The sequence below is a fragment of the Corythoichthys intestinalis genome, chromosome 9, assembly GCF_030265065.1.
Source record: "Corythoichthys intestinalis isolate RoL2023-P3 chromosome 9, ASM3026506v1, whole genome shotgun sequence".
Taxonomy (NCBI): Eukaryota; Metazoa; Chordata; class Actinopteri; order Syngnathiformes; family Syngnathidae; genus Corythoichthys; species Corythoichthys intestinalis.
The window spans coordinates 31,052,697-31,297,500 of NC_080403.1; the positions used below are offsets into that span (position 1 = coordinate 31,052,697).

At 38.9% G+C, this 244,804-nt stretch overlaps 6 protein-coding genes across 22 annotated transcripts; 3 read left to right on the forward strand and 3 right to left on the reverse strand.

Moving 5' to 3' along the window:
• Positions 1–18,750: 18,750 nt before the first annotated feature.
• mitfa (melanocyte inducing transcription factor a) lies at positions 18,751–31,944 on the reverse strand. 9 transcript variants are annotated; one of them, XM_057845854.1, is made up of 9 exons: positions 31,803–31,944; positions 30,893–31,105; positions 30,670–30,765; positions 30,513–30,570; positions 30,041–30,124; positions 29,644–29,700; positions 29,336–29,411; positions 28,941–29,088; positions 18,751–19,643 (listed from the first exon to the last, which is right to left on the reverse strand). In XM_057845854.1, exons 1-9 carry the CDS (start codon positions 31,833–31,835, stop codon positions 19,245–19,247), a joined length of 1,164 nt encoding a protein of 387 aa, XP_057701837.1. In that variant the 5' UTR covers positions 31,836–31,944; the 3' UTR covers positions 18,751–19,244. The 9 variants fall into 9 exon arrangements, with proteins under 9 accessions (XP_057701837.1, XP_057701832.1, XP_057701831.1 ...); XM_057845849.1 differs by having other exon boundaries at positions 30,462–30,570; XM_057845848.1 differs by having other exon boundaries at positions 30,041–30,133; positions 30,462–30,570.
• Positions 31,945–77,262: 45,318 nt separating this feature from the next.
• On the forward strand, positions 77,263–147,143 carry LOC130921447 (FERM domain-containing protein 4B-like). Of its 4 annotated transcripts, none has more exons than XM_057845355.1 (23): positions 77,263–77,447; positions 106,714–106,779; positions 107,193–107,287; positions 107,372–107,464; positions 107,690–107,774; positions 108,385–108,441; positions 108,730–108,752; positions 117,444–117,527; positions 117,769–117,834; positions 118,066–118,123; positions 121,756–121,842; positions 129,990–130,066; positions 131,095–131,233; positions 132,071–132,212; positions 132,291–132,424; positions 133,576–133,692; positions 135,319–135,547; positions 135,683–135,739; positions 135,834–135,969; positions 136,439–136,603; positions 137,692–138,446; positions 138,541–138,652; positions 144,644–147,143. In XM_057845355.1, exons 2-23 carry the CDS (start codon positions 106,714–106,716, stop codon positions 144,753–144,755), a joined length of 2,889 nt encoding a protein of 962 aa, XP_057701338.1. In that variant the 5' UTR covers positions 77,263–77,447; the 3' UTR covers positions 144,756–147,143. The 4 variants fall into 4 exon arrangements, with proteins under 4 accessions (XP_057701338.1, XP_057701339.1, XP_057701337.1 ...); XM_057845354.1 differs by lacking the exon at positions 77,263–77,447 and adding an exon at positions 103,446–103,864; XM_057845356.1 differs by lacking the exons at positions 77,263–77,447; positions 136,439–136,603 and adding an exon at positions 103,442–103,864.
• A 3,591-nt stretch (positions 147,144–150,734) lies between these two features.
• LOC130921450 (PRA1 family protein 3-like) lies at positions 150,735–162,982 on the reverse strand. Its single transcript, XM_057845364.1, has 3 exons — positions 159,624–162,982; positions 154,003–154,220; positions 150,735–151,703 (listed from the first exon to the last, which is right to left on the reverse strand). Exons 1-3 carry the CDS (start codon positions 159,800–159,802, stop codon positions 151,531–151,533), a joined length of 570 nt encoding a protein of 189 aa, XP_057701347.1. The 5' UTR covers positions 159,803–162,982; the 3' UTR covers positions 150,735–151,530.
• On the forward strand, positions 159,030–183,968 carry trnt1 (tRNA nucleotidyl transferase, CCA-adding, 1). 6 transcript variants are annotated; one of them, XM_057845362.1, is made up of 9 exons: positions 159,963–160,000; positions 160,070–160,096; positions 160,212–160,341; positions 166,736–166,929; positions 167,614–167,752; positions 167,837–167,963; positions 168,818–169,011; positions 175,136–175,389; positions 182,333–183,967. In XM_057845362.1, exons 3-9 carry the CDS (start codon positions 160,212–160,214, stop codon positions 182,576–182,578), a joined length of 1,284 nt encoding a protein of 427 aa, XP_057701345.1. In that variant the 5' UTR covers positions 159,963–160,000; positions 160,070–160,096; the 3' UTR covers positions 182,579–183,967. The 6 variants fall into 6 exon arrangements, with proteins under 6 accessions (XP_057701341.1, XP_057701344.1, XP_057701345.1 ...); XM_057845358.1 differs by lacking the exons at positions 159,963–160,000; positions 160,070–160,096 and adding an exon at positions 159,030–159,108 and having other exon boundaries at positions 182,333–183,968; XM_057845361.1 differs by lacking the exon at positions 160,070–160,096 and having other exon boundaries at positions 159,914–160,000.
• A 1,844-nt stretch (positions 183,969–185,812) lies between these two features.
• On the forward strand, positions 185,813–199,767 carry avpr2b.1 (arginine vasopressin receptor 2b, tandem duplicate, 1). The gene is made up of 2 exons (XM_057846590.1): positions 185,813–186,650; positions 199,526–199,767. The coding sequence occupies exons 1-2, from the start codon at positions 185,813–185,815 to the stop codon at positions 199,765–199,767; spliced, it is 1,080 nt and encodes a 359-aa protein (XP_057702573.1).
• Positions 199,768–219,778: 20,011 nt separating this feature from the next.
• lrrn1 (leucine rich repeat neuronal 1) lies at positions 219,779–234,483 on the reverse strand. Its single transcript, XM_057846102.1, has 2 exons — positions 234,191–234,483; positions 219,779–223,047 (listed from the first exon to the last, which is right to left on the reverse strand). The coding sequence occupies exon 2, from the start codon at positions 222,888–222,890 to the stop codon at positions 220,737–220,739; it is 2,154 nt and encodes a 717-aa protein (XP_057702085.1). The 5' UTR covers positions 222,891–223,047; positions 234,191–234,483; the 3' UTR covers positions 219,779–220,736.
• Positions 234,484–244,804: the final 10,321 nt, after the last annotated feature.

A 244,804-nucleotide genomic window follows, 5' to 3' on the forward strand; every position in this document is an offset into this window, starting at 1 on the left:
AATGGGATCCTCTCACACGCCATTCCCATTAATGGCCAATCCCCCAATTATGTAAATCAGAGAACGGTCACTACCAGAGATAGTTGAAGTTGCTCACATAAACAGAAACAGTGTCACATTGCACAGAGTGCTAATTGGTCACTACTTTTCATATAATTGCAGCAGATGAGGTCACGTCTTCATCTAACCTCTCTTAAGTATTGTTTTTCAGCACACAAACAGTTAATGGAGCTGTTATGATGGGAGTCATGAGCACCACTTGTGGAGGCCATTTGGCATGGGCACAGATTTAGAGAGAACGAAAGAAAAGTGGTCAACATGGCTCTCTTTCGTTTTTGACGGGATGTACAGTACGTATATGGCATCTGGTTTGTGGGAGGCACAGATTTCAGTGACCCAATCCTCCTGAACAGGTCAATGGAAATGTACGGTATGCAATAGTTTCAACAAATACAGTGGGGCAAATAAGTATTTAGTCAAGTCCTCCCACTTGAAAATATTAGAGAGGCCTGTAATTGTCAACATGGGTAAACCTCAACCATGAGAGACAGAATGTGGAGAAAAAAAAAAAAAAAAAAGAAAGAAAATTTGAAAGTTTGATTTTTAAAGAATTTATTTGCAAATTATGATGGAAAATAAGTATTTGGTCAATACCAAAAGTTCATCTCAATACTTTGTTATGTACTCTTGGTTGGCAATAATGGAGGCCAAACATTTTCTGTAACTCTTCACAAGCTTTTCACACACTGCTGCTGGTATTTTGGCCCATTCCTCCATGCAGATCTCCTCTAGAGCAGTGATGTTTTGGGGCTGTCATTGGGCAACACGGACTTTCACCTCCCTCCTCAGATTTTCTATGGGGTTGAGATCTGGAGACTGGTGATGCCACTCCAGGACCTTGAAATGCTTCTTACGAAGCCACTCCTTTGTTGCCCTAGCTGTGTGTTTGGGATCATTGTCATGCTGAAAGACCCAGCCACGTCTCATCTTCAATGCCCTTGCTGATGGAAGGAGATTTTCACTCAAAATCTCTCGATACATGGCCTCATTCATTCTTTCCTTTACACAGATCAGTCACCCTGGTCCCTTTGCAGAAAAACAGCCCCAAAACACGATGTTTCCACCCCCATGCTTCACAGTGGGTATGGTGTTCTTCGGATGCAATTCAGTATTCTTTCTCCTTCAAACACGAGAACCTTATTTCTACCAAAAAGTTCTATTTTGGTTCTGTCATCTGACCATTACATATTCTCCCAGTCCTCTTCTGGATCATCCAAATGCTCTCTATCGAACCGCAGACGGGCCTGGACGTGTACTTTCTTCAGCAGGGGGACACGTCTGGCAGTGCAGGATTTGAGTCCCTGGCAGCGCATTGTGTTACTGATAGTAGCCTTTGTTACTGTGGTCACAGCTCTGTCATTCACTAGGTCCTCCCCGTGTGGTTCTGGGATTTTTGCTCACCGTTCTTGTTATCATTTTCATGCCACGGGGTGAGATCTTGCATGGAGCCCCAGTGTCGTGGGGTTCTTCCGGCTACTAAAAAAAAAACTGATGGCGTAGTCAGGAGAATACAGGTGTTGTGAGTTTTTAACAGGTTCGAACCCCAGCAAAAACAAAGTGCACCATTGGAATATATACAAAAAAGAAAAAATATATAACTATTTACAGCAAAAAGTCAAAATCACAAAAAAGGAAGAAAATACTAGTTACAAAAAAATATGGATTTCCAGAGCAATATTCAAACATATAAACACAAGAAGCAAAGTGGGATTATGCTGAGACAAAACTACCTTTCTGCTCTGGCATGGACAAACCCACCTCACGCTTCCCTCTACCTGCAGAAAATGCATCTTTTTATACTAATAGCTCCTCCCCTCAAGCGCACCTGCTCCCAAATTATGCGGGATCTTTTCCCATTTAAGGGTCCCAAAACCGTCACGCCTGTTTGGCTCTCCTCACTTCCTCCTTGCCAGTAAGTGATAACTGATCAGAGTGAATGGATTGTTTGATTGTATGTGAAATGGATTTATTTAACAATGTGGAGAGCGACAAGTGTGCACCCCCTGTCGTGCTACCAATTGTGAGAGAATGTTAGGGTGTCCGGATTGTCCAAACAACGGCGTGAGGAAGTAAAAAAAAAAAAAAACGAGTGTCATTTGCGCGAGTGCAGCTGCTGCCTATTGTGTATGTGCGTGCGTGTGTGCATGCGTGCGTGTGTGCGTGCGCACGGCATTAGTGACGGAACCGCTCCGTCACACCCAGATCGAGGGAGATCATCAGTGGTCTTGTATGTCTTCCATTTTCTAATAATTGCTCCCACAGTTGATTTCTTTACACCAAGCATTTTACCTATTGCAGATTCAGTCTTCCCAACCTGGTGCAGGTCTACAATTTTGTCTCAGGTGTCCTTCGACAGCTCTTTGGTCTTGGCCATAGTGGAGTTTGGAGTGTGACTGACTGAAGTTGTGGATAGGTGTCTTTTATACTGATAGTGAGTTAAAACAGGTGTCATTAATACAGGTAACGAGTGGAGCCTCGATAAACCTCGTTAGACCTCGTTATAAGAAGTTAGACCTCTTTGACAGCCAGAAATGTTGCTTGTTTGTAGGCGACCAAATACTTATTTTCCACTCTAATTTGAAAATAAATTCTTTAAAAATCAAAGAATTTGATTTTCTGTTTTTTTTTTTTTTTCCACATTCTGTCTTTCATGGTTGAGGTTTACCTATGTTGACAATTACAGGCCTCTCTAATCTTTTCAAGTAGGAGAACTTGCACAATTGCTGGTTGACTAAATACTTATTTGCCCTATTGTATTGTAGCATGTTTACTAGTCATAAAACATTTTACTAACAATTACTCTTATGTCAACACAGGAAAGTGGAACAAAGATACAGAAACGACTCTAAGGAGACAAAGAAAGGAAAGTTCCTGCCTCCACCACAGAATTTGCCCACACTCTATGACTAAGTTATGCTCTGCCATGAAGTCGGAGCCATCATATGTCAAGTAGACCACAGCAGCTTGCAGGTCTGTCACTTGAGCTAGTCTTCCAGTAGAGATATCTGACAGCCAACACTGCATCAGCGGACTTAGACTCTACGAGCGGATAAGAGAGCTGTCAATAATTCCACTAAAAGGAGCGAGAAAGACGAGAGTGGGAAAAAAAACAATGATGAAACAAGAAGGCATCTTATAGTTTAGACTGACAATGACAGGAATGCTTCAGAGCAGTCGGTTTATACAAAATATTTTGATGACAAAATATGCAATGTACTGTGAGTTTTAAAAACATGAACATTCAAGATTTTTACAGTCAGTATAAAGATGGTGAGAAATAAGTGTCAAAGAATAACTACTGATCCGTGTATTTTTATTCCAGCCTCATGTTTTAGTTAGTAAGTTACTTGCAGAATTTAATGTTGAAAGCAATCTTGTGAGCTGGATAATGAACTTTTTAACAAATAGAACACAAAGAGTTAGAGTAAATGGCTGTCTCTCTGAAAGGCGTGTCTCTTCTACAGGCTCCCCTCAGGGTTGTTTACTCTCACCCCTTACTATTCATCTTTTACACTAATGATTGTAGGAGTCAGTATAGAAATAGACACATCCTGAAATATGCTGATGACAGTCATCATCAGTTTACTACTGAAGCATGAATCCCAGCATGGGCCTGTGGTCGACGAGTTTGTTAGTTGGTGTGACAGATCTTTTCTCCAACTCAACACCTCTAAAACTAACGATATGTTTATAGATTTTAGGAAAAAACAACCTGCTCCTCCTCAACCCACTCTTATAAAAGGTAGCAGTATAGAGGTGGTAGAGCAGTATAAATATTTGGGTACTGTGATAGACAGTAAACTCAAATTCGATGCAAATATAGAGACCATCTGCAAAAAGGGTCAACAACGATTGTACTTCCTAAGGAAGCTTAACTCTTTTAATGTTGATAAGTTGACAAGTTTTAATGTTGATCTTTTATTGAATCTGTTCTTACTTTTGCTTTTATTGCCTGGTTTGGAGGTATAAGCCTGAAGGAGAAAAATAACATCAACCATATTGTTAAGGTGGCTGGTAAGATAATAGGCTGTCCACAGGTCTCCTTAAATTATATTTATGTGAGGCAGGTTATGAGGAAGGCAAATGACATACTGGATTGTGCAGATCATCCCCTTCATTGTTCATTTGAGGTCCTCCCTTCAGGCAGCAGATTCAGAGTTCCATGTTTTAAGTCAGGGGTCCCCAACCTTTTTTGCACCATGGACCAGTGTGATTTGGGTCTGTTTTATCACGGACCAGTGTTCTGTCAAATTTTGCACCCTTATAAAATTTTGTTCCCAAAGCTTTTGTGGCGGTGAAAAAATGCCCTCTTTTATATTCAGTTGGACTCTCAATGTTATCCAACGGTGCTAAAAAACTATTTATATCATAAACATACATGTGCAACATGAAAATGCCGTAAATTAATTTAACGACACGGCGAAGTTGTTAAGTGAGAGAGCTGCGTGCAGTTGTTGTGTGCAGCTAACGTGGCAAACGTAAATTAATATTCCTTTCTTTAAAGAAAGTTTGTAGTGTGTACTTTGGAATCGCTGCATTCGCTGTAATTTTTAACGTTATGCGCATGCCAAATTTGTGCGGCAGAAAAATACAGCAAATTTAAAATAACATTTGGTTTTAGCCCCGTCATGTTAAGTGCAGGGACAATACAACTCACCCGCTGAATCAGTGGGAGGCCTGAGCTTGTTTCGTTTGTTTCAGTGCTCTCCTAGCGATGTCAGGATATTCTGAAATTACTACAGTCCAGAACCTCGGTAGAGTTGTTGTCTCAAATGTACGTTTAAGGTCGCCGTGATTTGCGAGCTCTACAAGCTGATATTCCTGTTGCACAGACATGCTCGAATCACTCGATTTATTCACATACGGGTCACGAATCCTGTTAGGTCCTCTTCCCCTTCCTTCTGAGACCTGCCCACCTCCGGCAGGTGTGCATGTTTTTATTGATTGCAGGTTGGACGACAGACGGGTGGAGCGGCCACAGGGGCTGGCAATGCCGATCAACCATCCATAAAAGCCAGTGGACGCCGCCACCTCGTCGCCCGATCAACTCGTCTGCTTCACACGTCAGTTGTATCTCGCTCACTTTATGATATCTTTGATCACCGGCTTACGACTACCTTGCTCTCGTCCCAGGTCCTGTTTTTTGCGCGCCCCTCGTCGGATTGCACGCCTGCCTTCCTTCCGAGCCTCCTCGTCTGACGCCAGATAAACAACCCCGAGCCGAGCAATCTACATCAGCCACCTTCTTGTGATCACCAATAAAATACTACTCGCCACAATCCCCGTGTGTCTGCATTTGGATCCCTTCTTGTCGCACATCCCTAACAAATCCACTCCTTAGCAGTTTGTGGGTCTTTAGTGATTGGGTAGTAGCATAGATTTTGTTTTCTTCGAGGTTGTAGGCTCATCTTCTGGCTCGTGAGGCTCCCTTTTCCCTGTAAAAAAATCTATCCAAAGACGTCTGTGTTTTTTCAGTCATTCTAGTGTGGGGGCTAATTATTTCCGGGAGCAAATGTGATGGGCGACCACCTACGCCATACGTTATTATCGAGGCCAAGCGCGCATAGATATACAAAACAAGATGTACTGCTAACAGTCCAATCAATGCATTTCTATGACGACCTCCCATTCTGTAGTTGTATATCTAGAGTAGACAGGGATATTGGTGTGTTAAGTGGCACAGGCCAAAGTCAATCGGTCAGAACGCAGTCGGTAATAAATTATTTATTATTTCTGCGTGGCCCGGTACCAAATGTGCCACGGACCAGTACCGGTCCGCGGCCCGTTCGTTGGGGACCCCTGTTTTAAGTCCAACAGGACAAAGAACTCCTTTTTACCAAGTGCGATTAGGCTGCTAAATTTGTGCAATTCTTGCACCGGGATCCAAAGCTGTCTGCAGCATTTTTTATTTTGTAGTCTTTTTTATTTTATGTGTATGTGTTATCTACTGTATTGTTGTGTTATCTGTGTGTTTACCTGCTGTAAGATAAGTTTCCCCTTCTTAGGGGACAATAAACTTGAACTTATTTGTATGAGGGGATGTTTCCCTAAATTCATAGACTCACAAGTTGAAATAAACATTGCTTGATTGTCATAATTACATTATTAATAATATAATATTGGTAATAATATAATTAAGAAAGAATAATGTACTTAAAAATAATTAACACTACTGCATGTGCTTTAATGACAGTACGTGTGATGGTGATTAATGTCTGTAAGGCCCATACACTGTTCAATGTAATGCCAACATTGGCTAAATGGCTTCCAATGTGCTCATGACACCTTGGTTAACATATTCCACCTCAATTATATTTCTCTTCAGCTGTGCTCTTATCTGGAACCTTTCCTGGCAATCAGAGGTACTGTTTTCCCTCAGCCAATTTTCTAGATAATGCAGCTTATCTCACGGTGCGACCAAAGTTGCCAATGGAATGAGGCTCCAGTCAACCTCATCAGCACTAATTGTGTCGCCGTTAATGCATATTTACAGAATGTCACTTCAAAGAAATCAGCGGTCCATGCTGTCCATTGAGACACGCAGTTAGAGCGGGATCTGACAATTGCTTTTCTGCAAATCGAAATTAGCAAACATGCTGCAGATAAACAAAGCGGAGTGGCAGAGGGGGCTGGGCTTGGCTTGGCCCCTACATTTGGTAGGATTTTGCCAAGATTCTTGATAGCTGGGGCCAAGAAATGCTCCAGCAAACAATGCACACAAACACACACACAGCCAAAGCGCTATCGTTGCACTGACACTTGCGAGGTTGCAAATTGCACTCTCTAATTGAACAGAACAATTAGAGCAAATGTTTGGCTGATCCATCCCTCAAGATGTCATCCAATTAAGCACGGTTACATTACTTGAGACTTGAATTGTCCCGCTCGAATGAGCCTCCGTGTGTGAATGCGAACACACTAATGTTCATCTTATTGTTGTAATGTCAACTAATGTGTTTTGGCACAAATGTATACAATTGTGATTGAGGATATACAGTGATCCCTCGCTACTTCGCGCTTCAAATTTCGCGCCCTCAGTCCATCACAGATTTTTTTTTTCCCAATCAAAAAATAAATAAATAAATGCAGTATTTTATAAAGCTGTCCCGATCGGATCACCTAGGGGCCGTTTACATGGTGACTCTCCGAGAATACGAAAAATGTCAAATTTGCATTTGCATCTCCATTTGAACAATGTCACGATTCCGCATGAAAACGATGTAGTATTCATGCTAGGCCCAGGGGGCAGTGCAGATTTACTGGGTGACAGAGAATGATGCACTTTGACCCCACCAAGCTCCCTCAGCTCGGAAAAAAAATATGCCCGCCCACTCGAAGCAATGTCATTTGTCTTTTGTTCAAAAAGGCACAAAAATTGAAACGCTCAACATATTTAATTTAAAAATATTATTAAAACAGTAAATTAAAGCCGACATTCTGCCATTTTTGCTGTTTTTAATGTTTAGTAGCACCGCTGCGCACGCCCAATGTGACGTGTACGAGTGCTGACGTTAACGACGCAGTCTCGCGCCGCACGAGCCTTTGATATGAGTGCCGAGGAAGCCCCCCTCAACCCCCCGCAATCGGATTCTTCCACTTTGGAGGGAGGATTCGGAATTTTTCGTCTTTGCCTTCCGTCTTCGCCGACACCATATGCACGCGAGGCGAGTCCGCAACTCAGTCATTGCGTCTTTGTGTCACAGAGTCGCCATGTAAACTGCCCCATAGTCTCTCACTCTCGCTCCTGCCGCTTTTCTTGGTCAGGCAGTGCACTGGAGTTGCTTATTAAAGTTAACGATGAATGACAGACAGTTTTTGTTTGATCTTGCCAGAGACGCTTGTAAGCCGAGGCTTCAAAGCGCCATATGCGTCAACATTGTTTGACTTGTTAAACAGTTGTTGTGGCAACTCATTGTGCTTGAGCAGATTTGAGTGAACTCACTCAGTGAAGCATTTAATAAAGACACTTTTTTTTTTTTTTTACTTATTTAAATGCATCGGATATGTGCTTTTCTTCTTGTTTGAAAATATTTTGTAGGACAGTAACATGTTTAAAACATAATGATTTCATTTGAAGTGCTTAAAAAACATTTATTAAAAGATATTATATTGTAAATATACAGTATATTATTAATTGTACTTTGGGAAAGAGTATGAAAAAATATGTCTTATATGTATCTGTTTCCAATAATAAATCTGAATAAATACATTGAACACAAAAAATATATTTTTGGGTGGGGGGGCGCGACTTCGCGGTTTTTCACTTATCGTGGAGGGTTCTGGTCCTCATTAACTGCGAAAAATGTGGGATCACTGCATTAAGGGTGACACGGGGGCAATCTGTGAGTTATTTAAATCCCCACTAAAAATGTGTACAATGCTTCAAGATGACAGTGAAGCACTACTTTTGTGTGCTATTAACTGACTTTATCACCGCATATTGGCACCACCATATCAGTAGCTTTGTCTGTAGCTTATAGCCGTGATTCATGACTCTATGGTAAGTGTGTACACTGGCTCCCTCTTGTGGTATGTGAAAGAATTGCTGCCCAAGAACAGTTCAGTTGTATTTAACTTTTTAATTCAATGCATTTGCATTTAATCTTTAAGTTGTTTTTGCATTGAAATTTTAGTTCAAGTCCAGTTTTTATTATCCTTAAAACTCCTTAGTTGAACCGATAGCAAGGTACAGTCTTTTCCAAAGATTTGAGTATTTGCTTACGGTACATTTGTTACCATTTCTTATGAATTCTGTGTCGTCATTTCCTGTTGATTTAAGAGAATTAAAAAACCCTCTAAATGGAGAAAATCAAGTTTTTTCTTCTTCACTTCACAAGTATCATGGAGCCTATCCCAGCTACAGAACCTTTAGGCAGGAGGTGGGGTACTCCCTGAGCTAATTGCCAGCCAATCGCAGGGCACAAATAGACAAACAACTATTCATATTCACTCTTATGGGGAATTTAAATTCTTCAATCAGCCTACCGTGCATGTTTTTGGAGCGTGGGAGAAAGCTGCGAGAACAGGATGGCTGGAGCCCATGATTGAACCCTTGATCTCAGAGCTGTGAGTCAGACATGCTAGCCACTCTACCACCGTGCCAACATATCCTCTGACTAATACATCGGCTGGCAGTGAATGAGTAAATTTGACGTTCCTCATGTAAAATTTTGACTTCATTCCAGGAAAAAAATCTTACATAATCCAACTTTAAAATACAACCTCTGATTCCATTTTGAGAAATATTTTGGTCTTGTATTTTTATATTGGTCATTTGAGTTGTGCTTGAAGAGCCAATTCTTTCGCTGGGTGGTTTGAGACAGGTTTATAGAATCAAACAAAAACAAATACAACTTAAATAGGGTCATTTACCGTATTTTTCAGACTATAAGTCGCAGTTTTTTTCATAGTTTGGCTGGGGGTGCAACTTATACACTGGAGCGACTTATGTGTGAAATTATTAACACATTATTATATCATTTCACATGTTATTTTGGTGTTTTTGGAGTGACACTGATGGTTTGGTAAACTTGTTAGCAAGTTCTTTATGCTACAGTTATCTGAATAACTCTTAATAGCTATGTTACGTGAACATACCGGCACAGTTCGCATATCGTTGTTCATGCATCGTGTAACATTATTATACTGTTCACTTATTCAGCATGTTGTTCTCTATTGTATTTTTATTAGGGCTGTCAAACGATTAAAATTTTTAATCGAGTTAATTACAGCTTAAAAATTAATTAATCGTAATTAATCGCAATTAATCGCAATTCAAACCATCGATAAAATATGCCATATTTTTCTGTAAATTATATATATATTCTGTAAAATAAATTCTTGGAATGGAAAGATAAGACACAAGATGGATACATCCAGTGGGGAGAACAAGTATTTGATACACTGCCAATGGGAACCCATTGGCAGTGTATCAAATACTTGTTCTCCCCACTGTACATTCAACATACGGTACATAAGGACTGTAGTGGGTATTTCACTCTACTGTCATTTAAATCTGTCTATGCTGTCCTCACTCTACGTCTACTTTTTCCAAAGCTAGACAGCTAGTGAACGACGCCTTAATAATCAGACTTCTTCCTTTTTCATCTGATTTATTAATAAAATAGCCTCAAACCATTGTCCTCTTTAGACCGTCATAAAACTACAAAAATAAAAGTACACAAGCATTGCATTAGCAACAACATTAGCTTAGCACGCTATACAGGTTCACTAAACATAAACAAAAAAGCGTCTCATACAAAAAATAGAACATTTCGCTTACTAACATAATATGTACATTCTTTACAACAACCATACTTACGGACAAATCTTGTCCAAGGATCATATAAGCACAACATTACAACGTAGGCGCCAGCCCGAGACGTCGTGCAGCCATATTGAACTGGCAAGGAAAAAATAAACCATGTCGCTATGCGACCACAAGAGTTCGCTGTTAGACAGCACAAAAAGCCTTGCTGTAAACTTACCAAAAGGCAGAATACTGTCTGAGCGGGACATGTGCGTTAATTGCGTCAAATATTTTAACGTGATTAATTTTAAAAATTAATTACCGCGCGTTAACGCGATAATTTTGACAGCCCTAATTTTTATTTCAAATTGCCTTTCAAGATGACACATCTGTTCTATGTGTTGGATTTTATCAAGTTAATTTCCCCCAAAAATGTGACTTATACTCCGGTGTGACTTTTTTTTTTTTCCTCTTCATTGCGCATTTTTGGGCTGGTGCGACTTATACTCAGGCGCGACGTATAGTCCGAAAAATACGGTATTTGATCTACCAGTACCCTGAAATATCTATATTCTTGGAAACTTAATGTGGCAGTGTCATCTCTAGAGCTGTATATACAGAGTAATTGATAAAATATTGTTATGTTAATTACTTGTAGAGTCCAGTTAGAGTCCAGCTCAGCAATAAAAATCAGGGAGTCATTTGTTTGCTTTGACCATCACAGATGCTGCACACTGCATGAGATGCCTGGACAGGGGGCTAATTTTCTGCTGGTTTATTAATCATCACACGGAAAGCTCCAAGTTACATACAACTTTAGTAGTTAACCCCGTCACCCGCCGATGTGACTGCCAAGTGACTTTGGTGCGAGACTGTAATGATAAATACCGGCCAGGTGCAAAGAGGCCCGGGGACATATCTTATACTTGCATCGGGCAGTGTTAGAGGAGAAAATTCACTGGAAAATAACGGAGATGTAAACTCGTATCTGAGCTTGAGAGGGGGGTAAATCAGCAAGATAGCCGAGGTAGGCCCGGTCAGGCTGTGCTGGATAAAAGATGGACCTCAGAGGACCAGGCAAGGAGGAGCAGAGCCCAGGGCTTACACGCAGATTGAAGGTGAAATCCGACTTATCAGGACAGGAAACGCAGCTCAAAAGGCCTAACAGCGCTAATCCTCACTCAAGACCTGATGATACAACCTCAAAAATACCATTGAGAAACTGCCTTCATCCTTTAAATAAACCTGCATTGATGTTTTTGCTGCCTTAAAGAGCAGTAATCCTTAGAGAAGGCAGAAAGAGACTATATTCTAAAGCTCTCCTTAACATTCAGCGTGCTACTTATTGCTCATTTCAAATGGGAAAAAAACACTCATGAGGCGGGCCTTTTACCTTGGAAATGCTTTAGAGTAGATAAGGACTTTAAATGATGTATACTTTTTCTCAGAATGCTTCTGCTGTTGAAATCTTTGATCTGGAGATGTGTCTGTATGTGATAGTGCCGATAATAACTATTTAAGTTCATCTCCTGTCATGTTATCCTCAATCATTTTTACCTGGATGTCTTGTTAAATGGCCGGCTTTCATTTAAGAAAAAAAAAATCCCCTTGATGGTTTGGAATGTGGGTGTGTATGGAGGACACCCGCTGACACGCGTACATTTTCTTTAGCAGATGGACGGAAAGCTGTCATTGTGCATTTTAATTGGGCATTTATGGCTGTTTTTTGGGCTTCCACTTGGCTGGAACAGGCCCCATCTGATTATACATTATGACAATATTAAAACAGATGTCCAGACCAATAAAGTAAATTCCTGAAGGACTGTGCGTAATGTGAGTAATTGATCATTTTTTTTCCCTCTGTGCTGGCCTCTATTTACCAGCATGCTCCTGTTAAACAGATTGCCCCTGCAGTCAGGAGTGGGGCCCATATGGCACAGCAGTTTACTGGCAATTTGACTAAACTGCTGATGAAGTGTTGCTGTTCCTCTGGAGAAAACCTGTTGGAGGAGGTAGATTTTGTACTGAGCTTGCTTTTAAGAGCTCTCACCAAAGTCCAAAAATGTCTTCCGCTGTACAAACAAGGCTGCTGGCACAGGCTGGGCTTTTGCCGTTGTACAGGAAGCCTCACTTCCCAAGTTGGACCTCAGGTTGGCTTCCACATCCTCCAGACAGCTCAGCAAAGACGGGATGTTTATTATGATGCAAACCTGCCTTGGCAAGATGCAATCACAACACTTGTGTTTCCTGCTTTACTGTAAGCAGACCAGGATGTGTCTCTGCAGAGCGTACTGAGTTTAAATGAGATACATTTACAAAAGAGAAAAGCTGGCTAATCCCTTTTAACATTTTGTAATCAACAGCAATACTACAGGGCACATTAAGCTATTTCCCCCCTCTCGTTTCAACTAGACAACTTTAGTCATTTAAATTGATGGTAAAAATATAGTCCACAAATAGCTTGCGCAATAAAAATGGATTTAACTTTGTCCTCCTCCTGCTCCTCCTCCCTCGCTTTCATCCCGACACTTCACGCCAAATGGAGGGATTAAAAGAAGACGTGGCCACGCTCCAGAGGGATGTTGGGAGAATAGAATCATCACTCACCTATTAGACCGGCCATGGAGGCAGTGTTGATAATCTTTTTGTATCCTTGGTTAAACATCACTCTGCCTGTTGCCTAAGGCGGGGATTCAAGGGAAAGAAGCACATTTAACACATTATTGCAGAGACACACTTGAAAGAATACTAACAATATTTAGAAATACTAAACGAGTAAAGCTGGAGTTAAACCACATTCTAATGAGACAAAAACAACATAATGCCTTTTATTGCTTTTATTATATATAGGCTATATATGGCGGAAAACACTCAGGTGACTTGAAGTTCCGCTTTCAGACCCCCAATTTGGCCAATTTTTAAAATTGCCCTATATGCATGTGTGATACATCATTGGAAAGCTTAAGATCTCAATTTTCTGGAAGAAAATTTTTGAACAGGAGAGCATTAAAAAAAAAATTTCAAAAATTTAAACAGCAAAACCCTTACTGGAGGCGAGAGCACACGAGAAAAGAATTAAAGACGCCACGATTTTAACGAGATATTATTGCGTACCTACCTCTTTTCGATCCATAAAGTCCCTGTAGCATATATCACTGAGTGTCAAGACCAGGGGTCGCGTTAACCGGAAATTTTCCGTCGTTGACCGGTTTTTTAAAACGGTGACGGAAAAAACTGAAGTCCGTCCGTCATTTTGAAAGGTTGCAATTCACACCCCAGACCACAGGGTGGCGAGTTAGCATATTAATTAGCTATTGTCTCTCTTAATGCATGACGTCGTTGGATATTCTGTCAGAATATTGTAGCGTCACCGGGGTCTGGCGGCGGCACCGTGATTGACACATCAACGCGAGGTTCTTATTGGTGCACCCGGTGTGCCAGCGCGTCATCCAATTGATGGACAATATTGCCGCCTGTGTATAGAACCCAATCACATGACGTCACAACTCCGCCCCCCTGACCGGAGCCGCCATATTGTGTGTCAGCTCGTCATGTTTACACATTACCGCTACGTACATGCCTCCTATTACGGTGTGTTTTTCTGCTCGTTAATATTAATAATCAAAATGGTGAAGGCGTGTGTGGCGGTTGGTTGCTGTAACAGAGAAGATGGACGGAGAGACTTGAAGTTCTACCGTATTCTGAGAGACCCGAAGATGAGAGCGAGATGGACTGCTGTAATTCGACAAGAAATCTGGGCACCAAAGGATCACCGCAGACTATGTAGTAGTCTTTTTATATCTGGTAAGATGCATTTAATATATATTTAGAAGATTTTGGGCTGACAACCACAATTAAGATCATTGTGTGATGTTGGTGATTGGGGTCTATATCGTTGCCTCCTTTTCTTTGGGGGCGGAGTTGTTGGTGGTAAGCAGAGTAAAAAAGGAGAAAAATACCACGACTTCCGTGTCTAATTTTTCGCCGCCAAGCAAGCGTTACAATATTAATTAAAAATGAATGAAAACTAAATACTATTGAATATGTCATCATTATCATTTTAAAAATTTAAGTGACGGGTAAAAATAGACTATGACCGGATTTTTATGACCCTGTCAGTCAAAATGACAGACAACGAAAATGTCTAGCGCTACCTCTGGTCAAGACACAGCTGTGAATGGCCACAGCCGGATTTGGGGGGAATTTTAAGGGTGAAACATGGTAATACAACAAGGGTCGCGATGCAGAAATTGCAGATATCAAGGAGTGGTCGAGATCTTCATTTTCATATATTTACCCTTTAAATGTTTTTTTTCCATTTTTCTTTGTTTGGATTGATTATTTATCATCTAAAATATTGGGGGAAAGGCGACAGTAACGAAAAAATACTATTAAGCGATAGTTATGAGGTAGATATCAGTGACTTTTTTACAGACACCAATTTTTTCATTGTGACGTAATTTGTTTAAAAGTTTAAACTATGCGAGTGAATATTTTTTTAGTCTTTTCTTTTTTTTTTAACTAAATATTAAACATCAATTAATGATTCTAAACTAAAAATGACAGACATTTTGAATAATAACTACAATTACTTCCCTTCTTTTTATGGCTGGGGTAAAACAAAAGCGGTTGCGCGACATCTGTAAACGGGGGTTTCCAGGGTAAAACGGACAAATTAAAAATAGTTTGGGGGTTTATTGCGCCATGAATCTGCAATGGCAGCATATAGACACATTGTTCTATCAAACAACAGTTCTTTTGGCTTAAAATACAGCAGTTTATTTTAAATAGGGTTGCAAGAGCAGAAACTGCTTTTTCAGCCTTGTCTGTGTTTTCCGCCATATACTGTATATATATATTATTTGCGCATGATCGGCTGGTTAAAAAAAATAGAATTAATGTCAGTTAGTCATTATCCATACCACTTATCCACCAGAGGATGATCGGGGTGCTGGAGCCTATCCTATCTAACTATACGTAGACAGGATTAAGGGTTCACCCTAAACTGGCTTCCAGCCAATCACAAGGAAAATATACACAACCGTTCACGCTCACAAATTAAACCTATGGACCTTTACTTTCAATGCATTAAAAATGAAAAAAAAAAAAAAAAAAAACCTACATTTAATTTGTTCTTTCATTCTTTGATTCAATCATTCATCTTCCGTTCCGTTCCGCTTGTCTTCGTTGTCCCATTTATTTCTGGTGTTACTGTGGCAAATGTGTATTTCAATTATCGTAATATTGTAGCATTTTACATTACTGTGCACTCATTTTACTGTATCTTCTTATTACGTTGGAATGTTGTGTAGCTTTTCAGCTTCATCCGCTCACTTCTCCTAAAATATATAATGTGGCCTCTCCAAATATTACATTACAACTTTAATTGTACGCATTTACATGTACATTTCTTTGGGATCAAAAATTTAATTGATCGTAGAAATGAATTAATATCAATTTTATTAATATTAATGAATTACTATACGTTACTATTACTATTACAATGACATTTAGTTTTGATTTAGTGTCATGTCATTATCAGCTCAATACATGTGGATTTCAACATTGTTTCAGGGGATGTGGCTCGCTCTCCATTTGAACACAAGGCAATCGATCATATAGTGAATGTCATCTGACTCGCTCATATATTACTTAATTACAAAAGAGATTATTCGTGATTCGCAAAACGTTGCTGAAGATTTACAATGAATTTTGATCAATCCACAGCATTAAATCGTTAAATATTAGTACTTTAATTATACTATTTTAACAAAGAAAACACTGATTTTAGTGCAGAACTTTCCTGCATACCATAAATTGTATTTATGGCATTCTATTCCTTCACAAACTAGTGTACACTGCAATGGCTGGATCAAAGTTGGGTCTTGCAGAATGTATCCTTTAATTGGCTGCCATCTGCTGGCTATCAGCACTACTTACACCCAGTTAAAATACCTAGCACTGTGTCGTTCTAGGTTTACGTGGGGCCTCCTTTTTTCTAAATGCAAGGTCCCCAAAAAATAAAATAAAAATAAATGGCGTGCAAAGCATGTGAACGTGTGCTTAGATGGAGTTGTACAAGGATACAGATAGAGTTGAGGTATATACTATAATGTAATTTGATCAAGTACCCAAGTGCAAGGTGTAGCTACCAAATTATTTAATCTTTTTCATGTAAAATTGTTTGTTAATGTTTCCTGCTTGGTTGTGTTTCACAATGTTCCACAAACATTAAAATTGCTATTGGAAGCCAAAACACCTCATTGTTGAGTCCTCCTATTGTTATTCAATAATGTAATCGGGAACAGAGTCAGACAGACATAATGATTGACCTAGTAGTTGCATGTTGTGCTGCTGTGTTTTCAGGTAGCACACTTACCAACGTAGGAGAAGCAGTTCAACTAACAGGGAGGTTTCACAACACTTATTACTTTCCCCTGTATTAGATTCATTGATACATTTGACATTATACCTCAAATGACTACAGCTTATCAAAAGTATTGATATTTTGATTTCAAAATATATTTGGCAGAATAGTGATATAGTACTGGAGCTGTCACTAATGAAATGCATGTCAGCTATAGAATGCTAAGAATGTTTTCCCGACTTGTTTTTTATAATAAACCAAAAAATACATTGAAAATAAAGAACTATTGATATGATCTCATAATAATGCGTATTGCTTTCTTAGCCATAATACTATCAGTTAATTTATAGTTTCATACCATCTGGGCCAACACTGAAAACAGTTATGAGCATGGTATACTCAGTGTTTATTTTTCATCAAAAGAAGTATAAAATGTGGAATATACCAAATAACAATGACAATACTGTATATTTAAATAAACATAATTTAATAATAAAGGAAACAGCAAAAAGTACCAATTGCAATAACAATACACTTTATAATCTGGCTTGAAGTTCAATTCAATATCAGCCCTAGGAACCACAATGGATCCAAAATTGGTCATCAAATGTGATGTTGAACCATTCATCTAACCCAGGGGTCAGCAACCCAAAATGATGAAAGAGCCATATTGGACCAAAAAAAACAAAAAAAACAAAAAACAAATATGTCTGGACCCGCAAAAAATTAAATGACTTAAATAAGCCTAATAATGAAGGCAACACATGCTGTATGTATCCATATTAGCTATATTAGCCTACTATCAAAATGGCTAAGTCGGCTAAAAATACATAATGAGACTTCATGATAGAATGTTTATTTTCCCTGCAGTGCATCCAATGCATCACGTGACTACTCTGTTGTATGATGCCACCTCAAGTTTAACTTCATTACAACATTAATGAATTATTGCAAATGCAATATAGAAATCTTATTTTTATGTCATTTTTATTGTGAGGTTTCAAAAAAACAACAAAATGGAACGTGCATAATATGCCCTTTCACTGGGCATGTCTTTGATTTTATTATCTCGGCTTTGTTTTTGAAGTCCGCGAATAAGTGTTTTAATATGTTGATGAATGTCTCCTTCATGTACTCACCATCTGTGAACGGTTTTCCACGCTTTATTATCTCCCGGGTTGCAACAAAACATGCAGCAGTAGTTGAGTTTGGCGATGCAATCCACTTCTTGAATCTATTTTTGCGCTCCTCTAAGTTCTTCAGAAGTAATGGAATCACACTTTTTCTCTCGCTCCCAACTGGGTACTCGGCTGCCGGTTTGTTTACAATAGCCACCTGCCTGGCATCCCACCCTGCTGATAGAAACATGTGTCGCAGGCTAAAACGTTGAGATGTTTGTGTCATTTTTGTCCTCCTACAGTAACCATATCAAAACAAAAAATATATTTCTCTCAACTGTCATTTTCAAACATTTTCAAAATGGTCCAGGGAGCCACTAGGGCAGCGCTAAAGAGCCGCATGCATCTCTCAAAACACAGGTTGCCGACCCCCGATCTAACTTTTTTCAATTCTGCTATCATGAACAAGTCACTCCTGTAGTTTACTTACACTAGTTCAAATGAGTTACCTGTAAAACAGTTGAAACCAGATGTTAACATAAACTATAGAAGAAAAAAACTCATGCAATTTCCCCCCACACTCGTCAAAGAAATGAGACTAAACTTCTCCTATTTTAGATCAATTTCGATTACCAAAATTATTTTCTATTTATAATCTGTGATGTCATTAGTCTGAAGCCATATCAAAAAGTCAAAAAGTGAGGAGGGAAAAAACCATGTGTTTCGATTTATATGTAAACAGGTTTCAACTGTATGTAAACAATGTCTCCATCCCTGCTACTTGAGTTCCACTTTACAAAGGTTCACCAATAATTCCATAGGTACTAAAGTACATCACAGTAAATCATTTGACCTCACCTCACTTACTGGTCACTATAATGTAAACAGTAAGATGATTTGCAGAGAGGAATAACAGAAACGAAAACACACACACACAACAACTGCATATTGTTGATAACATTTCTAACAATGGGCTCTGTGTTTTACTGCAACATACGTACAAAAATCAGAATGCACTTTTGACAAATGATTGTTTGTGCGATTGGACATCTGAACAAGACAGGGCATGGCAATTAGCACCCAATTGCTGCTATAGTGCAATTTTAACCTTTCTGTAAAATGTGTCTGAGCTGCAACAAGTGGAGAAAAGAAACTCAAGTTTCATTAAAATGAAATGTGCCTGAGTGAAAACACCTCAGTGTAAGTTGCAGGATATACACTGTCTTAGTCTTCATATAAACAAGGAAGCCTGAGTACCTGGTGCCCTTAAGCATACTGTAGATGGCACCCAATCCCGGTTGATGAATGGGAACAGCGTTAAACCAGTGTGAGTGTTATTGTGTGGCTCTAAATAAAAAAACACAGTAATTATATAATTAAATACTGAAGAAAATGTGTGTCTCATTGTTGTTATGCTACAAATTTAAAAGTTGGAGATCTTAAAGCTATACTAACAGGCACACTCCTTGTCTTCCAATCTTGAATTAGAGTTGTGGTGGATATTAACCGACTCATCTGGAGACATTGAAGATAGTAATGAGTCGCTTGGGGAAATTGGTGACACTGTAGTGTCCCTGACCAGTTCTTTCATTTTACAGGTCCTAGGGTTTCCATATGGGCCAGGTTCCACAGGGTCTGTAGGAATCGGATCAAAGGATATTGTGCCATTGTTGAGGTCTAAAGTGGTTGGTGGGGACATGTCAGGAGCTGAGGTGTGATGATAGAGCTCCGAATGGCAGTCATCAACGATGGGTTCCTGTTTAATGACCCGACCCATCATCTCTGATGTGCAGACTGTTGGGGATGAAACTACTGTGAGGCCATGTGCACGAGCTTGTATCTCCAACTCCTGAGTGAAAGTCAAAATAGGACTCAGTCAGTACCACTCCAAAGCCCATATATACAGTGTGTCACAAAGTGAGTACACCCCTTGCATTTCTGCAGATATTTAAAGTATATCTTTTCATGGGACAACACTGACAAAATGACACTTTGACACAATGAAAAGTAGTCTGTGTGCAGCTAATATAATACAGTTAATTTATTTTCCCCTCAAAATAACTCAAAACATAGCCATTAATATCTAAACTTTGGCAACAAAAGTGAGTACAACACATAGAAACTACGTACACCCCTAAATGTCCAAATTGAGTACTGCTTGTCATTTTTCCTCCAAAATGTCATGTGACTCGTTACAAGTGTGCCGTCAGCATTGCTGCAGAGATTGAATAGGTGGGGGTTCAGCCTGTTAGTGCTCAGACCACACGCCGCACTCTACATCAAATTGGTGTGCATAGCTGTAACCCCGGGAGGAAGCTTCTTCTGAAGACGGTACACAAGAAAGCCCGTTCGTCTCATCAGATCATAGGACATGGTTCCAGTAATCCATGTGCTTTGTTGACATGTCTTCAGCAAACTGTTTGCGGGCTACATGGAGTTTTTGGATCGAAACAAGGTAAGTACGTGATAATATCTTCATTAAAATCATGGCGTATTTAATTATGCTCTCACATACTCTCACCTCCAGTTAAGATTTCGCTGTTTAATTTTTTTTTTTAATGCCCTCCTGTTCAAAAATTTTCTTCCCCCAGAAAATTGAGATTTTAAGCTTTCCAATTATGTATCACACATGCATGTTGGACAATTTTGAAATTTGGCCAAATTCAGGGTCGCAGAGCGGAACTTCAAGTCACCTGTTTTCCGCCATATATATATATTTTTGTGGATGGTAAAAAATTTCTATACTTGACATTCATCAATGGACTTTAGAAGTGATTTCCCTTCTTTTAACTAGGCTGTATTGGCTGAGCGAAAATTGTGTTGGTTCGTTCCACTAAAGTGGATCTACATAACCTCTGCATTGTAATTTACATACGTTGCTAATTAGTGCCAAAAAAAAAAGTTCTACTCACGGTTTCCGGTCATTTTTTAGTAATTAGCGTTTTTGTGTCGGTCTTTTTTTCCCCCGTGGCGCAGTGATATTGATACGGCGGAGTCGTATCGTCAGTGTGTGAAGCCATTTTAGGTCACGTGCACCAATAGGAGACGAGGATTGTTGCTACGGGTTTGGAAAACAAACAACATGGCGGCGACCGTGTCAAACTACGACACGAGCAAAGATGAACAAAAGATAAGAAAACCGCATTCGAAATGTAGTCAAAAGGCATCGAAACGATGCTATATGCATCTGTCAACTGTCCAAGGGCGAAAAAGGGCAGGAATTTGGAAAAAAACGTGCAGAGCCGCGTGGTTGCGTCAGACAATGGCTTTCTCCCCAGGCTCCGTCGAAGGATATTGCTGAAAATGCGTCGACTGGGAATTTTAACGACATTCACTACAGGTAAGCCACACGCACGCCTTTGCTACAAGGTTAATTGTTATTAACCTATGCTCACAAAAATCTTATTTAAACTAGTGTTGTAACGATGCCATTTTTTAGCCCAGATATCAATACAACTTTGTTATAAAATGTATGTACAGTGTATAGAAAGTGAATCCAGTAGAACTTTTTATTGCATACCTGTTACGGGTGACAATGGTTAAATAAACCTTTTGGCTCAAGAACATCAAGCTGTAGTCAATAAAAGCCCTGATACTGACGTGGCAGTGATTGCTGTAAGTCTGCAGATAGATTTACAGTTTAAATTGCATTTTTCCTCAGGAGGAGGCAACAGAACGAGGACTGACGTCTCTGAGGTCTCTGCAGCTCCTGGCACTAGTGTGTGTTTAGCACTCCTTGGCATCCATACATTCACAGGTTGTGACTCTGCTTGTGCCTTTCATGGCAAAGGGGGAAAAAAATTCTTTTGCACGTCATAAAAAAAGAGTACCTGACTGGGTTTGCAAAGCTGGGCAGCAGTTTTAAACTTGACCTACAAACATTTAACACGTTGTGGAAATACGTGTGCCACCTGTTTGGCCAGTTATATGCCAAAAATGATGCCAAATGCAGATCTTTCTGTATGGCCTCGTCAATCTTGCCAGAACATTCTATTCCCCCAAAAACTGATGCTCTGTACCAACATTGCAGGACAGCAAACTATCAAGCAGCAATTATGAAACATTGTCTGACAGGTAAAATGTGTGCCCCTTCACCCATTGGGAATGGGTGGGACATTGAGGATGGGCAGTTGGCAGTGACATGGATGACTAAAAATCCTGCCCCTGATACTGTTTTGCAAGTAGTCAACTGTAGTGGAAAGGCAACCAATTGTGACACGGGAAGATGTTCCTATATGTCTACAAAACTTTCTTGTACTTTATTATTTATATCGGTGCCAAGCATGCGAGAATGTTTCCAAAGAAACAGAAGACACTTGGATGGGCTGATGACTTTGATGAAAGCGATTTTGAGGAGTAATGTTGTCATGTACAGTTTTACTATTTTTTATTTCTATATATATATATATATATATTAAATTTGTTTTTCAATATTTGTATGTGTATTTTTATAGTATGAGACACTTCCATGTTTAAATAAATGTTGTGTACCAACAATACCATACTTGAATGATTCCAACCTTTTGTGTATATACAGTGTGATTAAAAAAGGCTGTGCCAAAATCATAATGCCATGTCAAAAACAAAAAACATTAAAAAAAAAAAAAAAAAACTACCTTGGACAGATGTAGGAAGTAACTATGTTCAATTTCATGTTTTCATAGTATTCAAATATGGCCATCACCAGCAGAATGGACAACATCCAAGTTGACATGAGAATTCCTCCCTCTCGCATTGGTATAGTCTGTTATTCGATCTTTCATGTCATCAATATTTGCTGGAAGTGGTGGAACATACACTTAGTGTATAACATACGTTATGTGCCATAAAGATGGATAATGAACTTTGTCTTTAACATACCAACACGTCTAGCAAGTACTGATGATGTGAAATATCGAACAACAGTTGCAATCAAGACAATAACTGCGACATGCACAAGTTTGAGAGGAATTCTCATCGTGGCTTGATTTTGTCCGTGCTGCTGGGTGTGCTCACATTTGAGCACTTGTGAAACATGAAATAAAACTTGGAAGTTATCTTCAACACGTGTCCATCACTTCTTTTGTGATGTCTTTTATTTTTTAAGTATCACCTTATGATTTTGGCACATTATTTTTTGCTCACCCTATAATTTTTTGTCTTATTCCGTTTTTGCCATGATTCACATTTAGGAGGGTGTGGTAGCAATTCGGTTGATTTTCAGCCATTTATGATCATGGTGTGCATTTTTTATTTTATATATTTCATTGCATAGTAGGTTGTGATATTTTTAATATATGATACATAAGCCTTTAGCTTAATTCAATATATATTTCATTGTGCTGGGTGCAAATCATTATTGTTGAAGTGTTTCCTTCAAGAAATTAGCTACATTTGCATTTGATTTGATTTGATTTCATTTCATTTACATGAATTCACCTATGTGCATACTAAGGCACCAATACTTGTTTCAAATGTTTGGTAGATGTGTTTATGACATTTGATAAAGATTTTGTGTTGCCAGAATTAATATAACACTTGAAACAAGCAAAAAACAGCAACACTAGATCTGTATTTTTGTGTATTCACATCAAGATACATTTCTGGCTGGTGACTAAGTTAGAAGGGTATTGGCTTAGAAAAAATGCATTGAATGCATAGATCCAGCGTAGTGGAATGAAATCCATTTTCTAAGCACTTTTTCCATGGTCCCAATAAAGCCATATTTCCACAAGCTTGTCCATTCGCAGCAGATACTGGTCAACTCTAATCTTTTAATGGACGATGGTCCCACAGAAGAAGTTGTAGCTGTCAGTGAAGGGTGTTTCAGTTCTGAAAAACACGCACACACACATAAACCATGTGTGAACTGTTTCATCCATATCATATTTACATAATCTTCCAATCCAAATCATCTAGGCTTGTCTATTCTGCCATTTTTTCCTGAATAATATTATCAAATAGGTTTTTGGAACTACAGTTAAACTAAATACTATGAAAAACCTATGTTATCTGTCAATCTAAACTTTTTGCTCAAAGTTAACAATCTAACATCATAATAATGACCGCTACAGCCCAGAACTCACATTGCAAGTCTTAACTTCATATGTGATCTGACCAGAAGCCCCCCAACTCCCATAGTTATTCACAACAAAAGGCGTGTGTGTGGCTTACCTGGAGTCAATGTCGATAAAAATCCCAGTCGACGCATTTTCAGCAGGATCCTTTGACGGAGCCTGGAGAGAAAGCCATTGTCTGACGTAGCCACGAAGGCTTAGCAAGTTGCATGCCGTTTCGGCCAAATTCCTGCCCTTTTTCGCCCATGGACAGATGAGGGATGCATATAGCATCGTTTCCATGCCTTTTGACTACATTTCGAATGTGGTTTTCTTATCTTTTGTTCATCTTCGCTCGTGTCGTAGCTTGACACGGTCGCCGCCATGTTGTTTGTTTTCCAAACCCATAGCAACAATCCTCGTCTCCTATTGGTGCACGTGACCTAAAATGGCTTCACACACTGACGATACGACTCCGCCGTATCAATATCACTACGCCACGGGGGGAAAAAAGACCGACACAAAAACGCTAATTACTAAAAAATGACTGGAAACCGTGAGTAGAACTTTTTTTTTGGTACTAGTTAGCATTGTATGTATATTATAATGCAGCGGTCATGTAGATCCATTTCAGTGGAACGAAATCTATTTTCTAAGCACTTTTTCCATGGTGCCAATACAGCCTAAACATCATAATTGAAGATTGTTAACCCATGAATAACATACCTTAGATGCCTATTTTTTTAAATCAATCAACATTTATTAGGACACCATAGCAGTTATTCAATATCATGAGTATGTTAGTATATTTAGTATATTATATATTTGCATGTATCTATATTTATATATGATATTTTTAATGTAAACGTATCTCATCGATTAATTAAATACCACTAGATGAATTATATCCAGCGTGTAATATATACACTACTTGAACATACAGTAAATCAACTAATTATTTACAAGGACAAGTAATCCCATGAATCTCAATCCTCCTCCAAAACATTTACAGGGTTGCAGTAAGAAATCAGAAATCTTTGGGAGATTTCCCCAGCCATCATTTGACTGGATTAACATCCCTTGGAATCAGTAGTAGGATGCTAACTCTATCGGCTCAATAGCAGACTTTGCCAGGCAAGAATATTCAAAGTATTTCCTTGCATGCAAATGATTTTTACCAAATTATTAGAAATATACTGCATATATTTATATATTGCTCCATGAAAATGGGGCATTCCAACTTAACTGTACACAACGGTGAGACACATTGGGATAAAACTTGGTGTGGACGTTGTCCCTAAATAACCGGAGAAATTTTTAGGTTCTGGCTGCCCTTGAGGGCCCAGATATATGCACCACAATTTCGAGGGTCACAAGCTGACCTCAAAACCTCAATTGCCCATAGTGGTCTGAGCTCAAGGAAATTGGTACTTCCCAGATCAACTTGATCTTTTATTTGATTTAAGGAGAAAAACTGTCATGTGACTGATGGCGTCTGAAGCAGTTTTGGAGCGAATCACGCTTCGGACAACATCACATGACAGTTTTTGTCTGGTTCCGATAGCTCAGCCACTTTTATAGTCGACGCTGAAGCTCGTTTGAATGACACAACCTGGTACTGTTTGCCCTTCTCTACAACCATGGCATGACAAAAAAAAGTCATTAATATGTATCCATGTTGAATTGTAACCTACAATAAATACTCTAAATAGCCTGTGCCACAGGCTGGTTGACACATAAAGATGTGACATCAGTCATATAAAGTTTTTCCTCTCTCTTTGGGTAAAGGTTCGAATCCAGTCACGAACAAACAGCCTTTTATATGATATCTACATTTTATGTTTTTAAAAAAATAGGAAGCTTTAGGGCAAAAGTCTGAAAAGGGATCAATACGGATGAATATTCTGTAAGTTTTCAGAATGTACAGTTTTGGACAGGGACATAACAGAATAGAGAGATCTGGAAATTTATAGAGAGATAAGAGAAAGTTCGGGAAGAAATACAAATTTACCAAAATATGGTAATTGCCATGTTTTTTTCTTTAGCATTCTTTCAGAAATCCCCAAGATTTATAGACTTAACATCCCCCCAAAAACTGTTTAGCGGCCTCATTAAACCAGTCATAATTTTCATATGAAATCGGTGATCACTAATTATCGTGTTTTTGATTGATTGAATTTATTTCAAAAACATGCATCACATTATGGAGACACAAGAATACAATCAAAACATAAGACTCGAAACGGAGTAGGAAGAAGTAAAAAAACGTATATGAATCCCACCCCTTTGTCCGCTGCATAATCATCAGCATGAAACAGACAAAACAAATACATTTCACAACAGTTCAATAATGCCTAAAGAACTATGGTTGGCATCACTCAACATTTTCATTTTCTCAACATAAATACTATGATTCAACTCTATAATTACAGAAAACAAGATCTTTGTAGTTTCTCTTAAACACGCTCAAATTAGCACTTTTCTTTAGGTCCTCTGTAAGTTTGTTCCACAAGTCCACGCCACGAATTGAAGGACAAAAGCTCTTTTTTGTTGTACGGTGATATTGAATTTTGAAGTTTAACTCCTCTCTCAGATTATATCCTCCTTGTCTATTTGAAAACAAAACTTGTATATTTCCAGGAAATGCGTTTTTCCGTGCCTTAAACATGATTATGGCCGTTTTGAATTTGACTAGTTCCAGGAATTTTAACTGCTTGAATTCCAAGAACAGTCTATTTGTATGTTCAAGGTATTTAGCGTCGTGCACTATCCTTATTGCCTTTTTTTGCAATACCACAAGTGAATGTAAATTTCTGGGATATGGATTGCCCCAAACCTCCACACAGTAGCTGAGGTATGGCTTTACTAATGAAGAGTACAAGACATGGAGTGCTTTATAATTTAAAAATGGTTTCGTTTTGTTTAATAGTCCAACACTCTTTGCCAGTTTTGTTTTTATATTCTTTATTTGTGACTTCCAATTCAACTGTTCATCCAGTACTACACCTAAAAATTTAGTCTAAGTTACTCGCACAATTTCGCTATTGTCTATATTTATCTTTTCTTCGGTTTTTGTCTTTTTATTTCCAAATAAAATATATTTAGTTTTTCTCATATTTATTGATAATTTGTTTAGCCTGAACCAGTGATTCAGATATGTTAATTCAGTCATTACCTCATGCATCAGATTCTTTTAAATTTTTCCTGAGCATAGGATGTTGGTGTCATCTGCAAATAGTCGGTGTTATCGGCCGAAAGTGTAGAATGTTATCGGATTTGAGAAATATTTTTCGTTATGCTCCCACTTAGATCCTATTCTAATTTTTGGTGCATGTATGAATTTTTTAAAAAAAGGGAAATTCATTAATCAATCGTTACTTCTGCCTGGTTGGGATCAAATGTCATTGTAGAAAAAATAAAAATAAGAAATAAAACATTTTACTTGAAAGTCAGCATACAGTATCATACCTTCCGTCATATAAAAGCTGAGTGAATTGGTACCAATTTCATCAAAGATCAGACTACTGTAGGCTGTTATTAGCTTTTAAAGATTCAAGGTCAGCAGACGGACCTCGAAATTGGGGTTGATATTTTGGCCCCCAAGACCTAAATTTTGCATGATGACTTTTTTCGATAAGGACAACCTTCACACCAAATTTCATCAGAATCTGTGACTGTGTGTCACAAAATTGCATGATAGCTAGTACACATGAAATGACAATGTCATTATACAATAACAAAAGCCAAAATTCTGGTAAAGCCCTTTCATCAAAGTATTTTTTTGCACAATTTAATAATATCTTTATAGTTAAATGTCATAGACTTTACCATCAGTTGACAAGACAGCTCCAAGAAATATTGCGCTACGCCTTCCCGTTGGGGGCCGACCCAGGCAGAGCATTCACTGTGATAAACTCAAACACACGATTAGGATTTAGGTGGAAAAAGGACAAAGGTTTTACTGCATACAAGCAGGCAGGAGTGTCTCATGATTGATTTGGTAGAGGATTAAAGATAATTATTATATAAAATAGCACCATGCATGCTCTTTGAAACGTTGTGAAGAACATGCATGGAAAAAATTTGTGTAACAGTAGCTTGAAATTTTTACATAAAATGAATTATAACTGCCCGTTTTTTTGCTTTTAACCAAGAATTTAGACTGTTATATGTTCATATCTACAGAAATTGTGGGATGTACGCATTTGTTTACAAAAATTTTAAAGTTAAAAAGCTCTTTGGTTTTGTGATGGCTGCCATGTTGTATCCATACACTGTAGTGTAAGTTTACATTCAAATGATCAGGTAATTTTCAGCCAACGGCCTGTTTTCTGTCAAAAAAGTAGTGATTTAGAACTTTCTGCATCCCTACAAAAAAAAATCGTCCTTTTACCTGTTTTTTAATGTAACATTTCGATCAAAAAACTACGAGGGGCAGATAGCCAGCAAGACGTGCCTCCGTGCTGAAGCAATAGTAACATCGGAATTCAACTTAAATAAGTTGTGATTATGTTTTTTTTTAAAAATGCAAGTTTTGCTTTTGTTGAGTAAAATCAAGATGATTCTGCATGCTTTCCTCAAGTATTACGTTTCTAATGTGAATATTGAGTGATTTATTAGCTGCTGAAAACTTGCACTAAATAAAAAAAATAAGTTGCAATTTTGGGCAAGAACGTATATGATTTGTTAAATGTTGGTATTGATCCTGAAAATATAGGTGATTAGCTCTGCATTTGGTGATTTTTGTGCATCTAGTGCAAAATTTTAAGAACTTATAGCCATTTTAAGTTTTATTATACTTGTATAAAAAAAATAATTAATCAAGGTTTTATTAGGGAACGATTTTGAATTTTTTTTATGTCGCTGTTCATGGAGACATACTGTATATGACTCCTAGGGAGGTGCCTGTTTTGGTTTAAGGTCGCTAGCGGCTTTGGTTTTGAAAATATTTTAATTTTAAGTTTTTGAAAATAGGCCCCATGTCCCGTCAACTGATAGTGAAGTCTATGTTCAATGTCAATTCATGTCGGTGGTTGAAGTGCAGTTAACTAGAAACTAGCTAACGGTCATAAAGTTAGTTTTGTTATTATCACACAGTGTATTTACTTCACCTGGATTCGAAGCATAAGGTGACGATTTGTATGTTCCAGCTTCCGCTGTCTGCACTCAAGCTCTTTAGTCCGCTGCTGCTCCCGCTGTAGTTTCCTTATATAGTCCACTGAAGCTTTTAGAATGGTGCCCTTATTCCAGCGCATATCTCTAGGGTAGACAGGAGACAAAAGGTCTAAAGTCAGAGTCAGCTGAGCAGCTGACCGGAACAACAGAAGATTCTTCATGGCCATTCAGAACAAATAAATCATTAAACTTAAAGGGCACTTAGCTATGTGAAGTACACTGTGATTAAAATTGTGTTGATAACTGAATACAATTAAATAGACATACAGATTAAATGAATGTGTGTGCTTTTTTTTATTGAGAATTTTTAATTCATTCACAAAATACTTACGGGTCATTTGATTTGGGAATCAAAGTCCCAAGTTCTTTTATCCGATCATTGATGTTAAATCTTCGTCTTCGTTCAACTACAAGTTCGGTACAAATAAAAAATTGTCAGTAAACAACTCTTTGAGCACTCTTTAATTTTGCTTGAAATAAAAACTATAGAAGAAAAATGTCTTTCTTTCGAGCCATACCTAGTATTTTTTAAATAGGGCAACTGAAAAATGGAAGTATCTTCAATTACCAAAGGCTCGTTTCACTGAATAATTGAGTAATAAAAGAGTATGTCATAAAAATAAAAATAAAAAGACTCACTTAAGTTGTGATTGTCCTTTTTTTGTCTTTCTTTTGCCAGAGCACGAACCTCAGCCTCTTTGAGGAAAAGAGAAACATGAGATTATTGCAAAAAGGACTCAGTTATTGAATAGTCAACACAAAGCCAACATAATTATCAAATTTCACATGTAATTCCTACAAGCTGTTATACATTTCAAATTGTTTACGTTCAGAATGAATAGCCTGCTTGAAAATATTGCTGTGTCATGTGTCTTATACTGTCACAGATAATGATCTGAAACTTGTAGATGCATTTCTGATTGAACCAATACAACTGTTTCATATTGTGTGCAATTTTGTAATAAACAAAATACTATGCACATACTCTAAAATCCAAATCCACAACAATTTTTACAATTTGGTTTATGTTGCTTACCTACTGGAAAGCCATCTGATCTTTGATAGTTTTCGTACCGGCCACATGGTCCAGGTTTGCTCAGTACTTGCTTCATGCCAGGAGCTAGAGTAATTATTTGGCAAATAATTGATATAATACACTTTGTAGTATCTTGTGCATTTCTAAATTGCACACAATATCAACATGTTCTTACAATCATCACATCATTTCAAAATATTAGTGAAAAATTAGTGACAAACATTTTACATTTTCAGGCTTATTGAAAAGATAAACGTTTAATTAAAAATATTTTGGTTGTAATGAGATATTTGTTACAGTAGTGCTTTCTGAATTGTGATGACAGGGATTTTAATTGCTTGGACAAGCCCTAAATAAACGAGTAATGATGTAAGATTGTACTAACAGTGGAAATACAGCTCAATGTTTTTCATTATTTTACCTGTGTATTCCCTTTTAATGGTTGGTGGGCATGAGTTGCTGATGGCCAGGCCTGGGAGTGGAAGTCCTTGGTTGCCGTATACTTCGAGAAGATTACCAGACACAGGTAGCTTAAAAAAAAAATTGCGAGAGAGAGAACGAGCAAAATCTTAAGCATCCCCTTCTTTATGTACTGTATAAGAAGTCATTAAAATGGTGGTTTGCTTTACTGTGGTGTTTATTTGGAGTCCTTGATCCATAAGTCCAAGAACATCTTCATTATAACTTGACTCCATGCTAATTATATCATCAATAACATCATCCATCTGTAGGATTTGGAATAAAAAAAAAGAATGATTTTTAACAAATAAAAAATAAAAACACTAAACCGTGGGGAAAAAATGTTATCAGGTGACTCAAATGTAATGAAATGATGACCTTTGTTACGCGTACCTCTTTCTCACAGTTAGAGGTTAAGGTGAGATGAGCCATTGGACTGTTGGGGGCACTGCTGCCAGGCCCGGGTGGCAAGCCGTGTTCGGGGGGCTGGCTGGGACACTGACTGCCAGCTTTGCCTCCCAATGTTGTTGACAGATACTGTCTCACCTGCTGTCTTTGGTTCTGCTGAATGTGGTACTTGTTGGGATTTTCAAGATGGGACTGCACCTACAGTTAGAGCGTAAGACCGAAATAAATTTTTGACTCATGCTTTGTGATTACCATTCAAAAATGTCCAACGCCAAGGAATAGTCAATAATGATTTTCATTAGGTTAGGAAGGAAAATGTGAACACTATAGAAGCAAAAATAACAACATTGCGCAACAGCAAACAAGTGGATCAACAACGAGCTTATAAATCTTTACTTTTAATTAAAAATAAGTATCAACCATAGTTTATACATTTAGTCTAAAGCTATATAACCAAGTGAGTCATCATCTCTGCTATTTAGAAAAGAAAGGAAATGACAAGCAATTATCCATCAACTTTATATACTACTTATCTTCTGTGGGTTCACAAATGAGGTACAGCCTGTCCCAGCTCACTATGGGCAACAAGCGCAACAAGTCCTAAGCCAATTGCAGGGCACATATAGACAAACAACATATATTGGAGGCTCTATTTGCTGACGACCATTCTAGATTGGGCCTTGTCTTTTGCCCAAGTGCAAACCATCTCATACAGGCTCGAGCATACCCATGAACCATATAGCAGTATTGTACTTGACTATACAAATCCAGTTAAACAAATGGCTTCATGATCTAATTTACCCGATTTTTTTTCTGCAATAATGCATGAACACACTTAAAATTACAAAACGGTCACACAGATATCATTAAAATAATACAAATCCAGCCAACTTACCTGATAGTGACTGTATTCAAGCATCTCCAACATGATATACAACACTGATATGTGTTTAGAAATATATAAAAACAAAATATTTGTCTATATCACATGCAATGTAGCTCTATTGACTATGTAATTCCTTTGAAATGTTAGTCTAATGTGTATCTGTGGGAGCAGTCAGGCTTCCTGGCTAAGTTATCAAGAATTTAAGGCTCATTAGTTATGCAAGTTAAGAAATGGAGGAGGACACAAAAACTCATCCTCCCACTTTTGTGTTGTTCCTGCTAAACTATGAATTTATGTCTTTATGGAGCCTGTTTGACGTCACCACTTTCAACTCACAAAGAAGTCTTTTTATTATTTGGCCAGTAGTCTGCGAACTAAAGCTAGCTTAAGGCCAACTAACATTTATTCTTTAGTTCTGCTCATCAAGTATAGAACATTGTTTGTTCTGATCATCATGAGTACAACTGAGCGCTACTGTTCTCATACAAATGCGACATGCGGAAACTAATGTATGGCGGGTTTTAAAAGGCATGCACTTTGGTAAGCATGCTTAACTAATATTTTGGGGGGCTTTTGTTTAAAGGTGGATTTTTAGGTCCATGAAAACACCGCAATTGAAATTTCTTTTTTGTTTGTTTTGTTTCATTTTTTTTGGGAGGGGATATTTGAGACTTTTCTTGCCACAGGCATAATTCCTTTCAAGAGGCAGTGCTCGACATCATCTGTCATATATTAATAGAGCGGCCTTAATAAGGATTTTATGTCACTTGTGTGCCAAAGAATTAATTCACTTATTTTGGGGGAAACAATTAACCACGGTGTCAAACACAACTTATGGTCCATTGTCAAATTCTCAAAGGCAGAAATTGTGATCAAGAGTGGACACTCTTGCTTATAAAAATAGATTTTAAAAAATAGGCGGGATCAAATCATAACAAATTGGGTCGTTAAAAATTATGGAATTAAAAAACAGATCAACAGATAGCACAAATCTATATATTCCTTTTTTTCTGGCAGCAAATGCCTACTTGAATGTGAGAAACAACATTATCTGTGTAAAATTAGGCATTGGTTCCAACAAGTTTTATACGGTATGTGATGGAAAACCAGGCCCTGTAGTAAATTTTAAAAGAGAACTATCCAGGGCGATATTTTACTCAGGAGCTCTGACTTGGTGGACCAAAACAATACATATATATTAAAAAAAAAAAAAAAAAAAAAAAAATCGTCGTCTCGCCCACCTGGGCAGTATGGTCTCTCCTTTCAAGCGCGGGTCCTCTACCAGAGGCCTGGGAGCTTGAGGGTCCTGCGCAGGATCTTAGCTGTCCCTAGGATTGCGCTCTTCTGAATGGAGACGTCGGACGTTGTTCCTGATATCTGTTGGAGCCATGCACCCATCTCGGGGGTTACTGCCCCTAGTGTCCCGATCACTACTGGCACCACTCATGCCTTCACTCCCCACATTTTCTCCAACTCTTCCTTCAACCCTTGATATTTCTCCAGCTTTTTATGTTCTTTTTTCCTGATGTTGCTATCGCTCGGGATTGCTACATCTATCACTACTGCTGTTTTCTGATGTTTATCCACCACCACTATGTCAGGCTAGTTGGCCATCACCACTTTGTCTGTCTGGATCTATCTTTATAGATAGGGACCTAAAACAGTCTCGATTCTTGGTTAAAAGCAAAAGAAAAACGTGCAGGTGGCATTTATTTTGCGTAAATATTGCGAACTATAAAGCTAGTCAGTTAGGAAAATTAGCCCCCGTCATGTGTACACAAAGCTTTTTCTGTTGAAAATTCTTGAATAAATGCTTAAATCACTGAATTCTTTACAGATATGGATGTAAAACAGTCTTGATTCTTGGTTTAAAGCAAAAAACTGGGTAGTTGCCAGTTATTTTACTTAAATATTGCGAGGTATAATACCAATGCTGTGGCGGCTAATTTATCCCATTAATTTTTTTCCACAACGTTTCAAAAGGCATGCATGGTACTAAAAATATAATAATTACCTTAAATCCTCGAACAAATCACTCCTGTGACAATCCTTCCTGTTTGTATGCGGTACACCTTTCGTACTTTTTTAAAAATCCGGGTTAAATCCGGCTTGGGCTGAGTGCGACCGACTACTACTAAATAAAATGGAGTTTGGTCCAGCCCCCTACGGGGAAGGAAGGCGTGACGCAGTGAATGCCAAATGTGTCTGGCCAAGTAAATTATGAAGTCTTTGGATCAACGTTACGTGTGGAAGAGAAAGAATGATGCCTATAAAGAAAAGAACACACGATCTACTGTGAAGCACGATGAGGGGTCAGTCATGCTCTGGGGTTGTTTTGCTACTTCAGGTACAGGGAATCTTCAGCGTGTGCAAAGTATTATGATTTCTGTTCAATACCAGGAGATATTGGATGCAAATGTCATGCAGTCATTGACAAAGCAGAGGCTTGGGTCAGTTTGGACCTTCCAACAGGACAATGATCCTAAGCATATGTGAACATCTACCACATCTTAGTTGCAAAAGAAGTGCTGTAAGATTCTGGAGTGGCCATCGCAATCACCAGACTTAAAATAATCCCATTGAAAATCTCTGGTGGTACAGTGATCCTTACTTTGCGCTTCAAACTTCGCGCTCTCAGTCTATCGCGGATCCGTGTCACTGTCGCTCCCTCCCTCTCTCTTTGCTCTCTGATTCCCCAGGCAAGCACTGCGTGCATTGGAGTTGCTTACTGAAGCTAACGATGGTAACAGATGATTGCGTCGCACATGTCAATCATCGTTTAACTGCCAATAAATGTTAACAAGTTTGATCTCTGTGTGCATACGCGGGTGGGGAGAAATAGGGAAGTGCGCGCTATAATGTGTGTGCGTGGCGAGGTTAGAGGCAGCCAGTGTACTTACAATCAGAACACCGGCCCGGAGTGATTGTCCACAAGCTACACAGCAATCGAAAGCAGTTTGTGATCGCAAGTCACACCAAGGGAGGTAACAGTGTGCATGTGAGAGGATTTGGTGCGAGGCTCCGTGTGCGCATTGCGGAGGTGCGCGCTGGCAATCAATGTGCGTGTGTATACAAAAAAAATATATTTATTACAAGACAGTATATATAAATATATATTTTTTTTAAATACTACTTTTGAAAAAAGTGAAAAAAATGTCTTATATGTATCTAATTTCAATGCTAAATCTGAATAAATAAATTTTAAAAAATTTTTGGTGTGTAAAATGTTTTTTTGTGTGTGTGTGTGTGTGTGTGTGCGGGGGGAGGGGGGGGCGCTACTTCGCAGTTTTTCACAAATCGCGGTGGGTTTTGGTCCCCATTAATCGCAAAAAACGAGGGATCACTGTACTTGAAGAAGGCAGTTGTAGCACGCAAGCTCAAAAATGTTAATGAACTGGAGGCCTCTGCCCATGAGGAATGGGCAAAGATACCTGTGGATCACTGCAAGAAACTTGTGTCAAGCTATGCTTCACATCTAAAGAATGTTATTGTTGCTAAGGATGTTATACTAAGTACTAAAGTTATACTACGGGGTTGAAAAGTTTTCTCAATGAAGTAATCACAGAAAGGCCATATATTGGAATATTCCAATCCATAAAAGTTACAGACATAAAATGTATCTGTATCTATGTTAGACTTTTGTTATTATAATTTAGGAGAACATTTTGAATGAGGTTGTCAGTTAACTTGTGTGAAATTGTGCACTATTTAAACAATTGATTTCAAATGAAAACAAAATAAAAACATGGTATGTCATGTCATCCCATATAATGGTACTAGAAATCGCACAACACACATTTGTTTGGATAATTGGAAACTCATTTTGATCTTGGCAGACAAATACAAACTTGGTGTATATACCCAGTGGCACAACAGTAACCAAGGAAACAAAGAATGCTTTCATTAACAAGTCAAAACCAAGTACGTATTCCTTTAGTTGCCCCTGCAGTTTGGCCTTTCCCTAAGCTCAACCTTTGGGTACTGAGGAAAATATTAACAAAGGATGTTTCTTTTAGCCTGTACAAGATCTCATTTTATTCGTAAACTATTTGTGAGACAGACGTTTATTACCTTGTCAAAGAGAGCACATGAGTCCACGTTTAAAACTTTTGCCTTGAGGACCAATAACATTTGAAGAGATGAGCGTCATTCATTGACCCCTGAAAAAAATAGATCTATTCTTATCTCTCAGGCAACTCAACTTCTTTCCGTGCCGACAAGCTTCACTTGGAGGCGTTTTATTTAAGGGAGATACCAAATATTTACTGAGAGTTAACTATATTGAAATTGTAAAACGCATGTCTTACATAAATATTTTACATTTCATGTCAAGACATGTAACATATGTGAGAATAAGCTCATATTAGTGGATTTTTACAGGTTAATGAGCTAAGTATATTTTGAAATACATTTCCCATGATAAAGTTTGGACATCTGTACCCTCACAATACGGCTTATGCATTTTTCTTGTAAAATTTGGTGGGTATGGTTTGTAATACAAATATTACAGTATTCATCAATAGTGCTATTGGATGCTGAATATGAGTACAGATGTATTAGGTATTTGAAAGGTAAGGGGGTCTAAAATATTTTACTCTGCGCTAAAATGGGTTATTACTGTTAAATTACTGTCTTCCTTATAGCATTAAAGGAATAATGGAACATTTGACAAGAACTTTGCTTGAATTGTGATCGTAAAATGTATGTTCCTTATTTTGATGGTCAGGTCCTTTAATGGTATTTGGTCAGTAGCATGCTGCACTCATTCCAAAAAATTAAATACTCGCTAAATTAATGAGTGCCACAAAATATTTTGTTTATGTATAGGAAACTGTTTCTTCACTTAGTGTTCATATTAATATTCCACATTTACCCACAGATTTCAATGTTATTGACACTATGCAAGTTTTAGTTATATAAATTCAATATAATTTGGGGGGGGGGGGGGTGTCGAGGGGGAAGCCCAATAAATTGCTGTTTTACTTGTTTGACGACTGCCAAGCAATTCGAGGAAGGCATTTCTGCGATTATGGAATATGTTCTCTTCACTTTGTAAAAGACTAGGCACTGTGACATCTTCAAAAGAAAAAAAATTAATGTTTTTTGTTACACAGTGTACAGTGGGGCAAAAAAGTATTTAGTCAACCACTAATTGTGCAAGTTCTCCCACTTGAAAATATTAGAGAGGCCTGTAATTGTCAACATGGGTATACCTCAACCATGAGAGACAGAATGTGGAGGGGAAAAAAAGAAAATCACATTGTTTGATTTTTGAAGAATTTATTTGCAAATCATGGTGGAAAATTAGTATTTGGTCAATACCAAAAGTTGATCTCAATACTTTGTTATGTGCCCTTTGTTGGCAATAACAGAGGCCAAATGTTTTCTGTCACTCTTCACAAGTTTTTCACACACTGTTGCTGGTATTTTGGCCCATACCTCCATGCAGATCTCCTCTAGAGCAGTGATGTTTTGGGGCTGTCGTTGGGCAACACAGACTTTCAACTCCCTCCACAGATTTTCTATGGGGTTGAGATCTGGAGACTGGCTAGGCCACTCCAGGACCTTGAAATGCTTCCTACGAAGCCACTCCTTTGTTGCCCTGGCTGTGTGTTTGGGATCATTGCCATGCTGAAAGACCATGCTTCGATGGAAGGAGATTTTCACTCAGAATCTCTCGATACATGGCCTCATTCATTCTTTCCTTTACACAGATCAGTCGTCCTGTTCTCTTTGCAGAAAAACAGCCCCAAAGCATGATGTTTCCACCCCAATGTTTCACAGTGGGTATGGTGTTTTTTGGATGCATTTCAGTATTCTTTCTCTTCCAAACACGAGAACCTGTGTTTCTACCAAAAAGTTCTATGTTGGTTTCATCTGACCATAACACAGTCCTCTTCTGGATCATCCAAATGCTCTCTAGCGTACCCAAGAGGGGCCTGGACGTGTACTTTCTTCAGCAGGGGGACACGCCTGGCAGTGCAGGATTTGAGTCCCTGGCGGCGCATTATATTACTGTGGTCCCAGCTCTCTGTAAGTAATTTACTAGGTCCCCCCGTGTGGTTCTGGGATTTTTGCTCACCGTTCTTGTTATCATTTTGACGCCACTGGGTGAGGTCTTGCATAGAACCCCAGATCGAGGGAGATTAACAGTGGTCTTGTATGGCTTCCATTTTCTAATAATTGCTCCCACAGTTGATTTCTTTACACCAAGCGTTTTACCTATTGCAGATTCAGTCTTCCCAGCCTGGTGCAGGTGTACAATTTTGTCTCTGGTGCCCTTCGACAGCTCTTTGGTCTTGGCCATAGTGGAGTTTGGAGTGTGACTGAATGAGATTGTGGACAGGTGTCTTTTATAATGATAATGAGTTAAAACAGGTGCTATTAATACAGGTAACGAGTGGAACCTTGTTAGACCTCGTTAGAAGAAGTTAGACCTCTTTGACAGCCAGAAATCTTGCTTGTTTGTAGGTGACCAAATATTTATTTTCCACTCTAATCTGGAAATAAATTCTTTAAAAAAATCAAACAATGTGATTTTCTGTTGTTTTTTTCCACATTCTGTCTCTCATGGTTGAAGTTTAATCATGTTGACATTTACAGGTCTCTCTAATATTTTCAAGTAGGGGAACTTGCACAATTGGTGGTTGACTAAATACTTATTTGCCCCACTGTATGTAATAAGAACACGCTTTTGACACATTTTTGTCAAAATCAATAATTACAACAATATTTGCATACGTTTTATGTTTGAATGTTTTTAATTTGCCCATTTTTATGCAGGAACTTCATTTTTTTATTGTTGTATACTGTTGGACAAACGGTGACTATCAATACTTACAAAACTGCAGAGCTAATCGTGAGCTACGTTAAAACCTGAGTGTAACTAAGTAAACAAATAAATTAATTCAAAAGTATTTTTTGCAGATTCTGAACACTTGTTTAACATCTTAGGAAGAGCAGACAGCACCCGCAACTACAAGCCTCAACACTCCGTTGCTCAGCTGTCAAAATCTTCACATAGTAATCAAGTTTGTGCCACTTTTTAAAAATTAACTGTGAGCTAACGATATTTGCTCGATCCCACCAGAAGCGGAGGAACCTGGCAGTTGCTGGAGCTTTTTGCGCCTTTTATAGTTTATATTTTTACACCCAGTTTTCATTGCTTTTGGTGGTATATCTAAGCACTTTTTTTGTTTTTGAGAGTTATGTAGTTGAAACCAGAAGTTTATTTAGCTGTATAAATACAAGCAGTTTTTCCTTTTCTTCCTGTTCTAAAATTAAATTTGACAAAGGCTCTTTCAACTCAGAGTTACCACAATTAGTATTTCTATTTGGTCGATGACAAAATAATAAGACTAGTATTGTTTTAGATGATTGGATTATACCATTACTTTTTTCAAAGTCAGAGGTTTATGTATAATTAGTCTTGCCAGGCAAAGGGCACTACCACTGCCTTCTCATCATTACACAAGAAAACCGGTCATTCTCATCAGACCATAGGACATGGTTCCAGTAATCCACGTGCTTTGTTGACATGTCTTCAACAAAGTGTTTTCATGTTTTTTGATGTTGTTGTTGTTGTTTTTGCTGCCTGCGACGCGACTTGTCAGAAGCAGAGAGAGAGAAGCTGGAACTAACTATGTCGAAGAAATAAATGAATAATAAATATCGGTGGAAATGGATGACGCTACAAAAGCTCTTTATTAGGCTTGTTGTTAACATTTGTGTATGTAAATCTGACGTTCGTAGATTCTTATTGGAGATGCGTGTGTGGCAGCGTGGCAGGTTTTTTTTTTTTTTTTTTTTTTTTTTTAACAGTTTTTGGACAGTTGCCGTCATATTTGCGAGATCAGTGGCGTTCCGGGCGGTTCCGCCTAATATATATACATTTACAGTGGGGTAAATAAGTATTTAGTCAACCACTAATTGTGCAAGTTCTCCCACTTGAAAATATTAAAGAGGACTGTAATTGTCAACATGGGTAAACCTCGACCATGAGAGACAGAATATGGGGGGAAAAAAATCAAATTGTTTGGTTTTTAAAGAATTTATTTTCAAATCATGGTGGAAAATAAGTATTTGGTCAATACCAAAAGTTCTTCTCAATACTTTGTTATGTACCCTTTGTCGGCAATAACGGAGGCCAAATGTTTTCTGTAACTCTTCACAAGCTTTTCACACACTGTTGCCGGTATTTTGGCCCATTCTTCCATGCAGATCTCCTCTAGAGCAGTGATGTTTTGGGGCTGTTTTTGGGCAACACGGACTTTCAACTCCCTCCACAGATTTTCTATGGGGTTGAGATCTGGAGACTGGCTAGGCCACTCCAGGACCTTGAAATGCTTCTTACGAAGCCACTCCTTTGTTGCCCTGGCTGTGTGTTTGGGATCATTGTCATGCTGAAAGACCCAGCCATGTCTCATTTTCAATGCCCTTGTCAATGGAAGGAGATTTTCACTCAAAATCTCTCGATACATGGCACCATTCATTCTTTCCTTTACACGGATCAGTCGTCCTGGTCCCTTTGCAGAAAAACAGCCCCAAAGCATGATGTTTCCACCCCCATGCTTCACAGTGGGTATGGTGTTCTTCGGATGCAATTCTTTCTCCTCCTAACACGAGAACTTGTGTTTCTACCAAAAAGTTCTATTTTGGTTTTATCTTACCATAACACATTCTCCCAGTCCCCTTCTGGATCATCCAAATGCTCTCTAGCGACCCGCCGACGGGCCTGGACGTGTACAGGCTTCAGCAGGGCGACACGTCTGGCAGTGCAGGATTTGAGTTCCTGGCAGCGCATTGTGTTACTGATAGTAGCCTTTGTTACTGTGGTCCCAGCTCTCTGTAGGTCATTCACTAGGTCCCCCCGTGTGGTTCTGGGATTTTTGCTCACCGTTCTTGTTATCATTTTGACGCCACGGGGTGACATCTTGCATGGAGCCCCAGATCGAGTGAGATTATCAGTGGAGTTGCATGTCCTCCATTTTCTAAAAATTGCTTCCACAGTTGATTTCTGTACACCAACCGTTTTACCTATTGCAGATTCAGTCTTCCCAGCCTGTTGCAGGTCTACAATTTTGTCTCTGGTGTCCTTCGACAGCTCTTTGGTCTTGCCCATAGTGAAGTTTGAAGTGTGACTGACTGAGGTTTTGGACAGGTGTCTTTTTATACCGATAATATATATATATTATATATATATACATACATACATATACTATATATATTTTAAAAACACTGAATGCCAACCAATAAAATACACATAACTGATCTGGAGCTGGAACAGATTGATTTAATTCCAATTGATTTCAATAGGCAACATTTCCGAATGTAAATAGAAGCATCCAAAAAAACAAGTCAAATTTTTACAAAAATATTAATTAACATATAATTGATGCACTATGATACTTTCACAACAATTAAGAATTCATTACTCATGCTAAATTTGACATATCACTTGTTTCGGCTCTATTTACAATTACAGTATGTTAGACGGTCCAAAGTTGGTACAATCTCCATTGGATTGACAATGCTCAATTTATCATATTTAATCCTAAAGTTTTTAGTTCAAAATGCTTTTTATTGTGTGTTTTTGGCCATATTCTGGAGAGCAGTATCAGATATTATAGGGACAAACCACTTCATTAAGAGGGGAAGCACCGGACAAAGAGATGTCTTTGCTTCTTAGCCTGTGGCTAGTTGTTAAGATTAGCAAGAATTAAATATCCTATTCCAAGAAGAAAACACATCCCATCTGTCCAATCTCTGTGTGAACTTGCACTTGTTCATCTGACTAACAATTGTATTTAACACCCTTAGGACTTTTCTGACATCACTTGTAAGAAAGCAAACATTTGTAATATCCAGCAGTATGAACGATATAATGTTTCTTTATTCTAATTTCAAATTCAAAGATTGTTATTTTGTAAACAAATGTCCCTCCAAAAATTACCACAGTAATTAACCTTGAAAAAATTGTAACATTTTTCCAAAGTAGCAAAAACAACAAGATATTTCATGACACAAACAAATATTCATAGTACATACTCTTAATGTTTTGCTTGTTTGGTCTTATAATTTTTTTGAGCTGTATAATTAGTTTTGGCTTCAAGAACTGGGTCCAAGTAACAAATCAGCTCAGCTCCATCTAAGTTTCCAAACTACATATTCCTAACATTTTTCCTATCTATATTAAAAAAATAAAATAAAAAAAAAAAGCCCAATCTAAGTAGCAAGTGAAAAGGGGTAGGTATTATTTCTTGAAGCTAATAAACAAAAGGCTCTTTTCACTCAGTTTTAAACATCCACCCAAATTTAGAAAGAAAAAAAAAACTAAAATACACAAATGTATCATTCTTTCAGTTTTCGGAAAAGGTCAGAGTTTTACCGCAAATGTCTGCACGTGGCGCGAAATGATGATCTTTAAAGCTTTTCTCGGCCATCAAGTTCTACTGTATATCAGTGGGGGCATACGGTAAAAAATCAAAAGTTTCTATTTTAAACATCGCCATATGCTATCACTTAGCCACAACTGGATTCATTACTTCATTACTATTCATCCTTCACACAGCCGCTGAAATGTCATTTAATTCGTCTGCGGGCGACCAGTAGATCAGGGTTTTACAACACTGTGCACTGGTCCTCATGGGAAACGCAGTCTTCCTTATGGCAAAAGACTAACAATTTTGTCCACCTGTGTCGCTGAAGCAACCAAAACTGAAAAGTTCTTAGTGTTGCTTAAAATTAATGAAAAAAAATTATTTTAAAAAATTTATGTGGGATATCCAATGGTTTTCTAGTGGCATAAAAGTAAGCATTATTACGGATTGTTGGTTTGATTGGAATGGTTTCAAGAAAGCTATTTTGTATGTCATGAGTCAAAATCAGTTGAATTGGAGTCTTTTTCAGGGCGATAGGTAGGTTAGGCCCTGGACAGGTCACCAATCAATTACAAGGCACATAGGAACAACCAACTAGTTACATTCCAATGGACAGTTTTTAGTTTTTGGAATGTGGGTAAAATTAGGAATCTAGAAATCCCAAGAGGCAGAACAGCGTTTTGTTTGATGAATACATCTAAGTTCTGTGTGGCTGTCAGTAAAGACATGTCCAGACGCAGGTTGAACTAGGTATTGTTAAGGGATCCTCGATCTTAAAGACAAGTAATTCTTAAAAGATAAATGTTAGTATGAGTTATAATAATTTTGTATTAAAACCCCTCTTAATGTTTTCGTTTTAATAAAATTTGTAAAATTATTTAAAGTGATAGGTCGCCAATCTTGTTGACGTCGCAGTGCGGTGACGTCACCGGGCCCGCTGCCGAACTTCCAGCGTGTGACTCATTAGCTACCCCAACATGTCATAGGTTCTGCCCTTCCAATTTGAACCAGAGCGAAAAAGTGAAGAGCAGGACAGTACTGTCGGTTGTTTACAAGACGAGCAGCAAAGGCAAAATGCAGAGCAGGAAATACCTGATAAGACAAGAGTTGGGCAAAACCGGTGATGTACTCGCAGCAAGTGTGTCTCAATAACAACGGAGCGAGAGAGTGCATGCTGTTGAGAACTCTGGTTTTTGTTAGCAGAACTTCAAGGTGAGCTATTGCGTGATCAAACTTATTCCAATATAATTATGTAGATTTATGCATCCAGAGCTGTCATGTGCTTTACATACATTACTGGCCAAAAGTTTGAACACACCCTGTCATTCCTGCATTTTTATTTTCATGACTATTGACATTATAAACTCTCAGTGAAAGTAATAAAACTATGAATGCACACATGTGATAGCCAGGATCGGAGTCGTGTCGTGGCTGACTGTCCCCATTAAATTCGTCATCTGGATCAAGTGTCCTCCATGTCTTGTACAGTGCCTTGCAAAAGTATTCGGCCCCCTTGAACCTTGCAACCTTTTGCCACATTTCAGGCTTCAAACATAAAGATATAAAATTTAAATTTTTTGTCAAGAATCAACAACAAGTGGGACACAATCGTGAAGTGGAACAAAATTTATTGGATAATTTAAACTTTTTTAACAAATAAAAAACTGAAAAGTGGGGCGTGCAATATTATTCGGCCCCCTTGCGTTAATACTTTGTAGCGCCACCTTTTGCTCCAATTACAGCTGCAAGTCGCTTGGGGTATGTTTCTATCAGTTTTGCACATCGAGAGACTGACATTCTTGCCCATTCTTCCTTGCAAAACAGCTCGAGCTCAGTGAGGTTGGATGGAGAGTGTTTGTGAACAGCAGTCTTCAGCTCTTTCCACAGATTCTCGATTGGATTCAGGTCTGGACTTTGACTTGGCCATTCTAACACCTGGATACGTTTATTTTTGAACCATGCCATTGTAGATTTGGCTTTATGTTTTTGGATCATTGTCCTGTTGGAAGATAAATCTCCGTCCCAGTCTCAGGTCTTGTGCAGATACCAACAGGTTTTCTTCCAGAATGTTCCTGTATTTGGCTGCATCCATCTTCCCGTCAATTTTAACCATCTTCCCTGTCCCTGCTGAAGAAAAGCAGGCCCAAACCATGATGCTGCCACCACCATGTTTGACAGTGGGGATGGTGTGTTCAGGGTGATGAGCTGTGTTGCTTTTACGCCAAACATATCGTTTTGCATTGTGGCCAAAAAGTTCCATTTTGGTTTCATCTGACCAGAGCACCTTCTTCCACATGTTTGGTGTGTCTCCCTGGTGGCTTGTGGCAAACTTTAAACGAGACTTTTTATGGATATCTTTGAGAAATGGCTTTCTTCTTGCCACTCTTCCATAAAGGCCAGATTTGTGCAGTGTACGACTGATTGTTGTCCTATGGACAGACTCTCCCACCTCAGCTGTAGATCTCTGCAGTTCATCCAGAGTGATCATGGGCCTCTTGGCTGCATCTCTGATCAGTTTTCTCCTTGTTTGAGAAGAAAGTTTGGAAGGACGGCCGGGTCTTGGTAGATTTGCAGTGGTCTGATGCTCCTTTCATTTCAATATGATGGCTTGCACAGTGCTCCTTGAGATGTTTAAAGCTTGGGAAATCTTTTTGTATCCAAATCCGGCTTTAAACTTCTCCACAACAGTATCTCGGACCTGCCTGGTGTGTTCCTTGGTTTTCATAATGCTCTCTGCACTTTAAACAGAACCCTGAGACTATCACAGAGCAGGTGCATTTATACGGAGACTTGATTACACACAGGTGGATTCTATTTATCATCATCGGTCATTTAGGACAACATTGGATCATTCAGAGATCCTCACTGAACTTCTGGAGTGAGTTTGCTGCACTGAAAGTGAAGGGGCCGAATAATATTGCACGCCCCACTTTTCAGTTTTTTATTTGTTAAAAAAGTTTAAATTATCCAATAAATGTTGTTCCACCTCACGATTGTGTCCCACTTGTTGTTGATTCTTGACAAAAAAAATTAAATTTCATATCTTTATGTTTGAAGCCTGAAATGTGGCGAAAGGTTGCAAAATTCAAGGGGGCCGAATACTTTTGCAAGGCACTGTACATCCAACTTACATTTAGCTACGTAAGTGTGGTCCATATTAAGTGGTCAGCGCGCATCAACTGGCCACTGTATTGCTGCATCGGAAGTGTCAGGATCAGTTTGAGTGGCAGCATCTCTCATATTAGGTGAATACTGAACAGACACACTTTCTGCCTAATGAACTGACAGTAGAGGTGAATTATTAGCTTCCTCTGTGACTAGCGGTACGCCAGAAGGTTCGCCTACCACTGTAGCGACTAGGGATGGGAATTGATAGGATTTTTACGATTCCAATTCCATTATCGATATTGCTTAACGATTCGCTTCTTTATCGATTCTCTTATCGATTTTAATTTGGGGAAAAAGAAGAACAAACGTTTTGATTGGCATCGAGTTTGTTTAATCAGAAGTCATAACCTTACAAACTCACAACAAGGTCAAAAGAGGCCCAAAGCCTCAATATTAACTGTGGCAATAAGTGGCAAATGCACAAGAATGTGTAACATTTTACTGAAACATTTTTCTAATAGAAATAAAAAATATTGGTATATATTGGCATAAATGTAGGTCGTTGGTCTGCCGTTAGCAATATGTGTTAAACTTGCAGGGGTCCCCAAACTTTTTCCAGTGAGGGCCGCATAACTTTTCCCTTCTCTGATGAGGGGCCGAGGTCAGTTTGTAACAGAAAAAGTGTGACGATTGCAGGAGTGCCTAAATGTAAAAAATTATTGTTTTTCAGAAATCCACAATCAAATAACCCTTTCTGGATATTTCACGGAACAAAAGTAAATTAAATAGAAATAATAATATAATGTAATAATAACACTTTTAATCAAATAGATAATAACCAAATAACCCTCTCTGAGTTCTTCACAGAAAAAGGCCAGAAAATAAATAACACTATTAGGGGGAAAAAAATGCTCTCTGGTATTGTTCAGGGGCCGGACCAAATGTCGGGGCGGGCCGTATTCGGCCCGCGGGCCGTAGTTTGGGGACCCCTGTTAAAGCATATTATTTACCAGTATATTGAAATACTTGCCTTTTAGTTTTTATGGCGCTTTCACGCTCAAGTGGAGGCGCCCTTGCGCTTCCTCACGTGAAGAAGAGCGCGCTTACACGCGAAGAAGAAGAAATGCCGCATCCAAGCGAGTGAGCGAGTTAGTGAGAGAGGGAAGCACTGCGACGACCCTACGTTCTTTGTTAATGCTTGTAAAATATCTACAGAGGCAACGCCTGTATGTATCATATTTTGTGTTGTTGTTGTATGCTTCCACTCGCGATCGGACACTTAAATCCAGTTGTGTAGTGGTTTGAACGAAGTGCTAATGCTAGCGAACGCATGCTAACTGTTTTGTTATTACTGAATTAGTAGCTAATCATCGCTGATTTACGTTGACGCAAACCTGTTTGTTATTGGGGACGAAATTGATTTGTTTCATTTCTGTTTTCAGTTTCACTCTTCAAGTGATGGTTGAATAAAGTCAGCAAATTATACCAACGTCTTCTGTATCGTCATTTCGGAGTTTAGCTAGCTGTATAGCTGTCTTGGTGAGGACAGTGCAGTCTATTCCCTCCCGATGCAGTTATCTCCACCTTGCAATGATTGCAAGTCGTTTTGTTGTCATTTTTCCTCGTGAAGTGAAGACACACTTTCGAGCGTTTGAACCCACGTGCTGTCATTGTTATGTTTACGGCTGCAATGCTCGTGCTTCGTGTTAAACCATCGTAACCTTTCATTTTCACCCTCTTTCCTGGTGAAGTGTAGCCAAACTTTGGAGCGGGTGGTTCTTGGTGCCGTGCTAGTTTGATGCGTTTGGACAACAAGACAGTCATGACGCAATATGCGTCTTCAGGACTTGTTAAAGGGATCGTTCAGGCTTTTTCATTGTGATGTCGAGGCCTCGAAACACTAGGAACCGGTTCCAAATTGGAATCGGATTTCGATTCCCATCCCCAGTAGCGACAGGAGCGGCTTGCCTGCTTAAGAGAGCGGCCAGCAGTTTCTCGTCTTTGGCGCTTTATTGTGCACGTTTCAATCGCTATCCGAGCACGTTGAGACTTCTTGTGAGGGAAAATAGTTGGAACAGCATTTGATTTTAGTCTCAGCTTATATCCAGCCGCTCCGGTGAGCTCTTTCATAAGTTGTCGTTGACTAAAAGCCTCAAACGCGGTAGGAGAAAAATGGCGAGAACAAAGCCTTGTGTCTATAGGACGTTTTGTCAGTCTACAGGCATTTTCCCAAACCTTTTTCCTCTTCTTCTCAATAGGAAATCTGTGGAGACTCACATTACTCCCCTTGTTTCAATATGACTGGAAATTGCATCCAAAAGCAGCACATTGTGGCATTTTACTTAGCGAGTTTAGGCAGCAATACACAATTGTTGTACACAATTAGAAACGTCCCAATTATGTCTTTACTCTGAGCCCGCAAAACATGGCACGAACTATCGGTCAAAATATGTCCTAAATATTATAAAATATTGCCATTGATTTACAATTTTATGTGTTTCTAACAACATATTTTAGTAAAAGAGAACAATTGTGGTTTATTAGAGCCTACATGTCTTTAAGATCGAGGGTCCCTTTAATTTTGTGGGCAATCGCAAGCTGCTGTAAAAGGTTACAGTATAACATTAACTTTACCATATCATCATCTGGATTGTTATTGTTGTGGCTAAATATTTCAATTTGTCATATTGTTTGTGCGATTGGAAACAACAGTAAAAAAAAAAAAAACAAGAAAAACAGCTATTCCAGCTGTTTTGGTTGCCATCCTGCAATTGGAGGGAAAATAAGATGGCATTTAGCCTAGCATTTGGCCAGACTCTCTTAGGCGGCTCTGTTGTGAGCAAGTGGCAGTAGAGTCGATGAGTTGAGCAGGAGCACAGAAGTGAATGCCGGCTCTGACTCCACTTGCAGCTGCCATTCACAGCCAAAATTACTCACCAGGAAAGGCCTTTTAGACTTATTGACTCGCGCTAAGCCACCAGGCTTCTTGGCGTGACTTTTTGGGGGCATTTACGGGCATTTTTGGAATACTATAAATTTCGGAGCGTACGTCTTGCTCTCATAGCCGCCGAAGGCGCTGTATTTTCAGCTTAGCTATATTACGTTGCTACTAATGACATACTGATGTTTTACACTGATACAGTAACATGGGTCCAACTTGGCTCCTTGGTGATGGAAAACCAAATCGGTTCTTGGGAAGCTTACGATTTGAACCAACGTGGCACGAGCACTTGTACTAAACGGAGACCCTGGTTCTTTTGGTGGAAAAGGAGCCAGTACCAAAGTATCGGGTAGTGCTAGATGGGCAGCAGTCTGATTTGAAGAGATAATAGGAATGTTGGACGAGCACAAAATTTGGCCTCAAAAGAAACTCAAACACAAAGCTTCTATTTGTTCTACTTGAAAGCACATAGTGTGTAGATGATACATTTCGGATGTCTGTGGTTTATCTTGCTCAGTGAAACTTTAAAGCCAAAATAGCACAAATTGTCCCCAAGTGTTTAGTCACAGAACTAAAAGTGAATAGAAATATCTGAAGAAACCTAAGTGATAGGAGTTTAGCTGTATTTGCTTGATGCTGGCATTTAAGTTTGTTTGTTTTTTAACGATTTTATAGTTTTGTATGCTATGATAAAGTAAAAATGTTACTCTCTGAAATTAATCGCATACAAATTTAAAACTTAAAAACCTCTAAGTTGCTATTTGGTGAGCGGAACGAGGTTTTACAAAGACACTGTACTTCCTTGATGGTTTTACTATTTTTTTCTTTTAGACAACCCTGAGCTATGTCTTAAAGACTTACTTGCTTTGTTCTTCTTCTTGCTGTTATTCTTCTTGGAGATAACACTAACTAAAAAGATGAAGATCCTGGTTTGTACTCTCAACACTGTTGATTTTAAGCACTACGTAAAGTACGTAATACTGTATTTAAAAATATGACTTTATTGTCATACTAATAGTACGACTTTAATAATCAGTCATTTGGCAGGGCTTCCAAATGCCGTTGGGTGAACTGATGGATCCTAAATTCCTATTTCTGCACCATCTTTAAATTAAAATCAACTATTTGAAGAAGCCACTGTATAAATATTTTTTGTTTTTGTTTTACTTATTTTCACATGAATTTAATTTCCTTTGCAGGTTAAAAAAAAACTTGGGTTTTGGCGATGAAGAAAGAGTGTTGAGAAGACTACAGTAGAAGCATGCTACAAGACAGAACAACGGTCAGGTTTTTGGTTGATGAAGGGTGCAAACTATTTGAAATTCATATGACAATGTCAACTGTGTATGATGCCACGTATTTCAGCCATCAGGTGCTGCTTATTGGTTAAATTGGCTCGATCGGTAGGAACAAAAAACAGGACCCGCAGCAGCCCTTAAGGACCGGTTTTGACACTCCTGCCTCATAGACAAATTTTTGAGGTACTTCAGCTTTACTTCCTTATGTCTGCAAGCAACTTACGTTTTAGAATTTCTCCATCCAAAACAACAGTGGAGCTAGAGTAACATTACTCATCAAAATCCCTTAAAAAAGACAATTTGGAAATACCGCATCCATCTGCCATCATCACGACAGGGTAGGACAACATGGTAATGAAGGCAGATGTGACTTACTTTACGTTGATGGACATACGTATATCGAGACTACATCGTTCTAACCGGGGCGGCCGAGTGGCTGGGGCTGGAGGCGGTGGCTCGCCTCGCGGCGGACCGTCAGCTCGATCCCTAGAACTAACTACAACTTTTTAAATGCAGCAACTTTAAGATACGCTATTGGAGCTGGAATTACCTAGGACAGCATGAGAAAGCCCGTCTGTAGGCCGCTGAGGGTCTGCGTAATGTCGGGTCAAGGCTCTTAAACCGCTCCGGAGCTCTGCTGTCTGATATCACATTCTCGTATGCTATTTTTTCTAATTTTATAAATTGTGATATATTGACCTGTTTAGCACATGCACCAACTGTTTTAAATAAAACAAGAAATGGAATCATGTTGTTCAAATGTTACATTGCGATCAATATCTGCAATAAAAACGAATGTCATACTCTTATTGTTTATATGTACATAACCTGTAGTATTTCCTTGTAACAACAAAATCCGTGTCAGCCCTTCTGCATTCGGCAAATGTAATATAATTTGTAATTTCACCTCATTTTGGTCACTCAAGTGGCAGGCGTATCAATCTATAGGCCTACCTCACATCAACACAGGCTGGCAGTTCTTATAATTTTGTCCACAAATGGTCAACAAAGTGATAATCATACAATCTCATCTACTTCGTGCTAAATCCATTTTTGGAGATTCCGTTGGTTCCTCTGGCTGGATTTTGCAGTTAACTTTTTCAACACTCTCCTTACTTCAGCCGCAATTCATGTTGTTCTTTCTAAAGCGCAGACATTTTCCAAGATGGCGCCATCCATATTTCACTCAGAAAACGTGTCTATACTGAAAAATTCACCCTATGTATTGAATGACCCTTGTACTCTCCCACTTTGTATTATATTTCATTTTTAGCTGTTTTCAAGTCATTTTCTCCCCTGTTGGATTAGACCTAAATAAAAATCACATTTTAATCCAAACTCGGCAATAAACAATAATTTTGAATCTTAAATATTTAATTGAATAGCAACTGTGTTCCCCGTATGCCTGCATTAGTATCTCCAGCTCAATGGGGCTGAAATAACTGACCATTTTTCCCATTGCCATGGTGAGAATCATGGTATCAGGGCTCCATAGACGATGGCTTTTAATGGTGGTTATGTCAGGGTTTGCAGTCATGCAGGTGGTATGGACCCAAACGCAGGAAAAGGGAGGCAAGGCAGATGAATTGTGCAAAAAATGATTTAATTAAAGCCAACGATAAACAAAGTACAAAACAAAGACTGTGGTAATCCAAAGAACGCACTGAGACAAACAAAACTGTCACTAACAAAAGACTGCTTTTCAAAAAACTCACTTGGAACACAAGGGCTTGGATAGACACGAATACTGCTGACCAGAACTTGACATGAACATTGACAATGACGCAACAAGGAGTGAAAAGGAACCAGGAGCTTATATACACACACAGACAAGGGATAACGACACAACGAGGAACAGGTGAGCACAGGAGAATGCATAATGGAGGAAACACTAGGAGCAGTTACAACAGGTGAAATCAATGGGCAATCACAGGGACAAGTCACACTAGGAGAAAACAAACACAAAACCTAACAGGTTGTGCACGTCAGTAGCTTTACTCAGTGTTGATTTAACTAATTGAGATTAGCTACTTTGAACCAGGTAACCAGTGTTTCCCATCAGAGCATAAATCAAGTAAGGTTTGACTGATAAGCTGATCCTCGTTTTTTAAATACCCCACAGGACTGAACTGTCCAGTGTTTCAGAGGTAAAGAAAAACACTAAGATGTGTTTAAAACTGTCCTGAGTGGACAAAATAATGATCTGCAAAATCGTCTCAGAAAATACTTGGGGGGGGTTGGGTTAAGATAATACTGTTAAAAAGAGCTTTTAAATAGTTTCATAGTTTAATAGAGTCATTTTTATGTTTACTAGTTATCTTGGTAAAGTTCACATATATTGAGATTCTTACAGCTTTATTGTATAATGTTAGTGGGTTACTGAGAGTTTGTATGACATGAGGCGGCGGTGCGGGTGCTTAAGGACTGAAATGCAACACACTTAACTCATGTAATAGTTAGAAATGTCTTTCGTAATTTGGGCATCAATAGTGAAAGTTCCTTCAAAGTCAGGATACAGAGCAGTGAGGGTTATGTATTCTACAGGTAGTGCAGATATTCAGGGCCGGAGCTTGGGTGTTTGCTGTCAGTGCAGCCGCATGGTGAGGGGACAGGCTAAAAATCATATCTAATCATGTCTAATGATGCGCAGAAATAGCGTTTAAGTGGAAATATCATTGTTGACATCGAACTGTATGCGTGCCCCACCACCACCCCTGATAATACAGTTAAGACGTGGCATTTAATAGCAACAGACATTTACTGTATCTCTTAGCAAAATATTTCTTCTAGCTGATCCACCGCTCAGGTCGGTGGGCTACGGTCATAGTCATCTCACTTGGACCCTGATCAGATTTGTTACGTCACTGCCGATTCCTGTTGTCTTAATACACAATTCAAAGACAACAGGACAAAAATTTGCGTCGGAGAGCCATTCCTATACTGGTAGTCCAGTGCTGCAGCTTTGGTTCGCTCTCTTTAATGTGTTTTTGCACTGTAAATCCTAACCTCAGAATCTCCTGATGACACATAATTTTAGTACAAAATGGAGTGTGAGACTTCCGGTTCCGGAGACAGATGGAGTAGCTGCACGGCGCGTGCTCGCCGGTTAATTTATCGCTTTATCAACAACATCGCCCAACTTAAATCACTCGTCTATTTGGTTGATAACGCTCTAAAGGTAAAACCAATTCTCCTAATGGCTTCTAAAGGCAGTAAGTCGAGCAAGAAAGAAGAAGCTAACCCTAGCTTAACACGATGCGATCTCGACGCTACTCGAAAACCACCGCGAGGAAATCGCGGCTGAGTTCAGAAGTTCTTTCAGTCAACTGGACTCAAAGCTGGACACGCTGAGACAGACTGTGGATGACCACGACCAGCGTGTGTCCTCATTGGAACTCGCCGCGGACGACCTGAGCCAGCGAGTTAGCGACCTGGAGGAAAGGTGCGCCGCGCTGACCATCGACAACGCCAAGTTAAAAGCCAAAGTGACTGACTTGGAGGGACGAAGCCGCAGGCAAAACATCCGTATTCTGGGGATCCCTGAGTCCACCGAGAGCGGCCGACCCTCCAAGTTCTTCGTGGACCTGTTGATGGAGGTTTTCGGCTCCGAGACGCTGCCTTCCAAGCCAGACATCGACAGAGCCCACCGAACCCTGGCGGCTAAACCGGCTCCCGGACAGCGGCCGCGACCGGTAATCGTACGCCTCCACCGCTACCAGACCAAGGACCTACTCATCAGGGAGTCTCGTCGGAGAGGGATGCTCAACTATCGCGGCCACACGATCCGAGTGGTGGAGGATTACAGTCCCGAGGTGGCCAGCAAGCGCGTGGAATACCGAGACGTCATGGCGGAGCTGTACAAGCGGGGTCTGAAACCCGCGCTGCTATACCCAGCCCGGCTGCGGCTCACGCTGGCCAGGGGAGTCAAGAAATGGATCAGCTCAGTGGAAGAGGCACAGAAGTACATCGACACCCTTCCCAAATCACGTTCATAACTTCATAACACACTTTCAACCTGACTGGATGAGAGGTAACTCTGCCGTAGTTCCGGATGGCCACGGAGTACCGACATGCTGGTTCGTTTACAAATTTACTGTAATTAGCTACTTCATTACAGCAGCGCGACTGAGCCATGCAGAACACGCTAGGAACGCGCTTATCGTAACTGCTCTATTAAAATAAATAATTAAATTATTTAAAGGGAAAGAAAGAGAAGAGGGGAAAAAAATTAATAATCTAATCTGTGTGTGTGCGTACGTGCGCCATACAGATGTTTTTTTCCTTTGTATGTTTGTAGTCTGAGTGACAGTTATAGTGGAGCCAGCACATTTGAAACTTTAAGACTACCAACATGTCAGTATGCACTGCTTTATACTCAACCCTTTTTTTTTTTTTTTACTGGTCCCGAATTCAATTCAACTCGATTGAATCTAATTTAAATAGAATCTGACAAGTCTTTCAGGACTGATCTTTGTTTCAATGTTGTCTATGGGGATGTTTGACTTTTACTATTATAATGCTCGATACCGGAGGAGCAGCTTAGTTGAGACAGGAAGATTTAGTTAGATGTTTGGGTTTAAGAGCTTGCTGCTTTTCTTTTTGGCAGCTTTCTTGGGAGGGGTGGGGGGGTGGTCACTGCCAACAGCTGGGGAATCAAATGTACACATATATATATATTTTTTTTTTGACCGGCCATTTAGTTAATTTCACACTCTTCACTTTCTCTAAATGCTTGTGGATAGTTGTGTGAATTTTGTCAGTTGGAATGTCAGGGGCTTGAACCACCCAGTGAAGAGGAGAAAGATTTTTTCACATTTAAGACAGCTCAAAGCAGATATTGCTTTTCTGCAAGAAACACACATTCGCACCTCAGACAGCGGGCGTCTCCTGACGGGTTGGGGGGGAGGGGGGCGTTCCACTCCTCCTTTCAGGCCAAGGCCAGAGGAGTTTCGATCTTAATCTCTCCAAATATTACCTTTGAGCCTCATAATGTGACCTCTGATAAATTTGGTCGATATGTTATTGTGACTGGGAAATTACACAACACAATGGTGGTCCTCGTTAATGTTTATGCCCCCAATGTGGATGAACCAAGCTTTTTTGAGCGCCTATTTTCATTACTCCCAGACCTTAATACATACTCTCTTGTCTTTGGAGGTGATTTGAATTGCTGGCTGGATCCACTCTTAGACCGGTCTTCCATCAACCCCGGCACGCCGAGTAAATCAGCCGTTCTCATTCAGGCCTTCCTCATGCAATATGGTGTTTGCGATGTGTGGCGCTCTTTACATCCCCAGGAAAAAGAATACTCCTTCTTTTCACATGTCCACCATACTTATTCACGCATAGACTATTTTTTACTTGACCATGGTCTCCTGCCCCTTATCCGCTCCTGTGATTACCATAGTATTGTCATTTCAGACCACGCGCCTGTTTCCATGGCCATCTCCCTCCCAAATCTCCCCCGGAGGAGCAGACAGTGGCGCTTCAACTCCACTCTTCTGTCAGATGACAAATTTGTGGAGTTCATAAAAAATGAAATAACCTTTTTCTTATCGACTAACATATCCCCCGAGGTCTCTAGTTTGATTGTATGGGATGCCCTTAAGGCCTACCTTAGGGGACAAATTATATCTTACACAGCTCAAATGAAAAGTAAAGGTAACAAAGAGCGTTCGGATCTGGCTCATCAAATTGCGGAAATTGACAAACAGTATGCGCAAACTAAAAATCAAAATCTTTATAAAGAACGATTAGAGCTACAAACTAAATTTGACCTACTTACTACCCATTCAGTCGAACATTTGCTCCTCAAAAATAAAGCCACATTCTATGCCCACGGAGACAAGGCCGACAAACTGCTTGCAAACCAGCTGAGGGGTTCTTCTGCGAAACAAAACATAACTAAAATTCATACACAAAACGGTGAAATTACCACGGACCACACTCAAATTAATGATGCTTTGAGGGATTTTTATTCAAACCTCTACTCCTCAGAATCTCCACCCGATCCTAATGACATTTGCAACTTTGTAAGCAGTTTCGATGTTCCCAAACTCCAACCAGACCATGGTAAGAGACTGGATGAGCCTATAACACAGGATGAAATAGCCTCAGCTATTTTTTCAATGCAGTCAGGCAGCAGTCCAGGCCCCGATGGTTTTCCAGCTGAGTTCTTTAAAAAGTTCTCTTTACTTTTGACTCCACAACTTTATTCTGTGCTCTGTGAATCATTTAGGCAAGGTTCCCTTCCTAAATCATTTTCTGAAGCCTATATTACCCTTATCCCCAAAACAGGCAAAGATCACACGCATTGCGCCTCGTATAGGCCCATCTCTCTTATTAACACCGATGCAAAAATTCTAGCTAAAGTTCTCGCTCGCAGACTAGAAACCATCCTTCCAGTTATCATATCTGAGGACCAAACCGGTTTTATAAAAGGTAGGCACTCGTTCTTTAATGTACGCCGACTATTAAACATTATCTATTCTACTCCTGATGACATCCCTGAGTGTATAGTTTCCATTGATGCTGAAAAAGCATTTGATCGCGTGGAGTGGGTCTACCTGTGGGCAGTGCTGGAGAAATTTGGTTTTGGGCCAAATTTCATTGCATGGATTAAATTGCTTTACTCTCATCCTACAGCCTCTATCCGAACCAACTCCCAGCTGTCTAATCCTTTCAGACTGCATCGTGGTACTCGCCAGGGGTGTCCTCTCAGCCCCATGCTATTCGACCTGGTTATCAAACCTCTTGCAATCGCCATCCGTAGCCGGGATGACATCACGGGTATATGGAGAGGCGGCATTGAACATAAGGCCTCGATTTATGCGGACGACCTTATGCTCCTTGTCTCAAACCCGATTACTTCTCTCCATTCGGCTCTATCACTACTTAATAACTTCAGTCAACTATCTGGGTATTAAATTAACTTTGAAAAAAGTGAGCTGTTTCCAATTGGCAATATTATGTCTGCTTCAGATTTTACCAACTTTCAACACCATTTACCATTTAAAATTGAAACTCACAAAGTTTCTTATTTAGGCATCACGATGACCCGGAAGCACAAAGACCTTTTTAAAGAGAACTTTTTAAACCTAATAACTCAAACCAAACAAACACTCACACAATGGTCACCACTCTCCATGTCTCTCATTGGGCGAATAAATTCCATTGAAATGACAGTTTTACCAAAATTCTTGTACTTATTTCAGGCGCTACCAATTTTTATTCCCAAAACCTTTTTCGATCATCTTGACTCGATTATCTCATCTTATATTTGGAAAGGAAAAAGGGCTCGTCTTAATAAAACCCCCTTACAAAAGACGAGGGCTGGAGACCACTGCTTTAGATACTTTTGTAGTGTCTTGTTAGAAAAGAAAGATATTCTATCGTTTAGCAGACATGCACAAGTAGCACAATCTCCGCTCAGCCACAGCAAAAATCTAATTATGATGCCAACATTCATTTGTTGTGGTCCACCACAAATATTATGCCGGCAAACACTGGAAGGCATTCTGGCTATTAAGGACGACTTACAATCAATCCCACATCACAGTGCTGCAAGAGCAACATCTAAAAATGACCTTGTCCTTAACCTTGTCTCATAACAAAAAATAAAACTAATGTACAAGGCCAAAACAAAAATAACAAAAATATCCTAAATATATATGGCGGAAAATACTCAAGTGACTTGAAGTTCCGCTCTGAGACCCCCGATTTGGCCAACTTTCAAAATTGTCCGATATGCATGTGTGATACATCATTGGAAAGCTTAAAATCTCAATTTTCTGGGGGAAGAAAATTTTAGAACAGGCGGGCATTTAAAAAGCAAAAACAAAAAAAAGTTTTTTCAACAGCAAAACCCTGTCTGGAGGTGAGCGCACGCGAGAGCAGAATTACTGACGCCATTACATTAACGAGATATTATCGCGTACTTACCTCGTTTCGATCCAAAAACTCCATGTAGCATGTATCACCGAGTGTCAAGACAAGAAGCTGTAAATGGCCACAGCTGGATTTTGGGGGGATTTTATGGGTGAAACATGGTAATTAAGCTTGAGAACGATAAACCGATACGACCGGATATCCGGTTTTACAGGTGAGAGCTACAGCTGTATCGATAGTAAAGTTACCATTCGACAGTAATTAGCCATTAAATATTCAATGAACCGATATTAGAGATAGAATTTGGCTATCCCGAGCACAAGAATCTGCTTCTAATGCCTCGTTCAATGCATTGCTTAATGGGATAATAATTTAGCTTTTACTTCATATGCTGCGCTTGTGTCATTCACCACACTGCGCACTTAGATTGAGACCGCACGCATGATATAATATGGACAAGCACAACTCACGGTCGTGGTTGCCTCAATTTCCCATGCATTTCGGCAGAACCGCTACTAGTCGGCGTCATTACCCAATCGTCACGGGTGTGTCATAACAACGCGAGAGCTAACAAAACCACTGTAACGCACGCTCTGTAGCGTTTTCGTCACAGCCCAAAACGAAACTAGCAGTGGCAACGAAGCAACATGCTAAAACAATGGAGAGTTTGAGCACCGACGCCAGCGACGTCGAGCGATTGATTTTCAACGCACCCAGGAAAACAAAAGTCGGACTTTGAAGTGAGGAAGGCAGCCAGATCTGTACGCATGGGACAGATCTTGTGTGGAGCGGTACAGAGATCGTTTTAAGTTTTTAACCCTGAACAAAAAAACACTACAATGGTGGAAAGGGCAGCATGACCCTCTGGAGATTTTTTTTTTCCACGAAACGCAGTCTACTTAAACATGAACATGTGGATTAGTTGATCTTCCTCAAGAAAAAAATCTGCCCTTCAAAAAAGATATGGACAGTGATGAGGAGTAAAAAATGTGGAAACACAGGCATAAGTGAAAGACTTTGCTGTGTATAAGGTTAAAGTAATGATTGACCTGTCTGTCTAAAATGCCATATTTGTATTCCCCCAATCATACCAGTGGTAAAGCATAATTTATTATTTATTCATAATAATATTGCAGGTTTAATTCTTTTTTTCTAGAGCTGCTGCATATAATTAATATTTTTTGTTTGTAAGATGTTTACATTGAAAGTTTGCACTTAAATTACTTACCTTTTGTGTTCAAAACACCCGGAAATACAGTAATTGAATTACTGCACTTTATTGTTGTCTGTCACTGGAGTTTTGTTATCAATCCCATCCAACAAAATGACGGTCATATAGTAAGCCTTAATTTTTTTTCATAAAAAAATAAAACATAGCATTGGTATGAAATTTTGTTTAATTTTGCTATTAGAAATATGGTCTTTTTTATATGTTTAAAATACTGTACGAACACACACAACAAATGTTTACTATCGTATCGTTTTCACTCTGTATCGAACCGTATCGTTCTTAAACTGTATTGAATCGTATCGAATCGCTCGGCCATAAAAATTTATCGTTTTTTAATCGAATCGTAACCTGTGTATCTAGATATGTATCGAATCAGCTTCATGCCAGAGATTCCCAACCCTAATGGTAATATAAAAAGGGTCGCGATGCAGAAATCGCAGACATCAAGGAGTGGTCGAGATTTTCTTTTTCATATATTTTATATATTTTCCCTCTTAAATGTTTTTTTTTGTTTGTTTGTTTTTTTCCCTTTGTTTGGATCGATTATTTAGCATCTGACATATCAGACAAAATGCGACAGTAACAAAAAAAAATAGAATCAAGCGGTAGTTATAAGGTAGATATCCGTGACTTTTTTACAGATGCCATTTTTTTCATAGTGACATAATTTGTTTAAAAGTTTAAAATATGTGAGTGAATAATTTTTTTAAAGTCGCTATTTTTTTTAAAAACAAAATATGAGACATCAATTAATGATTCTAAGCTAAAATGACAGACATTTTGAAAATAAATATAATTAATTACCTTCGTTTCATGGGTGGGTCGAAACAAAAGCGGTTGCGCGACGTCTGTAAACGGGGGTTTTCAGGGTAAAACAGACAAAAATAGTTTGGGGGCTTAATGCGCCATGAATCTGCTATGGCAGCATACAGACATATTGTTCTATCAAACACAACGTTGTTTTGGCTTAAAATACACCAGTTTCTTTTAAAGAGGAGTGCAAGAACAGAAACTGCTTTTTCAGTCTTGTCTGTGTTTTCCGCCATATGTGTATTATCATTGTTACTGATTGTCATTATTGTTTATGCAATCAATAATGAATCATTTTAGGGTATATGAATGAGCCACAATATTTGAAACAGAATTTCAAATTTTGTTCACTAGATCTAATTATAATTCAGATCCAATAATAAAATACAGGTCTACAAAATAAATATCCTAACTTCATAAAAAGCCAACTTTTCTCAGTTTGTGTAGCAATAAGCCAATAACATGTTGTAATCATGTGAACAATCATTTTACATTGAAAATAGCGTAATAGTTAATTGGTGAGACGAGTCGTCTATTTAAAACGTTTCCCCCAAGAATCCTCGTCCTCAATTAATGACTTTGCATTCGGTTGTACAAGCTCGCAGATGGACCAGATTGTTTGTTATAATTTCTTGGTAGTTTTCAAAACTTAGGGTAAAAAGAGCTGAGGTTTTAGTCGTATAGTGCTGCTATGTGTCTTTTTCTAAGACAGCAGTGTTCCTTCTGGATGGATTTTCTACAGTGGGCGGTGAGAGTCAAAAGTCCCTTTGTTAACCATTTTAATATCTCAATTTTGCCGGTGTAAATTCTCGTTCAATTTCGAAATTTTGTCTGACATGCATGGCATTATTTTGTAAAGCCATTGAGATGAGAGTGGTACCATTACCAGTGCTGAGTCTGGGAGAGTGGGAGCACTTCATTCATTAAAGGGCAGCTGAAGAGCTTTTCGGATTTCTGTGTAATTTTACGCATATACTGTAGACTTTGGACGAGTTTGTCAAAACAACCATGTCAATTTTTAACGTGTAACTGCGAAGATAATTTGCATTTTTTAAATTTTTGGGGCTCTGTTAATCATCCCTTCCCAAACCTGGAAGTGTGACGTAAACTCCTGAACGCAGCAGAAGACTATTCACAGCGAGCATAGCAACAGCAACGATATCAGAGATATAAGTAGCCATTCAGGATCGCTCTTTCGAGACGCTAACAATGGCAAAGGCTCCCAGGACAGATTATCTACTATTAATCCCGACACGTTTGAACCTAGGCGTAAAATGTCGACGATTTACTAGGCACAACAGACGTTGGTGATGACGCCGGTGTGCAGCTCTACGCTTCACGAAAGGAAGAGTAGTAGGCATCTAGCATCGTGATTTTTCTCTGAACCGTTCTTTCCCCAGTCATTCTGTGATATTATCAGTAATTGCAAAAAACATACGAGTACTAAAATAGGCTAGTAATAAATGTAACGTAAGAAATCAGGTTATAATTTAGCGGGTGTATTTGCATGCGTTCCAAAATGCACTATGTGAGATACGGGAGTGAGGGAGGTGCGAAGGAGCGAAACATTTCCCAGTTGTTGAGGGTTGTTGTGTTGGCGTCAGCTGCGGCAGACAGTAGCCATGTTCTTCCCACAAATTCCAAAAATGAAGAATTGCAACCTGACTAAACCTGACTCTTTTGTCAATGTTACAGTATCAAATTGACATGAATAGACAACCTGTCAGCTGTCTTATGACAGGAAAGCAACAACAACAACAAAAAACAGGTTGTGATCAAGTAATAAACGTATCAAATTGCCAGCAAGGGTCTTATTACGTCTGTTGTCGCTGAAATGTTGAAAACAAAGACGTTATCAATATTTTTCCGATTGATCTCACAAAAGATGTCCAAATCCTGGCAGAAGAAGGTTGTTGGGCCACTCCTAGAGTCTCGAGCCTTCTTGTGAGCAATTCTTCACGACACATCAAGATGGCATAACGAGTCTCGCGAGTAAAACCCAAAAAATGTTTGCAATATATGGCGAGGATTGTGTGGTGCTATACTTTTGTATTAGGGTGCTGGCGAGGTCTTCAGGAATTGACGTCATCAGGTAGCGGCTGGCAGCGAGGTGCGTCCCTCGTTGCTAAGGTGTTGCTATGGCAGTAACTCAAAAACTACGCGGTCAATTCAAAAAATGTTTTGGTAATGTGAGTTTTGAGACAGCGAATGATGCATTCAATATAATTCGACCGAGTAAAGCATTCATGAATTGAAGTCTTCAGCTGCCCTTTAATGTTGTTTTCGTACAACATGGATTACAAAATATCACCGTATAAGCCTTCCTTAATTCACACCAAGCAATACCGCACAAATAGTCACTTTTTCACTACTTAGGCTTTTTATGGCAAATTTCCCAAAAGAAGCACAAGCCTCAATGACTAGTATGTAAAACACAATGTAAAACACAAAATAGAAAATAAAAGTGTTTCACATTTAAAGAGACTGAGACGAAACACTTCGATTGGCAATGAGTGGAGTGTATTGTATTCTCGTACAAACTGCCGAGTTTCAAATGCACTGACTTGCGTGCATCGAATTCCACACAGACAGTGTGGCGAACCCATCATGAAAAAAGACCTCATTTTGCATTTCAAACGATCTTGCATTTGTCAAAATGTCATAAGGAATTAAAGCATACTTTCTGTTCTTTCTCTCATATCACTAAAATAAACATTTTGATGTACTAGGCCTTTTTTATGCTTATGAGCCATTTCTCACCCCAACCTCTCCACTGGGGGGACAATTGTGAGTATGTCATGATAACTATAAACAGAGGTTCCTCTACATTTAAAAAATGTACTGTACATGATATTATCTTCACTCGGACCCCCCACCCCCTTCCCATTTACACTGTTAGAAACAACACATTGTGGTTTTGTGCTGAAAACACCCATTGATTCGGTCAAAAACATTTTCTGCACAATGTGTTTGTCTGGAGCAAACACGCAACAAATGTCTAGATAATTATTAGAATGCAAAATTGTTGGAACACCATGCAGAATATATTAACAGAGGCTCTAATTGTTTAATCAGTTCAGCATAAAATCATTTGTAAATTACTTTACAAAAAAGTTAACAAAAATTTTCTAGTGAGGAGCTTACTTGAAAATGATTAACTTATTTCTCCCAGAAAATGACTGGAATTACAAACGCTTAGGAAGTAATATATTCATTTATTTTGCTTGCAATGAAAAAACACAAAAGAGAATGGGGAAAAAAAAGAAATAATTACCATTTCACACAAAACTCCAGAAAATGGGTCAGACAAAAGTATTGGCACCCTTTGAAAAATCATGTGATGCTTCTCTAATTTGTGTAATTAACAGCACCTGTTACTTACCTGTGGCATATAACAGGTGGTGGCAATAACTAAATCACACTTGCAGCCAGTTAAAATGGATTATAGTTGTTGGACAGAAAAGAAAAATTGACGAGAGAGTTCAACGAAAGATTGTGCGGATGGTGGATAGAGAACCTCGACTAACATCCAAACAAGTTCAAGCTGTCCTGCAGTCCGAGAGTACAACAGTGTCAACCCGTACTATCCGTCGGCGTCTGAATGAAAAGGGACTCTATGGTAGGATACCCAGGAAGACCCCACTTCTAAACCAAAGACATAAAAAAGCCAGGCTGGAGTTTGCCAAAACCTACCTGAGAAAGCCAAAAACGTTTTGGAAGAATCTTCCCCGGTCAGATGAGACAAAAATAGGGCTTTTTGGGAAAAGGTATCAACAAAGAGTTTACAGGAACAAAAATCAGGCCTTCAAAGAAAAGAACACGGTCCCCACATTCAAACATGGCAGAGGTTCCCTTATGTTTTGGGTTTGCTTTGCTACTTCTGGCACTGGACTGCTTGACCGTGTGCATGGCATTATGAAGTCTGAAGACTACCAACAAATTTTGCAGCATAATGTAGGGCCCAGGGTGAGAAAGCTGGGTTTCCCTCAGATGTCATGGGTCCTCCAGCAGGACAATGACCCAAAACACACTTCAAAAAGCACTAGAAAATCGTTTGAGAGAATGCACTGGAGACTTCTAAAGTGACCAGCAATGAGTCCAGACCTGAATCCCGCAGAACACCTGTGGAGAGATCTGAAAATGGCAGTTTGGACCACCCTTCAAATCTCAGGGACCTGGAGCAGTTGGCCAAAGAAAAACGGTCTAAAATTCCAGCCGAGCATTGTAAGAAACTCAATGATGGATACCGGAAGCGGTTGTTCGCAGTTATTTTGTCTAAAGGTTGTGCTACCAAGTATTAGGCTGAGGGTGCCAATACTTTTGTCCATCCCATTTGTAGAGTTTTGTGTAAAATGATAATTTTTGGGTTTTTTTTTCATTCTCTCTTTTGTTTGTTCATTGCAGGCAAAATAAATGAAGATATTACTATTAAAGCATTTGTAATTGCAATCATTTTCTGGGAGAAATTGAGCATTATCTGACAGAATTGCAGGGGTGTCAATACTTTTGGCCAGCACTATAAATAGATTGACCATTGGTGCTATTTGAGGATTTGGGACCCTTTATTGTTATTATTATTATTATTATATGAGTATTTGTTTATAATTTTAATTTTAAGATAGTCATACTAGTACAGTATACTGTATTACTTACCTATCAACGCTACATTGAATCTATTTGTCACACCGTTTTCATGTTTTGCAACAGGAGCATTTCCCATTGAATGAATGCGAGGACGTTGTATACTGTATAATTAGCTTATGTAGGAGTATTTATGAGCTAGTTGCCTTACTTGGTTTGCTCTTGTTTTTTCCATCCATCCAACTTAATCCAATCTTTTACCTTTCACTTTGCTAAACCTCTGCTGGGCTGCAGTGAACATCAGCGCTCTCCAAGCTGGAGGCCACATTTCCCTTGTGGCAAAGTTACGACATCGAGGTAAGGGTAAGTTTATAAGCCTTGACATCTGTATAGGATATGAATTTACAGTGTTAACAAAACTACCGATGAAGTAAAACTGTAATTTCGAACCGTGACGTATAGCAATAAACATGACAAAAAGCAAGTTTTAAATGTTTCCACATGTTTAATTCTGGTTAACTCTTTTGCTCCCAAAAACTTATAAATACGTTCTATTTTTAATTGTCAGTGTCCCAAAAACGTATTTATACGTCTTTTACGTTTTTGTTTTTTTTTTTCAAAAGAGACATCTCTGGGTTCTGATTCAACTAAGCTCCAAAGCACAAAGCTGAAAATCCATTTTAAAAGCAATAAAACTGGCCACTGGAGGGCAGTACCGCATTTGGTAAGACCCACAACCGGATTCAACGGCAACAAACGGCCGGGCCGCACGGTCAGAGCGCCGGCGGAAGGATACCAGGTGGCGGACGACCGAGCAGAACAACCGAGAGGACACCCGGGATTCTAGGTGCTGGACGAACGAAATTGTTACTTTGCTCTTAAAAGCTCTATTTGTCTTGTTGTTTATGTTATTTTGTAAAAGGAAAACATTATTCAGATGTTTGGGATGTAACTAAAGCAAAAAATAGCTGTGTTAAAGTCAGTGTTGTTAATAACGGCGTTAGAATATAACGGCATTACTAACGGCGTTATTTTCTTCAGTGGTGAGTAATCTAATTAATTACTTCTCTCATCTTGGCAACGCCGTTACCGTTACTGAGTCGGGAAAGGCGTGCGTTACTATGTTGGTAGACTGACGCGAGAAAAGTCTGAGAAAGATGGACCCACGGAGACGAGAGAGCAGAGCAGGAGTGGGGAGGAGGCAAGGGAGGGTGACGCCGTTGCAAACGCGATGCTACTATGCCAGGTGGCTCCAATAATACCTGACTGTAGCCGATAGCCTACAAACTACGCCCACATGATGCTTCGGTAGATATCAAATTACACAGAACTAGATGCAAATTTCAGACACGGCTGCATTAGCAACATGTATAATAAAGAACTAGATGCGTGTGTAAACAGCCGCCATCTTAAAGCAGAAGACTTCTCAGGAAAGCTCTGTTGTAGAGAACCTTCCCAGTGAAGCTAAGTAACTTTTTATCTAAAATGCTCCTAAATCGGAAAAATCTTGACTTAAATCTATCTTTAAATGATTAAATAGTTTTAAAACTTACACATGTCAAAAGTAGACAGAAGGGAACTAATGCAATAACGGGAGCAATTTTAACAACTTTAACGGTTGATTCACAACATTAAATGACTTCCACACATAGCAAAGGTTACTATCTAGTTATCGCAATATCCGCAATACCCTTGTGTCTAGTTAAGTTTAGGGTAAAGAATTGGGCTAGGGCCAATTGTCCCAAAAACCCTTTAAACTTCAACATGTGTGACCTGTTTGTTGTTGTTTTTGTTGTTGTTGTTGTTGTTGTTGTTTGTTTGTTTGTTTGTTTGTTTGTTTGTTTTTTGGGGGGGGTTTAAGAGAAAAAAAAATTATCACCAGTTACTTTGCCAGTAACTACTCTTACATTCACGTAACTGAGTTACTAACGCAATTACTTTTTTGGAGAAGTAATTTGTAACTGCAATTAATATCCTTTTTTAAAGTAAGATTAACAACACTGGTTAAAGTCAAAGTTATGTTTGAAATGTATGCTTTCACAAAAAGCTCAATTTCTGTTTCTTCATCAGAAATTGGAAAGTTGCTCAAAGCTATTTTCTAATGCTGATTTCTAAAGAATGGAAAAAGATATGAACTTACATTTTTCCAGCTGAAAGAATAGTCTAATCTTTCTTTTGGTGGGTTCCATGCTCATTTAGCAATAGAACAGAATTTTCTGTGGGCCTTGCAAAATCAGTCAAAATCCAGTAAAACAGCCTGGAGCGAAGGGCCTTGCTCCGGTGAAAATGGCTGGGAGTGAATGAGTTAATGAGCAATCTTGTACTGCGATTCCTACCACTGAACACAGGAAGCACGGTTGTGATCGAACCAAGTTACTAAAATACAAAAACGTGAGCGCTTTCCCTCCAGACCATTATATCTTCCTCCAATTGAGTGAGTAGAGTTTGGTGAAGAAGTGTTGATAATTCATTTAACAACATTAAGAGCAGTCAGTCGTCTAGTTATCAAGACATGATTTCAACATTTTTTTTTTTCATCTTCAAAGATATCTGACACCGGCTTTGCTTCATTTAGAAATAAAACTGCGGGGTCAATGCAGATCTCTAAAGTTTAAACATTCAAATAAAAGCATTCAGGAGGGACTGTGTGGCGTAAAAAGATGAGCCATGTCAAATGTGTTTTGCCTCAAGCAGGACAGCCGCCCCAGAACCCCGCCTTGTGTTCCTCCACTCCATAACTGGAAGCATGAAAATGCATTTTACTGATTGATAAGCACGGATGCAACGTGTTAGAAGGCTTCTTGTTTACGCACAGAGGGAGATTCAAAGACTCAAGCTGTGCCTCCTCTTCAGGATATTGAGTTATTTAAAGGATTAAATATTGGATACAGATGTCGTGTCATTTTGTAGCCTTGTGTGAGTGAATCAGCAGATATAACTGACATCCATACATAGATCTTCCTTCACTCATTCAGGGTTACGTAGTAAGGGCAGCAGCCTCAGCAGGTAAGCCCAATTTCCTTCCGCAGCCACCAACTCCAACTTTCTCAGAGAGATACCTGAAGCATTCCCAGACCTGACCAGCAGAGACATACAGTGGTACCTCTGGATACTACTAATAATTAATTTAGTTTGTTCCAGCACCTGGTTTGTAAATCGAAATGATCGTATGGCGAGCGGGATTTTCTCATAAGAATGCATTCTAATTTAATTAATGCATTCCACAGCCCAAAAATCTATGCTAAATCCTTAACAAATACTGTGAGTACAATTATGTATGATCCCTACAAAGGACGTTTGTCTGGGTCAGTAATACAAGATATGGCTGAATTGAAAATTCAGTTCGTAATATGAGGTATGTGTCACGTCTCCAAAGTCTTGTTAATGTTTTGTGTTGGTTCATGCCAGATTCTTTTATTTTGGTTGTGTCGTGCCTCCTCGAGCCAACTTTACTTCCTGCTCTTGCCATTCAGGCTGATCATGTCAACCTGTGACCCTCTGTATAAAAATAGCCTGCTTCTAACCTTGCCCAGTGTCGATTTGTCTGCTATCCTACCATGTCCTACGCCACATCCTTTGTGTTAGCCCTTTTTGACCACGATTCATGTTTTTGAACCAGTGCTTTTTGTTTCTAGTGTAAGTTACTCAGTTGATCGGTGTCCAGATGTTGTGATTTTTTTGGTATCTTCCTTTTTTTTTACGAACCTTATGAACTGAAAAATAAATTTTTGTTTGGACTTAACAGTCAAGCATTTGGGTCTTTTGGTGCATCCTTGTCAGTATGACATGAAAAAAATCTTTGAAGGATTTTTTTTTTTTTTTTTTTTTTTTTTTTTTTTTTTGAGCGATGGGGGGCTTTCTGTATAAAAAAAAAAAAAAAAAAAAAAAAACACAAGTCATAATATTTAGAACAGGGAGTACTTTTATATCTTTTTCCTGGACAACCAAACACAGTATTAAAAAGAATGTGTTGTGCTTAACAATGAGGTCAGGCCCGCCTTTTTACGCCTCCCCTCCTCTGAAGTCACAAGATTAACCTTAAATCTCTCGTACTCATGGTGGCTTTTCCGCTGCTAGGTGAAAGAAAATAAAATGAATAAAAAAAGGTTTATTTGTGCTTTGATTTAAATCCACCAAACCTCCAAGTACTGCGCTGTATCTGAAAGAATTTACCAAATGAAAGATGCATTGCAAAACTATTCCATCTTAAAATTGAATACAAATCCATCACATACAAATGAGCAGGGGAATGCATGTTTACTGTCGTTTAATTGAAGATAATTTTATTGTTATGCTTGTCATTATACAACACTGATAAACATTACATAGTCATACCCTACTTACCCCACATATCACTGCAACCTTATCATTACTGTCCAACGAGAACAGCAAATCTTTAGTTTGAATAACAGCTAAATTGTATCTTCTTAACACTATTATGTGAGGAAGTCATTTCAGTTCTAACAACATGTGGATTAAGTGGTTTGTCTTCTGGCCTTATTGATGCTGAACAAATGTGCATTTCCTGCTGTTGATCTGTAAATTTTGTCTCCCTTTTTTATTACTCTATTTATTGACGACCACAATGGTAGTTTTACAGTGATTTAGAAAAAAAAATACTGCTAGAGTAAGTTGAAGATAATTTGATGAACACCTTAGTTTTACCAAAACATTGCTTCATTGTTTTAAATGCTGTTGAAAATGGGATCCCCCTATACTACACAAACAGAAGGAGCCTGGCTAGTTTATGGTCTGTTAACAGTGAGGTTTGAATTAAAGTCTGTAATGTTGATTACCTGCCTTGGTGTATTCATTGTTGTTTGGTGTTTTGTTCTCCTTGCCCTGTATTACTACCATGAAATTGTAGAGTAGTTGTAAAGTGGGGGGTTGTTATGGTAAATTCACAAGTCTCATGTGTTCACTCGTACTGAAGGTTTTGTCATGTTCATATAGCCTATAGGTGTTGAGCCAACAAAATTAAAAACATAACTCATAACGTGGCAGAATCCATTTAGACGAGCATATGTGTGATTTGAAAATGCAGTTGGGCTTCCTGAATCTTTGCACTTTTTGAATACAGTCATGTAATTGATGAGACATGAACACATGACATGTTGCCTTAAATGACCTTCTTCGGTTAGAAATTGATTTTTTCTCCACTGCTAATGTTTACATACAAATGGCCACCAGAGGGCGTCGGCAAAAAGCCTATGGAAAATCAAATATGTATGCATACAATTAGTAAGTCGGAAGCAGGAAAATACAATTATTTAAATAAAACTAGACAGTAGGCCTACTGTGAACTTCATAGTGTTCAATTCGAGGAGAGGAAGCTCAGTATGGAGATCACACAAAGCGTTATCGTCACTCCCACCAACACCTCGGGCAAAGTGTGAGACAAGATTTACTTGCTGAACTGGTAGTGCATCACTTGATTTAGTTGAGAAAGCCAAAAGAAAATGCTGACGTTTCACACAGTACCCTTGTTTAGAGAAAGTCAAAATTTACATAAGGGGGAAATCGGATGGGAGGTTTTATGGAAATATTTGGTATGTAAAAATGCTATGAACTAATAATTGTTGAGTTTTACAGTAAGCTATTCAACTAAGACCCACAATAATATACAGTATTTTGTTGAGCATAACAAACACAACTGACAATGTAGGAAACAGAGAATAATACATTACTATATACAGGGACTTATCAAAATTTTCCTAGCGTTTATTCATTCTTTTTGTGTATTGCTTTTCCTAACAAGGGTTACTCAGATGCTCGACCTTATACCAGCTGACTGTGTGCAGGGGGGCAGGGTAAACCCTAAACCCTGAACTGATTGTCAGACAATAGCAGGGCACAGTGAGACTGTCACAGACAATTAGGACAGTTCAATTAACCTACTATCAATGTTTTGGGGATGTGCGAGGATACCTGAGTGCCTGGAGAAAATTGTCACAGGCATGGGGAGAACACACAGTTTCCATGTAATGTACAAATTTTATATGTGGAGTGCTTTGCTTTTTCAGGTACTGTATTGTACCACTATTTTTTAAGAAACCCAGAAAAAGTATATATTGAATTGTCCCTTTTATTAAACGATTCATTCATTCATCTTCTGAACCAATTATCATCATGAAGGTTGTGGGAGTCTACCCCGGCTAAAAATGGGCAGGAGGCGGGTTACTCCCCGAACCGGTTGCCAGCCAGTCGCAGGGCACATAGAAACAAACAACCATTCACGCACACACTCACCCCTATGGACAATTTATAGCATTCAATCAGCCTACCAAGCTTCTTTGGGGGATGTGGGAGGAAAACGGAGTGCCTGGAGAGAACCCACACAGTCATGGGGAAAACACACAATTTCCAAAGAGGAAATGTGTGGATTTTATATGTGTGTGTTTATCAAGTATTGCACCACCATTTTTTGAAGAAATCCAAAAATTGATTCATTCATGTATCACTTATATCAAACCATTCATCTTCTGAACCACTTATCCTTATGAAGGTAGCCCATCCCAGCTGACAACAGGCAGGAGGAATGGTAGAGACAAGCAGCCATTCACACACACACTCACAATTTGGAGTTTTCAATCAGACCAACAAGCATTTTTGGGCATGTGGGAAGAACTACCCGAAGTACCCAGAGAAAACCCACGCAGGCACCGGGAGAACATGCAAACAATTCAATTCAATTCAATTTATTTGTATAGCCCTGGATCACAAAAATTGTCTCAAAGGGCTTTGCAGAGGCAATATGATACACAATCAGAAACAGCAAACGAAGCAACAAAGATGAATAAATAAATTCAAGTCCTGGGTATCCCCCATCCTTAGACCCTCCATGTCGGCAAGGAAAAACTCCAGAGTCTTCGGGAGAAAACGAGAAACCTTGGGGAGTACCACAGTCAGGAGAGATCCACTCCCAGGACGGATGGACAGGAAGCCCCAGGACCGCTAATGGGAATTAGCAGGCGAAGTTACAGTCCGTAAAAAATGCGGTGGAGTAAAGGAACAAGAAGAGGTCCATCTAGCCTGATGAGACGGGGGTAGCAACGAGGACGTCCATCCAGCTTGGGGTCCGGACAGTCAGCCCCTCCCTAGAGGGGAGGAGGGAAAGGGGACACCGGGTGACTAGTGATGAAGAGACTAGACAACTAGATATTAACATTGGAAAATAGAAATAAAGTAAGATAAGTGGTAGGTAGAGTGAGAAAAAAGGAGATAGAACTCAGTGGCTGTACTTCCCCCAGCTTTATAGCTTCTAGTGCAGCTTAGACTAAACTTTGAGTCTACTCCGACTTCAACTAGCCTGACCATAAGCTTTGCTGAATAGGAACGTTTTTAATCTAATCTTAAATGTGCAGACTGTCTCGGCTTCTTTAATATTAGCTGGAAGCTGATTCCATAAAACAGGGGCTTGGTGGCTAAAGGCTCTAGCTCCGACAGTACTTTTAGAAACCCTGGGAACTACTAGTAGACCTGCATTCTGAGAGCGGAGTGTTCTGTTGGGGCGGTATGGAACCAGAGCATCGGAGAGATAAGATGGCCCCAACCCATTAATGGTCTCAAATGTAAGAAGGAGGATTTTAAATTTAATTCTAAACTCGACTGGAAGCCAGTGAAGCACACGGGGAGGCCAGAGCCACGATTGAACCAACAATGTTAGAACTGTGATGCTGAATGTCAGACGCACATAATTGTGTGGGTAAACAGCTGTGCTACTTTGAGTTCTGGTGAGAACATGCAATCGGGGTGAGAGAAGGCAGTCGCTTATATTTGGTGCATCGCATTTCAATCTCTACTAATATATAAAGTGAGTTTATGAAGGCATAGCACTTGCTGTAGTGTGAATGGATTTTTCCTAAACTCAGAGTCAGTCAGCACACAAAGGAAAATCACATTAGTCCATCAAGGTCAAGGCTGATGTTATGGGGACATAGTTAATCTGCCCTCAAGGGGTGTGGGGTATTATGCAGCTAAAGTCCAAAGGACAACATGCACACTAACAATGGGCCAATAACTCTGGGATAGTGTGTCAATCAGGGGGCCCTCAGGAGGATTGACCTAACTGTGTTAACATCTGTCACATAAACACAGCATAATCCCCTTAAAATTCCAAGTATCAGCATCTACATTTAAATATATTTGATTGATCCTGATTGGATGTATTTGTAATTTTAAATAGCATACTCTGGTTTTGATTTATTTCAATTTGATTTCAAACATCTACCACACCCTGATTATCCCAATTTATTAACTCTTGATATGATGTTCTGCCTCATCATAACGTGCCAATATTTTATATGAAGTGTCATCAAAAAACACCTACAGGCTAATCTCAGCGGGAGGAGGGCGTAAACAGATTTTAGAGTACACATGATACTGAGCTGAGCCTGATCATCACCGTTTGCAGAAATCATCATAAATGGGGGAGGGGGAGATAGTCGCTGGGGTGACTCATGATGCTTTGAAGAAAGCTTCGTGCACCACAAACTAATGGCCCCCCTCCTACCCCTAAAGGGAGTTATCCTCTGTTGTATCTCATTATTTTTATGTAGCAGTTAACCCTTTTATGCACAAATTATGATTCTTAATTATTTAGTTTTTTACCCTTACAGAGCCCTCATTTAATCACTGGCTTCCATTGACGGCGCTAGATGTCCGAATGGTTTTGACGGTTCCGTTCAATCGCCCCTCCCAGTCAAAATGGATTACACGTCTACCGCCGTCAATGGCAGTGAGATGAGCGTTCAGTCCTCCCATTTTATATGAATTTGATGTTTATTGCCAGCAATGACAAGCAATTAGTTAAACGCTATGACAGAAAAAATCTAGAGTGTTACTTTGGGCTGTATCCAGTAGAAGTGGGAATCTTGGGGCACCTCACGATTCGATTAGGATTCAGAGACTACGGTTCGATTATAAATCGACTATTGATGCACAACACTCTCACACACACATTTCCCCCCAGCTATTAGCTGCTTTTAATGTTTCATACATTAGTAACAAAAATAGTACAAAAATCATCTCAGGCTTAAATAAACTACTATTTCAGTTTAAATTTAACGGTTCAAAACAATAAATAAAATACTCAAGTCCTCATTCTGTATCTGCAGCTTTAAAGTACCTACGACAGGAGAAAAAAAAACTATTAAATAGCATTATTATGTGAATTAGAATCATATTGTGAGACGATTCAACGACAGTATATACAACAATTCGGCAAAGCGCAGATGACGAGAAATTAGTCTTTTAATCTGCCGTTTAGCCACGCCTACCATTATAGACCCTACTCACATGACGTCACAACCACGCCTCCGCGCCATGTTGTCTGTCTACTCGTCATGTTAACGCATTACCGCTATGTAAATTCCTCCTATTATGGCGTGTTTTTCTGCTCGTTAACATTAATAATCATAATGGTGAAGGCATGTGTGGCGGTTGGTTGCAGTAACAGAGAAGATAGACAGAGAGACTTGAAGTTCTGTCGTATTCCAAGAGACCCGGAGAGTGAGATGGACTGCTGCAATTCGACGAGAAAACTGAGCTCCAAACGATTACCACAGATTATGTAGTAGTCATTTTATATCTGTTTAAGATGCATTTAATATATATTTAGAGGGTTTTGGGCTGACAACCACAATTAAGATCATTGCGAGGCTAATCGCCGACAACATACAGTTTCAAATTCAAGATGCTTATTTCTTCCACCATCATAACATTTTGAATAATATTTAGCTGGTACCAAGTGAAAGAAGCTGGCCTCGTCTACGGATCATCAGTTAAACAGGTGTGTCCAAACCTTTTGCAAAGGGGGCCAGATTTGGTGTGGTAAAAATGCGGGGGGCTACCTTGGCTGATTCACATAGAACAATATATTTAAACAAATTTTAGCAAGCCCTTCTGTGTGTCACATTTACCTCTTTTTTTCCCATTAATTCATAATTTCAACAATCTCGCCTCTGTAATGTTGTCGTACATGTCAGCGTATCTTGTTCGGTAATATTATCGCGTCACATCGAACTTTTTAAAAACAGCGACTGTCTCTTTGCAAATGAGGCAGACACAGCTGTTGCGTGTTTTACTGAAGAAATAGTCCAATATCCACCTATCCTTGAAGTGTCGGCCATCGCAGTCAACTTTTTTTTTTATTGATTGTCGCCATTTTAGAAAATTGGAAGTAAATGGTCAGACGGGGTAATGTTGCTTAGAGTGCTGCTCTTAAAGTTTTTCAAACTTGCGTGAGAATAGGCTGATTTTGTGTGGACAAGATAGTTGTAGATATCAGGGTAGCAGATGTAGGGCAGAGAGGGCGAAGACAGCGGGTCGAAAAATATCGATTTAGGCATCAAATATGGATCTGGCGAATGGATAGACTGAAGCTTTTCCACATAACGCCTTTTATGCAACGCATCCAATGAGTTTACAGCGTCTGAAAACACCGGGGCTTCCATGAATTGCTCTATAAACTGAACGAATAATTGAAACCATTGAGAATAGGGCTAAACAGAGACGGACAATATGGCGGCTGGATACAGCGACACGTCATTCTGTGACGTTGGTGAGTAGGGTCTATAGGGCTCTAGCGTCCCCAACAGGAGAATGGCGTCTGCAGGGTAACAGTTTCATCTGATTTAGAATTCAGCCCAATGAGGAGGAATTATTCAGAAGAAGGAAAATGCGACGAAGAGAGCCGCAAAATGTCATTGTTTCACTCTCTTTACTCCAATATTTTTACAGGATATTCTTTTCATCAAAGTATTTTCCTCAGTTGCTAAATAAATGGTATGGTCATGACGATCTTGTGCTAGATGGAATATGAAATATTAGAAATGCATTTACTCAGTACGACATTGCAAAATTACTCCATTATGGTCAAAACTGTCGACTTCACCTTTACTGTCGCACCTCCCGAACGCTATTTTATGCCACCGGAATTAGTCCGGCTTTTGTCATTTCCCTGCCCCGGCTTCAGTGAGGGTAAACAAACCAGGAGGCGTGACAGCTAGCCGACATGCTAACCTGAACCGAGTGATGTTTCAAATTCTATCCTCAGCTTTCAAAGCAAAAAATCTCTTAAAACTAACCAGTATCATGTCACACGGCGGCAGGGTTATCGATTGTCTTCGCCGATCGGTAACCCGCCCGACGTAAACAGTGAGAGAGCGGCGTTGTTGTGCAGCTAACATGACATGTGTCTGAGAAACTTTTCTACATGTCCGTTCATGATCAAACGTAAGTATGTAGTCCTTTATTTGAAGACAGTTTGTGGTGTTTACTTTGTAATCGCTATATTTGCGTCCATTTTTAACACAAAGCTGCAATTTCTGATCGGGTGGAAAATTTGACGAACGCCAGGCATACAAAGAGTGGAATAAGCTGGGTAAAGCGCTCTCCCAGCAGGGGGATGTGCGACAAGCCGCTGGTCTTCAGTGGAGTGGCATTCTAGGTGGACACGGAGCATGTCAGCCACAAAATGCAAGTCACCTCCATATTAAAACGTGTGCCATGATCCCAGTATTTGACATAATACAAAACACAATGTTTACTCACTTTCTCCTAAGTCCAATGGTCCAACAGTTGTTGCACACTTGTTTTGGATGATCTCGGGGTGAAAGGGAACTTTCTGATAGCCAAAAAGACTCACAAGCCTCTCCCTGGCGCAGCTACAAAAGCCTGCAGCCGTTTGGCTGGTGTGATGCGAAAAATAAATGAATTAATCCGCAAAATCAGCTGAATCCGCATTCCATAAGCATGCTATAAAGCAATGCTGTATTGTGAAATGCTGACCCGGATGACGTCACATTCGCATTCGTCGTAAACCCGAAACTGGAGCCGGAAGTATACCGTATTGGCCCGAATATAAGATGGTGTTTTTTGCATTGAAATAAGACTGAAAAAGTGGGAGTCGTCTTATATTCAGGGTCTAGACATTATACCCATTCACAACGCTAGATGGCGCCAGATATCAATTAAGCGAATGCTGAACTTGAGGAGTAATGTTTTGTCATGACAGATCTCAGCTCCTCTCAAGTTTAATCAGTTTGCATTATTTTATTGCAATGTTTTTCCTTATTCAGATGTGTTTCAAGATTTCAGTTACTGTTAGACCTCACTTTGATGGTTATTGCAGTTATTGCAATTTTGTTGTTTTATCACAATAGATTGGTTTATTTACATTTCAAAAACCAGAAGCCATTCATTTACGAATGTGATTGAACTTTAGTTTACATATTTTAAATGTTCAGATATTAGGATTTGAATGAGGCAAAATAACATGCTCTTTCTCTCAAATATATTGTTATAATTATTTGTTTCAGATGTACTGTAATTATTTTCTGTATAAAAAATAATTTGGTGTTCAAAAAGTCTTTTTTCAAACTTGAGTCTTGAAAAAGAAGTCGTCTTATAATCAGGGCCGTCTTATATTCGGGCCAATACTCATTTTCATGGCGCAGGATTAAAAAATTAAATATATAAAACGATTGCTTCCACACACATCCAAGCGGTCCATTTCATTCAGGAGAAATATGAAATAAACATGTGGTTTAGTGTCATACGCACTTTAAGTGAAAACGTTTGAATAACTCCATTGTAGTGACCACTGTCCCTGGAAGGGTTAATGTAGCCAAGGGACCATCGTTTTACTTTAGGTTCATGAGGTTTACAATCTAAATGGACCGTTTTATCCTTTCCCTTTCCTCGCTCCTGCAGTTTCGGTCGATTAGCCAGCTTTCTCATTGTTCTGACAACATTGAAACCTCAACAGTGTGGCACTCCTTTCCTTCCCTTTCCTGTAAAGATCAGTGGAAAACTCAGCAAATGCTCAACATTTTTTAATACAGAGTGAATTTTGGTAAGCTTATCCTGTAGCCTATGTTTAAAATAAATTTAAATAATAATAAATACAAAAATAAAAAATATATAAAGGGACCTGAGATGGGACAGTCAACATTTTTGATAATATTAGCTCACCGTTTTAATTAATCACTTTTTACATAAATTGACAGACAGATCACAAACGTTTGCTCAATCTGAAAATAAAATATCATAAATTTATACTTCATACTATTAAATTGTAGTATTGTATTTATTTACACTGAGCGTGGTCCCGCAGCAAGAAGCGTTCGCGCTTTTCCATTGGCCAGCGAGGTTGAGGAGTAGGAGGAGGAGGCGGGCAGTGCAAAAATGATGATGGTGGGACCAGCCGGCTATCTGAAGTGAGCGTATATTGTTACCTCAAGCCGGTGTCTTTTGTCGGCTCTTGTCGTCTGATCCGTGTTGAACTTCTCTCATTTGTTCATCGTAACTATATTATTTGCGTTGAGTTTTGTTTGAATCGGCGCCGGTCGACTGGCTTGACACTTCGTGCCCAAACAATAACAAGTGGAAGGGATTCGAGCACAACAAAGACACAAGGTGAGAAACCTTTGTTCCTCCTCAATTTTATGGGGCTTCCTTGACATTTAGCTTTGATTTGAATTGAAATAACACAATATACTGTACGAAAGTATTGCCTCGAGCTGGCAGGCACATTTGTTGACTTTGGTTACCTCTGTTTTAATTGGATGCCTGCATCAGGTGCAAAGTCAAAGCAAAATGTACTTTTTTTTGTGGTGTAATTGTGTATGGATTACTGATGTGTTATATCTGTCTTCAGCTGGGAATTGTTGACATATAAACATAATTGCTTTGCACACTGACAGTAGCTTGATGACTCAGGTGATGGTGTGAAACACCATAATCAGCTAGAAAGAGGAAAAATCACAGTATGAGTTTGTTTTTTATTTTAACCGACATCCAGACTTTTCAGACTCCTCGTGTCAGCTGGTTTGTGCTGTGAGAATATCCTGTTTCCCTGGACAAAACAAACAATGGGCAGGCGGGAATGTGATATCCTGTAGTGTGGTACATAGGTGCTTACAAAGTTGAGTGACAATATCTGAACTCAAAAGTTAACATGACGTCCCCACCATGTACATTTGTTGTGAAAATCAATCTTATCATGAAGACATTCAGTGCAGAGTAATTGTGATAAAGCTTCAGCCTGTTTTGTTTTTAATGTGTTCAGTTACTTTCTCTTGAGAGCAACATGTGCCTTTCTCTGGGATACATGCACATAAACTGCCAGTGCAGCTCAGCTTTGTGTCAACATTAGGCTGGGATATTCAGTTGATTTTAATTCGGTCAGCGCTTCCAATTCAATAAAGCTATTAACCGCTGGAATATTCCAGCGCTGCTGTGAGGCTGTGCACAGCTACAATATTTCCCAATCAGGGCTCATTAACACCCAATCCATTCTGTACACTTGTGCGACCAATGTTGGGCAAGCTACTTGGAAAATGTAGCAAGCTAATCTGCAACCTATTCTACGTTAAATGAATCTTAACTACACTGATTATACCCACAAGACAAATCCAGCTAGTTTAGCTACAATAAAATGACAAAGGTGGCAAAACTACATCAGAGCTACTTCGATTAACTTGAATCTCTAAAACTACATTTTTTTGTTGTAATCATGGTACCTTTAAAGTAAAGTACAGTGGTACGTCTACTTAGAAACATCTCTGCATACATAATTTTCAGGTTAAGACACACCTCGACGGGAAAATATTGCCTCTTGCTAAGAAATTTCAGGATACAAAAGGCAAAAATACAGTATGGCTGTTACTCGCAGCTCCCATAGTTTACTGAAAGTAACACACTTATAGGTGTTCTGCCATTGGCTATTGCATTGCATTCCTGGCATGCAATGGGTTAAGAGGTCCTACTGTATTTGTATGTGTGTATCCCAGCGTCCTCTTCATTCACTCCTCGTGTTCTGACATCTTTACATGAGTGTATCAACTTTTATTCTTTATTCTTGTTTTTTTCATTATGCATAACTTAGATGTTATGTCTTTTTGTGCAATAATCTAATTCATACATGTATTTGTTACATGTTTTGATGCATTTTTATGCATTATAAAAGATCTATGTCTGAATTTTGGGGGGCTTGGAACAGATTAGGGCATTTTCATGGAAAACGCATCTCTACTTATGGAATTTTCAAGTTCAGAAACTACTTACAGAACCAAATGATTTCGTAAGTAGAGGTGTCCACTGTATAAGTGAGCACATAAATTCATTGGCAGTAATAATAGCGATGGACGTACAATCCATTTGAACTGTGAGGCCTGGCAGCAATTTGGTGTTAGGTGCCCGTCGTGCTGGGGATCCCTGAACCTATCAATGAAAATCCATAGTGAGGAATACCTTCAATCCAGTCCTCTCAGACCATTTGGGCCTTTAGGACTCCCAAAGCAGCTGATTGGTATTGGCAGGCTAAGCAGAAGGCAGTTTCTGTGATCGCTGCAGAAAAAAGATTTAGGCAAGACAGGAGTTGGGTGAGGCCACGGAGAATGACGACTTCAGGTCAGCTTTGTGGAGATGTTCATCCACCATCCGGCCTCTCAGGAGCGGTAATCAGTGCATTACCAACACTTTGTAAAGAGGAAATGGGGGTTCTGCTGAATTCAGTTAGCCATGTAGTGAGTCGGTGGTGAGACAATATTCCTCCACATTTCCACTAACACACCGTCCTTTGACCCTGAGGTGGGCTCTATTTCTGGGGTTGAGGTCATTGGAGGGAGTTTTAAAACAAGGCCATAGGTTTGGTCTCAACATTGGTGGGGACGATATAACAGCATAACCTTCATGTACACTTTTTGCTGGGGATGGGACATTAATGAGACCAAACAGATTGGGTGAACAGAGGTCAGGGCTTCATTTCTCACAAATATGAACTAATTAATTGGGAGGCTAACTGATCAATGCAAAATAAATCTGTGTTGACTTATACTAACTTTTATGTTTATTGGTTCAGGTGATACACCGTTCGATTCAAACATTTGTTTTCAAAAACTATTAAAACATTTTGTTATGATCTTGGGCAGAGAACCCCAAAACAGGCACGTGAGATTAGGAGTCGGAGGGAAAACAGTTTATTCAATAGAGAGCCATGGGGTCCTCGGCATGGAGATCCTGGGCAAAGGCACATATAGACGTGAGGCGAAGGGGAGATCCTAGGACAAATCAAGATAGGTCGATGATCAGATGAGGACACTCAGAAATATTCACAACACGAGAAAGCACTAGCGCCATTTACAAGAAGAAAAGCAGCAGTTTTTTTCTGACTGTCAACAATTTCCTGTGAAGCACAGACTGAGACCTCTCTAAGCGGCTTCTTGCTCACGTTTTTCTGGTTCTATAGTTTTCAGCAGAGTTCACTACATATCTCACAGTTTAATATCACATTAACAGTAGAAAACCACATACAGGAGGACACTTCTCTCTAAACAGCTTCCTACTCGAGTTTTGCAGCTTAGCAAGTTCACACAGTTTAATGTTATGCTAACTCTAATGCAGGTTGGACTTTCAGAAAAGAAATTTGTGATGTGTTTCCCACCTCTACAACATTAATATCTTTTTACACTACTAAGAGCGATGGCTGCTGCTGGCTGAAAAAAAAATCCAATATCCCTCCTCTTCGAATGGGGCGGAGGAGGCGGCATGTTGACATGTATTTCTCTCATGGTTGTGTGCGTGTGTGGGGGAGTTTCGTTATCAACCAATTAAAGTGCGTTTGAGGGGAAAAAAACCAAATGTACCGGCAGACTCAATAAGTGATAAGAGGTCAATGTAAGTCTGAACATAATGAAAGGGGTCAATTCTATTCTTACAACATATGGGAAGATAATTTAAATTACCTATATAACTAAACTCCAGATAAAATGCAAATAAAGTTGCCTAAAAGTTGGTGGGGACAATTTGAGCATTCTGAAAAGTTGGTAGTGTTATGTGATGTCCCTTCCGTCCATATACAAACCTGCGCTCTTGGCTTAGAATATCATCAAGAAAGGGCCCAGGGGTGAGAACCTAAAAGCTCGGATGTTGGATGTTCTGGTTGACACGCCTCTCCACTATATGTTGTAGCACCCCAGAACCCTCCCAAAAAATCCCAACAAAAGTGGTCGCTTATAATTCTATAATATATGAGGGCTAAAATAGTAGAGATGCACGATAATATCGGTCACCGATAATTATCGGCCGATAATGGCAATTATGACGTCACACAGATAATCCAGATATAACGAAATTCAACTGATAATGCGATCCGATAATTATATACTTGATTTAGCCCCCAAATGTGCGCAATCAACAGTTTTGTCCAATTCTGCTAGTTTTAAGGAGGTGTTTTTGCAGTGAAGTAATGTGATGAATATGTTAGGAATGGCTTACTTTTAAGGGCATTTTTGTGCAACTTGGCTGTTTACTCTCTAAGTAATTGTTGCCAAAAGCTTACCATTACACGTCATTGTCATTGTTTAGTTGTTGGAATTGACTACTTGTTCACATTTGATGTGGAAAAAAATAGCACTAAATTACATTTTTGCACAGTAAAATTTGATCTTTGTATACTTTAACATTTTACATACATATTTGAATAGAATTATCGGCGTGACATTATCGGTTATCGGGTGGAAGGGGCAGGAAATTATCGGTTATCGATATCGGTTGAAAAATGTATTATCATGCATCACTATAAAATAGTGATCCGGTTAATTGTACTTACGTGAAGGTTTATAAATTGTAACAACTACATTGTGAAAATATTAATCACGGAAATAGAAAAAGATCCATCTGCATTTTCATTATGGTTGTCACCTAAATCTATTCCAACATAACCCACATCTATCATAATTTATATGAAACTCAACAGTGTATTTTTTTTGTCCAACTACACTTGGCAAGGGTTAACCTGTGATGGGTACAAGTGGTGAAATATGACAATTACTTGTTATCATGTGTCTAACAGAACACAGAATTCAAGTTCAATTAAAATTTAGGAGGACTATTATTTTCCAGTGCATGCATTTTGAATCGGTGATAATCTAGTGAACCAACAGTTGCAATTTGCAGTAATGTCACACAACATACATGAATGAAGTTTCTAGTCTAGTAGTGATGGAATTCAGACAATATGAATGTTTTTATTGCTTGCCCATTATGTAATCACAGTCAGTGTAGTTCACAGCAAAAGTTGTGTCAACAGGCATCTGTTTCTCATTTCTGTGAGTTCAGCAGTATGTAGACGGAGCTATTCCTTGTTTCATGTCTGCTTTGTTCTTTCAGACAGGACATCCTGAGTTAAACAAAGACTCAACCAAACACACGCATGATGACTCAATACCAACAGTTACTCATAAACAATAAATACCCTACTTGGACACAATTGTAAACTTATATTACTGGTTTGTTTGATTTTTGAGAAACACCATTTTAATAACGGTAATTAATGACTGTGCAGCATTTATTCCGCACTACAAAACTTGTATCACGCCTAATGTAGCTCCAGTGAATTGGAATACCTCAGGGAGCTATAGGCTATATCGCGCTGCATTAAAATAACCTCTTTGTAGATGAACTAATCTCAGACTACAACGATCTTGTGGAGTAGCAGCTCAGTGGTTGAAAAACTAAAAACTCATTTGATGTCTGACTAAAACATTCAGGCAAAGCAGTACAATTTTTTAAACCGATTTTTGACAACAAACATATAAGAAATATGAAAAATAATACACTATCAGCACTAATAACTCAACCTTTTCAATTAGCAGTAAACGATCCAGTTTGAAGGAGTTAAGACTTTTGCAAATACATTTTTTTTAAATGTTAGCTGCATTTGGGTCCACATTCCTGCCTTGGACCTTGCCTCCACACAATCCCCCCCATAACCACCTTTAAAGGAATAGGTTTAGTACTAAACATTGGATTTATGTTTATAACCCATTATTATGCAGTGTGCACAGTTGAGACGAACACATGTAATGCTGTATAAGCACTGTGCTCAAATAAACAGGAAAAGAACGGCATGGAAAAAGATTAAAACATAAGTTGAATGCAATTTGTACTTTTTTTTTTCTTGTACCACTTGATATTGCCTGCATTTGGACCACACTTTATAAGTTTAGACTTTGAACCATCCATCTATTTTCTTTACAGACTGGTTGAATTTGTGTGTGTTTGCTTGCATGGGTGGAGGGGGGGGGGGTTGTGTATGGTCATGCATGTATGTGTGTACACTTTTTCCAATTTGGGATGTACCTAATTGCAGTGAGGCCAGTGAACTGAGGATAGAAAATAGTACTTCCCTTGGAGGTTTTTTGAGCAACAAAAGAGGTGTGCAACTCTGTGATCATACTTCTCTTTACGCACCCACCCACTCATGTATGAGTCTACCAATTGCAGTGTCTACATACAGTGTCTGTCCGTCCACTCCTGCATTGTAATCAGTTGTCAGTACAAATATATGGCTGCAGAGGGACTGATGTTGAGGGGATGCTTAATAGCTTAAATGGTAATAACTTGAATAAAAGCCCCTCACTCCATCCAACAGGTACAAAGAGAATGCATTGGGGTGAGGGTCTATTATTTACGTTCTACTTATGAATGAAAAAAAAAACATCCCCGCTGCAGACATACTTCATTGCCTCAAGTCTAATAGTGATCAATACAGCTCAAAGCTAAAAGCATCATGTGAGTGTTTCTCACGTTGTGTGCCAGAAGAGAACGAGGCATGGTAGTGAGACACTCAAGGGACACAGAATGCTCTCAGTCTGGATAACCTCCAGTCTGTCAAGTTCATAGTTATTTCCTGCGGACTGTTTCCCCCACGATCTTCATCTGAGTACATCTATTTGCCTGGCTCGTACAGTATTTTGTGCGTAGGTGTTATTTGGTTGCTACTGAATCTGAATGGACCTTGTTTGTCTTTTAGTGCTAAGGATTCATCATTAATGGGGTGTCATCTGAGCTTCTCTCTTTAAACGTTAATGCTAAAAACCGACACCTGCAAAGGCTGAAACAAACACCCACACGTTATACTGTAGCAGAGATCACCAACATTGTGCCTTTGGGTCATAAGTAGCCCACAATAATCTCAACTCTATGAGTACCTTAAGGCCTGTTGTCCAAATAGTTTACCATTCATGGAACTGAAATTTCCTGGAAATGTTATGAAATCTTTTCATTGTGTAAACACTTGCACAACATTATCAAGATTAATGTTACATATTGATATTTAAGGATTTTGTTCCTTCATTTCTAAAGCATTCTTGATACTGTAATTATTAAGAGAAAGGATTAACACAATTACAATTTCCATCAAGGATTGTAATTAATGGTTAATTAGAGCTGTCCCGACTAGTCGACATAGTCGACGTCATCGATGACGTAAATCCGTCGACGAGCACAACATCCCGTCGACGGTTAATGAAGGGTTAAAAATATATATGCGTGGAAAGTTAAAATGTCGGATGCTCTGTTTGCAAGCGGGGGAAACGGCACAAAGCCAAAAAAAGCGCACCGGAGTGTCCAAAACATTGCCTTATTTCAAAGAAACAAAGGAGAGTACACTCTTCTGTCCTGTCTCTTCAATGCCAAGCTTGGCTGCACGTCGGCCGTGAATAAACACCTCAAGCGCCTTCACGCAGTTTGTAATTTTTTTTTTTTTTTTTTTTGTACACCAGAGGGTGCTGTCGCCTTACTAAATAATAATGTTTCATTGACAATGGGCCTATAAGTGCTATTAGTATTGTTCTTAATGCTAATTGAAAGGTTTATTTCATGTTATGGTTTATTTTATGGTATAGAAAATTAGGTTAAAATAAGGTTAAAAGGTTATAAATACTGGACTGTCTCAGAAAATTAGAATACACAATATTCTAATTTTTTGAGACAGTCAGGAAATTAGAATATTGTGTATTCTAATTTCCTGAGACAGAATTAGAATATTGTGTATTCTAATTTTCTGAGACAGTCCAGTATATACAGTATATACAGTGATTGCACTCAAGGGAGAGATTGTCAATGATCAGGTAATAAGGTAAAGGCAATTCATATAGGCAATTCATTGATATATAAATAAGGTTTAAAAGGAAAAAGGTGAAAAGTTTTTGTTAATTTCTAATTGTGTTGCTTTATTTGTGTGTACCGTAGCTCTTACAGTGTGTTTACATCAAGGATGGAATAAAAGTTGTAAACCATCAGTTTAAGAGACCATCTTTTCAATCGGGATGCTACACTAGTTAATTCTATCAGCATTTGAACTCATTGTTTATTTGTGATTTATTATTGTTATTTACGTGTTTATTTGTACTTTAATAAATAATTTGAGTGTTCCAATATGTTTTTTGTGAATTGATAAGCGTCAACAAAAATTTCATTGCTAAATTAGTTTTAAAAAAAAATTTAAAAAATTAATTATTAGATTAGTCGACTAATCGTAAAAATAGTCGGCTGACGAATCGGGAGAAAATTAGTCGTTTGGGACAGCCCTAGTTAATGGTAATACAATTGATTTAAGAAACTAGAATTAAAAGCTAAAGCCAAAAAGCATGTCTCACTTTGAGGTTATTAACACCTTCTTTATAGTATTGCATTGGCTTTGTTTGTAATTGATCGTATTGACATTTAAAATCATCATTAATAGTTTGTGACTGAAATTAATTGTTTTTGCAGTTTTGTGCAATTTGTTTTTTTTTCCCTCTTTTGGTTTAGGCCATTTTGTGCATTTCTTATTTACTTTGTTCTACAGAGTCTTTAGGGTGGCTCTAGGTACTGTACATTCAACTTTGTTTTAACAAATACAAATGCATGATGAGGTAATCACAATAAATACTTGATCCTGTAAAATACTACAGTATGTTTTTCTTCAGGTTTTATATGTTTGTACATACTCCAAGAACGAGGATCACACTCATAGAGTTATTAAAACAATGATCTATTACCTTATACATCTGTACAACCATGTGGTTTAACCTGAAAGAAATCATCTAGCTTCAGTCACCTTCACTGCTTCAACTGTAAGGGGAGAGAAGTCATCATCGCTTGCCTCATGGACCGAAACCAAGCACCCTGCAGGTCCGACATGTAGGAAAGATGACAATGTTTAGCCCTAGAATGGGGGGGGGGCAATAACACAGGAAATCCTACATTTCTATAGATGTAAGAGCGGCAAACACATCATGCATTGTGTCCGTGGGTTGGTCGCATTGATATATTTTTGTCCAGTCACCAGCTGCCCAAAAACTGACCTAAAATTGGTGAGGGTTGGCTTGATATTATCCTGGCGCTAGGTGTTAAAGAGGTATCAAAGACAGCGATTTGTAATAAGGAATACCATCTTTGATTAAAGGTTATGCATTTAATTCTTTTCAATGTCTTAAGCACGAGTGGATGAGTATATACCCAACTGTTCCCTGCACACTGGGTCCTTTGTTTATTACTGGGGTGGGGGTTTGAATGCCAGATATCCTTGTAATGTACAAAAAACAAGTTCAAATTGAACTACGACCTTCCAGCTCATAAAAAGTCTCATCAGATCACAGAAAATTTCAGTACATATCAAGCTCATGCATGCTGTCTACTGGCTGACTCGAAACCAACATGCAACAAGAAGTTAATTAATCAGTGCTGGGACAAAAATTTAAATCCATGCGTGTATACATCCCTAGACTATACTTACCAAATTTCATTCTGATTCAGGTTCACTGTTCACGAATAAAAGAAAAGTAGTCAATGTACTCAAAAAGATGAGCAACAACAAAGCGATTGAGATCTGGAGCCCTCCCTAATAAATTAATAATAGTCTAAAGTCTAATAGTCTTAATAGTCTAAAGATGCCTCTGCATCGCTGGCTGTAATAATTAAAACAGTACAAATAAAATACTCTCATCAGTTGTTAATTACAGCTAATCATTTTCAAACATGCGGAAAAGCTCTGTTTATTTAGTTCATATTATTCTAGTTAATATTTTAGGACAGCATCTTTGTTGGAACAAGAAAAGGGACGTTAAAGCATATTTCGTCAGCTGGGGAAAAAAATTATTCCCAGAGCAATATTGTATAGTATGCAAAAAAATATGCATCCATTATATATACTGTAATATACAGTGGTACCTCGACATACGATCGCTTCGGCACGCGATGTTTTCGACATCCAACATAAAATTTGACTCACCATTTGTTTCTACATTCGACGACATGCTCCAAATACGACGATCTATGACCGCACTGCAGTTTCTTTGTTTTCCAGCAACGACGCATGGCAGATTTTCTTTTGAGAGAAATCAACGTGTGTTCCAGCAATGTTAGTGCAGGTGGTGAAAAAAAGGAAGAAGGTGATGCTTACAGTTACCATTGACATGAGGATAGATATGATAGAAAAATATGAGCGTAGGGTGCGCATCCGTGATATGGCTCGCTCATCAACACAGCCGCAGCCAGTCTATGGCGGTCCTTCTCCGTTCGCCAGTCTTTATAAGTTAAGGTGTTTGTGGTAACATCGCCAAAGAAATCGCCAGCTTCGTCAGGTTTCATCATTTATTCCGTCAACTTGTGCAACACAACACGCCTAGTGTCCCCCGCAGCAAGTAAACAAAAGTGAAAGTGAAAACCAGTGAAACGCTAGCCAGCCACGCGATGCACGGTACACCACGCAAACACAATTAGCCACATTAGAGCATTATTACAGGTATTATTATTACTATTGTTATATTATTCCGATTTTTATTCATAATTTGTTTTGCTCTTTGTAATTGATATTTGCAATAGTAACATCAGTATTTATTAAGAATTTAGTGTAGGTTTTCAGGCTGTGGAACGAATTAATGGAATTATATTGTATTCTTATGGGAAAATCCTGCTCGACATACGACCATTTCGACTTACAAACAAGTTTCTGGAACGAATTAACTTCGTATGTATGTAGAGGTACCACAGTGCTGTATTGAACTGGGCGGGTTTTATGGTATGATTGGGCTGGAGACTGTCTTTCCCATCTGGCAACTTTGGAAGGAAGCCCAGTCAAAAATTTTACTTCACATCCGTTCGTAATATGGCAGTGTGCATGAAATTTATCTAAAGAAATATTTTTGGCAAGTACAAGACTAGACATAAATATTCTAACATCAGATATCTATCACAGTACGACATTGTTATGGGAACCATAGGTTTGTTTGCAAACACATACACAGTACTTGACAGTATATCTGCACAAAACGTGTGGTGTTAGGGATACGTAACAGTAGCAATCTGTGGCTTTTTTTATGGTTTTGTTGCACTGTGGTTAACAGTTGAGCATATGCTGCTGTGATGATCACTGTGTAATTAGTTTAACTCTCCGGATGACCGATGTTCTGTGTGGCTAAAACGAAATTAGTGGAACCTCTCTAATAATGCTTAACTGTACTGATTCCTCATTCACATGGGTAAGAAGAGTGATCTGAAGAGCAATGACAAAAAATACGCTCATCGATGATAGACTGAATGAAACATTTTTGCTTTCGTAATTGATAATAGCTTTTGCCGCTTTTTTAACTTTATCTTTTAGTTTCTCAAAGTTACAGTTACTGTATACCTCTTTAAAAAAAAAAAAAAAGGCAAAACCATCTTTAAACACATGGACGTTATGTTTGGGTAAAAATTAATTTTGTTCAAAATTTTTGTGTGTTGCTGTGTTTTCAGCTATAACATATTTTCTCATGCAGATGTTCAAAATAAAAATACATTTTTAAATAAGTAATTCTTCAGGGTTGAGTAACACTGAAAGCAAAAATGGGGGAAAAAATGCTGGACATGTCCCTAACAATTACTGAAATATTAAGAGCCAAATCACTTTCTACATCTCTTTATTATTATAATTTTTATTTGTGGTCATGATAATGACCTTGAAAAATTGTTAGGTGCACAGTGGGCCAACAGTCATTCTTTTTTATTAGCTTGAGGGACTTAGTGTAACAGGCTTTTGTTTGCATAATTGATTAAAATAATCTTGCAAACAAACCCCCCATAAATTACTGTTAAAGACAATTTGACATTCCACCACATTTCCTAAAGGCATCTAATCCTAGCTGTGTTTCCAGTTGTTGTGGCCGTTTTCCACAGTCCACTTGTCTGGATCTTTATCTGGATCTTGTGTGGTCGGTCCTAACGAGCCTACACAGCTATTTTATTCAAAGTCTGTAGGTAGCCAAATAAAATAAAAGCCTTCCTAATTATGATTATTATCAAATAAGGGATCTAGAGTGCTGCCAAAGTATGAATTTGTATAAATTGATGTTGTATCACAATACATTAAAGCTTGGTATTATCTATTATATTTATTCATGTTCATAATATTTTATTAGTTTTAAAGTATACTTTTTTTAGACCCTCACTGTTTGTAATGTATTTGTTTCTGTAATTAATCAAGTTGTTTCTGTAACTGTTAGTATTAGGGCTGTCAAAATTATCGCGTTAACGGGCGTTAATTAATTTTTTAAATTAATCACGTTAAAATATTTGACGCAATTAACGCAGATGTCCCGCTCAGACAGATTTAAATGACTGTTCAGTGAAAAGCTCACTTGTTGTTATGGAGTTTTGCCGCCCTCTGCTGGCGCTTGGGTCGCATCTCGCATATTACCTCAAACAGATTATACAATGAGGCCGTTTATGGACATTAAGAGTGAAGAGAATGCCACCGGCTGCTTGGGTAGTTGTGAGACGTTTATGCTGTATTCACAATGCAACGCAAATTGCTATTTGTGCTCCACACATATTTCGGTAAGTTTTCTTTCTTTTAGTGGCAATTATGTGTCTCTTGTTGTATTTTGGGTAAGATATGTACAGATATATTTAATACAGTAAAGGCGAGTGGACATAGGCGTTCTTTGGACCGCGCCGTTTATTGGCAACTCCTTCACAACAAACATACAGTGGGGAGAACAAGTATTTGATACACTGCCAATGGGAAAACCCATTGGCAGTGTATCAAATACTTGCTCTCCCCAATGTAAGTATCGTTTAGTGAAAGCACAACAAAAATAATATTCCTATCTCTCCAAACAAAACAAAAAATTCACAAAAAGAAAAGCACTTCAGTCTATAGTAATGAGGCCCTATTCTTAAACAACAATGCAAAATGAACTGGCATTCCATATCAAAATAGCTATGCAAAATACACGTAAAACTTTGGTCACTCTATTTTTATTATTGTTATTTTTATTCTTATTATTATTATATTAACTCTACTTTTGATTGAAAATTTTACAAATTTTATTAAAACGAAAACATGAAGAGGGGTTTTAATATAAAATTACTATAACTTGTAACTATAACATTTATCGTTTAAGAACTACAAGTCTTTCTATGCGTGGATCACTTTAACAGAAAGAATGTTAATGCCATTTGTGGATTTATTGTTACAATAAACAAATACAGTACTTATGTACAGTATGTTGTATGTATATATCCGTCGTGTGTCTTATCTTTCCATTCCAACAATAATTTACAGAAAAATATGGCATATTTTAGAGATGGTTTAAATTGCGATTAATTGCGATTAATTACGATTAATTAATTTTTAAGCTGTAATCAACTCGATTAAAAATGTTAATCGTTTGACAGCCCTAGTTAGTATACATATGTCTTAACACAGTGGGGTTTTTGGCAGCCTTTTAATTTTTGTCTTAGTCATAGTGCATTGGACGAAAATACCAAATAGTCTTAGTCATATTTTGGTCATTTCAAAACGTGTTCATATTTGTCTAGTTTTCGTTGACTAAAATTCAAATTTTGCTCAGTTTTAGTCGATAACAACTCAAAGATTTTTCATCTGTAAGATTCAAAAGTTTTCGTCCAAAAAAGAATAAATAAAGGTTACCAACAATTTCGAATGAAGATTGACAGAGAGCACATCTTGTAGGGTCTACAAGGACAGTGCCAAATGTGTGATGATAATACACACAGTAGGAAAACGGTACATGATTTTCAAATGATTATGTCCACCTGGACGACATGAACTGTGTGTAAAAAAAAAAAAAAAAAAAAAAAGTTGTCAGTGTTTACCCACTGTTCACTCAGTGTTTAAGAGGAAGCTTGCCACACTGAAGCTAATGCAAATGCGAATGCTATGCTAACGCTATGAGTTACATGTTGTGTGCTATGATCACTCAGCACAGACCTTTAAAAGCTAAATCAACATTGCATATCCTCTCTCACCAAGTTAAGAAAACAAATATTACCATGTGTTTCAAAACGAGCAGCCTAGCTTGAGGCACATCCTAAACTCCGGCGAGGGGAGTGTGGGAGAGGCGCAACAGCACATGTCATATGAATGACACAACCCACACACTGCTACGATGCAGGCTGATGTACTACATCATCTATATGTACTGCACAATAATAAAATGTCACGCATTGTGGACATATGACAGAAACAATGTCATATTTTCGTCTCGTTGTCGTCTTTTCAGTCGAAAACTGGCATTTGTCTCGTTATATTTTAGTTAACAAAACATGTTTCTTGCTCGTCATCGTCACATCAGTGCCATGAAGAAAATTGTTTGTCTATTAAATATTTTTATTGTCGTCATCGTTGACAAAAGCAGCAATGATTTTAGTGCTGCAACGATTAATCGATTAACTCGAGTATTTGATTAGAAAAAAAACATTCAAATTAAATTTTGTTGCTTTGAGTATTCGTTTAATCAAAGTGGCGTTGTAATGGTTGATTTTGAAAGTGTTTACATTTAGTTTATTTCTTAAGGTGGATACATTGTCCTCTGGTCTGCCTCATTTCACATGGCTGAATCCAACTGCTCCCTGTTAAGACCAACGTAAGCTAAGTTTTTGTTTGAGCTAATGTGTTTTAATGCATTCGTAATTTAGTTTATATGTATATTTAGCCGTTTTTTGTGGGAATATGAGTCTGAAACATTTGTTAAGAGCATTGGGGGAAAAAAAAAACGTCAGCATTTTATTGCATTTAAGCTAGCGGACTTTTGCTATGTAAGTTAGCCAATTGTTCTTTTGTTGTACATAGATCCTCATTTATTTATTTTTAATACCGTTTGAGGCTCAGCACAGGTATTTTAATTTTTCATGTTCTTTATCCGATGACTCGATTATTCGAACTAACTAGTTCATCGATTAATCGACTACTAAAATAATCCATAGCTGCAGCCCTAAATGATTTAATGTAAATTATATATATTTTTGACGCTAAAATGCAAATTGAGAATCAGTCCTGTGTGCTAAACAGACTTTTAAAATGTCCTGCTCTACAAAAGAATAGTAAAGATTGATTATGCTGTCGAAGTTTTTCCATTTGCGTTACTGAACACTGATCTATTCCTAATGTCTCAGAAAGGCCAAGTGAGACTGTTCAAATAAGGGCAGAGGAAAAAAGATAATTCCATTTAACTCTTTCACTCCCAGCCATTTTCACCGGAGCAACCCCCTTTGCTCCCGGCCGTTTTACTGGATTTTGACTGATTTTGCCAGACCCACAGAAAATTCTGTTCTATTGCTATATAAATATGGAACCCACCAAAAGAAAGATTACTCTTTTCTTTCAGCAGGACAAAAAAAGTTAGTTCATTCCATTAGTTCCATTCTTTAGAAATAAGCATTAGAAAAGAGCTAAGTTTGAGCAATTTTCCAATTTCTGATGAAAAAAACAGAGAAATTGAGCTTTTTGTAAAAGCATACATTTCAAACATAACTGCCTTTAACACAGCTATATTTTGCTTTTGTGACATCCCAAACATCTGAATAATGTTTTCCTTCTACAAAATAACATAAACCACAAGACAAATAGAGCTTTTGATAGGAAAGTAACAATTTATTTACACATAACCAGTGTTGTTAATCTTACTGAAAAAAAGTAATTATAGTTACAAATTACTTCTCCCAAAAAGTAATTGCGTTAGTAACTCAATTACCTGAATGTAAGAGTAATTAGTTACTTGGCAAAGTAATTGGTGATAATTACTTTTTTTTTTCCTCAAAAAAAAAAAAAAAAAAAAAAAAAAAAAAAAAAACATTGGCCACACTATGTGAAGTTTTTTGTGAAGGTTTTTGGTACAATTGGCCCGAGCCCAATTCTTTACCCTAATTTACTCTTTACCCTGGATCCACTGTTAAAAGTTGTTAGAATTGCTCCCATTATTGCATTAGTTCCCTTTTCTCTACTTTCGACATATGAAAGTTTTAAAACTGTTTCATCATTTAAAGATAGATTCAAGTCAAGATTTTGCCGATTTAGAAGTATTTTATATAAAAAGTTACTTAGGTTCGCTAGGAAGGTTCTCTACAACAGAGCCGTCCTAAAAAGTCTACTGCTTCAAGATGGCGGCTGTCTACTAACGCATTTAGTGCCATGTCTGTCATTTTGCATCTAGTTATATCTATATACAGTACATGTGATATCTACCATGTCTACCATATCTACCATAACATGCGGGCGTAGTTTGTAGGCTATCGGCTACAACATGTATTATTGGAGCTACCTAGCATCGCGTCTGCTCGGCGTCACAACTTTCTTGCCTCTCCCCACTCCTGCTCTGCTCTGTCGTCTCGGTGAGTCCGTCTCCCTCAGACTTTTCGACCAATATAGTAACGCATGCCTTTCCGTCCTCAGTAACGGTAACGGCGTTGCCAAGATGAGAAAAGTAATTAATTAGATTACCCACTACTGAAAAAAATAACGCCGTTAGTAACGCCGTTATATTGTAACGCCGTTATTAACAACACTGCACATAACTAAACTATTGAACAGATAGATGACGCTGTCGTGGCCGCGGCTGTATCGGCAGACAGGGTAAATTTTTCCCTCATCACCGCCTGTCTAATCAAGATAGATTTTTTTGACTTTCTTTTGTAGTGACCACTGCCTACTAACAGAATTCACCTAGGGAACTTGTGTGGGGCATGTGCCTTGTGTTTTACATCGTTCTCCACATTTTTCTCACACTTCTTACTTCTTCCAACTTCCGTTTCCTGACTATTTCTCTTCATTCATTTCCTTTCATGGTCCTGAGTTCTTAACAAATGCGCTACTGCCCTCCAGTGGCCAGTTTTATTGCTTTAAAATGGATTTTGAGCGTTGTGCTTCGGAGCGAAGTTGCATCAGAACCTAGAAATGTCTCTTGTGAAAAAAAAAACGTAAATGACATATAAATACGTTTTTGGGACACTGAAACAATTACTGTAAAAATAGAACGCATTTATACATTTTTGGGAGCAAATTAGTTAATATTTTTTATTCTTATGTAAAATGTTGAAACACCGGGAGCTCACTTAAAATGAAAGTCTGCATTAAAGTCCTCTGTGATGCTGGATAGTATCTGAGACTAATAGCAAGCTAGTATATTGAATTTGTTATGCAGTGTATCTGCCAAGAGGAGCCAGTAGATCTACATCACAATGTTGTATACAGTACTTGTATTTTTTTAATACTCCAATGTTGAGAGGCTGATCAGGAATGAAATCCAGCCTACCCACACACTCCCCTCCCCTCTTATTCCCCCTTTGGAAAAAAGAATAAACAGATAATGTTCTTGATTCATTTATACTACCATGAAAATGATTATAAGTTTTTTCATGCATTTCAGGAGCAAAGACAGCCGACAGCAGAGTGACTGATCAAAACAGCTTATTCATATTTTTAGTAATATGTGTGGGTAAACATATGTTTGTTTGAAAAAAAAATATGTTAAAAGTAAGGCTGGGACTTTAACGCATTAATTTCGATTAATTAATTATAAAGCTTTTAACGCGTTAAAAATTTTAACGCAATTAATTGTTTCAGTTCCATTTGTCCGCATGCGGAACCTTCCTACTCATGTGTTTCTGGTACGCCGGTAAATCTGACGCACACAAACAAACGCTAACAGCAGCAGTGATGGGAGGCGACATTTTATTTGGACAGTTAGGGGCTAGTTTTCCCCTATAAAACGCATCCTGATGGGACAATGGACAAGAGCATTGTTTTCTGCAAGCTGCCGACGCGGCCGCGCGCCTTCCTCGTCCCCCTCTTTCCGCCCGCCCTTTAACCAGGGCGCGGCGGCGGCGAGGGTCCCGGCGCGGTCGGCTTGGCGGTCACAGTTGCACCCGGCGGGCTGCCTCGGCCGGCGCTTGTGCAAGCTGCTATTCAATGATGCTATTCGATGATGAAAAGCAGACCAAAGAAGACCGATTGAAGTCTGTCGAGTATGTTGGTTTGACACGGGACCACTGGACTTTCTTGAGCAATTCTAACTATCTCGGAGTGACCGCACATACAATACAAGTCGTCAACAATGAATGGCATTTGGCGTCTTTCGTCCTGACTGTGCAAAAAGCCAACGACAGACGCTAAACAGTAAACTGTGCAGACCATTTTTTTTTCGGTAGCTGAGTCCTGGGAGATTGAACGAAAAGTCACAACAATTGGTACGGATTGTTGAATAACTTAATGTTGAAGTGTTGCACTTTGTTATTTTCTTGCAGTTTAATTATCAGTGTTTACATTTCACTATTTGAAAGAAAATATTTGGCAATATTTTATGCCTCATAGTTTTATCTTGTAACTACTGAAAAGTAGTTATGTATACAGTTAAAAAACAGTAACTATCTAAAGAAAAATGTTTTCAAAGAACATAAATAATCCTGGTGCCTGAAACACTTTAAACCTGAATAGCTGTATGAGCACTTTGACCAATTGTATGCTGATGACATTACATATTAACAGTAATAAATTTGTTGTTAAGCTCAAAAAGGCTTTTTTATTGAGAACACGATTTGTTTTGTCAATATATGGTTTTCAATTAGAATGTGATTAATTTCGATTAATTAATTACAGACCCTGTAATTAACTCGATTAAAAATTTTAATCGAGTCCCACCACTAGTTAAAAGTAATCAAATAAAATCATGTCTTCTACTTTTTTTAATTGGACTAAAGGTGGAGCTGAATTAATCTCCTATTTCTTTGAGCTACGTAGATCACTGTTTTTCAACCTTGTTTTAAGCCACGACACACTTATTTCATTTAAAAAAAAAAAAAAAAAAAAAAATCCCAAGGCACACCACCAGCATGAAATGTTAAAATGAATTTTTATAGTCTATATTAACAATATAAAGTCGTGTATTGAATAGGAATCAAACAAACACATGATAATCATATTTTTAGTCACTCCGTGTGACACCTGAGCTTGTTGTATTGGAGTAGATATCACTACATCCCCCATAAAAATTTATCTCACTATGTTCAGTTCTTTTTTATAGTCTAGTGTAAATCCCAAATGAAAGATACCTTTTGCTTACTGCCTCACACCAGCGACACTCCAAGTGGAAACAGTCTTTTCTTCCTTTTGACCGCCATTCAAATATTCAATTTGGTCCAGTTGAGCTAGCATCATTCCTTTTTAGCTAGGGTTTAGCTAGCCGCTATCTCCAATGCCGCTCTTACCTCTCTTGTATAATTTAACAAAATAATTTGCTAGCTATTGACACCTACTGATATGGAGGAGTATAGGCGTGTTCTATGGAAATAAAGCGCGTGTTCCTGAGAACCCAAAGTGTCTACTAAATGTTCAAAAACATTACATGGTGTCAGAAGTGACGCTGAGGGAAAGAGACGAGCAAGATGTCGAAGTTTAGTCCACCGGATGAGTTCAAATTCACCAGCCCGGGAGAATGGCCGGAGTGGAAAACAAGATTTTCCCGCTTCAGGACGGCAACGAAGCTGAACAAAGAGGACGGAGAGGTCCAGGTCTGTTCACTCATTTATGCCATGGGGAGTGAAGCAGAAAAAATATTCAGTTCGTTTGAATTCGACAATGAGGAGGCATAGACCTGTGTGAATACCAGAAGCACTCATACCTAGTTGTGTGTGATTACTATTCTAGGTATCTTGAAATTTTGCATGTACCAGATACCACAAGTAGGCATTTCATTGAGAAGCTAAAAGCCACATTTGCCCGTTGTGGAATTCCGGAAGTAGTGGTGAGCGATAATGGACTTCAACTTGCTTCCAGGGAGTTCAATCAGTTTAGCAAGGAATTTGACTTTATCCACACAGCATCGAGTCCATATTATGCTCAAAGTAATGGCCAGGCAGAGAGAGCGGTGCAAATTGCAAAATCATTTCGTAAACAGAAAGATCCTCCCCTGGCTTTGATGACATACAGAGCTACTCCAACATCATCTAAAGGAGTGAGCCCAGCAGAATTGTTGATGGGTTGAAAGATCCAAACAACTCTTCCGATGTTGCCTGAGAATCTGGATCCAAGATGGCCAGACAAAAGGTTCAGCAAGTGGATTCAGCTGCTAAACAAGCACAAGCCCATTACTACAATCGTAGGAATGGAATGAGGAATCTTCCACCTTTGAATCCTGGTGACAAAGTTCTCATGAAATTGGACCATGAGAAACAATGGGCTACACCTGGAATAGTTATAGGACCAAGTTCTACTCCAAGGTCCTATGTGGTGGAATCTACTCCAGGAGGACTGTGTAGACTTAACAGACGTCATCTGTTAAGCACGCCTTCTTTAACTGAAAAAGATTATATGCTCCAGAAACAAGTCACCACTGAAGAAAAAGGAGACATTGAGAAAAATGAAACTATAACTCAAAACACTGAGGAGACACCTGGAGAATTAGGTGGTGTAAAAACTCCAATGACAGTAGAGATGTCCCGATCCGATATTTGGATCGGATCGGACGCCGATATGGGCAAAAAAAATGCGCATCGGTATCGGATCGGCCGACACGGAAAAATTCCGATCCAGACTTCCGATCCAGTTTTTTTGAAAATCTGGTTCGGGTTTTCCAGCGCAACGAGTAAGAAGTTTTAATACAAGCATTTACAAAACAAGCATTTAGCGAAATACCACCACAAACAATATGAGGAGTATGTTAAGAAAACCGAAGACAAAAAGAAAGGTCCTACGCAACTAACACTGGCAGAAACTTTTGCTATGCATGACAAACTGGCATCCGACAGTCCCAAAGCCCAGGGAATAACAAGAGTCATTGCCAAAGAATTCATTCTGGGTGATGAGCCATTATCTCTTGTGAGTAAAGACGCACATTCCAACACTTAGAACCACGGTACAACATGCCCAGCCGTCATTACATCCTTGAGCTATTCGGCCATGGAAGCTTCGAGAACTATTCACAAACATCCAAATTCCGATTATTGAAATATGTCAAGTAAAGCGGAACTAATACACAGCGCGGTCTTCGGGACGCAATGAGAAATGGATCGCGCGTCCCGAGAGTATGATGAGAGCATGCTTGTCACAGACCCGGGTAATGCCAATTTTCGACTCACGGCTTTAGCTCAACTCATGCCGCTGGATAAAAAACACAAGAATACCTGACTGCTGCTGACAGCCGCTACAAACTACGTCAACATCGTTTTACTGTAGATAATAGATATCATATGTGTATAGAACTAGATGCAAAATGACAGACTCGACGCCGGTAGCAACATTGAAGTATGGACAACTAGATGCGTTAGTAAACAGCCGCCATCTTAAAGCAGGAGACTTCCCTAGGCTGTTGTGAACCTTCCAAGCGAACCTACAGTAATTAACTTTTTATCTAAAATACTCCTAAATCGGCAAAATCTTGACTTGAATCTATCTTCAAAACAGTTTTAAAACTTTCACATGTCGAAAGTAGACAGAAGGGAAATTATGGAATAACGGGAGCAATTTTAACAACTTTAACAGTTGATTCGCAAAATTAAATGAACTGAATGTAGTTTAAAGCTGCTGATACAGAATGGGAACTTGAGTATTTTATTTACTGTTTTAAAATGTTAACTTGATACTGAAATAGTCGTTTATTTAAACCTGAGAGGCTTTTTATACAATTATTGTAACTAATGCACGAAACATTAAAAGCATCTAATAAATTGGGGGTTTTGTGGGATTTTCCACTGAGGTTGTTTGTGTGTTTTGCTTTTTTAAGAGAGTTTACAATATTATCTGCACGTTTTATTGACTGACTATGCCATTTCTGTTTGTTATTTATAATGTTTTGTGTTTGTCACTGAATAAACAGGTCAGTTTGTTGTTACCAACCATTGTGTGTTATTCAAACTCACCTAATTCAGCTGGCTAGTTTTTATCAAGAGTACTAAAACCCTTTTCAACATGAGTCTGACAACTAAGTAAGGAGGCCAAATGACTTTAAACTTTAACACATGCTCAGATAGGCCGGTATCGGTATCGGCCAATATTGGTATCGGATCGGAAGTGCAAAACAATATCGGTATCGGATCGGAAGTGCAAAAACCTGGATCGGGACATCCCTAAATGACAGTGACCATTACTCGCTCAGGGAGAGTTAGTAAACCAGCAGCAAGGTTGTGTGAGAAAAAAAAAAACAATGTTGTAAATTTGCATGTTTTGGAATGTTAGAAAAAGTTATTGAAATATTTTCGATAATGAAGAAATATGATGAGTAATATTAGTTTGTTTTGTCATAGCATTACAGCAGTAAGAATGTTTCGGTAAATAGTAACCACATCTTATATCATTGGTCAAGTGATTTTCAGTTAAATGTATCTGGGGTTTTCATTGAAAAAAGGGGAGATGTAATGTATGGAAATTCCCAGGTTACTTGAAGTGCGCACTCAAGATCTCGTGAGGATCTACGAGAGTGAGAAAAAAACTTTGATGAGAAATTTGGGTTAATGTGACTGTGGCGTGTTCTATATAAATAAAGCTCATGTTCCTGAGAACCCAAAGTGTCTACTAAATGTTCAAAAACATTACACCATTTCTTAAAAGGCACTGGTCCTAAAACTGCAGAATCAGCTGACAAACTCATAGGTACTTGGGGGCAGAATGTTCTGTATCTCATGAATTCTTGAACTTCTTGTACAAAGACCAGCCTGACTATATTGGCTCAAAACATTCTATTTACTTAGATTAAACTGATTACTGTATTAAACTGTGTTGACTGGTAGCTACCAGCTCAGATGCCTTTTTAATTTGTAAACATATGTAATCGTAAAATACACATCTGTGATCCACTACATTTGCCCTGGTTGAATGTACCGTAGTTCTTTGTGTGTAGGTTTTCAGTTGATCAGGAGACTCAGGGGAACACTGGGATTAAAGCCTGTGAGGCAGCATACTGTTTGCATGACAAGAGATGTCCCATTTTCATATTTTATAAACTTCTTATTTATGTATCACTACTAATTATCCACATATGCAGTATCATGATTTTTGGCAGCTGCTTACTCCTGCCCAGTTCTTGGTGAAAGGTTGCAAACAAGGTCCTTTGAGGCAAGTTAACAGTCTTGCACGTGTGTGTTTGCGTGAGTGTCTCAGACACGCTGCACATGTCTTGCATTCAGCCTGTCAGCTGTAGACTCAGTATGTGGTATGGCTCGTCAGCTGTAGGCTGTGTGGATGACAGCTGTTTCATTGCTCCGGTCACGCTGTGCCTCATTCACTCAGAGGCTTTCCCTCTTTTAAAATAATTAATCTGCCACTTACTCTACATGCTAATTGGCATTGCCATCCTATGTGGGGATGAGTTCTGGGACTTGGATGTGTGATGATCATCCCGGTACATCTCCCTGCCATGACCTACCTTGTATTCTCAACCGATCAAGGCATATTAATCTAGGAGTTCATGAAGAGTGGTTAAATTTAGAAGCGGACTCATGCCCAGGGATCAAAAGGGAAATAATTGCACATGTGTCAACTAACATTAAACACCTTGCTTCACAGTACGTAAAAAACACTCATTATTGCATTATTTTTCCACACTGTGCAGCTGTCCTTTCTTTTTCAAGCTGTATTGGAAGAGCTATATTCCTCCATCTGGTGTTCCTAAGTGGGTACTGCAGGATTGACCCAGTCCAGTCACAGCTCCTCCCTAACTGTTAATAGTGGTGCATTTGACTGAGGACAAAGAAAGCAACAGCTTGAAAACAATGGACCTTTTAATTGTCTGTGAAAGCAGCACATGTGCTGGATAGAGGAGTGTTCCTACGAATGACATCGAATAGCATGAGGTCATCGCAATTTGTTGTTGATGTGCCAGGGTAGATTATTTTAATTTTGTCAACAATAGTGATGGAGGAGGAAGCTCCTGAGGAGCAAGACACTAATTATGTACTGAAAAATAAAACATATATTGAAGAAACCATTAGGAAATCACAAACAACGAAAGTTTTCATTTTATTTATTTATTTATTTATTTATTTATTGAACAGCAGACTTGTCCTACTTCAAGTACACAGTCTTCATTCATAATTCGCACACGACGGGGCAGCTTTTGCATCATGCCACATTCATTTTGACTTTTATGTGTACCGCTCAAGCCACAAGCAATAAAAGCTTGATAATGCTCCTCTGGCAGTGACATTTACTGTGAGCAAAACAGACACATAACTTTTATAACTCAGGAGAAATATATATATTCAATGTTAATTGTATATTTTTAGTATCAGTACACACAGAGCTGTTACTGACCAATTTGGTACCCAGGGCAATATATTTGCTCCATATTTAACTGTCTCTAATCTAAGGCTGGCTGAATACTGAAAATGTTTCTAAAACAACAGGCCTGGCTAATGATAAAGTATAATTTAGCTTTAGCAATATGTCATCTAAATTCTGTAAATATCCGCAAGCCTGCAATTGAGGTAGGTATACGTGTTTATGCAATTAAAAAAGTTTTTTTCATCACAACAAACCTCTGTCCTTTTCACTTTTATGCTCCTTTTTTCTGGGGGTGAGTGAGATTAGAGACTGTGGTGAAATTACAGCATCAAAGGAAACAGTGAAACGGGCAGAAGGCCCATTAGAAAAATGATTTCATTATTATTTGAAGACTTGTTACTATATTTATTGTTGTTATTTTGTTTTATTGTCTTGTATAATTTTTTGAATTTTTTACTGCTATCATCAAATATTTTTTAAACATTTTTCTGGACTTTTAGACAGTGCGATGCCCCTAGCATTTGCCTAGCTTGCCTTATGGACCGCACAGGTCTAAGTATTTGTTCATCCATCCATTTAATACTGTACCAATCTTTCTTTTTAGGATTTCAGGGGAGCTGGAGCCTATACTAACTGGCTTTTGGCCAGGGGAAGTGTACATCCTTGACTGGTTGTATTATTTGATCTTGCCAGTTGATCTGCTAAACTCATGCATATGTTTTCTGATTTCCATATACTGTATGTGTGCCTGAAAGTGTATTTATTCTTAACACACGTGACACTCTCGTATGCGATCAATAGCATGGTTGTCACACCACGCATATATGGCTTTTCACGCCTGTCTGTTCATATCATGGTTAGCTCGTTCTAGGGGCCCTATCACGTCATAATGCCCCCCTGACACCTTTAATCGCATTGAACCATAAAATGATAGAGAATTCCATGTAATTGTGACTGTAAAAGTAATCGCTAAAGGACTAAAATTACATATACTGTGTGTAACCCACCCACACAGTGTACTGAAACAAAGTGCATATCCAGGTCATCTACTACACCTGCATGACTTATCCAAATTTACACTGTGGCATCAAAGTACTTAACTGGCTGCAAGAGAAACCAGTCCATCTCCTTGAAATAAATGGGGCAAAAAAAAGTACAAATTAATGGCGAGTAAAGTCACGGTGCTTTGGTTTGCAGACATTTAAAGGAACAGCATCGCCTGTGATGGAAACACTTTCATATAAATTTGGTTACACAAAATGTTATTTACATTGTTCCCATGTAGTTGCTTGCAGATGTTCCATCAATTTATTTTTCTTCAGCATTGCTTCCTTTGTGTTCTCTTCCCTTTTTATTTGTGGCACGTGTCCAGTGTGTGCACAACATGTGCTTATTAATCACAGCTGTACACATGAAAACATCTGGCAATGACTTGCGAGAACTTTCACAACCCATAGTTTAAGATGAAAGACTCTGAAATGTTTAACACTACCATTCCACTTTCTAATGTGCCATGTCAGTACTACTTTACCACCCTGGCTGATCCAAACTGAGGCAATTATTTTTTAAAGCTTCTGCTGAATGTAATGGGTGGGGATGTCTGGACTCCTCAGGAAATTACTCCCACATCCAAGATAAACCCAGACCTAATATACTTATGTGACAGTAAAATGCTCCACTGAAATAACACAAAAAGAAAGAGGGAAAAGTGTCATTCGTTTAGTATAAAATACTGAGAAAAAAATTTTGGTTATTACATCGTAAAAGTATTTCCTATGTTTTGTTTGTTAGTTAAATGTAATTGTGCTTTTGTTCTTTAATATTACTATTGTTTTTCACATTGTAATGAACCAGGAATGTGTATTGAAAAATGGCAGGAAAAAGTTGCCAGGTTTGGAAAGTTATGAAAAGTTAACAATGACTGTAAATAAGGAGTTTCAAAAATGAGCAGAAACTTGTGAGTTTGTCTTCGAGAGTCTGTGTAAGGGCCCGTTTACCAATGAGTATGGCAGGCAAACGTGAAGTCATAGAACTTACATTCATTGTCAAATTACTTGTGGTCCTCAATGTTTGTATGAGCTTCTGCTGTAGTGGTGCTTTAGTTTAGACCATCACTCTTGGCCCAGAATCACGCCTGATACGGACTGCTCTCTAAGGCGATGACTCGCACCGACATGACATCAGCTGGGCTGGCAATGCACAATGTGTGTTTGTGCTTCAGAGCAGTCGCTTTCAATCACATTACAGCTCTTTGAGTGGCGCTAACTCAAGTGATCTGATGGCCATCGTTTCTCTTGGTTTTGAGAGGTGTTGTCATTTACAGTAGAAATTGGCTCAGAGACACAGGTTCATGGCTGTGCGCGTGATTCGAGGAATGGATGACCTGGTGGCATCTAGCAGCCAGCTCATTTGGAGTGTGGCACATGAGACCTTAAGGAGGTGGTACAACCGCACATTGTTGCCATGCCAACATTTTCTTGTAGCATGCTTAAGGATTGGACAAAGCTACCAGGTATGGCAGCTGCTTGACTAACAGCTTTTGTAATAGTTAATAGTAAATGTCTTTTTTTGAGGGATTCCTTCGGTATCCAGTGATTTGAAATCCCTTTTTGACTCAGCCAATATCTATGGCCACAATCAGACTGTTACTTGAAATTACACAAATTAGATATTTTTGCTTGAATTGACTCGAGATTCTTTAATTTTTTAAAAAAATCTGATGTGGTTTAGATGCAATATGACGTAATATCGGTTTTGTGCATAAGTTATGTTGGCCCAATTATGCTTTCAACGCACGATATCACCGCAAACCAGAATGACTTGCTTCTTTGCTTTGAGCCATTGATCTGTCTATCTTGAGAAAACTCTGGAAGTTTCCTATTGAAACCTATTATTCCAACAATACCAATTAAGCACTCATGTAGAGAAATAAGAAGCCCTAATGGTCCTTTAAGTGATTCATTTCAGGAGTTCTATTTCAGGATATACTGGACTGTCTCAGGAAATTAGAATACACAATATTCAAATTTTTTGAGACAGTCCTGTGTATATATACAGGACTGTCTCAGGAAATTAGAATACACAATATTCTAATTTCCTGACTGTCTGTATATATACACAGGACTGTCTCAAAAAATTAGAATATTGTGTATTCTAATTTCCTGAGACAGTCCAGTATAGTTTAGTCCACTGTGGTCTTGTTTTTTGGATGTTTCCTCATGTTTGGATGTCTTATTTGGTTTCATTCAGTGGTTGGACTTTGCTCATCTCTCTCGTCTGTCCGTTGTCTTGTCATAAGTATCAATTTGTGTCTCATTTGTTTCACCAAGTCTGCCACACTCTCAGTGTTTCCGTCTTTCACCACAACATCTGATTCTCCTTTTTGAACCGCATTGCAGCTTCCTTGCACCCCCCACCCCCCAAATGGCTACTGAGCATTACCAAAGTTTCCTTTTTAAAATAAATAAATAAATACTAATTCCTATGTTTAATATTCTGACTTTTACATTAATTCTTTTTTGGCCGCCCGGAGGTATGGCTCAAGGTCTCTCTCACGTTGTTGTTGTTCTTGGTGAGGACCAGTGTTGTAAACTTTACTTTAAAAAAGTAATTGATTACAGTTACAAATTACTTCTCCCGAAAAGTAATTGCGTAATTCAGTTACCTGAATTTAAGAGTAGTTAGTTACTTGGCAAAGTAACTAGTGATAATTTTCATGTTTTGTTTTTTTTTCTCAAAAAAAAAAAAAAAAGGTCACACAATGTGAAGTTTAAAGGGTTTTTGGGACAATTGGCCCTAGCCCAATTCTTTACCCTCCACTTAACTAGACACAAGGGTATTGCAATAACTAGATAGTAACCTTTGCTATGTGTGGAAGTCATTTAAAGTTGTGAATCAACCGTTAAAGTTGTTAAAATTGCTCCTGCTATTGCATTAGTTCCCTTCTGTCTACTTTCAACATGTGTAAGTTTTAAAACTGTTTCATCATTTAAAGATAGATTTAAGTCAAGACTTTGCCGATTTAGGACCATTTTAGATTAAATAAAAAAAATAAAAAATAAAAAAAGGTTCGCTAGGAAGGATCTCTACAACAGAGCCTTCCTGAGAGGTCTACTGCTTTAAGATGGCGGCTGTTTACTAACGCATGTAGTCCTTAAACATGTTGCCAATGCAGCCGTGTCTAAAATTTGCATCTAGTTCTATAATATGTGATATCTACTGTATCATGTGGGCATAGTTTGTAGGCTATGACTACAGTCAGGTATTATTGGAGCCACCTAGCATCGCGTTTGCAACGGCGTCTTCCCCACTCCTGCTCTGCTCTCTCGTCTCCGTGAGTCCGTCCCTCTGACTTTTTTTATTCAACCAACTTAGTAACGCATTGTAACGCACGCCTTTCCCGCCTCAGTAACGGTAACGGCGTTGCCTAGATGAGAAAAGTAATTAATTAGATTACTCACTACTGAAAAAAAATAACGCCGTTAGTAACGCCGTTATATTGTAACGCCGTTATTAACAACACTGGTGAGGACTGACTAAAATGGCTGCTACTCTGTTATTTGTGTTCAGAATGCTGTATATTGAATACTGTAGATTTGATATGTATATTCCAGGGACGTATAGGCATCAATACTTTTTGTCTCAGGGATGACTGACTTTATTATATAAATTGCAGACTTATTGTTGCTTGTAGGTTCCAAGTTAACCAGTAGAGGGAATGCGTACGTGTACTTATCATGTCTCTGGCTTGATGAGACGTTTAGGGAGCAAGTCGGGTAGTTGTAGTTCATTTGAACATTTTATTCTAGTGCACTCATTGTTTAAGTTTTACCCTGGTCAATATCCCGTGCATACATAAGATAGATATAGTTAGTTTAGAGAAGTACATGAAATGTTGACGTTTCATGGAAATTCATGTGACCTGTTTGGATATAGAGGAAGAATATGCAGTTACAAGAAAATGACATTACATTATATGAAGTAAAAGAATAGTGTGCTGAACAGTTGAACTTGGTTTAAATAACACATACTCAAAAGCCATTATACTGTGTAACTCAAATGATTGTGGTTAATATTACATTGTATGTTCTATGCTGGTGTGAGGTGATCCATGTTAAAATGTGCCCAGTGGCTCAACTTACCTATTCATTCACGACAAAGACAAACATGACACTGATGTAAATCACTGTTCATCCTCACAAAAGTCAGCCATTTCACTCCCAGCATTTAGCAATAGTGGATGCGAGGTGTATTGACCAGGACCACAGGTGGAGGTGGAGCCTTGATGTGCAATGAAGGTTTTATGTTGCAAAAACTGCCTTATCTGTTGTGTTCAACAGTATGTTTTCTGTCTTCTTTTAGATGACTGAGGGACGTCAGTGCCAGGTACACCTACTCGACGGTCGGAAATTGGAGCTGCTGGTTCAGGTACAGAACTTTCTGTTTCTAATTTTGACAGCATACATTCCTGTGATGATAAGAAACAGGGTTGTAGTGAAGGGGAGTGATGATGATGATGACTGACAGGGGACCTGGAATGTAGTAGTATTTTTAAATGTTTTTTTTTTTTTTTTTTTTTTTTAACAATCCCTTAATGCTTAGGATTTCCCCTGATAATGATGTAATAAGATGTTGAAATATCTTGGATCATGTATCCCTAATGACAACTCTAGTAAAGTAATAGCCTAAAAATAAAAATGTTTTTTCTTTCTTTCTTTCTTTCTTTCTTTCTTTCTTTCTTTCTTTCTTTCTTTCTTTCTTTCTTTCTTTCTTTCTTTCTTTCTTTCTTTCTTTCTTTCTTTCTTTCTTTCTTTCTTTCTTTCTTTCTTTCTTTCAATAAGCCCAAGCTTCTATCGCGAGACCTGTTAGATTTGGTGGCATCCCATTTCAACCTGAAGGAGAAAGAGTACTTTGGCCTTTGTTTTATAGATGATACGTAAGTGCATTGGTCAACATATCATTTTAGGTTGTTGTAATATCTTTTTATTTAATTGCATGATCAAATATTTATTCTATATAGTGGTCAGAATAACTGGCTTCAGCTGGATCGAAAAGTCCTTGACCATGACTTCTCTAAGACTTCAGATACACTGGAACTCAATTTTTTTGTGAGGTGAGCAGACCTGTGTAGAAGGCTACTTTTATATACTGTGTTGTATAATTACAATGTGCTGTACAGTATGTTGAATGGCATTGCTACAGCGGCCATAATTTAAGACTGATGTAGACCAGCAGGTGGCAGTCAAGATAACTGTGTCAACAGCTCAAAGTTGCATGGAATGCGTGGAAACAATACTAATCGTGATACTTAACATAACACCACATAAACTCTTCACAGATTTTACATTGAGAAGATCACCTTTTTAAAAGAAAACACGACTGTGGAGCTGTTCTTCATGAATGGAAAATCGTTGGTGTTTAATGTAAGTGTTACGAGTTTTAAATGTACTCAAAATGTTCTAAGTGCAAACACATTAAAGCATTGTACCTTCTCATTAAGACCGATGATAACTAACTCTTTTAACTAAAGTAAAAGAGTACTTTTAAAATGTATGGATAATATGTGCGATTAGCAACTTGTATTGTTACACCACCAGGGAGGGGCAGTCTAGAGAAATACGAGGAGCACGTGAATGCAACAAACGGTCAAACTTTGTGATCATGCTTTTTTTCTGCGGGTAGAGCATACTGGTCACCATGGGAGACGGAGACTGTTGAACCTGCTCGGACTGTACCACTTTGCCGAGGGGGCGTAGACTTAGTTTTTTTGTTAAATTAGATTAATTACGGGCCTTAATGTGTTAACTTTATAAATAAATTATAACTACGTAAAGTTTAGGTAAAATAACACTTTTAATACCTGCCCCATCAGCAGTTTTGATACAGCATTGAATCCGTGTTATAAGTGGTTCAGTCGGTAGCGAGAGGACAGAGGTACGGTTCAGTGTTTGGCTGAACTGCACTTTGTGGTCGCGATGAGAAACTTATTCGTTTAACAATAACCATTGTTTCTTCAACAACGACAAAAAACAGGAGCGCATCGACGTGGAAAGCGAGCACGTTTTCAAGTTGGCTGCATTCGCATTGCAGGTAAGGAAGAACTGTTGTTATGTTTAGATTTTTTTTTTTTTTTTTTTTTGGCGCAAGCGTTTCGTTGAAGTAGTTTGTAGGGCGGTCGAACTGTATTTGAAATGTGTCTATTTTGGGAATAAATTATTGTAGGAAAACCAAAACTATTGTTGTTGGTTAATTAAATCACTTTAATTGAAAGGACAAACGCTTTTCTTTTCTTGTTTGTCTGTTTTTTTTTTTTTATGAGAAACTGCTTGAAACAGTTGCCATGGCATGTTTTGCTCATTCGATTATTCCTCTTTTTAGGAGCTCAACGGTGATTTTACATGGTAAGATTTTTATATACTTTGGATAAATGTAACGTACTTCTTTCGGAATTTCTAAATATGTACAGCAGAATTGCACAAATGCAGCATTTTGTATAATCTATTACTTTGCACATATCTACAAAATATAAACATTTTGTATAATCTAATACTGTGTAGATATCTACAAAATATCAGAGGTTGAATACAAACGCGTTAAAAATAAAATAAAATAAAAAGAATACTATACATTTGTATATGTAGCGAAATAATTACTACGTATAATCTGATGAAGCATTACATCACCGCAAAGTGGAAGAATATCATTAAATCAATGTATTTTGACAAGCCATTGAAATAATGAGTCTCAATGAATCCTAAAAGCTAAAGGCTAGTTTTCATTTTCAAAATGTCTCTTCATGTATACATACATTGACTCAGGTTTAAGAGTTTTAGATGTTCATCAGTGTGCACTGTCCCTATCCAATAGATAAATAAATGAAGTTAAATTAAGTGTATCTCAACAAAGAGGCATCACATAGTACACAACACAAAATTCTGTGTAGGCAAGTGCTTCCGTTGAGCTCTCAAGTGCAGAATCAGGAAACGAGAATTTTTATTGTTCATGCTGGTGTAATGACCACTTTACAGTTGATAATGTTCAACCAGCATCTTTTCTTGCTACCGCCCTCAGTTAATGATTCGCTTGAATTTACTTTGTGCAATAAAACTGGCCTTCTGGCACGAATGAAACTTTTTATATAACACATGTCTGTGTGTTGTAGAAATACACAATTGCATGTGATACCATTGTACAGTACAATACTTTAATGGGTGCTTTGTATAGAGCAGGGGTGTCCAAACTTTTTGCAAAGAGGGCCAAATTTTGTGTGGTAAAAATGTGGGGGGCCGACCTTGGCTGACGTCCTTTATGTAGAACAATATATTTAAGCAAATTTTAGCAAGCCAATCTGTGTGTCACAAATGCTTTATTTATTATTTTTTTTAAATGAATACATTTCAACAATCTCACAACTAGCCTTTGTGGCGTTCTCTTTCGACTCTCGGGCTCTTGCGAAATACTGCTGCTGTGAAATTAAACTAGCTTCAACTTGCTTCAATTTTCGCTAGTCGCTACGTACGTATCTTCCCTGGAAATTAAACTAGCTTCAACTTGCTTCAATTTCTCGCTAGTCGCTACGTATCTTCCCTGTAATCATGTCGTACATGCCAGCGTGTCTTGTTCGGTAATACCGCCTCACATTTAACTCTTTAAAAACAGCGACTGTCTCTTTGCAAGTGAGTCAGACAGTTGTTGCGTATTTTAGTGAAGAAATAGTCCAATTTCCACCTATCCTTGACGCACCAGCCGTCGCAGTCAACTTTCTTTTTTTGTTGATTGTCGCCATTTTAGAAAATTGGGAGTAAAGGGTCACACGGGGGAATGTTGCTTATAGTGCTGCTGCCTTTTCGTGGGTAAATGAGGAGCAGCATTTAGTGTGTAAGATACTTCATATGCTGGTAGCAGTACTGCTGACCAATTTATTAAGTCTGTGTGCGGGCCAGACGTTATTGATTTTATGACAGAGGCTGGGGGCCGGATGAAATTTGACCACGGGCCGCATTTGGCCCCCGGGCCGGACTTTGGACATGTCTGGTATAGAGATATGAGAGAGGGGGAGAGAGAGCGAGAGAGTTGAGACTGTTTGTAGATTGCCTCAATAATCTCCTCACCATTAGAGATAAGCTTAGAGGGCCTCAGAGGCTGACCTGTCGATAAGGTAGGCCTATGTTATATTATTTTGCCAGCCATGGAGGGGCATTCATTGACTGTGATGTGAACAGTAAACACTGTTCAGTAACAGTGTGTCTCTGCTCTGGGGAACAAGTGTATTGTCCTAATGATTTGACTCTAAAATGACCTCTGTCGTTGTTAGCAACGCAAATACTGTAGTTGTGTTCCACAAGAAATGAGGCGTGGTTCATTGAGCAATGCTTAAAAAAGAATTTGCCCCATAGACCTGTCCTTGTCTTTTTACATCAATCCTTTTCAATATTCTGTTTATGCAGTATAACTGCTACATTAGGGCAAGGAAAGAAATAATCTGGCACGTTACTTGTTTCTTATCAGTTTTACCTTGGATAGGTTGTACTTAACTAAAACTGTACTAAAATCCATTAACTACCATTATTATTATTACTAATAATATTATTATAATAGTTGTTAATCTTGCCCTCATGGCTATGTTCTAAAACCTTGTGTTTTTTTGTTTTTATTTTTAAAACTAGCTATTTTACCATAGTAGAACGGTTTAACTAAGACAGCACTCTACATGTATATTTTTTTTTTCATTTCAAATTTACTTTGTCATTTGTGAGATTAGAATAAGAAAAGTTATATACCATAAGTTTTTTCTTAGTAGAGCATAGAAATTGAATTCAGGTGCTGTGCTGTTATCACATTGGTGCATCCCTCACTGTCAAGTAGCAGTATTTCTCATTCCTGTCAATGATCCCCTTTGTTTCTGCTTCTTTTCATGAAGAGGCTCAGTAAATCCCTGCATAAAGCCTTAGGTATAAATGGGCCTCCTCTACACTGTATCAGCAAAGGGCCCTGTAGTGGTGAGATTAGCTGGAGACGTCCTCCTTCAGCAGTTAGCTGCCTTAAGAGGGATGAGCCAGGTCCGCTGTCCAATGGTGGACAACTTGAGTCAAGTTGTGGCAGAGTGCAACAACCCCCTACAGAGAGTTGAATTAATGCACCATGAGGCTTAGTATTAAAATTATTGTTGGTACTTGGGTGAAAACATTGAATGCCATTTAATTTTCATTTCTAAGTAAATGCAAATGTTTATTATTGCAACATTTTATTCAGTTGGCAATATAATATGACTCCAATTTAGTGTTGTTGCTAGCTTCTCTAAATATCTTCAACTCCTTTAGAAACATTAATATCCTTTGGAAGGGGGCTATCTCAATAGTCGCCTTACATGGCCAAATATTTGGTTTGGAAAAGGGTTAATCAACGGGGAGTAATCGGGTTATTAAAAAAACTGAAGAAGAACATATTCGGATTTGTGAACATGATTATTTAGCCTTGCTTAACTGGGTTACTGTCAAAAACATGATTATTGAAGGGATGTTGGCTACATGTAAGCATAATAAGTCTCACAAGTCCCACATGTACTGGTATGCTTACATTCATTCTGAAATCTCTAAAGAGTGTAACTTTGACAACCAGAAAAATAAAATAAAACTTACCGTATTGGCCCGACTATAAGATGGTGTTTTTTTGCATTGAAATAAAATTGAAAAAGAGGGGGTCGTCTTTAGAGGTGTTCCAAAAAATCGATTATTACATGCATCGCGATTCGACACGTGACGATTCGATTACGATTCATAAAGGTTCAAAAACGATTATTTTCACTCATAACTTTATAACAGCCGCTCGTTGCCGCACGAATTTCAAGACACGTCTGCCGCCCGGACACCGTTAATGGACGCACGCACAATGTTATATGCTCCCAGTTACTGGGAGAGAGATTTACTCCTTTTTAAAAGACTGGAAAATAAATTTGTGTTTTAGGCAGGCACAGAACCGGCGGTCACGCTTTTGTGCAGCAAGTTACTTTTTAGAGCGAGAGGGGAAGAGAGATAGTTCGTTGCTCCTTGTCTTTCCCACTATCCAGCAGTTTTAAGGCATTTCAGTTTAAAAAAATGTCCTGAGTGTGTTGCTAAGACCTGTGTGCGTCTATAAGACAAACCCTCTTGTACTGTTAAGCCTTTACTGTTGTTGTTTTTGAGATGTTAATTGTTAGCGCCGAGCGCTAAGCTAATTAGCTAATTCGCTAACGTGTATTTCATATGCAGAACGTGTAAAACCATGAATAAGTACAGCGGTAACACTACAAACATGCGAATAGTACAGAAATCTGTTGTTGCGGGAGAGAGGGAGAGAAGTGCGCGCGCTGTAATGAGTGCGTGTATGGCGTGTCATGCAGGGGCAGTGTAAATTTGTATTGTTGAGAGAAATAAGTACTCCCTTTAAAATGGTTAATGTTTTTGCACGTTCTTGTAAAAAATAAATAAATAAAGAAGGAGCTTAAGGGCAGCTTTCTGTTGTATGAGCATGTTTCCATATATTTTAACTAAATAATGGACATAAATTTGTTTGGCTACTTTATTAACCAGTACTGTGCGGTGCAGCGATATAGCTATTATCGGCCACAAATCGAATCGGAGCCCCCTGAATCGTAATCGAATCGAATCGTGGGGTGCCTAAGATGGCACACCCCTAGTCGTCTTATATTCGTGCTCTAGACATTATACCCATTCACGACGACGCTAGATGGCGCCAGATATCATTGAAGCGATGTTCTGTCATGACAGATCTAAGCGGTCTAGACATTATACCCATTCATGAAGCTAGATGGCGCCAGATATCATTGAAGCGATGTTCTGTCATGACAGATCTCAGCTATACTGTCAAGTTTGCATTATTTTATTGCAATGCTTTTCCTTATTCAGATTTGTTTCAAGACTACAGTTACAGTTAGACTTCACTTTGATGGTTAATGCGGTTATTGCAATTTTGTTGTTTTATCACAATTGGTTGGTTTATTTACATTTCAAACACCAGAAGCCATTCATTTACGAATGTGATTGCACTTTAGTTTACATATTTAAAGAGCATACGACACCAGAAAAAAAGTCTTAAATGGCATTATTATGTGAATTAGAATCATATTTTGAGACGATTCGACCATATACAACAATTTAGCAAAGCGCAGATGACGAGAAATTAGTCTTTTAATCTGCCGGTTAGCCACGCCTACAATTATAGGGCTTTAGCGTCCCCAACAGGTGGATGACGTCAGCGGTAGACTAGGCTCATCGGTTTTACTATTCAGCCCATTGAGGGGGAATTGTTCAGAACGAGGAAAACGAGACGAAGAGAGCCGCAAAATGTCATTGTTTCAGTCTCTCTACTCCCAATATTTTTACAGGATATTCTTTTTATCCAAGTATTTTTCCCCAATAGCTATACAAATGGCTTGAGAAGGACCAGTCAGCCCGTCGAGGGGGAACTATTCACAATGAGGAAAACGCGACGAAGAGAACGGCAAAATGTCATTGTTTCTGTCTCTTTACTTCAATATTTTTACAGGATATTCTTTTTACCCAAGTACTTTCCCCAATTGCTAAATAAATGGCATGGTCATGACAAATAACTTGTGCTAAATGGAATATAAAATAATAAAAATCCATTTATTCAAGACAACATGGCAAAATTACTCCATAATGGTCAAAACAGTCGACTTTACCTTTACTGTCACACCTGCCGAACGATATTTTATGACACCTAAATCGGACATATGTCATTTCCCTTCCCCGGCTTCGGAGAATGTAAACAGACCAGAAGGAGTGACAGCTAGCCGACATGCTAACCCGAACCGAGGGATGTTTCAAAGTCTTCGAAGTGGAAAATCACACATAACTAGCCTGGATTATTTGACATGACGACCCGGTTGTCGAGTTTCTTTGCGGATCGGCAAACCGCCCGGCGGAGAGCAATTTACAGTTGTTCCCTGGAGGAGGGTGGCTGGAATTGTTGTGTAGCTAACGTGCTAACAGCTAACTGCTAATGAGCGTGAGGATAGCTTTTTACATGCCTATCAATGATCAAACGTAAGTAGTCCTTTATTTAAAGGAATTTTATAGTGTTTACTTTGTAATCACTGTATTCGTATTTGACATAATACAAAACAAGATGTTTACTCACTTCCTTGTAAGTCCAATGGTCCCACAGTAAATATCCACGGTGAATGGGAACCTTTTGAAACTCCAAAAAGGCGCATACGCCTCTCCCGCATACAGAATGATTTTTCTGCAGCCGTTTGGCTGGCGTGATGCAAAAAATAAAAGTATTAATCCGCAAAATCAGCTAAATCCTTCGTCCTCATACACAACAGTACACTGTAGCGTGAAGAGGACGTCTTCTACCGTACACGTCACAGCGCCCTCCTCCTCAATGCGAGACCGAAGCCGGAAGTCACTCATTTTCCTGGCGCGGGATTCAAAAAACTAAATAAATATAGCGATCGCTTCCACACACATCCAAGCGGTCCATATCATTCAGGAGCATAAAATACCGCGTGTATTATGAAATAAACATGCTTTTTCGTGTCACAAGCACTTTAAATGTTCAGATATTAAGATTTGAATGAGGCAAAATAACATGCTTTTTCTCTCAAATATGTTGTTATAATCATTTGTTTCGGATGTACTGTAATTATTTTCTGTATAAAAATTAATTTGGTGTTCAAAAAGTCTTTTTTTTTTTTTTTTTTCAAACTTGAAAAAGAGTGGGTCGTCTTATAATCAGGGCCGTCTTATATTCGGGCTAATACGGTACTTTGACTTCCTAGCTTCTAGCAACAGAGACTTCGTTGTCAACAAAATCCCCGAACAGCTGAAATAGCTCAGCTGGCAGCTATGTCTGCTCTAGTATAGCATCTTCATCGTAGCACACTGGATATTCTTCTTTTTTAAATCACTGTAAAAAATAGAAGTAAACAATTATGCTCTTGCAACCTCCTCTCCGGCAAAGGTTTCGGACCGGTTGTTTGTTCTGCACCAGAGTTCGCTGGATTGTATTCACACCAGCCCAAAAGATGTGCACCACAAATGTTTTGGGCTTAGTCTGAACCAAACAAAGCTGGGGTGAATATGCACTTGATCTATAAATACATTCTTTTGTCATTCCTTCTATTGTACCATATATGATAATTAGCGCACGACAGTAGCAAGACATCCCTAGTCTTATTTCTGAATGTTTCCTGATGGTTTATTCTCTAATTGCATCTTTGCCACAGATCCTATGTCTCAGCTGTGTAGAATAGCTGAGACGTATTATGTCCACTACGCCAGTGAGGCTGCGCTAGGCTGTAGGAATTGGTCCCACACTGCAGGCTGCCTGGAGATAACAGACGTAGTAATGAATTCCAGATTGCTGACAGGGCACTGTGGCTGCGGAGTAGATCACTCCGACAACAGCAGGCACCAGCTCCTCATAAATGTACGCCATCAAACACACAGTGAAGTGCCGTGGCAGCAAAACCCAGTCAACCTGGGAGAGGTAGCCACAGGGAGAAGTGCTTGTACGCTTTTGATTCGTAAGCTAGTTCGCATCACTAAATCATTATTGATCTGACCTACCCTGTCAAGTGGCTGTTAAATTTAATTATTGTTTGAAAAAAAGGACTGAAATTTATTATATAATGTCAATTTGAGGTCAAAAGCTAATTCAGTTAAAATTCTGATCCTTCTATTTTCAAATTGAGTTTCATGTTATAGGATTAGGTTCATTTTTTAGTGCTGTACAGAAGTGTGTTGAGTGAGATGCTACACACTGCTTTTTGACAGCCCCCTCCCTGATTTCAAGATAACCTTTACACCAATGCAATATAGAGTGCGTGCCAATTCTGTAGTTTTTGTTTAGGTACACAGGGGATTGGACTGCCAAGCCAGCTGTCTTTTTGTTCAGCTCAACATTATTTGAGATGTTGTAGCAACATAGACAGTGACAGTCACACATTAGTATTCGTCTGAACAGATAACATAGCCATCATTTGTATTTGTTAGAAGGCTTTAGATCAGGTGTCTCCAACCCAGTCCTCAAGGCCCACTGTGGGTCCTGGTTTTTGTTCCAGCCGATCCATCAGAGACAGTTGAACCAATGAGGCTTCTATTAAAACAAGCCACACCAGACTGCAATCAACTGATTGCACTTGTAAAACACCAGATTGGGGAAAAAGTGTTGTCATCTTGTTTTGTAGGAATGAAATCCTGCACCCACAGTGGGCCTTTGTGGAATAGGTTGGGGACCCCTGCTTTAGACCTCTGAAATTTTTGACAGTTTAAATGTTTGAAATCCAAGTCAATTCATTGTAATTTTACCAACAATATTTTGAAACAGCTTCCCTGTTTTGAAATAGCTTGGAATTTGTTTCGATATCCTTTAAATCAGGGGTCTCAAACCGGTCCTCAAAGGGCCGCAGTGGGTACTGGATTTCATTCCAACCAAACGAGAACAATCCCTTTTCACCAATCTGGTGTCTAACAAGTGTAATCAGTTAATTGCAGTCAGGTGCTGCTTACTTTAGCAGAAACCTCATTGGTTGAACTGTCTGTTTTGGATCTGTTGGAACAAAGACCAGGACCCACTGCGGCCCTTTGTGGAATCGGTTTGAGACCCCTGCTTTAAATGATCTGTATAACTTAAAGGCCCATTGTGTGCTATATACATATTATATTTGGCAATAGATCAGTTCAGCTTAAGTTTACTCTTGAAATACACAGTGAGGGCTTTATACGACTTTTTTAAATTTAAGATAAAAAGAGATGAAAAGTCTTTTGACCCTGCACAAGTTTATCACCTTAATTATTGTTGTTGATATCAATTCCTAAATATGAACTTGAAATCACCTTGAAAAAGAAATATGACTACAGTGTTTCTTTAGAAATGATTAAGGCTTGCATAAGGCATAAAAGAATACTTATGATCTTTTTTTAGTCTCCTCCAAAGGAGCTAGTAATTGCTCGTTTTTAGAAGTGTAAAATTTCTGATTGTCCTTGCTAGAAATGATAGATGAGAAACATATATTTCTAATTTAAAAAATGACTCTGTTGTCTTGTTTTTGTCGATATGTACAGTACTGAAACAGCTAAAACAAACCTAAAGAATCTCCCAGTTCTGCCCACCCAAGTTCTCAGAAAGCACCCGTCTCTCAGTTATTGGTAAGTTTTCTCAGACGTTCATGGTCCCTGAAAGCCACAATGACAAAGACAGCACCTGGAGTATCATGTCAGTGCAAAGCTTGCTCTTCTCATTGTGGTTTGTTTTTTATTTCTAACTGTGTGTTGAGCTTAGGAAGTGGTTACTGTTGATTAAAGTCATTATCTGACTAGATACATTTCTGAAGAGAGGTTGCAATTTTTGTGCAAAACTGTTCATTGTTTATTTTTTATTTCTCTACAGTGAGGACAAAGTGATCGAACATTACAAGAAACTGAAGGGGGTGACCAGAGGACAGGCCATTGTTAAGTAAGTAGTCTATGGTTTTGAACGTGCTTGTTTTAACTTCTTTTATGAAATGTAGTCTGTTAGCCCTGGACCACTTTACAGAGTGATGTTTTGTGACCTTGACCTAATCAATGGACAAATAAATTCGCCTTCCCACTCTACTCTGTCAGTTGTACAATGCTCACAGGTTGGCAGTGATCAACTATAAGTGATTATTTTCCTTTTAACCTGTCTCTCCTTCTCTCTCTGAAGGTATCTAACCCTGCTGGAGTCCTTGCCGACATATGGGGTCCATTATTACCCAGTAAAGGTAACATCAGTGGCTTGAGTAAACATCATTTCTTCACATGTGAAAACTTCAAACACTTATAATAAATAGTGATGTTTGACTAGTGAAAATGTTGAATGTTGACTAATGTTGAAATGCTAAACACAATGTGATATATTAAAATCGTGCATATTGTTTTGATGACTAAATTGTTTCTTACTATGTCAAATGCAAACTTTAACTCCAAGAGTATAGGTTATTAATCAGGCACGAAAATCCCTCACCTTTCGGCGAAATTCGCCGTTTTGAGGTCAAAAAGGGTGACCTACGTGAATTGTGTACATCTGAGGAGAAAATTTTTAAGGAGGGGTCAGGAGATTTTTTTTTAATGTCGGACGCTTTGTATGCAAGCGGGGAAAGCGGCACAAAGCCAAAAAAGCGCACCAGAGTGGCCAAAACATTGACTTATTTCAACGAAACAAAGGATGGTACACTGTTGTATCCTGTCTCTTCAATGCCAAGCTTGGCTGCATGTCGGCTGTGAATGAACACCTAAATCGCCGTCACCCAATTTTGGAAGACGACAGGAGACGATTACAAGCTGGCAGATCGTAAGTCCATCTAACTAACTAACTAATGACATGTTTTATTGAAGTTGCTAAGCCTGTCGCGATATGGAATGAGTACATTTATCGCACGGTAAATGAAAATGGGGACGGTAATTTTCATGGCTGCGTTTTATCGCCGCGCGCGTGCTTTCATTTGTGCGTGCGTGCGTGCTGATGGCATATAAGACAACAGTTCCTTTCACAGATGTTTATTGGTTATCAACACAACGTAGAATTAAAGTTCAGATATACAAAATAAGGAAACACATCTACAGTGCCTTGCAAAAGTATTCGGCCCCCTTGAATCTTGCAACCTTTCGCCACATTTCAGGCTTCAAACATAAAGATATGAAATTTAATTTTTTTGTCAAGAATCAACAACAAGTGGGACACAATCGTGAAGTGGAACAACATTTATTGGATAATTTAAACTTTTTTAACAAATAAAAACTGAAAAGTGGGGCGTGCAATATTATTTGGCCCCTTTACTTTCAGTGCAGCAAACTCACTCCAGAAGTTCAGTGAGGATCTCTGAATGATCCAATGTTGTCCTAAATGACCGATGATGATAAATAGAATCCACCTGTGTGTAATCAAGTCTCCGTATAAATGCACCTGCTCTGTGATAGTCTCAGGGTTCTTTTTAAAGTGCAGAGAGCATTATGAAAACCAAGGAACACACCAGGCAGGTCCGAGATACTGTTGTGGAGAAGTTTAAAGCCGGATTTGGATACAAAAAGATTTCCCAAGCTTTAAACATTTCAAGGAGCACTGTGCAAGCCATCATATTGAAATGGAAGGAGCATCAGACCACTGCAAATCTACCAAGACCCAGCCGTCCTTCCAAACTTTCTTCTCAAACAAGGAGAAACTGATCAGAGATGCAGCCAAGAGGCCCATGATCACTCTGGATGAACTGCAGAGATCTACAGCTGAGGTGGGAGAGTCTGTCCATAGGACAACAATCACTCGTACACTGCACAAATCTGGCCTTTATGGAAGAGTGGCAAGAAGAAAGCCATTTCTCAAAGATATCCATAAAAAGTCTCGTTTAAAGTTTGCCACAAGCCACCTGGGAGACACATCAAACATGTGGAAGAAGGTGCTCTGGTCAGATGAAACCAAAACGGAACTTTTTGGCCACAATGCAAAACGATATGGTTGGCGTAAAAGCAACACAGCTCATCACCCTGAACACACCATCCCCACTGTCACTGGTGGCAGCATCATGGTTTGGGCCTGCTTTTCTTCAGCAGGGACAGGGAAGATGGTTAAAATTGACGGGAAGATGGATGCAGCCAAATACAGGAACATTCTGGAAGAAAACCTGTTGGTATCTGCACAAGACATGAGACTGGGACGGAGATTTATCTTCCAACAGGACAATGATCCAAAACATAAAGACAAATCTACAATGGAATGGTTCAAAAATAAACGTATCCAGGTGTTAGAATGGCCAAGTCAAAGTCCAGACCTGAATCCAATCGAGAATCTGTGGAAAGAGCTGAAGACTGCTGTTCACAAACACTCTCCATCCAACCTCACTGAGCTCGAGCTGTTTTGCAAGGAAGAATGGGCAAGAATGTCAGTCTCTCGATTTGCAAAACTGATAGAAACATACCCCAAGCGACTTGCAGCTGTAATTGGAGCAAAAGGTGGCGCTACGAAGTATTAACGCAAGGGGGCCGAATAATATTGCACGCCCCACTTTTCAGTTTTTTATTTGTTAAAAAAGTTTAAATTATCCAATAAATTTTGTTCCACTTCACGATTGTGTCCCACTTGTTGTTGATTCTTGACAAAAAATTAAAATTTTATATCTTTATGTTTGAAGCCTGAAATGTGGCGAAAGGTTGCAAGGTTCAAGGGGGCCGAATACTTTTGCAAGGCACTGTATATGAAACACTGTGAACATTAGCATTGCTACATTGAAAAGACAACCTACTTTAGCCTGCTATAAAACATTGGCAGTCTTCTCCAAAACACAAACTTGTTGTTAAAAGGTGACACTTCAAAAATGAAAAATCCCTGGTTAACAGCATTTGCAAATGGAAAAAAAATGATTACTGACACCACATGCAATGACAAAAACAGCTTTTTGTGAAAAGTGTAAAGAGTGTAAAGCTAACGGTTAGCGGTTTAGCGAATGTACTTCCGGTAAACATTTCAAAATGAAAGCACATTATGTTCGTCATATAAATAACGATTTCCGGAGTTAATCCCACATACTTCAGAATTCAGATTCTACACTAAGAATAGCTTTAAAATGACACCCTTTGTGAAAAATCTGATTGGCAATGAATAATTATACTACTATTCTATATAGTAGTATACTACAGTATAATATTAGTGCTAGATATTTTTTTAAGAATTGTTTTGAATCATGTTTGAAAGGCGAAGTCAGTGTTCTGAATCTGTTTACATTCCATTCTTTTGCACTAGTTAATGCTATCAGCATTTAACCTTATTGACCTTATTGTTTATCTATGATTTATTGTTGTTATTTACGTGTTTATTTTTACTTAAGAATTTAAGTGTTCCAAAATGTTTTTGTGAATTAATAAGCATCAAAAATTTTATTGCTAAATAAAGGGGGGGGGGGATTATTAGATTAATTGACTAATTGTAAAAATAGTCGGCTGACTAATCGGGAGAAAATTAGTCGTTTGGGACAGCCATAGTACTACAGTGTATCGGAACATATTTCCTCCACACCCTTCTCACCTTTTGAACCCCTGACCTATTTTCATGCCTGATTAATAATAATGATCTGCATCACAATCTAATACAAGGCTGAGTTTGCTAGCATCCAAGTTTGGACTTTGTTAAGCAAACTGCAAAGCAACAGTCTACTAGTACTTGATTGTGCACTGCAGAAATTATAATGTGGCTCATGTAGGAACTAGTATCAACAACACACCTTTAGAGATTATCTCCTTTTTCCTTGTTGCAGTGAGCCAAATTCACGCCACAGGATTTTTTTGTTTTTTTGTTTTTTTTTGTTTTTAACTTTCACTAATAGGGCAACAGATTGTTTGATTGATATTTGGTTGTGGTTTTCAACAGGACAAGCAGGGAATACCCTGGTGGTTAGGTGTCAGCTACAAAGGTGTTGGCCAGTATGACTTACAGGACAAGCTGAAACCTAGAAAGGTATCGGATGTCTTTTTATGTATATCAAAGATGTAACTATTCCAAGAAGTTTGCTAAATCGGCAATTGTTACAATTTAATACTGTATTTGATAAGATACATAAGCTGTTTCTTTTTTTTTTTTTTTTTTTTTTTTTTTTTGAAAAACACTACTTCCTTTTTCAAAAGATGTGACTTGGTTAATGATCCATCCAATGTGTAAATAAGCATCATTAAGATCTCTGTTCCCATGCCATTCAAAAGAAAGCAGGGTAGGTGGGAAACACATTATCATGTTTGGTGCTATAGAGTCAAGGCCAAGGTAAATAAGGAAAAAGTAAAATAAAAAAAAAAACAAAAAAAAAACGTTTGATTGCTGTACAATCAGAGTTGATCAAATAGATTTTCTGTGCTAAAGTGTTTTTATAAGGTCACTATTGTGAAATTTGGTCAAGCTAGTCATTTGTTGTACAGTATTTTTTCTTGAGGGTACTCTACTATAGGTTTGTTTCTTTTAGTGCTGTTTTTAACTCTTTCAGAGGCACTTTTTGAAAACAAAAAAAGAGATGTTGCAACTTGTCTAAGATTTGATTAATACATAACACTGCATACGCTGAATTCCTATTTGCATAGTTTTTCACAGAAAGAGCTAAATGAACTGCAGCTTTGACATCTACAATATTTAGGGGAACCTATAGTAAATCAGGCCCTGTTTCTGGACAATGGATTTTTGCTGTCAGCTGTAATTGTAGTATATTGTAAACATCAGCAAAATCTTCAACTATATTTGGGAATATAATCAAAGATGCTAGCTATTGTTGATGGCAAATGTTTTAATATAAAAATCTGAAAAAAAGAGACACACAAGCAACCACTTAATGTATTTATTTTGTTTTGTCCTGTGAAGTGTTTTTTCATAATAGTTGAAAAAGAAAAAAAAGTTTATTCCCAAATGCATGCTTTTTGTTGGATGTATTTTGAAGTCTTTAAATAAAATGTTTAAATGTTATTTCAATTAAACTGAAAAAGTTTTTTTTTTTTAATCATAGAATTGAAAAGTAAATAAAATGAAGGGGTTTTTTTTCTTTTTCCTCCACACATAAATACTGCACTCAGGGAATTTAACCACTGTGTGTAGGCCTTTTGGAGCCATTATAAAGTTGAAACTTGTCGATTGTGCAGGTTCTTTGTTACATTGGTTTCCAAAACATGACTGAGCTTTTACGTGTGTGGTAGTTGTGTTCCATAGGAAGCAACAGGTCTCTGGGGCTTGCATTGGCACTCAGCCAGCTCTGGTAGTGGGTGTTAGGAGTTTGAGATCAACATGGGACTCACAGTAGTTTCCTGTTGTGGAGGGAATTTGTTTAATAGCTACATATCAGTATTTGTTGGTCTACCTGATCTGTGCAGTCAGCGGCATCTTGATACTCACTTTTAAGAATTAAACTTTCACTTCTTGAATGTAGATAGTTCTTCACTTGTAAACCATAAGTGTCATCTAAGCTTTAAAGACTATATACAGTATTTATTGTGGACTTGAATTTTTTGAAGGAATTTGTCTAGTCGTTAGCAGTAGTATCTAATAGTTATATTAAAGGATGCTTAAGATTATCACATTATGTTCCATACAGACTAAATGGAAATTTGAAACTCAAAACATCGAGTTACTGCACATAGTACTTTTACATTTTATAAATAGACTGCATTTTCATTAAGTCACTCAATGTATAAATATCATTTGGAAATACTGTATATAGAGTTGCTGGAAAACCGGTCTAAATGTGTTAAGCAGTATATAAGGGGTGGAGAAGACTGAGCTTTTTTTGAGTTGAGGGGTGGAACTTGTTTTTGGTTACACATAGTTCCAGGTGCTTGGGTAGTGGGTGTTATTCAATTTGAGCACAGTGATCCTGACTGAAACCAAAGACATGATCTGAATAGACTTATCCTGACTAAAACCACAGGCATCTCTATCTGTAAGGAAAGATATGGCAACAATGTTGGTGTAAGAAACTAAGTAACCTATATTTTTCAGTCAACCTGGAGGATAATATACTGTATGTGTTTAAAGAAATCAGATATTTTTTTAATTCTACTCTCTGTAGCTGTGTAACACTCTTATAGCGGCTGAAGATATCTTCTAGCAAACGACGTGTACTCTCGTGCTTGTTGCCTTTTGCCAAGTTTGAGGTGTGTCACATCCCAAACATATTTTGGCAGAGGCCTCAGAAGTAGTCATTAGAGCGTCCTTTATGTAGCTCTGTGTGCTTGCAAACGCATGTGAATTTTTACTTTAAATGTTATGGTATTGCATTACTGGTGGTCATTGCCAATTTGTGTCCTTAATCAATGGTCTAAGTACTTCTAATGTTCCATATTCACACTATGTACCCTTAGCAGTTTTACTGCATGTGCCACATTATTTATAAGGGTGGAAGTGAATATGTCACTGTTCAGCACTTTACAAAGCTGTCAGGTTCAGATTGACGTATGATTCAGTTTACAGTGGTGTTGAATTCAGGTATTCATATTATCTACTTTTTCAAAATGTCTAAATCTGATTTAAGGATGTCTGAATGTAAATTTTTATTTAAACATAAGGGGTAGATGGATCTATCTAGATTAGACTACAGAGAAAAGAAATTGTGTCACTTGAACCTTGTCGGTTTCACTGTAAATCCAGACTTTTTGAATGAAGGCTTAAATAAATTTGTTTTTATTGGATTGGTTACTGTTATCAGTTGTCACAATGTAAATAATGCTTAGTGATGCTGACAAGGTGGGTGTGAGTTTGCATTTAAGCTACCAACAATCAGTGTTGTTTTTGTCAACGATGATGTTAACGAAAATATTTCGTCAACGAACGTTCTTTTAATGACGATGATAATGACGATGATCATAACGAGCTAAAAACGTGTTTGGGAGAATAAAACATAACAGGACTAATGCCAGTTTTCGTCTGACGAGACGAAAATGTGCAAATAGTTTATTATTATTTATTATCAATACAATTAATATGAAATTTATGAATTATATGAACTTCTCACAGGGCTATTTTTAACTTGTATATAAATATCAGTCTTTGAACTTGAATGTGATGAAGTTTCTTTCCACAGGAGTGCACTTACACAAAGGTGTTTATTTTTCAAAAGCTCACGGAGAAAACATTTACTCATATTCTTTTGCCATACATGTACCTTAGCTGGGAGCTATGACGAAGCATTAGTATAAATTCTTCTTTTGATTATAATTTGATGTAGATGAGGCAAAATAATGTTTCCTTATTTGTAAGAACCGATTCTGTTGTTTACAGACACATGCAATGATTATGTTGTGACAATACCAGTTTGGCCAGTGAGTGGCGCTGTAGGAGTGTACGTATACTGCGGAGAAGAAGAGATGGGAGCGTCTGGCAAGGATGCTATGTGATGTGATGCTATGTTTTCACTGCTACGAGTTCGCTACGAGTTCATTAAAAAAGTAATTGAATGCTTCATATGGCTGCAGCGTTCTAAATAAGCAACACAACAGATTCTAAAACAAAAATCCCTTTAATACTGTTGAGTATAACGGAGGCATATACTGCTTTAAAATGGCGGCTGTTTACCAACGCTAGCGAGTCTGTCATTCGTATCTAGTTCTCTTTACATGATCTAAAGTAGCAGAGTCTGTCATTTCGCATCTAGCTCTATATACGTGATATCGACCATAGCCCGACGTAAAAATTACAATTTATTTTCTTACTATTCCATCTATCCAACCATCATCTACTGTTTAATCCGGGGTCGGGTCGCTGGGACAGCAGAGGACAGACATAAGGTATTGTTTTACTTACCTGGTTCTGACGGCGCAGCGTGTCAAATGCGTAGCATTTAGCTACTGTAGCTATGCACTTGGCACTCGTATTGAAGCCGGTTGTGTATAATTGGTCGTGCGGCAACCTTTGCATGACATAGTTGTGTTGCAAATCTTGCACTGAGCTGATTGGTTATTTATTTTTATGTTTTTTTGTAAAGTTAAGCCAAACTTTTGAGAGCCACCTCACTGTGTCCATGGTTGTAATCAAGTTGCAATGCAAAAACGCGCGCTTCTTGTGGCTTCTTCTTCGTGGTTTTCGGCAGCAATTTTTTTCCGCTCAGCGGTTAGGGCATCGAAACATGGAATCGAAATTTAAAAATTCGAACGGTTCCGTGAGAACCACAGTGTTAAAATTAGGTCGCATCGATGCTCGATGCCCAACCCTAATCGTAGCACGGTATTCTTGTGTCACTCGTGACGTGCTGCTCCCCCCACCCCCTTGACGACTCACCAGTATGTCATTTCCAGTCTCCATGCAGGCTTGCACATACTGTTAGATTTGTTTTCTTGGCCAGACAAAAATATTTGCAATGATGCTTTAGCCTGTAAAGGTCTGTGCTAAGTGATCATCACACACAGTAAATGTAACTTGTAGCAGTAGCATAGCATTCACGTTAGCATTAGTCTGATGCTAACGGCAAGCGTAAAACTCTCGGTCAACTTTTTTTACTAACAGTTCATGGCATCCAGGGGTGTATAATTAATTGAAAATAATGTACTGTTATCTTGCTGAGTGTGTATTATCACTAAGTTGGTGTTGTCCTTGTAGCTAGACGCCACAATATGTGCTCGTCTGTCAATATTTATTCGAAATAGTTGGAAACCTTTATTTATTTACTTACTTTTGGAATAACTGTTTTAATTTTACAGTAAACATTGACTAAAACTAGACGAAATTAAACTTGAGTTTTGGTCAACAAAAACTGGATGACGAAAAACGCATTTTGAGATGACTAAAATATGATCAAAACTAATAAGTGTTATCGTACAAAAGACTAAGACGAAAATTAAAAGAGCTGACATAAACAACCATGCTAACAATAAAATAGTTGATGGTAGCATAGACCAGGGGTCGGGAACCTTTTTGGCTGAGAGAGCCACCACATATTTATAAATGTAATTCAGTGAGAGCCAAACAATATGTTTAAAACCAAAATTACAAGAAATGTGTGCATGTTTTGTAATTTCAACACCTTTAAAGTACAAAAAGTCTCTGAATTCTTTTTAGTAACATTGTTATGCTGTTGCTAATCAATGATGAGTATTTCTTACCATTAATGCGACTTCTGGTGCTGCATGGTTTTGCTGATGGCTTTGTAGTCTGGTTGATACTTGGTGGGGTTTAGCTTCATGCTGGTGTTGAAAAACCTAGCATGCATCTCTTTTCATGTTCACGAAGCGCCACGAATCCTGTTTTTCCCAACCACGCACGGAGCACCATCAGTGCACACCGAAAGAAGTATCCACTGGTAGATTTTTTTTCTTTAGCGAACTCAGTGAAGGACTTGAATAAATCCTCCCCTCTTGTTGTCCCTTTCATAGTCAAAACTTTGCAATCACGCTAAACTGGGATAAGTTGCTTACGTCTGTTGACTCATCCAAAGCGAGAGAAAAAACCGAGCCGCATTTATGTCCTTCACTTGGGTAGCCTCAATTTGATTTTACATAATGATTGTATGATCGTGAACAGTTCTTGCCGACAGAGACGTGTCTTTTATCCGTTTAATTATCTTGTCTTTATCCGAAAAGTCGTCAAAAAGTTCATTGGCTACATCAAGCGTGAATGCTTTGGCATACTCCCCATCTGTGAATGGCTTTTCATTTCTCACAATTGCTAAAGTGCCAGCAAAGCTAGCCAAATTCCAGTCACCTTTTTGGGTCCAAACACAGAGTTGCTGCTAACTAGCTTGCACTCTTGATAGTAGCTCTTGACATGATTTCTTCCTGTTGTCCCCCACAGGATATTTTGATGCAAATGTAGTATGGCGGGTGTCGAAGTGCCGCTTTATATTTGACCTTTTCATAGATGAAATTTTATCATTGCATATTAGACACACCACAGAACCTGCTCTCTCCACAAAGGCAAATTCCTCTGTCCATTCCTGGTGAAAAGTACGATACTTGTCGTCTTTTTTTCTTTTTGCCTTCTTCTCAAATGGGTTTTTAAAATTAGCTGACAAACGCAGAAAACAAAACTAAAAACGAGGGAAGTTTACTTCACGCACATCGGCCGCTATTTTCGACAGCAAAATATGGCAACCCCACTTAAACAGTGTCTCTGCCTCATCTGCGTTGCCAATGCGATTGATAGATAGATAAATAGATAGCACACAACAACATGTATGTTTGCCACTTGCCCACTAAAATTACTGCGAACTGGCTTTCTAGTCGCCGGTGACCGTCACCGTTTTGCGCAATGTGCAAAGGAGTATTACAAAACTTTTTATTTTTTTATAATTAAAGATTTGCCTGCGAGCCAGATGCAGCCGTCAAAAGAGCCACATCTGGCTCGCGAGCAATAGGTTCACGACCCCTGGCATAGACGTATTGGTTTGGGATAGCATAGACGTATTATCTCTTTGAGGATATGCTGGTTGATTATCCTGCCTGGGATAAGAACTCGCATTGGAATAACCCCCCCCAATCAAATAATGTGGTTAAAATGACAGTTGACTTTGTCTGCTGACACTTCGTTCATTGTGTTTGGCTATTTCTATCTTTTCACTGAATGCTCTGGTGGTGGGTGTTTGGCCACCAGATCATACAGGAATACCCATGACTCATAAAAAGTGATAGTCTTCCTTGCAAGTTCAGTCTCTTCATCACTTACCCTACTCATTGATGACCTGGCAGAGTCATAGTCATGGAAAAAATTATTAGACCACCCGTGTTTCTTCAGTTTCCTGTTCATTTTTAATGCTTGTTTGACTAAAACTAAAGCTACATTTGTTTGTATTGTGATTGGAGGAGAGGATTGGTGCTCAATGATTGCACATATCTACCTGTCTGTCTAGCGATATCGGTCTACTGTATGTACTGTATCTGTGAGTAATGACAATTGGCTATTTTAAAGTGCTTTTCCAAATCAGCACTTATTCACATGTGTACAACCTGTTCATCTGGTCTGACTAAAAGGGAAGAGCTACGTGTAGGAGGGAGAGTGAGGGAGCAGCTCAGAGTGGTGCAAAACTAAGGATGAGGTGTCTGTGATGTCAGGACGGGGGTGGTTCAAGGGGTGTGGCTCAGTTGAAACTCTTGCAACACCTATCTGGTTCTCTCAGTACAGACAAGAAAGAGCATTGTTCAAGCAAGCTCAAGCCCTGTGGGAAAATTAAAGTCAATGGGATTCATATACAGGAATTCAGCAGGGATTAGTAAATTGTGACTTTTAAGGTAAGCCTTTATCACGTCCACCTATTAATTTGTTCATCCGTGCACTCTACCGAAAGTTGGCATTCAGTTTTTTTAAATATGGGGAAGGAGTTTCCCACTTAAAATTGCAGAAGAGGTTGTGGGTGTGTTTTTGTTCTTCTAAACGAGACATACTTTCTACTACATATTAAAAACCTGTCATGAAGGCTGATGGTAATTCACTTTTTCTTGCTGTGCGTTGTCTTGGAATTGTATAGCAGAGTGTTACACGAATTTCCAGTGGGAGATTATAATAATTAACATCTATTGGAATGTATATATTTTTTTAAACCACATTACTTTAGCCATGCACAGTTATACAGTAGAATGATTGCGACTGTGTTAACACCACCTGAGTTTTCTGCCAAGACTCTCACACAAGATGTTTTAATGTATTATTCTCGAGCTAGAACTAAAAAATGAGCCCCTTACCTTATTTTTATCTTTTTCTTTTTGTTTCATCGATCCTAAATCTTAGTTTTCACAACAAATCTATGTGTCTGTACTGTACCAGATGGCGAGTTGTAATATGAACTTTCAATATCCTGTACTGAACATTGAAAATTAATCTTTTTTTTTTTTTTAAGTGAGGGAAAAAATTCTGACATTTGATGATGGCATTAGAATAATCTTTGGATGAATTCTTGAGAATTTCAGTCCACAATACAAACTAGCTTTTCAGGTTAATTGAAGACTAAATTGTTTGCAGTTGACAAGCGACTAGTCCAGGCTATCCAAAGTCAGTTGGGATAGGCTTCAGCGCACTACAGCCCTAGTGAGGTTAAACAAACAGTGAATTAAATGGTGGTAGATTTTGTAGACTTTATATTAGTGTGTACCCATGATTGATTTTGTCACAACACTGCCAAACCTCACTGCAAGCTATGTTTCTTTCTACAGTTGTTCCTGTGGAAGCAGTTGGAGAATTTGTATTTCCGAGAGAAGAAATTTGCTGTGGAAGTAAACGACCCCCAAAGGTTTGTTTATCTATTCTAACAGATCTTTGATATTTTCTCTCTATTTTTATGTCTCTACTAACTGTAGCTTTATAAAAATAAGAATCATCTTTATTTACAAAGTATGTTTGAAACACAAGGAATTCATTTTGCAGTTACCTTTATAATAGTAAAATAAAAAAAATGTAATGGATGTTATCCTACATCTTGTACCCTGTGAAAGGCATCCGTCGATAATATTGTTAGTTGGGCATTTCACTATATCTTAGATGTGCTGCTTCCTGACATCAGAACCTTTTTTTTTTTTTTTTAAAAAACTAGCTGATTTGTAAATTTTGCAGTTCCTCCATACTTTATGACAATAACAAAACATCTTAAAGCTCTGTCATCACAATTAGTAATGATTTGTTATCTTTTATTAGTTCACTCTCTGGTGACTGCTATGATATACTACAGTGGTCCCCAAACTTTTTCCTGTGAGGGCCACATAACTTTTCCCTTCTCTGATGAGGGGCCAGGGTCCGTTTGGAACAGAAAAAGTGTGACGATTGCAGGAGTGCATAATGTTAAAATGTATTGTTTTTCAGAAAGCCACAATCAAATAACCCTTTCTGGATTCTTCACGGAACAAAAGTAAATAAAATAAAATAAAAAAAAATAATATAATGTAATATAATATTATAATTTAATATAATATAATGATAATATTAATAACACTATTAATTAAATAGATAATAACCAAATAACCCTCTCTGCGTTCTTCACAGAAAAAAAGCCAGGAAATAAATAACACTATTGGGGGGGGGGGGGGGATCAAAATGCTCTCTGGTATTGTTCAGGGGGCCGGACCAAATGTGGAGGCGGGCCGTATCGGGCCCGCGGGCCGTCGTTTGGGGACCCCTGATATACTGTGATGATCTTATTTTTGCTGGACAACAAAAGCAAAAACAAAGGATTCACAAAATGTTATTCCCTAAATTGCAGTTTATTGTTTGGCATCACAAAAAATAACTTTTTTTTTTTTCTCTCTTCTTCTTCTACTTCAACAGTCAAACAGTGAACAAGCGGCCCTTTGGACAAACTGGCCTTATCATTCACTCCTGGTATGCCAGCCATTCTCTTATTAAAACTATCTGGGTGATGGCCATCAGTCAGCACCAGTTCTACCTGGACAGAAAGCAAAGTAGAGTGAGTATTCACCTCTCTCTCTGCTCCAGTAATTTCAAAATCTGCTTAATCTTTTGATAAATAGTACTAGTAACCAATCAATATGTATTTCTATCTTATGATATCTGTTGTATATATCTTTCAAGTATAAAGCTCCAATGTTGGATATTATGCACTTAGTCTTAATGGTAATAGAAAGACGTTTTAGATAACAGGAGGTTCAGGTAGTTAGAACTGATGGTGCGCAAAAGCTGTTTAGTGTGCTGAGCCAACGTTTATTTTCTCAGTCTATTGAATTGGCTGAGTGGTGAATCAGTAGAATTGTCCTTTTTATTGCTATGAGACTCAGAAAGAAAAATCGTACATAAAATGTGCAGTGTTAAGATCAGAATGGACAAAAGTGCATTAAAATCATCACCTTTGCAAAAAAAATAAATAAATAATAATAATAACATGGCAAAGGGTTCTTTTGTCATTTTTTTATGCAGCTCATATGCCCAAAACACTTCATGTTTGATGTGCTTGTGCTTCATGGAGCACATTTGCTGTGCTAAAACACCATTCCACAAATGGGGGTTTATGTGCCTCTTGCAGTGGAGATTCATCAGTGTGGCTACGGTCAAACGAGATTTTACAGCTATTGTTTCTCAAAGGCAGATGGCGCATGTGTTCATCCAGGAATAGATAGCCCTAACCTGATTGATGAGAGAGCAGTGGATTTACCCTGCATGCAATCAGGACAGTTCTATCTTAGTACATTATTAAAATGAAATACTCGCAATCCCTCCTTAATTTTCCTTTTCCTCCTCAATTTTTCCCCTGGTGTCCTATTTAAATATTCCTATTTTCTCCACGCAGTCAAATATGACCACAACACGAAGTTCAGGAGATATTGCCATGGATCTTACAGAGATCAGTGCCCAGCGGCTCAGTAAACACCCTGGTCTTGAAAGCAAAGATCACCTTATCATGGCAAGCAGTGGGAGCCTCATCTCAGCTGGTACATTGCAGCTTCATCTGTACTAGCCTCAGGTGCTCATCCACTTTAATTGTAAGTGACTATTACTTGTTCGTACAGGTTCTGCCGACTCTGACGTTGCTGAGGAGCAAAAGAAACAGAAGATTTCTGAGTTAAAAACAAAAGAGAAGAAACTTAAAGACACACTTACGCAGAAACTTGAAGAACTAAAGAAGATCTGCATGCGAGAAGCGGTTCGTCTATTACAATATTTCGTTTTCTATCTGCTCCTCCCACACAACACACACACAAAGGCCACACAGGAGGCCTGTAGCCATGGTATCAAATGTCTGGATATTGGGATTGCTTAGGAATTTTGTGGGAGCAATTATTTAAAAATGTAAACAACCCCAAGACTTGCATATGCAAGTGTTGTATCTTGATATTGAGGTTTCCGAGCAGTGTTGTTTTTGGCATCCCTTTTAATTTTCGTCTTAGTCTTTTGGACGATAATACTTATTAGTTTTAGTCATGTCAAAATATGTTGGTCTTCATCTAGTTTTTGTTGAGGAAAACAGACTAATTTCATCTAGTTTTAGTTGACGTTTACTAAATGTTTTCATTATAATTGTTTTTTTTTTAAATCACTCCAACATAAATAAATGAATAAAGTTTTCCAACTATTTCCAATAAACATTGACAGACAAGTACATATTGTAGCGTCTACAAGGACAACGCTAACTTGGTGATTAGCCTAATGCTAACCCGAATGCTGTGCTAATTCTACGAGTTACATTTAGACCTTTAAAGGCGAAAGCAACATTTCATATCCTCTCTGGCCAAGATAAGAAAACAAATCTTACCGTGTGTGCAAGCCTTGAGAGGACACTGCACTGGTGAGTGGGGTGGAGCACAGCACGTCACATGAGTGACACAACCAGACACTGTTACAGTAGATGCAGGCTAACTACACATAAAATGTCACACATTGTGAACATGTGATGGAAACTTTGGCGCATTTACGTCTCATTCTCGTCTCGTCAGACAAAAACCGGCATTAGGCTCGTTATGTTTTAGTCCCCCAAAACAAGTTCTTAGCTCGTTATTATCTCGTCATCGTCATCAAAACATGTTCGTTAACAAAATTATTTTCGTTATAGTCGTCTTTGACGAAAACAAGTTTCCAAATTTATTGTTGTTAATTATGTGTGACCACAGCTACATGATAGTATCTTCTTCTCTAGATATACCATTAAAAATATAAATATTTTAAGGAATGTTGTTATTTTAGAAGTGAGAATCATAGTGATAGCCCTTTGTTCTGTTAAGAACTACCCGTTTCAACACGGTTGGTGATCCCTGCTGTAAAACATCCTAATTGTAAAATGACTGTTCTAATTTCCAGGAACTTACAGGCAGTTTACCTAAAGAATATCCCTTGATTACTGGTGAAAAGACCCCTCAAGTTCGAAGACGTGTTGGGACAGCATTCAAGCTTGATGACCTTTTCCCCTATAATGAGGTTGGAGCAAAATACAATTTCTTTGTACTTTGGGTTTGATGTTTTGTTGGCATTGTTGCAGCAGTTTGCGTTAGTGAGTGAGTCAAATGACACTAGGATCATTACAGCTGTAACACCTCCACTGTCAGTACATTGCATCCCTGTGCTAAAACACTGGTAGTGTAGTCGTGTCTTCCCGACTAGATGGCCCCTCACAGTTAGTTGTCGAAAGAATTCATGTCCAGGAATTCTGTGCTGAAAATAGGAACACAATGTGCCTGTTCACCTGTGTTGGAACAGGGAAGAAACTCATGAATGAAACTTTTTAAAGGGAACCTCGGACTTTAAGACTTGTAGGCTCTAATAAGCCACAATTGTTCTCTTTTACTAAATTGTCATTGGAAACACATAAAATATTGCCATTGATTTAAAACAGGGTTCACTAAATTCGGACCTCGGTGCCACTTTTCCTGTCGTGTTTTCCACGTCTCTCCCCTCTAACACACCTGGATCAAATGATTATGTCATCAGCAACCTCTACAGAAGCCTGATAATGAGCCTGATTATTTTGATTCAGGTGTGTTTGAGGAGGGAGACATGGAAAACACGACAGGAAAAGTGGCACCGAGGTCCGGATTTAGTGAACCCTGATTTTAAAAATATATAATTTTTAGTACATGTTTTGTCCTACGGAGGGCGCCATGTTTTATGCACGCAATGGGCACTCGGGTGATGACGTAGTTTGTAACTTTCATCAGACAAACATTCATTCCGGTGTTCTGCAATTCCTTCCTACGCGGCAAGACGTCCAACACATGGGCACATCGGTTAAAGGCGGCTTATTGTTTGTGTTTTTATTGAGTCTTTTATTACCTTTTCATTGTCTCAAAATATTTTTTGCATGTTTCACTCTCCCTCGCTTCTAAGCTCTGATCTGTTCACCACATTAGTCACGTAGCATATTTAAACCAGCCTTATTTGATATTGCTACGTTTAAGTATTTTCTTAAAGGATCTTTAGTATGTTCTGTCTGTATGCATCTAAACAAAACAAGCTGAAAACACACGGTAGTACTTTGGGATCAAATTCACCACTTGTCGGACATTTGGCCGGTGTAGAACATTTTCGCAGAACACCAGTTTTGTCTCATCTCATCCCGTCTTTCCTGTTCATTTTGCTTTTGCTGTTCGTTTTGTAAAATATCGACAGTGCTGTCATGCTCATTAATGTTCCTATCAGGTTCAAATTGAAAGGGCTGAACAAATGACACGTTTATGTTGCTAGAGTCATACCCTGGAAGCCCGGCAGTGTAACCCAGTGACGTGACAATGGCGACCTACTAGTTAAACAATTTTTACAAATGGTATAAAAACAAAAACATCAAGAGGGGTTTTAATATCAAATTATTTTAACTCATAATAACATTTATCTTTTAAAAACTACAAGTCTTTCTATCTGTGGTTCCCTTCAAAAGAGTAAAGTATTTACTTTGAAAATTCAGAAAACACTGAACTTGAATAAAATTTTAAATACTTTTAACATCAGTCAGTAAGGGAAAGAAAAACTCATACATTATAATTGAAATGTGACTATGCAAAGTTGTTTTAGGGAGATTTCTTATTGACTTTGTTACATGTTTTCCTTCAGGATCCTTATTTGAGGAACCTGGAAAGCAGATTTGCCTTGCAGCAGAAGATTGTGGAAGCAGCCATCAAGCTAACTAACGAGATGGACCTTAACAAGACAGTGAAAAAAAAGAGAAAAAACAACTGTCTTGATGCAATGCGGAAACTGGAGGAGATTGAGCAGGAGATCAATGCCTATAGGGTCCGAAAAGGAAAAAAACCCACCCAGAGAGCTTCACTGATCTTGGCAGGTAACGTAAATAATTCACATACTTGCAATAGGAATTTAAGTAAGGATCCGTTTTTTGATAACATTGAAGCTTTGAGCTGTTATTTTGCATAAAGTCAAAATGTAGAAAAGCCAATTTTCTTATTATAATTTTTAGATGACGTCAATCCATCAGAACTCAGCTCTCTGTCTGACAGTTTCACATTGGATGAAGGTACAACCTATTTCAAATCAGTGTTTTCCTGGGGTTTTCGTGCGTATTTCTGTAGTGTATGTCAGGTTAAAAACAAACCTCTTTTACCTCACAGATGACGATCTCAGCTCCCAGAGGCAGCGATCAAGTTCAGTCCAGTACTCTCCAAAACCCCACCATGCAGACACACTCAGCATCCACTGTAGCAAGGAGAGACGCTCTTCGGCTAATGACCAGCACGCTAACAGCAGGTATATAATTTGCTGTCACCTGTGGTGTACATGATATTAATATTTGCATTTGAACTGTTTTTGCATGTGGAGCTAGTTCAGACTTGTGAAGCCACTCCAGATCTGCATTCCTGCCAGTTGCTTCCTCCCTCCTTCCAAAAGTTTCTCCCTTATCAGCTCAAATGCACCAGTTTTAAAAATAGAATGAAAAGAACATGTTGTTGCCTATGAAGGGAGCAACCAACAAATCCCATATGGTAGCAGGGAGAAAAGGGAAACATTAAAGTGGCAATGCACCCGAGTTCAAATAGCTCAGTAGCATTGCTGCTTTTAAATGTGACCTAATTTTAAGTCACAACGCAAGCAGACCTAAATATTGTATTCAGGACAATGCTGCAGTGATTTTCTTTGGTTTGCCAGTTTGAAAAAAGTAAATGTAAACTGTACCTTGAAGAAAGATACTGAAATATATTTTCTCTCTTTGCTTTAGGTTAAATTACAGTCCAATCCAAGAGCCAGCCCACCACAGTCACCATGATGCCTTATTAAGTCACAACAGTCCATACAAATCAGCTTGCAGACAGCCACGTGATGCTCGCAGTATGCCCCCCACCCCACTGCTCCCCCGCAACGCTTATAGCAGTACTCATCTAAAGTATGTAATTTGCTTAATATCAATTTCTCGACCAACATTGTAACTATCGATGACTTTTGGTTACCCTAATTTTCACACTAATCTTAAATTTGGCACAGAAACGCCATTTGTTCATAGATAAGTTGCACTAGACTATAGCCGCAGCTGTCCTCACTGTATTATGGGATATCTACACCAAATGATATTAACTGGTTACATTTTATTTGACAGCTGCATCATATGACTGTCAGAAGACCAAATGAACCACAATGAAGCTTTGAACCAATTGGCAGCGCTACAGATGAAAATCACAATCAAAATTTATGCTCTGTGCTAATTATTTCTTCAGTTACTGTTCCAGTTGTTTCATTAATTGCTAGTTATGGTATTTGGTAACACTTTAGTTGACAGTGGCGCCATAAGACTGTCAGAAGACCAAATGAACCACCGTGAAGCTTTGAACCGATTTGCTGCAAAGCTTCATAGCTTCAAGAAGCTTCATTTGGCCATCACTGCTCTCTTAGGGGAGACATTCAACCTCTGTTGCTTCCTGCTGTCAACACTGTTGTCATCCAACATGCCTCCTAGCATGTATTGCAGTGCTACGGATGTAAATAACAATCAAAATTCATGTTCTTTGCTAATTATTTCTTCAGATACTGTTCTAGTTGTTTCATTAATAGGTGGTATTTGATAACACTTTATTTGACAGTGGCGCCATAAGACTGTCCTTAGACAATCATAATTATGATATGACACTCTCATGAGCATTTATGACATAACAGATGTCATTTTGTGTTATCCGGCAAATTATCTGACTTTTGAATGGATTTAAAACATCCAAGATGGACAGAAATGGACTTCGTGACATCTGTCATAAGCATTCAGAATTGTACATGATAGTGTCATGTCATAAATATGACAGTCATATGACAATGCTGTCAAAAAAAAGTGTTAACTATTAACCCCCAAAAAAATCAACAAATAAGCCGCACTGGACTATAAGCCACAGGTATCAAAATGAAGGAAAAAAGTAGCGGCTTATAGTCCGAAAATTACGGTAATTCAAGTGTGATATGATTTTTTTTTTCTCCATTTTCCACTTCCAGATCAGAGGACACAACGCATCTTTTTCGCCAACGTAGCGGCAGTCTGGAGTCTCAGTCGCAGTTTCTACCAGAGACTGAACCACCTGTGCCCACGTTGAACTTCACCCCAACCCGACGCAGCAACAGCACTGAGGTGCTCGATGATGGCTCCTCCTACACCAGCCAATCCAGTGTGGAGTATGCAGTTCCTGGGAACCACAACCACCGGCGTCGAGTGCGTGGCCGCCACCGGAAAGATATTTATGCCAACACAGGCAGCATGCCCAACTTAGCACAACCAGAGACTCACTGTTATGCATTCCAGCCCCGCACTCGTCCCACTACTACTGCCTACTACATAACAGGATATCCTCACCATACAGAGCCAGAGCATTACTCTAATGGCGCCTATATGTACGACAATGAGACAGAGGGACATTACAGCGTCAATACATCATTCCATTCCACCCATGCGGTTTATCGTGCCCATGATATGCACAGTCGTTATGGTGGCGATGAGCTTGATGGCAACTCGCAGAACTTGTATGCAACGATCCGGCCACCCAGAAACCGCCCAGCTCCCCGGAGTGAAGAACAGATGTCAAGGAACTTTCAGAAGGCTGTTGTGGCTGAGCACTTGAGAGGCTGGTACCATCGCAACACTGCTTACAAGCAGGCTGCATACGACTATGACCGAGGCTCCTTGCAGAGTCTGGGCTTCCAAACAATGCCTGCACCCTTCAATCAAAACAACAGAAGCCTCTCTTACTCAACAGGTTAGACGAGTCTTTAGGCCAGGGCACCTAGCCAATCCTCCTTTGACATTCTGGAAGCACCGTATTAAGTTGTGACATTCTCCAATGTTCCCAGGCTCCTCTACCGGAAACTGGCATGGCAATATGGTGGACTGTGACATACCTAAGCAGATACCACAGGCCTACACCTACACTACAGCTCCCTTCAGCCGCTCCACCCACAGCAGGTAGGAAGCAAAACTCCTCATCCTCTAAGCCACTCCGTGATCCTCCACTCTTTAAGAATTACAGGTAGTCCGCGGGTTGCAACAGACTCGACTTACGCAATTTCGACTTAACGACACCGGAGTCTCGTCTGCCATTGTGTCCAGTATTTTTTTAAGCTGCGTAAACAGTACCGCATTGCATGACAAAGTACCTTAATTTTAACTTTTTCTACTTGACATGTTCACTAAACGTGAAATTGTTCAGGTTGACAGAGAGCAAACAAGGGAATTGTGGTTTTTGAAGCTTTTTCCTTCCTTCACTTTTGACAATTTCTAAAGCTGTAGCACATATATGTACAGTTATGTTCAAAACGACACACATTTTAACAATAAAACACCTACACAAAATAACTGGTGTTCAAAAGTCCATCACATCTGATCAAAATGTAAAATTAGCAATCGTCCGTTAGCTTAAATGCTACGAATGCTAACATATTTACAATTTTCATAGCAAATCGCTCACACATAACTCCACAAAATGTAGCTCTAAACTTAATTACAAATTCATACTCAAACATATATTGGCTGAAAAAACTTACAGCCTGTTGTGGGCCAAACGAGAGGGCAGCTGTCCTATATCCATGTCAGACGAGTCTAGAAGCCAAGGCGGCAGTCCAGCCACACCCAACACTGCCACCAGAGGACATTGTATCGTCCATCATTAATCAAAGTAAAATACTTTTGGACTTTGTGGATTATTTTTTTTAAAGGGTTAATTACGATTTACGCGTAAATTCAGGTTAGGTCACCAGCGTAGGAACGGAACTAGTTCGTAACCTGGGACTACCTGTAATTGTTTTGCCAAATAGAACCTGAGTTTTGTCACAGAATCTACGCGATAATGTACTGTATGTTCAAAATAGCCCATTTTTATTGCTCCGTATAAAAAACATAAATTCTCTGGTTCAACAATCTGGTTGTAGGATCTGTGCTCCAGTTATGTTCACTCAAAGGTGAAGTTAAGTATTTTTCCCCCTTACAAGTCCGGTGGGACGGCTTTCTTGTAGATGTCATCCTTCACAGCTTTTGACTATTTCTTGTCACATACCTGATGGCCGGGGAAGAAGCAGCATCCTTTATTCCACAAGCTCTTCCTCTTCAGTTTTCCCCTCCTGTCCTCCTTCCTCTTCCTTCTCCCCTGGCTGGCAACCTGGACTGATGGTTCAGGCCTTCACAAGGCACAGGCCCAGTAAGGTGCTCCTTGCTAAAGGTAGCTCATAAGTAAGTAAACAGCCATGGCCTGGTATGCATTTGCCGCTTTCTGGACTATCGTTAGTTTGTTGCCAATGTTTTAAGTTCACGTTGCACCTAGGGATGGGAATTGATACGATTTTTACGATTCCGATTCCATTATCGATATTGCTTAACGATTCGATTCTTTATCGATTCTCTTATCGATTCTAATTTCGGGAAAAAGAAGAACAAACATTTTGATTGGCATCAAGTTTGTTTAATCAGAAGTCACAACCTTACAAACTCACAACAAGGTCAAAAGAGGCCCAAAGCCTCAATGTTAACTGTGGCAATAAGTGGCAAATGCACAAGAATGTGTAACATTTTACTGATACATTTTTCTAATAGAAATAAAAAATATTGGTATATTTTGGCATATAGGTCGTTGTTCTGCCTTTGGCAATGTCCCCAAACTTTTTCCTGTGAGGGCCAAATAACTTTTCCCTTCTCTGATGAGAGGCCGGGGTCAGTTTGTAACAGAAAAAGTGTGACGATTGCAGGAGTGCGAAATGTAAAAAAATTGTTTTTCAGAAAGCCACAATCAAATAACCTTCTGTGGATTCTTCTCGGAACAAAAGTAAATAAAAATAATAATATAATATAATAATAATAAATAATAATAGCACTATTAATCAAATAGATAATAACCAAATAACCCTCTCTGAGTTATTCACTGAAAAAGGCCAGGAAATAAATAACACTACTGAGGGAGAAAAAAAACAAAAAAAATTCAAAATGCTCTCTGGAATTGTTCAGGGGGCCGGACCAAATATGGAGCCGCGGGCCGTAGTTTGGGAACACCTGTTTTTATTTACCAATATATTGAAATGCATGCCTTTTAGTTTTTATGGCGCTTTCACGCTCAAGTGGTGGCGCCCTTGCGCTTCCTCACGCGAAGAAGAGCGCGAAGAAGAAGAAATGCCGCAACCAAGCCAGTGAGCGAGTTAGTGAGAAAGGGAAACACTGCCACGAGCCTACGTTCTTTGTTAATGTTTGTAAAATATCCACAGAGCCAACGGCTGTATGTATCATCTTCTGTGTTGTTGTTGTGTGTTTCCACTCGCGATCGGACACTTAAATCCAGTTGTGTAGTGGTTTAAACGATGTGCTAATGCTAGCGAACGCATGCTAACTGTTTGTTATGACTGTGTTAGCAGCTAATCATCGCTGATTTACGTTGATGCGAACCTGTTTGTTATTGGGGACGAAATTGATTTGTTTCATTTCTATTTTTAGTTTCAAGTGATGGTTGAATAAAGTCAGCAAATTATACCAACGTCTTCTGCATCGTCATTTGGGAGTTTAGCTAGCTGTATAGCCAGGACTGAGCCTTAGCGTCTCGGTGAGGACAGTGCAGTCTATTCCCTCCCGATGCAGTTATTTCCATCTCGCAATGACTGCAAGTCGCTTTGTTGTAATTTTTCCTCGTGAAGTGAAGACACACTTTCGAGCGTTCGAACCTACGTCATTGTTATGTTTACGGCGGCAACGCTCGTGCTAAACTATCGTAACCTTTCATTTTCACCCTTTTTCCTGGTGAAGTGTAGCCAAACTTTGGAGCGAGTGGTTCTTGGCGCCATGCTAGTTTGATGCGTCTGGACAACAAGACACATCACGACGCAGTATGCGTCTTTAGGGATCGTTAAGGCTTTTTCATTGTGATGTCGAGGCCTCGAAACACTCGGAACCGGTTCCGAATTGGAATCGGATTTCGATTCCCATCCCTAGTTGCACCTAAGATGTTTGATCGTCTGCTCATTGTCATGCACGATAAGGCTCAGTAATTGCATGGCTTTGTCACACAACATGCCCTACTTCCTCCTGTAATTGATATATTGTCATCCTGCGGTTACATTCCTCTGCGGCGTGCTTTTTTAATTTCTTTTACTGCTCACGTGCTGCCATGAACCCTTTTGCCGACATGTGGAGAGATGTCACATAGTTTGGGTGGTTGAGTTTTGAAAGGGAGCAAGGGCTCTCGAGAGAAGTCAGTTCCTACTGACCAAGAAATTTGATCCCCTTTTCCAATGATAAAAGTCACTAAATACAGGAAGGGTGACAATTATGTGGACCTGGCCTGTGACCTAACACTTTTGTAAAAGATGGCAGAACAGTTATGTTCTTTTAATCTTTGTTGATATCTTATTTCGTCTTCTGGATGTGCGTTAGTTTTGAAAGAGCACTCAACTGGCAGAGGGAAAATGTGGCCCCTGAGCATTGCTGGATTTCATTGCTACTATGCTGCTATGTGACTGTGTGCTATATGTTGTACAGTGGTATTAAAAAATATCTGAACCTTTTGGAATTTCTCACATTTCTGCATAAAATCACCATCAAATGTGATCTGATCTTTGTCAAAATGACACAGATGGAAAAACTGTCTGCTGAAACTAAAACCACCCAAACATTTATAGGTTTTCATATTAAAATGAGGATAGTATGCAAACAATGATAGAAGGAGGAAAAATAAGTAAGTGAATCATCACATTTTTAAATTTTGTGGACCCCAACTTTGGCAGTAATAACTTCGACCAGACGCTTCCTGTAGCTGCAGATCAGTCTGACACATCGATCAGGACTAATCTTCGCCCATTCTTCTCTACAAAACTGCTGTAGTTCAGTCAGATTCCTGGGATGTCTGGCATGAATCGCTGTCTTTAGGTCATGCCAGAGCATGTCAAAGGGGGTTCAAGTCTGGACTTTGACTTGGCCACTCCAGATCATGTATGTTGTTTTTCTGAAACCATTCTTAAGTTGATTTACATCTGGGTTTTAGATCATTTTCTTTTTGCAGCATCTATCCTCTTTTTAGCTTCAACTGTCTGACAGACGGCCTCATGTTTTTCCTGTAAAACATCCTGATAAACTTTTGAATTCATTCTTCAATTATTGATTGCAAGTTGTCCAGGCCCTGAGTTAGCAAAACAGCCCCAAATCATGATGCTCTCTCCACCATGATTCACGGTGGGGATGAGGTGTTGATGTTGGTGAGCTGTTCAATTTTTCCTCCTCACATGGCATTGTGTGTTACTCCCAAACAATTCAACTTTGGTTTCATCAATCCACAAAATATGTTGCCAAAACTTCTGTAGAGTGTTCAAGTGCCTTTTTGTGAACATTAAACGAGCAGCGATGTTTTTTTTAGACAGCAGTGGCTTCCTCCCATGAACACCATTTGTGGCCTTAATTTTATATATAGTAGATGTGTGCACAGATATTGGACTGTACCAGTGATTTCTGTAATGCTTTAGCAGATACTCTATGGTTCTTTTTTACCCCTCTGAGTATTCTGCGCTGAACTCTTGGCGTCATCTTTGGTGGACGGCCACTCTTTGGGAGAGAAGCAATGGTGCCAAACTCTCTCCATTTGTAGACAACTTCTCTGACTGTCGATTGATGAACATGCAGACGTTTAGAGATGGTTTTAGCGCTGCAGCTGTCGATTATTTTAGTAGTCGATTAATCGATGAATATTTAGTTCGAATAATTAAGTAATCTGATAAGGAACATAAAAATTAAAATACCTGAAACGGTATAAAAAAAAAAAAAAATGAGGATCTATGTACAACAACCAAAACAATTGGCTAACTTACATAGTAAAAGTCCGCTAGCTTAAATGCGATAAAATGCTTTTAAAATACTTTTTTTTTTTTTTTTTACAATGCTCTTAACAAATGGTTCGGACACATATTCCCACAAAACATGGCTAAATATACCTATAAACTAAAATATGAATGCGTTAAAAAAAACTTTAGCGCAAACAAAACTTAGCTTAGGTTGGTCATAACAGGGAGCAGCTGGATTCAGCCATGTGAAATGAGGCAGACTAGAGGGCAGTGGATCCACCCAAATCAATAAAGCTAAATGCAAACACTTTCAAAGCAAGGCATTACAAGACCACTTTAATTAAATGACTACTCGAAGCAGCAAAATTTTAATTCGAATCTTTTTTTCTAATCGAATACTCGAGTTAATCGATTAATCGTTGCAGCACTAGATGGTTTTGTATTCTTTCCCAGCATTATACAAAACAACAATCCTTGATCACAGGTCTTCAGAAAGCTCTTTTGACCGAGCCATGATGCACATCAGACAGTGCTTCTCATCAATACAATTCTTACCAGGTGTGTGTTTTATAGTGGCCAGGGCAGCTTTAAACCACTCATCAGTGATTGGGCACACACCTGACCTAAATTGTTTGGTAAAAATTGGTTTCAATTGCTCTTTAAGTCTCCTCAGGCAGAGGTTTCACTTACTTATTTTTCCCCCTTCTGTCATTGTTTGCATGGTATCCTCATTAATATATGAAAACCTATAAATATTTGGGTGGCTCTAGTTAAAGCAGACACTGTTTTTACATCTGTGTGATTTTGACAAAGATCAGATCAAATTCAATGGTGATTTCATGCAGAAATGTGAGAAATTCCAAAAGGTTCAGATACTTTTCATGCCACTGTATGCTGCTTGAGAATGTTTGACCTTCAGTTTAAAGTCATCTCAAGCGTAAAATGCCTGCAACATGCAGAGTGGCTATGACACAGTTGATCTCTAGACAATGTCTGGAGAGTCAAATGTGGACCTTATCTGTCTCGCTGTCTGACACATGTAGTGCATCAACCTGATTAGCAGTGTGTGGACAAAATTTGAGTATGGCAATGAGATGACAAGAAAAGTTCATGTTTCGTGATTGTGTTTATATATTTTTTTTTATTATTTCAGATCCTACATAGAAGTCAACCAAATGGACATCAGCAACCGAACGCAAACAAGCATGGACCCACATGATCGGATTCACTGGCATGAAGACTCAAAACCGGGAACAATTGTTTAGCTCCTGGTCCTTCAATAATTTTCAACAGGACAAGTTGGTTCTTGTGCCTTAGACTGCACTTAAATTTTTCTGAGCAAGGAGATCCAAAGAATGAAGGAGTTTACAGACAAATGCCAAACAAAGCTAGATCATGACAGGTACTTTTTGTCTGGATAGACATTAAGTGTTTGTAGAGGTGGCACTCATGCACTGTATCTCACTGTACTTGGAGCTGTTGTGGATTATAGACTTTTAAGTACTCAGTCTTCCTATAAAGACGTTGAAACTTTGCAGAGGCCACATTGAGCCGTAATGAACAATTTCATGGCATCTTCTCCTGCCGCTTTCCTACACGTGTGAACATAACCATGAAGGACCAGACAAGGATAAAAAATGAAGGAACTTATTGAGAGCGAACCGGACAAAGTGGACTCATTCCTGGAACACTACACAGCAACCAGATTAATGTACTTTTATTTCTGAATGCTTTCAGCCACCATGTGCTCATTTGTATTCATTCTGTGTGACCATGACATTATGGTAAATGGGCTTTCACTTGGATAGCGCTTTACTACCTTAAAGGTACTCAAAAGCTCTTTAACAATGTCTCCTCATTCACCTACTGATGACGCAGCATGAGGAGGAATTGGGGGTTCAGTATTGTTAATAACATTTTTATATGGTCAAAGGAGCTCTGTATCAAAACCCAAACCTTTAGGTTGGGAGATTACCTGAGCCATACTTAATGTTAGTACACTACCTACTGTCAAATACAACAGAGTCGCACATCTGTGTTTTTTAAGGGTGTAACGGTACATGTATTTGTATTGAACCATTTCGGTACGTGGTGCTCTGTTCGGAACAGAGGCGTACCGAACGAGTTTCTGACGTAATGTAAACCTTACTTTTCGAGGCTGTGAGTCAATCGGGTTATAGTTTCTTTGTGTAGATAACATTTACTCATTCTTCTCTACTATAATGAGGACCAACACTGTAGGACAGTATAACCCAGAAACGTCAACGGCGCGAGAACGTGGCCGCCGCTAGAACGCAGTGAAACGCGGGCGTTAAAGTCATCAGCCAATGCACACCAGTCGCAGTGCGGCCGCGTGTTGCACGCGAAAAGAACGGCAGAGTTTATTGTTTGACGCGAGACGCGACCCTCCTGCGTCAATACTACTCCGGTAGCTAGGATCGGGCAGACCAAAAGTCACTCGTGTAAAAATACGGTGGATCCGGTCGATTTTCAAACTAATATGCAATCGTAACCCACTTTTTGAGTCCATCACATCTCTTGAGTGGTAGATCGGGGCACAGTTGACTTGTCTTTGTTGATTTACTGCTGTCTTCTCTGATATAATATTAACCAACATGGCCCCGTGTTCAATACAAAACCCTCCAACCACAACAAAACAAGTAGGAACTAATATTCACATAGGAACTAAAGTTATACAACATAAAATATACAATATAAATGAATACTGCATCACATTTGTAAAATACAAATACATAATAAAATAAGTAATAGCCCATTTAAATAAAATACGGTAAATGAATTTTAAAATAAATTTAAATAAATAAATGAGCTAAAACATCTGTAATTAAATAATAAGAATAATAAGAATAATACACAGATCCTTCTTACACAATTAAATTAATTTCTGTGTGGCGCTTTAACTTTAGAAAATCCACCAATAAAGCTTTTGAAAACCGTTCATAAGGGGAAAAAATGATTCATTGAGGCATTTCATTTGTAAAATACATGTTAAAATCTTTGTCATTGGGATTGCTTTTCTCTTGAGCACAGGACTTTTTCCTTCATTCAGAATAAAAACTGACCAATACGCGGGGTCTGAAAGGCAAATTGTTGTTGGATTATCTCTAAATACCCGGTACTTTTTGAGCAGAATTCTAGTTTTGTATAGGCTAATGTTCCTATTGTTGAAAGCACAAAGGTGTGTAATAAACAACTAGCACATTTATATTTTGCATTTTGTTTTCTTACTGTACCGAAAATGAACCGAACCGAACCGTGACCTCAAAAACGAGGTACGTACCGAACCGAAATTTTTGTGTACCGTTACACCCCTAGTGTTTTTGTTTAACAGTATTACTCCCAAGAATCTAACAAAGATCACTGCCAACCTACTACGAAATATATTGGGCTTTGAAGAGAAGAAACTAACTAAAAACATGGTTCTTTTACATCCATGCTGGAACTCATGGACTGGTGCTCATGATTTTTCTTAAAAAATATATATATATGTTTTTATTGTTAATACACTGGTTGTTTGTAGACCATTTTATGTGTTCGAAAAGCATGTAATATATAGCAAAAATGTTGTTAAGCTGGTTCTTAGGATTTTGTATAGTTTCACTTGTTTGAATAAAACAAAAGATTTTGTTTGACATTTTTTTGTTCTTAGTTAGCATCCTTAGTTAGATCAACATAAAACTAATCCAGTCCAATGAAGAAGGAATGCAGGATTAAATGTAAATCCATTAAATTAGCTAATTGAATGTCTGCTCATCCAATTCAGTTGATTAAATGGTCTTGGAAACCGTTCAATTAATGGTGCCACACGCAATGGGGGATGCTCACAATTTGCTATAACCTCTTAATGTTTTGCTTTTTTTTTTTTCACTCTGAGAACCTGTGAAACAGCATTGTTATGCAAGTAAGAATATTGCAGCCTTTAAAAAAAATGATAGTTTGAATTATTTTGATCCCTTAAAAGTGAGTAAGACTCAGTGTAACAATCAGGAACAAAGATAAATGAAAAGGTAGGTTGACTTTCTGCTGCAGTGCAAAGGCTCTGTTTTGATTGCTGTATTTTCTTTTGACACTGCTGTTTTGCCAGGCTGGTTTCTTGTGTTCTTCAGCACTAAACCCACCAAACCAGTCTTTACAGCTCACCACACCCCCTTTGGGCAATAAGCACTTCTTCTGTCTTCACAGTGAATGACAAGCTAGGGTTTATTGAACCAAACCCTCCCTTTAGGCAGAAATCTGCTATACACATTTATAGATCCTCCCCCATTCTCATTCTAACCTTTCACCTCATTTCACTCCTTAACAGAACACATTTTCTTTCATGACAAGTGCGAATTGGTTGAAACGCTCAGAAGCTTGACTTGCTTGTAGTGCCCTTATTAGTGTTACGCTTCATGATCGAGCTCGAGGGAGATCTCGTGCAATCTAGCTCCCTGGCTTTACCCAGAGGCAGTGCCGGGGATAGTGTTTGGCATCCAGCTGTCTCTCTCTATCCCTGCACCTCCACTGATTCATACCAGCTGCAGACAGACATTTGCAGGCTGTTCCAGCTGACACTCTGCTGAATAAACAAGGACCTCTTATGTGCTTCCCCTCATATATTGCATTGCGAACAACATGTATCAGTAGCTACACTCGAAATACACTGCTGGCCAAAAGTATTGACATCCCCTGCAATTGTGTCAGATAATACTCAATTTCTCCCAGAACATGATTGCAATTACAAATGCTTTGGTAGTAATATCTTCATTTATTTTACTTAAAATGTAAAAACAAAAGAATTATTTGCTTGCCTGGTACACCAGACTCACTGCTGTTCCAGCTATTGAGTCTGGCCACCATTCAGCGGATACAATTTCCAGGGCGGAGCAAGCCACAGCAAACAGACAGCGGAGTGGACCAATCAGCGACGGGCAGACGTGACGTTAGTAAAGCGACGAGGGACTTGCGGGCGGAAGGAAACATACGAGGAGAGCGGAGTTTATTCAACATGGCTAGCGTGAGACAGACTGTTGTCAATGACTCGTGTCGATGTGTTTTTGGTCATCTAAAACTGGTTTTACCGTGGATTGGAACATATTCTCGGCTCTCCTGTTCACCATCTGTGTTGTTGTGGAGACGACTTCCGACGCGCAATAGTGACGTTTTTCATTAAGAACACGTCACGCAAATAAACGAATCTGATTTGTCGATTGATTTTGTACCTGCTCGAGAGGCCGTTAATGGGCTGGGTCCCAGACTTTTATCTCAGTGTTTGAAAAATACAGGGAGAACAGTCTGGCCGTGCCAGGCAAAGTATTTGCACTCTTTGAAAAATCATGAGGTGCTTCTCTAATTTGTGTAATTAAGAGCACCTGTTACTTAACTAAATCACACTTGCAGCCAGTTAAAATAGATTAAAGTTGACTCAACCTCTGTCCTGTGTCCTTGTGTGTACCGCATTGAGCATGGAGAAAAGAAAGAAGAGCAAAGAACTGAGGACTTGAGAAGCAAAATTGCGAGGAAGCATGGGTCATCTCAAAGCTACAAGTCCATCTCCAAAGACCTGAATGTTCCTCTGTCCACCGTGCGCAGTGTCATTAATAAGTGTAAAGTCCATGGCGCTGTGGCTAACCTCCCTAGATGTTGATGGAAAAGAAAAAATGAGACATTTCAACAAAAGATTGTGCAGATGGTAGATAAAGAATCTCGACTAACATCCAAACAAGTTCAAGCTGTCCGGCAGTCCGAGGGTACAACAGTGTCAACCTGACTATCCGTCGGCGTCTGAATGAAAAGGGACTCTATGGTAGGATACCCAGGAAGACCCCATTTCTGACCCAGAGACATAAAAAAGCCAGGGTGGAGTTTGCCAAAACTTACCTGAGAAAGCCAGCAGAGCATTGTAAGAAACTCATTGATGGATACCGGAAGCGGTTGTTTGCAGTTAAAGGTTGTGCTACCAAGTATTAGGCTGAGGGTGCCAATACTTTTGTCCGGCCTATTTTTAGGATAATGATTTTTTCCCCCCTCTCTTTTGTGTTTTTTCATTGCAAGCAAAATAAGTGAAGATATGACTACCATAGCATTTGTAATTGCAATCATTTTCTGGGAGAAATTGAGCATCTGACAGAATTGCAGGGGTGCCAATACATTTGGCCAGCAGAGCATGTTCCAACGCCTATTTGATGAGTCCAACAAATTGGAGTAAGCAATGTATAGGTGCAACATTTTTTTTGCAACATTAAGCAGTTAATACTGTACTGTTTTAAAGCATTGCAAACAGAAGTAAAGTTCTGTACACTTACATATCCACCCAAGTAAGCCAAATTCCAAATTTGTGAGAGTCCTGACTCAGATGAGCTATTGGGGCTGAATGGTTCGATTGTCTCCATGGTAGGCCATAAAAACAGTATTACTAAAATGTATGATCTGTAAATTATTAAGCATGCAGTTCTTCTTGCATGAGATCAAAGCACGCTGTGAAATATACGCCAGGTAAACGTTAACATGTCTTATGCTTTGTCAAGTATACCTGGATACATAAAACCTCAGCCAACCTTAGGAAAATGGATGGTGACGAAAGGGTTTAGGGGCAGATTGAAATAACAGTGCAGGGTTGATACTGTCATGTTGATTGAAATAATGTATATCTACTCAACACATATGTTATATACCGTGTACATTTTAGTGTTGTATTGATAGTTAACAATGTGCATTAGTATGTCTTGTACTGCTGGTTTTAAGACACCTGTTGAGTGTACACGTGCTGTATCATGAGCAGCTGCACTAAGAACAAGAGCTCTCACTGTGCTCTCTGAGACATGATTTTACTTGAATTCATTGCCAGCAGCGCTTCACTTAAGGGCAAGGGCAAAGTGGATACAACTTGTCCAACCACCTGTGAGCTGCACAGGTTATTGCAACGATCAACTATTTCTTAAAACGATCATCAGTGACTTTATATATTTCATTCATTTAGCTGTACATCCATAGCATGTTTTATTGTTAAAAGTGTGAACATGTTTTGCACTTACATAACAAATTTCAAAATGACTACTTGTACGTGTAGTTTCTAACAAATTACTCATCCTGACAAAGCTTTATTACATTTTTGTTGGCAATTTCAACAAATCATTAGTTTTTAAATAGTTTGGGAGTGTTCCATAGGTCCACCACAAATAATATACTTTTGACAGCTATGTGTTTATTACAAAAAAGGTGGGAAGGTGCAAAGAAAACACATCTTGATGATCCGGACAATATTTTGTTTTTAATACAATTGATGAACCAATGTAAGAGACGAAGATGGAAAAACTACTGAACAGTTAACCTAGCAAACCAGTGTACAGTCAGTTTCTCTAAAAAATAATATAGAAAAACAAGATTGTTCTCCACTGACATTTTGAGGTGAATTTTCTGGATTCACACTGATCAGTGCTCTGTACTAAAATCCGTAGCAGGACATCGATTAACATCAGCCAAGCTAATCAGTCACCCAGAGGGATCTGCCAACATTAAAGACTCAGTGGTGCTGGAGAAAATTATGGATTTGGTTAAGACCTCAAACCCCTTGAAGTGCTCACTTTTAAACATTGACACAATGATGTGACTCACATATTCCATTCATCATCCCTCCTCACAAAGCAGGTACTTTCGCTTTTATTGAAAAGACTGCTTGGCTGCTCTCTTATTAACATAAGTGCTAAGGCAAACTTGATGTGGGGTTACATACAGTTGAAACAATAGTTTTGAGCGTTATCTCGACAAGAATATGAGTCCAGTGTGTGTTTTTGTGCCTTGTAATGAAGTTTAACATGACAGGAAAATGCTAAGCCTCATATCTGTTAGTGAGTAATACAAGACAGATTTTTAGAATTAGGGAGTAGTCTGGTAGGAGTGGAATACTCTGTGGGGATAGCATAGTGTTTGATTCTCTTCATAACATCAGGGAGCTCTTTTCAGCTGGTTAGGAAAGCTACAACAGGGTCAAAATATTTGGTAAAGAGATGAACAGGAGTATGTTGTCCTTTTTGAGAACAATCATTCTTTCATTTTGGCTTCCAGGAAGCTCTGTATTTTTTGATATTCCTCTTGCTGACCAAGGACCTCCAGGAAAATGCCCATTGGTGACTTCTTGAAGCCAGCAAACTCTATTGTATTCTCCAGTTTATTCTTTATGTTGCGGAGGCGACAAGAAGAATGGGCAAAGATGACTAGATGGGATCAGAGTTTAGATTCAGTTTAAACATTTGGTTAACAGCTATGCAATAACATATACTAACTAGACATGTGCCGATTACCGGTTTCAAGGTATACCGTGGTATGAGAACGTCAAGGTTTCAAAACGTCCAAATTTTCCCTCATAACGTCCTTAAGGTATTAGCTATTTTTCATGTCCCAAAAATGCATGGAGAAAACACTCACTTGCAGCTGCAAGGATCAACCCTCCCCCATCGGTTGTTGCTCAGTGTCAATGAGTCAGCTGTGCTACACATTGGCTAGAGGAGGTGAAACTCCTAAACTTTTTTGTTTGTAAACTGTCATGAAAGTTTCCCACCAGCTACGAGAGTTAACTACAGAGTGTTTCTCGTGTGTGTAGCTGTGGTAAAATATATATTTTTTCTCTATGGAAACTGTGTTGAGGAGGATTGTGTGTGTATAATGTAAACATACCGGTAATATGAGTCATACACATGTGCTTTTTATGGAAAATAATTCAATTATTTTTGTTCTGTGGTAATAATATTTAGCTGTGGCCGTAGGTGTAGGCTCACCTAAAGGACTGTATTCATTTTAATTTAGAATATTTTGTTATTTTTTAAAATATATTTTTAAACTTAACATGATACTTAAGTTCCAATTTGCTTATGTTTTAAGAAACGAAAATCCTGTTCAATAGAAAAAAAGTTTTTTTTTTTTTTTTTTAAACCCAACTATCTCAAACACATTTGACAGCTGTAATTGCAATATTGTGATATTTGGGTTTAAGGTTATACCATCAGAATATCATACCGGCACATGCCTAATACTAACACAGTAATTCTCAACCAGTATGGTGAAAGATCAAGTATTCCAAGGAAAATTATCCACTTTCACTTGAGTATGAAAATTATTCCATGTTTATATACTATCAATGGTGTATTTTTGTGCAGATATCGATGCCAGCAATGTATACAGTCCTGGCCAAAAGTATTGGCATCCCTGCAATTCTGTCACATAATGCTCAATTTCTCCCAGAAAATGATTACAATTACACATGCTTTGGTAGTAATATCTTCATTTATTTTGGTTGCAATGAAAAAACACAAAAGAGAATGAAAAAAAAAAAAACATTTTACACAAAACTCCAAAAATGGGCTGGACAAAAGTCTTGACACCCTCAGCCTAATTAGCACAACCTTTAGACGAAATAACTGCCAACAACCGCTTCCGCTATCCATCAATGAGGTTTTTTTTTTTTTTTTTTTTTACAAAGCTCTGCTGGAATTGTAGACCATTCTTCTTTGGCCAACTGCTCCAGGTCTCTGAGATTTGAAGGGTGCCTTCTCCAAACTGCCATTTTCAGATCTCTCCACAGGTGTTCTATGGGATTCAGGTCTGGACTCATATCTGGCCACTTTAGAAGTCTCCAGTGCTTTCGCTCAATCCATTTTCTAGTGCTTTTTGAAGTGTGTTTTGGGTCATTGTCCTGCTGGAAGACCCATGATCTCTGAGGGAGACCCAGCACGCTCATACTAGGCACTACATTATGCTGCAAATTTTTTGGTAGTCTTCAGACTTCATAATGGCATGCAAGTCAAGCAGTCCAGTGCCAGAGGCAGCTTTGTCCACCATCCGCACAATCTTTCGTTGAAATCTCTCGTCAATTTTCTTTTCTGTCCACATCTAGGGATTATTGATGACACTGCGCACGGTAGACACAGGAACATTCAGGTCTTTGGAGATGGACTTGTAGCTTTGAGATTGCCCATGCTTCCTCACAATTTTGCTTCTCAAGTCTTCAGACAGTTCTTTGGTCTTTTTTCATTTCTCCATGCACAATATGGTACACACAAGGACACAGGACAGAGGTTGAGTCAACTTTAATCCATTTTAACTGGCTGCACATGTGATTTAGTTATTGCCACCACGTGTTATGTGCCACAGGTAAGTACGTAACAGGTGCTGTTAATTACACAAATTAGAGAAGCATCACATGATTTTTCAAAGCCCATTTTTGGAGTTTGTGTATAATGATAATGAGTTTTTCCCCATTCTCTTTTGTGTTTTTTCTTTGCAAACAAAATAAATGAAGATATTGCTACCAAAACATTTGTAATTGCAATCATTTTCTGGGAGAAATTGAGCATTATCTGACAGAATTGCAGGGGTGCCAATACTTTTGGCCAGCACTGTAGTTGACATTTTGTGAAATCTTGGTTTTAACTGTGTGCAGAGAGATGTTATTTGAAATTGTGCCTTGGCTCAGTCAATGCTGGGGAAAAACTGATGCAACATTATAGTCTAACTTACATGTGAGTGGTAAAGTGATTGATGCCATGAACACAATGACGCTTCCCACAAAGTTTATCACCATGTAGCTGGCCACCATAACAGCAATCACAAAACCTGTGGGGTTGTGCGTTTTGAAGTTCTTGATAGTGGTCCCATTTTCGGCTACCCACACGGAGATCAGAAAGACTCCAGACACCACAGACATGGCGGTGAGCATTCCCAAAGGGCTCAATAACCTGCAGGACACATGGACAGAACACGAGGACAGCTTGTGCAGAGCTCTGTTGATTTACAAGTGGATTTTAATTTGGTAGCTAGCACAACTATGTGGCCAGAAGGCGTTATTACAACGACAGCCCAATGGACAATACTGTGGTAAATCTCACGGTTGATATGTTTGTTTAATGATTGGGGTAATAGAAGAAATATGGGTCAACCCCCCCCCCCCCCCCCCCCCACACACACACACACACTTTTTTTTTTTTTTTTTTTTTTAATTAAATACAATATAAAACTGTCACTCTTTCTCCTAGTACTTGTAACTTGAGAATCAAAATAATTTCAGTCAATATTAGGAGTGGGAACCTCTTGGTACCTCACGATACGATACGATTTGCGATACAAAGCTCACGATAACGATAATCTGACGATATGGCGAGACATCGATTATCAAAACAATTGTCAGGAAATCATTCTCGGATATTCTACAAATAACTAATAAACAGACAAACAACCTTCTGCTGTGAATTAGAATGAGTTTATCACTACTAGACGTCTAATCCATTTGAAGTGGGAGGGTGGCAGCGAATGAACATTCGTTCATTCGCTGCCACCCTCCCACTTCAAACGGATTGAACGTCTATGGCCGTCAGTGGCAGCCAATGCCAGGCAATGAGGTAATTTTGGGCCATTTAAGGTCATTTACCTGTTGATTTTCAGTTACTTCCTGTTGATTTTGGGGTATTTTATGGGTCACTTCCTGTTTATTTTGAGTTACAGAACAGGAAGTGACCTGGGAATCACTCATATGAATAGGCAGTGACTCAAACTCAACAGGAAATTACCTGTTAATGCCCTAAAATGAACAGCAAGTAACCTGTAAATGCCCTGAAAATCGGGAAGAATGACTGTGAATGCTCTGGTTTCGAATGAACGAACATTCCCAGTCTAAATGGATTGGGCGTCGAGCACCGCTAATGCAGGCTTAGAGTTAACAGACACTACCCAGATAGCAGACCGACGTTGAAAAGATATTGGATCAACATTCCGCTGTTGATCTTATATCGTTGAATCAACGTCACTTTTGCACCCTCAATTAATGTTGTTTCAACGTTAAAATCCTTACAAAACCTAAACGTCCTTTCGTTCGATTATTACCGTAATAATATTGGAACAACGCTGAATCAATGTTATGTTTTCGACCAAAACAACCGCTCATTCATAATTCAATGACTTTTCAATCATATTTGCCGGTCATTTGTAAATCAGCTATTTGCCAACATTAGTTCATCAACTATAAAACAATGTTAACTCAGCCATCGCCTGACATACTATAGAACAACGTTGTTTCAACGTCACTTGACGTCGAAAATTTCGATGTCAAGTATGTACTGATGTACTGATGATTTTGATGGAAAATCAACGTTTGTTCAATGTCGGTCTGCTATCTGGGTATTATGGTAGAAGAATTTGGTAGCAAACTGTTTGTTCCTTTTTATTTATTTATTTTTTGGCATTGAAACCTTTTGAAAACAACATCTCGATTCCTGGCAAGAGCATATTGATAACCTTTTGGGATACAAAGTATCACGATATATCACCATTTTGATATTTTGTCACACCCCTAGTCAATATATTTTCTTATCATATTAATTTTTAAAAAAATATGTTCTTAATTTCCATTCATCCATTTTCTAGGCTGTTTTCTAGGCTGTTAATCTTTTTCAGAGTCATGAGGAGAAACTATCTATCAAGCAAAAGTTAACCTGCACCATATGGACTGGTCACCAGTCATTCAGTCTATCCATCATGAGTATCTAGAACTTGCCCTATTGAATAAAAGGTACTGTAAAGCTATTATTTCATCTGTCATGCTGACAAATATGTACATAAACTAGTATTTCACAAGATAGTCTATATTAAGGGTGGGAACCTCTTGGTATCTCACGATACGAGGCGATTTGCAATACAAAGCTCACGATAACCAGAGGTGGGTAGTAACCCATTACATGTGCTCCATTAGATTTACTTGAGTAACTTTTTAATAAAAATGTACTTCTAAGAGTACTTTTACTAAGCTATACTTTTTACTTTTACTTGAGTAGGTTTGTGAAGAAAAAAAACGCTAATCTTACTCCGTTACTTTGGGCTACACAAGAGTCGTTACATTTGTCCTCTTTATTTTTAGCCAGCGATGCCAAGAGTAGCTCTAGCTACCGTATCAATAACCTTTTGGGATGTAAAGCAAGGGCGTAGATTTGCATAGGGACGGTAGGGACATAACACTACCAACTTTTCAGCATGCTCAAATTGTCCCCACCAACTTTTAAGCAAACTTATTTGCATTTTATAATGAGTTCAGTTATATTGGTAATTTAGATTCTCTTCCCATATGTTGTAAGGGAACTATTGACCCTACCATTATTAAGTGAATTATTTTCATTATGTTCACTTACATTTACCCCTTTTTCACTTGCTGAATGTGCTAGTCCATTTCCCCCCCTCAAACTCATGTTTGATTGGCTGATGACTTGATCCCCCCCCCCACACACACACACACACTGACCCGACGAAAATACAACATATCGCCAACATGCCACCTCATCCGCCCCCTTCAAAGTGCACGGATATTAGGGGTTGTCTTTTTTCCTCCAGCCAGCAACAGCCACTGTAAGTCATGTAAAAAGACATCAATGTTATGGAGGTGGGGAACACACCACTAATTTTGCGACTGAAATTTTGCATAACATTAAACTATGTGAATTTGCTAACCTGCAAAACTCGAGTAGGAAGCTGCTTAGAAATGTCCTCCACTTTTGTATGTACTTTTTGCTGTTAACGTAAATTAAACTGTGAGAAATATAGTGAACCGAGGTTTACCGCCTTCTATCCAATTTTCCTCTTTATTTTGGTTATGTGGTCTTAAAGCAATACTTGTTAACTTTTCAATTTTGGTCGATTTTAGCGAAGCTGGTGGACAAAAGCGGTACTTTTTTAAAGACTGCGTTGCCCATGAGGACCAGCGCATGAGCGCATATTGTCTTTCTATGAGGGGCATAACAGAAAATAACTGAGACGCACTGGTATAACTCAATACAGATTTATTTTACAATGATCAGTCAGCCTATAAATTAATTAGGATCATATTCGTGAGAAATGTAGCCCTGACCTGTGTTTACCCAATCGGTTTGGTTTTATTAATGTCACGTCCCTAGCAAAAAGTGTACATGCATGTTATGCTGTTATGTCGTCCCTACCAATGTTGAGCCCAAACCTACATCCTTGATGTAAAGTATAACGATATATCACCATTTTGATATTTTTTCACACCTCTAGTCTATTTTATTCTAAGTTTCTTACTACATGTTCTAAATGAAGTACGATTGCCCAGTTCACTCACTAAATGTCTCATCAGCCCAGGGACATTAAAAGTGCAACCGATAAAGTGTTGTACATGTGAATTAATTAAGCAAACAAAAAAAAAGTGCAAACAAAGAGCGTGCCTGCCCTCTACTGGCTAATTTTGAACCTACATGCAACAATAAGGTCCGCACATTATTTAATGCAATTTAATCAGCCCTGAGACGAAAAAAAAATAAAAAATAAAATACGGCTCCGAATATCAATGTGTATACTGTATATCCTTAAAATATACCTACCAAAATTTATTGTGATCCTTCCACGAATAGCGGTGGAGAATCAATTTTAGTCAGTATCTTCCCCAAGAACAAGAACAAAATAAGTGAGTAAGCGACCTCCGGGCAGTCTCAAAATAAATTCACACAGCTTTGAAGTCCCAATACTATGGAATAAAGTATAATTATCATTATTATTATTACAATACAAGGATATTTTATATGGCGCCCAAGGAAGAATGGGAAAAAAAGACAGAGGGAAAAAAAAATTGACGTAAAAAAAAAAATAAATAAATAAATACAAGTGCCCCAAAAGGGACATGGAACATTTTTTTTTTCTGTCGAAGCAAAAAAAAAAAAAAAAAAAAAAGCCCCGGGGAAAAAAAAAAAATTTGAGGTCGAGGCGAAGTTTTTTTTTCGTTTTTTGGTTTTACAAATGTTTTTTTTTTACATTGAAACAAACAAACAAAAAAAGATGGAAGTCGCAGCATTTTTATATTATATCGCATATTTTAAAAACATGCGATGTGGCTCAATTTCCAGGTAAACAATGGCGTTCACCCGTGGGGAAGGTTAATTGTGTTTTACGTTGAAATAGGCCCAAACTATGATGACATAATATCAATTATTGATATTAAGCCGTTTCCAAATAAGCAGAAGACATTTGAAGCGAGTCTTAAACTCAACCGGACATTTTTGTCGGAAAACATTCTGTGTTTGGTGGTCCTTGATGACTTCATTGACTTAATCAATTGCTATACTCTGGAGGGACAATTAGCTTCCAAGATTTTTTTTTTTTTTTTGGTTCGACTTCGGTTTTTTTTTTTTTGTTTGTTTGTTTTTTTTATTTACTTCGGTGTTTTTTTCTGCCTTGACAGAAAAAAAATCTTCCGTGTCCCTTCAGCGGCACTTTTTTTTACGTCATTTCCCCCCCCTCTGTTTTTTTTTTCTTCTTCCTTGTCCCCTTATGGGCTCCATATAAAATATCCTTCTATTGTAATAATATTAATAATGCTAAATTATACTTTATTGCACTGTACTGGGACTCCAAAGCTGTGTGAAATTATTTTTAGACCGCCCGGTGGAGATCTCAAAAACTCGCTTACTTTGCTCTTGTTCTTGGGGAAAATACTGACTCAAATTGATACTCCACTGGGGGGGGGATCACAACATCCGGGGGAAAAACGTACGTCAGCCAAAATTGACTATGGCTGTCGATCGGCGTATTAACAGGTGGTTTTCTGAAGCTATGTGCCCTTCATGCGGACAGGTTTGTGACTGTTGAGGCACTTGATTCATATTTTGAATTAAATATAAAATATATTTGAACCAGGTATATAATTTGATATTTCAATATCTGTTCCAAACGAGAGCTGTTGTGAGGGACATCCGTTTTACTCCTTTGTTTTGACTCGTGTGTTTCGTAGTCAAGTGGATTCTGACGCCTCCAGTGTCGATAATCAAAAAGAAAATCAAAATAAACCACAGACCAGTTAACAAAATTTAAAATAATATCTTGTAATCATTAACCTTTTTTTTTTTTTTTTTTTTTTAACTTTATTTTAATTGTAACCTTACGTCCCTAGTCCAATTTATCCAAAAAAAGCGAATGACGACGAGCGCTAAAATACATAAACAAGTTTTATCAGGAAGCTGTCATTACAAATCCCAGCACTGGATTTAAATTAAAATATTTCTTTTTACAACAGCTACAAAATGAACACTGTCGCATTGGTGAGAAAGTCAATTGGTTTGAATGATAAATCAGTTGGAACCGTTACTTACCCAACAATAAGGACAACAACGATAGACACGACCAGATAATTTGTTTGATAGTAGAGCAAATTGCAGATCACTCTATTATACCATCTCGCAAAATCTTTCGTATCTGGTGTGGCGAATCTGTCACCCTCGGGAAAGAAATCACTCCACGGTCTTAATGGTGTTAATTCAACTTTGGCCATGTCACTCTGCTAATCTGATTGACAATCAATTTGGAGTTAGGAACTCGTTTAAAAAAACGGAATCGGATATGTTCTCGCGAGATTATTTGGGTTGTTGCGTACCTCCAATCTAAACCCAGCCATTGGTCAGTGAACATATCGCGTCACAAAACTTCCGGTTTAGCTCAACTTCCGAAATGTGATGGGTACTGCACAGCGGTAAGGACAGTAAATGTTTGTTGCAGGTGTACATTTGCAAATTCATATCGACATTTTATGTATTTCCAGGGTTTGAGTGAAAATAATGACATATATGTGAGTGACCGCCAAGGATCACTCGGTAGCATGACGATACTTAATGTTAGCACCACTGCATAAGCCGTGTCCTTCAGTCCACTATCAAACCCGCTTTGTAATTTTATTTCCACAGATGTGGAGCAGAATATTGAGACCTATTGTGGCTGATAAGACGTGTTTTTGGTGGAGGAGTCTCTTCACGATGCAACTAAAGAGCAGCGAGTTCAAAGTTTTGTTCACCGATGGTCTGAATGAACTGGCAGGTGAGACGCAGTCAGGACTTGTGATGTGCCATTTTGCACTTTGGTCAACACAGAGGGTAGCTTTGTAAAGTTAACATATACAGAAAGAACGATGCAAAAGATATTTGTTAAACTTTTATTTATCTAAGATGCTAAAACCATCCACCCGTAAAATATCCTGAATTGTTTTATGTACAGGATAATAGTTTATGGAAATCTGCTGCAATGCAACTCTCTATTTTGGGGGATTTTGCAAGAGTGTGTCCTGCAGTCCACTGTGCCATCCAGTGTTGTTAATAACGGCGTTACAATATAACGGCGTTATTTTTTTCAGTAGTGAGTAATCTAATTAATTACTTTTCTCATCTTGGCAACGCCGTTACCGTTACTGAGGCGGGAAAGCCGTGCGTTACTAAGTTGGTTGAATAAAAAAAAGAGAGAGACGGACTCACGGAAACGAGAGAGCAGAGCAGGAGTGGGGAAGACGCCGTTGCAAACGCGATGCTAGGTGGCTCCAATAATACCTGACTGTAGCCTACAAACTACGCCCAATGATACGTTAGATATCACATATTATAGAACTAGATGCAATGTTAGACACGGCTGCATTGGCAACATGTTTAAAGAGCATACGACACCAGAAAAAAAGTCTTAAATGGCATTATTATGTGAATTAGAATCATATTTTGAGACGATTCGACCATATACAACAATTTAGCAAAGCGCAGATGACGAGAAATGAGTCTTTTAATCTGCCGGTTAGCCACGCCTACAATTATAGGGCTTTAGCGTCCCCAACAGGTGGATGACGTCAGCGGTAGACTAGGCTCATCGGTTTTACTATTCAGCCCATTGAGGGGGAATTGTTCAGAACGAGGAAAACGAGACGAAGAGAGCTGCAAAATGTCATTGTTTCAGTCTCTCTACTCCCAATATTTTTACAGGATATTCTTTTTATCCAAGTATTTTCCCCAATAGCTATATAAATGGCTTGAGAAGGACCCGTCAGCCCGTCGAGGGGGAACTATTCACAATGAGGAAAACGCGACGAAGAGAGCGGCAAAATGTCATTGTTTCTGTCTCTTTACTTCAATATTTTTACAGGATATTCTTTTTATCCAAGTATTTTTCCCCAATAGCTATATAAATGGCTTGAGAAGGACCAGTCAGCCCGTCGAGGGGGAACTATTCACAATGAGGAAAACGCGACGAAGAGAGCGGCAAAATGTCATTGTTTCTGTCTCTTTACTTCAATATTTTTACAGGATATTCTTTTTACCCAAGTACTTTCCCCAATTGCTAAATAAATGGCATGGTCATGACAAATAACTTGTGCTAAATGGAATATAAAATAATAAAAATCCATTTATCCAAGACGACATGGCAAAATTACTCCATAATGGTCAAAACAGTCGACTTTACCTTTACTGTCACACCTGCCGAACGATATTTTATGACACCTAAATCGGACATATGTCATTTCCCTTCCCCGGCTTCGGAGAATGTAAACAGACCAGAAGGAGTGACAGCTAGCCGACATGCTAACCCGAACCGAGGGATGTTTCAAAGTCTTCGAAGTGGAAAATCACACATAACTAGCCTGGATTATTTGACATGACGACCCGGTTGTCGAGTTTCTTTGCGGATCGGCAAACCGCCCGGCGGAGAGCAATTTACAGTTCGTTCCCTGGAGGAGGGTGGCTGGAATTGTTGTGTAGCTAACGCGCTAACAGCTAACTGCTAATGAGCATGAGGATAGCTTTTTACATGCCTATTAATGATCAAACGTAAGTAGTCCTTTATTTAAAGGAATTTTATAGTGTTTACTTTGTAATCACTGTATTCGTATTTGACATAATACAAAACAAGATGTTTACTCACTTCCTTGTAAGTCCAATGGTCCCACAGTAAATATCCACGGTGAATGGGAACCTTTTGAAACTCCAAAAAGGCGCATACGCCTCTCCCGCATAAAGAATGATGTTTCTGCAGCCGTTTGGCTGGCGTGATGCAAAAAATAAAAGTATTAATCCGCAAAATCAGCTGAATCCTTCGTCCTCATACACAACAGTACACTGTAGCGTGAAGAGGACGTCTTCTACCGTACACGTCACAGCGCCCTCCTCCTCAATGCGAGACCGAAGCCGGAAGTCACTCATTTTCCTGGCGCGGGATTCAAAAAACTAAATAAATATAGCGATCGCTTCCACACACATCCAAGCGGTCCATATCATTCAGGAGCATAACATACCGCGTGTATTATGAAATAAACATGCTTTTTCGTGTCACAAGCACTTTAAGGACTACATGCGTTAGTAAACAGCCGCCATCTTAAAGCAGTAGACCTCCCAGGAAGGCTCTGTTGTAGAGATCCTTCCGAGCGAACCAATTTATTATTATTATTATTATTATTATCTAAAATGGTCCTAAATTGGCAAAATCTTGACTTAAATCTATCTTTAAATGATGAAAAAGTTTTAAAACTTACACATGTTGAAAGTAGACAGAAGGGAACTAATGCAATAGCGGGAGCAATTTTAACAACTTTAACGGTTGATTGACAACTTTAAATGACTTCCACACATAGCAAAGGTTACTATCTAGTTATCGCAACACCCTTGTGTCTAGTGGGCTAGGGCCAATTGTCCCAAAAACCCCTTAAACTTCACATTGTGTGACCTTTTTTTTTTTTTTTTTTTTGAGAAAAAAAAACAAAACATGAAAATTATCACTAGTTACTTTGCCAAGTAACTAATTACTCTTAAATTCAGGTAACTGAGTTACTAACGCAATTACTTTTTGGGAGAAGTAATTTGTAACTGTAATTAATTACTTTTTAAAAGTAAAATTAACAACACTGGTCCCATCACAGTGAAGTCTTCTAGTTGCCAAAGTAGTCAAGAGCATCATACAAAATGGTGACTGTCGGTATTGAAATTCCTTTCCTTTCTCAACAGACACGCTTTTCATTCTGAATTTGCTGTAAAAGATAGCCTACACCATCCGCTAAAATTTTTCTCTCTGATCCTAGACTTCATAATTTATTGACAGGGCACGGGGTTTATAAATAGGGGACCTGCATTGTTGGTGAGGCCGTCAAAGCTGACTGAGTGAAAATTCTTGTGAATAAATGCTTAAATTGGTGAATTCTTTATAGATATGGACGTAAAACAGTCTCGATTCTTGGTTAACAGCAAAAAAAAAAAAAAGTGCAGTTTATTTTACGTAAATCTGTCAAAGTACAATGCTCGTCTGTTAGTGAATGTAGCTAGTGGCCGCCTTATGTAAATAGAGCTTTTCCGGTGAAAATTCTTGTGAAGAAATGCTTAAATCACAATTCTTTATAGATATGGTTGTAAAACAGTCTCGGTTCTTGGTTAAAAGCAAAAAAAAAAAAAAAAAAAACATGCAGTTAGCATTTATTTTACGTAAATACTGTATGCCGAAGTACAATGCTAGTCTGTTAGTGAATGTAGCTAGCAGCTGCCTTATGTAAATAGCTTTTCCAGAGAAAAGTCTTGTGAATAATTGCTTAAATCCCCGAATTCTTTATCAGTATGGACGTAAAACAGTCTCGATTCTTGGTTAAAAGCAAAAAAAAAAAACAAAAACTGCAGTTAGTATTTATTTTACGTAAATCTGTCAAAGTACAATGCTAGTCTGTTAGTGAATGTAGCTAGGAGCCGCCTTATGTAAGCAGAGCTTTTCCTGTGAAAATTATTGTGAATAAATGCTTAAATAACTGAATTCTTTATAGATATGGACGTAAAAAAAAAGTCTCGATTCTTGGTTAAAAGCAAAACAAAACAAAAACATGCAGTTAGCATTTATTTTACGTAAGTATTGCGAAGTAGGACGCCAATGCAGTAGCGGCATGTTTTTTTTTTTTTCACAGCATTTCAAAATGCATGCATGGTACAAAAATAAAAGAATTACCTTGAATCCGTGAACAAATCACTCCTGAGGCAATCCTTCCTTTTTGTATGCGGTACAGCTTTGAACTTTTTCAACAGAAATCCGGCGTTAAATTGCTGTGTGCGTGTGTTTGTGAATAGCTCCTCTTGATGTGGGCGGCTCCCTACTTGAAGGCAAGGCGCAGTGCATGACTGATCTGTCCCATGAAGTCTATGGTCTGATCTTATCAGCAGAGGTGGTTAATGTGGCCAAAAAAATTAACTCAAATAGTACAACTTCAAAAATAATAGAGCTGTCCCGACTAGTCGACGTAGTCGACGTCATCGATGACGTAAATCCGTCGACGAGCACAACATGCCGTCGACGGTTAATGAAGGGTTAAAAAAATATATGCGTGGAAAGTTAGAATGTCGGATGCTCTGTTTGCAAGCAGGGAAAGCGGCACAAAGCCAAAAAAAGCGCACCAGAGTGTCCAAAACATTGACTTATTTCAAAGAAACAAAGGAGAGTACACTCTTCTGTCCTGTCTCTTCAGTGCCAAGCTTGGCTGCACGTCGGCCGTGAAAAACCCCCTCAAGCGCCTTCACGCAGTTTGTAAGGTTTTTTTTTTTTTTTCCTTTCATTTTTTGTACACCAGAGAATGCTGTCGCCTTACTAAATAATAATGTTTCATTGACAATGGGCCTATAAGTGCTATTAGTATTGTTCTTAATGCTAATTGAAAGGTTTATTTCATGTTATGGTTTATTTTATGGTATAGAAAATTATATAAGGTTAAAAGGTCATAAATATATACAGTATATACAGTGATTGCACTCAAGGGAGAGATTGTCAATGATAAGGTAATAAGGTAAAGGCAATTCATATAGGCAATTCATTGATATATAAATAAGGTTTAAAAGGAAAAAGGTGAAAAGTTTTTGTTAATTTCTAATTGTGTTGCTTTATTTGTGTGCGCCGTAGCTCTTACGGTGTGTTTACATCAAGGATGGAATTAAAGTTGTAAACCATCAGTTTAAGAGACCATCTTTTCAATCGGGATGCTACACTAGTTAATTCTATCAGCATTTGAACTCATTGTTTATTTGTGATTTATTATTGTTATTTACGTATTTATTTGTACTTTAATAAATGATTTGAGTGTTCCAATATTTTGGTTTTTTTTAAATTGATAAGCGTCAACAAAAATTTCATTGCTAAATTAGTTTTTAAAAAAAATAAATAAAAAAATAATTAATTAATTATTAGATTAGTCGACTAATCGTAAAAATAGTCGGCTGACTAATCGGGAGAAAATTAGTCGTTTGGGACAGCCCTAGAAAATAATATTACAAAAGTAAAAGTAGTCGTCTTAAAACTCTACTCAAGTACAAGTAATCATTGGGTGAAAAGAATACTTAAGTAGTGCGTAACTATAATGTCAGATTTTTTTCTTAACCCCTTCAGACCCGCATTTCTTCTGCTGGCCAAAAAAAAAAAAAAAAATTCACTGATCTTATTCTACTCAAATACCAGAACAAAGTGCAATTTTTGGGTTGGGGATATTCCATGCTTTTATTGGTTATTATTAATTTTAATGTTACATTGTTTTTATGTAGAAATGAGCACTTACGTTAGCCTTCTTGAAGTTGCGTTTTGTCTCAGTCATTTTCAAAGACCCAAAAATAGCAAAGAGGGAATGCTAAACCTCATGATTTGATTTCGATGGTTTCGTCCAATCATCTCTGAGAAATGGCAATAGCAACTAAATTCAGTGTATTTATTGATTTAGCGATGCAAACACTTCATGTCCTTCAGCAGCATGCTCATGTCTGAAGAGTTAAACAGTGGTATATTTTTTTCTCAGCGCAATGCCAGCTACATGAACTGTTATTAATATACTGTACTATATAACCTATTACAGGACCATATTAGGCCAAACATTTACACAAAAATCATCAAATTCGGATTAGTAAAATCTACAAAAATGAAACATCACTTGTCCAAAGAGTATGAGTGCCCTCTTGTGGAGAAAACATTTCCTACTATGAAATTAAAACGATCCGGTTGTCCGTGGTCTATCTGTGCCAAATTTAAACTTGGAGAGAGGTTGAAACCTGTGCTTTTGAGTAATAAAATAGTTTTTTTGCAGTGTTTTAAAGATGCCACATGATTGACTTCCGACTGCAAGTTTGTTTGGGGCCATGTGACTATTGTTACATCTGATTGGTATAATGGAGTCATGAGATTATTTTTGAGAGGTCTCATTGGTTAAACTGGTAGAGCTACTGTGGGCATCTCTGGCAAAAGTAAAGTCTAATATGTAGAAAAAAGAGGTATAATGTAACAACTCTAGTGTAGCCCAAAGTAGCGGAATAAGAGTAGCGTTTGTTTTTCACAAATCTATTCATGTAAGAGTAAAAAGTATGGCATGGTTAAATTATTCTTCGAAACAAATTTTTCTTAAGTCGTACTGAAACGGAGTAAATGTAAAGTGTTACTGTCCTCCTCTGCTTTTCAGATATTTTTCAAAAGCACCAGTATGAACTGAGAATAGCTGGAGGTGCTGTACGTGACCTGTTGTCTGGAAAACGGCCTGAAGATGTGGACTTCGCTACCACTGCAACGCCTGAAGAGATGAAGCGTATGTTCAATGCCGCGGGGATAAGAATGATAAACAACAAAGGAGAGAAGCATGGGACGATTACAGCAAGAGTAAGTTTTGGTGGACATTAAATGATTATACTTTTTATAGTAAAGATCTGAAGTCTGGTTAGGGTTCTGAGTCTTCTGACATCTCCACTCTCGCATTTGCATGTTATTGTTAGTGACAATAATCATTTGTTTTCACTGACATTAGAAAAAGTGTGTGTAAATTTGTAAGATGAGGCATTTTACATCATACTTTACACCTTTTTCACAAGCCCTAAGTTCTGGTAAAATTTCAACAATATGACAGAAACGCGAGACGAGTTTTGTTGCTTGTACGTTTGTGTTTCACACCCCTCAATTAAAAAAAAAAAAGAGAAATTATGGTACTCATTTACCAGATTCAAATGTGGTAATTTTTACTGTGGCAAAAGTTGGTGTCTGTGTAAATTCTCAGTTATCCAGGTCATGTTGACAAAGGTTGTTTCAAGGCAAACAGATTTTCTTGTTCGTCCAATAGGCTTCTTCATTTCTAATGTTTAAAGTAGGGTTGTCCTGATCACATCTTTTTGCACCCAGTGTGTGTGTGTTTTCTTGCGACTAAACTGAAGAAGCTGTTTGGTTTACAGGTTAAACGTCCCCAACAGATAAGAAAGTCCATTTTCCTCAAGTTAGATTTTGCTGATTTGGTCTGCAATCACAGCAGTTCAGTTTTTCATAACAATATGTTAATATGTTGGTCTTTTATAGATTCACAATGAGAATTTTGAAGTGACTACGTTGCGGGTAGATATTCAGACAGATGGTCGTCATGCTGAAGTGGAGTTCACCACTGACTGGCAGAAAGATGCTGAGAGAAGAGACCTTACAATAAACTCCATGTTTTTAGGTGTGTTGTCTGTATATGCTTTTACATTTGGATGTTATTTTTGCATTAGAGTCTTGGTTTTGCTGACATGTTTTCCCTGTGTAGGTTTAGATGGCACATTATATGACTATTTCAAAGGATATGATGACCTCCAGAGCCGAACAGTCCGATTTGTTGGCAGTGCAGAGCAAAGGATCCAAGAGGACTACTTAAGAATACTGCGTTATTTCAGGTAGGCCTATGGAGGACCAGGAGTGCAAAATTTAAATAAATAAATAAATACACAGTAAAATTAATTATTAAATGTTTCATTAAAATGCTTCAAATGCAATATTCATTTATTTATTAGGTATTTATTTCAAATTTTTTTTAATTTAAATATGTTATATTTATTTTAATCTATATTTTATTTTTATCTATATATATTTCAATTTATATTCTTTTATTTTGATTTGTATTATTTCAACATTTATTCCCATTTTTTATGTCAACATTTATTTATGTATTCCAATATATATTTCAACATTTATTTCATTCTTGCACTCTTGTTCCCCTTGTACCACATAAAATAATTTATTAATAAATAATAATTTGAAAATAGTAAATATCAATAATATTAATTTTAATAATAAACCTCATTAATTGCTGCCATGTTGGGAAGGAAGGAGCACTAGCTTGACTCCAGATTCATAATTAAAAATTGAAATAACTAAAAGTTGAAAACTTGAAATAAATAAAAAGTGAGATATATAAATAAAAATTGAAATATATCAATATAAATTGCATTAAAGTTTAACAACATGAAATAAATAAGTTAATATTGAAATATATATATATATATATATATTTTTTTTTTTTTTTTTTTTTTAAACTATTTAATTGTGTTGTTCTTTATTTAATTTTTGCACTCCTGGTCCTCTATATAGGCCAGGTTCCTTTGATTCAGGCAATTTAATCTAAGAGGAGACCGGTTGCTCATATTGCGTTAATGATAAAAAGGAGTCAACAAAAACGGACGTTATTTTGGTTTTTGTATATTCCAAACAGAAAACTGACATTATTTTGGTTTATGTATATTCTGAACAGGTTCTATGGAAAGGTGGCTCTGAAGCCTAATGAGCATGAGCCTGAAACCCTCGAGGCCATTCGAGCCAACAGCAGTGGCCTTGCGGCCATTTCAGGGGAGAGGATTTGGGTGGAGCTGAAAAAGATTGTGATTTGCCATCATGCTGCTGAACTGCTGGAAATGATGTATAGCCTGGGGCTGGCACATTACATTGGTGAGCAATAATACTTGTTACTTTTGTGATTTAGTCACTTTAGTTCTTTGGTTCATTTCTGTTCACTTGACATTTTAGTGTAAAATGCTTTCTTTTAGTCACTTTAGATTTGATAAATAAATAACCTTCGTGCAAAGTATTAAGTTTTGGGTAGAATTTAAGAAAGCTTTTGTATCTGTTTTGAAATAAAACATAAATATGCATAGGGATGGGAATTGATACGATTTTTACGATTCCGATTCCATTATCGATATTGCTTAACAATTCGATTCTTTATCGATTCTAATTTCGGGAAAAAGAAGAACAAACATTTTGACTGGCATCAAGTTTGTTTAATCAGAAGTCACAACCTTACAAACTCACAACGAGGTCAAAAGAGGCCCAAAGCCTCAATGTTAACTGTGGCAAATGCACAAGAATGTGAAACATTTTACTGAAACATTTTTCTAAAAGTAATAAAAAAATATTGGTATATATTGGCATATAGGTCATTGTTCTGCCTTTGGCAATGTCCCCAAACTTTTTCCTGTGAGGGCCAAATAACTTTTCCCTTCTCTGATGAGAGGCCGGGGTCAGTTTGTAACAGAAAAAGTGTGACGATTGCAGGAGTCCGTAAATGTAAAAAAATTATTGTTTTTCAGAAAGCCACAATCAAATAACCCTCTGTGGATTCTTCACGGAACAAAAGTAAATAAAATAAAAATAATAATATATAATAATAGCACTATTAATTAAATAGATAATAACCAAATAACCCTCTCTGAGTTATTCACTGAAAAAGGCCAGGAAATAAATAACACTACTGAGGGAGAAAAAAACAAAAAAAATTCAAAATGCTCTCTGGAATTGTTCAGGGGGCCGGACCAAATATGGAGCCGCGGGCCGTAGTTTGGGGACCCCTGTGTTCATTTACCAGTATATTGAAATGCATGCCTTTTAGTTTTTATGGTGCTTTCACGCTCAAGTGGTGGCGCCCTTGCGCTTCCTCACGCGAAGAAGAGCGCGCTCATGTGAAGAAGAGCGCGCTTACACGCGAAGAAGAAGAAATGCCTCATCCAAGCGAGTTAGTGAGAAAGGGAAACACTGCCACGAGCCTACATTCTTAGTTAATGTTTGTAAAATATCTACAGAGCCAACGCCTGTATGTATCATCTTCAGTGTTGTTGTTGTGTGTTTCCACTCGCGATCGGACACTTAAATCCAGTTGTGTAGTCGTTTAAACGATGTGCTAATGCTAGCGAACGCATGCTAACTGTTATTTGTTACTGTGTTAGCAGCTAATCATCGCTGATTTACGTTGATGCAAACCTGTTTGTTATTGGGGACGAAATTGATTTGTTTCATTTCTATTTTTAGTTTCAAGTGATGGTTGAATAAACTCAGCAAATTATACCAACGTCTTCTGCCTCGTCATTGGGAGCTAGCTGTATAGCCAGGACTGAGCCTTAGCGTCTCGGTGAGGACAGTGCAGTCTATTCCCTCACGATGCAGTTATTTCCATCTCGCAATGACTGCTAGTCGCTTTGTTGTAATTTTTCCTCGTGAAGTGAAGACACACTTTCGAGCGTTCGAACCTACGTCATTGTTATGTTTACGGCGGCAACGCTCGTGCTAAACTATCGTAACCTTTCATTTTCACCCTTTTTCCTGGTGAAGTGTAGCCAAACTTTGGAGCGAGTGGTTCTTGGCGCCATGCTAGTTTGATGCTTCTGGACAACAAGACACGTCACGACGCAATATGCGTCTTTAGGGATCGTTAAAGGGATCGTTAAGGCTTTTTCATTGTGATGTCGAGGCCTTGAAACACTCGGAACCGGTTCCGAATTGGAATCGGATTTCGATTCCCATCCCTAAATATGCATGAGTTATTTTATGATAGTGGTTTAAATGTTAATACAAACTACCAAGGGACTACAGGTAGAAACTTGCCTGACTGTAATCTGTAATTCCATGTAAATATTCATTGTACCTTTCTGAATGAGTAAATACATTGATATAACATGTAAAATAAGTATCGGCGCTTACGAAACATGTAAAACAAGTGCAATTCTAAGCAAGGTTAGCAGGATGTAGCTTTATAGACGTTGTTTGATGAACATTTCTGACAGAATATTTTACATATACTGCAAAAGTAGAAGTATTTGTTAGGGCTTTATATCATCAGGCACCTGCAAAACGACGCGAACATGTTTTATATTTTTAAGGGCTAGGGCCATAGCACCTGACGTCTACGCCTTCTCCTCCATACCTTTCGATGTGTCCTGCTTTTCATCGAACTTCAGCAGATTCCCTCAATTGAAAACACATGTTTTCTGTTGTCACACTTTTATTTTGTTGCACCTGAATAGGACCTACGTTGATAGATTGAGTGCTGGAGGAATTGAAAAGCACTTCATGAAACCTGGATGACTTTGTCTTTGTTAGTGAAAGTGAAGAATCCATTTAGTACAGGTATTCTTAAGAGTCGGTGAGCATTAGGAGCTGGAACTGACGGGGCAGCAGATCAATTCTCATTCCTGTGCAGAAGTGGTTTCACGGTGTTATCTACTTGGCCTCTGGAAACTGTTTACTTCACACTTTAATCAGATGACATCTGTTGGAGACGGTACATGTCTAAGTGGTCCCAGGCCCAATTTTCATCTAATCATTTCAAAGTGTCTATCTTGCACGCTTTAAAGTGCTTGTGACACGAAAAAGCATGTTTATTTCATAATACATGCGGTATTTTATGCTCCTGAATGATATGGACCGCTTGGATGTATGTGGAAGCGATCGCTATATTTATTTAGTTTTTTGAATCCCGCGCCAGGAAAATGAGTGACTTCCGGCTTCGGTCTCGCATTGAGGAGGAGGGCGCTGTGACGTGTACGGTAGAAGACGTCCTCTTCACGCTACAGTGTACTGTTGTGTATGAGGACGAAGGATTCAGCTGATTTTGCGGATTAATACTTTTATTTTTTGCATCACGCCAGCCAAACGGCTGCAGAAAAATCATTCTGTATGCGGGAGAGGCGTATGTGCCTTTTTGGAGTTTCAAAAGGTTCCCATTCACCGTGGATATTTACTGTGGGACCATTGGACTTACAAGGAAGTGAGTAAACATCTTGTTTTGTATTATGTCAAATACGAATACAGTGATTACAAAGTAAACACTATAAAATTCCTTTAAATAAAGGACTACTTACGTTTGATCATTGATAGGCATGTAAAAAGCTATCCTCACGCTCATTAGCAGTTAGCTGTTAGCACGTTAGCTACACAACAATTCCAGCCACCCTCCTCCAGGGAACGAACTGTAAATTGCTCTCCGCCGGGCGGTTTGCCGATCCGCAAAGAAACTCGACAACCGGGTCGTCATGTCAAATAATCCAGGCTAGTTATGTGTGATTTTCCACTTCGAAGACTTTGAAACATCCCTCGGTTCGGGTTAGCATGTCGGCTAGCTGTCACTCCTTCTGGTCTGTTTACATTCTCCGAAGCCGGGGAAGGGAAATGAGATATGTCCGATTTAGGTGTCATAAAATATCGTTCGGCAGGTGTGACAGTAAAGGTAAAGTCGACTGTTTTGACCATTATGGAGTAATTTTGCCATGTCGTCTTGAATAAATGGATTTTTATTATTTTATATTCCATTTAGCACAAGTTATTTGTCATGACCATGCCATTTATTTAGCAATTGGGGAAAGTACTTGGGTAAAAAGAATATCCTGTAAAAATATTGAAGTAAAGAGACAGAAACAATGACATTTTGCCGCTCTCTTCGTCACGTTTTCCTCATTGTGAATAGTTCCCCCTCGACGGGCTGACTGGTCCTTCTCAAGCCATTTATATAGCTATTGGGGAAAATACTTGGATAAAAAGAATATCCTGTAAAAATATTGGGAGTAGAGAGACTGAAACAATGACATTTTGCAGCTCTCTTCGTCTCGTTTTCCTCGTTCTGAACAATTCCCCCTCAATGGGCTGAATAGTAAAACCGATGAGCCTAGTCTACCGCTGACGTCATCCACCTGTTGGGGACGCTAAAGCCCTATAATTGTAGGCGTGGCTAACCGGCAGATTAAAAGACTCATTTCTCGTCATCTGCGCTTTGCTAAATTGTTGTATATAGTCGAATCGTCTCAAAATATGATTCTAATTCACATAATAATGCCATTTAAGACTTTTTTTCTGGTGTCGTATGCTCTTTAACGTCTTTTTTTAAGGTAAGGACTTCTGTAATTCAAGTCAGATCTCAGTTGGCCATGAGATTTGTCACTTCTAAACCAATTCTCGTTTTTTGTTTTTTTTTTATCCTGTTTTCTAGAGTTTAGGACATTTTAAATCAAATTTATTTATATAGCCCTTTACAAAAACCCGAGAGGTCCTCAAAGTGCTTTTCAACAAAGCAAAATATAGTTTGTGATGAATAAAAGTCAGGAAAATACTATACAAAAAAATTGAGAGAGAAAAGTATCAAAAATAATGCTTGACTCTAAAAGTCAATACAGCAAATAAAACAGATAAAATCCAAACACATTAAAACCCTTAAAAATTATAACCAGGCTACCCTAGTCAGGAGGAAAAAGTGAGTCTAAAAGAAGTGGGTCTTTAACCGCGTCATGTTTGTAAATCTCACTGGAACAGCACCAAACATAAGTTCCAACATCATCACCTTGTCAAGAGTCAAGAATCTGCATTGTCAAGAGTCAAGAATCTGCTTGAAGAATATATCCAAATTCCCTCAGTCCTTGATGATAAGGGGCTGCATGGCAGGCAAAGGCACTGGGGAGATGGCTGTGTTTAAAGCTTCAATAAATGCACCAGTTTACATTGAAATTTAGACAGCTTTCTTATCCCTTCAGTTGAAAATATGTCATTTTCCAAGATGACAATGCATCATGCCACAGAGCTAAAACTGTTAAAGCATTCCTTGGAGAAAGACTCATCCAGTCAATGTCATGGCCTGCAAATAGACCAGATCTCAACCCTATTGATAAGGTCTGGTGGAAATTGAAATAAATGGTCCACAGCAAGACTCCGACCTGCAAGGAGGATCTGGAAACTGCAATCAAAGAGAGTTGACACCAAATTGATGAAGAAAATTCATCAAGACCATGCCTCAGAGACCGCAAGCTGTCATAAAAGCCAGAGGTGGTGCTACTAAATACTAGAGATATGGTTTGATTGTTATTTCTTTGTTTGTTTCTCATGAGTCCACATTTTTTTCCTCAGAATGGAGTGATTCCATATATATTTCCCTGCACTTGCTCTATAAAATTAACATTTACTGACCACCACAATGTTTTTTATTCATTTCTTTCTGAATGCTAAAGAGTTGCACTTTTGAACTAATTCTTTTTTTTTTTTTTTTTTTTTTTTTTTTTTTTTTTTTTTTCAAGCTTTTTATCTGAGTTTGTTCTACATCAGGGGTGCCCAAGTCCGGTCCTCGAGAGCCCCTATCCAGCTTTTTTTCCATGTCCCCCTCCTTCAACACACCTGAATCAAATGATCAGCTCATTAGCAAGCTCTGCAGGAGCCTGATAATGATCCTGATTATTTGAGTCAGGTGTGTTGGAGGAGGGAGAAATGGAAAACAAGCTGGATTGGGGCTCTCGAGGACTGGACTTGGGCACCCCTGTTCTACATGATAAAATGTCTGATTGCTCGTGGTACTGGTGATTCCATACTTTTTGCTAGGGGTTGTAGTTACACTTAATTAATACAGCAAATTGGCCTGCGGCATGAAAACATATTAAAACGACTTATCCACTGTCAATATGTTCCCAGTTGGTGGGACTCCATCTAACAGGAAAAAATACTTCTGTTGTTAAATGTATGATAAACTGGGTTTGTGTAACAGCTACTGTATATTCACTAGTTCAGTGCTGATACTTCAATGGTTGGAATGGTATCAAAGGTTTTTTGCTTTTCCGAGATCCATAAATAGCTTTTAATGCATTTGCATTGCCCCAGTAAGTTGACATGCCACCGTAGTTTGACCGCAGAAATTTTTCATGCATTGAGTATACGGAACTTTTTAATAGTGCGTCAATTTCTCATTATTTGCTAGTAACATCAGTTCTCGTCCTCTACTCCATCATGAATTGCTAAAAATTCAGTACACCACTATGTCCTTTCTCAGGTTTACCTGCTGATGGTAACATTGATGAGATGAAGCGAGTGTGGCAGAATGCCAAAGATCATTCTCCCAAGCCTATGACCATCCTAGCAGCCCTCTGTCGCTGCCAGCAGGAGGTTGAGAAGATGGACATACGACTGAAGGTGTCTCGGGAGGAGAGGACTCTGGCTCTGTTTCTGGTCAAATACAGACAGGATCTCAGCAAGAATAATGACGACAAAGATGGTCTGAAAACATTCACGGACTTCATCATCGATGTAAGTTTTAAATTTTGGGGGTATGTTGTTGGGTACTTATCATGCAATACAGTAAATAGAGATGAATAGAGATGTTTGTGTATGGTTGTATGTCTCGTTGTGCTCTCCGATTGGCTGTGAACTAATTAAGGGTGTACCCTGCCTCCTGCCCATAGTTAGCTGCGATAGGCTCCAGCACCCCCTCAAACCTTGTGAGGATTAGCGCAATGTTAGATGAATGACTAAATGAGATTTGCCCATTTTTGTTAAAAACTATAGTAATTGTCACTTCTTTTACTGCAGTATAATTGTTTTTTAGGTGACTACTACTAGTGTTGTGATGATATATCATTTACAGAAAAAAAACTCAAGTCGGTTGGGCTATTGATTTTTTGTTTTGTTTTGTTCCCTGTTTGTGTCACCGCCACTTGTGTGGCATCAGTGTGCACACAATGGCAAGACAAATAAGCACCGAGGGAGAAGAACAGTCTTATTACAGTGGTGAGATGTGCAACTTAGCGGGGTTCCTGCTGGAACTGCACTTAGATCTTACAATGCTGAAATTAGTTTGTCACTGTCACTGTTCTGGGCATTATGGTCTAAAGATTTTTTTTTCCTCCCTACAAAATTGATTTAACAATACCCCCCTACTTTTTGAAGGAAATTGTAAGTACACGAGACAAAACAAGTTGTATTTTATTTTTGCTAAATTGCTTTTTCTATCTTGGAATTAATGTGCACCACTTCTTTGTCTTAATCTCTCGAGCGCTCTTACTCTCTTGCTGTGTCCCTCTATTTGTGCTTTCAGCCGCCAGATACAAATAACTAGACAAAGAAACAAGCAAAATTATCTCTCAGGGAATAATTTATTGAATAACTCGTTAGATTTCTATTCTCTCATCTGCACCTGGTTGACTTCTTAACAGTGCGTTAGATTAGACACACTTTACACCTTAGTTAACTATCACCTTCAAGCACATACCTGTGTATTTATTTTTTCCATTTTACAAATGGGTGCAAGACTTCGTTCCTTTTCCTGCTGCCACCAATTTTCTTGACTACAGTATTTAGGACCACTTCGATGCCGACTATTGTATGTTTAGTTGCGGTCATGCTACATAGCTGTGCAAGCGGGTCTTTGGTGCATACTGTGTATCTCATGGAGGTGAAACCAGGGTTAAAAACTCAATTTTTTTTTTAAAACTGCCTGCTCCCTCCCCTAAAACATGTGATTAATTTATTAATTCGATTTCATCATCTAGGCTTATGTTGTTACGACATAAGACATATTAACACAGACACGCAAAAAACAGTGCCCATCATGGTCTTATTTAAAATGAATAGTGAAGCTTAGCTTTGTATATATACAATGGTACCTCCACATACGAAATTAATTCATTCCAGGACCTTGTGTGTAAGTCGAAATGGTCCTATGTCGAGCAGGATTTTCCCATAAGAATACATTTTAATTCCATTAATTCGTTCCACAGTTCAAAAACCTACACTAAATCTTTAATAAATACAGTGGTACCTCTACATAGGACGTTAATTCGTTCCAGGACTTTGTAAGTCGAAAACGTCGTATGTCAAGCAGGATTTTCCCATAAGAATACATCATAATTCCATTCATTTGTTCCACAGCCCGGAAACCTACACTAAATGCTTAATAATAACTGCTGGTAATATTGCAAATGGCAATTACACATAGCAAAACAAAGTTTTTCAAAATAAAAAACGGAATAATAAAATAACAGTAATAAATATTACTGTAATAATGTAACTACTCAGGTTCTAATTAGAGCTGTCCCGACAAGTCGACATAGTCGACGTCATCGATGACGTAAATCCGTCGACGAGCACAACATCCCGTCGACGGTTAATGAAGGGTTAAAAAAATATATGCGTGGAAAGTTAGAATGTCGGATGCTCTGTGTGCAAGCGGGGAAAGCGCCACAAAGCCAAAAAAAGCGCACCAGAGTGTCCAAAACATTGACTTATTTCAAAGAAACAAAGGAGAGTACACTCTTCTGTCCTGTCTATTCAGTGCCAAGCTTGGCTGCACGTCGGCCGTGAATAAACACCTTAAGCGCCATCACGCAGTTTGTAATTTTTTTTTTTTTTTTTCATTTTTTGCACACCAGAGGGTGCTGTCGCCTTACTAAATAATAATGTTTCATTGACAATGGGCCTATAAGTGCTATTAGTATTGTTCTTAATGCTAATTGAAAGGTTTATTTCATGTTATGGTTTATTTTATGGTATAGAAAATTATATAAGGTTAAAAGGTCATAAATATATACAGTATATACAGTGATTGCACTCAAGGGAGAGATTGGCAATGATAAGGTAATAAGGTAAAGGCAATTCATATAGGCAATTCATTGATATATAAATAAGGTTTAAAAGGAAAAAGGTGAAAAGTTTCTGTTAATTTCTAATTGTGTTGCTTTATTTGTGTGCACCGTAGCTCTTACGGTGTGTTTACATCAAGGATGGAATAAAAATTGTAAACCATCAGTTTAAGAGACCATCTTTTCAATCGGGATGCTACACTAGTTAATTCTATCAGCATTTGAACCCATTGTTTATTTGTGATTTATTATTGTTATTTACGTGTTTATTTGTACTTTAATAAATGATTTGAGTGTTCCAATATGTTTTTTGTGAATTGATAAGAGTCAACAAAAATTTCATTGCTAAATTAGTAAAAAAAAAAAAAAAGTTTTTTAATTATTTATTAAATTAGTCGACTAATCGTAAAAATAGTCGGCTGACTAATCGGGAGAAAATTAGTCGTTTGGGACAGCCCTAGTTCTAATGTGGCGCACGTTTTGCGTGCTGTACCTGAACGCACCGCATAGAGAGAAAGGTGCGGTTGAGATTTTAGTTTCTCTTTTAATGTTTTGTTGTTGCCGTCAACTGGAGCGGACAGTAGCCGTGTTGTGTTGCACAAGTTCTGAAATGATTAAAAACCTGACGAAGCTGGCGATTTCTATGGCGATGTTACCACAATAATAATTGTCACCTTATAAAGACTGGCGAACGGAGGTCGGAGGGAGGCCATCGAGCTGGTAGACATTCTAAGGACCTATTGTTGAGCTAGTTCACGGATACGCAGCCCACGCTTATTTTTCTATCATTTCCATCTTCATTTAGATGGTAATCTTCACCTTTTTCCTTTTTCACCACCTGCACTAACCTTGGAACCCATGTTGATTTCTTTCACAAGAAAATCCGCTGTGAATCCATCTGCGGCGCTGTCATGTCGTATTTCGAGCATCTCATCGGATTTAAAAACAAATGGCGAGTCAAATTTTACGTCGGATGTCGAAAAGATCGTGCGTCGAAGCGATCGTATGCCGAGGTACCACTGTACTGCTGGTAGGGTTACAAAAGGCAATTACATATGGCAAAACAAATAAATTATAAATAAAAATCGGAATAATAATATAATATTAATTGTTGTTAATACCGGCTTTAAAATATAATGGCGTTACTAACAGCGTTATTTTTTTCAGTAGTGAGTTTCTCATCTTGACAACGCTGTTACCGTTACTATGCGTTACTATGTTGGTTGAATGACGCGAGAAAAGTCTGAGAGGGACTGACTCACGGAGACGAGAGAGCAGAGCAGGAGTTTTGAGGAGGCAAGGGAGTTATGACGCCGTTGCAAACGCGATGCTAGGTGGCTCCAATAATACCTGACTGTTGCCGATAGCCTAAGAACTACGCCCACATGAAGCTACGGCAGGCATCACATATATATGGAACTTGATGCAAATGACAGACACGGCGGCATTAGCAACATGTATAAAGAACTAGCTGCGTTAGTAAACAGCCGCCATCTTAAAGCAGTAGACTTCTCAGGAAGGCTTTGTTGTAGAGAACCTTCCTAGCAAACCTAAGTAACTTTTTATCTAAAATGCTCCTAAATGGGCAAAATCTTGAATTGAATATCTTTAAATGATGAAACCGTTTTAGAACTTTCACATGTCGAAAGTAGACAGAAGGGAAGCAATGCAATAACGGGAGCAATTTTAACAACTTTAACGGTGGATTGACAACATTAAATGACTTCCAAACATAGCAAAGGTTACTATCTAATTATCGCAATATCCACAATACCCCCGTGTCTAGTTAATTGTCAATTGCCAATTGTCCCAAAAAAGCCTTTAAAGAGCATACGACACCAGAAAAAAAGTCTTAAATGGCATTATTATGTGAATTAGAATCATATTTTGAGACGATTCGACCATATACAACAATTTAGCAAAGCGCAGATGACGAGAAATTAGTCTTTTAATCTGCCGGTTAGCCACGCCTACAATTATAGGGCTTTAGCGTCCCCAACAGGTGGATGACGTCAGCGGTAGACTAGGCTCATCGGTTTTACTATTCAGCCCATTGAGGGGGAATTGTTCAGAACGAGGAAAACGAGACGAAGAGAGCTGCAAAATGTCATTGTTTCAGTCTCTCTACTCCCAATATTTTTACAGGATATTCTTTTTATCCAAGTATTTTCCCCAATAGCTATATAAATGGCTTGAGAAGGACCAGTCAGCCCGTCGAGGGGGAACTATTCACAATGAGGAAAACGCGACGAAGAGAGCGGCAAAATGTCATTGTTTCTGTCTCTTTACTTCAATATTTTTACAGGATATTCTTTTTACCCAAGTACTTTCCCCAATTGCTAAATAAATGGCATGGTCATGACAAATAACTTGTGCTAAATGGAATATAAAATAATAAAAATCCATTTATTCAAGACGACATGGCAAAATTACTCCATAATGGTTTAAAACAGTCGACTTTACCTTTACTGTCACACCTGCCGAACGATATTTTATGACACCTAAATCGGACATATGTCATTTCCCTTCCCCGGCTTCGGAGAATGTAAACAGACCAGAAGGAGTGACAGCTAGCCGACATGCTAACCCGAACCGAGGGATGTTTCAAAGTCTTCGAAGTGGAAAATCACACATAACTAGCCTGGATTATTTGACATGACGACCCGGTTGTCGAGTTTCTTTGCGGATCGGCAAACCGCCCGGCGGAGAGCAATTTACAGTTCGTTCCCTGGAGGAGGGTGGCTGGAATTGTTGTGTAGCTAACGTGCTAACAGCTAACTGCTAATGAGCATGAGGATAGCTTTTTACATGCCTATCAATGATCAAACGTAAGTAGTCCTTTATTTAAAGGAATTTTATAGTGTTTACTTTGTAATCACTGTATTCGTATTTGACATAATACAAAACAAGATGTTTACTCACTTCCTTGTAAGTCCAATGGTCCCACAGTGAATATCCACGGTGAATGGGAACCTTTTGAAACTCCAAAAAGGCGCATACGCCTCTCCCGCATACAGAATGATTTTTCTGCAGCCGTTTGGCTGGCGTGATGCAAAAAATAAAAGTATTAATCCGCAAAATCAGCTGAATCCTTCGTCCTCATACACAACAGTACACTGTAGCGTGAAGAGGACGTCTTCTACCGTACACGTCACAGCGCCCTCCTCCTCAATGCGAGACCGAAGCCGGAAGTCACTCATTTTCCTGGCGCGGGATTCAAAAAACTAAATAAATATAGCGATCGCTTCCACACACATCCAAGTGGTCCATATCATTCAGGAGCATAAAATACCGCGTGTATTATGAAATAAACATGCTTTTTCGTGTCACAAGCACTTTAAACTTCACATTGTGTGACCTGTTTTTTTTGTTTGTTTGTTTGTTTTGTTTTGTTTTAATTATATTTATTTATTTATTTTTGAGAAAAAAATACATGAAAATTATCACCAGTTACTTTGCCAAGTAACTAATTACTCTTACATTCAGGTAACTGAGTTACTACTGCGATTACTTTTTGGGAAAAGTAATTCGTAACTGTAATTAATTAATAATAGTAATTCCTGTAATAATGTAGCGAATCGGGTTCTAATGTGGCAGTTGTGTTTTGCATTATGTACCTGATCGCACCACGTAGCGGACATGCCAGAGTGAGGTAGGTGCGGTAGAGATTTTACTCTCCTTTATTGTTTTGTTGTTTTGGTGTCAATTGCGGCGGACAGCAGTTGTGTTGTGTTGCACAAGTTTGGAAACAAATGATTAAAAACCTTACGAAGCTGGCGATTTCTTTGGCGATGTTACCACAATAATAATTGTCACCATAACTTATAAAGACTGGCGAACGAAGGTCAGGGGAGGACCGTCGAGATCGTAGACATTCTACAGCCGTAGTGTCGAGCCGGTTCACGGACGCGCACACCACGCTCATATTTTTCTGTTACTTCCATCTTCATTTCAAAAGTATGCGTCACCTTTTTCTTTTCTTTTTTTTCTTCACCACCTGCACTAACCTTCTTGGAACCCATGTTGATTTATTTTCAAGAAAATCCGCCGCGCGTCCGTCTTGCGGGAAAATAAAGAAACTGCGGCGCTGTCATAAATCGTCGTATTTCGAGCATGTCGTCAGCTGTAGAAAAAAATGGCGAGTCAAATTTTACAACGGACGTCAAAAAGATTGTGTGTCGAAGCGATCGTATGTCGAGGTACCACTGTAATTGTGTAACGTTGGACATACTGGTAAATGGCTCTCTAACATGACTGATTTTCTTCATCGTGCTCTCAATGCTTCAAAAACATTTTCCTTCCTTTACATTTCCATTATTTGCGATAAAGCTTGCTGGATACAAATGTCATTTGGATTCCTTTGTTTTCTGGCTATTATCTGGCTATACTTAGCTGCTGTTATCACAATCTCAGAGTATGACAGTTTTGCTATTGTTTTATTGCACAATGGAGAAGAGCAGCTGAATACAAAATAAGTTGTATTTTGTGCAAAGGTTTATCATACGTTTCTAGGTCTGTTTATTTTAACTGTGGCAAAAAAGATCTTTTGTCTCATTCAGTCTTCATCCAATTGAATACATTTCATTGATTGAATCGTGTTACTGTTTTGACAGAATCGTGAACTGGATACCCAGAGCAAAGTGTGCGAGCTGCTGAAGTATCAAGGGGAGCACAAGCTGCTGTCTGAACTCAGCACATGGACCATCCCTCGCTTCCCCATCAGTGGACATGATCTCAGGACATTGGGCATCGTCACAGGAAAGGATTTAGGAACTACTTTACAGAAGCTTCGAGACATCTGGAAGAAAAGTCATTATCGGATGGGCAAAGAAGAACTTCTCAGTTATGTGAAGCTCTAATAGGTTTACACGCATCAAAGCCAAGCACCTGTGTGTGTGTGTCCGTGACCAAGAATACCATTTTGAACTCTTCTTCAATCAAGTCAGTAATAGCAGGGCTTGCGCTTAGTATTCAATTGATTCATGTGTATATAGCGAGTGACTATTACCAGAGACATGCACCCCCATCGATGAATGCAATCTCCTTCTAAATTAACCCACAGGACAGATTTGCCATAAAAAGGAGGACAGTACAGCAATCAACACCACTGCAGACTACAATATGTTAGTTCTGTTGGATTTAATTTGCATGCAGTTTCCTCAGATTTGCGGAATAAGCCGTCATCACTGGTTTGTTTTCAATCTGAACTGAACTGAATTTACATTTATAAAGCACATCTTGTATCCATCAAGTGATGAAAATATTTTCTTTGGGCTATATTTATTTAAGGAGTATGTTACATAATTTAGAACTAGTACTTGGGGACAAGGTGACGAATGTATCAAGTTAATTTATTATTATAAAACATCCAAAATACAGTATGTTACAGTGACATATTCATGTGCTGTCACTGGAATCTAGATTTCATTAGTGTTGTGTGATAAGTGATTTTACACTACAGCACATTTACCATTTGATTGATTTAAAAAAATGAACAGATTCATCATCATTTGATTCGGTACATGCTTGTCTATTGAACTTCATCAAGTCTGCCCTCATAATTGATTTTGTCCTTTTATAACCAAGGATTAAATAATTGCCTCCATGACGGTGTCAAAAGATTACAGAATCCCAGTTTTCTTGGTACAGCACAGGTTTTTCTGTGGGTAGGTTGCTTCTTAGGTAGTTTTTTTTTGTGCGTATGTGTGTGCTGGCCAACTGTGCAGACACGCCACCGAGTACTTTATCCAAACAACGAAAACGCCTTTAAAAATTTTTTTTTTTTTAAAAGGCCGTGCCGCTGCATAATCCCCCCGCACGCTGTTCCTCTACTCTGACCTGGGTGCGTGGTGGTGAGTCCGTGGACATCTGGAGGTTGGAAACAGTGTTACCCTTATAAATCGTGTTCGAGCAAATAGTGAAAATTTTTACATCAGGTTTATTGTGGGGATTTGTTTAAAAATATTTGTTTTTTCTTATATACATTTCTACTTCAATAATTAATTACCCCCAACCACCTGCCCCATGGCTATTTTGATCCGTGTGTCTATACAGGCAACCATTTGTCCGTTCACAACGTTATCTAGAAAGGTACACATCTTTAAGTTCTCATTTTAATCTAAATTTGTTATTTGCAATCTGTCCCTTTATTTTCTGTGATTCCGGTGTTTGTAAGAAACTTAATATGATAATTTGGTAATTCCATTTTCTCTCTCTTCACAACATTATTGAGAGAGAAGGGAATTAAAGCTGTAGAAATAAAAGCCAACGAGTGCACTGATTTTTTTTTTATTTAAGATTTATGTTTTATTATGTAGACATGCTTTGAAAGGAAAGGACGTTGAGGGGAAAAAAGGGGGGGGGCTGGATGAGGCTGCGAAAGGCAGTGGATCACTCATCAGCTGGATGGAGCACAATAGATAAGAATAACACGGGTATAAAATTCAATTATAATCAATTACAATGTTATTATTCTATAACATGTCATTTATTAATTATTAGGTTCTTTAGTTGTCAAATTTGGATAACAATGAAATAATAGTTTTGAAATAAACTGCTGATGGTGGCTCAGTGAACATCTTATGTGGCTTGTTCTCAGATGAACAAGTTGAGGAAGTTTTGATATAGAGGTTGAAGGACGAAAAGAGGCAGAGAATGCCTCAGTCACAGCCAGAAAGTTGATGACAGTGTTGATTTCTATTCACTAACCCCCCCCCCCCCCCCCAATTAAAGTCTATCACAGTCACAGCCAATTATACTGTAAAGCTGGTTAAACTGGAAGTTATGTTGTAAGGTGTATTAAATTCAGTGTTGTTAATAACGGCGTGAGGATATAACGACGTTACTAACGGCGTTATTTTTTTTCAGTAGTGAGTAATCTAATTTTCTCATCTTTGCAACGGCGTTACCGTTACTCAGGATGTAAAGGCGCGCGTTACTATGCGTTACTACGTTGGTTGAATGACGCGAGAAAAGTCTTAGAGACACGGACTCACGGAGCAGAGCGGGAGTGGGGAGGAGGGAAGGGAGTTGTGACGCCGTTGCAAACGCGATGCTAGGTGGCTCCAATAATACCTAACTGTAGCCAATAGCCTACAAACTACGCCCACATGATGCTACCCCGGAGCAAGCAAAAGATGATGGACGGATGGATGTGAAATGACAGACTCTGTGGCGTTAGCACTTTTATACAGAACTAGATGCAAAATCGACTCGCCGGCGTTCGTAAACAGCCGCCATCTTAAAGCAGTAGACTTCTCTCGAAGGCTCTGTTGTAGAGAACCTTCCTAGCAAACCTAAGTAACTTTTTATCTAAAATACTCCTAAATGGGCAAAATCTTGATTTGAATATCTTTAAATGATGAAACAGTTTTAAAACTTTCACATGTCGAAAGTAGACAGAAGGGAACTAATGCAATAATGGGAGCAATTTGAACAACTTTTAACGGTTGATTCACAACATTAAATGACTTCCAAACATTGCACAGATTACTAACTAGTTATCACAATATCCGCAATACCCCTGTGTCCAGTGAAGTTTAGGGTAAAGAATTGGGGTAGGACCAATTGTCCCAAAAACCCTTTGAACTTCACATTGTGTGACCTTTTATTTTATTTTTTATTTTTTATTTTTTTTTAATGGAAAAGAAAAACATGAAAAGTAACACCAGTTACTTTTCCAAGTAACTACCCTTACATTCAGGAAACTGAGTTACTAACTCAATTACTTTTTGGGAGAAGTAATTTGTAACATTACTTTTTTACTGCTTGAATTCTTGTTCACTTGCCCTTCCATAGGTCTCTGCACGACCCCGCTTTACATATCCTGTCACAAAGACGTCAACAGTCAAGTGAGATTGCCCCTCCTCTACTGCCAATTCTCTATAAAGGCATGAATGTGTCATCCTCTTCAATCCCTTCAGTTTGCCTTTAAAGAAATGCGCAACACTTGCAGATGACCGTCCAGGATACAGCTTGTTGCCTCTAAATTCCATTGAAGCGTATGCTCACCTGGAATGCGTTTCGTATCTGTCAGTGCCGTGATCCGCCACTAAAGATTGGCGCACCGAGACCCCAGCAACCTCTCTTTGGAGATGGTGCAACCTAATCCTGAAAGCGAGCCCCGGGAAGAGCGCACGGCTCGAGTGGAAGTCGCGCTTCTCTCCGTCATCTTCGTTACGGCTGGAATCCTCAACTTCGGGCTCTTGCTGGTATTGTGGAAGAGGCGAAAGCAGCTTTCCAGGATGCACGTGTTTGTCTTTCACCTGTGCGTCGCCGATTTGGTGGTGGTCTTTTTCCAAGTTTGCCCGCAGCTCATGTGGCACATCACCGACCGCTTCGTGGGTCCGGACCCCTTATGTCGCGCGGTGAAGTACCTGCAGGTTGTCGGAATGTTTGCCTCTACTTACATGATTGTCGCCATGACCGTGGACCGATATCAAGCCATCTGTCATCCCATGGTGACCTTCCAAAGGCACCGGGCGCGCTGGAACGCTACCGTGTGCGCCGCCTGGTGCGTCTCCTTTCTTGGCGGCATCCCACAGGTGTTTATTTTCTCCAGGGTGGAGGTGGCTCCGGGTGTGTACGACTGCTGGGCTCGCTTCATCACGCCGTGGGGCTCGAAAGCCTACGTAACGTGGACCACCCTCGTCATATTCGTCTTGCCTGTTATTTGTGTGATAGTGTGCCAAGCGCGCATTTGTCGCGCCGTGTACTCTTCCAACTTCCAATTTAAGTCCCAGCACGTCGTGGAAGACGAGGCGATCCGCAGAGGGATTTCTACAAGATCTTGCAGCGGGGGAGGAGTGTCCAAGGCCCGGGTAAAAACTGTCACGATGACTGTGGTCGTCGTGCTTACTTACATCATCTGCTGGACGCCTTTCTTCACCGTGCAACTGTGGTCCGTGTGGGACCATGAGGCACCCACGGAAAGTAAGCCCTCCAGACCCTGCAGCCACTCAGTCAAATTAATTTGGACGTCTATTGCCGTCAATGGCAATGGCGCCCCCAGGGGGTGGCCAGGGGTGGCCACGGCCACCCCTATAAATTTGTTGGCCACCCCGCTTGCCAGTATATCGTTAGATTGTTGTAGCATCAGTTATGCATTTCATCCAAAATGCAAATCTGCCAGCACCTGCTTTTCCCCAGTAATTATTTTGTTTTGTTAAATGTACACCTTGTGCCTAATATATACATAACACAATAAGACAGAATTGTTGTGGAACTCAAAATGTTGACTGGCCAGTTATGGACTATGCACATTAAATCATTAGTACAGTGCCTTGCAAAAGTATTCGGCCCCCTTGAACCTTTCAACCTTTCGCCACATTTCAGGCTTCAAACATAAAGATATAAAATGTTAATTTTTTGTCAAGAATCAACAACAAGTGGGACACAATCGTGAAGTGGAACAAAATTTATTGGATAATTTAAACTTTTTTAACAAATAAAAAACTGAAAAGTGGGGCGTGCAATATTATTCGGCCCCCTTGCGTTAATACTTTGTAGCACCACCTTTTGCTCCAATTACAGCTGCAAGTCGCTTGGGGTATGTTTCTATCAGTTTTGCACATCGAGAGACTGACATTCTTGCCCATTCTTCCTTGCAAAACAGCTCGAGCTCAGTGAGGTTGGATGGAGAGTGTTTGTTAACAGCAGTCTTCAGCTCTTTCCACAGATTCTCGATTGGATTCAGGTCTGGACTTTGACTTGGCCATTCTAACACCTGGATACGTTTATTTTTGAACCATTCCATTGTAGATTTGGCTTTATGTTTTGGATCATTGTCCTGTTGGAAGATAAATCTCCGTCCGTGTCTCAGGTCTTGTGCTGATACCAACAGGTTTTCTTCCAGAATGTTCCTGTATTTGGCTGCATCCATCTTCCCGTCAATTTTAACCATCTTCCCTGTCCCTGCTGAAGAAAAGCAGGCCCAAACCATGATGCTGCCACCACCATGTTTGACAGTGGGGATGGTGTGTTCAGGGTGATGAGCTGGGTTGCTTTTACGCCAAACATATCGTTTTGCATTGTGGCCAAAAAGTTCAATTTTGGTTTCATCTGACCAGAGCACCTTCTTCCACATGTTTGGTGTGTCTCCCAGGTGGCTTGTGGCAAACTTTAAACGAGACTTTTTATGGATATCTTTGAGAAATGGCTTTCTTCTTGCCACGCTTCCATAAAGGCCAGATTTGTGCAGTGTACGACTGATTGTTGTCCTATGGACAGACTCTCCCACCTCAGCTGTAGATCTCTGCAGTTCATCCAGAGTGATCATGGGCCTCTTGGCTGCATCTCTGATCAGTTTTCTCCTTGTTTGAGAAGAAAGTTTGGAAGGACGGCCGGGTCTTGGTAGATTTGCAGTGGTCTGATGCTCCTTCCATTTCAATATGATGGCTTGCACAGTGCTCCTTGAGATGTTTAAAGATTGGGAAATCTTTTTGTATCCAAATCCGGCTTTAAACTTCTCCACAACAGTATCTCGGACCTGCCTGGTGTGTTCCTTGGTTTTCATAATGCTCTCTGCACTTTAAACAGAACCCTGAGACTATCACAGAGCAGGTGCATTTATACGGAGACTTGATTACACACAGGTGGATTCTATTTATCATCATCGGTCATTTAGGACAACATTGGATCATTCAGAGATCTTCACTGAACTTCTGGAGTGAGTTTGCTGCACTGAAAGTAAAGGGGCCGAATAATATTGCACGCCCCACTTTTCAGTTTTTTATTTGTTAAAAAAGTTTAAATTATCCAATAAATGTTGTTCCACTTCACGATTGTGTCCCACTTGTTGTTGATTCTTGACAAAAAAATTAAATTTCATATCTTTATGTTTGAAGCCTGAAATGTGGCGAAAGGTTGCAAGATTCAAGGGGGCCGAATACTTTTGCAAGGCACTGTAACATCAAATATTACACAATACACTAAAGTATATCAGTAGCCGTGTCCTTAAGTCTTTCTGATAGTTTTCCCCTGACCTTTTTACTGCAATAATATAATGAAAACCTGAAAACGTGGCTTTTAGGGGCAGTTTACATGGCGACTCTGCGACACAAAGACGCAATGACTGAGTAGCGGACTCGCCTCGCGTGCATACGGTGTTGGCGAAGACGAAAAATTCTGAATCCTGCCTCCATAGTGGAAAAATCCGGTTGTGGGGGGCTTCCTCGGCATGCATATCAAAGGCTCTTGCGGCACGACACCGCGCCGTAACGTCAGCACTCGTACACGTCACATTGGGCGTGCGCAGTGGTGCTACTAACATTAAAAACAGCAAATATGGCGGAATGTCGGCTTTATTTTACTGTTTTAATAATATTTTTAATGTAAATATGTTGAATGTTTCAATTTTTTTTGCCTTTTTGAACAAAAGAAAAATGACATTGCTTCGAGTGGGCGGGCATATTTTTTTCCGGGCTGAGGGAGCTTGGTGGGGTCAAAGTGCATCATTCTCTGTCGCCCTGTAAATCTGCACTGCCCCCTAGGGTCTGGCATGAATACTACATCGTTTTCATGCGGAATTGCAACATTGTTCAAATGGAGACGCAAATGCAAATGCAAATTTGAAATTTTTCGTATTCTCGGAGCGTCACCATGTAAACGGCACCTTAGTTTTGGTGTGCCACCCCAAGATTTTAAGTGGCCCCATCCGGCCACCCCTATGAAAAATTTCTGGTGGCGCCACTGGTCAATGGTAGTGAAACGTGGTCTAAATGCCAGTCTTTCTAGTTGAAATGGATTTGAGTGTCAATGGCAGTGCAGAGGTATACGCAGAGGCCTCGCGTCCCTTTAGGCAAACCAGGCAATTGCCTAGGGCCCCCAGCCAGCAGGGGCCCCCGGACGGGCCAACAGATTTAGCCCACGCAGCTTTACTGCACTGTCGCAGCAACAAGTGTGACAGTGCCAGTGAAAGCCTTGTGTCTGAGTTCCCTGAAGGTGCCCCTCCACTTGCTCTACCCCCCCACCCCCCCCCACCCCCACACGTGGCTCAGAGTGAGAGTGAGCGGCGATTTGGCTTTTTTTTAATTGGCGTATATCCAAATGAAGAGAAGTTATCCTTCTGGAAGCGACAAAAGAAAGAATAAAAACAAACAGAAGAGGAGAAAAGGAAGCAAGACAGCGGTATGTTTACTATGATACTGTAGTTTTATGTCCTAATGTAGTAGAAGCCGGGAACTTTGAGTGTCCTAAAAAGCACTCTATGAGACCGAGGCGTTATTATACTTTTATTAATGTTGCTATTGCTCCAAGTCCAACTGTCCCCCTTACTTGCACACGCTCGAAGGGCCCCATGTTGCTTGTTGCCAGGGGCCCCCGGGGACCTTGCTACGCCTCTAGCAGAGGCGTCGCGTCCCTTTAGGCAAACCAGGCAATTGCCTAGGGCCCCCAGCCAGCAGGGGCCCCCAGACAGGCCAACAGATTTAGCGCACGCAGCTTTACTGCACTGTCGCAGCAACAAGTGTGACAGTGCCAGTGAAAGCCTTGTGTCTGAGTTCCCTGAAGGTGCCCCTCCACTTGCTCTACACCCCCCCCCCCCACCCCCACACGTGGCTCAGAGTGTGAGTGAGCGGCGATTTGGCTTTTTTTTTAATTGGCGTATATCCAAATGAAGAGAAGTTATCCTTCTGGAAGCGACAAAAGAAAGAATAAAAAAAAACAGAAGAGGAGAAAAGGAAGCAAGACAGCGGTGAGTGTACTATGATACTGTAGTTTTATGTCCTAATGTAGTAGAAGCCGGGCACTTTGAGTGTCCTAAAAAGCGCTCTATGAGACCGAGGCGTTATTATACTTTTATTAAATATGCTATTGCTCGAAGTCCAACTGTCCCCCTTACTTGCACACGCTCGAAGGGCCCCATGTTGCTTGTTGCCAGGGGCCCCCGGGGACCCTTGCTACACCTCTGGGTATACGGATAATACAAAATATTTACTGTATTTGGCGGAAAACACTCAGGTGACTTGAAGTTCCGCTCTGAGACCCCCAACTTTCAAAACTGTCTGATATGCATGTGTGATACGTCATTGGAAAGCTTAAAATCTGTTTTCTGAGGGAAGAAAATTTTTGAAATGCAGGTCATTTAAAAAAAAAATTAAATTAAACCCTATCCGGAGGTGAGGGCATGAAAGAGCAGAATTGAAGACACCAGAACTTTAACCCTATATTGCCAAATGTATCACATTTGATACACCTAAAATTTCATGATTTTGCGACGAATTCAGAATTCTGACATTTCTTTTTGGAAAAAAAAAATGATGGATGCAAGTCAAAACATGCATCTGCAGGTTCCATGAGAAAAACAAACAGGATTTAGATATCTGAGCGCTTATTACACATATTCATTTTGACTTTTCTTTTTACAAATTTGAAAAAAGGTTTCATTTAGGACCTTATTCTTCAAATTTTGGGATTCTCTGATAATTGCTTCGTATTGCTTGCATTAAAGGGTTAATGAGATATTATCGCGTATTTACCTTGTTTCGATCCAAAAACCCCATGTAGCATATATCACTGAGTGTCATAACACAGCCGTGAATGACCACAGCCGGATTTTGGGGGGATTTTATGGGTGAAACATGGTCATATAACAAGGGTCGCGATGCAGAAATCGCAGACATCAAGGAGTGGTCGAGATTTTCATATATTTACCCTTTTAAAAAAAAAATTCCCAATTTTTCTTTGTTTGGATGGATTATTTATCATCTAAACTATTGGGGAAAATGCGACAGTGACAAAAAAAGTACAACTAAGCGATCGTTATGAGGTAGAAATCCGTGACTGTTTTACAGACACAATTTATTTTTTATTCATTGTGACGTACTGTGTTAAAAGTTTAAAATCAATGATCGTAAGCTAAAAATGACAGACATTTTGAATTATATAATTAATTACCTTCGTTTTATGGCTGGGTTGAAACAAAAGCGGTTGCGCGACGTCTGTAAATGAGGGTTTCCAGGGTAAAACAGACAAATTAAAAATAGTTCGGGGGCTTAATGCTCCATGAATCTGCTATGGCAGCATATAGACCAGGGGTGGGCAAACCGGTCCTCGAGGGCCGCAGTGGGTCCTGGTCTTTGTTCCAACTGATCCAGCACAGAGCTTTTAACCAATGAGGTTTCAATGGAAACAAGAAACACCTGACTGCAATCAACTGATTGCACTTATAACACACCAGATTGGTGAAAAGGTGTCTTCTTGATGGGTTGCAGCAAAAACCCGCACCCACAGCGGCCCTTTGTGGAATAGTTTGCCCACCCCTGATATAGACATATTGTTCTATCAAACACAACACTTCTTTTGGCTTAAAATACAGCAGTTTATTTTAAAGAGAAGTGCAAGAGCGGAAACTGCTTTTTCAGTCTTGTCTGTGTTTTCCGCCATATAAATTTATATTTACTAGGGCTGTCCCAAATGATTATTTTTCTCCCGATTAGTCTGCAGACTTTTTTTTAAATGATTTGTCAACTAGTCAAATATTTTTTTTTTATAAACTTTACTAATCTCGCAATTAAATTTTTGTTGACCATTATTAATTCACAGTAACATTTTGGAACACTTAAATTCTTTATTAAAGTACAAATTAACACATAAATAACAATAATAAATCACAAATAAACAATAAGGTCAAATGCTGATGCCATTCACTAGTGCAAAAGAACGGAATACAAACAGATTTAGAACACTATGACTTCACTTTGTAAACAGGATTCAAAACAGTTCTTACTTTATTTTTTTGTGTTATTTAATCTCAGCATTAGAGTAAGCACCAACAGAGTAGATAAATAAATGTCATGTATCACTAGAATGAAGTGCATGAAAAAAAACGTAATAATGCACGTTGATACAACGCTACGATGGAGTATTAGGGCCTAATAAAATAAATAAATAAATAAAAAAGTCGTAATATTGCTACAAGAAACAAAAGTCGCATTATTACGTAGGGTAATGTAGCTGTGAGCCCGCTACGCACTTGTCATACATGGACCTTCGCTAGGAGCTACGACGAAGCATTATTATAAATTCTTCTATTGATTATAGTTTGCTGTAGATGAGTCAAAATAATACGAATTTTCTTATTTGTAAAACCGATTTTAAAACACAAGATGCTATCAATACTGTTGATTTAAACGGAGGCGGCAACAAGCTACTTAAAATACATAGCTGCTTATTCAGCTACATTAGCCCTACATTAGCTCATAATACTCTGTTGTACGACCCAAATAAAGGCAACTTCAATGAAAAAAAATGTCGTTATATTGACTTCCAATCCGCCAGAGTGTTGACTCCTGTCGTCTTCCAAAATTATAGCTGGGTGCTTCTGGTATTTATTCACGGCAACGTGCTGCCATGGTATGCAAGCTTGGCACACGACAGTGTACCCTCCTTTGTTTCGTTGAAATAAGTCTATGCTTTGGTCACTTTGGTGCGTTTTTTTTTTTTTTTTTAATGCCGCTTTCCCCGCTTGAATCCCCAGCGTCCACCATTCTCAGCTTTCCACGCATATATATATATTTTTTAATCCCATATTAACCGTTTACTGGATGGTGTGCTCATAGACGCATATACGTGTAGTCCGGACAGCTCTAATATTTACACTATTGAAACAAAATTTGAAGAACAAAGAGAAACAGCAACAACAACAAAAAAACATAATCTCAAGAAAGATAGCTCAAATCATCACATTTGATTATAGTTTGATTATAGATTATAGGGTTGTTCCGATCATGTTTTTTCTGCTCCCGATCCAATCCCGATCGTTTTAGTTTGAGTATCTGCCGATCCCGATATTTCCCGATCCGATTGCTTTTTTTTTTTTTTTTTGCTCCCGATTCAATTCCAATCATTCCCGATAATTTTCCCCGATCATATACATTTTGGCAATGCATTAAGAAAAAAATGAATAAAACTTGGACGAATATATACATTCAACATACAGTACATAAGTACTGTATTTGTTTATTATGACAATAAATCCTCAAGATGGCATTTACATTATTAACATTCTTTCTGTGAGAGGGATCCACAGCTAGAAAGACTTGTAATTCTTAAAGGATGAATGTGACTTTGTATGTTGTGACTAAATATTGCCATCTAGTGTATTTGTTGAGCTTTCAGTAAATGATACTGTAGCCATTTAACTTCTGCCCAAATGCATGATGGGAAGTGCAACCATGACTGTGCGTCGTGGTACCAATTGATATATCTTCTCTGCGTTGGGAAATAACATTGGGTGTTAAGAAAAAGATAAACTACCACCTTTCTTCCCCACATTGCTTACCACTATTATTCTAATCGTTGGGAGAGGAATTGTAAGGCTTTAGCCATTTAAAAAAAGGCTCAAAAGGCTGCCAAAATTCACTCTACTCGTTTTACGCTGCCTTTAAGCTCTATATACTGTATGGGTAAAACGGCGCCTTTATAGATTGAACGCGATAATGCGTGAGTGGGTCTTGCAGCGCATGCGTTAATTGCGTTAAATATTGAAACGTGATAAATGTAAAAAATAGTAATTCTCGCCGTTAACGCGATAAATTTGATAACCCTACCTTAAGCTTAAACTAAACACTCTGGAAGAGTGTAACACATTATGTCTGTAACGTTAAATACAATTAGAAAACGATTTAACTAAAAAATATATTAAAAAAAGGCACGTCCGATATTTTTTTGCGGATTCCAATACTTTGAAAATGACGTGATCGGAATGCCGATCGATCGGTACATCTCTAATTATAGTTTATGTAAAATTGATAAATACTGAAAATCTACACCGTTTCAATGTTGGTTTCAACATGTCAGATTTGGATCCCTGATCTGAAGAGGCACTATTTAAGTAACCAGTTTCATCTAGTGTTACAGCTTAGAAGTGCAGAAAAAAAAGGCCCAATTTAAGCTTTATGTGCAGGCTAATAAAAACTGGGCAGCAGGCCGTAGTTATGACAACCCTGTTATAGGATATGGGTCTTTTTTCCATACATTATTGGTAGACTTGGCTGTTACCGTTCTAAAAATAATGATTATAATGATTGACCATTGGAAGGGGGTGCAAGTTCTAATGGATTGGACATCTATTGCTGTCAATGGCAATTTAAGTGCGTATGACACCAAAAAGCATGTTCATATCATTTCACGGGGTGTTATATGCTCTTGAATGAAATGGACCGCTTGGATGTGTATATTAAATTTTTGAATCCCGCACCATGGAAATGAGTGACTTTCAGCTTCAGTCTCAAGTTTAGGACGAATGCGAATGTGACGTTACCCGGGTTAGCATCTCACAATACAGCATTGCTTTATAGCATGCAGATGGACTGGGGATTCAGCTGATTTTGCGGATTAGTTCATTTATTTTTCGCATCACGCTAGCCAAACAGCTGCAGAAAATTGTTGCCGCACCTGGGAGAGGCGTGTGAGCCTTTTTGGGTTTCAAAAGGTTCCCGTTCACCTCGAATATTGGCCAAAACAAGCCCTACTACTGTGGGACCATTTGACTAACGAGGAAGTGAGTAAACATTGTATTTTGTATTATATCAAATACTGGGATCATGGAACAAGTTTGACTACAGAGGTGGCTTACATTTTGTGGCTGATTGTCCACTGAAAATGCCACTCAGCCAAAGACCAGCGGCTTGTCGCACACACCCGCACCGGGAGAGCGCTATACTCGGCTTATTGCCCTCTTCGTGTCCCCTGCGTTCTATTAAATTTTCAACCCCATCAGAAATTGCAACTTTGTGTTAAAAATGGCCGCGAATACAGCGAATACAAAGTAAACACTGCAAACTTTCTTTAAATAAAGGACTATTTACTTACGCTTGATCATGTACGAACATGTAGAAAAGTTCTCCTCAGACACATCCTGCCATGTTAGCGGCACAGCAACTGCACGCCGGTCTCTGTTTACGTCTTCGCCGTGTAGTAAAGCATTATTTTTTTCACCATGTGGCAGCTGCGGCGCTCCTCCGACGTCAATCGGTTTGTCCGGCTTTACTCTCCAGCTGCTTCCCCGGCGAGCTCTTCTCTCAGTAGCAGAGGAACAAGCTGTAACTTGCTCGCCGCTGGCCGGGTTGCCGATCGGCGAAGGCAATCGACAACCCTGTTGCCGTGTCACATGTTCTGGGCTAGTATTGTGTGATTTTTCACTTCAAAAAGCGAAAATAAGACTTTCAGACGTCACTCGGTTCGGGTTAGCATGTCGGCTGACTTTCACGCCTCTTGGTTTGTTTACATTCTCCAAAGCCGGGGCAGGGAAATGACAAAAGCCTGACTAACTACGGTGGCATAAAATATCGTTCGGGAGGTGCGACAGTAAAGGTGAAGTCGACAGTTTTGACCATTATGGAGTAATTTTGCTATGTCGTACTAAATAAATGCATTTTTATTATTTCATATTCCATTTAGAACAAGACTGTTATTTGTCATGACCATACCATTTATTTAGCAATTGGGAGAAAATACTTGGATTAAAAGAATATCCTTTAAAAATATTGGAGTAAAGAGACTGAAACGATGACATTTTGCGGCTGTTTTCGTCGCATTTTCTTTGTTCTGAATAATTCCCCCTCAATGGGTTTAATTTTAATCAGATGAAACCATGACTCTGCCGACGTCATCGTCCTATTGGGGACACTAGAGCCTTATAATGGTAGGCGTGGCTAAATGGCGGATTAAAAGACTAATTTCTCGTCATCTGCGCTTTATTGTTGTATATAGTCGAATCGTCTCAAAATATGACTCTACAATGGACAAGACAATAGATTATGGAACTGTAGCAAGGCATAGGAATGGAAAGACTGACTTACATTGCGAAAGGAAAACTGAAAGAATTTATGAAATTATGGGACACATACAGTATATGTATATTGTATCAACATTCTAAAGAAATCTGGGGATTGAATGACATCTATATATATATAAGAATTTTTCATTTTTTCTTTGTAAGCTGTGTGAATGTGTATAAGATTATTCATTATTTTTGTTTTTTATCCAATTGGGTTGCGAAATATGGCCTTCTTATTGCCATGGTATTTTGAATTTTCAGTTTTTGTATGTTTTATGTTTGGAAATATAATAAAAATTTTGGGGGGGGAAATATGACTAATTCACATAATAATGCTATTTAAGACTTTTTTTTATCCTTTTGTACGCACTTTAAGGAGTTGAGAAATATTTTTCAAAGTTTAAATGCCAAAATGTATTAACCATTTGACAAGGATCAGGGAACAAACGGACCCAATAATGCAGTGCTCAGAACAGATTTATTGACAATGATTTTGAGAGGAAGAAGTCTTGGCTCTTGGAGAGGCACGGAGGGCTGTTCGAGCAGGGGGGGACAAGCAAGGCGAGGGCCCAGGCAGAGGCGATCCAGATCCGGTCCTGTAGCAGGTCGCAGAAACGAGGCAGAAGTACAGACAAGGAGCAGGCTAGAGGCAAAAATCCACAAGGTCAAAAAGTATCAAAATCTGGCAAGACAGGGTATCTAGGATTGCTCGTATGTTGCAGTGAGGGCTAACAAACTCGCAATAGCTTAGAGCAGGGGTCCCCAACCTTTTTTGCACCACGGACCGGTGTTATTTGGGTCTTTTTTTTCACGTACCGGTGTTCTGACAAATTTTGCAACCCATCAAAAATTGCAACGATGCGGTTCTGCGCATGCGCGTAACGTTATACATATGCGCAAATGCAGCGATTCCAAAGTAAACACTACAAACTTTCTTGAAAGAAAGGAATATTGAATTACGTTTGATCATGGAAGGACTTGTAGAAAAGTTCTCCTCAGATTCATCCTGCCATGTAAGCTGCACACAACAGCTGCCCACCGCGCTCACCATTAACGACTTCGCCTTGTCGTTACACATTAATTAAGAAGCCCGCTTCACAAAGATACGATGTTGGAAATTGTAGCAAGGTTTTCAACGCTCTTGTCGCGATGTCAGGATATTCCAGAATAACTTTAATCCAGAACCTCGGTAGTTGTTGTCTCTAATGTACGTTTAATAAGGTCGCCATCATTTGCGATCTCTCTGTTTATTCACAAACGGGTCACGAATCCACTCCTTCGCAGTTCGTGGGTCTTCGAGGTTGTAGGCTCGTCAGGTGCCCTTTTCGCCGTAAAAATATCTCCAAAGACGTCTGTTTTGCAGTTATCTTCGCTCGTGTGGGGGCTAATTATTTCCGGGAACAAATGTGCTGCGCCCGCGGCCTAGTAATACGTTATTATCGAGGACAAGTGCACATAGGTATATTATATACACAAACAAGATGTACTGCTAGCGGTCCAATCAATGGACTTCTATGACAACATTGTAATCTGTCCCGTAGTATTATATCTAGAGTAGACAGAGATATTGGTGTGTTAAGCAGGGGCACAGGGTTAATTCGGCCAGAATGCGGTCGTTATTAAATTATTATTTCTGTGCGGCCCGGTAGCAAATGCGCCACGGACCGTTCCCGGTCCGCGGCCCGGCAGATGGGGCCCCCTGGCTTAGAGGGCTGTGGGTGTAATGTAGGGAGGCTGAGGTAATGACCAGGTGTGCAGGACAGGTGTGTGGAATTAGTGTTGATGACTGGGAGGGAAAAAAAAGGAAAAGGCATACAGGCCTGCAGTGGGTTCTAACACTATTGTGGTTCCCAAAAGACATTTCATAATTTGCTAAATATTGATTAATTACTATAATTAATAATAACTGATTAATTAGCAGCAGGGGGGAACGGGGTTGGTTGTCATATTTTTCTCTGTTTCATGAATATCTTCCCACCAAACAAATTTTGGAATAATCATTATTATTAATATTTATTTATTTTACAAAGAAGCTTAATATTTTGGCTTGGATTTCTCACCATTTTTTTTTTTTTTTTCCAAATCTTTTTTCTATAGTGATTTATTAACAATCAAAGACAGCCTAACTGCTTAACAGCCTAACACACTATGTGGTTGGTTGTCAGTCTTAATGTAAAGCAACACTAGATAACTTTTCAGTTTTGGTCGAATTTAGCGACGCAGGTGGACAAAAGCGGTAGTGTTTTGCCTTGTGTGAAGAATAAATAGTAATGAGGAAACGAATCCAGTTGTGGCTAAACAATAGCTTGATGAAAATAAGAAACATTTGATTTGTTACCGTAAACCCCCCCCCCCCCCCCCCTCCCACGCCAGCGAGTGAAAGCCGGGTTATTGAGTGTCCTTTTATCCTGGTAGCCTCCCTTTTTCTTTTTGTCTCCGCGAATAAAACTTTTTGTCTCTTTTGTTGCTCTGCCATCTTTGCAGAGTTCGCGCGAAAGCGTTCGCATTGACTTCTGCCTTAAAAACGAATGGGGAACGGGGAAAGTGACTAATGCTGTAAAGCAGGCAGCACATTTGTATTATTTTTTTGTGTGTGTGTGTATGGCATGGTTCCTGCCACCCTCCTCAAAGTGAATTAGTGCCGGTGAACAGACCCCATTCAAGATATAAAAGAGGTATCATTCAACTAGCTGTTAGTCGACATATCACAAATATTATGAATAATTATCTAGTGTTACTTTAAATGGAATTTTCTTTGAAAAAAATGAGAACTTTCATTAAATTTTCATCTTCCCAGATCCCAGCAGAGGGATCTGTGTTCTTTAATACCATGATGTGGCAGCCATTTTGCTTCCACAAAAAAGCAGACAGCAGCAATCATGAGCATTACAGGTATTCATCATCAAATAAAAATTCATTTCGCAATCAGAGTTTGGTAGACTCTGTTCTGTATCATACACCTTTTACAAATATCTTGATGTGACACTGTGTGTACTTACCAACTTTTAATTTGATCATGTGTTACCAGATGCAACATTCATCATCCTGATGCTGCTGGCCAGTCTTAATAGCTGCGCAAACCCTTGCATCTACCTTGTGTTCAGTGTAACGTTTCCCAGAAGGTTGGTGGGCACGCTGTGCAGACGCCAGTATCATCGGAGGGAATCGATTCAGGAAGAAGCTACCACGGTCACCTCCCTTTTCATCAATCTCAAGAATTTATCAGACGCTAATCATTCACCTGCCTCAGGCATTTTTTCTGGCAGCTGAACAAGGCACCACATATATTACAAGAAATTCTAAACTGTATAAAAATGAACACTCACATTATCAACACGCCAACAACATGCTAGAATGATTTGTGTTGTGTTTCATTAGTCAGTTGTTTTCCTAGCTGTGACTGCACCAATGTCTGCAATATGGTTGTCTGTCATGCACCATACAATTTGATAAAATTGCTTACTTTTACAAAGATATTAATGCTTTGTTTTGATTGATACTGTCTGAGATGTATGAAATCAGTGAATATCAGTATGCTCCTTTGCAGTGATGTTGAGCTGCATTAAATCATACTATGAGCGACTCATTATTAAAGTAATAACTTACTGTCAAAACTGACAATTTTATTTGCGAAAGTGAACTCATGAACATTCTGCACATTCTCTCAATTTGTACAGATGTACTTAATTTTGTTAATGTAGAGAATATTTCTATGTATTTCCAACTGATACAACTAATCTACTTCCTAATACTATGTTTGTGTTGTAGTTTCTGTACGGTTAGCAATTCTGTTATACATAATAAGATTTTGTTTGATTTGTGTCCATGTTTACTTCCATATCTAACAGAAGATTAATTTGTGACCAGTGTAGACACTAATCTAAACTGATTACTTTCTTTAAATAACGAGCAATCTAACGCATTCATTTTTCCAAACCAGTAATCTGATTAGAGTTAGTTTCTGTACGTTACTCTTTTGTTATTTCCTCATGATGGATGTAGAATAAAGAATGTTGTAGTCATGTACGAAGAGCATTTTGAATAGAAAATGTTAGAAAGGTTCCCACTACGTTCATTCATTTCTATGGTAACCGCTCATAGTTACTTCCTGTTTTGGTCTTGTGTTTTGGGACTGAAAAAGGCGTGAAGAACGCGGGTGCACATTCGAACAGAGTGAATCCACCTGTTGAGATGTGCGAGGGAATGTTAATCTGTGTGCGTCGATGAATTAACGTATTTTTCCTTCATTCTGGAGGGTTCCAGCAATAGGTTGGAATTGCTACATGCGCGGCCGCTTCGTAGCTTTACCGTTGCAATGGCGGGTAGTATCACTCCATGTCGGTGAACATTGTTTACATCATATTCGTATTACAAATTTATGCCGTGAAGTGACGTATTCGTTTAGCATCGTTGGGATTTGTTGTAAATCTAATTGAGTGCATAGTGCTTAGTTGCCGCTACGTTTTGTGGCCAAATTGACCGCATGTGTGTACGGCGTACTTCCGGGTTGTGCGCGTGCATCCGCACCTGTCCCCACCTTTTGTGTTTATTGCACTTGCATTTCTAATAATAATAATAATGCATTTGTGTGTTGTTGATTATTGTGCAGTCAATTTGCATTTTTTCACATTAGCACTGATATGCTGTGTACCCTTAAACCCTAACCTGAAATACAGAATTTTTTACATTAGGTTTAACCTTCGAGTTTATTTTAACAAATTCCATGCAGTTTGTCAGTTATTTGTTAGTTTCAGGGCTCCGGAGTGGCTAAGCTAGCGCAAGTCAATGGTGGTTGAAATCAACTCCATCGACTAATTAAACCCCCGCTTACTCGAACATTAAGCCTTATGTGAAAAATTCTGATCTTTCACTTATCGGAAAGTCAATTACATGCAGTAACATTTTTCTGTTGACATTCTTATGTTGAGGCAGCAAAGAAAAAATGGTGACAAGTAACCGATAAATTACTTTTAAAGTGAGTTAGCTACTTTAATAATGAAGTAATCAGTAAAGTAACTAGATTACTTTTTGAGGCATAATCAGTAATTAAATTACTTTTTCAAGTAATCACTGCTTGTACACTCATATATCATATCATCTTATCACTACTGAAATTAATAAACAGTTAATGCCCTTTCAGTCCCCCCCTATAAAAAAAATATTGTAATGTATTCTTTGAACGAAAAATAAACACTATTGTATCATACCAGTTTACACATAAAGTGACCAAATGAAATGTTGATAACGAATGTTTTTTTGTTGTTGCTATTTTTGCTTCAAAAATGGACACTGCTCTGCTCCTTCTGGTGTGTATGCTGTGGCCACTTGATGGCAGTGTAATAGACACACACAAGGAACATACTTGTGTCAAGCTGACTGAATCCCGTATCCTGAAACTGAATCCATAACTTAAACCCTCAGTGGCGTTTGTTACAGTGGGTTAAAAAACTGAAACATATTATGGTAATTTAAATATATTCAGTATATTATAGTAATATATTCATGTCACACCATGTTTCTGCCATTATGCAAGTGTTTTTCAAATTGATAATTTATACATGATGTGATTGCAAATGCTGATATTCACACCTTCTTATACCTAAAATGCCCAAGTGTCTTATCTAAGTTCAAAGTGCTCCTCTCCTCAGCATAATTAGGATCAAACAAGCCATGGGGCAGAATGTCTGAGGAATAGTACCGTGTTATTCATCGTAACATTCACTTCAGGCTCTCCTCATCCATTAATCAGAGTAACTCTGGTGCCTGGGTGGAATATTTAGTGGCACTAAAATATTTCAGCTTTGGAATATTGATGTTGAATGGATAATAAATTAGATTTAATGACGGACTCTGTGTAGACAATTAATGTTCTAGCATTGCTCAAATGGGATGTGTTTAATTTTGTAGCAAACAAATCAAGGACATGATAATAAATCTGTTGTTCAGTGTAATTAGAAGAAATGAAAATAAACCATCAACTAGAGTTGAGGCTGACATTGAGCCTATCCCAACTGACTTTGGCTGGGCGTTTTGAGTTAACACCTTTGACTAGTCGCCAGTCAAATGCAGGGATAGACAACCATTTATACCCGATAAAATACTGTAAAAATGCAGAGATTTTTCAGCATTGGTGTGATTGTGTTGACAAACTACAGTAACAATCTCACTACCCAGATAGCAAAATATAACTGCAGCGGACATTGATCAGATGTACTGCAAATTTCGGCCCAATTTTGTAAAACGGTTCTGCCCCAGTGTCTTTTTGAACAATGGCCCAAACTCAGTAGGGAGTCACTTGCCGAATCAGAAACCAGTTTTGGCCCAGAACTGGTCCAAAGTAACAGACACTATATTAATGTATGGCCCGGATATGGCACACGTGTTACCCAATCTGGGCCAGATTTGTATCAAAATGTTTTTTTTGTTTTTGTTGTTGTTGTTTTTTTTTGGGGGGGGGTCCATTTTGTTCAATGTATCAGACTATAATGTGTTTATACTGCAGATTAAATTTGTCTATTAAAAGAAATAATATCACTTCTTTTTCATGCCATTTATCAATGCTAACATATTAATGCACCATAACAATACAACGTTGTTTTTTCACAAAATATTTTAATTGGAACAAGCAACTCCACATTCAAGATGAGTCATTTTTAGACTGTAAACAACATGTTGTATTTGCTTCTGATTCTGGGGTAACGGGGGATCCAAGCACAGAGACAGACACAAACTGGCAGTGGTAACAAGAGTGCATTGATAATAAGAGGGAGTGGCTGATAGTGTCCGTAGAATCCAGCAGGCAGTTTGGTGATAGAAAAGGTGAACGGGCAGGCAGGCCTTTCTGGCAGGCAAGCAGTACAGGATTTAGGGGTTAAAAAATGAGCTCAGTCTCAGGGTCGCACAATTCTTTCTTACCTGAAAGTCACGTAGGTGAGTTGTTAATCTGGCGATGATATGAGGCCAAGGACCGGTTTAAGTAAGCTGCTGACGAAGATCAAGATTAAGGCTAGGTTAAATAAGCAGTCAAAAAGTGACTTCAAAACTCAGTTATGACTTTGAGTAAAGCACTTACCATAAAAATTTCCGTACGCCGAGATGACGTGTCCTGAATCCTGCGTGTTCTTCTGTTTAGCGTCGCAGCGGACGCCCGCCTTCAGGGTGCGCATTTTTGTGACATCACATGTCGACCGTTAAATTTCAGATTTTTAGCGCATCTGGTCTGCACGGTCCGCCCGGACCAGTGTGTAACCTATCATTTGGACTGTTAGATTGATGGTGCCGGCTGCATCTGGCGCAGAGGTCTTTAGCAGACGTGATTGCTAGGTGAAACTGGCGAGCTGACGCCGGATCTGGCACACAGTCACCTGCTATCGGGGTTGGACTGTCAGATTGATGATCCCCGCTGCATCTGGCCCACTGACGTTCAACGGGTGTGATTGCTATGTGGATCTGGAGAGCTGAAACCCGGTTCCGGCGCACATTCACCTGCTATCGGGGTAGGTTCCCTTAGCAACCTAAAACAGAATTGATAATCTCTTTATCCTTTACCAACCAAACATTACTTTTATTGAATTTAGTACTGGACACAAAAATTGTTTTTTTTATTTTGTTTGTACGGAATGTGACTTCACAAAACTGAAATTCCTTCTCATACTCTGTGAACAGACATGTCGCTTGAGTACTGGCAGACGATTTTGCTTATCATGTTTCACTATTGCCTGTGCTTATGACTGATGAAATATGGTGCTGTATGTTTAGATGTCCATTTACATGACTGCTTGATATAGTTTTCTAGACACACAGTCATATGTGGAGAAAAAAAATAACAGAACTCTGTAATTACTTTCACTTCTTGCTCATTTTATTTCCTGGTGACAAACAGCAGATAAAACATGGAAAAGCTTAAGCCATTAATTTTAGCAAAACCCAGCCAAAGACTATTGATGTATAAGAACCTGCAATTTCTATATACACACAGGTGACAGCTGGGTTTTCACACAGCTCTTAGCTTGGCTCTTGGATGGTGCCTTTTGAAATTGCACACTGCTGGAGCTCGATTGATAGCATCAGGACAAAATACTTTGTGCAGAGCCTGAAGGCACAGCTAAAAGTGGGATAGCAGTAAGCTGATGACGTTGATAGTGCAATTACCTTAACCATACACCGTTGTACATGAAAAAGGACACACTTCCAAGAATGGTATTTCATACTTACCGTTTTAATGTAGTGTATTCATCACCAAAGAATGCAGGTAAAGCTAGTCTTCAATGACGCGAGTCCAATGAATAAGACAAGTACACGAAAATTAACCTGCAAAAAAAAATTAATTGCGATAGCCAATGTCAATTATCATATGTTGACCCGAAAGAGGTTTGATTAAATCATTTCTGGAATTACAACCAGGGGTGAAAGTGGGCCAGAACGGTCAGGAACGCAGTTCCGCTATAAGATTCAGGGCCGGAACGCTGTTCCAGTATACGGTGCTTTGATTCCGAAAATATGACGGAAAATGTCAAAACGCTGTGTAAAAAAACAATACAAAGCTGCCACACATGCATTTCATCTCCAAGAAGAAAACAATCTAGCAACATCAGATTTACATACACAAGTGTTAACAACAAGCATAATAAAGTGCTTGTGTAGCGTTTCCAAAATATTTATAATTGATTTTATTCCACGGACAGCATAGAGGTTTCCCCAGCTGCTGCAGTTATCTGAGTCTGACGAGTCACGTCAATGTGCGAAAGGACGCAGCAAAGCAAAACGCCTGGACTCATATATCCGTTCAATTGGCTGACATACTGACATGTGATCACCAGAGATAGTTAGCTCTGATTGGTTCAAATGAAACAGCAAAAAAAACAAAAAAAAACAAAGGGCAATGCAACAGAAAATGGATCAAATCTTTAAGAGCAAGCAAAGAGTTAAGGAGGCTTATTTACCATATTTAGTTTTATTTGCTCTGGTGAGGAGGTTCAAAACATCTTAGCTGTCAATGTGCATTTTGGATTTATATTTGTTCATTTATGTTAGGCCACTTATTCATTTCCTTATGATTTAAAAAAGTCATTTAGCTTGATCTTCAAGATATATTCCATTTCACTGTACATAATGTAGGTCATTTGTACTTATGTTTCTAAATGTATGTTACTTATATCTTTATTATGGCTGTCAAAATTATCGCGTTAACGGGCGGTAATTAACCCTTGAGAGTCGAAGGACGCGCCGGCGCGTCCTCAGCGCACGTCGTCTTTGAAGCACCCTCGCGTCTTAATTACGTCACCCACATGCCGTTGGTTGGTCTCGTTTTAAAGTGCGGAAGTTGCGGTTTACTCTCGTTGTTATTTGAAGTCAATCGACCAACTAAAACGTGAGATATTGTCATTTAAGTTTTATAGTTTTATTGTCCTCTCAAAAAAACATTAAAACGCTGCATGGATCATTTGTTTATGTCTATATTTCCATAATTTCTTGTCCTTTTTCAAAACGGAAGCTCCATGAAAAAAACACAAATCAAACGAACCCTTTCGAAGTCACAGTGGAAGCACAAAATGCGTTTTTTTTTTTTTTTTTATAAATATAACTGCCGTGCGAGGTTCCACCGAACGAGAGGCAGGAGTGTTCTGACGCAGCGACGGGCGAGCGACGGCCGTTTGAATCAAGCAAGCGGGCGAGCGACTTTGTGTGACTTTGAGGATGAACGGAAAACTAAATTTAGCGCAAGCAATTGTGCTTTTTGATCAACTTGAGGAAGAGGGTGGTCCAAATTCGTCATCATGGTCTTCTTCGGAAGAGTCCTCGAGTGAAGATAGTGACGGATTTGAACACGTGGGTGACGCCATCGACGAGCAGAGGTAAGCCAACTCACTTTTTTTTTTTTTTTTTTTAATGCTGTAAAAGTTTCTTTTGATATTGCAAGACAAAGTTAATTTTGATGCAATATAAGTGCGTGTTTGTGTATGTAATAATAAAATGTGCATATCAGATCAAAGTATAATTTGTGGTCTTCTTTCTATATGAAGATTAGGGATGTAGCACATATTCAGCTACGGTATTCTTTCTATTGTCATACATATAGATTTCCATTATTATTTATTGCTGTATATATTTTTATTTTATACTTTATTATTTTCATAAATACTGACTTTTGTTTCATGTACATTTATAGTGACAATGAAAGTAAAGTGAAATGAAAATGGAAGGGTGGAAAGAGGACCGACACCCCATGGAAGTGTGGGCTGTGATGTAGCCCTGTGTCTAATTCCAGGACGAAACTGCTTTTCGGAGTGGCATGCCTGAAAAAAATTTAACTTGTTTATTGTAAATATTTTTGAAAATACTTTTTTCCCCAATGTTATATATATATTTTTTTTCCCACAATCAGTCTTCGCAATTTGTGTATATAAATGTGTGTTCAAGAAGCTTGATTGTGTGTACATAGTTTTCATCAGGTGATGGGCCGCAATACCTAAACTCATAAAGAGATGGCCTCTAAACACTTTTTGTGTTAGATGGTATATTTTTTCACTGTTCTTCACTGTTTGGTCTGCTGTATATAACCTGTTTTGACTAGAGCATGTATAAATGCAAAAAACGCCTATGGCTATACCTGTTGTTTATGTTGAATTGTCAAATAAAAGACTATTTATTCTAAATTTTTTTGGTTGAATGTTCATCCTAACATGTTGAATAAATATTACAAAGTTTCAAAACGGTTCGTTACGCATGTTTGGTTGTCAATTGGACATCAATATTAAAAATTTTGACAAAACGATTTTGGAATTTTTGGTCTTTTTGGGCCCAAAATTATGATTTATAATTGGTCAGTGAAGGAAACAACAGTTTGGACATGAAGTTCAAGGTGTCACAAAAAAAGGGACCAAACCAGGCCATCGTAAACAATTCTGTCTTTGAAATATAAAGGCAACTTCAAAGGCATGCAAAATCAGACAAAATAGGCCCAGACCTTAAAGGGTTAATTTTTTAAATTAATCACGTTAAAATATTTGACGCAATTAACGCACATGCCTCGCAGAAACAGATTAAAATGACAGCACAGTGTCATGCCCACTTGTTACTTGTGTTTTTTTCTCCCTCTGCTGGCGCTTTGGTGCGAGTGATTTTATGAGTTTAAGCACCATGAGCATCGTGTAATTATTGACATCAACAATGGCGAGCTACTAGTTCATTTTTTGACTGAAAATTTTACAAATTTTATTAAAACGAAAACATTAAGAGGGGTTTTAATATAAAATTTCTATAACTTGTATTAACTTTTATCTTTTAAGAACAATAATTTACAGAAAAATATGGCATATTTTATAGATGGCTTGAGTTGCGATTAAGTACGATTAATTAATTTTTAAGCTGCGATTAACTCGATTAAAAATGTTAATCGTTTGACAGCCCTAATTTTTATTATTAATAAACACAACAAAAAGTAAAACTTCTGAAAACGTCTTGCAGGTGAACAGCTCCAAAGCAGAAGCTATTCACATTGGTACTCCTTACTAGCTCTGTTCCGCCCCCATTTCCTCAGTCTTCTTTTTCGGCCACAAATTTTCCTTCTCCCCTTCTGTGACTAATTTGGGAGTCAGGTTTGACCCCCATCTTAGCTTTAACAATCACGTCAATTATATTTGCAAAACCTCCTTCTTTCACCTCCGCAATATTGCCGAACTCCGGCCATCTCTATCCCATCCTGCTGCAGAGAGACTCGTCCATGCCTTTATCTCCTCCAGGTTGTACTATTGTAACGCACTCCTCATCGGGATCCCTGGCAAGAGCTCACAAAGCTTACAATGTCCAAAACAGTGCTGCCAGGGTCCTGATGAGGGTGCGTAAATATGAGCACATCACTCCGTCCTTCACACCCTACACTGGCTCCCTGTTCACCTCCGTATTGAATTCAAAATCCTCCTTCACACCCACCACTGTCTACACGGTGCAGCCCCCACCTACCTCACCGAACTCCTCACATCACATACTTCAGCCAGAACCCGGTCAGGCCAACTGCACCGTCTTCTCCTGCCAAGGACTCGGCTCAAGACTATGGGCTACAGGGCCTTTGCAGCTGCTGCTCCCCGTCTGTGGAACGCCCTCCCAGACCACCTCAGAGCCCCGCAGACAGAGGATGCATTTAAAAAAGGACTAAAAACTTATCTTTTACAAAAAGCTTACTCTAGGTAATTTTATTTGCTTTCTGATTTGTATCCAATTTTATCTGTGTTTCCGTCTGTTTTTGCTTTACTCTTTTATTCTTAATCTTTTTTTTTTTTTTCATGGTAATGTGCACTTTGAGATTTGTTTTTCAAATGTAAAACAATTGGTGGAATCTACTCCACCAATTAATTAAATACAATTTAATTAATATTAAGTACATTTTTACATTATCTTCAATTTTAATATACATCCCATGTTCTTAAGTAGTTAAAATTGAGATTTTGCATTTAGTATGTGAGGAAATGAGGGAAAATAAAAATTAGGAGATGGAGGTTGGGCTTATAGCGGTTTTTGTTAACTTTTATTTTGCAAGTCATTGAAAAAATACAATTTTGAATGGTAATCAGTTTTTGTATGTGTTATAGAAATAACTGACCTAAACAGTTTTCTATGCATTTCAGTAGTTTTGACCCCCTCCCCCAGCCCCACCCCCCAAAAAATAAATAAATAAATAAATTATTGTTCCGTGTCGGCTTTCACGTCAGGGAGTTCTGGCAAGAAATTCTAACCACTTTCACCCCTGATTACAACTGTGGAAAATAATTCACAACAATATATGCACAAGCTTAATCATTGAAGGATTTGAAAGAAGTTATCGTTTTTTCAAACAAGCCCTGTGCTTGGATGGCCGAGATACCATGGTAACACGCCGCGCAACTGAAGACAGCCACTCACCGAAGCACTTAAGTTCCGACAATCTTAAATTGTACCCAGTTAAATGCAAATCAATTCTATAGACCATCACATCAGGAGCAATAGGACGTAGACATTTATGACACTCTTGCAGGTCCCTGCCTATTTACTGAATGATTACTAACAAACGTCCTTTACAGTATACTCTTGACCACTTTTCCTTGACAGGTTTGACAATACAGGTGATGGATTTTGACACCTTCAGCACCTTACTGTTCCCTCACTCTAAGTAAGGCATATAATTTAATGTTTTGAACTCGTTGCAAAAGGTGAGCCACTTTCGTGATGCGATCATTATGAGAACTGTGAAAGGCAGTTGAACGACACTTAGATCAGATTTTGATTGTTAAAGCCTATCTTTCTATCACACCTTTTGTAGGTCTCTTTATGAAGTTGTCACCACCCGATGACTGTGTTTTTGTGCTTGTTATTTCTCCATTTTGTTTCTCCATTCCTCTTATCGCAAAGTCCGAGATTCTTAATTCCTAGGAACAGGGAGAAGGGTCCAGCTGTGGCCCGCAATACTCGCAAAGCGCGCCCGCGAACCAAAAACCTTAACCCATTTTAAGGCACCAAAAAGGGGAGTGGGAGGATAGGCGAGTAATGCAGACCACAGCTGGACCTACTGGGGGAACAGGGCCCAGAGCGACTGACAACAATTCGCATCAACGGACAATTTAGATCCATAGACTTCACTATCAGTTGACAGGAAACAGTGCTGCTCCGTAGGGGGCCTATTTTCAAAAACCAAAGCCGCGAGCGGCCTAAAACCAAAACAGGTATATATGAGTTTCCATGAGCAGCGGCATAAAAAAAATTCCAAGTCGTTCCCTAATAAAATCCCAATTAATTATTTTTATATAAGTATAACAAAACTTAAATTGGCTATAAAATTGTCTGATTTTACCCTACAAGCACAAAAATCACCAAATGCAGATATAATCACCTTTTCAAGATCAATAGCAATATTTAATTAAGTTTTTGCCCGAAAATTTGCAACTTAATTTTTTTCTATTTCGTGCTATTTCGTGCAATTTTGCAAGTTTTCCACAGCTAATAAATCACTCAATTTTCACATCAGAAACTTAGTACTAGAGGAAAGCATGCAGTCACCTTAATTTTACTCAACAAAAGCAAATTTTGCATCTATCTATATATAATCACAACCTATTTGGGTTGACGTCACTATTGCCTTAGCATGTCTTGCTGGTTATCTGGCCCTCGTCGTTTTTAGATCGAAATGTTACATAAAATAAAACCCGTTAAAGCCCCCCCCAATTTTTGTGTCTGGACTAAGAGATGTCTAAATTACTATGTTTTTGCCGTAAAAAACGGGCAGTTGGCCGAAAATTACCTGATTATTTGAATGTAAAGTTAAGCTATCGTGTATGGATACGAAATCCAATGTGGCGGCCATCACAAAACAAAGAGCTTTTTAAGTTGAAAATTTTTGTAAATCAATGCGTAAATCCAGGAATTTCTATAGATATGAATGTAAAACAGATTAGACTCTTGGTTAAAAGCAAAAAAAAATAAAAAATAAAAAAAACGCGCAGTTATCATTCATTTTACGTACAGTGGGGAGAACAAGTATTTGATACACTGCCAATGGGTTTTTTAAATTGGCAGTGTATCAAATACTTGTTCTCCCCACTGTAAATATTTCATTTTTTTTCCCACAACGTTTCAAAGTGCATGCATGATGCTGTGTTATATAATAATTACCTTGAATCCTCGACCAAATCCCTCTTGAGACACTCCTGCCTGCTTGTATGCACTATAACTTTTGTCCTGTTTCTACTTAAATCAGGGGTTAGAACGCAGCGTGTGTTTGAGTTTTTTGCAGTGAAAGCTGCCACGACGCTCTGCCTGCTTCTCCCTACGGCAGTGCTTCTCAATTATTTTCTGTTACGTCCCCCCCAGGAAGATGTAAACATTCCGCCCCCCCCCCCCCCCCCAATTCTCTGCCACCACTGTAAATATACTGTAGTATCATTTGTATATAAAATTCTTATTATTATAAGTACAACTCTGCATAATATTGTGTTTATTAATATTAAAGAAACAAGTAATATAGATCAACTTTCATAATATAATAAAATCAATAAATAATAATAAATTCAAATTGATTAGCAACATTAATTCATGAGGACAAGATGTCAAACAATTAGACCAAAGACATAAAAATTAACAGAACAAAAATGACGTGTCATTGGACAGAGGGATAGTTTTTATTTTTGCTGTAGGCAGTATCAGCTCCTTTGCTGTGGTGTTGGGTCATTTTGCACTAAGCAACTTGGTATGCTACCTTATATGATGCTGACACTGCTCGCTGTTTTATTGATGTAACACTGACAAAGCGGGAGGATTGTTTGCAATATTTGGCACTCGCTGAAAAAAATAATTCCTGCTGTCCACTGCTAACATTTTTAGACAAAGTAAACGGACTGGTCTTTCCTCATCTCCCTCTGTACTAAAAGTCGAAGCCAAATACTAAATGCTACATACACTTCTTCATATTTCCTTGTCTTATCTTTTCATATCTCCAGTGCTCTTTGCTGTGTGCTCTTGTTTGGTTCAAGAATACTGCGCACACGCTGAAAATAAGAGCGGCATTGCCACCCACTGAGTGGATGTGCAATTACACTTTATTCTAGTATGACAAAGAAGTATTTTCCCCAATGTCACATGTGCCACCCCGAGCATCTCTCTGCGCCCCCCTGGGGGGGCCCGCCCCACTATTTGAGGAGTACTGCCCTACGGGAAGCTGTGGCGCAATGTCTGTAGGAGCTGTCTCTTCAACTAATGGTGAAGTCTATGTTAGATCTTTCACTCAACAAAGCATGCATGTTTTAGGATGAAGGAGGAAACCAGAGTACCCGAAGAAAACCCATGCAGGCAAGGAGAAAACATGCAAACTCCATATGGGAAGGCTAAACCCTGGGATTGATTCTGTGATCTCGGAACTGGGTGGTGTCATGCTAACCAGTCAGTCCGCGTACCACCTGTGCTTAGGTGTTTATTTTTGTAGGTCAAAATGTCTAATATTTTTTCCCCCTATTATTTTTTCCCCCTATCTGTCATCTATTTCTTTTTAATACACTAAATCAATAGATTACTTTTAGTAGTATAATAGTTCCACATGTTTTGTTAAACCTAACATTGTATAAATTAATTTTATGTGAAAATAAATATGAACTAAGCGTTGTTATACCGTATATAAGCAGCAACGACATTATCTTGTGGTGCACTGACATTGCCGTCGTACTAGAAGATGGAGTACCCTGTGGTAACCAGAAGGTGTCAGTGTTTTCTTATCTAGTTATCTATCTGTATACTGTATATCCGCCTGTCTCACAATCTACCTAGTGTCTACCTACCTGACTGTCTGTCCAGGGCCGTTCCTGACCAATTTGGTACCCTAGGCAACATATTTGTTGGCCCCACGCCCCCTATTTTCACCACATATTTTTAAACACTCACACTGAAAAAGCACATTATTTCTCTGTAATTCATTATATTAAAAAAAAAAAAAAGACAACAACGAACAAGTGCAGAAATTAAAAGAAAAATCCTCTAATAACTATTCAAAAGCACCAATAAAAAACACTTAAAAAACAAATGAATAATATAAATTACAATTGTTATTACAATATGATTAACACCCACCCGCACAAACCCATATAAAGACACATAGAACACTTTAAAATGCAGTGCGGAAAATATGGTAATCATGAAGGCTCATTATGTATTTGTAGCCATCTTAGTCATTTTGATACTAGGCTAATATAGCGAAGATAGATACATACAGGATGTGTTGCCTTCATTATAAGGTTTTCAGTTTTTTGCGGCTCTAGGCATATGTTTTTTGTTCTTTTGCTCCAATATGGCTCTTTCAACATTTTAGGTTGCCGATCCCTGTTGTAGGCGTTTAATGTATTTGTTGTTGTTGTTTGTACTTCTTCTGTCTCTCTCTCCTTCTTTTCTTCTGTCCCCCCCATAACACCTTCCTGTTCGCTGCTTTCTACTAATAAACGAGGCATGTTGAATGATCACAATGGGAGTATCTCATACTCCCATGTGATACATTAATCTGTTTGGATTAATCGGACACTCAGATTTTCATTCTCCGTGTCAAGCAGCTGAACAGGACATGTTTAAATAAATAATTAAGTAATAATAATTATAATATAATATTAAAAATAATAATAAATAATTAATTACTCATATTTATACATTTAAAAACTGAGCGGCATCAGAGGGATCAAAGAGCCACATGTGGCTTGGGGGCTGCGAGTTGTCGAACGCTGATCTAGTTGGTCTCATATGGGCTTTGGGCCAAATAGTTCAGTCATTCTTTCTGTATCGTAATATTTGGCATTTTTCTGCAATACATCAGAGCACCAAAGTAACAAACCCGCTTGTAAACAGCAGATGTGATTCAGCACTTTGTCAGCAGGAAAGAACGCAAGTGAGATTCTCTTGGAAAACCTATGGCTTTGATGTTGCTCAATTAAGAAACCCTCAATATTTATTATTGTCACCGTGAGTCAATACAGATTTTGCTTGTTCATGCTGAGTAAACCAAGGGAAACAATGTGCCATTGAATGTTCCATCTCACCAACTCAGGCATGCTGCATAAATGGCAACATAAATAATTGATCACTTGCTGCATTTACTGACAATTCTCTTATGCGCTGAATAATTGAAGGAGAAATTGTTTTCTCCTGTATATCCCGATGTTGCTATTCGCCTTCAAGGTGAACTAAATTCTTTTTTGGGGTGGGCTCTGCTGGCAATCAGAATTAAGTTGGAGGAATTGATATTTCTGTTTACTTTCCACAAACTTTTGGAGGAGAAACAGTACATCAGATAGCTGTCAGCCAATTGTTTGTTTCATCAGTCATATTCAAGCTGATCTTTGCACTGTCAGAAGCATTGCTTGCAGTCATTCTAGAAAATGATCGTCTCACTGCTGTTCTTCCCACAGCCTTGTAGAATATATTACATAATTATAGAACTTTGCATTCAGCATGCTTCCAATGGTAAAATAGTAACGATACAGTTTACCATTCTAATGAATCAGCGATAAATATACAGTGCCCTCCATAATTATTAGCACCCCTGAAAAAGATGTGTTTTTTAGCTTCTAAAATATATATTTGCTTTATTCAAATAATATGGTACCTTAATGGAAAAAAAGAGAAAAATCCAACCTTAAATACAAGTGCATTCATTGAGTGGGGGGAAAAATCCCACATAAAGAAAAAATTATTTGACGTCAAATAATGTGTGTCACAATTATTAGCACCCCTGGTGTTAATACTTTGTACAACCCTCTTTTGCCAACAAAACAAGGTCTGGGGACTGAGATGGCCATGGGAGGAGCTTGATTTTGTGTCTGGTGAACCATTTCTGTGTAGACTTGGCCATATGTTTAGGGTCATTGTCTTGCTGAAAGACCAGGTGACGACCCGTCTTCAGCTTTCGGGCAGAGGGCAACAAATTTTGATTTAAAATGTCCTGGTATTTCAAAGCATTCATGATGCCATGCACCCTAACAAGGTTCCCAGGGCCTTTGGAAGCGAAACAGCCCCACAGCATCACTGACCCACCCCCATACTTCACAGTGGGTATGAGGTGCTTTTCAGCATGCGCATCTTTCGTGGCACGCCAGACCCACTTAGAGTGTTTGTTGCCAAAAAGCTCAATCTTGGTCTCATCTGACTAAAGCACACGTTCCCAGTTGAAGCCCCAATACCGCTTGAACTCCAGACGTTTGCGTTTATGATTGTGCGTGAGGAAAGGTTTTCTCCGTGCATGCCACCCAAACAGCTTGTTGGCGTGTAGACAGCACCTCATACCCACTGTGAAGTATGGGGGTGGGTCAGTGATGCTGTGGGGCTGTTTCGCTTCCAAAGGCCCTTGGAACCTTGTTAGGGTGCATGGCATCATGAATGCTTTGAAATACCAGGACATTTTAAATCAAAATCTGTTGCCCTCTGCCTGAAAGATGAAGATGGGTTGTCACTGGGTCTTTCAGCAAGACAATGACCCTAAACATATGGCCAAATCTACACAGAAATGGTTTACCAGACACAAAATCAAGCTCCTCCCACGGCCATCTCAGTCCTTTGATCTTGTTTTGTTGGCAAAAGGGTGTTGTACAAAGTATTAACACCAGGGGTGCTAATGTTTGTGACAAACATTATTTGATGTAAAATATTTTTTTCTTTATGTGGGATTTTTTCCCCACTGAATGAATGCACTTGTATTGAAGGTTGGATTTTTCTCTTTTTTTCCATTAAAGTCCCATATTATTTGAATAAAAAAACATATTAGATGCTAAAAAACACATCTTTTTCAGGGGTGCCAATAATTATGGAGGGCACTGTAACTTATAAAACTCACTTCGGCGATCTACTAAATCAAGGAAATCTGATGGGTTGATCAACTGTGTCAACTGTGCTGTTGACATGTCACATGATTGATGCTCATTTGGTTTAGTGGACTATGTGTTTGTGTGTTCAAAGGCGATGATCAGGCCCATGTAATCAGATGACAGGGTGTCCTTAACTTGCCGTAAAACAAACAAAACAAAATTCTCAATACCGAGTACCATAGGCTCGTACTTATGAACTCACGTTCCCAAAGTTGGCGACTTCTGTTGGTAGAATGAACTCGTGGGCACAGAAGCACAGTGGATATTTTTGTCAAACTAATCATCCTTGTCAAAAAGCCAAAGCAGAAGAGACAAAATAGAAGGAAGCTGCTTCTTTTTTTAGCAAGCCAGTGAGCTTTTTAGATTTTACTGAGACATCATTTTTTTGTTTTCTCCCACTTGGCATGAAAAAAAAAATACAGGAGGCCAAAAAAATCCATTGTATTGGACATGACAGTACTAGTGCAAAAATAGTCCTAGTTATCTATTTCAGTAACACAAAAATGTCAAACTTTTTACCAAATACCTGGTTTGTAACTTTTGTTCTTAACACTGTCATCTATTTTTGGAGAAAATGGCATTGTGTCTTTTTGTTCTTGTTCAGCTGTTGTCGGCTGCATCTCCATTGCTCTGCTTTTATGAGGACTTTCAAAGGCGTCAGAGAAACCTAAAAGCGAAAGACATCATTTGAATTTCAAACGGTTGACAGAACATGGTGCTTCTATCAACCCAGTAAAGGTCCTACAGAAAAAAAAAAAGTCTTCAGAATTAATCATCCATGCACAGAAGTATCCTGAATGTGCTTCCTCTGCTTGCGAAGCACCATAGAGGCGGTCAAAAACAGCATCCTGCTGGGTGTCATTTGGAGCAAACATGTTTTCTTGCAGTGTAAGCATGTTTGCTCACATTGCCCTCTTTATTAAACACATGCATTCTCTACAGTATTGCAACATTTACATGACACCCTTGAGAGATTTATTTTTTTCAACGTTAAGTTTTTCCTCTATAGCCAACAGAGAGCAGCTGTCATTGCTATCAGCTAATTAGGCATCACTAATGTGACTCTGTTCCACTTTTACTCACTTTGATTTATAGTGTCCGTACCCATGCACCACATCTCCATGGAGATGATCTTTACGGTGTGTTGTGGGCTTCACACTAAATGATCCCATTAAACAGAATTTATAACTACTTAGCATCACCAGTACATGTTGGCGCAGAGGCCTGCATGTAAATGGTTGGGGCTACATGTCCTTTGACTTTAGTGGCCACACAATTACGTGAAGTAGTTTATTAAAGTAATAGACTCAATTGAATTGATTTACGGCACACTTTAAAAATCACTGAAGATGAATCTAAATGTTGTACATAAATATAAACCTTACATTAAAGAGAGAGAATTATACATGATTTAACAGTGCTCCAGACTAACATTTTTTTACTGGGAGCACAGTGGCCCCGAACTTTAAATTTAACTTTAAATTTGTCAAGAGTCAAGAATCTGCACTGGACAAGGTGTCAAGAGTCAAGAATCTGCATTGGATAAGGTGATGATGCTGGAATTTTTGTTTAGTACTGTTCCAGTGAGATTTACAAAGATGACTGCCTGAAGAAGACATAAAAATTACCCAAGTTCTTGTTGATATGGGACTAGGGCTGTAGCTATCGAATATTTTAGTACCGTAGTCGATTAATCGATGGACTAGTTAGTTCAAATAATCGAGTAATCGGATAAGGAACATGAAAAATTAAAATACCTGAGCTGAGCCTCTAACGGTATAATTTTTTTTTTAAAATGAGGATCTATGTACAACAAAAATACAATTGGCAAACTTACATAGACAAAGTCCGCTAGCTTAAATGCTATAAAATGCTAAAGTTTTTTTTTACAATGCTCTTAACAAATGGTTCAGACACATTCCCACAAAAAATGACTAAATATACCTATACACTAAATTGTGAATGCATTAAAAACATTAGCTCAAACAAAAACTTAGCTTACGTTGGTCTTAACGGGGAGCAGTTGGATTCAGCCATGTGAAAAGAGGCAGACCAGACGGCAGTGTATCCACCCTAATCAATAAAACTAAATGCAAACACTTTCAAAATAAACCATTGCAACGCAACTTTAATTAAACGAATACTCGACGCAACAAAATTTAATTCGGATGTTTTTTTCCTAATCGAATTCTCGAGTTAATCGATTAATCGTTGCAGCACTGCATGTTAGGCAAAGGCAATGGGGAGATGGCTGTGGTTAAATCTTCAATAAATGCACAAGTTTACGTTGAAATTTTAGACATCTTTCTTATCACTTCAATTGAAAATATGTATGTCATTTTCCAAGATGACAATACATCATGCCACAAAGCTAAAACTGTTAAAGCATTCCTTGGAGAAAGACTCATCCAGTCAATGTCATGGCCTGCAAATAGCCCAGATCGCAACTGTATTGATAACCTGTAGTGGAAATTAAAAAAATGGTCCACAGCAAGGCTCCGACCTGCAAGGATGTTCTGGCATCTGCAATCAAAGAAAGGTGGCACCAAATTGATGAAGAATACTCCACAAGTACAATATAAGTCCATGCCTCAGAGACTGCAAGCTGTCATAAAAGAGCGGTGGTGCTACTAAATACTAGAGATGTTTTGATTGTTATTTCTTTGTTTGTTTCTCATGAGTCCATTTTTTTTTCTCAGAATGGAGTGATTCCATATATATTTCCCTGCACTTGCTCTATAAAATTAACATTTACTCATCACCGCAATGTTTTTATTCATTTCTTTTAGTGTTTCTGAATGCTTAAAAGTTGCACTTTTGAACTAATTCATTATTTTTTCAAGCTTTTTATCTGAGTTTGTTCTACATGATAAAATGTCTGAGTGAGTGCTCGTCCGAGACTGGTGATTCAATACTTTTTGCTAGGGGTTGTACAAAATGATCACTGTTGTTCAAGTTACTAGTACTTTTGTAGAGCGTTATCGTTAGTTCTCTGAAAAAGCAACTAAATCCTTTATTAGTTATTCAGTAGTTTAAGTAACCAAGTTACAAATTTATATATATACTTTATACATTAAAATAATAAATTTAAAAATGTATTTCCACCTTGAAAAGCCTCCACTCTCAGTGTTATGTGCACTTGTCATTGCAGTGTGTATTAAGTGTTCGTTCAACCGGAGTTTTGTGTGTCTGCGTAAACTGAGTTTGTGTGTGTTTGGTACTTCCATACTAGTAAGACCCGCCTTACTTTGTCAGACTGTCTCTGATTGGCTTACCATGACATCTTGCAATGACCTCTTCTGGGGCATGTCCCCCCCCCCAAGTTAGAGTGAGAAGAGCCCTGTGGACTCCGAGGCTATTATGAGAGTACAAAGCTGCCAACAAGAACACTACAGATAGTGGTCTCTCTCACAGAGAGAAGCAGAGACGTCTGTGAAATGACAGATTGACTCATGTGCCATGGCGCTGCAGGGGGAGACTTTTCACTTGGATCATGTAATATTAATATCTGACGTTCATACAATAACTACAGGGTCATTATATAATGAGAACATTTTTGCTGGTATCGGCAGATTCTCAAAATCATGTGACTGACTCGGGTGCGAAAACATGCGATCGGGACATCCCTAGTGTGTAAAGTGGTCAGCATTAGCAATCATTAGAAAAATGATGCATAAAGGAAATATTTTGGTCAATTTTATGGATTGGTTAAAAAACGCACTGACAGAGTGATGTGGAATATTTAAATACATGTGAAAAAGTATAAAACAGCTTATTTATTTATTTATCTTTTTATCCATTCAAAGTCTGATACACTAACACTTTGAGTCAATGGGATAAAAAAAAAAAATCCATTCATGTTTTTTAAATCAGGTCAACAGACGGTACACAGTTGTCATGTTAACTGTCGAGACTATTTTAAGAGAATGTATTGGCTAGGATTTTTAAATACGCTTAGATTATTGAGAGGCCAACACACTGCAATGTGCGTTTTCATTATCTTAGATAAATACATATCAGCGATGTTTGCAGCATTTAAACCTTTACTTGCTACCTTTATGTATCCTTACAGAGAATACAATATACATTGTACTGCACATTAAAACCACTGTACCCCTATAACCTACGCACGGTGTGGTGCATGCAGAAAAAATATGTCGAAATCATGGGTTGAAATATAAGATGAAACATTTTTTTAATTAGTTTTTCAATAAACACATTGAGTGTAAACAACAGTAAGCATGTGATTGTAGATACAGTATATTCTAGCAAGATAAAAAGTATTAAAGAAATGTAGAAAGCCTTACATTAATTCATCTATTTTAGAACATTCATGATTCTATTGCTGGTTTACGGCAGTTGCACCGCAAACAAAGTCTAAATCAAACGTGATTATCAATGTACAAAAAGTAAATGGAATCGTTGATACAACATTACATAGAAATAGCTAACATTATCCAATAGACAGTATATAAAGTCTAAACGTACTTCGTCAGCTTACATTTGATTCATAGACAAGTCATTGGATATATTCCAGTGCACAATAGTCATTAGTAAAACTGATTTACATGAGAATGATTGCACCTTTACACTCCTGCTAGAGAAAGAAGATGAAATGTGTGGAATTAGCACATCTACTGAATCTGTGACAATACTCATGCTATAAATAAAACAAAGTGTCTACATTAATTCGTGAAACAAAGAAAGCTGCCAGTGTCTGTCAAAATAGACAGTAGTTCAAAAGACAAAATGTTTAACTTAGGAGCTGAAGTCTGTAAGAAAAAAAACAAAAAAGCATGAAAAATATAAGGTAGTTGTCTTGTACATGCACATATTCATTATGTGCTTCTGACAAGTCTCTCAAAATATGAGTGATTACTCTCACCACATGTAGTAGCTGCGTGTTGTGTCCACCTGGCTAGGTTTGCTCTCAGAGGAGCCTTCTTTTTCTTTTTCACTATCAGCCTCCCACAGGTTGATAAGAGGGGGGTACAGCTCATTCAACGGTATGGATGAGGTTTTCTGCATGTACTTTTTCAGGGAATGATGATAGTTTTTCCTTTTCCAGCGCTTGGCAATGTATACACTCAGGGATGTCAAACTGATGATTGCTAAAATTGTCCCCATAACTGCTGCCAGAGCCACGTTGGTCGCTTGATCAGACACTTCCACGGCGAAGGTTGCTTGTTCTGTCGTTACATTCACGCATGACTTCTGTGTTTGTTGGTGGATGTTAGAGACAGTGAGGCAAACTTCATACTCGGTCGCAGGTTGTAAATGAGTGAGGTTATACTCATGAACATCTACAGGAACCTTGGCAGTGTACGTAATATGTGGGTTGTCTATTTTCATGGTGGCAGACGACCACTTAAGGTCAGAAGTCATTACATTGGAGTTTACTTTCCAGGAGACCAGAATTGAGTTGGAATCCGCCCGTTTGACAGAAATTTTCATAAACTGAGTGTTGTCTAGCAGAGTGCCGTTCACGCGTATGGATGTCACTCTTGTGTCGGCTCCCTGGGAATTCTGAGCCACACAGGTGTACCTGCCAGAGTCTTCAACCTGAATGTGTGAAATCCTCAATGTACCTTCACTGCTGAGGCTGTATTTATCAGATAAGCTGTCTATCATGATCTTGGCCCCTGTTGGTGTCACCCAATAGATTTCTGGCCAAGGCTGCGACATGGCTCTGCAGTCCAAGTCTAGACTGGTGCCAATGTCTACGTTGAGGTATGTGGGAAATGTATCATGGCTAATCATTGGCAAGCATTGATTTGCTAGGTTATTTTGCACAACATCCTGGACGTGCTTACCCCTGACTTCCATCGGCATGGAACAAAACATTGATAACGGTTCCATGAAACGGACGGTAGTTTTGTTGGTGCTCATCCATTGGATGGTGCAGTCACAACGAAAGGGGTTGCTGTGGATGCTGATTTCACGGAGGTTGGGAAGAGAATCCATGGTGGATTGATAGAGGGCATTCAGTGCGTTGTTGTTCAACATTAAACTCTCCAAAGCTGGGGCATCACGGAAGGCGTGACTGTTGATGTAAGAGAACTTATGATTGTTCGTTGCCTCCAGCTTAGTGAGTTCAGGAAGATTATCCAGAGCATACCGATCGATAGAAACCAACTCGTCCATGTTGTTGACCCCTAGCTCCTTTAGCTTCAACATGTTCTTGAAATCTCCCTCCTGAATCTTGTGCACTGGATTTTTGTTTAAATCCAAGAACTTGAGGTTAGGCAGTTTTTGAAGAGCTTTTTGGGGAACTCTCACTAACCTATTATCATAGAAAGAGAGACTTTCTAGGTTGTCCAGGCCCACAAAGGCATTTCCTGGGATGTCTGTCAAATCCATACCTGCCAAAACCAAGCTCCTCAGGTTGCCAAGAGGCTTGAAGTTAAAATCAACAATTCCACGAACAGGATTTTCCCCAATCATAAGGATCTCTAGATTGGGTGTTGATTCAAACCACTGGCTGCTGATTGTTGTGAGCTTATTGGAGTTAAGGTGAAGCCTTAGCAAATTGTGGAGTCCAGAGAAAGCGTTGTCATAAATAGTATTAATCTGATTGTGGTTAATGTAGAGTTCCTGCAGGTTGCTGAGGTCCTGTAGACAATAATCAGGCATTTCCGTAATCTGATTCTCTTCTAAATGAAGTGTTGTGAGCTGTGACATATTTGTGAGGCCAACATCACGAATGTTACTGAAGTTGTTCTGGGATAGGTCCAACTCTGTGAGGTTGAAAAGCTGCTCCAGCTCTTCACTGGTCCTGGCAATGTAGTTGCTTTGCAGCAATAGAACCTGAGTATCAGTCGAGAGGTTTCCAGGGATGCGTGTCAGGTGCAGGTCATTACAATCCACAGTGATTGCTTCTCTGTATGTTGACTGTGGCGTGAACCAGGGTCTGATCTCACACACACACAGCTGGGGACAGTCATTACTTTGTACAAGGGATATACTTGTTGATACCACAATCAGGACAGCAAACATCTGGCCTAGACCAAAGCACCATAACCTCCATCTAGCCATGCTATAGGAGGACAGGAAGAGGGACAGATGACTTTTGAAGAGAGTAACTAACAGTCATCAACCAGACCTTCACTCAATATGTATTTGAGTCGAGTAAAAGTGCCAGGAGGTGAGGCCAACTGATGTCTTGGATAGCAGGATTATGTAGTTGAATGTTCTGAAAGAAAAGGCAAATGCAAGTCATCAATGAATAAATAGGTCATTTTTTTTTAACCAATCAAACATTTATTGAAAAGTCAGATATATCAAATGAGAATTAAACGATTTTACCAAGTTACCCCTTCCCAAAAAAAATGCTCTAGTTTTCTTGTAAGGTAATAAATTATGTGCAGCATCAACAGTTTTGAGACTGCAAGTCAGCTCATTATGATGCAAGCACGAAACACTGCTGTGAACTACTTGGAAACAGCTCAAAATCCTCTGAGAGCTTTCATCTATCTAGTAGGCCCATAAGGACTTGATCATTAACTTCTGTGAATAACATTAAACACAACAAGCCATTAAAAACATGCACAACTAAATTTTTAATGCAACGACGTCAAGACCAAATTTAGGACGGTATGAAAAAAAAGAAATCAGCCATGAATTTTTGTTTGACCACTTATTACATAAGTATTCACTCCAATTTTAAGTCTTCCGATCATAAATTTGGCTGAAAAAAATTTGAATGACTTATTGGATTTACTGTTATTAAATTGAGCCCTCTGGCTTCCACTCCATGCCACTATATGCAGTTGTCAAGGAACTGTTTCAAAGACAACAGCTTTGAGACAGATTAACATAAATTCATGTTTCCTTCAAGCAAATGTGTAGACACTCTGTTCTATGCAGCAATTCCATTCTTGCTAATTTCTTACAAAATCGATTTCGTTACCAGCACATCTTTAACAACACCCTTGTTTTTATATCAACAGAAGCAAGACATGCCATTACTCTATGAGGTGAATGTATCTAAAAACCTTCCCAGTGTAGTTATGCAGCAGCACAGTCCAATGCCGCCAATGCTTTGCATTATGGTTAACGTAATCTTAAGAAGCTAGTCTTTAAGAGGCTTTCCAGCAAGAGAGCTGACTAATTCATCTGAATCTAGAACCTGCCTGGCAACAGCACTAGGAAGACTAGAGCACTCAAAATTCCCTATGGTACAGGGTGTAGCAATGGTGATACAGGGATAAAGTGTTGCGTTTAGTCCTGAAGATAAAAAGACTGTACAGTATGTTTTAGTGGCATCTGTGGCTCTCTAGATTAGGTAGGTGTATTAGACGCAAATTCGGAAGATGGGAATCCGTCACGCTCTACTGTTATTGAAAGCAATATGGATAACTCTAAATTACTTATCATTTTTTCTTTTGCAGTGTAATGACATATTTTTTCAAAGATAATTCAGTTCTTTGGTGGTGATACTGGCTTTTAGGTATAAAATTCAATGCAGCCAATTTACGGATGTTGCTTTCGTAGCTCTGCACCCGCCACCCCAAAAATAAAATCAAAATAATGCCACCCCAAAAATGAAATCAAAATAATTATATACAGTACTGTGCAAAAGTTTTAGGCAGGACACCTGCCTAAAACTTTTGCACAGTACTGTATATTATATATGTAATACAGCGGAAAACACAGACAAGACTGAAAAAGCAGTTTCTGCTCTTGCACCCCTATTTATAATAAATTGCTGTATTTTAAGCAAAAAGAACTGTTTTGTTTGATAGAACAATATGTCTATATGCTGCGATAACAGTTATATGGTGCATTAAGCCCCCGAACTATTTTTAATTTGTCCATTTTACCCTGGAGACCCCCGTTTACCGATACCGCGCAACTGCTTTTGTTTCAACCCAGTCATAAAAAAAGGTAAGTAATGATATTTATTATTCGAAATGTCTATCATTTTTAGCTTAGAATCATTAATTGATGTCTAATCTTTAGTTTAAAAAAAAAAAAAAGACTTTATAAAATTATTCACTCGCATATTTAAAACTTTTAAACAAATTATGTCACAATGAAACAAATATTGTCAGTAAAGAAGTCATGGATGAATCTAATCATTGAATATATAACATTAGAGAAAATATCTGCCAAACAGACAAATAAAATGGACAAATACGAACAACAGTGGGAAACGGTCGCAAGAATGATGAACATAGAATAAGGATTCTCTCTCACCTGCGAAGGAATGCCACAAAAATAATAGAAATGTATACATAAATGGATGTATGCGGGGTGTCCAGGGAAGTTGTATGCATCCTTCTGCAGCTGGAAACTGGACATGTTTAAATCCAAACTCTTTTATACACTCCCAACAGCATGTAATAAATAATTTTTCTTCCTTCACAGTTTAGTCGGTCAATGGGCTTATTTTACAAGGATACTCATAGACAATTGGGTTTCCAGCTACTGGGGATCATATGCAACTTTTTTTTGGAACACCCTATATATTACTTATCAGACTTGGAACAATTAAGGAACTATGCGTAAATAATACACTTCACTGGTCCTTGGCATACATCTAATGGTGTTGGATAAACCTCTTCTTCTATCAGCTTTACAGGTGGAGTTTGTTGGCGTCCTGCCCTGGGCCGTCCCGCCGCTGGTCTTGGCCCCCGGGATTTTCGGCCGGGGCTTGTCTGGTTGCGTCTGGCTGTGCGGGGGGTCCCGTCGGGCGCGCGCTGGTGTCGTGGGCGGGTGCGGGGGCCGCGCGGGTGCCGGTCCGGGGCCGCGGCCCTTCCCCGGCCGGCCGGGGTGGGGTGGAGTTGGGGTGGGGGCCAGGGGGTGTATGCGGCAGCCATGGTTCCCTCCCAGGTCCGCCCGGCCGGAGCTGCGTCTCCCTGTACCGGGTGCCGGGGAGGTGCCCTCTGGTGCCATACCGCGCGCCCCTCTTGGCCCGGGGGTGGGTTGTGGGGGTGCGCTTCCCTCCCCTTGGTCTGTTTCCGGCCCTGTCTGCCTCCCTAGGCCGCGGCGGCCGCGGCTGCCCCCCGGCCGGTGGGGTCGTTGGCGGGGCCTCTTGGGGCCCGCGGGGCCTAGGGTGAGGCTCGCTGTCCCTTGCCGGTGGGGTGAACGCCCCCTGGTCGCCGGCGCTTGGTGTGGCGCCTGCTCGGGGTGCCGGGTGGGTGCTCGGTGGGTGGGAGGGGGATGGGCGGTCGCGGAGGCGCCGTGGGTGGTCTGGGGCGGGGATTGATCGGGGCCCTGACGCTTCTTCCGCCCTGGGGCCGGTGGTTCTGGTGGACGGGGCCACGCCCGCGGGAGCCTGCCTCTTAACTCACGCACTTCTCACTTCGGCACTGTAAATATTTTTCACCCTGGCACTTACATGCTCATACATTTCTCCGGGGAGAGTTGGGACGAGGCTTTACAGTCCCAGCCCGACTCCCCCCTGTTTTTAATGCACCACACACCAAGGCTGTGGGATGGTTGGGACCTGTTGGGGGGGGGGGGAGCCTCACGGCTGCCTCCTCACCACAGGCCCCGCCATCCCTGCACCTTTTTTAAATGCACCACACACATCATACTCCACAGGAGAGCTCCGGCAAAGGGCGGTGGGACGGGCGGCTGGACAGAAACTCCATGCTGCGGTCCCACTGCCCCAAGCCAAGCTCTCCTATTTTAATGCATACATTGCACTACCCTCCCCTCACACCCCCATCACGGTGCTGGGTGATGGCTGCCAGTCGGGAACCTGGCAGCCACAGTAAAAGGGTGGTAGGTGGGTCCCACACTTTTTCTATATGGCGTGGCTCCCGGGGTGTGGCCTCCCCTCTGCCTCGGCTGCCGGCCGCGGGAGTGGGTTGGGGGGTCGGGTCTCCGATCTTGCATCGCCCCGTGGCAGTTCCTGGGCGTTCTCCTGCCTCCGCCTTCCCCTCTCTTCTCTGGCTGGGCATCCGCCCTGCGCTCCGTCGCGGGTCGCTGGCTGGGCGCCGGTGTATCAGCGGGGTGTCGCCTGCACCGGCGGGGGACCCTGCCTTGCCTGGGGCTTGGTGGGCCGCTGGGGGTCCCGTGGCGTGCCGTGCCGGTTGGGGGGCTGTGGCTGTGGCTCGTGGCCCGGGTGGGCGGGCGGGGGTGGGTGTAGGCGTGGGGTTGGTGATGCGTCCCCTCCTGCCATCCCTGAAGGCCGGTTGATGGGCGCGCGGGTGGCCCGGGGGACCACCCTGGGTCCGGGGGGGGGGGACGGTGGCTCCTTTGCTGGGCGGCGGGAGGAGGGATGGGCTGCGCATGCCCCCCCCCCCCCCCCCCCGCCCTCCCTCCCCAGGCTGGCTGGGTGGGGGCCGTGGCCCTGGGTTGGCGCCCGCGCGGTCTCTCCGCCCGTCTGCGTGGCTGTCGCGCGCCCGGTGGGGCTTGCGTGCTGCTGGATGTGGTAGGGCATGCTCGGGTTGGAGGTTCCGGTGCCGGGATTGGCGATGCGGAGGCGTAGGGTTGGTCGCCAACGGGCTTACACTCATAAGAGATTCACACGATTACTGGGTTCTAGATCACAGAACTGATTTGTGTACACTCTACCCCTTTCAATCACTTAGCTTATAGTCTTATAGACACCCCCACCCCCATTCTCCTCTTTCACTGGCCAATTGGCCCCCACATGGTGTAAACCGGAAATACATCTTGCTGACGATAGCACCAGCATATTAGTAACTAGTTTAGATGTTCAATGTATTTCTAGTTGTTGTTTGTGTATGTGTTTCTTTTCTTTCTTCTCTTGTATTTCTTTTCTTCTGTCCCCCCATAATCCCTTCCTGTTCGCTGCTTTGTCATAATAAAAAGGTATTTTGAATGATCACAATGGGAGTATGTCACACTCTCCATGTGAAACATTAAAACTGTTCAGAATCCGGGCACTTAGACTTCCATTCTCTGTGTCAAACAGCTGAACAGGACAGGTTTTTAAAAAAAAAAAGAAAAAAAAAAAAGTAAAGAAGTCATGGATATCTACCTCATAACTATCGGTTAATTGTATTATTATTATTTTTTTGTTACTGTCGCATTTTTCTCGATGTTTTAGATGATAAATAATCGATCCAAACAAAGAAGAAACTGGAAAAAAAAAAAAAAACGTTTAAAAGGATAAATATTTGAAAAAGAAAATCTCGACCACTCCTTGATGTCTGCGATTTCTGCATTGTGACTCTTGTTAAATTACGGTGTTTCACCCATAAAATCCCCCAAAAGTCTGTCTGTGGTCATTCACAACTGTGCCACCATTATATTATAAATACAGTGTATCACAAAAGTGAGTAGACCCCTCGCATTTCTCTAGATATTTAAGTATATCTTTTCATGGGACAACACTGACAAAATGACACTTTGACGCAATGAAAAGTAGTCTGTGTGTAGCTTAAATGATAGAGTTCTTTTTTATTTTCCCCTCAAAATAACTCAAAATATAGCCATTAATATCCAAACCACTGGCAACAAAAGTGAGTACACCCCTTAGAAACTACGTACATTCCTACATGTCAAAATTGAGTGCTGCTTGTCATTTTCACCCCAAAATGTCATGTAACTTGTTACAGGAGTGCTGTCAGCATTGCTGCAGAGATTGAAGAGGTGGGTGGGGGGGGGTCAGCCTGTTAATGCTCAGACAATACGCCGCACTCTACATCAAATTGGTGTGCATGGCTGTCACCCCAGGAGGAAGCCTCTTCTGAAGACGGTACACAAGAAAGCCCATCCGTCTCATTAGACCATAGGACATGGTTCCAATAATCCATGTGCTTTGTTGACATGTCTTCAGCAAACTGTTTGCGGGCTTTCTTAATATCTAAACCCCTGGCAACAAAAGTGAGTACACCCCTTAGAAACTATATCCCTAAATGTCCAAATTGAGTACTGTTTGTCAACAAGCACGAGACTGCAATCAACTGATTCCACTTGTAAGACACCAGTTTGGTGAAAAGGTGTCCTCTTGATGGGTTGCAACGAAACAGTTGCGGCCCTTTGTGGAATAGTTTGCCCACCCCTGCTAATTACTCTAAGATTGAGTTACATGTCAACACCTTTTTTAAAATCGAGAATCCTGCCCTAATATGTCGGAAAAAATAACTACTTCCACACCAGCACATTTGTAAAAAAAATAATAAATTAATTAAAAAAAAAAAAAACTTTTTTTAAATTAAAAAAGCTTCCACAGCCAACCGTATTCATTCATTTTTAAGTACATTCATAACAATGCACAAAATATAATTGTCCATAATACTCCCATCCTTCGCATGTGTTCTTCAATATAAAGCATTGCAAGAGTTTGTAAATGAATGCAGTCAAAAAAGCACCTGTCAAATTTACTCCAAATGTAAACAGTGCTCTCATGTGTGACGTAGGGACAAATTTTGTCGCAGTCAGTAACATTTCCACAATTAAATCTTTGATTATCAGTGTCCACATGATGGCGCCACATAGGCAGAATTTGCACATCTTTACTTTGGATGCAGTTTTTAAGAACCCTCGTTAAAATGTGCGTATGGCTGCTAGGCCAAACCGTAGAAAAAGTTCTTCTTTTTGCCAAATATCCTGCTACGTGTGGACATGGCCTGAGTCACCGTAAGTAAACTATTATCAGCGCCCAACATTCAATTTTTTTCTGTATGTGGAAATTCAGATCATGTACAGACAGCATTGTTACATTACACATGTCTTTAATTAATCTTTAAGATACTTTTTGTTGTAATTTGAAGGGTCGATTTAACTTCATCCCCTTTAATATCCCCATTTATAAACAAAAAATTGCTAACAAACCCTTTTTAACTCATTTGCTACCAAAGACTTATTCATACGTTTTTGGGACACTTACTTTCGCTACCCAAAACGTAGAAACAGTGTTGCTTAGGATGTTCAACTGCTCATAAAAACAAACAAAAATGCTCTGCTGCTAACACTTCAAAGATCCCATCCGGTCCTTTTGCAACAACAAATTCTGCCAAGCCCATTGTGTTCGAACTCTTGAACCCACAGGAAACCTTTAAACACAAACCAGGTGACTAAACATTCAAAACAACACAACACGAAAGACAAAAAAACAGGAAATTGAAAACCCAGAGGCTTAAACAATTGATGCTTTAGACCTAGTGGAATATACAGGCTTAACGCATTGAAGCTTTGGACACATCGTTACCTACAGTATACAATAATTACTAAGAATAAATCGTTCCATTACATTGTTTTGTTAAATGACAGCTTAACTCCCTTTATTCTGTTTTTGAGAGAGAAATAAAAAATTTTTTTAAAATAACTGCAACAGAAAAAAACTAACTACAGCTGACTCTGAAATTGATGCCTTTGAGCTTTTAAGTATTCCTAACTCAACTCAACTTTGGGAAAAGCCTGACATCACAGAGGGTGACTAGTGTCTCGGAACGGATTGTGTTCACCCTCAGACATGCCACAATATAACTAATGTTAATTGTAATATAACTGTGGGAACCTTATGGTGATGCTTTCCATCTATAACATAAAACAAAGTTTCCTAGTTTTGCGCCATGTCACGTGACTCCAATTTGTTTCAGGATTCTTGAAGACAACAAGGCCACTAACCATCAACAACACTCACGTTATTGATTTCATCCTGCTTAATTGCTTTACTTGCTGGGCTATAAAGTGACTCTGTTGACTAATGAGTAGAAGTAACGCATGTGTGATGTTTTCAAGTTACATACTGTGCTTACATAATTATGCAAGTGTGTTAGCTATTTAAAAAAAAAAAAATCCAAATACTAGCGCAACTCTTTATGAAGCTGGGCACCATTCAAGTTCTTAATTGCAAGTAGTGCTATATAACCGACCTTGGTTTGACTGAGGTCCTCCTCCATCCATTCATTCATTATCTGTCAATCAATCACAGGGCACAAATTAACAACTAACCACTCACAAACACACATACAGACAATTTAAAGAGTTCAATCAACACACATTGGATGTTTTTAGGATTTGGGAGGAAGACGAATTAATAGTAGACGATGGAGTCATTTTTTGCAGGTCTGCTTTTATCTTTTTTGCTCTTGTTAATTTATTTATGAACAAAACAGTGTGTAAGTCTTTTTATTAGGATATTGTCGTTTCCACACACATGCCATAAACATGCATAATAATTGAAGACTCGAATTGCCCTTAAGTATGAATAGTTGATCTATAGCAGTGGTTCTTAACCTTGCTAAAGTTACCGAACACCAAAAGTTTCACATGTTGAGTCACCGAACCCTTCGGAAGTAGATAATAAAGCTTTTTTTTGTTCAAATTCAAAACTGGTATATTTAAGCAAGCAAGTTCGAGCAAATTCCCGTTCAAGATTCTTCTCATTTTGACAGCATTTTTTATTTAAAAAAAAGTCAAAATTTTAAACCGCGCTGCCCATTGGTCTGTTGGATTCCCTCATACCATGTGCAAGTCAACCTTCCACTGAGCAAACCAGTGCCTCCACCCATCAGATCAAGAACTCGCAGTTAAAAGAAATGGATTAAGCCTGTAGATTGGGAGCAAACAAGTCCAAAACCTGGTCTAAAAAGCCACTTTGCCTGGATTTATTCAGCGTACAAAAATAGGGGTTTGCATTTTTATACCTTCACCGAACCCCTGGGATTCAAACTCAGGTCCAGAACCACTGATATATAGAATAAAACTTCCAATAAGTAAAGTAATTTCAAATTTTGAAGAAGCACAACTCAAATGATTAAGTTTTTTTTAAGTTAACACTGTTTACTTGATAAAATGAGTTGTGTGAAGTTGTATGATCATGTTTTGGGCAAAACTTGCATTTCTGAGTAAATAGAAACTGCTCAAATGTCACCATCAACGCAAATTCCTCCTAAACGTGCCTCAGCTTGTCGCGGTGCCCTGTGTTGATTGCAGCTGCTGTTCGATCCTTCATATCACTCATTTTTGCTGAAAGTGGTGGTACGTTAAAGGGAACCTCGGACTTAAAGACTTGTAGGCTCTAATAAGCCACAATTGTTCTCTTTTACTAAAACATGTTATTAGAAACACATAAAAAATTGCCATTGGTTTAAATATTTTTAATATTTAGTACATGTTTTGACCTACAGAGGGCGCCATGTTTTTATACCTGCAATGGACGCTCGGTGTGATGACGCAGCTTGTCACTGTCACTCGACAAATACTCCCTGGTTACAGCAATTCCTTCTACGCGGCGAGACGTCCAACACATGGGCTCATTGGTTAAAAGCGGCGAGTGCTTAATATTCGTGTTTTTATTGAGTCTTTATTACTTTTTCATTGCCTCAAAATACTTTTTGCACATGCTTGATTTTTCTTGTGGTAATTTTAAAGCAGACGGTTGATCTGTTGACCACATTAGTCATGTAGCATATTTAAACCACCCTTATTTGATATTACTAACGTTTAAGTATTTTCTTGACGCATCTTTAGTATGTTCTGTCTGTATGCATCTAAACAAAACAAGCTGAAAGCACACGGTAGTACTTTGGGTGTCAAATTAGTCTCTTGTAGCACGTTTCGCCGGTGTAGCACATTTTGGCAGAACACCATTTTTTTTCAACTCTCGTCTCATCCCGTCTTTCCTGTTTATTTTGCTTTTGCTGCTCGTTTTGTGAAATGTCGACAGTGCTGTCATGCTCATTAATGTTCCTCTCTGGTTCAAATTTAAAGGGTTGAACAGATGACATGTTTATGTCGCTAGAGTCATGCCCGGCAACGTAACCATGTGACGTCACCGCGTGGCGACGTCAACAACAATGGCGACCTATTTGCTTAACTAGTTTTACAAGTTGTATAAAAATGAAAACATCAAGAAGGCTTTCAATATCAAATTATTTTAACTCATAAATCTTTTAAAAACTGCAAGTATTTCTATCCGTAGATCCCTTTAAAGATGTTATTTTCCCAAGAAGTTATGTTCCAAAGAATATCAAAGAAGAGCTGCAATCAACACTGTGGTCAGTGACATGCTGAGAGGCGTTTGGTAGGAATTCTCATATCGGCTTGATGCTGTCCGTGCTGCTGCTGGTGCCACATTGAACACTTGTAAACGTGAAATAAAACTTGAAGATACTGTATGTTCAACACATGTGTCAAAGCTAGATTTTTTTTGTAGTTTTGTAGTTGTTTCATTCTTTATCATCAAAAGGATGAAGACTGGCTACATCCACTCTCACCTCGTAGACACCTGTTCACTGAAGCCAAACAGCAACAAAGGTGAAATAGTCTGTGTCAGATGAGACTGACACACAAACACAAACACCAATTCACGGACACAAAGAGAGAATATATAGAAACTACATAATCACTGTTTAACGATTAGAATGACTGCGGTCATGCCAAAGAAGATCATCGGAGGTGGATTGTAACTACATCTGTTGTCTCTGAGACCTCAAGCACAGAGGACAAAGGGGCTAATACCTTAGCCCTTCTTATATGAATAATGGTTAGTGGCTTTAGCTCAATAACCCAGCTTCCCCCACCATTCTGTTCTTTCTAGCGTTCTCCCTGCTTTACACCCTTGAGACCTCAGTGTTGCTTGGGGCAGGAGGGAGAGTTGGGGGCTCTACCTCCCTTGAGCCCTGCTGTCTCCAAATATCCTGATAGATGCAAACACCTGCTTGCATAGTGATTAACGAGTGCATTTTAATGAAAATAAATTGCCCCCCCCCCAAAAAAATTACAACACAACACAGGTTATTTTTGTATTGTCTTAGAATATAAACAACATAATGCATGTTCAAGAATAACAAATGAAACAATCACTATCTCTCCTCACATGTCCCACTTAAAACTATCATCAGCCCCATCAGCATCACTCCTGCACAATAGTGCAACAGCTGCAGCAAGAAGCATCGTGCACGACCCACAATGGACCCCCTACCATTACCTCCATTACCCAGAGCAGCATCTTCAGACGGGCCCTGCCTCGAGACAACTCAACTTCTTGCGTTTAGAATGCAGCAGACATCTGCCCATATCTACTTTGACATTAATATGCAAATCACATTTGGAGAATGTTGCGCACGCTTGCAGTTCCTGCGGGTGTAGCAAGTGCCGCAAAGACATCAAAGTTTGTTTTTGACGCATTGCCGGCTCAACATATTTGGTTAAAACCGCATATGTGTTTATAACTACAAATTCTCCACTTTAAATAATAGTCTGATTCAGCATGTGATAGGTTCAATCTGACTGATAAATTAGTGGATGTGCCCTTGAGTGCGTCTGGATCAAAATTAAAGATCAGTTCACTGTCGTCACAGGGATGTAACAAACTACATGCTTCCTTTTATAATATATAACTACATCAAATCTATTTTTCAATGAACATAAAAAACAGATTTTGGAAGATAGAAGTACGTCCTCACCTTGTTGTCATTTCCTTCCTCCAAAAAGGGCAAGGTGTAGCCACGGAAGAACCAAAATAACGACTGTTATTGCCTCGTCACAACAAAAGCATCACTAAACATGTATTCCGTTATCTCGTTGCTCCTCTGCTATTGACGACTGGTCTGCTCACAGCGATATGCGTGTGTGTCCCATAAGATCAGTCCCATTGCTGCATGGCGGTCTGCGGAAGGAGAGATGGCCAACCTGCTGCTAGCTTCCACTGAAGAATTTGTCGCCTCGCTGGTGGTGCTCCTCTCCGCCAACAGTTGAAGAGAGGGAAAACAAATGATAAAAACACCTGGCGATGGCCACACCAGTCAGCTGATTCCCCGGCTCCCTATTGGTGGAGCGCTGCTGTCTGTCAAGCGCGGCCAAGCCAAGCAGCCGCCATCTGCTTAGGCTTGGTGGGAGGAGAACAAAGGCAGCAGAGGGCGGCTGGGCCAGGGCGGGTGAGAAAGGGTGGGGTTGGCTGGGATGGGGGTTGGACAGCCGGCCGGGTGCTCCTATTGTGATGTATGCTTTTGTAAACATATCGAGGCTCTGTTGACTACCACAATATCATGTGTTCAAATACTAAATATAGAGAGCCCTCCTTAAGTTGGGGCCCATTATTCATCCATTAATATTAGGAGTGTGACAAAATATCGAAATGGTGATTTATCGTCTGGGCCGTTCCTGACCAATTTGGTACCCTACGCCAGGGGTCCCCATCTGCCGAGCCGTGGACCGGTACCGGTCCGTGGCGCATTTGCGACCGGGCCGCAAAGAAAAAATAATTTAATAACGACCGCATTCTGGCCAAATTAACCCTGTGCCCCTGCTTCACACACCAATATCTCTGTCTACTCTAGATATAATACTACGGGATAGATTACAATGTTGTCATAGAAGTCCATTGATTGGACTGCTAGCAGTACATCTTGTTTGTGTATCTATGCGCGCTTGTCCTCGATAATAGCGTATTACTAGGCCGCGGCGCAGCACATTTGTTCCCGGAAATAATTAGCCCCCACACGAGCGAAGATAACAGGAAAACAGACGTCTTTGGAAACATTTTTACGGCGAAAAGGGCACCTGACGAGCCTACAACCTCGAAGACCCACGAACTGCGAAGGAGTGGATTCGTGACCCGTTTGTGTATAAACAGAGAGATCGCAAATGACGGCGACCTTATTAAACGTACATTTGAGACAACAACTCTACCGAGGTTCTGGATTAAAGTCATTCTGGAATATCCTGACATCGCGACAAAAGCGTTGAAAACCTTGCTACAATTTCCAACATCGTATCTTTGTGAAGCGGGCTTCTTAATTAATGTTAACGACAAGGCGAAGTCGTTAATGGTGAGCGCGGTGTGCAGCTGTTGTGTGAAGCTTACATGGCAGGATGAATCTGAGGAGAACTTTTCTACAAGTCCTTCCATGATCAAACGTAAGTTAATATTCCTTTCTTTCAAGAAAGTTTGTAGTGTTTACTTTGGAATCGCTGCATTTGTGCATTTTGCGGCTATGTATAACATTACGCGCATGCGCAGAACCCCATCGTTGCAATTTTTGATGGGTTGCAAAATTTGTCAGAACACCGGTCCGTGAAAAAAAAGACCCAAATAACACTGGTCCGTGGTGCAAAAAAGGTTGGGGACCCCTGCCCTACGCAACATATTTGTTGGCACCCCCCTCACCCCTTTTTTCACCACATGTTAAGGGTGTAACGGTACATGTATTTGTATTGAACCGTATCGGTACGTGGTGCTTGGTTCGGAACGGTGGCGTACCCAGAGTCATAGCGTCCCATTAGGCATACGCAGGCAATTGCCTAGGGCCCCCAGCCAGCAAGGGCCCCCAGAGGGCAAACAGATTTGGCACACAAAGATTTAGCACACTCAGCTTCACTGCACTGCCGTAGCTACAAGTATTGGGAGTGATTCAATACCATGGAATCATTTAGCAGATCATTTAACAATTCTGTTATCAGCCCCAATTAGCATACATATTTAGCAAGTCCTATCAGTTTCAACACTGCATGTATGTGCAGTCACCAAGAATTTTATGAATGTTCTTGCTGTATGTATTATGTTGGTTTTCACAGGCCACCTCATTATTCATGTGACTACTTAAAGAAATGGGGATTTTTTCCAAGACAGTCTATTAATGGGTCTATCGTATTCCTCGTTGAATACTCTATAAGAAAAATATAACATATATTCATCTAAAATAATGCTAAACAATTTTATTAGCAATTTTATATACTCCTTTTAGCAAGGTTCCTTGGGTATGCGTTATGCCGCTGCGTACGTTCCCATAGCAACCAGTCCTGTTATTGTCCTACGTCACAAGCGCTGCATATTCTGAGAACAAGAATAGGCGTAAGCGTAAGGTGCCCATTTCGAGCAGAGGACGGCCACCCCACGTGTTAGAGGATTAATCTGTGCGTCCATGAACGAATGTAAGTATTTCCTCTTCATGCCATAAAGTTCTTATGATAAGTTAGAGCCATTATCAGCGCGACCGTTTCGTGTTTTTCCTGTTACGTCGGCTGGTTGATCCCACTCGTTCTCGCTGAGTCAAGGAGGGCGTTCTTTACCAGTGTTGTTAATCTTACTGAAAAAAAGTAATTAATTATAGTTACAAATTACTTCTCCCAAAAAGTAATTGCGTTAGTAACTCAATTACCTGAATGTAAGAGTAATTAGTTACTTGGCAAAGTAATTGGTGATAATTACTTTTTTTTTTCCCCTCAAAAAAAAAAAAAAAACATTGGCCACACTATGTGAAGTTTTTTGTGAAGGTTTTTGGTACAATTGGCCCGAGCCCAATTCTTTACCCAAATTTACCCTTTACCCTGAATCAACTGTTAAAAGTTGTTAAAATTGCTCCCATTATTGCATTTGTTCCCTTCTCTCTACTTTCGACATATGAAAGTTTTAAAACTGTTTCATCATTTAAAGATAGATTCAAGTCAAGATTTTGCCGATTTAGAAGTATTTTAGATAAAAAGTTACTTAGGTTCGCTAGGAAGGTTCTCTACAACAGAGCCGTCCTAAAAAGTCTACTGCTTTAAGATGGCGGCTGTCTACTAATGCATTTAGTGCCATGCAGTGTTGTTAATTTTACTTTAAAAAAGTAATTAATTACAGTTACAAATTACTTCTCCCAAAAAGTAATTGCGTTAGTAACTCAGTTACCTGAATGTAAGAGTAATTAGTTACTTGGCAAAGTAACTAGTGATATTTTTTTTTTTTTCTCAAAAAAAAAAAAAAAAAAAAAAGGTCACACAATGTGAAGCTTAAAGGGTTTGGGGGACAATTGGCCCTAGCCCAATTCTTTACCCTCCACTTAACTAGACACAAGGGTATTGCGATAACTAGCTAGTAACCTTTGCTATGTGTGGAAGTCATTTAAAGTTGTGAATCAATCGTTAAAGTTGTTAAAATTTCTCCCGTTATTGCATTAGTTCCCTTCTGTCTACTTTAAACATGTGTAAGTTTTAAAACTGTTCCATCATTTAAAGATAGATTTAAGTTAAGATTTTGCCGATTTAGGAGCATTTTAGATTTAAAAAAATTACTTAGGTTCGCTAGGAAGGATCTGTACATCAGGGCCTTCCTAAGTTCCTGAGAGGTCTACTGCTTTAAGATGGCGGCTGTTTACAAACGCATGTAGTCCTTAAAACATGTTGGCAATGCAGCAGTGTCTGTCATTTGCATCTAGTTCTATAATATGATATCTACCGTGTCATGTGGGGCCTTGTGGGCGTAGTTTGTCGGCTATGGCTGCAGTCAGGTATTATTGGAGCCACCTAGCATCGCGGTTGCAACGGCGTCTTCCCCACTCCTGCTCTGCTCTCGTCCCCGTGAGTCCGTTTCTCTCAGACTTTTTTTTATTCAACCAACTTAGTAACGCATAGTAACGCACGCCTTTCCCGCCTCAGTAACGGTAACGGCGTTGCCAAGATGAGAAAAGTAATTAATTAGATTACTCATTACTGAAAAAAAATAACGCCGTTAGTAACGCCGTTATATTGTAACGCCGTTATTAACAACACTGTTCTTTACATTATATTCGCATTGCACATTTGCTTTAAGAGGGAAGGTGTTAGTTTAGCATCTTAAAATGATGTTGCACATCCAAATGAGTGTAAAGTGCTTAGTTTTCGCCACTTTTATGGCCAAGATGACCGCACACAGCGCACTCGAACCCCCCCACCTTTGTGTTCATTTTACTGCGAAAATGTGTGTCACGTGACTCAGAGTGAGAGTGGGCGGCGATCGGGCCTTTTTTAATTGGCAAAATGAAGAGAAGTTATCTGTCTGGAAATGAAAAAAGAAAGAAAAAAGCAGAAGAGGAGAAAAGGAAGCAAGACAGCGGTGAGTGTACTATGTTACTGTAGTTTTTTGTCCTAATGTAGTCGAAGCACTGCAGACTAGTAGTAGTAGTAGTAGTATTTTTATGTCCTAGACCAATTAACTGCCTTGACTTGTTGTAACTAGCTTGTTAGCGTTTCTTCACACAAGATGTTACCTAGAACATGCAATTGGGGGGGTGGGGGCACTTTGAGTGTCCTAAAAAGCGCTCTATGAGAGCGAGGCGTTATTAGACTTTTATTAAATATGCTATTGCTCCAAGTCCAACTGCCCCCCTTACTTGCACATGCTCAAAGGGCCCCATGTTGCCTGGGGCCCCTGGGGACCCTTGCTACGCCTCTGGGCGTACTGAACGAGTTTCTGACGTAATGTAACTCTTACTTTTCGAGGCTGTGAGTCGATCGGTTTACAGTTTCTTTGTGTAGATTATATTTACTCTGTCTTCTCTACTATAATGAGGACCAACACGGTAGGCTAGTATAACCCAGAAACATCAACGCAGTGAAACGCGGGCGTTAAAGTCAATCAGCCAATGCACACCAGTCGCAGTGCGGCCACGAGTTAGACACGTCCCAGAAGCGGCTCAACACGACACACTCAAAAAGAACGGCAGAGTTTATTATTTGACGTGAGACGCAACCCTCCTGCGTCAATACTACTACCGTTAGCTAGAATCGGGCAGACCGGAAGACACTCGTGTAAAAATACGGTGGATCCAGTCGATTTTCAAACTAATATGCAATCGTAACCCACTTTTTGAGTCCATCAGATCTCTTGAGTGGTAGATACGGGCACAGTTGACTTTTCTTTGTTGATTTACTGCTGTTTTCTCTGCTCTAATAATAACCAACACGGCCCCATGTTCAATACGAAACCCTCCCACCACAACAAAACACGTAAGAACTAATATTCACATAGGAACTAAAGTTATACAACATAAAATATACAATATAAATAAATACTACATCACATTTGTAAAATATAAACACATAATAACATAAATAATAGCCCATTTAAAGAAAATAAATTGAAATGAGCTAAAACACCTGTAATTAGATACCAAGAATTACACACAGATCCTGCTTACACAATTAAATTTATTAATTTCTGTGTGGTGCTTTAACTTGAGAAAATCCACCAATAAAGCTTTTGAAAACCGTTCATAAGAAGAAAAAAAATTTGATTCATTGAGGCATTTTATTTGTAAAACACATGGTAAAATCTTTGTCATTGGGATTGCTTTTCTCTTTAGCACAGGACTTCTTTTTTCTTCTTTGTTTCAGAAAGAAAGCTGACCAATACTTGGGGTCTGAAAGGCAAATTGTTGTTGGATTATCTTTAAATATCTGCTATTTTTTTAGCAGAATTCTAACTTTGTATAGGCTAATGTTCCTATTGTTGAAAGCACAAAGGTATGTAATAAACAACTAGCACATTTATATTTTGCATTATGTTTTCTTACTGTACCGAAAATGAACCGAACCGTGACCTCAAAACCGAGGTACGTACCGAACCGAGATTTTTGTGTACCGTTACATCCCTACCGCATATATTTAAACACTCACACTGAAAAAGCACATTATATCTTTGTAATTTATTATATAAAAAAAGACTACAACGAACAAGTGCAGAAATTAAAAGAAAAATGCTCTAGGCGGAAAACACAGACAAGACTGAAAAAGCAGTTTCTGCTCTTGCACTCCTCTTTAAAAGAAACTGCTGTATTTTAAGCCAAAGCAACTGTTGTGTTTGATAGAACAATATGTCTCTTTGCTGCCATAGCAGATTCATGGCGCATTAAGCCCCAAACTATTTTCAGTTTGTCCGTTTTACCCTGAAAACCCCCGTTTACAGACGTCGCGCAACCGCTTTTGTTGCAACCCAGCCATGAAACGAAGGTAATTAATTATATTCATTATTCAAAATGTCTTTCGTTTTTAGCTTAGAATTATTAATTGATGTCTCATATTTCGTTTGAAAAAAAAAATCAACTTTAAAAAATTATTCACTCACATATTTTAAACTTTTAAACAAATTGTGTCACAAATGAAAAAATGGCGTCTGTAAAAAAGTCACGGATCTCTACCTCATAACTTTTGCTTTTTTTTTAGTGTCACATTTTGTCCGATGTGTTAGATGATAAATAATCAATCCAAACAAAGACCAATTGAAAAAAAAAAAAGTTTAAAAGGGTAAATATATGAAAAAGACCATCTCGACCACTCCCTGATGTCTGCGATTTCTGCATCGCGACCCTTGTTATATTACCATGTTTCACCTATAAAATCCCCCCAAAATCCAGCTGTGGCCATTCACAGCTGTGTCTTGACACTCAGTACTACATACTACATGGAATTTTTGGATCAAAACAAGCTAAGTACGCGATAATATCTTGTTAAAGCGTCTGTAATTCTGCTCTCGCGTGCTCTCTCTTCCAGATAGGGTTTTGCTGTTTAAAAAAATTTTTTTTTCTTTTTTAATGCCCTCCTGTTCGAAATGTTTCTTCCCCCAGAAAATTGGGATTTTAAGCTTTCCAATGATGTATCACACATGCATATCGGACAATTTTGAAATGTGGCCAAATTGGGGATCTCAAAGCAGAACTTCAACTCACATGAGTGTTTTCCGCCTCTAATACCTACTCAAAAGCACCAATAAAAAAACACTTCAAAAACAAATGAATAAAATAAATTACAATTGTTATTACAATATGATTAACACCAACCCACACAAACCAATATAAAGACACACAGAACACTTTAAAATGCAACTTAATAAATATTGTCAGTAAATGGTGTTATACTTGTATAGCGCTTTTCCACCTTTCAAAGCGCTCTACACTACATTGCCATCTACCTACTGGTGACACAACACCTGGAGCAATGTGGGATTTAGTATCTTAGGATACTTAGGTGAGTTCATCAGGGCAGAGAATCAAACCCACAGCCTCTAGGTTGGGGGACAACTACTCTATCACTGAGCCACGCCACCCCAACATAAGTCACGGATATCTATCTCATAACTATCGCTTAATTGTATTTTTGTTTTGTTTTGTTTTGTTACTGTCACATTTTCCCCGATGTTTTAGATGATAAGTAATCGATCCAAACAAAGGGAAAAAAAAAAAAAAAACGTTTAAAAGGGTAAATATTTGAAAAAGAAAATCTCGACCACTCCTTGATGTCTGCGATTTCTGCATTGCAATTGAGTTTTGGGATCGAAACAAGGTAAGTACACGATAATATCTCATTAAAATCATGGCGTCTTTAAATATGCTCTCTCATGCTCTCACCTCCAGTTAGGGTTTTGCAGTTTAATTTTTTTTCTTTTTTTTTTTTTAAATGCCTCACTGTTCAAAAATTTTCTATCCCCCAGAAAATTGACATTTCAAGCTTTCCAATGATGTACCACACATGCATCTAGGACAATTTTGAAATTCGGCCAAATTGGGAGTTTCAGAGCAGAACTTCAGTGTTTTCCGCCATATGTATATTGTAATCGCATCCTGACGTGTGCATGCGAAAAATAAAACATACAGCTCCGCCCGCTAATCGGAGTCTGGATTAAGCCAAATTAGCCACTCGCAATGCATGCATGTTTCTTTGTTACAGTTTCACAAACTTAAACAAATTACCTTATTTAAAACAAGAATTAAGACCAAGCCTTGTGTTTTATTGGCGGACATTCAATCTTAGCGAGCTGTCGGGCAGTGTACAAGGAAACGCACTGTTTTGGGCAGTACACTAAAATGTTTTTGTATTTTTTTTAAGAGCTAAAAAGTAACAAAATAATCCAGAAATTAAAATGGCATTTCCAAAACAAACAAAAATATACACGTTTAATCCTCTGCAACACTCACAGAAAAAGAAGAAGAGGAAATACAGTACTGTAACATGATTGGAGCTTTTGTTTAAATGTTTTTTTTTCTTCCCGGTATCGGATCAGCACTCTTTATCAGTAAATTCTCAAAATCAGGCGACTCAGTGCAAAAACATGCGATCAGGACATCCCTATTTTAATTGATATAAAGTGGCCAGGTCTGAGGCATGAATTTCCCGGGCTGAAAATGAATACCACTTCGTGCCCTACTAATAACCTACAGAAAAATATAATTCCACACCTAATCATTCAGGCCTCATACAAAATGCTGCATATAGATCGCTAGAATATACCTATGCGTATAGATCACTAGAATATACCTACACCAAATTTCATTGTGATCCGTCCATGCATAAAAGAAGAAAACAAGAAGAGCAGTGATTTGACAGGCCTTCAGTCTGTAACAAAAAAAAAAAAAAAAAAAAAAAACGAAAAGGGTAAAAAGCGGCTCAGGCATCAACGGTGCACATTTTGCTATTTTGTATTTACTCTATTTTTCGCAGGATAAGACTCGATTTTTTTTTTCTCAAAAATTGACAGTGTGCCATAAGTAGGAATTTTATGCTGAATGACATCAAACTTATTCTATTGTTGCATAACTGTGTGAATAGCTCTAGACATGCATCCAAAATTCATCAAACCCTTAAAAACAAAAATAATAGAAGAAATAATAAGTTAATATATAAAACAATAATTATAATATTTAACGATAGAGACCAAGTGACAAATGCAGTACTCCGATGTACTAATGTACCCTATAATAATGTGCGCCTTATATATGAAAATAAACTTGTTCATTGTTGGTGTGCCTTAAAATGAGGTTTACCTAATGCAAATTGCAATAGCAATTGCAAGTGGCAACCAGTTCACTATGTCTATACAGACAGTTAAGTCTTCAATCTAACTACCATCAATAATTTTAGAATGTGGGAGTACTTGTACAAAATTCATGCATGCATGGGGAAAACAAACTCCACATCGGAAGGCCGAAGCCCAGATTTGAACTCAAAAAAATAAAACTGAGGTGCACGTTTGCAAAGTTGCACATGAATAGAATGTCGCCTCATTTTCTTACAGTAACATACTGTACATCAATTCACCCACTGCAGCAGATGTACATGTTCAAATCAAGGTAATTTGGGGGACTTTTAAATGTTATTAGTGTTGACAATCATTCACTATTGCATTTACACAAATTAACAGTTCAGATTCTACAATCAATTTAAGACGCGTGTTTTAGAAATGGTGAAAGAAGCCACATTATTCGGAAAAATACCCTTAGGCTGAGAAATGAGGAGCCTCGCATTGTATGGCAAGGGAGTTGAAAGACAAAATAGTGAATTAATTTTTAGAAAAAGCCGCCACAAATTCCGGTTTTTGATCAAATAAGGGCCACAAGTTGTAGTGGACATTCTTACTTCTGGGTAATGTGTAGGAAGACTTCACGATCCTTTCTACATTACTGCTTCTATCAAAAGATGCAAACGTCTTTTTGATATACAGACAGCCAAATGACTGAATCCTAACATACATCTTCCCATGTTAGAAAAGCCCTATCAGTGGCAGAAGGTGTAAACAAAGCACTTGTTTTAATACTTGGCGTCTTTGTAACTCTGAACAGCTGAAGGTGCTGATACCGCCTTGTTTAAATTAACAGCTGCTCTGTAAGCAGGATATCAAGTGGTGCTACAAAGTGCCTCTGTGGTCTTGTCCTAAATCAAGTAATCTTTGTGGATTGTCAATCATCATTACACACATCGTGACAGTAAATTGGTAAACTGAAATAAATATTATATGAAAACAACTAATTAGGAGATTTTTTTTTTCAGACGCCGATTTAGGTCGTGCTTTTCACCAATTTCGTGAACAGGTTAAATCCGGTGTGAAAATGATTGCGGGTGTAGACCAGGTTGCAATTGGAGCCTGATGTGAGGTGACGTGATTTCCTGGAGGTCAGACTGTCAGCGCAACTAATAGTCAGCTGGACTCCTGCCAAGCGATAGTACATTTGGCCAAGAGCAGATGGAGCTCAACACTAGTAGAACGTATAAATAGTTAAAAATAACAAGCTAGTTGTTGATTCATAGCCTTCGAGTGCCTTTTGAAATGACTCTCCAGAGCCCTTAGATTTCTTTCGTTCATACAGCATATGCGTTCATGGGGCAGCACGTCTATGCTATAGTTTGGGGGGGGGGGGTTGATCAAAGATATTCAATTGTCATTAGCTGTGAATGTCGATGATTTTCGTTTCCTTCATTCAGAACCATATGCACAATATTGACGATGCCCTCCACAGATGAGGTTTATTTTTCTCTGTCTAAATGAGGGTTGGGTTTTTAGAGTATGCATA

What these genes read in the sequence shown, in the direction of transcription:
- mitfa (XM_057845850.1), bottom strand. Translation starts at nt 31,835, where the DNA reads ATGTTGGAGATGCTTGAATACAGTCACTATCAG. An exon ending in ATCAGATGGCTTTCCAGTAG is followed by an intron (nt 29,701 to 30,040) that starts GTAAGCAACATA and finishes TTTTCCTCAAAG; the next exon opens with AGGCTGAGGTTCGTGCTCTG. An exon ending in ACCTTATGCTTCGAATCCAG is followed by an intron (nt 19,644 to 28,940) that starts GTGAAGTAAATA and finishes ACTTTCACTCAG; the next exon opens with GAGTTGGAGATACAAGCTCG.
- LOC130921447 (XM_057845354.1), top strand. Translation starts at nt 103,703, where the DNA reads ATGGCTGTGCGCGTGATTCGAGGAATGGATGACCTGGTGGCATCTAGC. An exon ending in AGAGGACAGGCCATTGTTAA is followed by an intron (nt 117,835 to 118,065) that starts GTAAGTAGTCTA and finishes CTCTCTCTGAAG; the next exon opens with GTATCTAACCCTGCTGGAGT. An exon ending in AGATCTGCATGCGAGAAGCG is followed by an intron (nt 132,425 to 133,575) that starts GTTCGTCTATTA and finishes TCTAATTTCCAG; the next exon opens with GAACTTACAGGCAGTTTACC.
- trnt1 (XM_057845358.1), top strand. Translation starts at nt 159,046, where the DNA reads ATGGCTGTCGATCGGCGTATTAACAGGTGGTTTTCTGAAGCTATGTGC. An exon ending in TGTGCCCTTCATGCGGACAG is followed by an intron (nt 159,109 to 160,211) that starts GTTTGTGACTGT and finishes TTATTTCCACAG; the next exon opens with ATGTGGAGCAGAATATTGAG. An exon ending in ATGGGACGATTACAGCAAGA is followed by an intron (nt 166,930 to 167,613) that starts GTAAGTTTTGGT and finishes GGTCTTTTATAG; the next exon opens with ATTCACAATGAGAATTTTGA.
- LOC130921450 (XM_057845364.1), bottom strand. Translation starts at nt 159,802, where the DNA reads ATGGCCAAAGTTGAATTAACACCATTAAGACCGTGGAGTGATTTCTTT. An exon ending in GTTGTTGTCCTTATTGTTGG is followed by an intron (nt 154,221 to 159,623) that starts GTAAGTAACGGT and finishes TGTGTCCTGCAG; the next exon opens with GTTATTGAGCCCTTTGGGAA. An exon ending in AATCACTTTACCACTCACAT is followed by an intron (nt 151,704 to 154,002) that starts GTAAGTTAGACT and finishes GATCCCATCTAG; the next exon opens with TCATCTTTGCCCATTCTTCT.
- avpr2b.1 (XM_057846590.1), top strand. Translation starts at nt 185,813, where the DNA reads ATGGTGCAACCTAATCCTGAAAGCGAGCCCCGGGAAGAGCGCACGGCT. An exon ending in CCATGAGGCACCCACGGAAA is followed by an intron (nt 186,651 to 199,525) that starts GTAAGCCCTCCA and finishes ATGTGTTACCAG; the next exon opens with ATGCAACATTCATCATCCTG.
- lrrn1 (XM_057846102.1), bottom strand. Translation starts at nt 222,890, where the DNA reads ATGGCTAGATGGAGGTTATGGTGCTTTGGTCTAGGCCAGATGTTTGCT.